The following is a 288,358-nucleotide window of genomic DNA, read 5'->3' on the forward strand; positions in this document are numbered from 1 at the left end:
TGCACAGTGAAGTGACAATAAGTAAAACACATTTTTGAGTGGAGTCAGTCTTTGAGATCAGAAGAGATTGTGGTTATGGTTAATAAAAAAAGAGCGACATGAACTGCAGGTCTGTGATGGGACACAAACTCCAGTCTCCACCTTGACCTTTACACCCTCACTTTTTCTCTCACCACATAAAGGGCACATTACTTGCTGTACTGGCACTGAAAACTGGCACTGAGCACAAATCGTGAGGTGCAAAATTGTTCAGTATGGATTCCTTGGCAAACTGGTCAGAAATGTAGAGCTTAGGATTTGTACTTATCCAATAGCCATAGGACTCTATTTAATGAATGTATGGAGGAATCTAGAGAAAAAATATTTAAAGAACCAGATTCCTAGTAAATTTTCAGCATAGATCTCATTGGTGTGGCAATACCAAAAACGTATATATGGCACCATTAATCACACCAAGGTTTCCATGGAAAGATATTCCAGAAAGCGAGAATTTTGAAAAACATTGGCAATGGATGTAAAATGTTAATGTGTTTCAGTGTTTTGCAGAATAGTCCAACACTGACAATCCTATATGACAACAGGGTTGCATATAAAGTTAATATCTAAAAAGTGCCTACAACCACAGAGAGGTCTAGGACAAATTTCTATGGTTTAGCCAGTGTCAGATTCAAACTATCACAAGACCATATACCATATACCAATAGCCATATACTTAACATGAAATGGTAAGTAGCCTGTATACTGATCCTCTCAGACAGCCTGATTTTGGATCTGTTTGTGTCTCCAGGTGTTTCCAGGTGGTCCGTATAAACTTTATGGCTGGTAATCCAAGCTAAAGACATAAAGACCTCTTGTGGCAGTGAACTCATTTAGACGATAACCCCAAGAACCGTTGTTGCAATATTAAGTAGCTATATTGGTTAGGGTTACAGTTACAGTTGGGGCTAATGGTCAAGTTATTATTTATTCATCCCTGTGGGGAAATTTGTCCTCTTACATTTAACCCCTCCTAACTATTTAAGAGCAATATGCAGCCACAGTGCAGCACCATGGGACTAACTCTGAGGAAAGTGCTTTGGTCAAGGGCAACTCAAGTAATATTTATATGACCTACTGTAACAAGGAAACCAAAACATCCACAAAAAGAGAGAGAACATGCAAACTCATCATGGAACATACAGAAGGATGACATTTGAAAGCAAGGCCATGTAGGACATTTAAAAATAGATTTTGTTTAGTTCACTCAAGTACAGCTGAATCAAATTTCAGTGAATACCCAGATTTGAGTGTGCTTTGGTTAGAGTTTGTATCAAGTGCACTTTGGTTTTGTAAATTTAGAGTTTTCCACGGTTGTGCAAGTGAGATGTTATCACCAGACTCTGTAAGCAAACTTTCCACTTCTGTTCTCTTGATAAGAAACAAAACATCTCACAACACAGTCTATATTGGTGCAGATGAAGAGAAGCTTTCCAGTGACTCATTTGCACATATTGCTATGAATAGAATACCCTGTCTGTGAACCTGCAGCAGCACTGATCTGTTTCTGGATGTAACACAAGCCTCACAATGCAAAAATATATTAATTAAAGGGCATGAAGATCCATCTCGTGGTCAATACTACTGTGTAGACTAATCACTTAGTCCAGCAGAACAAGCTCTTTAGAAATGCCAAGCCTCTATTAAACAGAGTTCTTATCTTTCCTCTGCAGATCTGAGAAATCCCAGATCACTGTATCTGGTTCTGTCCAAACAGTGACCTCCCGTGAGGCCTTGTGAGGTACTTTTTTGTACATTTTGTATACAATGTTTAATTTCCCATTTTTCCCCCCATTTTTGCTATGGCTCTCCTCACACTCACATTTCAATCAGGTTCTAAAAGCATATTCCCCTGTTTAGTCCCTTAATTCCTTAATGGTGGTTCACAAAGTAAACATAACATACCACACAGAGGGAGTGCTTAAAGGTAGCCCAGCAGCACTAACATAAGAAAAACCTGTCACAAGCCCAACATGGTCAATATATCACTCAATGCACTGTGTTTCTGGTCCAGCCCTGATAGGATGCAAGCCAGGAAATCTGGGCTGGGACGAAGGGGGCTGAACATTGGATCTGTTATTTATCACTATAACCGTAAAACATGGAGGCAGACCAAGGAGGAAGAGGGAGGAGGGCGGGTAAGAGTAGTCATGTTAGGAAGAAGCCTGTATCTCCATAGGAGTGATTGATGGGGATGAGGAATCAGTCCTGTCATGGTGCTATTACACCAGTCCGACACGATGTGTTTGAAGGACAGAGCTAGAGAGTACAGACTGGGCAGATGAAGTGATTCATGCTGAGCACAGCAAAACAAATGATTTTACGGTCTTGACCTTGTAATGGTGACAAGATATCATCTCTTGTTAATTTTAAATGATTCTCTGCCTGGGAGACTTTTTTTTTAAGTAATGCATATTTGTTCATTAAAATTCAAAAATGGTCATGGCCATGTGTCACTGCTGGGAGGGTTTAACTCCTTTTATTAACTAGTGATGCTACTGAGCCTGTCTTGGTTGAACGCACAATGATATTTGTGCACACACATGTGAGCGTGTGGGCAACACATTTTACATCCTGCCACTGGCTTTATACTTTTCTCAACAATCAGTAACTCGTGGTGGCATCACAAATAAGCGTAGCAATGCATCGAGAAAGCAGTAAAGAAGGGGACCGCTAGATGAAAAGTCAAGGAATCACCAAAGATGATTCATCCTGTGGGGAAAATGAATGTAGCATCCTTAATACCACTTTGCAATAGTGAGTAACTGTAGTGTCCAGTCTGCCCTCAGGCCAATGTGAGAGGATGAAGTAGAGCTGGCCAGAGGGCATATTCTGACTATATGACTTGTAAAATCAACATTAGTTGACTCTTGGTAAGTAAACAGGCTATGTAGCGATAGCAAAAAAATACATATAGCACCTTTAAACTTAATGTAGCCTGCAGCTTAATATACAGCATGAAGAAGGAAAAAAATCTTCCAAAGGGAAAACAGATTCATCTGCATCTCTTCACAGTCTTCTCTCATCACAGAAAGTGTTTAATCTCAAACAGCACTAATGTTTACAATGTTTTGGCTTAGAGAAGGACAACAGCAAATGTAGCTTTCATGAAATGTAATATAAAAGCTTTCATAATGTGATCAAGTCAAATTGAATCACAATTTGTATAAGAGTTGGCAACAGTGAGTTGTATTAATATAATCTCATAGTTCCATTACTTGCCAGTAGTCTCCTGCTTTTCCAATTCTTTATAAACTCACTGTCGATCTCATCAGCAGTAACCAAAGGGACAACTGACCCTGCTGACTTGAAGAGCCTACTCAGCAGTTCTGCATGGATAACATAGTCGCAGCTGACCCCAAGATGAGTTCAGTTCCCCAAAGTGATTTGGGGAATTGGTGGTGGATTTATGATATCCTGCCTTGCCTTCAAATCTGCTCAATACCTGGCATTTCTTTCTCTCTCTCCTTCTCTCTTCTCTCTCTCATCTTCTTTTTTCCTCCATGTGTCTCATAGTCCCCTATCAATTCCCTCTCCTACAGCTTTTCTTCTTCACTATTGTGAGTGTCAAATCTCAATCCAGTCAAACTTATCTTTGTCAATGAAAAAATGACAAATGATAAATGAATGAAAATTGATCTTAATAAATATCCACACCCATGGTTCAATTAGCTTTGAAAGTGTTGTGATATTTCACAGCAGATCAACATCTGTCACTGGTGACACAGGACAGAAACATTAATTTGATCAAGCTCTGAATTTATTATAGAAGAAATCTGTTGCATTCTTCAAAGAAAACATGAATAGTTAAAAAAAAAGCTTTCTAAATTAGCATTACTTAAAATATTAAAACACTGAATAATATATCTCAGATAGCACCAGTTACCACAGTCTTTTTAGAACACATATAACACTGATGTTAAAGTGTTGGCATTTGACTGAAAGACAGGGCATTTGAAGGATGATGAAAACAGAAACCTAAAAAGTATTTCTGACATTAAAAGCACTTTTTCTATGTTACTTATGGTACAACTACCCCAAGTCTTATAGAAAAGTGTTTAATTGTGTTATTTTCTTGTTTTAGTTGGCAAAAGCAGATGAAATTTTAGTTTTTGTCAGTGAAATTAGCCTCTCTTTGGTTACCATGGTTACAAGCATTGTTCTCTATTGCAAGGTTAGCAGAAAAGGCACTTTTATATGCATTTGTAGCAGAGTGTAATACAGTAATTCATCCATAGTGCCTATGTCACTGTCAAAGTGTATAATATCAATTCAGTAACACTACTTTAGTGAACATCTAGTTGAAGGTTTAGATAGCTGACAGCCTACATTCATCTTGCATTAATTCCCATAGATGCAAAAGATGAAGCCTGCAGAGAGTCAGGTTAAGGCTGCATCTACAGCTGCTGCTGCTACCTGACAGTTTTCATGCTCTGCCCCAGTTGTTTTGTTCTTCCATCTTACCCAGTTTTCAGTGCGATTGGAGATAAAATTAGTCTAAAAGTCTGTTACTTTTTCCTTCCAAGAAACAGTGTAACTGTCAAAGACATAATTACTGAAAGTAGTTACTGAAATGTAAGATTCCTTTCTTGTGTCACAGGTCATGCAACTTAGGACTTTAAAGTAATTGTAAGTAATTAGTTTTTTACTTGATCTGTGTTGTTACTTTAATGTTACTTTGTGTTTTCTCTTATTTTCATTTGGAAAAAATAGATGTCAGTTATTTTGCATCATATATTCTCCTTCACAAAATGAACTCTGTTAAAGACTATTACTATCATAATCTAATCCATAGGGTGCATTTTGTCATGCCATGCTAAACCTTCTGCAACATCAAGAAAACTGATCTTTGTTTCTTCTGTACTGAGAAAAATCTTCAGTAATTTGCATGAGTAATGCACTTGACAGCTCCTTAAATAAGACACACAACAGCGTTTTATTGAACATCTGTACATATCAGGCAGCAAATTAGTGTAAATCATCTTTGATTTATTGTAAGTGATCCTGGTTAAATGAGGAATAACCAAAAAAACAAACAAAAAAATATGAAAGCAAGATATGCAATTCTTGTTTTTAAAATAATGTCTCGTTTTATATGTTATCACACTCGCCTGTAAATCCAAGTGAGAAATTCCCTGAATTGTGATTCCAGCCAAGCATGGAATAGGCCAACATGTTGCGAATATTAATTATTTTAAGACAGCAGTCTGCCATTGAATGACAGTTACTGCTCTGCCGTATGGCTCGATAGATTTCAGCATTAATATGCAACACTCTTTTAACTTTCATTATTAACCTCTGGGCACGAGCAGTGTGTGGATGACACATAACAAAGAAAAGAAACCCCATCACCCATGTTGAGCTTGAGTGAGAAAATTCAATAGTGAGCTTAGGAAATGAAAAGAGCAGTTTGATAAGAGAAATGACTGGGAATGATCATTTTTTTCTATCCCTTATTGTGAGCCGTCTCTATGAAAGGCCACGAGTGTCTGTCACGAATGATTCTGTTTTCATAGAGTGGTCTAATCCAGGCTCTCCATGCTGTCAGGTCCACTGCCTCTCATTGTGTCCCTTGCCTGGATCTGATTATCTACAGCATTACAAGTGGCCAGAACCACATCACCTCATTGTTAAGAGCATAATACATTTTGGCCAGATCTGAGCTTTTCAGAACTATGACTATGAACTACTTTGAATGAGTTCGCCACAAAGTCCATGGAGGACTGTAATGACATTCATAACCTTTCCTGCGTCCCCCACAGCAGCCACTGATGGTGTATTTCCCTTTGGATTGCCAGCATTAAAGGGGCTCAGAAACTGTTGGTGTGTATACTCTGAGCTATATAAGTTCACCCTGACATTCTTCTGGTCTTCTGACGGCTTTGATTGTAATTAAGTTGCTAATGATTGTAAATATTAAAATAGCTAGCATTGCATGTCTTAATTTTCTGTTAAAGTCAAATTTGAATTCTCCTATAATGACAGAGACTATTGTTAAAATTATTTGTTTTGTTACATCTTTTTCCACACAGTCTCCATGACAGCATTTTCTATAGCAGCAACTGACTGGCACTTGGGGGCCTGAAGGGATGCATTATTAATGTCTGTACTGACTAATTCTTGATATTTTCAAAGTTTCCTCACTGGAATATTGGAGATGAACACTGGTTTTTAATTACTTGTACTTCTTTTTAACTGATCCACAGTTCAGCATTACTCTTGCTGGGCCTGATTCCGGCAGTATAAGTCACTGACTATCACTGTTAGCGGAAGATTGAAATCAAAATGATTCTGAAGCTGTTATTTAGAGGTAAAACAGTTAAATAATGTTGCTTTAAATGAAATGAGCGGCTATGTATAATGACGCTCTTGATAGATGTGAAACGTGAGCAGTGAAAAGAGGAAAAAAATATTATATTCCTGTCAATCAATGCTCAGAAAAATCCAAAACACTATTTATTTGTCACATCTTATTTCTCACCCACCACAGTTTGCAGTTGGTCTCGTCGCCATAACAACCTCGTTACTCAGACTGATCAGTGCAGAGCGCACAATGGGCTAAGCATCAATGGCAGCCAAAACATCACTCTGCAATCAGCCCAATCGCTGTACAAGCCACTTATCAGGCTGCATGCACTGACGGGGCCTGAAGCGCAATCAGATCCACCTCATGAATGAACAAATCCAGACACTGACTGCCACTTTTAATTTGATTGGGCAAACAGTGAATTAATGGGGGCTCGCTGGGAGTTAGACCAGTTTGGAATGGGGGGGGGGGGGGGGGGTGAGAAAACCTCATGTTAATTGTATTATGAATGATGCCTTTGCCCCTTAAAGGTAGGCATTAGAGCACTTAATCATTAAATATTGCTCTGTGGATACCCAGCCATGTCAGCCAAGTCATGCTGCGTTAGAGCAAAATTTGCTCCCTACTGCACTTCATAGGCGAGCATGCATTTTTCACTGTATCAGACCTACTTAAAAGAAACTATCCCCATTTTATTTACCCTCAGGTCATTTGTCATTCATGCTACCGCTAATTCCTGGAATCTCTGTTCTGCATGCTTATAAGTTATTTAAATTTTAAGTATTCATTCTTGCACTGAATTCATAATTGAGTGGTATTACAGGTTATTGTGCTTTGAAAATGCATAAGACTCATCACAGCAGACTTAAATTACACTTTTAACGAAGTCCCATGAAGCTTCTATTGTTTATAGTATGGCATCTAAAAAAGACGAAAGCAAGTTGAGATGCAGCATCTTTTCAAGGGAAAAGAAAAAAAAAGTGATTTCAAATGGCCTTTTCATCAAAGGACGAAAACACTCTCTTGTCCTCTCAGCTTTCACAGCACAGAGCTCGGATTTTGTCGAGAGCAGCAGCACCTTTGAATTCAATGAAATGATGTTGCATAAACTATTTTTCTCCTCAGAGTGGAGAACTCATCTTTTCTCTTTACACAATAAACTTGAGAGAAGACAAGTGTGTTTGTTGAATAGATTTAATCTTTAAATGATCAATTGTTCCTATCAATTAACAGCCATCACAGAAGTTGCACTTTACACTTCACCAGACAGAGTGTGATATGGACATGGCTGTCAAGTTATTTGTGAATTTAACATTTCAATGTTAAATGTGTCTGTATTTCTGGAGGTTTTTTTTCCATCTCTGTTCATTTAAAAGGCACACATATTACTTCATGTCACCTCAGTGTATCTCGATAATTGCTGAAACTTCCTGTTATGACTGCAGCCGTCGCTGGCTGAGTTGAATCTTAATTAAAATTTCTTCAGTCTTCCCTCTTTTGAGAGAAGCACCATGTTTAGCTGCATATTCATCATGCAGTGTATTGTGTGGTTGATTGATCATATCAAAGTAACTTCCTGTGCGCTCCCCTCTGCAACTTCCTGATTGCTATTACAGCTTGGAGAGTCATACAAATGCTGTAACTAAGATGAGCTGTTGCCTTGCAGCTGCCTCTTCAGCAAAAAGTAACCTTGAGCAAAAATGAAAAATGTTATTTCATACTGATTGTGAAGCTGCTCCAGGGGAGTATTTTAAAATAACAATATACTTGTCTTGTGTAGAAATCAGAGCTTTGATGAGAGCATCATGACTTCCGGTTTAAAGACCACAGTTTTTCTGTTCATTCAAATGAAATACCAAGATATGAACACATCACCACCAATAGCAAGTGACAAACTGAAATTGTCCCCTAAACAGCAGTAGCCAACCCTCCATCCACAGACATTTTATCTTCTATTGTCAATTTTTTTTCTTGCTTCTGTTTCTCGTGATCGCAGCTCAGTCATCAAGGTAAAAACAGTGTTTTGTGTGTAGTTTTTTTTTTTTTTTCATCATGAAACATGATTGCAGCATGCTTAAGATAGAAAAGGGTCAAATGGTTAACTATTTTTTAAAGCTCCTACCATTTTTAAATGACACATAAAGTGAACAAATGGTGAATACAGTTGTGGAGCTGAGCTGACTACACCTGCACCTAGGGGTATTAACAAAGTGATTTGTCAGCTCTTAGCTGCTGTGTTGGAGGCTCGTGTCCAAGGTAACAACAATATAAAAGTTTAACTCAGGGTCAAAAATGACCTCAAACAAATGGTCATTTTGGTAACTAACACAATAACTTTGTCTTTCAGTTGTTATTCTTCTTTCATCAAACACTATCCAGCCAGTTGGCACTACCTGGTATTACAGTGTCCTAAAGCAGAACCTGCATGACTTCAACCTATGCTGCTTTTATCATGACTTGTTAAATCAAACCATGAATTGAGTTTGTGTCATCTTCTGCCTGTTTCATGCAAAATTCTGTATTTATACTTATAGAAAACCACATGCCAGCTGATATATATCAAGGTATCCTGCAATATTAATGCAGTGACTCTATTTTTGGGTGAAAAAAGGTGAATGAATCAGCGGGCCCTCACCTGGCAGTACTCCAAAATGCTGGGATTAATTGCTGCAGTGTGGGTGATTCAGCACCTGCAGGTAACTCATCTTCAGTTTTAGCACGCACCTGCATTATGCAAGTATTTGGTTTCAGGCCCAAAATAACATGTTAGCCTGGTTTCATGTGCACTACATTCATGAGAAATTGACCAGAATTGGCTCCTTTCTTTTTGTTGTATTAGCTATTTAATGAATAGGATATAGCATTAAGCAGTAGTGTAGCAAAGAAAAGAGCTGGCGATCACAAGATTACTAGTTTAGATCCTTTGTGCTGATGTATGACCATAAAGCAGTAAAAACTGTTGCTCTCAATCAGCCTTTGATTTCTTTTTTAGTGGAACATGGCAAAAATCTCAATCTGAGCCACATGCTGACTGACGTTTAAATATTTCATGGACAGATGCACATACTGCAAACAACAATTTGCCCACTGAAAAGGCAGGCATACTCCAGGCTCTAATAGAGAATAAAGCCACCTCCAAAAGCCCATTAAGACACATTCTGACAGATCTATTAAGGATTGAAATGACTAAAACCAGACACACACGTGTATACTTTAAAAGAGAGATGTATCTTATTTTCTTCTACTGAAAGGATGCCTTTAAAAGTCATGAAAATCATCCAAGTGGGATATCTACACTTGCCCAAATGTCATGACTCCCCTGCTTAATGCACTTTCGGTGGTTCTAGCAAGCAGGCAGTGCAGCCAAATCTCTGGAGTAAGTACCAATCACGGAGATCGTTTTCACCAAAATTGCACTGCACTTTTTGAACGTTACTAACGCGCCCACTTCCGTGCCCTTCCTTCCACACAGTCAAGCTCACAGGGGTGATGCCAAAAACACCCAACAGGAACTGGTAAGATAATAACCTGTGTGCAGTGGAAGAAAATGCCACTTTAGCAGCACAAAAGTTCCAACATCCTCCATGCAATGTCATAAAAATAGAGCCTCCTCGGTCCCTCCATGAGGTGTTTTGAGACATGATAAATAAAAGTTAGAGCTGGAGATGATAAGTTGGAGGAAGAAAATAGGAAAGAAGACGCCTTCCTCACCTACACGCAGAATAATTGACAGCTTAGAGCAAATGTGCCTCAAATGCTTAGATGCCCAAGCAGCAAAATATTACATTATAAGCAAATAGCAAAATAATACCAAGGTATTGGTGTAATCACATACTTGCCTAAAATGCTGATTATTTTGAAAAGAAAATGTTTTGTCTACAAGAGCATGTTGAAATGTGGAAATAACATTTCCACAAGAGCTGAGATTTATTCATGTGCAGTATATACAGGGCATGTTGTGTTTTAGAAATGCCCCTCTGTAGAACATGCATCACAGGCTAGAAAGCAGAAACAGAGGTTCCCTCTCCCTCACCCTCCAAATTCAGCCCTAGCTTTGTCGCCGCTGTTTCAATCCTGTGTAATACTTGCAGTGGGTCACTCACTGCAGGCCCACTCAATCACTCCTTCACTCGCTGTGTTCTCCTTGACAAATGGATGTGTTCCTGCCAAGCTTTTCTTAAACAAATGAATGTGTTTGCTACAGTATACCACCGGGCCAGACCTGCTTTTTTTTTGCTGAACCAGGAAAACCACCTTGCTGTTTGTCACTTCAGAGGTCTATATCACACTCCTCTGGCGATAGGTATTTTTCAGGAAGACAGATTGATACATCAGTTGCCTATTCTCTGCTCAGTGCACTACAAATAACCTGCTCGTATCTATACATAGCCTGTACTTGTTTCAGAAGATAAACCACACCTAAGCACTGTTCCCCCTTCACTTCCTTAAATGTGTTATCTGGTTATTATGTTTCCCTAATATTACATAGGTAGAAAAACACCTTGCAACACTAGCATTTTTTTTGTAGGAATTCTACTAATGTCTGTTAGATGATAAATTTGCCATGTCTCTCAGGTCTATATGGTAATTATGAAGCTAAGACCAGTAGATAGTTTGTTTGACTATTTTCTTTGCTCATCCAAGAATAGTCTTTAATATAAATCCCTGCTAAAACCAGAAAATGATTTAGTTCATGAGCTCTAGAAGTGCTGATTTTTTGTTAGGCTAGCTCTTTTCAGTCTGTGTGCTGAACTAGAAAGCTGCTGTACGGTACATAGTCAATATTTTCATATGACTTTTGTATAACCATTTTAAATTGATATTATTTTTATATACTCTGAGTAAAGATGAATATAGAATTACATTGTTATATTAGTGAAGATAAGAGAAAAATTGTGAAAGTAAAGTTGAATACTAAAATTCCTAGTAAGATTGGACATCAGTCTAATCAGTCACTACATAAGTTGCTGGCTAGCAACAGCTAACGTTTGTATCATTTTTGACACACTGAGACCAGTGTAGACCAGTTCTACTCAGGAGTCTGATGTTTGTATGGTCTCTTACTATAGCAGCTAAGTAAAAGAATTACATAGTTTATTATCTATGAATGAACTGTGAAGGTGCAGTGGTCCATTTGCGAAGATGAGAAGGACACCATTTCCTAATTATCTCCAACTGATTGAGAAAATCTGCGTTTGCCCACACCATATGTTTCATGTATGTTTTTCCACTGCACCTGGATTATCAAAGATTTCTTCTCGAAAGCAATGAGAAATGTTATAGTTTTTTTTTTTTTTTTTTTTTTAAATTAGAATGCATCATTGCTTTTCCATGTATCAAATAGACCTTGAAATTGTATTTCTGGTGGGTGATGCTATTTATAATACGAAGCCTTTGATTGTGTTTAGGTGGGAAAAGGGACTGGCTTAATGTAGTAAAAACAGTCTCCATCATTGTGTCCTCTCAACCTGTTCCTGAAAGGGCTATCTGTGGCACTACAAAGGTGTCACTGGTTTATTCTCACAGACAGGTGGATATTTGTATCAGTGAAATTTGTGAAGAGGTGCAGTTTCTCTCTGCTCGGGTCCCAAGGCAAATACATTACAACATACATTATGAGGAATTCACACAGATCCAGTGAAAGATTTACAGAATTAACACTTTTTAAAGAGAAAATTAACAGTGAATCAGTGTGATTGAAGCATGTGATTTACATTAAACCAAACCCTCGCTTTGACATATTTGATCTTTGCAACACCACCATCATGACTCATAGGAAGACATTCATGGTCTAAAGAGGATGAACCCCTGAGTTGTTCTGTTTCCTGACTTGTGAATTTATGTTGTCAATAGCAAACTGTATTGACACTGACCTTAGAGGGGAAGGAGGTTTGCACAGAGTCATGAGACAGGAGTTGGTACGAATACATATTTGATAAGAATGATAATGTCTTCTGTGCACAATATTTACATGAACCTGTTTTCCTGCATCTTGAACATGTACATAAAATTGTATGTCTGTGGCATATTGATGGACAGAGGATGGGACTGTCTTATGACTATATTTTTTCTAATAACTGCTTCCACATTTTCCTTTTTTTTCTGGCAGTCAACACCCAGTGTCTGCATATGGCTGCCATCCTGACACCACTCTACAGAAAGACAAATAAAAATGGCATCAAAAGTGTCGCTGTGAAAATGCCCTGATGTACCAGTAATTACAGAAGTGGCAATCTTGTTGCCCCATTTGGAAAAGAAACTCTGATATTTACAGAACATGCTGATTCTCAATTTGTTGCCAGTTTTACCAATGTTGTCAGTTATCTTATCAAGTCAAAATCTTATTATCCAATCATGTGATATTATGTTTTCAGAGCAGTGCAGTGCCAGCAACTACAGATGACAAATAAGCATATTAAAATGAAGCAAAGCACTAGAGACATAACAGGATATCCACAGCAAAATTATGACGTTGGTTACATTATGACAAACATTACTGTCAAACTAATTTTTATTTCCTCGATTTTAAAGCTCTGTGTCCACTCCAGATGTCACATCCTAATGTAAACCTCTCAGAGTCAACAGCAGGTGATAGAGGGGGCAGGTGATAAATTGTGTGTCAAAGGACCCCAGTATTACTAGAACTAGGTGAGTGTTTTGTTGATGTCTGGCAGCTTCATGTAAAGTAGCCATCGTTTAATAAATGACTCTCTCTCTCTCTCTCTCTCTCACTCTCTTTTTTTTTTTTTTTTTTTTTTTTTTTTTTAAACTGGCAGTAATCTGTCTGGCTCTTGGCGTCTTCCTCTCCATCCGATAATGAGGTGCCTCCAACCTCGCCCAGGGGCTTTTTGTAGCTTCTCAGCCAAATTTGCACTTCTGAACAACTTTTAATTATACTCTGTGGTATGAAAATACACTGGTGGTGGTCTAACAACATTGGCATGGTGTGTGCCAGTTAAAAATAATAGTCATGTGCTTTGGTCCACATTTCTTCATTTATGTATTTAGAGTAAAAAATTCATGTTTTCTTTTTCTAAACAGGTGGATCCATGAGGTTTTAGCAGTAATCTTACTCTGGCTGGTTATTAGCTAAACATTAGTGAAGTCAATGATAAATAGCATATCAATAGATAAAGAATGACTGATGATAGTCATTAAAGGTTCATGACAAGGAGATTTCTCCTATTGATTTTAGAGAGGTCACTGACATTAATTATGCCAAAGAAAATCTGATGATTAAATCGTAACGCCAAGCATGATAAAATTTGAATAATAAGTATGTCAGTGAGATTAAATGCAGTGCAGCAACTGGTGGAGAACACCCAGTGTCAGGACTCGGAGTATATAGAAATTAATGACATGGATAACCTTTAATGTTCATGAAGATATTGCACTGCGAAATAGGTTTCATATGCCCTTAATTATGTTCCCCTTCAGCCTACACCTGAAAATGATTGTCTCCGAGCCACCATGAACAACTCAGCTGCTTCTCTGTCACATGTGTTTGCTGTTGGGAGCACACTGCCCATATGGGGTGTTTTAAATGTTTGAGCGTGAACACTGCCTTCATAAACCCATGGATCATAAAACTTAAGATTCCCCTAAAAATGCGGCTGTGATTTAATTAAGTCGAAAAAACCACAGCCCACTTCAGTACAAAGAACACTGCTGCTGACTCCAGCTATTCCAGACATTTTCACCGCAGTTGCACTACATTGCCATTTGTTGTTAAAATCTGTAATTGTTTTTAACATTCAAGGAGGCTGAGTGGGCGTTGGTGAGCAGCAGTAGCAGGAACAAGGCACAAGGCCCTCGGAGTTGCTTGAGTTACAACAGGAGGTATTTCACCTTATATGCATTTTTCTTGGCAAGAAAATACTAGCAGGAATTAGCATACCATTACGACTGTGGATTGCATTACATATGCAGTCAATTGTGTTGGTTTATTTGAGGCTGGTGATAAAACTGTGTCATCTGAAAGAACTCAGAGGTCTGGGTGTTATTATGCTCTGAATATTGAAAACAAAAGGCAATATAGCTATTTAAATTTGATCATTTGTCAATGAGGGGGTGCTTATGGGAGCTTCACGAGCGATGCAACCCAACAGAGGCAAGGTAATTATGGGTTTTCAAAAAGATAGATCGTAAGTATAATATCTTTTTTATTCCATTGTAATACATGACTTTGCTATTAAATCCTCAACTATGTCTGATAGAGACAGACCTACACAGACATGTTTTATTCTTCTTATTCATTCCTTTAATTTCTTTGTTTTATCTTTGTGAATTAAACCTTTATTTAAAGCCATAGTGTGCCCCTCCTATACCTGAATGGCTGGGAGGGGTCAGTCTGCCTTGAGGTGCTACTAACCCATCCAAGACACTTTCAATATCCAAAAGAATTAATGGAGCATTTTAATGTCTGAAGTTAATGGTCTGATGTTGTTTCAGAGGCCTTTTCAGCCTTCTAAGAATAAAAGTTTTAGGGACAAATACAGTGTAGCTGGAATTTTACAGAATTAAAATGATCAAGGGTAAAATTATTGGATTATTTATATGTAAGTTTTAGACACTGGTATTTTCAGTCTGAACATGCTGCTGCTTGTTTTTATCTTCAGAAGCCCACGAAGGTCGAATTCTAACTTTTGAATTCAGTCAGTGGTACACTAGCAGACTGTGTATAACATGGACACACACACCATCCTCTTATCAGACTCAGTATGCAGAACTATAGCCAACAGTGGGAAGCATCCTCCCTCCTCAAAGATCAAACAGGATGCTTCCGTTCCTCTATTCTTGCTTTCTGTCAGAAGGGCAGAGCCTGCCTCGACGCCTCTTTATCTTCCCCCTCAGCCACCCAAACACGGCGATGGGCTGTGTCTGTTGACTTGTTATAGATAACAGAATCATGTAAACAGGAAATGGCCAGTGGGCTAGCCATACAAGTGTTTAAGAAAAACTTCATGGTTCGATCATATTTTTTTTTTGTCCAAATTACGTTGCATCTTCAGATACAGGATATTTCCCTCTGTGCTTTTAATTGCAATATTAATTTTATTTTTTTGTACACACCAACACACCAACTGCAGGTTTAATTTGGACTTCACTAGGACTCTTATTAATGACTGTGTTAACATGCACTTACAGTCAGCTTTCTCCAGCAAGCGGATTTCTTAAATGTTTTGTAAACCTGGAACCTGGTTTCTGTGATGGGGATTAGAGAAACCTGATTTCCCTTGGTAGATTTCTCCCCGAAGAAGGCTAATTTCTTTGCTATGTATACAGGTAACTAGGTTTCTAATCAGCTTTTTATCAGTGCGCATGTGCATAACAAAAGAATGCAGACAGGGAGGGTAGCAGAGTGGAGTGGCTGGATGAAAGGAGAGATAGTTACACAGAGCGATCCTAGCATTTAAAGTAAGTATACCTTACGTCCGAATAAAATTGAAACTAACACAAAGCAGCTTGTAGAAGTCTACGTGAGTCACTTTCCACGGCTGAACATTAGAGTATTTGTTCAATTCAGACACTTCACGCTGTGAAAAGGAGCTCTGTTCTGTCTGCCTCACTCACGAAAAAAGTCAGGAAGCATGACTCTACAGTTAAAATCAGCCAGGCTTACACAATAAGTGGTGAGAGTAGAAGAGAAGTATGGTTACTGATCTGCTGCATGTATGCACAGATTTACAATAACCAAGTAATTACAATGCTTGTAAAAACATTTTCTGATTACCTATGTAACCTGATTTTTCTGAGCAACATGGTTATTTAAGTTCATGTAAACACACTCCATTCACACTTAGTCACTTAATTCATCTTTAGTGGTCTCAGGTTGGCTATTTGATCTCAAAAAACCTGACCATAAATGCTTCCAAGAGGCATCTCAGACAGACTGAAATCCAAGACACATACTGGTCAGATGTTGAAAAGTACAAATGCATCCATCTCTCTAAGAGACATACATAATCTTTACTCATACATAATCTTTACTCCTCCCAAGTGTAACTATGTACATTAAGTAAGCTGTCTTTGCAAATAGCCTCTACAGGATCTGCTCCATCATTCCCCTGTGATAACTAGAGCTGAAATTACACAGAAATTAGACAGTGTTTGCCTGGTTTCAAACAACAGGAAGAAAGTGGCTCCACTGATTTCAACACACATGATTATACTGAAGGCAAACAGAGCTGTTGTTGTATTTTTCTGATTAACTAGGAGCAAAATGTAAATAAGCTCTTTTCTATTCCTAGAGAAAATCTCCTCTGCAGCCTTTAGTTTTCAGATAGACAAGCTTCTTTGTCTTTTGGTCACTGGGCAATGCTGTAGCATGTCATTATAGAAAAGGTGGCCAGAGCATTGTCTGCCATTCATTGTTGCATGAGACGAGAGACAGCAGTGACACAGTAATGGCACTGCTACAGGAAAAAGCCTGAGAGCACATTGTGTTTTGGATGGGGATTGTGATTGTTGCTGGTATAATGCAAGCAGAAGAATGATGGTGGATGAGCACATTAACCTTCATTAGTGGGTTGACCAGGACTGGTCAATTTAAATGGAGTAATTACTGGTGACACGGTGATGATTAATGGTAATGAATGATACTAATGTGTGGCATCTGTCAAATACATTTGAAGATCTGAGCAACCTTTCTCTCTTCGGCTCTTTGCTGACATCTGAACCCCTGCAACATAGCAAATATGTTTTAAGAGAAATGTTATGTCAAATGAATTATAAATAATTTTAATATAATGACAGAATCTTATCTGACAAGTCACAAAATGTTCATACAGAACACATCTTAAGTAAGTAGTAATATGTGAGTGTTCAGTCGACAACTTGTTTCACTGCCCCTAGCTGGCCAAAAAAAATTTTGAAAAATAAGAATTTATCGCAGGATAATATTAACTGAAACCAAAACCTTTCCCTAAGTGTAAACCTAAACATATGCAGGTGAACTTATTTCACTGTGCCTACAACCCTTCATTCACAATGACCACATCCCCACTACCACAATATACAATACATAAAGGTAACATACTGTATATGCTTGTATATGCAGCATTTAAGTTCAGCCTGGTATCACCAAATGGCAAATGAGTAACACACAAATCTCGTAGCTGAATATCTGTTAAAGTATATTCAAAAAAACTCATTAATAGTATAGTCTCTTCCTAGAAGACAGGGTTAGAATTTGATGACATAAAGTTATATTTTTTCTTTTGCAATCCTGCTGTCCCTGGAGAATTCTCAAATTTATTTTCAGCTCAGAACAAGGAATGATGTAAATTTGAAATTCGGCACTCACTGCAGAGAGAATGGCATTAATGCCACATCATATTCAGATATGCAAGCAAAATGCTTGTGAGTGTATTTTCCCTGTGATGCAATAGCGATGAAACATCGGCAGTCGTGGCCGTGGTGGGTGGTTGACAGTTATGTCCATATTGACGTATGGTGCCATTAAGAACAAAAGCTCCACTCTGCCAGAGGAGACATGACAACAGTATCGCCACAGATCTGATGGGACTGCACATCTTTCCAGTGTCATCTCTGACCTCTATATCTCTTAGCTCAAGATAGATGCATTTTCATGCCTGGCTTGAGGCTCTAATAGTCCATTGATTCATTCGCAATATGGCCCAGAGTCAGCCAGGTCTCTGATTATTTATTTTCCTCTCGAAAACACTCTCCCCTCTCTCTCTCATCTGTCTTATTAAAATGTAATGGCAAACAAAACCCCAGTCTCTCTCTATCTGATGTTGCAGAGAAAAACAATTTTAAGGGATTCGCGATGGTTATAACCCATGGCTCCAAGAGGAGAAAACACTCAGAGGTCTTAGATGAGATAGACCTTCAAATCAATCACTACCGCCAGAGGATCCCTCACACTGATGCTGGTGCTGATTGACAGACCTCAAATCTTCTCAGTGACTATCAAACAGAGCCAACCTTGACCACCTGCTTTGGCTGTCTAGACTTTATGCCCTGCTGAGGTGAAGTTGGTGTGAAATTTCAGGTTTCTTGCTTTGTCTGCAATGAAAAAGAGAAGTTGAGGGTTATTATAGCATACAGGATATAATTTACCAGCCATTAATTTGTGGTGTGGACAAACTTCTGTGGAATATGTGACCATTTAAACCAGCTTTTTAAAACCCTGTCAGAGGAAACATATACCAGCGACCTCTGAATCTGTCATATGGAATCATTTTCTGCCAAGGTCATTTTGGCTTTTTCTGAGGAATGTTACTTATATACTTGACTGGCATGTGATCTTAAATTCTTACACACAGATGGTTTTTCCAGCAGCTGGTGGTGCAGTATGGCCTCTTTACATTCTAGGGGGGTAGATAGCTGACCACATTGTTTAGGGAACGCCCTGGCGGTCCTGAAATGACAGATGAGGGAAACCTCTGTCCCTAATGCCCATCTATCGCTATGGGAGCTCTCTGGAGGGTGGAATAGTTAACTTGATTGAAACCTTTAATTTTGCAGACAGAAAAAGTTAGAATGGATGTGGCAGCATTAACTTGAAAGTCTGCCTTATATAGAGACTCAGGAGAGATGTAGTGAGGAAAAGGATCTGATCATTTTAGCTTTAGAGACACTAGCTGCTGTAGAGGAAAAGAAAAGTAAATATCTAGAATAATTAAAGCAGGAACAATTGAAAATTCGATTGTTTTTTCCTCCTTTAAAATACATTGTTAACCCTTACATGGGTGCTTTGCCAAACATTTCTATGTGCCTTTTATAGATCTGTTAATTATTTAACACAGAATGAGCTTCAGAATAACATTGCCTCTAAAGCAAAAGTGTCAACATCACAGTGACAGTAGAGGAAGTCAGGGTATCACCAATGTCAGCAACATTCATCATATGAGATGAAGTGCCAATGTTCAGATATTTCACTGAATAACTGAAAATTTTGACCTGCTGGTGACTCTAATTTCATAGCAATCCATTCAATAGTCAGTGTCAACTTTCATGGTGGCACTAGAGACAAACTACAGGTCCAACAAATACCCTATAATACCCTAGCAACCATGAGGAATAATGGGAACTTGAGGGCTTAATGAAATAACATAAATGAATTTGACACAGTATAATATAGTCCTGGGCCCCTAAATTTGAAGTCATGCAAGTGTTTTATTGCTGTAAGCCCTGCCCTCTGCATTACAACCAAAGAGAACTGCTGAGAATATCCATTCGAGCCAACAAAAGTATGTTGCAACTGTACTGTGTTATTTACATTTCTAGCATAATTAAGGATGGTTTGAAGATCATGTTATTTAACCTTTATAATACAAAAAAGAAATACTGTCAGACTATTCTCCATAGTACAGTGTTGCTATGTTGACACTGCTTTTTGAATAACCGGTTCCCCTAATTTATTACAGCCAGCAGTTTTGTTTACCAAATGCCGGATTCATGGGAGGGAGAGTTTCATGCCAAGCATGACATCTACATGTAACTGCTGCCTGCACACCACCAAATAATAAACAAAAATAGATCACAATTTCTACAAAGAAATATCTAATGTTTTGAAATGCAGATGGTTGCTACTGGCAACATAGCAATACTGCAGAAAAGCCTTTTGAGGATGGTTTACTTCTCTTCCAAGAGCTGGATTATTTAATCTGTAATTGTTAGGCAAGTCAGAGGAAAGGAATCTTTTTGCATTAAATTATTTTTTGTATTCAATTAAACATTGGAATATTTGGATAAACTGCACAAAAGCCCACAGCAAAAGAGTACATACACTGTAGTGATATATCCCATATCAAAGTTCAGTCATGGCTCAAACCATAGTTGTGTTTTTTCAGAGCTTAACACACCATGTAACACTTCACCGCCCACATCTAACCTCCTATCTGTTTGGCATAATCTGCAGATAATCACAGCTTCCTAATAACCCACTCAGATGAACCTGACATAATGTTTTATTGGATGATGCACTGCAGTGTCCACACGAAGGACAGGGGCAAAGTAATAAATGCATTCCAATAGGCAATGTGTCTAGGGTTTTGTTATGTGTTTTTTTGTTGTCTGCGACCCCTGTGAGAGGAAAGGTTAATTGCCGTCCCTGTGAAACAGTCAGAGATAGTTAAGTCGACCAAACACGCCCACAGCAAGCATCTTCCGTGAGGCTAGGTCTGAATTAAAAGAGAGAAAACAACAACAACAAAGCTGTGGCTGAGACAGCCTTTATGTTGTGAATTTGTGGCTGCTCTCCTTTTTAAAGCTTCTCTCTTCCTTATTATTTCCAAATACATGCACATGCACAAACATACAACATGTGAGTTCACAACAGACATTGCCATTTTATACAGAATGCTGTCTGAGGTGAGGTTTCCAGTACTAAATTGATAACTGATAACTGTGGGGAAGACATTATGATAACACTTTTCTATTACTACTGTGTTGCTCTATTTTGTCCTTCTTTATGGATGTAAACAGAGTTGTAGAGTTGATTAAATGTTTATATACTGCTTATAAATGCTAAATAGGTAGGTTAAATATAAATGTGACTGACCTGGATATACTTAAATAACTGTTTTTATTTCTGTGTCATGCCAAATATCTGTCCCATTCTACATGAGATTACATGTCTATTTTAGGTAACATGCATCTTCTGGTGATACCTAAAAACACAATTATATTAAACAGTACATTGACTCCTGCAACTTGACAAACAAATGACAAAATACGGTGTCTGTCCATGACCACTTGAATGAAACAGAAGTATTTTCTGATTTGACGCACATATCAGCAGCACAACTGTTGCAATAAATCAAATTTATGATGTTCCAACGCTATACCTAAGGTTTGTTAAGGTTTATGCAAAAAAGCAACTTGGTTAGGTTTGAGGAAAGATCATGGTTTGGATTAAACAGACTAAATAACTCGCTGATGTCTGTGGACCCTTGTCATCATGGTTATGATCATTAGAACATGGGTGAGGTTAGGGAACAATTGCTTGCCCTCTATAACAACATCACCTGTCTTCTGCTTCATGTTAAGCCCACTAGAGGACTTTGTTACTGTTAATTTACATGTTAAAAACATGTAAATTTGGGGATGTGACTGAAATGTCTAATGGTACCATTCTCACTGAGAGGACAGTAAAGCAATGACCTGCAAGCAAAAACAAAATAGTACCATGATGTCCAAGTTAGTAAAGTATGGGTTTAAGTTAAGGCCAGAGAATGTATATATACTATTCTTATGATACCACAGTCTCCAGTTAAAGGTCCTACAGAATATCCCAGGAACAATAAACTTGCACCCAATTTAAGGTTATGTTTGGTTAGCTTATATTTAATGCATGCAGGGTTATGTGAGGTTATGTGTGGTCAACATAACAACAAAATATATAGCAGCAAAAACTGAAAGAAAAAAGTCAAGAAATGTAGAATTACCTACTGTTTAAAGCTGAAAGCAAAATCTGGTTTTTGTTATCAGTCTGGTTGCCAGCGGCTAGAATTACTGCTCTCCCTCTGAGGCTTGCTGCCTGAGGCAAATTAGGTCTCCAGGACAGTGTTATGGAACACAATAGACACAATACATCCATCACTGTAGGCACCAACTCCATATCCAAATTGCAACAGGGCAGCCACAGTAAGAGGCACCTGTTGCTAGGGCCACTATCCTGCCTTGCAAAGAGCTGACATGTAGCCTCAGTCTTTTATAATGGAAGTAAAGGTAACACAGCAGGAGGAACCACCTTCACCTGGAGGCTTACTGAGACACCCAGTTTCTAGCAGATGCTAGCCTGCCCATGGCAATTTTCTGTCCCAGTCAATCCTCTGAACTCTCAGGTGGCCAACAACTGGGGTAAAAATTTCCCCAGGCTTTTCTGAGTATGTGTTTTGCAAATTTAGAAGAGGAGTTAGAAAACTGAGGATCATTTATTGTGTACAGTCAAAAAGGGGGCAGTAAATTTTAAGGACAATATAGTCACCCATTTATCAAAAGTACCACACCTGACTGCTCTGCCAGACCTTCCATTAGTGCTAGCCCGAAGCTCAGTCCTGTCAAGGATTTTGTTGGATATTAAGCCTTAAAATTATTTAGGTTTTGGAACCCTGCTGAGGGTTATAATTACTATGGCATCATCTCCTTAGGAGGTAAATGGGAAGTAACTGAAGGTTAAATGCATTTCCACATGGCTGTTCTTCAACTAAAAAGCAGAGATCATGACTAAAAATAACCCAAATATGTAGAGTATTAAAGATTTAGTTATGCAGTATTCTCAAATCCTAATCAGCAATCCTACCGCATGTAACAAAAGGTACTCGGGTCCTTTCAAATGGAAATTGCAGTGCCATTCTCCTGGGATCATTTCCCTCTCTGCAGCTCCTGTTTTACATTATCAACAAGCTAATTCCTGTTGGATGGATTTGGACAGCCCCTTCCACTGAAAGGACACTCACTTGATGACATCATGGTAAAACCATAATTTAAAGCACCAAGCTCAGCATATCCCTTATATAAACATTCTGGATAGAACAAAACCGATCAAACTGTTATCAGCTGCAACAAAAGCTATGTTGTCTCCAGTGTTTGCCTTCATTATAATGTTCCATATCAAGGAACTTACTGCCACCAATATCAAATTCATCCCCTGAAAAATGAGAGCTGTTGCTTCAGTGGTGGATTATAAAATTGGGTGACTAAGCCTTTCAGCAGTGAATTCTAATGACATACACTGTGTATTCATTAAACAATGTAGGAACGTCAAACTCTAAATATTCTCCATTCACTTAAATGATCAAGATGATCAGCTACAGTCATTCAGGCACCCAGTGCAGTGATAGAGGTCCACATGGTAGGAACTGGTTCTTAAGTAACAGTCAAGCCTGAATCTGTCTATAAATCTGTATGTTCAATTGTGCAAGAAATGATTAAGTTGTGATTCCTAAATTCCAGTCATTGTACAGCCTAAAGTGCACCATAAAATTGCAAACTTGCACCAGAGGAGATCTTACGGGTCACATGCAAACAGTTACAAGTTTGGCCATTCAGAATATAAACAGTTTTGATTTCTGGCATGGTCAGAGAATGCATTATACCAACTAGTTCTTTTCTAGCATGAGCCATCCCTGAAAGCAGTGGTGTACAAAAAAAGTTCAGGTAAACCTGAGGACATTTTTGACTCCAAAATTGTTCTAAGTGATCAAAACAAAATGAGTACATGTGAGAAATTTCCTCTGTGCACCTTTTCAGAAAAAATGCCACTTTCTTAGCCAATAACCCTGACATGCTATTGTTAAAATCGGGCCCCTTGCTCAGCAAATACACTTTGATGGAGGATAATGTGTTTCAGTCAGTGCACTTTGACACCAGCGTACAAAGAAATGATACTTTCCTTTCCCTCACTTTGGTTTCATATAACAGTAGAGATGTACAGGCAAGAGCAGGAAATGGACAAGGTTAAACCAGTAGTACTCTGCCCACATTTCAGTCATTATGGAGAATTTTACAATATACAGTATGTACAATAATTTCTGTAGGTCATGGATGGGTCACAATTGAATTTCATACAGTGGCTGATTTGTAATAACTTTGGTGACCCCTTAACATTTCCTCTAATGCCACCATCAGGTCAAAAAGTTCATTGTCCTATGTGTTTATTAACAAGTACCTTCAAAACCAATAACATTCTCATTACCCTCTGCTTTACATTGTGTTTGGTGCTGACTAACAAATGTTAGCATGCTCAGCCTAGCTTATTTAGCTCAGCCTAATGGAGTCACTCACAGGACTGCTGATTCTTGTTTGTACATATTAAAACTGTTTTGTAGACTCCAAAATTCAGTTAACTATCTTCACAAAATATTTAAGGACTTCCAAACACAAACACTCAGTATGTTTGTGCTGCTTAACTCTTAAAATAAAAAAGTCTTAAATGTTTTAGTTGTGCCTCACTTCTCTCTCCTTGACATAAATACCAACTTATATGAGCTTTTGGCATCAACAAGTATTCACATTTACCCTATATCCTGCCATTGACCCTAAGAATTGTGAATACAGAACAAACACACAGTAGGAAACCAAACAAAGTGATAGCTAAAGACCGTATGTGGCATTGCCTCACTATAACTTTGAATTATAGCTTCTCTTTACTGTTCTGTCAGCTCCTGTTTGACAACTTTCCTGTGAAGTGGCGCTTTGTAAAAAATCTCCTCGGTTTACAGCACATACCAGTTCAGACCTAATTGCAAGGGCCCAAAGAAAACCACAACACATTTCTGAGTCATTTTATGTGTGAGCTAGTATTTCCAAATAGGATGAAAAGAATGTGTCTGGTACATTGGTTTACTAATGAATCTTTAATGGGCATTATATTTGCTGCAAATAACTGTACTGGGTGGTTTCCACACATTCAGACTGAACAAAAGAAAGGCTGTTACCAACACATCACCAGGTCCCTCACATCTAATGCACAGCAATTCATCACCCTGAGTAATATGATATGTCCTCATTTGCATATTTGATGCTAATGTAGTGTTTGCTTACGGTAATGAGCACTTGTAATTGTATTTTAATTCATTATACAAGGAATGGGCAATGGTGGGAAAGATTTTTGCAGTATTCATGTCAATGAAGGCATCAATCTTAATGTCAGTGTATTCCTTGTGCTGAGAGGTGTCTCTTGTTTCCAGCAAGGCCCCAAACTAATCTGATTTCAGCAAATGCAATACCTCTTTAAATAGCTGTTTAGGGTTGTCTGTGACTCAGTTCAATCAAATAAAATTGTTCAGCTCTCACTTTAAGTATCTCCCACTTTGTGTTGCAATTCATGCATCATTTCTATGTACAACGAATCCTCCTGTGCGGCTCTATAGATATAGTCACACAGCTTTCAGCGACTGTGAGATGAATATCTCTCACCCATCCCTTCCCCGTTTCAGCAACATCAATGATAGACAATCAGAAGAGCCACATTGTGCCATGTAAATGAAATCATTGTCTGCAGCTTCTTTAGTCACTAAAGAAATAGTCTTTATACCCCCTGAGACAATCTAGACTGAGATAAGCAAAATTAGTTGGCAGGGATGGTAAGAGTACATGGTGCAGTGTCATACTAGAAATTGAAAAAGTGGATTCTCATTTGGTTTCAATTATGTAAGATTATAATTGCAAACACCATAGAATTAAATAGTTTGAGTCTAGCCACTATCTTCATTCATTTTACCTTTATTTTTTCAGACTAGAGTGATGAAAGTTGCCAAAGGAAAGGTTTTTGGAAATACACTCACTCATTCTCTTGCCAAGACTTAGATAGAAAGTTCAATACAACTGTTAAAATTGTTGGTCCAATATGATACTACAGCCAACCAGCAGTATAGCTTAGCTTAGCATGAACTGCGAAAACAGCCATGTCCAAATGGTTACAAAATCTTTCACGAGTCTCAAGTGACAAGAAAAACGTTACATCAGCAGCGGGTCAACAAGCCAAAAAAGAAAGTGATACACCGGAGCCAGACAAGAATAACCCTTAGTCTAACAATAACGCAATGGAAAGAAGCGAAGCAACAGCTGAGTTTCTGAACAGATTTGGATATTGCATTGGCTTTGCATGTACAGCAACATAACTTAAAACACTAGCTTCTACTACGCACTGGTTACTGTGCATAATGTAACAGGAAAGAGAGTCCAAAGCATGAACAGCACAAAGGGAGACATGAACAAAGCAACTGGTAACTGACTGGAGACTGAAAAAATATTGTGAGAAAATGGGGGAAAGGAGGAGCAGTTGGGTGGGGAAGATCCAGTGACTGGGAGAAGGGAAACAGGTAAGCAGGTGGATCTGGGAAGAGAAAGAAAGTCCAGGGATATGTGGCATGCAGGTGGAGTATGCCAGGAGTCATGACAAAAATGTACCACAACCTCCATGTGCGACATCAAAGTCACCTCCCAATGCTTTTTATTATCTTTTTCTTATCCTTTTCATTTTAGTTCCATTATATGTATGTATCAGAAACAAATCTTTTTTCTGACTTGAAAAGATAGCCATAAACAGTATATTCCAGTATAAGGTGAATTTTATCAAAGCACAGATGACACACAGTGCGTCAAGGCTGAAAACCAGTACTATACACCTTAAGAACACCTCTAAAAACCCTGTTTCGATGCTGGAATCAGCTTATTTGGAAAACCTCGCCACCTCTCATAGTTCAGATGATATCTCTTACAGGCTCACACAAAAAAAGAGGCAATGCTTTTACCCCACACCCCCCACCCCTTTTTTCCCAGAGAACACAATAGTCTGAACTCCCATCCAATTCTCTTAACAAGAGCGAGCTGGGGCTCAGAGTGCAATATCAAACTGGTAGCACTCCCAGCTCATGTTGCCATGGCGATAATGGTAGAATCCATAGTCTCTTTGCCATGTCAGTAATTCGGTTATTTTAGCGTGAGAGATAAACCTCGTTGGTGATACAGCCGAGCTGCAGAGACCACAATGAAACGGGGAATTAGATTCTAATGATAAATGTGTTCACTCACTTCATGCAGCATGATTGAAAGATACAGAGAGAAAACGGAAGTGTAAATGGAATGGAATTTGAAACTCCATAAATTACCTTTGCATCTTCTCATTATCTATGTTCCTTCTCCAGTGATTACAAGGCCAAAACTCACACCTCTTTACCTCAAACATTCACAGTTATTATTGCTTGAAATCCACTGAAAGAGTATTAAAAATTGTGGACAAAATCATTCATCCTGTCAGAAATTCTTGTGTTTTATTACATACATGTTTTTCTTGAGCACAGACAATGAAAATAAAAATCATAGCAAATGATAACACTAACAGGATTAAACGCACCATATGTTTATGATCTGGGGACTCCATTTTTTTTAATCAAACCTACAGCCTGTAACATGTCATTACTGAGTATGCATATGCACACAAATAATCTAATTTAAGCCCAATTATAGCAAATTAGCTACGTGTATCTAATTACCTGAACACCACTTGATAAACAAATATATGCAGTATATACTGCATTTTTTTTTTAAAGTGCACATATTGTAGATGTCACATGCATTATTACATATTATATCAATTTGCTGTCATTCTCATTTCTCTTCCTGTAAAGATATTTTTGATGATTCATATTGAAGTCGTAGGTGGTTACATGAATTTATCCCATCAAATGTGATTTAGGGTGACCGGCTAACCCGCTCATCATGTAAAATTGCACTTAACTGTTAGCTTGTGTGGGTAGCTAACAGAGCAATATCATGGTAGGAGGTGTGTGCTTGGATTTCAGCTGGTAAAAGCTTGTGTACCTTTACAAAGAATGTGGTTGAGGTCTGATTTATTCATTAAAGCCTCATCCTCCTCTTGCAGATCTAACAATGCTACTGAGGGACATATGTGGAGGTGAGCAGTTCTATAGAGAACTGAAGTCATGATGTCGCATGTGGGCTGTTGGGTTCTTACTATTGTCCATATTCTGAGATAAATTATCAGCATCCATGACAGCATTTGCTATAAAATGGAGTTGTCAAGCCGTGATGTTTAGTTTGGAAATTCAAATGGGTGTTCACTAGAAAACATTGAATGAATATAAGTAAATGCTGAATAATAAATACTGAATAAACAACATTAGGTTGTTAATCAAAAAACAACCATCCTTATCTAGACCACTTTTGAGCTGGAAACAGGTAAAGACAGTAACTTCTGTTTTACTGTAACCTGAATGTGTACTATTGTACTACAAGAGCCCAGTGATGTTATCTGTTAAACTGCATGTTCTCCCGGGCACTATGGCATATGGGATGAGGAGCCCCGGTGGAGCACCATATGCTCAAAAAACAAGGACTGCTCATAAATGTTGGATCTGTGAATGCAGAAGTTCAATTTAAAATAAAGTCAGCAGCAGGGAAGCTCCATAAGTATCTGCAGATACATGTTCTGTGGGAGAAGTGTATGAGCATTGTGTGATTGGCCTGAACATGGACAAAAAAGGTTAACATATTGCTCTACTTACTTAGCCTCAAGTCAGGAGGATGATGCATTCATATTCTTAGCGAAGCAAAAACAAAATATACTATATGTACAATATAACAGAAATATATGAAATGTGAATGCACTCAAGACAAGTCTTATAGGGATCAGTCATTAAAATGCACATTTAAACATACCATACAGCTTATTCAAGAAAAAAAAGGCAGTACAGTACCATTCCAAAAGACAGTCAAAAAGATAGGAAAAATGCACCGCCAATAAGGTTCTTCACATTTCATATTTGTAATGAATAAAAACACCCTTTCTGAGCCAAAAACTTTTGGCTCAGTTTTTGCCAATGATGAAGCCCATTAATCTCTTCTTATCTTTCCAAAACTGGACGATTCAAATATACACTGACTGCAAATCTTATGGTCAACATTAGTTTTCAGACACTTATCTGTTAAATCTGATTTTAGCTGCACATACAAAGTGAATTGTAATAAATCTAGAAATGACAAAAATGGAGTTAGATGCCTTAACCAAGGAAAGGTACAACAAAGTCTGAAAAGTAATTCCACTAAAGCGTGAGAGTCCTTGAAAAAGCTTGTTATGATGATACTCCATAACTGAAATTGTGGATGAAAGCTATGAATGAATGATTTCGTTATGACCTCAGTCTTTTGAGACTACACTCTCACAAAGGCCAATGAAGAGAGGCTGTGAAGATCAAGCACACTTGATACTGCCCCCCTGCTGCATACTGTACCAGCCCTCTGAAGGAAGCAGTGACGGCAGTCTCCTGCTCCCTGGCTGCACTTAAATCATCCGGCCTGATAAAGACAGCACTGGATGGAGCCTCATTGGAATTTTAAAACTGCAAGCTCCACAACCATAAACAAGGACTATGCTACTTTTAGAGGTGGCAGTGGAGACATAGCATGAGCTATTACTCTAGGGTCCACCGCTAACTGGCCGGCAGTCCTGTTTCTCCTCAATTATGTTCAACCCTGCACCCCATGCTCCCAGCAGGGAAACAGCAAAGAGGATTTCACTCCATGAGGCTTTACAATACTGCACTTGCATACATTACCGCAGCATTCTTACATCAAAAGTTGGGCACTAGGATGAGAATACAGATGCTTCACACGAAACCGTTGCACTTTTGATACAAGGTGTAACATTGTGATATGAAAGAGAAGCCAACAAAGATACCGCAAACATGACAATCTCCGTACGCAGCTGCCAACCTGACTGTGTGGGATTAATGAGAAATAAATAAATAAAGTGGGTCTTTCACTCGCAACCTCACCCCAAGGGACGTTATCAGTGTGACAGGCCTGGCTTCATGTCGCTCTGAAATGTCAGACACGCAGACACCAGTGCTGTGGCCCATTCTTAATGATTCAAGACACCAATCAGGCTTGCTCAGTACCTGCCAACTTCATATTCTTTCTAAGAAAACACACAATGGGCAGATAGCTGCTAGCAGAGGATAAAAGGAGAGGGAGTCGTTTCAGGGCTGGCATGAAATATCTAGGAAATTGCCACCATCTCACACATACTCTCATACGCGATGCAGATGCAAAGACTAGCACTGTCACGTCTGTGGTAAAAGTCTGCCTCTTCTCTGACATGATACACTTTTACAGCCTAGTCTGTGTGGTTTGAATGTATAAACAGGCAGTATGATGTAGGACTGCTAATTTGGGCAGTGTGTGGCACGTCTGGGACAACGCGCCATCGCAGGAACGGTAATGAGAGCTGTCATAGAATGACTGAAACTAGGAAGTGAAGCATAGGTTTCCAAGCACTTTAATCATTCCATTTTGTCAAGATTGAGGTGCATCCTGCCTCTCTTCCTGCTGCCAGCTCTTTGGCTCGTCTCTAATTCAAGCCGATTGAAGAAAGTGCTGTTGGATGCTATTTCAGACGCACTAAGTAGTGAGACCGCAGCAAGCCTCTCTGGTTGGGAAACAGCTGGACGAAATTATGTCAGAGTGTCGTCAATGAGGAGAAATGACCAAACTGGAGCCTTAAATCTTAAAGAGCTCAGATGACATGTTCTTCAGTCATACTCGCATTATAATGTATGTTCCCTGAGGATGTGTAGAATGGTGAGAGGGCTGGAAATGTGCCTGTGTCAAACAGAGTGGCAGTGTGACCTAGTGATTAAAGGCACAAGTTCCCAAAAAAGTCACCGAACATCAAGATTCACGACTGGTACTTGCTATGACATCCAATTTGATTGACAGGTCTTTAAATACAGGGAGTAACACTGGTAACTTATGTTAATGATAAATGGGTACTCCAGCAACATAATGTTTCCTTCACACACAAATGATTTATTATTTAAAAGCAACTGTGTACATTAATTTATGTCTTATATTTATGAGGTATTTACAGAGTGACTACTGCTCTACCCTACTCTATGAGATAAAAAAAAATATATGGAATAGGGCTTTAAAATAAAACTTATAAGACTCCTTTTTCAGCAGCAAAGACCTTATTAGATTCAGGGTTCCTGTTCTGTAGCTGACCCCTTGCCGCCACACTTCCTGTGGGAGGAAAAGGTGTGGTTTTCTCTGGAACAAGGAGCTGATCTGACAAGATATATTCAGCTCAACTGACTCAGCTGTTTTTAATGTTTTTAGTACACTGCCACTTTACCTATCAGGACATTTATCCTCACTGATGTCACAATGCTACATGTGTCAGATTGACAGACAGATATTCACTGTTATTAACTGAGACAATGCCACATCTCATTTCAAACAAACAACTGAGGAGAAATAATATATATATATATATATATATATAGCAAAATAGCGAGCAATATCTGCAGCTTTGAACATATGATATAAATAAGCAGCCTATTTCTGGTGGCTTTCTTCCTCACATCATCCTTTCAGGTGCCCTCAAAACAGGAATTACTTGTGAAAGTCAAAGGTACACTTTGACAGAAGTACAAGGTGCAATGTTCAACGTGCAAGACGGCAAATGTCAGACGTTTGTTTATGAGAAAAGTAGAGGAACATCAGTGCTCTTTTGCTGCAGTATTTTTGTGCTGGTACTGAGGGAGCACCATAGTGCTGTTGGGATCAAATGAAGCCCTTTTTAACATGCACTGTAACACACCTGAAATGCAAAAGACTGAGAGCCCTTGACATCTTGCTTTTTTTTTTTTTTTTTTTTTTTTTTGCTCCTCAAGTGTATTTTCTACATGAGGAGTCATTTCAAGATTTTATCCCTGAACTTAACACAAAATTTATATTGTATTGGTTATTTCAAAAGTCACAACAGTGCTGCCATTTGTCTTTGAAAATGACCTTTTCAGCTGTAGTGCATTTTATGTGGTCAGTGAAGCTGCAATCCTGAGAAAGTATCACATTTAAATTGTCACTGTCATAGTTAGGCTCTTTAATTGGCCCTAAAGGTAATTAGTGGTCATGTCAGCTGTAAACTTTGGAACATGATGTAAGGTTTAATACTGACAAGCTTGTTTGCATACTATCAATTAGGGGCTGAGAATACAAATGCCATGATTTCTCTCTGTTACTGTGGTCCTCTCATTAATCACTGATGATCCCAGATCAAGAGACAAGACAGACTTTTGTTCAAATTACCAGTGAGACTTCAGCACTGGGACAGTGAGATATATACATGGCTGTGTTCAGAAAGGAGAAAAACCTGTCTCTTATACATAACCTCATGTACCTGCACACTGTCAAATGCACCTTCTGTAACATTTTCCTCAAGGAAAATATGGAAATGCATGCATTTACACAAAAACCACAACCAGAGATCTCGCATTTCATCTGCCTTAGGTAGGTGTATCAAATTCTGCCTCAGCGCTATAGCTCTATCAGCAGATGAACACATGGGAAAAAGAGTGATTTTGACTCTGCCTCTCACCATATATGCAAGCCTGGAAACAGCTGACATTTCAAGTGCTGTGTTCAGTGTGAATGTGACACACTGCAATAAACATGGAAGGTAAATACTTGCCAAGCGCCAAAAGAAATATCTGTAAAAAGCTGTTGTTTTTCTTTTCCAGCACACTTTAAACTTGCTTGGCATTATTTTCATTGCTGCCTGGATGCTGTTGTCATCATGTCCTCAGGCACTGAATCCACAATCCAGCCTCTAATATACAACACAGTTGACCAGCTGGCCGCAAGATTGTTAAACTCACTTTTTTGGCCAAACAAGACTGTGCTTCACTCTAATCCGCCTGGCCCTTGTGTGTGCTCCTTGGCCTGAAAACTGGGTATGTTATCATTTCTCTTCAGACCGCTGACTAGCTCTGCCAGTCCAATTGGAGAAGGATCCCAGGGCCCTAGAGTGCTCCAAGTAATGCTGCTAATGAGTGCGAGGAGGCTCAGTAGCAGGGATCAATGTTCTGAGCTGTGAGTCAGAGAACCAGCTGCCCCGGCCTGACCGACTGCTGCCCTGCATGCACCACAGCCTTGCTGACACCAGCACTGCTGAGACTTTCTAGGTGACAAGGGGCCTATGGGTGTAGATGTTTCTATAATCACCTGTTATCCCTCTCACACCAGCACCTGAGCCACTGTGTACCACTATACGTGCTACAGTGGATTTCATATGTTTCGCTCAAGCAACACTGGTGTCATTAGCGTAGCCAGTCTTGCACAGGTTTGCTACAGATGGATTTAGGCAACATGTTCATTCCCATATATATTATGTAATTCTGTCTAAAATGATTCATCTATTCTAGTAGTCTATGTGTAACCAAGAGAAAAGTAAGATACAAATGCAAGCAAATGCTGCATATGCTGTATCCTTGGATAGGCATGTAGGGAAACATCCCAGCATGCAGTTCTCATTTCATGTGTCTTCCTGCATTGTTATTGGTGTTGTTTAAATGCAGATAGACAGCAAGTGATGTTTTGTTCAAATTAGTTGGCATGCTCCCCAGTGATAGCATAGCGATTCAGGCCGAAGAATAAATCAGTCATCAAACTGAGAGTTAGTGGCAAAAACCCTTTCTCTTCCTTTAGTTGTCAGTTAGGACACTAAGGGCTGGTCTACGCTCTGTCAGAACCAGTTTGTAAGATGTGCTGTCTGAGCACATTGGACTTCAAAAGTGTTTATACCTGATCTAAATGGCCATTGCAGAGAGGGGGAGTGTGATATTGTTTAAAAATGGGGACAACAGCGCACAGTCTCTCCAGACAGACATTCACGGTGTTGTTCTCGGTTATCACATGAAATAGCTGTGTAACAAATGAAAAGAGAGCTAGAGAGAGAAGTTCAATCCTTGGCTCCTCTTTCAAATTTCAGAAAGGTTCAGAGCCTCCTTATCCAACATCGGAAAGGTATGGGGGAGAGGGGTTTCCAAAGCTATCCACACATCCAAAAAGCAGAGTACAAAGCCATCTTAATCCTCAAATTGCCCTTGATTTAGAGACCAGAGCTTGCCAAGCATGGTGAATTCACAATACAACACTGCACTCCTATATGTAGTCACATTTAAAAAGGAACAGTATAAACTGGTAAAAATGGTTTATCTTGACATTAAAAAAAAACGTAATTTCAGTTAAATCAATAAAGTCAGGGTTATTTCTCTTGAAAATATTCACTTGACTAGAGTCTAGAGTTTTTTGTTGTTTTTTTTTTCCAGAGAAGAAGAGCTTACAAACCTGGAAGCTGGTGTTTGAACCCTAGTCTCTTGGTGATCTCTCACCAGTGGTCATCTACGACCAGGACGTAGTACAGGTGGACTCTTTCCGGTAGCTAGGCATCCAAACGGATAAAAAACTAATATGGCTGTTTCATGTGGAGGATGTCTGCACAGCAGAGGCTGCACTTCCTCCTTTGGTGTAAGCTGGGAAGCAGCTTCTATTCTATCATGCAGTAGCAGAGAGCTTACTGTGCTCCCATCAGGCAGACAGTACAGGGTTCCCCAAAGCAGGCACCACTGTGTCAAACACTCCTTGGTCCCCCTGTTTATTAAAGCCCATCATTACCGAGACTGAAATATGTGTATGCTGCAGCTGTCCTTTCCGTTTTCACTGTTTTATATTGTGATGTGTGTAAACTTTTGTGCAACTGATGGATGAATATATTTGTAGTTTTTGGTTGTGATTTTATACTGTGATGTTTGATTGGGTTATTTTGAGTTCATATCTCGTTATAAAGCTGCAATAAACATATTCTTAGCAACATTAACATTAGCTGACAATCCAGCATTTTTGCCTTTGTGAGTATTGGTCTCCTGGTTGTTTGCAAGCAGTGTCTTCAAAAATCCATGATACATTAAACATGAAAACTTCATCAGTTCATTTCTACTGACAGAGAACCCAAAGCCTTCATGTGAAGGAAAACCATGTGGAAACAATAACCTTGGAATAAATACAGTTGATACTGTTTTCCTCATAGTTGCATCACTTGCTGTCCTGAGTATTTTGCACAAAACAAACAAGTGACTTTGAACACAAACAATTTGTCACACAACAATGTAAAAACAGCCACATGCATCAGGGCCAATTTCAGAATGGATTAAGGATCTTTAAGTGCCTCTCAAAAACAGATTGTGATTTCACCGTGTAACGCTGCTGAGTCATCGAGCAGTTCAAGCGGCTTGTACAAGTGGGTGGATGTACGCCACATGAGTGGACTCTCACATGGAAATGAGACAGAGAACAAGAGAGTGAAGCTGGAAACAGCGTGGAGTGATAATTGGGCTGTCAGGTCACCTTGTTCAAAACATTTGTTTAATTGTATAATACGTTATGCTTTAACATTTCATGACTGCACTGGTCAGATGTGTTGCTCATCACAGCACAGAGATCATTAGGCAAATTACCCGAGTGGATAACAGATCTGGATACACTATTCTAATCAGCTTGAAAGTGTCAAAATAGTTTTCCAGCCACATACATACTATGAAAAATATTAGTTTATAGATTAGTCATGTTCATGTCAGAAATATGCATAAGCTAGCTGTTATAGCTTGAACTGATGAACAACTGATTAATACACATCACATCTAACCTGTATTTTGATGATTGATTAAATTAAATTAACACACAAGGTTTAATGCACAATACAATTTAATTATGTAACATAATGTATTATGAAATAGATTAACAAAACAATGAATACAGATGATCAAAAACTGGAATGATTGTTTAACGTTGATGCTTTCCTTCCAATTAGCTAACTCAAAGCTCAGAAAACAGGGCACAGTGGATTTAATTTTTCTTGTAAATTCATATTACATATGTTATTGAGAATTTATGAATTTTGCTGTGGACATAACAGTCGCACATTTTGTGATTTATTAGAAAATCTTTGCACTGCATTGTGGTTCTGGCCTATTTGTTCTGTCGTGTAAGCTCATGTGTGATAGGCATATTTATATGCATGACACAAAAACGTCACCATCATCACTATCATAATCTGTGTCAGTTATTGTGCCTCAGAACAATTTTTCCCATAAATTTGCAAAATAATTGCGATGTTATTTCAGAGTAATTAAGGTTGAAAGGGAACTGGCACGTAGCTACAAAAACCAAAGCAGTTAATGGCAAATCCCTTCTGCAATATCAGGATCTGAAGCCAATTGTAAATGTCATAACTATTTGTTTTTGTTTCTTTAATCAGCTGTCCTAGGTTTACATCCAGCAGAATTTTAAAGGGATACAAACTGTAAATTGGGTTCAGACATCAGTTCACATGAAACAATATGTATCTAAAAATTGTCCCTCAGTGTGGTAAACAGCCAAGTTAGTTGACATTTCCCATCCATTGATTCCCATCATTGGTTCAACCTTTTGGAGGGCTTTGGTCTGACCTACACAGGCTCCATGGGGAGGCACAATGCCACTGAGACTCGCACAAACCTATCGATCAGCTCGTGCCTAAAAATAAAGTCGGGGCCCGACAATGACAGAGAGGAAAGCAAAAAGCCTGTGTCTGCTAATCAATGGTGACCTAGAATTTTATGTCCTGAATCAATACATCATGCCTTTCTCCCATGATCTAATGATCTCTAGGAGTGTGTCTGTCTCTGACACTCTTGAGAAGAGTGGAGACAAAATGTCAGCTGGAAAATTAGTACAATCTTTGATTGTACATTTGCTCTATCTAGAGGTAAATTGCTTGTGTTTTGTGGTTGAACCTGAATATAATATTATATGTCATGTAAGAGCCTTAGCGATGTGTTAGCTTCCTCTCTGAACTTTATAAGAAATCTGCAAACAGATGTGACCTTTCTGGACAAAGCAAAAAAATAATCGGCACTGAGTCAGATTAACAGTTTGGAGGTGTTAATTGCCTACTGGTCATTCTCTGTTTATCTGCTCTTCAGTAAATCCCCCTTTACATTCCCTCTCATTTTCCATTTTTTCCAATTTCCCCCCAGCTTCCTCTCTGTGGTTCTCCTCCTCTATCTCCTCTCTCCCTGAACCTCGCAGCAGGAGCCCTGCTTGCTCAAGGCTATGCGCTATCTCCCCATATTTCTCTCCAGTGAATATTTTATCTTGCCTTTCAAGTATCAGTTTCATACCGAAGGAGTGCCTGTGTCCCGCAGTGGTTTTACCCACGCTCTTCATTGTGAAACATCTCTGTTTCAGACGAGGTGACAATCTGTTTGCACATGTCAGGGGGGCTTTTGATCAGAGAATGCAGATCCGGATTATGAATTTTTATCAACAGGCGCTCATGAAAAAGGCATGAAGCCAAACTGTGGTCATTTGGCATAGAGCCATGGATGACAGGCTTAAATCTAAATGCTGTTCATATTTACCATGGCCTTTGCAGCCTTACAGATAGATTATATGGGAAAACTCATTATTTCTTCCTCTGTGTCTGTCTTTCTCCTATTTCCCTCTTTTCCTGTTTGTCTCTGCGTCATTGCCCAGAGTGACAGTGATCTAAGCAGTCAGACATTTCAAGGCCCAAACTTCTCGACTTAAGGACTCACATTTAGGATCAGCAGATCCCACTTGTTTGCATTTGGCCAATTTATATCCTCTGGCTGCGTTTTCTGAATGCATGATGGTAATAGTCCAATTCATTTTTTCACGGACAGAAAAGAGGGGTGAAATGGAAAACGAGAGATGGAGGAATATGCTAACGTCAGTGATTATGGAATAATGGGTAAAGGGAAAAGGAAGGGGACAAAATCTCAAGAGCAATCTATAGCGTATTCATAGAGTTATATTTAAATCAATATATGTGTTTATTCATAAATGTTTTATTCATCTGGCACATTCTCTATGGAAGAGAGAATAAGCAATAACTTGCATTTGCAATGCTTCAGCCCATGCATTAATTCAGTTCGACACTATCCTGTGCATGTGTGTGTGTGTGTACCTGAGTGCATGTTCACGTCCATCCCACCATGAATACATGCTGAGACTGACGTTTGTCAGTACTGTATGAGGGTAAACGTCACATAGTTCCAGTTTCTGATCCATCATAAGAGCTCACTGGGATCACACAGGGCTTCTCAGAACTTTCAGGATATATTAGCATTAACCATTGAGCTTTAAGTTACACCTCACTGGTATGACCTCTAAAGTATAAGACACAGAAAGCAAAAGAGACAAGAACAAAGAAAGAGAGTGAAAATGGAGACGGCAGCAGTGATGGTGACAGTAACCGAAGCAGCGACATAAATAAGATTTGGGGAAAAAAAAGACTCAAGCCATAAATCATTTAGTTTCACACCACTCGAAGAACTGATAAATCACCCATCCAGCGTTCTGTAGAGCGGCTAGCCAAGACACCAGATCTGGGTTGGGATTCAACAGAGACCAAATCTGGGTTAGCAAGTGATTTAAAAATGCTGAAACCACTGGAAATGGGCCTTTGATAGAATCACATGTTCAGCAAATGGGATACACACACTGTCTTGCCATAAACTGAGGAGTCTCAGCAATATTTGTGCTAAAATTTGTAATCTAGGTTAATTTACTCAGAACAGCAGTATGATGCTTTGTGAGTGAGGACTTACATTCTCATCAACTGTTTTGTTATCAGCTGTTGGAGTTTCCAGGACCCAAACAGAACATTAGGGTTAAAATAATATGACAATACATTTGAAGTACATACATATTGTTGTCAATAAAGTATCATTAAAGTTGAGGTACTCATTGTGTACAACAGCCCCTTTTAGAGGATTGCATTAATATACATAGGCCTTTTTACACTGGATCAAAAAACCCACTAACATCTGCCATTTGTCTTCAGTGGGAAAGGGTACAATCTATATGCATCCCCAGATGAAATGACTCTGCAGTAGTCACAGGTATTTATTGGATCAAGCTCTGACATCATGAGACCTGGATGGACAAACTAATTTTTCGCTCCTTCTCCAGCACGGGGACTCATCAGGGCTCCACTATCAATAACAGCTGCCATGGAGGCAACAATAACCAGTCACCTCCCCCAGCCACAAATTCTATCCATCTCCACACTTGAACACCATTCAATCAGTGTTGAGATTGAAGAGACTGAAGTAAAAGTTTGAAAAAAAAAATAACAGCCATAACATAGTCACTGGCCTTCATGCTGCATTCTGCTGCTTACTAACCCTCTTTTCTGACACATTCATGACATCAAATGTGACACACCAGAAAGGCAGACAAAAAAAAGTCAGTTTTTTAGCATGTTTGCAGATTTTAAAAAAAGCTCATTTAACTTCCTTTGCATACCATTGAATGGTATCATCTACTACAATGCTATATTTTGTAAACTGATTGTTTTATTATTATTAAAAAATGTAAGCTGTAACGTTCAGCCACTGCATAAAAAATAGGAGCAACTGTCTGTTGATAACTTGTAGCGCCACTTTCAAAATAAATGTATATTTTCTGACTTGAAAACTTTAATTTAGTTTAATAAGGAGTAAGATTCACTTTGTCAGCGTATTTCCTGAAAAAAGCTCCTAATCATTCCTAAATAAATAAATAAATATATATATATACACACACACACACACACACACACTGTACAGTAGTCATCCTGCCATGTGCCATCCCTTTTAGTTATGTCCTGTGAATGGCGGTCTTCAGTCACATCCTGTCATACAGTACGTGATAACTGCTGAGGCTGTAAAAACCATCAGCAGTGGCTCCACACGAACACACAAAGATTGCAGCTGATATCTGCTAAAACCTGCTGCTTGACTTGACACAAATCCAATCTCTGGGTAGTTCTGTAACTGTGAGCTTACACTGAAGTCATCAAGCCACCCGGCGGGACGGCCAGCCCACGCCTGATGTTCCCTGGACACAGTGTGGAACCGGACTGACCGGCAATGACAGATGGGTGCTGAGATACCGGAGACCTGTGTGGCAATCACTTTCTCCCACAGACATTGTGTGGTGACAGCAATGAGCCACCAATAAAGGAGGGGGGAAGTGAGGAAGAAGGGGGAGTGGACATGTGAAAAGAATGATGGGTAGGCAATACACTGCTAGGCAACAGGCTTATGATTCACCCAGGGGTATCAGTCACGTCAGACAGGCAGAGTCAAGAGCCGTATCATAACATGAGAACACCAAAGCGGGGCCAGTTGCAAAGTTTGACCCCATTTAACCATCTTTTGATACCAATCAAGTCTGACCTGATGTTTCCAGCTGTATCACTGTGAAACTACTGTCAGAGTTTGTGCTGCTCAAAAAGGTCATCAAATATTTTACTCAAATCTCTTATCCACCGGTGCTCAAGCTCCTGGGCACCCTCGGGGAAATTTAAAGGTGAGGTGACCATATCGTAAGAATAGTGACATTGTCAAATGAAGATATATAGAGGGATGGATACACATACAGAGTTTTTTGACTATGAGCTAAACCTGTTGCCATTCCTAAACCACCCAATAGTCGAATGGTTAGGGTGCGTACCACATGGGCCTCAGTGCCCCGAGCAGCTGGTCCCCAGCTCGACTCCCGATCCGGCTGGACCTTTGCTGTGTGTCATTTCCAACAAGTGGGATAAATAACCTTATGGTGCAGAACAAAAATCGTCTGTCTAACATTGTCAAAGTAGCCAGCAAGATAATTGGTACACAGCAGCCTTCCTTGGCAGTTATCTGCGACAGACAAGTCTTGCGGAAAGCACAGTTGATCTTGGCCAGCCTGAATCATCCACTCCTGGAAGAATTTGCTCTTCTCCCTTCTAGGCGGAGATACAGGTTCCTGAGTTAAAAGCAACAGGTTCAAATTTTCCTTTGTTCCTAGTGCAATTAATGCGCTTAATCAGCACTTGAATTAACTGCGCTGCTGTTTTTTTGTTTGTTTGTTTGTTTTGTTGGTTTTTTTTTAGCAGTATTATTTATTTATTTATTTATTTATGACAGCTTGCACAGATCTTTTATCCTTGGTTGTTTTTACTGTTGTGTTGTACTGTTATGTTCTATATCAATTTTCCCCTTGAGGGACAATAAAGATCTGAACTGGAACTGGAAATAAAGTCTATCTTATATTTAATTTTCTTGGTGTCATCCAACAGTTTCCCATGTGGTTTGACTGTTCACTCATATCAAAACAAAGCATGTCATTTTGCATCACCTTGTGAACTGTGTCAGGGATGCACGTGTAACAAGGGCACAGTCATTTTCAAACTGAAGTTGCTGCAAATGAGTAGCACATCCTTAAAAAATAAATAAATAAATAGACCTTTTGAGTATGAGGCAATGAACTATGAATATGTGCATTTGATGTGGTAAGTTTATGGTATGTGTGATATATTTATATGTATCTATACCTCGACAGGAATGACCACTGCTGGACTACTGTATTAAAAAAAAAAAAAAAGAATGTTTACCATACACTCTCTCCATACCACTCAAAACCATGCGTGCATTTTATAACGCAATTGTCTATTCACACAATGAACAGCATAAACTGTAGGGTTTTTCACACTGCACTTTTCACAGCTCCCTTAGCCTCAGGCTAAGGAAGCTGATAGCCCCAGGCTAAGAAAGGTTTCACACTGGCACAATCCTGGCACATTCCAAAATGGGCTAACCCCAACTTCAGCCTACGGCTTGCTAGCCTTGCTCTGGAGCAGGGTTAGCCCCTGAAAATCAACTAAACACAGGGCTAAAAGGCACCATCTTGAAACAGGACTAGGGAAAACAATATCACATTCATAGCTTACTTAAAACAACAATACAAGAAAAGACTTCAGTATTTCCTGTCTCCATTGTTCTCTTTTTTAATGTCTCAGCTCTTACATAAAGCCCTGCTAATGCCGACATTTTAACATGGCTGTTTGCTGTCGAAGAGTAGTCTACTAGCATTATTCTAGAATGTAAACATTACCTCCAACAGACATTTAAACACAGGGATACCGATAGATGGGTTTCTGCAATTTGCCATTTTAGTTTGTAGTTTGAATTTAATTTCAACAGTCCTGTCACAAAACAAAAACACTGATAAAGGGGATTATGCAAAACCCCTGAAAAATTTCAGACAGATTTACAATCAAATCTTTCTCTGCAGCTGCCTACAAGACACTATAGTGCAAAATAAATATAGACCATGTCAGGCCATGTATGAACGTAAAATTAAATATGTACGTTATTCATTACAGACTGAGCACAGACATCCCTTCGGTGCTTCTGGGGTTTAATAAAAGTGTCCACTAGCTCTGAAGAAATATGCTTTAAGATGAATGAGGAAAAAATTAGGACATGCAGTGCATCCCAACTCTGCTATTGCAGCTTTTCACATCCCAGAGTGTCAGCATATTCAGAGCCCTAACTCTATCAGTGTGTTTTATTGCTACAAAAGCTAGAGCAGATCTGTGATAGCTCATCATTACACCCCCTGAATGATTTCACAGCTCATAGATTCATTTGGTCCAGTGAATAATGCCACAGTATGTGCAGCAGTGCCAATAAAATTCCTGCTGAGGCACACAATCCGACATTAGTGAAGCAGACAAAGTGAATACAGAAGTCACGCTATAGCAATGAGACAAAAACTGAGAGGGAGGGAGAGTGTAGTATGCTGCTATGATCATAGGAAGTGTCATGGCATGACATGTTGTCAATGAGACATTATGCACATAACAAGCTATCACAGAAGCCTTGTGATCATGTACTGTTGAGGATTGCAGTGAGAGAGCAGGGCGAATGGCGGTGGTGGCGGTTAGAGAGCGCTTGTTAGCCAAGACAACAACACCTCATTATCACTTATCACTGGCGGAGACCACAGCCCAGACACTCCAGTATTTGACACTGGGGAAGCAGTCATCATCATGTTTGTCTCTCACAGGCATACTGATGTCTGAATTTCTGAATTCAGAGCAGCAGACGTGTTGGAGAGGGAGATCTCTCGACTTTGTGTTGTAAACTGGGCAGTTTACCAGGGCTTCTGCGTCAAGTCTTTCCATCATCAACATTTCCTGTTTTTGACAGGACACCATCTAAAACCAGACAAAAGCTTTCGTAGCTGTATCTCTGACAGCTGAGTTATGAATAGCAGTTTCTCGGCTCACGGAGCTGTTGCAAAGACAATTTAAAAATTTCTACATCACTGTATTTCTTGAAGGAGGCAGCACACTTACTAAGCTTCAATTCAAAATATATTCAAGCCAACAATTTTCATGAAAAGAGCCATGTTCCAGACAGTAAAATGAATGTTTTATACTAACAATGAATTACACAAGTCTTTGTATGAGAAAAGGGTCACTCATGATGATAAACCCAAGTCTGTACTTCCTCTCTGCTCTTAGCATTTTAGCATCTTTCAGCTCAAGGTTTTCTGGCTCACAACTTTACCATTCACCACCATCATAACATTACCTCTGGCCCTCACAGGCAGCTGTTCAGCAAAAGGGGCTCTAAAAACATTCCACATTACCAGCTCAGCACAAAACAGCAGACAAAGTTAGCAACTATCATAGCAAAGCATTCAGCAGTTCAAGAACTACATATTTTCCTCTGGGGTTACTGGAAAGCAAAACAGAGCTAAAAGGAGAGTGAATATTGAACATGCATTCACAAAGTGGCCAGAATTATGACTCCAAATAAATGCTAATGTGGCTCTGTATCTATGGAATGTGTAAATAGGGAATGTCAGCTTAAAAAGTGATAATATGTCAGTGTTGCATCCAGAGTCGTTACCATAAAATCTGTTATTCCAGGCTTTAATAAATTGTGCTGCTATTATTTTGCAGAAGTAGCAAATCTTGAAGTCCCACTTTGTGCTGCAGGTGTACTGGATTAAAGCTGCACTCTTTTGCTCTTCACACTTCAGCCTTTTTTGGGTAAATAAAATTATTCTTTGGAGGGAATCATTCCTATCATTGTTTACACATCAACTTGTTGTTATACTGTGTATTCTTAATTTCATTCACTTTAATTAATTCTATGCCTACAGTTCAGTCTGCTTCAGTTGCTCCTTTATTTGCAGCTTTTCGAGCTATAACCATTGGCCTCCAGCAATCACACCGCATTCTTTAAAAATAGTCTAGTTTAATGTGGTTTAATGTAAACTTTATTAACGTTGACTAATGCTTCACAATTCAGCAAATGCAAAACATGCCATGATTAAGGGAAAATGTCTTTGGTTGGTGTGTGCACTCAACTTTGCTTTGAATGCATCCATCTTAATTTGAATGCCTAGCACAGAAGGTGATATAGACAAACCTGCAAGCAAACTGTATTTTGTACTGTAATGTATTTCAACAGCTTGCTACACATTCATAAGGAAGAAAAATGATTTTTCAACTCATCCTAAATTCATTTGTAAAAACATATTAACTCTAGCATAGACAAATGAATGAAAAAGGTGATTCTGTATGACACTGCTAAAGCTGGTGTTTGTTCAAAGACACAGTACTTCAGTCATCCTGTTGAAGGTTTTCACTACAATAAGTCACCTTTGCCTGAAGTGCCTGCTGTCATGAGGTTAGAATAAACGCTGGGTTTATTTAAATGTGTTCCTCTACTTTAAAATGGGATCAGAAAGTGTCAGTCAGTGTAACCGTTTAATCTTTGATCCTCTTGAGATTCTGACTGAAATTTTAATAACTGTTTATTCACATGCAAAAAGATGGTGTCTCTCCTGCATGCTAATAGGCAAAGAATAACAACTTTTCAGATTCATTCTGATATCAGACAGTGTTGACAGAAGAAAAGAGGGGGGAATAAATTATAAAGGAAAAGAGCAGGTTTGTGTGTGCATGCACATGTACCTGTCTACTCACGTGCATCATGAGTGGGTTTGGGCCAATTTAACTACTATTTTTGATACACATTACTGAAGTCAAAGACGACAAAGTTGTTTCAACATCGGCACCAGGAAAGTGTGTGCATGCTTGAGTGTGTGTCTGCCATGGGGGATATTATGTTTTAAAAAACTGGGGGTTTCCACAGCAGTATAAAGTGGGCAAGTCATCCATCATAAATTGGAAAGAAATCTCTGTTGCTCAAAGTAGTTGTACCCATGTGAATAAGAAAGTTAAGATGCTCTGATACCTGCACCAACCATGAAAATGGACAATTTTGTTTGTGCCACATTAATTTTAGGAAGTCATAAATTGTATTTATTGGTTATAGGTTTGGTATCTGACATAAAAATTCACTCTGCACCCCTCCATTTTCCATCCACACTGGTCAACCTCACTAAACAGTCAACTCATAAAACATAGCAATTTTTTTTCAGCATGTTAAAGAGGTGCATGGGTAAGATCAATATTTAAAGAGTTTGGAGGCTGAAGTCTTTTTTAGCTTTTAAACCAAAAAGTGAAGAGCAAAACTGTAAGGAATGAATTCATCTGATCTAACCTGAGCTGTGAATATTAGCATGCCCTGCTAACTAGCTCACAGTAGAAACCTAGCTTTATTTCTAGGCAAGGGTCATGTCATATGTTAACTACATTATTTAATAGGGTTACAGGTTACATTATAAAAACACGAGTTCAAGACTGGTATGCTCACCAGCCAGTGTGTAACAATAGCATCTCTGCCCTGCTATAATTTGGTTAAGTATCTGTATACTGTAGGTTAACTAGACATTTTTTTGCAAACAAATTATGAAATTGAGAGCACAAATTATTAAATTGTGCTCACAAGTCTTTTTACTCCTTGATACCTCTGACACTTTATCATTAGCAGACACTAGCTAACTACAGCTGATGAAATGTGCTAGTGATATTCTTCATTTTAGTCAACAAAATCCAAAGTCATTTGGTAGTGATGAGAAGCTGCTTTTGTTTACTTCTGTGTGAAATGAAAGACCCACTGTTTTAGAAATGACTACAAATTTCAAGTGGTAAATCTGCCACTGCTGTCATGGTAACTATGCACTCCGTTTCTGTCCTAAAGTGAAATGTTTGACAGACATGGCAACAGTAACTTAGAGCAGTGGGGCTCAGCCAACAGTTGATTATTTGCAAAGTTCTGAGCCTAAACTGTGTGAAACTTCTCCCTTCTTTCTAAAAAGAAGTGCTTTGGATATGAAATCTTTACTCGCAGGTCAGCTAGTTGCTATTAACTCAGAATGTTTTTTCAAAGGGCATTAATAATCATGTTGTCATATTAATATGATGCATTGCACTGAATCTCACCTGCTGATTTCCATCAGCAGTAGCTGTATGGTTTAAAGCTCTAATAAAGTACAATGCAGATACAATGTAGAAAAAACACAACAGAAGAAATAGCCATTGTGTCCTCTGGTTCCATTTGATGGAGAGGGGTGAGAATATCAGAACAAAAATATGTCATTTACAAAGAAAGATAAATGGATAAAGCCAAGGAGCAAGGAAAAGAGCATTCATCATTGAAGATTGTCCTCTTAATTGTATTATGCTTTATTCCACATAAACACAGAGATGTGCTGCTGAGCAGTGCCAGGCACTGCATTTTGTTTTATGTCTTTCTCTGTGGGATGAATAAAATATCAGTAGATTGCAGACTCGAAGAACACGCAAGTTGTTACAGATGTAAAAGTGATGCTTCATAAAATACCATGCACTTTTATCTCCAAGTGAGTTATTGTATCTACCATTTGAAAAAAAAATGTGACTGACTCTGACAATATGATTGCTGATATTAAAGTAAATGTGGTTACTATGGGGTTATGAGACAATGTACATTCATTTAAAATAAGAAATTATTCTTTAAATCTCATTTTGAAATGCTTTAGTTATCAAGATAATTCCCAGGGAGATAAGATTTTAGAAAGAAGCCCATGATAAGAATGTAGATTGAAAACTGCCTCTCTGATGTCTGCCGATATCACATGTGCACTTTTTATATGGGAAGAACAGTTTGGCATCTGTTTCTCTTTCTGTCTCATGCTGCTGTCAGGACAAGCTGATTGATACAAACTGGTGCAACAGAGGACTCGGTAGCAGGCAACACAGCCTGCCTGCTCCCCGTTCTTTGCTCCTGACAAATGTAGCCTCTAAGTGGCTGTGGCAGGCTGTGATCCTGCAGGACCCTTCATGTTACGTATGAGCGTTAAATTTTTTTCATTAACTCCAGGTGCGTCATCCCATCTCCCCCCCCCCCTCTGTCATCCTGGGCCAGAGCTAAGCGGCGTGGCCGACACTGAGCAGCATTTTCACTTTCCGCTCCGTTTAAACCAAGTTCAGATAGGCGGAAACGCATGACAGACAATCTCTGCCCTATATGCAGCTACACCACATGGGCACACACATCATACAGAGAGAGACACATAGAACTGGAGCCACAGAGGACAACACAGTTCTAGAAAAAAAAACAGGGCTGAGGGCCAGTTCCAAATCTGCCTCTGGCTGTCCTTGACGAACCTCCAGGCTAGAGCCTCCTGGGTGGTCTAAGCAGCATGGAGCTCTGAGAAGATTTATCTGGATGGTTGACAACTTCTGCACCACTCATCCAGGCTGCTCATGTCCCCATAGAGAGCACATGTCACTGCCTTAAAAGCAATGCTGGTTGACAATGACATTGTGGGGTTGTTTTTATCTGGTATTCACTTTATTTTGGAGCAGCAAGTTTTGAGGAGGTACAGTTTGAGATTTTACTTTTGTTAGCAAAGTTGGAGATTTTCCTATTGATGTTTAGCAGGCCACTGCTAAACATATGACAACACAACTCAACTCACAATTAATTAGTGGCAATCACAACACTACAGTCAACACAGCTACACTTGTATGAACACAAACAGGACACATTTGAATGACAAGAAAATAAATAACATTATAATAATTATATATAAAAATATATGTAAATGTTGACACTGACTTGTCTTGACATGTACAATATCATAAAAGTGAATAATAAGTCAGACTTATACAAAATATGAGATTTTTGAAGTTCAGAACAAAAAGCTCTTTTTCTATCATCTGGGATATTCCTGCATTAAGAATCTCACTCGGATCTGCACCATCTTTATGGAAAAATAAAACTGTTCATAAAGTGGTTCATTAGCATCCATGCATCTGCAGCCAATGAATCACCCCTCGATGACATTGCTATAGGTTAAGAGGTAATGCAGCAGGATGAAAAGCCAGCTAGTTACCACTGACCAATGCATAATTCACATTAAAAAGATGCAGAAGATCTGTTAGGCCTGACACTAAACACAAGAAAGGACAGCCACTGTAAATGGAACACATCACAGACCAAGTTGTTTTCTGTTAACTGGTAACTTTTATCTGAACCTGTGCAGTGGCGGCACACAGCAGATGTTGAAAAGAGGAAAATGGCATTTAGTTGTCTCTGTGAATGTCTTAGTGCTGTCTGTTTTCATTGAAATAAAAAAAAAACCTAATTTCACGGTGAAAGCATGTCACAAACAAGAAGTATTCAGTGGCATTCTGAATGTGAAAGGAATCATTTACAGAAAATAGTTGATTCTATTAATCCAGGTACTAACTCATTCACTACATACAGCTTTTCACGTTAGATGTGTGTATACATGACATAAAGCCACTGCAGCCTGTGACCATTATATTCAAAAATCTGCACAATACAAGACACCTTTCAGCCTACTACAATTATAATAATTTGGTGCAACAACCAGAAAAAAATCCTGTATATTATTACAACTCAGAAGGTTTCTATCACAAGGATTAACAGAAAGCCCAGAGGAGTCTGTTACACTTGTTGTGGTCTTTACAAACAGTAATGGTCCTCAAGTCTGATTACTACTTGTTTTTAAATGTATTCCTCAGCCATTCACTATCAACAAGAATGCATTTTAAGAGATTAATTTGCACCTCTGGGTCATTTTAAACCAAATAACTGCTCACAATTATGTTTTCCTAATTATGATTATTTTGTGATTACATTACAGAGCTCCCTTGTCGTAGCAAACACAACATGGTCTTCAGGCTATTGAAGGAGAGAGGTGACAGTGTCACTGAAAGCAATTAAAAAGCTATCAGAGGGAGCTGAAAAGAAAACATTTCCTATTAGATTGCAAAGTTAACCACTGGCCTGGGCCAAATGTGGCCACAGCAGCACTAAGATGTTATTACTCTCTGCAGGCACTGTGTTATTCCTCTGTGGTGTTGGATGCTAAAGTGGGCTCAGTAATGACCACTAACAGTACTATGCACTGCTGTTCCAAAGAAGAGCACATCAGGAGCAGTCGTCTTTGCTCGACTTGTCATAGTTCACACAAACTCTCAAAGGTATCTGGTAAATTTTAATTCTATCTCTCCACAATTAAGGCCTCTCAGAATAAAATCTATGTTGTACCTGTCACAATAACATTCTCCTGGTTTTTCTCAAGTTAAAGTAAAAGTTAGTTTCTTTGTTACTTAGCGTAAGGCTTTGTATCAGCACACTACACAACAGATGGATAAGTTAACACAAATGATGCCCATCATCTGATTCTCTTACTAATCACACTAATTTTGCATTAAATAATACATTGCCATAAGTGCAGCCACTACATTCATTCTTTCAGCCTTTAGCTGGCCAATTACACTTTACACACATCAAGTGAGTTGTTTGACATTTTAGAAAATACACTTATTTGCTTTTTAGCCAAGACTTAGTGGAGAAGATCAACAAAGCTCTCATATCTGTCCATTAAATGTGAAATTAAGAGTCAGTTAGTCGAGCTTAACATTAAGACAGGAAACAGAGGGATAGCGCTAGCCTACTTCTTTCTGAAGGCAGTAAAATCCACCACCCAGCACCTCTAAAGTTCACTAAATGATACATTAGGTTTTGTTTGTTTAATCCAGACAAAAACTGAAGTGTGCAGACAGTAAGCTTGGTTTACTTCAGAAAATCACTGTACCCATGAAAGAGGTACACATAACCACAACATTTAGACACCAAATCTAATTTGTATTTCCTAAAAATGTCAAACTGTTCCTTCAACTTTCTTTTGGAGGGTTGCCATGTGTATGCAAGATAATTTAAGAATATTTATCATATGTTCTGATTTTCAGTATATGTCTGTGTTTTTGTTTTGATTCGTTTTTCTTTCTTCTTGTTTGTGAATATTTGGAAAAGTGTGTTGCGTGTATGTTGAGCACAGAGTCAAATCAGATCAAATCCTGTTCTAACAAACTAAGAAGAACTAACACTGACACATGCAACACTGCAGTTGCTGTAAAAGATAAAAGGATAATATCAGACATCAAACAAGCAATAAATGATTTAACACACCAGCACGGGTCCAAACCCTAATTAAAACTTAAATATAAGTCAAATACACAGCTCCAGGTATCTTAACTGGACCACTCAATGAATATAAGATCACTATAAGAAAAGAAACTGATCCAGTCTCATACCCTGCTGTAGTTTATTTCATCTAAGTTAAGCAAAACATTTAAGGCTTTGTTTGCTGCTCAGCACTGGAAACTGGAAGCCTCTACAACAATCCAGGCTTGAAATCTTGCAGTTTGTGTTCCTATGCTTTGGAAACCATGAGGTATTTAGAAATACAGATGTATAATTTGTTGTATGTATACATTTATCAGTATATGATGTAGACTATAAAAACAGACAGCCCTCTCCTCTGAGCTTGTGACCCCACCCATTAAAGATGTTTTAGACAGCCCCCTGAAAGGATTATTGTGCAAAAGCTCTTAACTTAAATAAATCCCACTTTCTTCACAGAATGTAGCACTTAGCTCATGCCCCAGTAGTACTTCTTCCTGAGATATCCAGTTTTAGGAGTTAAAGGGATTCAGAAACTGTTCCCACAAGCCCTCCCAAAGTTTTTTTGCCTGAGCAGGAAAAAGTGCTCACATCAGTGGTGCATACATATATACATGTGCATACGAGTATTTAAGTGTGGTGACTGTACAATCACTAAAACCCAGCTGGCTACAGTCACTATAAGGGGGCTTGGAAGTAAGCTCTGGACCCAGCAGGCCAGTCACGTAACATCCCTGAACATCTGTGTGGAGGGACTAAGGATCAGATTAAACACAAGCTATGAAGGCTGTGACACACAGACACACACACACAGACACACATACTGCAAACACTCATCCATGTGTTGATGAACCTGTTGTGCTGCTTCACTGTGAAAGCTGGTTTTTTTGCTCTTTGGATAATCAGGTTGAAGGATGAAAATCGCCTGTGGCAACAGCAGGAGTGACGGCATCAGCAGCTGCGTTCGGGCACATGTCACCTCCTCCAGAAGCAGTTACGTCTCAGGTACTGTAAGTCACCCGGACCACCCTGAGGGGACAGGTCCCTTCAGTAAATTATCACGATCCGGGCAACATCATTAGGCAGCTGCTCTGTGGCAGCGGCTCTCTGGCAGAGTGATAAGCAGAAACACTCCAGTGGGAAATGCTTACAGTGCACTTAGAGGTGACAGGCATAATACGGGCCGTGCACTTGTTATTCTCAACAGAGCTGAGCATCATTTGAGCACTTCAGCTATAAATAAAGATTTGTCACAAACCAAGATATGGATTGTGGCTGAGAAGTGAGCTGCAATCCTCCAGAGTTTTATGATTTCTAATTGACCATTTGCTAAACCCCTCCCCTGAACACCAGTTGTCCAGTCAGTGCTGCTCTTTACATTTGGATTCAGCCTTGTGTGGAGGCTGGTCCTGTATGCTAATATATTTCAACAATGTAGAAGGGATCTCCTGCGCTTCAGCCCCTCCACAGATGGAGGTCAGCACTCTCAGAATAGGACAGCATACTGAAAACAGTTCAACGTCCCACTTGTCTGCTCCACCCTTTGCATTCTACAGATGTGGTTACTGTACCCACTGCACCAACACTACCTATGTTCATGGGACAGTGATTGTTACCTATCATTTACTGTTAATAGGAGCATTGTGCAGACTGCCCCAACATATTGTTTCACACTGTAGCACATCACTTCCTGAATGAGTGCTGTTGAGATTGGCTCACTGATTTATTACCTCCTACCGCTACTAACCAATGAGAGTCTGTTCTCCACATAGGAGGCTACTCAACTCTTTCAAATCTTTGCCATTACTGTTCTGAGGAGGACACAGCATGAGAAGAAACATTAGCACCTTATCAATAGATTACCAAAATGAATTGTGTGCACCACCATATTTTAGTTTTAAGACCAACATGAGCAGTCCTGACCTAATCTTAATTGGATTTGGGGAGGTTTATGCTCCAGCAGCCCCTGACAAAATTATTATATTATTATGTTATTGTGTTACACAACACATTGGTTAGTCTTCATCCTAACAGCTTTTCTCACTAATAACATAAAAATATTGATAAAACGAATCTCTAGCTAATCTAAATTCTGTCTTGCTTGTCCAGGTATATAAGCTAAGCAGCCAGCCAGAGTATATTAAAATAAAGGGTCTGATCTTACATTTTTACTTATCACACTTAAAATACAAGGACAAACATCAGTGTGACTGGCCCCTGTTGTTTTGTTGCACCCAATCTCCCTCAAACAGAAGACACATACATGCATGCATGCATGACGGCACATGGCACATGACAATCACTTGCATTCCTAGAATTAATCATTCACCATCAATGGCGCAGCGGCCAAATATCTCTACAGGCACAGATAAAAGCAGGTGCGCATTTTCCAGCATAAGAGACTATCCATTGCTTTAAATCCCTCACCCCACTTCATAACAAAAAGAAACCTGTACTCACCCATTAGAAGTTCATTCAACAGGCCTGACGCTCAGCAAAGTCACAAGTCCAAATCCCTGGCTGGGCTGGTCTGGGTTGTCTCTCTGGTCCCCCGCTGCTCCTTCAGTAAGCTTATGTCAACTTCAGCTTGGAGAATGAGCGCTCTGTGGTTCAAACAGTGACAGGTATGGTGAGGTCTAACAGCAGTGCCGTGCAAATTTTCACTGAATATTGCATCCATAGAGCAGTGGCCAACTTCTGGGGCCTGTGGTAGGGAGGTCTCCTTGTGGTGGACCAGAGGGGTCGGGGCTACTCGTTTTGAGCTAGTGTTAGCCTCTGGCTGCACGCCAACATCGCAAACGTTAAGAATGATAAAAATCCAATTAAGTGGGTTTAGCAGTTCATTCACCCACTGCTCTCTTTCCCCTCCTCCGTCACTTTTTTTTTTTATTGTTTTGGCTTGTTAAACATTATTTTATTTTAGCCTGTGCTGCCACATTTTCCTCAATTGACCGAGGAGCTTTTAATTTTGAACAGCTGAGAAAAACGTGACGTCACAACGAGGACGCAAGTTATCACGAGGTCATGGGACATTTCCTTGCAGGCTTTCTTCCTGGTAACTTTTGGGAAGAACGCAACCAAATAAAATAAGTCTTAGTGATGGGTAGAAATAATATGATTAAAATAATCAAGTTTTAACGTTCAGTTTAGATACGCAATGTGTACCATGTACTTTAGTATTTTTTATTTGTTTTTGTGCCTCTAATGTGTAGTAACTGCATCTCCCTTTCCACAGGCAGCTACTACTCTCTGCAAGAGTATGAATGTGTTGTTTGTTTGTGTGTGTGTGTGTGCTTTTGATGATTTTTGATGCAGGAGAAGTTGTAACGGGCAATGGGCAGTAGACATCTTCACACAAAGCCATTTTCACACAGCCCTGAAGAAAAGTTTTCCAAAATGTCAGGCCGTTTCAGAGGAATGCAACAGCAACAAGCACCATCTATCGATTGACAAGTTGACAAGCGGCTATTAAACCCAGCTGAACCACTGACGTGAAGACACAGGACCAAAAATAGTCAGACAGGGCTACGAGAAATGATCTAACTACTCACAATGGAAACAAATACAAAAAAAAAAACACAACAAAAGAGCTGTTTACTGATGGGATGTGAAATTTCAGAAGGCCAAATTTGTGCAATTAGGCAATGAGTTTTTTAGTTGTTCTTGTAAGTGGCAGAAAACAGATTGATTTCAGCAGCTGCAGCCATCTATCAGCTATGATGTAATAAAAACTGCTGTGTTTCTGACAGGGCCTGCAAAGACTCACAGAGAACAAGTGCAGGTTGGTTTCCATGGTGAGCAGAGCTAATCAGCCATTTCTCATCTTGAGTGACATCAACTGAGCTTAGAACACCCTTGAAATACAAGCTCCCAGCATTAACTGAAATAACCATCTCTTTACCTTGACCCCACGCGTGACCTCAACCATTAAACACCTCCCATGTGAGTCAGAAATGAGATGATTACTATCTCGTCCTAATTTGCCATTTCACCATAAGACAGACATCAGAATGAGCGGCGAAGTGTAATTGCCCTTGTCTAGCGCACAAGATTGTTGGTTCTCTGAAAGAAGAGAGACAGCAGGCCTCCTTCATTTGCCACACGATGAAACTCATTCTCAGAATATATAGCGAGGTAATTGAGCGATGAATTACTTTTTGCATCAGCACCACTCAATGACACTGATTCTGATGTAGTAATATATTATCTCCCCCTTTGTGGTGATTTATCCCTAAAATGACATCCAAGGGAAAATGAACATTGTCCCTCTTTGTCAAACCAGAAAACAAACAATCACAGTTCCCAATAGCAACATTTCTTGAGGGTCAGGCTTCAGAACATATGCAGTGGCATTGTGCTTTTTCATTATGTGCGGTCACATTTCTGAGTTTGACCAGTGAGCGCTATCATTCCCTAAAGAGAAGAAATAAATGAGTTTCACATCAAGTAATGTGATCAGCCGCGGTTAAACCTAGATCCCCCAAAATTTGATTCATATCTGCCATAATTGAGTAGACACCTCCACCTAAAATCATACTGGTGGGGGAAGAAAAAACATAATTATACGTGTGATAATTGGAGATAGATGTCGAAATGGAAGATGGGCAGATAATTTAAAAGAGAAAAAAGACCACATGTACAAAAGGCATAGAAAAAAAAGATACTAGCCAACAAGAAAAAAAGAGGACAATCTTTATTTCAATCTTCCAAACCTGTAACAAAGTGTGATACTCTCAATTGACACCCAAAGAGGAAGCTTGGTAGAGAATGATAGGCAACTACAAAGACCAAAGAAGGCAAGACGAGGGCATGGTTTTCCTTTAGTGCAGTTTCACAGTAATAATGCAGATAACCTCTGTATATTAAAAACAACAGGTGTGTTTAGGTTGAGGTGCCTAAGTCAATCAAGTTACAAGATTTACTGAGCTGCAAAAGCACAATGACATGAGCAATAATGAAAAACAAAACCTGAAGCTTATTACTCAGCTACACTTTAAAAATGTTATAGAACAGGGGTAAGGATGAGGGCTGAGGGGATAAACAGCTCAAAACATTCATTACCATTTGAAAATATCTCAATTCAAGGACCGCTTACTACTTACTAGTTGAGGTCAGGTTGAAAGCTCAGGAAAAAAAGCTAAGAAGTGGACCTTGAGTTAAGATTACTCTGTTAAACTACTGTTCCCAAGGTCAAGAATGCATGCTGAATGCTTTTGCACTCATTCACCACCGATATATTTGAAGGTTCCCTCATTTCAAACTTATACGTGCTTTGGAGCTCTGTACATTAAACATAATGAGTGATGTAAAATGGTTCAAAAGCAAATAAAAAAACTAACGTGCATACAAAGGAATAGTTCAAAATTCATGGAAGAAAGAGAGTCACATTAGAAGATGAATACCACTCCCATGTCTGTACTGTAAATATGAAACTAGAGCCAGCAGCTGATTAGCATAGCTTAGCATTAACACTGGAAGCAGGGGAAAGAGCTAGCCTGGCACTTTTAAAAGCACCCCTAACACTCACCAATCAATATGTTATATCTTGTTTGTACAATCTGTGCATAAAGTAAAGAGGAAAAATATCACATTGTGGTTTTACAGGGCTTCAGTCCAAAACTACTACTTTGTTTTTCTTTGAGGTGCATTGTGACTCTGTGGAGTCTTGTCAACACTGTTGAACGAACAACTGTTGAACGAATCAAACAAAAGAGAGTTAACGTGTTAATTAGAGCTTTAAAACAGGTTTGGAGGCAGATTTTATTGCTTCTGGACAGAGCCAGAGTAGCTTTTTTCCTTTGGTTTCCAGTCTTTATACTACGCTAAGCTAACTGGCTGCTGGCACTAGTTTCAGACATGAGAGTGGAATGAACTCTTATCTTTATTTCCATATTTCCCCAAAAACTATTGCTTTAAATTAAATAATCAGCTCTTTACTTTGAACAATGGGGTCCAGTATGATTTCATCAGCCATATGTGGAAACACACAGGTTGTTTAACACAAGAATTTTTTATAGCGTTTGTGTTTTGACTGAAAAAAGGCAATGTCTGGTATTTCCACACACCAATCAAGAGGAAAATCTAACAGCTGTTGGGAGTTTTTGAGTGATGTGCTACCTTTATTTTTTTCCTTCTTTAGTCACAAATATTTGATTTTATCCAGTAGATAATAAAGATAATGAAACATGTTTTCATGTGGCACTGAAGCACCACTGGACCCCAAATCCAACAAGGTGTAGTTTTCATAAAAACGTATCAGACTCAGTGTTGCAAATATTAGGAGCAGTTTTTTCCATGAAAAAGGCGACCAGGTGAATTCAGGAGAAAGCAGTGATGCTTACTTGATTTCAGCTAATACATACAATTTAATCGCAAGGCTATGAAAATAGCATAGGGAGGGATTTCAAAACCGACTGATAATAGTGGATTGTAACCAAAAAAATTCAGTAGTAGGAAGACAGTCCTAATATTTTATATGCTTAGTGTATGTCTCAGTGCATCAGGATGTAAACTTCAACCTGCTTACTGAATTCAATATAGAAACCAGTGATGGAGGACAGATTGAAATATGGAAACAGACAGAGCCAGTCTATCTGAGGAATATGAGTTGTTAAGAGCCACAGAAGCTACCGATGCATGTTATGGGAGTTTGCTATACAGGTACAACCCATCTATACGAAGCAGATTCGTCATGTTGGGTTGAAATGGGTTTTAAAAATGTTTATTTGCCACATTCTGGATATCAGACAAGACTGATACCAGTTACCTTTCCAGCTTTTTTCACCAGCTGTCTACAGTAATGGACAGTAACAGGTGGCTGGCACGAGAAATAAGTTGAAATGCACGACTGTCTCGGCACTTTGCACCCCTAGAAAAAGAACAAGAAGAAATATTTTCAGGCAATAACAGACAATAAAAAAGCACAATTCATTTATGGCAAATTTTCCTTCTTGGGCACTTCCTATGCTTTCTACAGACATCACTATACATGATAAGCCTACACTTTGGGTCAGGGAGGGTAAAGGTATACAAAATGTTGCAGTCTATTTATGTTCTTCTCAGTTTGAAGGCAAGATTTATCTGTTTCTACTACTGTAGGATGTTATAGTAAATTAGAATAAAAAAAAACCATAGAAGAGATTGGGATATGACAATAAAAAGAAGATATAATAAGGGCATTAAAGTGGTTTCGAAACGACCAAACAATGTCAGAGAAAGGGTCACACATCACATGGAATAGACCACTGGTTGTTTGAATCATAATAAATAAGTGGTATGTTTGGTTCACAGCCATCCCTTCTTCTCTTAACTTTACAGAGGTCAGTGACTGGAAGTGACGGAGCATTCACTGTCAAGGCCCCTTGACTTTGGGACGCCTCGCCACAAGAATTCAGGCTCGCCACTTCAGTGTCAACCCTCAAGTCCCATCTCAAAACACACTTGTATTGTACAGACAGTCACAATTATCTGTCTGCCTTTAGCTTCTGCTGTTTCTTTGTTGATTTTACTTACTTTTAACTACATTACTTTTACTACATTTATTGTGCCTTAATGGTTTTATCCAATGTCTATTTTAATGTTTCTATGTTTTATTTATGATGACCTTTCTGTATTCCATCGCTCTGTGAAGTACTTTGTAACTATTGTTTTGAAAAGTGCAATACAAATAAAGTTATTATGTGTTTACACTCCATCATTTAAAAAGGCTGTTAGTTTTAAACATGATTTGATGGCTTCACTGAGCAGCTGACCTTACACACCGACACACAGAACTGAAAGATAGGAGAACAGTCTGTGTTAGAGGGACTCTGATGGGAAGTGAGATGAAAAACAAAGAAGCAGAACAGTAATACATTGATATGTCTTTGAGTTTCATTTCACTGCATTTGACTAGGCCTATCATCCTCTATGCGGCAGGAGCCCCTGTGTTAATCTGTTTTCTTCTCCTCAGGATCCTTCTCTCCAACATCCTCTTCCTCGTTCTCCCCTTCTTCGGGGCCCTCCAGCTCAGCGGCACGTTGCCTCTCCTCCTCCTCTTCCTCCTCCTCGTCAGTCAGGCCTTCCCTCTTGAGCGCGTCCATGTCATCCGCACCATCATCCGACTCAGCCGTGCAGATGCCATAGCACATCAGGCTAATTACGCCCAGCGGTAGGCCGAACAGGAAGCAGCCCAGCAGCGGTGAGCTGCGAAACACCGACTGGTGTTAGAGAAGAGACAACAAAAGATGAAAGGGAGACAAAAAAGGGGACGAGTAGTGTGTGTGTGGGGGGGTTAAGAACAATATATGAGCTTTCTTTCACAATTCAAGTTCATCGTCACTCTACCCACTATAAGAACACGATCTCTACTTTTCTCACTTTGATGTAAATAAACACATACTGTTAAAAGCATTTTCATGTGCTCTATTAAAATCTGTGATCTTGTTAATGGAGGGCTAACTGATCTGCTCAAGGAGGTGGAATTAAGTCAAGCGTAGAGTTCAACTCAACCAGCCTTTGAACTAAGAATCCACAATGCGCCGGAGGATCTAAAATGGAGGAAACTACCGTCATATATTTGCTGTATTGCACCATTCATTTTTACTTTAACCTACTCTGTTGATACAATTTACAACTATGATGTCAGGCTGGATCAATGAAGAAAAACAAGAAGTAATTCAGCCTGATTATATGTCCACCACAAATGACCATTAACAGGAGTACTGGTTAGTGTCTGGGGCTCCTGGCAAAGTATAATGAAATTGCCATGTGCTTTGTAAATGATGAGTTCTTACAGGAAACAGGATGCATACACTGCATTCACAGTGACTGTGAGGAAATAGGGGTCAATAGTGGCCCACAGCTCTAATGAGTCAATCCAGCCCTGACCTTATTTTTTAAGTTCACACATTAAACAACAAAACTCACATAACACACATAATGTATCTCCATTTCTTATAATGGAGCTGTTCTGGAGTGTGCATTTTATTATTTATTAAAACTGTTACATCTCTCTCAACAGTCAGCATTTGCAATAGTAAAGAGCCTCCCATTAGCTATTAGGTGGAGTGGATTCAAAATCCTGTTTAGAGGGCAGATCAAAAAAATATTCATGGGGAAAAAAAATCGCAGACAGGCTTTTATGTTTTTAGCGGAGACACTACATTTTTATTCATTCATTTATTCATTCATTTGCATTACGCCATTAAGCTCAGCGAGTGTGTGTGTTTAGAAGGCAGGTCACAAATCATCTGCAGAAACATGGGCAGGCTGTAATATTTTAGAATTAATTAAGTTTCTGTCGTGTAATTTCAGGAAGTCAGTATTATGTTACTGTTTGTGTTCCCTCTTGTACGGTGCTGTCTTGTTTGTTTTGCTTTTGTTTTACACTGATGACCATTTCGGAGAGTTTTTTCCCCTTTTATCTGCAATCCTTTGGGTTTTTTGTACTTTTAGATTGTAGAGTTTGAACTCAAATAAATAAAGCGGGTTCCACCTTTACACACTCGTCTGTCTCAGTATATTTTCTGCAGGCACACACTTTCTATATTCTTTTGTATCCTCCAGTTCCCATGACCACATATTCACGATAACTCGACTGCACACTGTACCTATATTAGTGGAAAGGTTGTAATCACACACATGCTGTAAATGTTTTTTGAAAATGAATCACTACTACCACACTATATTTAAATTGTAATACTTATTCACTATGTTTATATTGAAAATTTAAAGGATAACCCCGGTATTTGGATTACATTGCAGCAGCTGTTTGTGGTTGCCAGGTACATTGTTGTTGCTCAATACTGCACCATTTCCTAAGATTTTTGTCCCCATCAATCATTTACACCCAAAACCATGGGAAAATAAGCCCCCCTGTTCAGAAATACCACAGTTATCCTTTAACTTGCTTTGAAGCCCCTGAGGGTCTGCACATAGTAAATGGACATGTCAGTATATGAAATACAGTGCACAAAACCAACAAGTTGTTCTGGAGTTGACCTGCTCCCTGGTCATGATTAAAGCACCTCTCATTCACATCCATGTCCTGAACACGCATATAAAATTTTATGACATGTTCACTCAACTTCTGCAAAACCCTCCTGTGGGCACAACAATAGCCAAGTCACTGAAGGACAAACTTTGCAAGTTCTTTTTTAAAATGATCTCGGTGACAAATGACTCATCTGGCCTTAATATAGCACGATACATCCGAGACAATGTACCTAGAAGGGAGTATTCGGTCACAACTTCTGTCAGCCACTGAGACGAAGAGAAATATTCACGTTCCCTCCAGTCATTGCCACTGGAAGAGGGATGATAATTGCCGGTGCTCTGTGGTGCTAGATGAGGTAGCGATGGGTATGCTATGCTAACACAGCTGGCTATGAGTCATTGAGCCTAATGCGGCTGCTTCCTCATGCTCCTGTCAAGGCATGCACTTAGACAGGCTCTCCAGGGGCAAGGTGATGGCTGCTGCCTATCTGCTTTGTATCATATCATGTCACTGTGAGCAAGACTAGCCATGGTGATGTGAGCATCATTTGCTAAATTTAGGAGTGCAAGAAGAGAACAGCATCTCCTTTCTCTTACAGGTGTAAGACAAGCCCTTCATACACGGATTCTTACTTTTGTGCTGTTGCAGAATAAAAATCCTGCACACTATGCAACAGCTAAACTAATTATTATTCTTTTGTATTAGAACATTTAGCTATTTCTGCCAGGTGCTATTCTTCCACTGATTTCATTTAAAAACCCCACTGTTAAACCTGACCTGACAGCAAAAGAATGAAAACCTCAATAAAAATATTTCTAAATGTCTTGGGCTTCGAGGTTAGTTCCAAACATCACTATAGCTTCTATGTCAGCTTACTTCTCAATAAAATCTACAATTTTCCTCCAGGAGTTCTCTACATCCCCTTAAGGACACTGGTAAGGGCAGGGTTACAGTCCAACTGTGCCAACCGAGGAGCATTACAGCACAGCTGTATTTACATTCCTATCACACCCTTGGTAAAATAAACACCAGTTCTCCCAAAAGAACCAACTACTTAGAGTAGAAGTGGAAGGAAAAGCAAGTTCAGCCTCCTGACCCTCCCCTCCTCCCTCATCTCTCCACCTTCTCCTACTCTGTTGCTTGTTTCTCTGTCCCAGTACTGTGTTTACTGCCTGCATTGCAAATTCTCACTTGTACACCCAGTGTAGTCCTCTGAATGCTGTTTTTGTTCCCAGAGGGAACGTGCAGGGCATTTGTTCAACACTCTTATAGAACTTGGAGCAGGTTGCATATATACAGTATTTACCCTAAATGGCAAATGCAGTCAAGGTGAGGCATGGTGTGAAGCATATTAGCAAGTATAAGGTGCTCGGTAGCATTGTAATCATGAACGGTTTAATTACAAAGGTAAAGGGAGACTTAAATTTCATAAGAGCAAGAGCAGAGGTATCTTAGCCTCAGCAGTAGTTCACCCTAGTAAATAAATAAAACTTAAACTTAGGAAATATTCTGTGAGTGGACTACATGTAGCAGCATAGAACCAACCCTCAGCAACTTACCATAATGGTGGATCTGGCATCAAAGGCCACACGTTTGATCCTCTGAATGATGCCATCACCTCCATATGCCTGCAGGGAGACAGATCGTTTAATTGAGACAGGAGCTTTATATTCACTACTTATGTAGTACATATGCAGAGTTTCTGACATTCTTCAGTTTGGCATCTACAATTTGATGCAATTACTTGGGGACAGTGCCATAAACAACAAAATAATTGTCAATATGTCACCTCTCCAGTAATATGCTCAGTACATTCCAGACTATTAAAATACTGTTTCATTGACTGCTTCCCTGCACAAAATTATCTGACATGCTTGAATCTGGTTTGTTCACTGTCCAGCAGTTCTGCTCTGTCTGAGCTCATTGACTGGCAAAAGCACCTGGGCAGTCAATGACTGATCTGTTCTGATGTTAATTCACCAGGATGGCCAATTAGTGAGCTCTGACTAAGCGGGACTTCTGTGAAGGAACCAAATGTGGGCATGAGATGATTTCTGTGGAAGCAGCTGTTGCACAGAGGAAAGCTGTGTGAGGACTGCTTAAGTAGTTTGAGAAGTTTTCACAAACATTCTTATAGAACGTTGCTGGAGTTCTTTCTTAATTGCAAAGGATAGAGGATTTAAAAACTGAAGTCAGCCTATGCACCACAAGAGCATAGAGTGGGGATATATTAAAAAAAAAAAAAACTATTCCCTAAAAACCGGCTAGAGAGATGCCACAGCCTGTCAACTCTGTCCTCCTCTGGCTGCTTCATGCTTCATGCGTGGCTAAACACGTCATCTGTGTACCTTAGTGTTCATGCTTCTTATGAAAAACACTCAGAATTCAGTAACTTTGGTTACATGTGGGGAAAAATTCAGCTCTCCACATTTCCCAAGAAAAAAGATGAAAAGAACACCCTGGAAATCTAACAGTAACTATAATTACTTTTTAATTTAATCCATGTATCACACATTATTCTGCACATTTCTACAAGAAGCACAAACCAGCCTTGAGACACCTCTTGGCAGACACTACCAGCATGACGTGAAGAGGCTGAAAGAGTCCAGGCTTTAGCTGGGACTGGACTGCAGAAACACAGAGGTTTCTGTTGCTGTTTATTTGGTGGGAGGTGGTTTGTTTTGCCAAGCAAAAAATAGCCTAGACCTTTCCTGGAAAAAAGGACAGGACATCTGACTGTTTGGCTTATGGTTTCATATCTGGTGACTTTAGTGTAGTGCAGATGTAGAATGTAGCGATGACATCTCTTTTCCAGATTAGTGTACACAATACAATACTGTTTTATAATCTCAGTGTTTGATTCTTGTAGATAATCTGTTCAGAGGGCACAGCAATATGAAATCTAAACATGTAAAGGGAGATTGCAAAAACACCTCATCTGGGGAAAATACTTTCCACAGAGGACTTAGAATGCAAAGCAACATGCTTGATTAATGAAGACTACTGGTATGATTACAATGGTACAACACCAGGGGATGGGGGGTGGGCTAGAATGAGCTGAATATCTAAAAAGCAGCAGAGGGAGAGGAAGGAGGGAAGGAAGAAGGAAGGAAGAAGATTTGGACCTGTGCAGAACCGTTCAAAACACTGCTGATGAATTGAACCAGCTGCTCCATGGTCTCAATCGGCTCACTGGGCAGGAAGTACTGCTCGTTGGATGTGTTGAGGATGATAACAGAGGGCACTGTCACCTCGCTGAGGAGAGAAAAAAAACAAGAAACACAGCTTTTAATCTTCTTAACCTCAGCACCTTAGACTGCCATTATCAAAGTGCATCATCCAGGTGGGAACAAATTGTGGTTTCTTAAAGAACAAATTGCAACATGGAGAATACAACAGTGAGATAAACAAACCTTCTGTGCTCAGAGCAATTTAACTTTTCCCGTCGGCGTTCTTTCAAAGAGAACTTTTTTTTCTTTTTCTTTTTTCTTTCTTTCTTTCTTTTTTTTTTTTTTTTTAAAGGAAAAAGGTGATGCAGCCTGGCCTATCTTTTATGCAAACAGTGTGCAACTCAGGGGCTTTATGGGTCTGTGCTGGTCACAGTTAAAGAGACCTTTACAAATTACAGCTGACAAGTGAATCGCAGGGAGTACAGAGGAAAGCAACTCTGCATCCATGCTGAGACGCATATACAAAGAAGCCCAGTGGTCCACTGATCTTGCCTCATTTGAGCAGAAAATACAGAAACAGAGGCATAAACACTGTTCACTCTCCAGCCCACTTACTCCAACAAATCAGCTGAGGAATTACAAAACTCAGTGAGATAACAAACAAGGTCGTATAAACAAGAAATCCTTCTTTGACATGTCTCGCACAACACCAAAGGCTGGCTTAGATAAGGTATCCTAGCACTGCGTGATACACACACAGGCACACAAATAGTCCATCAACTCAACCCAGCGACAAATTGCTCACGCACACACGTATCCATCACTGTCCCAATCCACCACCCAGCTGAGATCAGGAGTGCAAACACACAACACCTCACTACTCTGTCCAGCTGAGATTTGCAATTACACACACACACACACATTATGAACGTGTATTTCCAGCTGACATCCAGCCTACTCCAACAGATGGCACCCATTTAAAATAAATATGGATTAGCCTATTCACCTCTGTGAGTGGGGACTGCTGGGGGTTTGCAGCCCATAATGAAGGGTATATACTGTACTCTATAGAAATACAACTGGCAGAAAGCACACATTTTATTCCCCTTTTCCATGCTGAAAACAGCTGCAACATAATTACAGCTAATATTGTTTATTTTAAAGCCATATAGGACTTTTATCCCAGTCTAGGTTAGCATTAGCATATTCCCATTTCATGGAAACACTCAGACATGGTGGTATCAATTTCCTCAGCTAACTCTTCACAACAAAACAAAATGTTGGAAATCTTTAAAAATAAATAAATAAAAGAACTTAAAATCCAAAAATCTGGGTGAAATTTTTTTTGGTACCTCCACCAAGGACGTTATATTTTCACTCATGTCTGTTTGTTTGCTGATTATACAAAATGAACTGAGCAGATTTTGATTAAATTTGGTGGAATGAAGGGGTATCAGCCAGGGAAGAACCCATTAAATTCCTTAACATTTTTATCCATTTCTCAACAGAAACATTTATGGATCTTTATGTTTTTCTAACTTATAAGAGCGAGACAGACGTGTTGGATTGCTTGGCCTTGGCAGAGGCATACCGTTCTAGTTCTTGTTGCTTTTTACTTATTAGTGGAACTGACTCTAGCTCATTATCAGCAGTTCATTAGTTCTTTCTCCCCAAGTTTTGTTTTCACTTTCTATTACCAGAAGCATTTTTTGAACTTTAATTACTGCGAGAGGACTTAATTAAAAACCTAACTGTAAACTGTGATAAATGATTATCACAGTGTGTCCAGGAAAACTACATTTTTAATATACGGGGACATAAAATCTGGACAATCAGCTGAGATTTTTTTTTTTAAATCCTAGTATTTTTTGATAAAAATATAAAAAAATTGAACAACAGAATCTTGGAACTGGCCTTCACTGTATAGAATTTATTTGAGGTTCCACAAAAGCCATCTTTAGTGCACAAATCAAATGACCGCTACTTTGCATGGTAATAATGACCTTTCTAGTCATTCACTTACTATGATTCCAAGTCTTCCCCTCACACACACACTTTTCAGTCACCTCACATCCCTTTTAGTTTTTCACAGCCCACAACGCATTCCATATGAGGGGTTAGAGATAATCCTACGTTTAAACAGAGGCAGAAACAGCCTTGGTGCTCATGTCACATGTGTGTCTATGTGCGTATTCATGAGTGTGTCTGTGTGCCTCTGGTGAAAGCAGGGGCAGCCTTACGCCAGACAGACCGCTGCCAGAACACAGTAATCGCTGTGATGACAGAAAGAGGGATAAAAAGCCATCAGATTTATTTCCATGGCCCTCCTAAGGGAGAGGATTAGTGGACATTGACAGGCCAGGATTTCATTCCTCAAAGGAGGGCAATTAATCCTGTGCTACAGCGGCCAAATTCAGTCCTGTAAACCGAAGCGATATACATATTGTATGTACTCATGCAAAATTAGGAAGGCTAATCACCTCTTTTATCCTTAAATATAAACATTGTCAGTCTAATTTCAGCCGCGCACTGAGAGTGTGTCAGTTGAATGTAGTCATATTTCCGATACGACTTCTACTGTACTCACTGACACACTTTTAATTACACAGGACTTAGGAGACCATGTCTGCTATAATCTCCCTCATACAAACAATAACATGCTCAAATTAAAACACACACAGCATTATACAAAGACTCACATAATTAGATACTGTACGTTGGTAGACACAAAACAGACACGCAGACTGCTATGGCCTTGCAGGCCTGTAACACTAGCAGGGTTCTGTCTAATTAAAAGTGTGGGGATGTCAGTAGCAGGGCCTCTCCCAAGCATGACACCCCAACAGTCAGCCTCAGTCTGGGCGCAGGGCTACTGCAGCACGGTCTTGCGGCATCATTAGCACTGCCCTTTGGCAAGCTGTTAAACACACAACCGCTATAGATTTAATCCACGCACAGCCTTATCTGTAAATTCCTCATTTATTCCTCACTAGCCCACCCTCACCCAAGCAGATTTACAAGAGCTTGTGCATCTTTGTGTGTTTTTGTGATGGTTGGGAGTTAGAATTGCCAAGAGCACTGAAAAAGAAATGACAGTCAGCCTGTGTAATTGACTTCTCTACAAGAGAGCATTTTTAATGGCAGAGGCTGGCATTAGATGTCAGAGCAGTCCTGGGTTAGTAGTTGACAGAAGGTAACATGGTGGAGAGGGGGGAAGATGACATGAGAAGAGAGAGGGAGGTTGGACATGAGACACTCACCCCATAATGAGGCTGTTAATGTAGTCGTTCCCATCCATGTGGCCAAACTGGAAGTCTCTGGAGAAACAACACAAATCAGTGGCATGAGAGGGCAAAACAGTGCATCAAATACAACACACAACACAATAAAAAGAGGATCTTTCCTGTCTCCATAGGCTGCATAACCTAGAACAAACTGGGACACAAACTGTCATACACAATAAGACACAAATATGAAACTACATTGAATGGAATTGCGTGCTCTCGTTGTGGAAACCTGGGGTCACTTTTGTCACTGCAGGGAGGAGGGAAATATCCCCAAAGCTCCATCCCTACACTGTCTCCTCTTTCTCCTCATCTTCTCCACCACAGAAAAGGCTCAGGTGATTTATCTAAACGATAAGGCAGGAGGAGGAATTCAATTTGTATCTCATTGTACTGCACTATGCCTGAGCAGAGTGTATTGTGGGTAGACTAGGGGAAGGGGGTTGCACAAGTCTGGGGAAGCCAGTGACTTCCACTGAATGACTGATTATAGGGGCCTCTACATATATATTATATTCGTATTGAATCATGGCTACATCTAGCAACGTTTATCCCCTGGGTGCTAAACAATACAGCCTGTGCTTATATCAATGACATGATTATGAAGAGTCTGAACTATATAATAAATCCAGTGGATGCAATATAAAATCAGCCTGAGTTGGTGATAATGTTGCTGACAATAGTGGGCCAGGCTGGGAATAAAGCTAATCAAAAAGTCAGCTTGTAACTTCTGCTCTGAAGACTGCAGCACTGTGAGTTATGGATGAGACATAGATGGAAAATGATTTGCATGTCTTGGCCCACTCGATAACTAAAATATTTACATGTCTGTTTCCCATGTCTGTCCATCCTCCCGCTCCCAGTGACACCTCTTGGCTGGTCAGCTGAGCAGACAGGCCAAAAAGGTTGAGTAACTAGACTGAGAAACTTGTATATGTGAGAGGAGGCATGGAGCAAACTGAGGGCAAGAATGTGAAACAGATTTTTCTGGCAAACACTGTCAGACTTTGCAGTAGAAGGAGATTTTACCTATGTACTTAAACGCTCCCTCTGGGAATGATTAAGAGCCCTATTTATCCATTAAAATTATGAAACATTTCTAAATGTAGGTAGATATTTTTTGACCTCATTGGTCAAGAGTGTTTTGTTGAAGCCACGTTCCAACAGAATTAATATTCCAGGGAAGGTGGGCGTTAAAATATTTTGTTCCTCGGAAGCTAAACATTCTGAAGCATTATAAACACTGCCATTACAGGATGCAGACAACTTATGATAGAAAAGAATATTCCACAGAAAAATAATTTAAGCCTTATTAAGCAAGATTTCAGCTCTCAGGAATACTATAAAATAAAAGGTGTTTTTTGAAGGGAGGGATTATATAATGGACAAACAATGGGCATGACAAAAGCAATGCTGAAACTGTAAGTCATACTGGGCTAGGGGCTAAAATATTACTCTTGTACTGTATGCACTCTAGACAGGATTTAAATCACCAATCAGCACATGAAATATTAAAGTCACCAAAATGAAGCCACAATATGTTGAAATTTTAAGTGAATATAGCATGGCACATATTTTATATTATAAGAATGAGACCATGCTAATGAAAAGTGGTGTAGTTTATACCATTTGTTTATGCTTTTAATTGTGGTGTCAGAAATGTGGATGGCCAAGCAATTTAAAAATGCCCCTCTTTCGGTTTTCCTCCTTATTTTCTAGTCTCAGCTAACAATGGGGTCAAAGACTTGACTTTGAGGGTCATAGTACAAATTCTGCAAGTCACTGTGCTTTAGTGTGTGGACTTTGTGTGAAGGAAGAGAAGTTTTCCTACATTATGGCAAAAAATCATGTGTGAAGTGTGAAATTTGTTAGTGTGAGAGGAAGCTGAAGAGAAAGTTTAAGAAGAGTTGAACAGCTTCTCCCCACTCTGAGGTTGACCACTCCAGCTGTGAACATTCCATCCCATAGACACATGGAAGACTCTGGAAAGGTCAAAAAAGTTCATGAAGTTTGAGCTGCGACTGTATAAAAAGCGTGAAGGGCATAAAAGAGCTGAATTGATGTGTCAAAGTCCCATTTTTCATGAATGTCATAAAGTTTGAATGAGTAGGAAGAGGTTGAAGATGAGTGGGTCTCCTTCACTCCCATTATAACTAAGGTTCAAACGAAGCTGAAAGGGTTTTTAAAGCTGACGACAACCAAAAATGTGGGAACATCTCTGATCATTTTGATATCTGAATGGAGTTTCTACCATTGCTTCTAGTATAAAGCAGACAGGATTGAAAGATGTGTGAAAACTTATGAAAAACTGAAATTCTGAACATATCCGTCATGTCTGTCAGTCTGTCTGTATTTCGATTTTCCCAACAACTGCTCATCCGGTTGACTTCAAACTGTATTTGTGTATTGCTGGGAACCTATGAAAGTGTAGTGTCGACTGTGGAGTTTTTTGGATGAGCGGTGGTCAGGCAGAGATGCAGACAGAAATGTTGATTCTTTTAGCTAATTTAGTACTTGGACAAACTGAGTGCACAACAGAACAGTGCAGTAAACGGTGGAATCATTCTGTCTGCTAAGTTAAAGCATGTTGAGGAAAAAAAATGTTCATGATAAACATGATTGAAGTGTGAGGGCCAAACTCACACAGGAGAAGAAGCGTTGCTGAGGGAAATCAAATGGCTGAAAAATGTCCTGCAGAGCGAGCGAGCTCTCTGAGCCAAAGAAGAACTGAGGGTGAAGGCAGATATGGCTGCTCTGCAAGAGGGAAACTCCAAACACAAAACAGCTTGCGTCTGGTGGGAGACAAGGTGGTCAAGTAGGAGGAGGTGGGTGAGGAGAAGAAGAAGGAGGTGGGGGAAGTGAGGACAGAGCCAGCAGTGATAAAGAAGAGGAGGAGGCCTTCACGGTGGTTCATTAACTCCTTCGCTTGTTGCTTGTGCCACATCGAATCAGAAGAAGAGTCAGACACACATTGTGGAAGGAGGAGAATTTAAATTGAATTATTGATTGTTTTTGTCTTTGGTCTTTTTGGCTATAAGCAGCAAAATAACTCATTTACTGTAAAAGGTGAAAACACACTCAGTTGGCAATTGATTAGGAACACCTAGCTAAAACTAATGCAGAACAGTCCTGCAGTGAATCCTCCTTCATGAAGGTTATAATGTTCAGTGTGTTTCACCTTTTACACTTGTTAGTGTTGGTGGTGATTTTTCAGTAGAGTATGGATGAGCACAGTCTATAAATGAATAATCTAATTTATAAATAAATACATTAATCAATTAAAAAGGAATTCATCATTTGATATTTTAATGATCAAAAACAACATAAAACAGTCGATTAGTACATCATTTAAAAATACATTAATGAATTCATAAATAATAATTACATAATGAATGGAATTTTAATAGTTGTTAATTCAATCAATGAATCTATTATTTCAAGTTGTGAATCCAGTTATTTATTTCCTTTTTAAAATTGTATTATCAATTAAAATTTAATTCCATTAATCATTAGCAAATTCATTAATGTATTTTTAAAACATGTAGATACTGACTATTTTATGCTGTTTCTATAAAAACCCCACAGGCTTTATCCGTGATAAAGATTAGTGTCTAGTCTTATCACACCAAACTTGTGTGCATCAGCTGGTGCATAAAAGCCAAGACAACAATGACTAGTGCAGAACTTCAGCTCAATTCACACCCACAGACTGACAAAATCAGACTCTCCCACAATATGTGCTCATGTAGGCATGTGCCTTACCCTCGCCCCTCTGCCACCCACACAGACTGGTTCCCTCTCAGCTCTGAGATTTGCATTCACTGTTCTGTCAAAATGTTACAAATGGTGGGTGAGCTCAACGCCAAGACATTTATTACCGCATCAAACAGCGTCAGCTCATTCAAATGTCAGTCACCCACTTATGATCTGTTGACTGCGCTGCCTCCGCCCACCATCGGGGGCGACAGTCGAGCCTGCGACTTGTAATTATGACTACCGTTTAGGTGTGTCAGAGCACTGCAGGCAGCTCTGATCTCAGTGGGGATCTCAAACTCAAAAGTCTTCAAAAAACACAGCACAGAGTAGTGTGGCAGATTGTAGTCTAATTGATGATAGAGATCTGTGTAATTCAATCATTTCTAATGGGAATGTCTGAAGTGGAAGAAACACTTTGATCATGGTGGTATGAGATACAGAAATCTATCTGATGAGGCATCATTGTCAATGATAGGGCACAGTAAGGAACTTAAGCACAACATTGTGATGAAAATATGATACATGTTTGTATTAATCCTTGCGAGGGAAATCCTCTTGTCGTCTATCGCCCTGCTGAGGATGATCAGAGATAAGGGTCAGCTACAGAACAGCGACCTTAGAACAGATTTGAATTCAACCCACGTCAACAGAGTACATGTTTTCTTTAACCTGGGTTCTCCAGCTGAAGATTGACCTACCTACTGTACTCACTAAATCATCCTGCTGCACACATACAGCACTTTATTCAGGACCACCATGTTAAACATTTGGGTGTCTGTGCACTTGCATCATCTCTTTGTCCACTATCTTCCTTAACTGGTAATAAAAATAATAATAACACCATGAAGAAATTCTACATTTTAAATGCATTTCCTCTTTGTATTTGGTGCCTTGTCAAATCAGTTCCTCTCCAGTAAAAGAACAGGTCGAACAAGGCAGTACAGAACATAAACATCTCCTCTCCAGTTGTTATTGCACAACTGAAGCTGAAAAAAACAGAAAATTATGCATTAATACAAGCTGCGCTGAGTTTTTGACTGACAGCAGAAAAGAACACCTATATTTGGAAGCTGACATTTTGCATAATTACCTTTCTACTGAACCTCAACAAAAACAGACGTGCCCTGACAAAGGTATAAACCTGCTCATGAACAGACAGACAGCATTCCCCGGTGAGTGCACCATCCTAGAATAAATGTATAAATTGGATATTCATCTTTGACCTCATCACGCATCCATGCCTTACCTGTTAAAATGTTCTCTGTACTCCTTCGCCACCCTCTGAATCAAGCCCTTTAATCTAAAAGCAAATGAGAAAAGAGTGAAATGCCACATGAGTCGGACTCTAACCTTTTTTTAGCCGGTGCCTGCAATCTGTGGGAAGATCCAAACAATGACAGCAAGTCTTATCTTTATTTGAAAGCCGTGCACTTAAGCACAATTATTGTGGCAAGTGTGGGAGTGTATGGGAGTAATTTATATAGAGCCAAGCTTTTTCATTTCAGTGTTCTTTGTACCTGCCACTCTCCTCTGTGGGGTCCTTCTCGTCAATGACTGCAATCGCCACCAATTTGCCTGAGGTGGTGGACAAGGATTACAAATCACAATCACACGCATAAAAAGAAGGTGAGAAGACAATGGCAGGCAGATAAGAGGCTCTGGAGGAGACGCATCACCTCTCAGCAGGTGGAAAAGAAAGGAAGAGGCACCAAGAGCACTTTATTCGTTCATCAATCAAACATTAAGCTAGCTTAGGCTTTCTACTTGGTTGAACAGGAAACAAGTGGTCACTCTCTGGTAGAAGAGCTATTTCAGTGCCATACAAAATCCAAACCCACGACATGACAAATAGGTCTACTTAAAAAAACTTACACAACTTAAAAGGTCTGTTATTCAGACTTGTATGGTTTGAGGCTAGAAACCCCTGTTGCTTGGATGAGAGTACCAGTCTGCCCCCTGGTGGTTACTCATGGTAGTTATATAGCAAGGTTAAGGTTATGTGAAGTCAGTGGACAGCTTGGCATTGGGAAATGGGAAAATGTTTTATATTCAAATGAAGGGTTCTGGTGGTAAGAGTGCAGGAGGAAGAGGCAGTTCATCCATGAGAGCAATTTGAAAATGCTAATGCTATTGTATATGGGAATATTTACAGTCTCTATATGTATAATATTCATATCAACACATGATTCCCAGAGTAACTTGGTTCCATGCTTACATGGTTTATTTATGGTTTACTTTGTGAGGTGTTTTTTCTACAGTGCCTCTTTGTGGGAATACAACATGTGGAAATGTGCATAATCAACTCTGTACAGTCTTGTAGTGTCTAACTAGGTGCACAGATTCCATTGTTGATGTAGCTGAATTCACCACAGTCCTAATCAAGATAGCCAGATTAATTATTGTCATAAAGAATAGAGCCATGCTGCTCTATTTCTGTGGAACATTAAGTATAATTTTACCTCTTGTTGTTACAATTTTAGACTTAAAGGTGCCACCCTCTAATAAGTCACTCTTTATAGGGGGTTTATGAGTTGCAATTAATGGCTTAAATTACTTGAATTGGTCATTTAGTCATTCTTTATAGATCAATTAGAAACCAGTCCTGTAAAACAACATTTGGGTTGTCAGGGTGTTAAAATTCCTTTTGCCAGTTTGCAGATTTGTTATTAATTCAACATTTTCTTTTCAAGAGTCTAGACTAGTCTAGATGGACTTCCTGGAGCGCAACACTCCAAAATCTCATTAAGAGATCTTCACCGGTTTCTCAGTCTGCTAACCCCTCTGGCATTAAGTCTCCCACTGTGAATCTAGGTGTTATTTCTGACCCACAGGTGAAACTGGAACACTGAAATAACCACTGTGCTGTTGTTAGCTTCATCCTCCAAACTGAGAGGACAATTCAAGCTCATTTTAAGCCCTAGCTTAGGGTCAGAAAGAAGATCTTTCTTCATGGTTTTACTACTCAAAATATTTCTCAATCAGAGTGCTTGTGAGTTTTTTGCCCTTAAGCTTTTACCAGAAGAACTTGAGCTTTCAGCCTTAAAGAAAAAGCTATTAGCTCTTGTGAAATGATGGAATCAAATTTACAAGACATATATCTTACAACCTGAATGCGTCGTATTTCCTGAAATCTGCTCAATCACGTACATAAAGTGGACGAGACAATTTTCTAATCCACCGGTTTGGGGACACGTGGTTTATCCAGCTGACTTTGTTTACTGAGTATTTGTGCATCTAAATCCAGTGATGTTACGCAGTGAGTGTGACGTTAATGGGTCAAAATTTGAGAGAATCATTTTCATTAGTTTGTGGTGTGGCTGTGACATTCTTTCACTGCACATCTGAGCAATACTTTAGGCTCAGTTGTTGTTAAAGCAATGCAGTGTCGCCTCTCTTTTCAAGGGGCTGTTTGTATTGTGGCTGTCAGACATGCTATCCATTTTCTGCCCCTGTAGAACAGCATGTACACCACAAAGAAAACAAAATTGCTCTGCTTTGATTTGGTCAAATAGATTTTTTCTTTCAATTCGCTACAAATCATATGCTCCATCTCCACTGGTATTTAGACATGGGCACCAAGTTTTGTGTGAGTGTGACTCACATTGTGTGTGATGGGGCTTTTAAAGCATTAAAATGTCGCTCAACACCCTAGTGTATGAAATCTGATACTTGACTGAAGTGTTTTTAGAGACAAGGCTTCAGAGACTATTTTCACAAATTCACTCTGATTGAAACTTTACAAAGTTATTTCAACAGACTGAAGTCACAGACTACTTTAATCAGTCAGACTCAATTAAGCTGCTTTAGTGACTATTCTGTATGCAGAACTACCCATATTAAGCATAAACGGGTTAAAAACTTAAGCAGCAATAAATGTGAGCAACATCCAACCGTTGAGCGTCACTGATCTCAATAAACTGCACATAAAGAGGTAAAATACTGTATCTAACATTAGAAAGCCCAGCTTTCTCTGCACAGAGCATCAATTTACTGCCGTTTAAGAGACAGTTTGTATTTCAGTCTTGAGCTTAAATTTCCTGTTAGGAAAAGTGTATGTAGAGTAACATGGTGTATCTGGAGGGAAGGGACATTCTTTTCTATTACAGCCCTGATACACAATTAAACATTGTATTTTTTACAGGGCACTCTCAGCTCTAAAATGTTTTTTATTATTTTATTTTTTAATTATAAAGTTATCAAGTAGTAGGATGGGGATGGGAAGCTAAATATTGGAGGCTTTATTATGAAACTACTCGTTCTGCAATTTCTGTTGATTATGATTAAAGATCACGAAAAATAAAACTCTACACTAAAAGTCACAGAGCTTGTTCTCACAATTAACAAAACAATTCCATTTAAAATGTTTCAAAAGAAAACTGAAAGAGGTGAAATGATTAGTTGATTTATCAATTAGTCAATCAGTAGAAAATGAATCTGCAATAATTTTGATAATTGTCATTTCTCAAGCAAAAAAGGGAAACATTGCATAATTACATTTTCTAAAAATGCAAGTATCTGCCACATTTCTTTGACTTATTTGATAGCAAACTTAACATCTTTAGGTTTCAGACTGAAACAAGAAGTCATACACTTTTGGAGTCTAATAATTAAAAAAACAAACTAAAACGAACATATTATGGATGACTAATATTATGCATACGCCACCTGTTTCTCCGAGCTCATAGAGCGTGAAGCCATCGATCTGCAGGTACCCTTGGAACCGCTCCTTGTTCACCCACGATGACAAACTACCATCTTCATACTCTGCAACACAGAGACAAAGAATCTTTCAGGAGCAGAAACACAAAACAGCCAATCGACATTCAGTACACAACCTGTTTATATTAAAAGCAAAGCGGAGCAGTGTATTGATGCCTGAACTGTGACAAGATCACAGTGTTTACCACCTGTAGACTCTTCGGAGAGTAAAGATTGGGACACATGCTGAGCATTCACAGACAGAGGTCAGCTAAACAATGATCAGAAATGAATGTGACAGAGGGCTGCCTCTGGGTTAAGTAGTCAGGGATGCTATTTTGGGCCTGAGACGACACAATAGACTGTGAGCCAGAGCGAGCAGACTGGGAATCAATCCAGATGTTAACAATCAAAGGTAATAGTTTGGTTGTCAAGACATCAATGAAAGAACATTTTGTTCAGGCCGGATTGTCCACAACAATCATGCTGCAAAAGATTAATTTTCCATTTATCAAATAGCTGGTTGACAAGAACATTAAAAAAGAACTGTAATTTCCATTCACAATAGATGCTGTTTTTTTCTGGGATTCTGGCTCACCTGACCTCATTTTCACAGCCATTATGCTTCTCTGTCTTCAAAAAAAAATCACATTTGGTTTGTAAATTACTCTCCACATATACGTACATTCATTTTCAGGACACAGTTTTGGCAGCTTTTTACACATTTGGAACGAAATGCATAATTCAACAGATGCATCAAGAGGGGGGAAAAAAATCACAAAGAAGTGCAACAAATAAATAAAAAATAAAGTGAAGCAAAATAAAGGATTGTTTCCTGAATGGGAACCACATGTTGTTGCTACCCCTAACATCTGGAGGCAACATGCAAACGGGAACCAGAGTCTGTCCCTGGAGCGTATAAATAGGGTGCAGCGAGGCTGCTTAACAACACAGCTTTCTCCGGCTGAGAGAGGTTACAGGATGCTCGTAATTGATGTCAAACGTAGCTGGGACCTCATTATGACATGTTAATAAGTTATCATGACCTTTCTGCTACTATTACAGTAATTACGGGAACGCTGATGACTTTTACATGGTTCTTAGGCTGCGGGGCTCCAGAGGAGCTGGGAGCATAATACAGAACATGACAACCTAAAACCTGGAACGTGCAACCCCAAGGTCGTAGCTTAAAGTAGCATTAGAATTAAAATGACCTTAAGGCAATGCAACCTATTTCTCAGTGCTGCTGCTGCTGCTGTGCAAAGACAGAGCAGTGTTGTTCTTAAGACTGCTGAGTCAGTCAATCTGGAAGACATTCCAGAGAGTTCTTTCCACAGATGTTCTGGCTTTGTAGACAGCATGCAGCTGCCCGACACGCTGCTCCCAGAAGCGAGAGAGAGCTGAAGGCCCCATACTGGGAGCATACAGCCTGATGAACCTGTACACGGACTGAACCTCCTTCACCTTGAAACAAATTAGAGCTGCTTTATTCCTGGGCGCCAGCCTTGCAATCTCCATACTGCCCTACAGGAGCCTGTCAGCCCAGAGTTCACACAGCGGGAGATGAGAGAGAGAGATGAGGGGCAGGAGGGAGAATAAAAACAGACAGTGGGTGGAGTGTGGATGATCCAGTGTCAGAGCTTTTGAGGGGAGGGAGGAGGCAGCTCTGACACGTTTCAAGGATGAAGGTTAATGGCACAGAAGACCTCCAAGACAATGCAAATAGAGTAGAAACAAAACCAGAGGGAGAAACATAGACAAGAAGGGGAGGTTATCAAAGATAACTCAAACAAGGTAGGACAGAGAAGGAGGCAGAGGATGAAAAGATCGATGCATTTAAGAGAAACAGCAAGCTCAGAGAAATGACAGGAGAACACAGCTCACTTTCTTACTATATCGAAGAAAGAAAACCTTTAAGATTAACTATAAAAATGCTTTGGCCAGTTGCCAGGAAGTAAAAAACACAGCAGATATCTACAGTATAGTGGAGGATATATGAAGGAAGGGAACCATGTGAGGTTCCTTGGGAAATATACAGAATCTGCTACTTGATGTGGACAAAAGCAGGCTGATGAAAAATAAAAATCTAATGGGATAAACAAATTATTGGCTCTTGGACAAAAGACATTTGTACTTTGTTTTACAACGGTTGGAGTGGTGAGACATTTGTTTAGCCAAACTAGGAGCACAGCCCGAGGGAAGACAATGTCAGTTGGTCAGCTGACCTTTGGTCCAGACTGGACAAAAAAGCATTTTCCTATTCACAACCATTGATGAAGAAGTGGCTGCAAAGTGGTTTAAAATTCAGAAAGTTCAAAATTGATCCGTTTGGTCCAATCACATTTGGAAAGTCAAAATGAGCTGTATGACTAAGTCATAGATAAGCTGGTTTTCTCTGACTCACATGCTCTCGGCTGGAAAAGGACTTGCATCCTCTCTGGGCCCAAAAACCCAGAGGGGTGAGGAAGCCCACAGAAACATGGCAGAAGCTTTTTGGAGTATGAGCCCACTAGGCAACTTTCATAAGAATGAATGGGATGCCAACTTTGAATGTCGTATCTGGTTCTCCTTAACACATCCATGCGGTATTATAATACAGACAAAGAGAAATATGGTCAACACTTCAGACCAGTTATTATGCGTATCATTCACAATGACCTTGTCATCTTTGCCGATTCAAATAAGCCAGTGAAGTGAATACTGTCCATGTGTGCCATCACAAAATGTCATCTTTGTGTTATCACCTTTTTAAGTGTGATCTCATCCTGTCATCACATTCATGGACTGTTAATCAGGCTGTCATTTAAGTGCTCCCAATTCACATACGCAAAATAGTTCTGCCTCACAGAGCTGAATTATATACACTGCCTTTCCATAAGAGGAGTGGCTAGGCCAAACCATAAACCACCGAAACAGAAAGCCTTATGTGGAGCTCTGTGTAATAACAAGTATGTATTAACACTCAGAGACATGTTTTTAAAAAACCATGTTGGTGTATGAAGCATACTGTGTATACTAACATACATCCTAATTATATTCCTCTGATTTCTTACAGCACTAACATGTGGCCCAGTAGCTTTCACTGCACACATACAGTGATCAAAAAGATCTTGGCTCTTGAAGCACAAAAACAGTGCAAACCTGTGTAGCAGTGTAAGACTGAGGATTTGAGAATTAAATATGTATGAGCCTCTGTGCTGTACTATATTTTAACAGCTCTCTTCAAAAGGGATGCCGGTGTTTGTGATGTGCCCTAAACCAATCAAAGCTCAACAACAATATGTCAAATATCATTTTACACAAAGTGAGAGGCTGTATTTGGACACTATGGTTTTGCTAGATGGTATACATTATGTAAAAAACACAATAACACAGACCTGCACATTAAGAGCAATGAATGTGCACTGAATTTCTAATAAGTATTTTGAATCTGCATCTTGAAAAAATACAAACAAAAATAAATTCCAGGGGGGAGATGATGGAAGCTGTTTGTATATTCTGAGAACTGTCAGCCTCTGTAGTTGGTAGATAAAAACAATACAGCTCATGAAAAAAAAAATAATATGCGTGTTACATATCACACTTGAATAAACGTCATAGTGTGTCATAAAACTGTGTAACCGGGTGCCTATGCAAATGTCTTGGAAGTTTAGGCAAATAACATTGGATAAAAAGTTTCTGACAGAACATCATGCAAAGTGAGCATAATAGAAAACCACATAAGGTGCCTAAGCCCTATTTATTCCCTAATCTGGCATCCAGTCGGTGGATTTTCAGTGAGACCAGTCTTCTGAGAAACATGGCACAGCACAGCTGGTCAGAAACCAGATGCTGAAGACCACAGGTGGTGAAAAAGGAAGACCAGGCACACTATTCTCTTTGATGCAGAGAGAGGAAATTTCTTATGCTGTCATTGTAGGTAAGTGCTTAATGAGCTACAGTCTGATTGTTCTGCCTACAGTACCTCATAATAAGTGTTTTGCTTCTTCAATTTATAGATGCTTGAAAGGAAAAGGAGAAATCCACCATGTGAGGAAGGACACAACCGTGTCATTTTGCTGTGCTGCTCCCCCTCTCAGTCCTTGACAAGCTTAATACACCGTCACCATGGCAATGCTAGACATTCACCACATCCTCCGAATCAGGGTCCTGGAGGACTCTGCAGAGTGTGGAGTTTTTGTCATTAACGTTTTCTGTGGTGAGCCTCTCCTGCTGCAGTTCTGGTGCAGGAAACCCGCCTTCCGTAATGGTCAGGTGGAGCAGACGGATGTGAACTCACAGGCCGTGGCCAAGATGGATTTTGTTCTCCAGGCGCTGCACCGTGCACCAAACCTTCCTAACAGCCACTACTGGGGGCCGTTTGTATTGACATTGTGCCTCGATGCCCTTCACTTCCGCTTCCGCCTCCCGGCTCAGGCTGAAAGCGGCAGCAAAATACAAGACATCCTGGAGGAATGTGGTGAACTCACGTTGTGGCGGTGAGGAGCTTCAAATTAGGCAACAGAGAAAAAGCGGCTCCTCTAAAGCTCACATGTCAAATGTGATTTTTCTGCTGATACTTGACGGCCGCATCAGGGATTCAATTCTTGGCTTTTTCTGACTGTATATACAGCACCAGCCCTGCATTGGTTTCTTTGGCCTAAGCTGTGGTCTATCACACCCACGCAGGGCCAGTCCATCCACCCTGGCTTGCTATGTGTGTCCGCCCAAAGACAAACCACCACAACATCACTGGCCTCACCGCACACACAATAGTGGGCTGAGCCCTGGGTGCTTTATGATGGGCCAGGCAGACCATAACTCAGTGTGGTGAGGAAGATGAAAGAAAAGCAGCGGGGATGGGAAAACTAGAGAAACACAGCTCCAGTTACAGGGATTATATGAGAGAGGAGGAGGAGGGGGGAAGAGACGGAGGGAGCAGTAGACGGGATGGCAACCTACTGGCCCCTAAAACTGATTTTTATGCCAGATTAATGAAGAAAACCTCAAAACAACAGCAGATGAACACAACACTCACCATCATAGGTGAAGTAGCCTCCGTCCTTAAAGACCACAACTGCAGGAAGTTCTGGCAAAGTCAGTGACTGTTAAAAACACAAAAAATTCAGAAGATTCAAAACCAAGCTCCATAAATCATCTTTACTCTCTGAACGTATATATGCACCTGGAAAACACAACACTGTTGGCACTACAGCAAACTGTGAGTTTTCTACACCTCACTGCAAAGACATGCAAGCCTGGGATCTGTATAAGCAGTTAAAGGAAGGTAACTATGCTAAAAGAATGTAATTATATTCACAGTATCAGCAACATATGGTGACAAAAAATAATATACTCCCCACAAATGATTTCAATATCTTTGTAAAATTCATAATGTAATATTTTCAAAGACCAAAAAAAGGATGCATATTCAAAGTATTACCTCTGGCAAGACTTCCTCTGAACCAGAGAAGAAGTAAGTGTAGACAATGAGCTCTGAGGCTACATCATTGTACTTCTCCTGCAACGGCAAACAGGTCTCTCAGCATGTACACAATAGCTTTCAATAAATCAGTGTTTAACAGTTGTAAAGGCTGAGTCACTACAAGGTATTACACACAACCAATTCTTTGTTGAAAAGGTGTTAGAACAGCAGCAGAGCAGCGCTTCTATCATTCAATCAATACACACACTTTTAGCATTGAGGGTGCTCTGAACAGGCTGGGTGCTTAGAATAAAAGAGCAGTCTTGTTTCATGTCTGGGTGGCATAAACGGTGCTTACTCTGAGGGGAGACTCCCCACCGACATACACAAAGAGTACGTCGTGTCGTTTCATCATGTGCTCGAACATCTGCTTGCTGGGAAGTGCTCGGACAGCCGGTCTGGAGGAGGAAATCTCGCAGAGATTAATTCATGTTAATGTGTATTCAAATTAAAACTTGAGACAACACAGAAATTACACGCTAATGTGATAACAAATGTATGAAGTCCATCCAGTTCTGTTCTTGGTTTGTGTGCTGGTGGCACCACCCAGTGGGGATTTAATAACTTGCAGCGCTGGACTCAAATCAGAGCCAAGCTTTTGATCAACCCCTCTGTCACGGATCTGGATAGATTTCCCTCAAGGAGGGAGGAGGAAATCTGTCAGGCTCAGCTGATACAGTGGCTGAACTGGAACATCAGAGATGGAAAGCCATTGAGCTATGAAACAAATATGGCCCGCTAATAAGCCTGCTTGGATGTTTCACATAGCCCCTGTTCTGGCGAAAAAAGGGACATTTCACTAATTTATCTATTCTTTTTGAAGTGGTGATTGAAGGCTGTGACTTACCCTGACACTCTGTTTGCAAACTCCACAATATCATCTTTTGTCCTTGGTCCCTTGTAATTATAGGCAAGATCACCCTTTAACCTGAGAGGGAGAGACAGAAACAAAACAGGAGTGAAAGGCTGATAATTTCATTGTAAAACCATTCACTGGTCCCTGCCATTAATTCCCTGCAGAGCAATGACAGAGACTGAAGCTCTTTTGATGCTCAAAGAAATCAGTTTAATAAAGCAAAAATAGCTAATATTAGCTGTTTCCGCCTTCTCAAAGGTGAATATTTCCTGATTTGCTCCTTTTTATACAACCAGGGGCAACCTTCTAAGTCAGTCCTTTCTAATAGTGGGTAGGACTTCCAGGACATTGTCTTCACAGACTGCACTGCATTTTTTGTTTTTCTAACATTCAGAAGGTAAAAGTTACTTAGATAACACTTCTTCCCCTTTCTGAACTTTAGTGGAAATAATAACTCTTGACCATGTTTGGATGCCTTCCTGCACTGAGTTGCTGCCACATTGGCTGAACAGATGCTTCCATTAACAAGTAGGTGTACTCAATAAAGTGGGCACTGAGTGTTGATCATTGAAAACTGAACACCTTGGGGTTTTGGACTTTTGGTCTCAAGAGTTAGAAGCATTTTCCACATTGTTTTTAATTTCATAGACTAAAGAATTAATGAATAGTCAAGAAAAGCATTGACCGATAGATCAATAATGAAAATAATCAATAGCTGAAGCCCTGCTTTAGCCTATTTAAGAAGCACTTGTCTTTGTTGACATCTGAGCAACAACAACCTGTCTCTTACAAGATGTTCTGATAAAACAGCAAATCTATCAGGAAAAGCTCATTCACTGCAAAGGTCAACTTAATCTAAATCATCGCAATGAAAAAAAAAACAAATGACTTTCTCTAATTAAGTTCTAGCCAAGGAAACAGCTCAAGTCGAGCTCCTACTACAAGCAGAACATATTAAGGATTGCTAAGGTTGCATCAGCCCACAGGGCTTAATGAACTCAGGGGGAAACAGAACTCTGAAATCAAGTCTCCTCCTGTCACCCAGGGAGGTATCTCATGTTCTTCGATGGATGTTTCATCACTTGCTTGGTTTAATGTTATGAACCCTGCTGTGATCCTGTGGCAGTTTCCCAAATGAGCCTGATGAAACCAAATGGGGAGCCCATTATGGCAGCGTGAAGATAAACGATTTTGTTTCAAACATATGGAGGAGACTCTGTATGTGTAAGATGATCATTTCTCTCAAGTCAACATGAGGTTTGCTGTTGAACAGCTGGCATCCACCTAAATTCATTAATCGTATACAAAACAATGTCACTCTCATTTCAAGGAACAATTTGTAATAAGTTACATGAAGAATATCAGTTGAAATAGTTCACAGCTGGAAAAAGAAATCACACAGACTACATTTGATGATCCATAGATCACAAGATAAACTGAAGTGATACCTGAGAGAAGACAAATATAAGCAACAGGCAAACTTAAATTGCTAAAGCCAAACCTGAACAAAGTTTATCACCCAAGAGATGTACCATTACCAACACCCAGAAGTGACAAACCAAATAAAATTGAAGTTCATAAGGTGTGAACACAGTTTGCCACTTAGTAATGCCTTAAGGAAACAGCAACAACACCTTCATCTCTCCTGAATAAGTCATTTAAGTGCATCTCAACAGGCCAAACCTCAAGGGGAAAAAACACAACAATGGGAAGAAGGATTCTGATAATAACACAATACAAACTTAAGTAAAGACACTTGAGGGAATGAAGGGGGTGGGGGCAAAGTAATCGCTACAGTACACAATATATTATAACACCTAAATCACAAATTACAGCCTCAATAGTGACTACAAAGTTTCATCAAACCCTCTCTGGGATAATTAACAAGTACAGAACATTAGAAGCTGCACAGAGATAAGGCTATCTGCAGAAATATTATATTGGACTAATTATCACACTGTGACCAGACCCTGTAGGTCTGTACAAAATTCAATGAGCCTTTTAATCTCATATGGATTTTCTTTAGGCCTGTTCAAAGTTGAGCTGACTGGTTGAGAAAATTACAACAACTTGTAAAAAGTTACAACAAATCTAAGAATCAAACAAACTGCCCTCAAACTTCAAAATTATGTTTATGGGTTTGAAACTTTCTGCTCAAAGCAAAGCAGGTTGAGAGAAATCACTTACAGTTTTATCGTGGGGTAACCACGAACACCAAACTCTGATGCCATTCCTGCAACAGGGGAAAGAAATACAGAAAAAAAACTGACAAACATGTTCTCTTCAACACGTTTTAAATATCTTGATGTTGCTTCTTAGAGGGTTCAAATACAAATGCACCTGAAACAGTCGTGATTAAAGGAACAGTCAGGGATTTTGGAAATGTTTCTTGACCCTAGTCTCCTCTGAAAATATGAGGCTATAGCCAGTAACTAGTTAGTTCAGCATAAAGACTGGAAACAAGGGGAGACACTTAGCTTAGCTTACTACCTTTGGACAGAACCAGGCTAGTTGCCAGGCTAAATTAAGATAGCTGTTTAACAGACAGATAATTAGAGTGATGTCAATCTAACTGTCATGAATTGAGTAGATTTGTTTCCAAAAATGTTGAACTATTCCTTTTAAAGCCCAGTGGAATATAATAAGGTTGTTGACTGTCATTCTGTGTATTAAATGATACTTGATTTAGACCTGCCTGAACAATGTAGAATACAATAATTATGTTAAGATATTGTGATAATTTCATAATAGATATAACTAAATAATCAGAAAATTCCATCTTTTAAATAGTTGGTGGTGGAAAAACCTGAAGCCCTTTACATACATGAAATCATCATGTTGTTGTGCAGCACAGTCACTTATGTTGAACACAGGTCTCCAGCACATGAAATAATCAACTGGGGACAGACAGACTCCAGGGAAGACATTAAAGTGTTCTATCATTCACTCACCAGAGTAAGCAGTGGCATCCATCTTTCCCACACGGACCGGCGACCCAGAGCTTTTCAGCTCCATTCCCACCTCATGCCATACCGGCTCTAGTTTTTTACAGTAACCGCACCACGGTGCATAGAACTGAAAATGACCAGGAGAGGGCAAACTTTAGATCATGTGCAGCATATTGTCAGCATTTCAGTCATACAAAAGATAATGTAATACATGATAAAACAACCAATGGCTTTAACTCCACATTTGTTTTTTGTTTTTGTTTTTGTTTTTTTTTGCTTGCAGCTGCTAAAATTCCATTGATAAGAGCACAGGGATTCAGTTTAATGTGTGTAATGTGCTGGAAAAACAAATCAACAAGCTAAAAGAGACTGAAAACCACTGTAAGCTGCTGAGTTAGCTGATAATTCTCTGTAGGTTCATCACTGGAAATGGCCCCTCATACTTCACAGGATTCATTACTATTATATAAGAAAATATTTTTTCCTTTATTTATCCAGACTCTAACAGTCCTGTGTTTGTCAAATAGTATGTGTCAGAATTCATTCCTGCGACCCAAACTAGCAGCGAAAGCAACTTTTGGGTGTTGGAGCTAGATTTGCTTATATAGACCCAGACTCCACTCTGATATAAACCCCTCCGAGCCCCCTGGCTTTGTCCGGTATGCATGACTTCTCATTTACTAATCACAAACACAGAGGACAGTCTGCACACCCCACTCCTACATCCCCACCCTCGACCGCTGCCATTTCCGCAGGGGATGATCGGGACAGCGGTGCGCTGGACACCAAGTAAAGCACAGCTGAATGGCCCCAGACGGGTTTAGTGTGTTTGTGTGTGTGCATGCACACTGTCAGACTTACATCAACCAGCCAGACATCGTTCACTCTGGTGTCTTTAAATCTGTCAAAAGAAACAAATAAAATGAAAGGAGAGTTTTGATAGTTAACTTGACAAAGTTAATCATATCTCTTTAAAATTCTTAAATCTACTCCATCTCCCCTGTCAAAAAAGTTCAAAAGTAAATATTTTTCTATTTCAAAAGCTGTGAGAAATATTCCACTTCAGCAGATGAATATAAACAGCCTTCTAGTGTTAAAAGCAAACATAGACACAAAAAACAAAATTATTATTCGATAATCAAAATAGCTGCAGCTCATTAGCAGTTAGTCATTAGTAAAAAAAAAAAAAAATGTTGAAAAAACCCCACAAAAAGACATAATTAGAAGTTCCCACAAACACAAATACACATGAGACATAACGCTCAGAGACTTCCCACCACAGGCATCCAATTAAAGGGTACTGTGCAACTGGAAACCTGAGATGAAATCCACAGTACCCCCTCCTTTTCTAGTGGCACATTTCCTCAAGTACAGTGTAGAAGTATAATTTTGATTTACCTTAATTTACCTTTTATGCTACTTTGTACTTCTCCTCAACTACATTTCAGTGGTACATTCTGTACTTCTTACTGCACTACATTCATCTGAAAACTAAAAAGTAAAGTTACCAATGACCCAACTATGTTGCACTGTCAGAGATTAAACTACCCTTGAAGTAGTTTGAAGTAGTCAAATATGCTCCACCTCTACCAGCTCTGCATGAAAATGATCCTTACTTGTTAAAGCATCATTATTAATATTTTAATAATATGATATACTCCAAGTTCGCAGTTTATTAGGAACACCTAGCTGAACTTGTAATCTACAACAACAGTTGTGTAATAAATCCTCCCCTTATGAAGATTTAAATGTTCAGTTTGTATTTAAATTGAGGTGATTATTCAACTGAATTAGCAGCTTGAAGTATGTGATTTTTTGTGTTGTTTAGCATTATAGAGAATGGTTTTTCTCTTATTTAGCAACAGCTCACTGATATATAATGGAAATGGACATAAACAGAAACACCTACCAGTATAATAACATAACACTGAGTACGTTTGCTTTGGATTATTTTCACAGATGTATATTGCTACTTTCACTTGCCTCTGTCTTTGTAACCCTGTGGAAATTTGAATATGCGATAGCCCCTTAAAAAAAACAGTCACACTGTATCATAAACAACATGCACGAGTCAGGGAAAATGCCACACCAACATTATGATGTTTTGCCGCCTAACAGGAAGGAAGCAGGCACTGAACTCAACTCTGATTTGCATCCACAGAAAGTATATTTGCACACTCGGAAGTTGCATTACATGATCATGTTATACTGTGTCAGCGGCAGGAAGCTCAGATACTGAAGCAGATGATTCAGGAGCGCATCACTTACGTGTCATCTAGATCCTCAACAAATGCAAGCACCGCTGAACTTAGGAAAGCCGCTATAACTGTGAATGAAAAGAGACACGGAATCAGACAGAGTGCATGCTGATACTAACGTGAACAAGAGCTTTACAATCTCCAAACCCTCCAGCCTGAAACCTCATGACTGAAGCATCACCAGCTAAAGCTGTCGCTCCGGCTAACTGTGCGTCTGTCTGCTCCACACTTTCAACAACAGCAGCTTTAAGGGTCATTTTAATAGATGCTGTGTTAACGTGTGTAGCCCAGGGTTAAACCTACATGGTATAAAAAGTAAACGTACCTCCACAAATCAGAGAAGCTTTCACTTCTGCCATTGCTCCGAGTGGAAACAGCAAGCAGGAAATACAGCGGCTAAATCGGATCCTACTGCGCATGCGCGGGGTTACGCAGCCTCTTCTACGTTTCAAGCACAAATAGCTGTATATTTTTATGATTTTATTTTGAAGAAATAAGCCGAAGTAATCGAGTCTTTCATGAGAAAATTTTATTAAACCGACAGCATAGCTTAATAATAAATGTAATTCATGTATATTGGACATAATCCAGGTGGCTACAATTTGTAAAATTGCTTCTGCATTTCTTTTGTATTCTTGTTTATTGATATAGAGTGGATTGTTTTTCAGACAAGGAGCCAGAAGTCTCTTTGTAACTCGCACTCACACATTTACTCATTAAATGTCTGATTTCTTTATCGGCAAAATTCCACATACCCTGCAGCAAATATGAAAAACAGAAACTTAACTGTCTACATGCAACCTTATGTGATGTAATGAGTTTGATCTGCAATGTATTTTTATTTTACTTTCTTTATTTTTATCTATTGTACTTCCTTACTGCTGTGTTATTATTTGTATACTGCCTCATGTAACAAGTATTTTTCTTGATTGTTAAGATTATTATTTCCAGTATTTCCCATTTATATTTTCCAATATTTCCCCTCACTTAATCATGTTTACGTATCGCACAGCAAGCTGTATTTTAACTGTGCTGACTTAAGATGATGACTACCAATACTCACCACAAGGTGGCCCTCCAAGATAATTTAAATGGGCAACAGGCCAACCCATTCACTGAATGCTGACCAGTAGTGGAAGTATTTAAAGAAGTCATACTACTACTAGTAGTATTGTTCTTATATGATGCATACTCTGAAATTACTGCATGTTTCATATTATTACACCAAATCAGTGTGTAGTAGTTGAGTACATGTAGTTAAGTAAATCATCTGAAATATTTCCCTCTAAAATTAAGAGATTAAGAGAAGATTATTTCCACCATGCTTTCCACAGAAAACACCATACACATTTCTTTTATTGAAAACATATTTATTTGTTTTGAGAAGCTTTGAGAATAATAATTTGTATCTAATACTGTCTGAATAGCTTTAAAGTTATCAAACGTGACCACATAAACTTCATTTTCAACGTTCATAATTAAGATCATATTTAGTCAGTCTTTATGACACATTTATACATCTCACATCACACATGAGAACATAAACATACAAAGCGTCACAAGGCAGAGAATGGTTAGCTTCACAGAGCGTGGCTGGAGTTTAGAAAATAAATAAAACCTTAAGTGAAGCATTATTTTCGTCTTATCTGTCATGTTCTCCTCCTCTGAATCCGCACCGCCCAGCTGACACTGATGGGTGTAGTGATATGTTCATTGAATTCACTGAAACTGGAGTAGCATTTTGTTACTCATTCCTGTCACTGCACTAAATCAGCTGAGTACCATTTTAGTCATAACTTCATGGAAACTGTGGAGGAATATTTAAAATGCACTGATTGCACAAGCTTACAAAGGTCCTTAAGGTAGACGGAGGGGTGTTAATATACTTTGGTCTCTAAATGTGAGGTCATTGGAAACATCAAGAGAAAATTTGACCTTGGCATGAAAAATCTAATTACAAATTCCAGTTAGTTGTTATTGAATAATCTTGATCAATGCCTTGATGTATGCTGCTTTGTACAACAGAAACCTTTATGTCCAAGAAACATCCATCAATTCAAAATAAAGACCACAAAAAAAGAGCATGAAATAGTTTCACACCCTGAGAAAGAGCTGTACTTTCTCACGGGGTGAATAGTGATCATGACTGTGTTACTAAATAGACTCATGGGGAGGACCATCCTGTTGAAGTCTTGTGTGCCAAGTTTGTGAGGGTTGAATGCCTTTGTATTTAGGAGGGCAGAAAACTGGACACAAGCTGTTAGCCTACATTGTAAGGCCACAGTGACCTCTGCATAGACAAAACTGTCAAAACAAGGAATACAGACTGACTTCTATACAATTAACCCTACACAAACATGTATTTTGTAATGCTCCACTGAGCTCCACAGTTTCAGTTCCAGAAGTGAAAGCACCCTCCTCATTGTGGGAGGACCCATAAAACATACAAAAGGCATGAATTTTAATCAAGTGCCTATTTCACACAACTTTTCCTATAGAAAGTACAGCAAGGTTGTTTGTCTTCTTTAGAAAAAGAGAGGACTTGTTCCCCCCATCGCAGGCCGAGCTGCAGACTCCCACGTTCTCTGCAGTCAGCTGTCTGACTGAACCCACTCACGTCATCTTACACAGTGGGTCAAACATGACCTCGGTTGACCCATAAAACAAAGCTTTCTTTGCCCTATTTTATCACTCATCAGATGGAAACAACAGCAGTGAGATGATTCAGTTATCCACATAATGGCAACACTCATTCTCTACACTGATAATAATTATTTGTTTATAAACATAAAATAAGCAACATTACAAGCTACACTGCTAACACATAATGAATTCTAATTTATTATTCAGACAAAACTTCATTAAAATTTCTCACCAACATCAGAAAAGGCAGCATTAAGTTCTCACTTTGGAAAGAGTGTGTTGTAACACAATGATAATGGCACTTAATATTTCTTTTTTGTTCTTTAAATTGACAGCAGTCCAAGAACCAAGTGAAACAGGAGCACCCACCTATAGCTATGAAAAATGTATCCATAGCTCAAGCTCTCTTTTTGCTCAATTTAACAGCAGCTTAAAGTCACAACACTTTGTTTTATCTTAAATTTAGATGGCTAATTTCCTAAATTCACTTAGCTTAGAGGTAGCTAAATTATATGCCTGGTTTCACCTGGATCTTTGAGTACTATCATGCCAAAGAACCTATTGCATATCACAGCAACAAAACAGGAGTTTTAAGCAGGTACACGAACAAACAAACAAAAAACTTCCAAAATGCTGGTGGAAATTGCACCATAAACAAAGATCATACACAAAACTTCATGCCAGTTTCCTGCATTACCACAGCAAACAAACACCAGAGTAGTTAACACTGTGGATAACACTTGAGGGAGCAGGTTAAAGGAGAAGATGCAGGTGCATCGCAAATCTCCAAGCAAAACTTGACTGATGCCATTATGGAGGTCCACTGGAGAACAGGCAGTGCACAGTAAGATAAAAGAAAGAGCACTGGTAAATTCAGCAAAGATATGGGTATCATTGAATGGTCCAATAAGGTTAATTAGTTTCCAAATTTCAGTCAATGTTGAGTCCTCACTGCTTATCAGCACTGAGACATTAAATTTCAATACTTTTAAAGGACTCCACTCTGCTGCTGTGGGTTGTGCCACATCGCTGAAAGCCTTCTGAAGACTTATCCGTCTTATTTTCATTTGTTTAAATATACTCAAGTAAGGCTATGGATGAGGCACACTGGTGACGTCACATAAAATGGCAAAACACAAAGTGGTGCTGCTGTTGCATTCTCTCAATATTTTGGTGCACATTGTTGGTCTGCCTGACTCCAGGAATGAGGATGAGGATGCTACACTAAGCAGCAGCATTAACTTGGAGCAGCTATGCGCAGCACCACTGCATAGCTCAGATCCATATAAGAGCATCAAATACCCATTGGCAATCGTCTGTGGTGTAAATATCTCACTCCAGGATGTCAGTTTCAAAAGGGACCAGATGGTAGTAGGAAAGGTTGGTGACATACGCTTCTGTTTCCTCATCACACACGTCTGCTTCCATTGGCAAAAACTCTGTTCCATCCTCATACCTGGCAAGAAAGTTACAGATATGTTACTTCAAGGACAGAACAGACCCATGTAGTCTCACCTAGGAATCAAAAGTGTTATGCCTTTCATCTGAAGCCCTGTGTTAATTGTGTACATCATCCCATTTTTTGTCAGTATAAGGTCAGACTACTGCAGTGGTAAAAATTTGAGCTATTTAAGAGTGATGTAAAGTCTTGTTTTGTGTCAAGTACCCAGAGGAATGTGTTCCTCTGTTGTTTCCTACACACACCCAGGGAAGGAAGAGGTGCACAGACACACTTCCTGTGGTGCATAAAGAGGGGTGGAGGGTCCTAGGGTTGGTTAGCATTTAAGGACTTCTTCACTCCTCAAAGCACTTACTGTACATTGAAGAGCAAACATGGAAATCCTTCTATGTGGAAACCAAGAAAGGAATTTGCGCTATGCTGCTAACAGCTTTGTGCAAATGGGGTATAACACAGGTTCTAATCAGGGTCTTGGAGTCAGAGTAACGTCCACTATACTGCCATAATGACGGAAACTGGAAAGAGACAGAAATACTGGGGAGTGGTCTTAATACTTACGTATGTTCCACTGAGTCAGTGGATGAAGGTCTCTCCTTTTCTTCAGGGATACTGTGATCAAATACGATGGTTTCTGTATTGGCCAGACAGAATCCATTAGACCGCATGATTTCTGAAAGGTACAAAGTGCAAGATTACATCACCTGTTAAATCATCATGACATAAGGGGTGTTATAATGACATCCACAGTTGTGTTACAACAGAGTACCACACACAAACCTGATATCTTGATTGGACTCTGAAAACATGGCTGGATTCTGTGCACTTTGTCATTCCTCAGCACCTGGTCCAGCGGCGACCGCTCAAAGAATGTCAGCATCACCTCTGACCTGGAATACTGCAGAGCCAGAGTTTTTAGTAGGTTACAGTGGTCTACATGGCCGCAACTTTCCCACAATCCATCTTTTAGTCCCCAGAGAGAATGAGGTGTCATGACAATTGTCTAATGCACAGGGAATATAATAGGGCATTGATATAAGATATAATTTGAAGGCTAACACTTGAATGACCTACCTTGCATGGCATGTTGATAGCATTCTTCAATAGTCTCTCCACCTCGTTCAGTTTCTCCTCAATGTCATTTGCCTCTTTGATTTTTACAAGCCCTGAAACACACGCATAAATATAGTATGGATATTTTTTCTTATATACTGAGTTACTAGTTTATCAGGTACAAGTGTCTAATTGAACACAACTGCTCTGCAGTCAATCTTATCTTTGTACAGCTTGTAATTGTCAGGTTTTGTTGTTGTAGTGTGTAATTTCTAGCCATGCTAGCAGCATAACTCAAAGGATGGGTTCCATGGAATTATTGGATGGATTGCCATGATATTTCATGCAAATATTCTGGTCTCTGCATGACAATTTTTAATAACTCTGGTGATTACTCAGTTGTTCATTTGGTATCATCATCAGGCCAAAAATAATCTAATTTGGCCAATACTTCATTTCATGGCAAAACACCTGCAAAACTAATCACAATCCCATCAACTTTACTTTGTGTTTAGTGCTCATTAGCAAATGTTAGCATGCCAATGTTAGAACGAGAGACCAAAATGCAAACAAAGTTTCCCACAATTAAAATGTTAAGTATAACTATTTCTGCGCCTGGATGATAAAAAAGGGCAGCTGCTCTGACCATTACCGCCATCAGACTATTATCTATCCATAGGTCAGAACACACAAAGCCAGACAGGGTTGAATTTATCCAAAGTCTTGAAAAAGGTTGCTACGAATGTCAGAGAAAAGGCAGTAGTCTGTTTAATACAGTAACCTTTTTATTAACAATGCCCCTGATATTTACTTCAAGTAGAGGGAGGGAAAAATGGACTACTTATCATTGTCTACAGAACAAGAACACAGAGCACAGTATAAAGTGATGCTGTCAAATTGCCAGTGTAAGTGCTGGTATTTGTATACCAGCAATAATAGCAGAGGAAAGTAATAACAGTGGACAGAGAAGCTACAGAACAATGTCTATGATAACATGTTAATCCTGTATAAAACTAGGAATGTAATTTAAGGACTCGTGGGAGTTTAAAATCAGCACTTTTAGCTATATAAGGTTGCCACCCATGTGAGTAAGCAGTCAGCAAAGCATCATTTACTGCCATGCTGACAAAGGGATGTGGTGAAGAGAATAATGGTGAGGACTGTAGCCAGACTGATGAGCCTCCTGATGTAAGTGCTACAGATGAAACGTAGTCACACAGCGGTTACTGTTACATGGAAGCACTGAGTAAGAAAGCCTAAAGCTACGCGATGCACAGTCACAAGCTCATCCATTTATAATGCCCCACAGTGATGACATCATACCCAGGGGGGTGTGAGGAGCGATTGGGCAGTTATATCATCACTAGGAACCCAGTGAGACTCCCACATAGTCTGAACCTCATACAGCCTCTGGATCATCTTCATGAAATCATTAATCCTCATGATCATTTTGGTGATACGGTGCTAAATATGGAGCCTTGAGAAGCTGTAAGTCTGTGTCAGTAAACATCTTAAATAGGAAAAAGCCTGGATGATAACTTCACCACAGAAAAACTACACTCAGTTTTGTTAAATGTTACTCCTGTAAACAGATTAGTGAAGTTTATTTACTCTTCCTGCCATGTAGGTTGCTAATGTTACAGCATATCCATGGTGGGAATAGCAAGAGTGTTTTATCATATGTAATCAGAGGGTGTGTTTGGAGCTGGTAACAATCATAGCAAGTCCTCTCATCTGTTCTCATCATCTCATCTCTCATCTCAGCTGTTTTCTCCACCATAGTGTACTGACAGTTTGATAATGGAGTCGAGAGCCAAATATGCAACAGGCTCTGTCCTTTTATCTCTAGACATATTGAAAGTTCAGGAATTATCATTTCTTTGTGTGGGGACAATTTTATTTGGATTCAAAATGATCCAGACAATCATTTTGCATGTGTAAATACCACTGTAGCAAAAAATAAAATAAAATCAGAAATGAGGTCTAATGTTTCACACAGACTTCTTCACCTTTTATCGAAATAAAATTATTAAGTTTGCATTAAAGATTTCTTTGTCTATATGCAACAATAAAGATAATAATTTTAATATGCAGACTGTATAAGCCTTAACATGAACAACAAAATATTCTGGCCTGTTTCATATGCAAAAGAGAAGTATGTGTAGTTATTTTTGCAACAGCTCGGTGCTGATTGTGCAAGATTTAATCAAGTTAACCACAGTGGATATGGTATGTGTAGTTTGACAACGCACATATCTCCAGTTAGAGGCTACAGATTCAACACATACTTGCTGCCATCACACGGTTGCAAAGTTAATCAGCTGACAGACTCTCATATATGCAAGCTTATGCGGATGACAGATGCTGAAAACTATAGCAACTTAAATAAAAGAGATCTGGGTGATTTTAGAGAGCATTACATGACTCATTTGTTTTAGAAATAGCACAGAACATGTGTGTGCGAGTTGCTGACTTGGTCCGAGCAGACAGGCAGCACAAAATACAATCAATCCAGACACCCAAAATTGCAGTGCTCCACTGGATTGCCTGTGACAGTTGTCCTACACACCTCCCCTCCCACTGTGGCACATAGTGAAACACCAAAATAGCAAACAGACACAGGCAATAAAAAAAAAACACTGTGCCTTAGGATGTTACCCCTGAGGCCGTAAACACCATGAAAAAAAAACACCATCTACAACGTAACTACAACGTATTCACCTGTGCGTATCTAATCTCTGATTTTCTATGCTTGTTATAATTACAGGGTGGTTCTCTGGAAAATGTCCTCATAACAGTAAAAACAACTATGTTTTTCCTACCCCAAGTACTATTTCCTCCAACTTCCCATGAAAGAGTCTATTTCCTACAAGGGTTTCCTTGCCACAGTGGTCCTTATGTTATAAATACTTGATCAACATGTTCTGTCTTCTCTCTGAGATTATTCATTCAGTTCATTTACCCTCCAGCAAAACTATTTTATCCTGGAAGTACCTTTGGCTGTTGCTGGAACATTGGCTTAATTGTTGGTAGTTATCTACTTAATGCAATAAAGTGGTTAAATCTAAGAATGACAGTAATTACATATACACCACTTGTAATGTATGCACCTGCCTTATAGTTTTTTAGCTTTTTTGTAATTACATACTAAAGTTACCCATCTCTTAGTTCTCTGACAGCATGCCATGCTGACAAGCCACTCCATTTACTGTATTAGTTGAAATAACACAGTAAAAGTAGGTTTACAGCAGGAACTACACAGTGTCCAAGTCATCCTCAAACACATTATCAAAACAGTCATCAGATGTTGTAAGCACCAGCTATTTCACAGCTATCTTCTGTGTGGATCTGATAAGCGCATGTCAGCAGCATAACACTTTATCATTTAACCACTAACTCGCCTGAGTTTCGTCACCGTGTTATTTCTGTGCGCCTCAGTCAACAAGCAGAGAACATCAAACATCAGTATTCTGTGTGTATAAGTGCCAATACTGTTTGTGTGTCCAAAGTCACTGCCTACCTAATGCACTATATTTACTTAATGGCATTTTTTGGTCACACAAACAGCACAGAGTCAAAGCTCTTTAACTAAACCTCACTGTGGCTGGCCTTACCTCAAGTTTAAAGGGACAGTTTGACATTTTGAGAAACACAAATATTCATTCTCTTGCTGAGAGTTAGAGAAGAATGATATCACTCTCATTTCTTAGCTTAGCTCATCATAGAATTTATACTTTTTGGCTTAGTCACACCACTAAATCTCTCTCATTAACATGTTCATTAAATCCATACAAGTTTTGGCAAATTACTTGAAAAATTAAATAAATTACTCAGTACCTATTACTCATTGAAACTGTAATTACATTACTTTATTAAAGCTTCAATATGCAAGTTCTTGAAATTAAGCTTGCACAAGCCATTTGCCCAATTTGAAAGCAAACCACTCTGCTCCTCCCTCCTCTAATAAGCTGATACTAGCTTGAAGCCTCAGTGCGAGAGGAGTAGTAGACCAGAGGAACATTCACTTATTGATTGACAACCGTGAGCTTCCACCCATGACCTTTCTGATTGGTTAGAAGGGCGAGGCTCACTCAAACACTAGAGGGGAATATTTCTGCACCTCTGCCAGTCTGGGTCTCAAAAGCCTTTGGCAGCACCCACAGTCAGACTGACCATCGGGTATACCCAGACAAATCCCGGCAGACTGCAGCATCAGCGAGCCTGTGGACTGTCAAAAAATCCCCTCACCCCCAGGACTGACCAACATGCTGATTCATAACCATTCATTAGCAAACTATTGAGAATTTTTATGAAGGGAGCAGAGAATATGTGTAAGTGGGAGTGATGGTCAGACACAGCCTGTATCTACATTCCTCGATTATATTTGGTTCACATGGAATGTGAGCAATCACTTCCTGTCTGCGCTCACTCTGGGGTCACATGTAAGGTAAATGTGATGAGGCCTTTGCAGACCAGAGGGACTAAATATGGGAAGTCCGCTTCTCTCCCAGTCACCCTGTCTCTCTCTCATCATGACATAAGTCTGAAAGTCTGCATGCCCTCCCTGTTGCCTGGGTGCAGCAAAGAAACAGGAAAACATGAGCAGAGCCAGAAACTGGAGCATAGTGGACTGAGAAAGGCCAGAGCTACGTTTTTGTGTCACGGTCTTTCAAAGTGAGTGGCAATTAGAAGGGATGCAAATGAAATATTGAACAGAGGTAGGAATTTGGGAAAGGCCATTAAGAGAATGTTATTAACCCTGTGGTTTGCTATCCATCAATAAAACTGTCAAACCAGCTGGAGTCATTCCTAAAGTAACACCGACGTCTGCTTCAGCACTGATATCACAGTCCCATTTATCATTTAGCTGTAATGAGGATATGACAGGCAACAGACGGTTAAAAAAAAGAAGTGAAAAGTGAGTCATGAGATCAGAGATGTCTCTTCCCAAAATGCACTGCACACTGTGCTGGCAGAGGCAAAGCAGCGAGCTGTCAACAAATCTGTCAGCTATTTCAGTGCCTGGACAGGAAGCAAAGCTTTCCAATTGCCACTAAAGGGATGTTTCCAAAACATTCATATAGACCCAGTGGGTAGAGACAAAAGGGCAGTGCCAAGGAGACTGTATGGGGGAGATCATACAGACAGAACAAGCTGGGAGCACTGCCAAACCCACTGGCAATGCCAGGGCACCACAGTGTCAGAACCAAACCATGAGGGCCATAGTTTCATCCTGCATCCTTTCATCCTATCGCCAAACAGAACTCTGCTGTAGAATTAAACAATATGGCACTGGTAGAAGATGTCACAACATTGATGGTTGATGATGATGTACTATTTTCTCAAAATAAAATAATCAGGCATCTTGTTCTGATTTTTGAAAGTACTTTAAGACAAACTATATTTAACATGTAATAGCTTTAAAATTCTTTCCTTTCAGCTTTGGGAAAATGCATTTGTCAGAATATTTGATGGGTTTTTAAATGTTTTTTGTGACATTAGAAGTAGGAGAACTTTTATTTAAATTCAAAAACCACCAAATTAAGAGATTCATTTTTTTGTTGGATAGCAATGACATGTAGATATGTCTGAGTAAAACAAAGTGCAGAAGGATGTGCTGATGATAATTGTGCAGCAGTGATAAATGCCTGAGCCTGGGGTAGCACAAACAGCTGTCACCTCACGGCTGGGAATACATCATATCAGAGCCTTGGTCTTTTTTGTGCAAAGTGTGCACAGTTTCCCTGTGCTTGTGTGTCCAAAGCACCTGCATTAGTTATTATGAATGTTTCTGCCATTGCCTTTGATCAATATAGCTTCATAAGTGGGGGTTGGTTCCTGAGAACCAGATAATAGCTGCCCAAACAGCCCAGTAACATTCACTGCTCCCAAAGAGTTATGATGCATCAGATGCAGAGAGCAAATTCCCACATGGAAATCCATGTTGGTAGTTTTGGTATTTTCCCACAGGAAACCAAATTTCAGGCACCAAAGAGGTGACCTAAATAGCAGTCCTAACAGCTCCCACAGTCTTTTAGGTCCTAAATATTGACAAGGGTTAGAAACATGCTGTCAGCATGTTGGTTTTGTGGTCTACAGGCTATGTGATAGCTCTGCTAATGTGACATCCTAAAGTGGACTTTGTCAATTATTAAGCTGTCCAAACAAAAGCATGTAAATCCAGGCTCTGAGGCAATTTTGTTCAGATTAGCCCTAAAGCCATATTGATTATGGTAACTATGTTTTACTGTCTTTCATTTAGCTTCCTCAAACACCATGAATCGTCATCTTAATACTTAGACTACTAGTTATGATGTGATGCCCAATTGTACTATCTGCATAAGGCCAAAGCTTATGTTTCTGGAGAGAAATTCCCTCACTTAAACATTTAGAAATGTTTTATAGCTTTACCTCACACAGCTGACACTGCAACAGTGTCTGATTGTAATCCACAAAAATGTGAAGAAAAAAACAGCAGCTGTTGTGCTATCTGAGGCTAAATGTAAACAGGAATATGATTTTGCAGGGGTCTTCCTGTTTAAACCAAAGCAATGTTTTCCTCCACCAGGGAACTCTATCAGAAAGAAGCAAAATCTACACTTGACAGTGAGTCCAAAAAGCAATCAGTAATGAAACAGTAGCTGTACCAAGGTGCATTTATGTCGCAGCAAGGTAGGAAAGAATTTTACTGATGAGCCAAAATTACTCTGATAGACAAAAACTTAATCACTGATCATTTTGATAGTAAAAAGTGCCAGATAAATTTGAGGATTTGCTGTGTAATAGTTGATCAATGAAAACAATCATTAGCTGCAGCCCTGGAGTAAACAGTTGTGCAGATGAGGAGAAAGTTTGGGGTGGGTGGCAGCCACCGCTTGTGCATACGGCCCCATAATTTGTGGCTGAGCCCCTGATCGTAATCTAAATATAATTTGTGATACTCTATTGCTGTAAAGGCCACATTCTGTTATTTCCCTTCATACCAACCTTCTATCAGTGGAGACTTGGATAGGTCTCTTCTGTCCTCAGGGAAGGATTCTACAAGTCTTTTAAAAAGCCGACCCAGATCGGAATAACTCCGGTGCAAGTATAAAATGTTCCTGTCGGACCACTCAGTCCTGATCTCGAAAAACTCCTCTTCCTCTCCCCGCTGGCTGATGATGAGTCTCCGGATCCCGTTGACCCAGCAGTCCCGGACGAACATGTTGACCAGCGATGTCCCTTCAAACACAGCCGATGCCATATCCTCAGACGTCAGTCCACGGGCATGCTGGGGCGGGTCGGAGGACAGCTCGGATCTGAGGACTGGGGAAGTAAAGGGCGCAGGAATGTGAAAATAAAAAGGAAAGACAACTTCGGTAACTTTTCGGTGAGTCCACTCTCAGCGGTCTGACGGCAGTGTGTGGGAGCAGGAGGAGGATGATCATTGCGTTTGCTCAGCCCATCACAGGCGTAATCTCAACGTGGCATGATTTAGAAAAAAAATAGACTATACTTTAGAGTCAGAGATAACGCCCCTGCAAATTGATTTGGCTGTATGACAGTTTACTATCGCGTCCTCGATTTTTTAAAAAGATCTATAAAATTGTTACATCTCTCAAAGTAAAGCGCTGCTCCCTTGTCTAGCCTGTTTCCTAAATCCAAAGCGTTTCACTTCACACTGTCTGAATATGCAGTTCCTTTTCTTTCAACACAGTTTCCTCCCCTCTCCTCTCCTCTCCTCTCCTCGCCGTCCTCCCTCCTTCCTTCCCCCTCCTTGTCAACAGGGTATTATTATGCAAAGGCTGCAAAGGGCTGCAAAAACAAAACTGTCCATCTCCTCCAGGAAAAAAGTTCCTCCACTCTTTTTTTTTTCTTTTATTTCTTCAGCCAGCTATTAGTGACCCTGCATTTTGATGCCACGTCTTCCTAAAATCTGAAGGCTATACACTTAATCTTCAAATGAGATGTTTGGAAATAACCGCAGGAACAAATTCTTAGAAGAGGCTGCTGAAATGCAATCTCAAGTCCAACAACTGAAATCAAGAAGCATTAACATTTGCCTATGCAGGATTTTCAGTTTCTGGCCTCATATAACTCTAGCCTCCACAAAAAGTACTACTATTTTAGCCAAATTTTAGCCATGGCAAGAAAAAGATGCACTGCAGCCTGTTATTTGTCTCTTGTCAGGGTGACCAAAAAAGGAGCAGATTTGTTCCGCATTGCTCCATTGAGCAGGACACTAATGTTTCACTGAGTGAAGAGGCAGAGACCAGTAAAAGAGCTTTACAGGAAACCATGGCCAAGTGAAGTAATGACGATTCAGCTGTAATTAACTACTGCACTGTAGGGAAAAGGACTGTCTGCATATTCTGGTAAAAGCAATTCATAACAATATGATACAGGAAATATCATGTTAATTGCAAGTAAAAGTAAACTGTAAAACACTTCTTACTGCACACACACACAGATGCACATGTGCAGTGGTAGTGTGACAGCAGAAAATCTTGGCTGAAAACTTAAAATGGTACAGCTGAGATCAGAGAAAGCAATGTAGCTCTGATGGGAACATTACATTTTATGAGACAGAGCAGATGGTAGGTGCAAAAGTCTGCCTTCATGCTGCCTTTTGACCTTGCAATTGCACCTTAGTGAGTGTTTCAGTCTAACTATGGCAAAAGTAAGTGCTCTGAATAAGGAAATGCCACCCTTCAGGAAAATATAAAGTTTCAATTTGCCACATTTAAATGTCCAAAAGAGATCTCCTTCACATTTGACAGGTTTATATTCAGCTGTTTCATGGTTCCTTGTTGCCTACATAGCTGATGTCTACGTAGAGAAAATGCTGCTACGGCACAGAAAAAGAAATGTTCTGATAATGTGGATTTAGTGATGGATTCACTGCTTATCTGGAAGTTCCACATTATCAACCACATATAACATTTCACTACGCGCTTCACGTCATGTTACTTCCATGTAATTTTCAGTTCTACTGTTTGATTCTCAAGTTGTCTGAAAAGTGTATGCCACTTACTGAGAGTATTTTTTTTTTTTAATTTTCCCCATTCTGGGAATATCCACAACCTGGAAAATGAAAACCAGTAAGAGTAGAAAGCATGTTTGAGTACTTCTTTATGGTATTATACTCATATTCAAAATGGAGATGAGATGAAAATAATGGAAGAACTAAGTCTTGCTTTATGAGAGTATTTTCTGAAGCAACATGCTAATACAAAACATAAGCTTCAAACAGGCTTTTAGTGTGATTTTGCAGTACTTCAGTTTTGTGGTACTTGGCTCCCCAGTGTACTTCATGACAGTTGAGTATATTGAATTTGGAAAATGTCCTAGGAAACGTTACAAATGCTATGGAGCAGTGCATGAACGCAAAATTGCAGGATAGCTCATCTCAGTGGTTCTTTAGAGCAAGAACTGAGCCCCCGCAGATATCACTGTTCACACAGTACTAACTATTTACCTGTATCAGTATAATAGAAGAAATTACACAGTGGGAAGAAAATTACGGTGATGCACTGTAATAATAAGTTGCCAAATTTAATGGTCTGTCTTTACTCACACAAAACCAAACCATTAATAGACAGATACTTTAGTGTGGTACACATTTGGGATTAGGTTATGCTGTAATGCCTGAGTTCAACTGAGTTTTTACTAATGACTGATTCCAGAGAAATCAGTTGGATTCCACTTTAACTGGCTGGTTAAGCAACCCCTTGGTTGTCTTGCTCTGTGTTGTCTTGAATCGTGTGGATGAATGATGGACTTGAGACTTGCCTTTATTTCTGTTTATCATAACAAATGTAGGCACTGGTCAGTTGGCCCACCACAGTCATCATGAACACAGCACACTACAGAAAGAACATGTTCTAGCCAGGTAATTTAGTGAGTGTGGCATTCCCTGTCATATGACCGATTTAGTGCTTGAAAAGGGCATTACACCTACTTATAACACGTCTCAATACAATTTCAATAATAACAGAGCATATACTGACACAATATTTGAGCTTAGCAGCAGAACTCAGTCACATCTCTTACTGGCAACATTTCACCATTACCAGAGGTGTTTATCTACTAGGAGTCATGGCAAGTGGACTTACATACCCTACTATACAAACTCTATTATATTTGAATCTGAAAGTGTTCATGTTGCAAAGTAAAAAAAGTAAGCAAAGTAAAAGGCAGTGATTCAAGAAAATGCTGACATCAGAATGCTACATTATCATGCTGATGTCCAGTATGTAATGTTACCATGGTCACCGTCTTAGTTTAGCTTTGTGACAATACAGTCATTGTTGAGATATTTAGCTCAAAATGTCAACCCCATCATCAGTCAGATGATAACCACAGTCAAAAGGATCAACCTCTGGGGAGCATGGATGTTTGTATTCATAGCAATCCATCTAATAGCTGTATCAGTCTGGACCAAAGTGGTGGACCAACTGTTCCACAGGCAGCCCATCCAAAACTTAAAAGTTTTAGAAAAATGATGAAGTTTGGCCTATTGTAAAACAACCGCTTTCTTAAGGCTAGTTTCTGATACTGTGGTCCAGGCATTTTTAAGTTTGTAGATGCTGTGTGCTGCACATTTCATTTTAAGCATGAATGATTAGAGAATGATTTTATTACATGGAGAAACTGCTGCGGTGTTATCAGAAAACCCCTTCTCCCCTTGTATAATAATAGGATCTGTCTGTTTTGAGCAGGGCTTCAATCTGTGGTTTGGCCACATTTACAGAGTCAGCACATTCTGCCTCAGTACCTCATTCCAGTGTAATTCCTCTGAAAGAGTAAACTTTAAATGGAAAAATAGACTTTTGCCCACTCATCCTCAAAGCCCCTTCTCATGCAGAATTCTAAACACATTTGTCTCTTGTTACAACAGAGGCAATGCCAAAACTCTGTTGGGGAAAAGTAAGAAAGCAAGAGGAAAAGTTAAGAGTTGGTTTGTGAAATAAAAGACTCATGTCACCAGATAAAGTGTTTGTTTGTTTGTGTTGTTCAAATGTCCTCAGAGGATGGAAAGATTTGAAAAAAATCTCCATACTCCACACTTTTAATGGACTAATTTAGGATTAGCAACTGAGTTTAGGCCTAAAATAAGAATTTGGATTTGGCTTAAGGATTAATTCAGGATTAGCTCAGGATCAAGAATTGCCTACAACTAAGTTTATGAGGGTAGGAGCTATGGCATAAGGGTGAGGGTTTTTAACTTACAACATCTGAGACCTCACAACATTTAAGAGAAGAGAGAACAGAAACTTCCTCCTTTGCTCACGTCATAATTACTACAGCTGCTATAGATCACCTCACAATGAAATGGAACTATAGGTTGTAATAAGGTGCTTGCACTGACAACCTATGGGCTAGTTTTTACCAGAGAGCAGTCTCGCAAGTCAGACTGGTACACAATTGAGCATATTTAAGCATTGGTAGTAGTTTACCTTGTGTATCTTGTAACCTGGGAGGTGGACCTACAGCACAGCTTTAAAGGCTAACATTTAGGACCTTGATTATCACCCAAGTAAACTTTTACGCCCAAATTTAATCATGCAGCTGAGACAAGGAAATTAGGCCTTCTACAGCTCCTGTTTTTTCTACTTTGTCACTCCGTCACTACCAGTCCCTGAACTGCCACACCCTAGATCTACACTGATGGTGTTAACACAGATGTCTCTGAACAAGCTCCAAATGATGACCCAGCCTTCCCTGAATTAGAAGAAATAATTTCTTCATTTAAATCACCTGTGATGACTACAGTGAAAACATCTCCAGTTTCAAAGTCACTCTGCTTCAGTTGCTCACAAGCCAGGACAATGTAAACCTCCTTCCTCATCCCTTCCCTTGAAGCACACATAAATTTCACCCTCCGACAAGGCCATATGCTTAGGGCATACTTCCAAACCTGTTTCTTTACCCTTGTAAATCGTATGCCAGCCCCTATTCTTTCAGAAAACCAAACATCAGAGGCTCACTGTTCAGAAAGGAGCAGAAAACAAAGAAAAACATAAAGATGAACACATCTGTCAGAAAACAAAGAACATCTGCGTTGATGGAAGCAGGCGTTCCCTTTTTATTGAGAGGCATTGTGCGTTGTGGCACAGCTTCACTCAGAGGAAATGATTCTGAGCCATAATTCTGTCCTTGTCCTCACCAGAAGACAAAACCCAATGAAGAGCACAGGGTCTGGGGTGATGGTGGGTTAGCGAACTGCCAGAGTGTTTTTAACGGGCTCTATAATGGACTGTGGTTGTCTTCACTGAGCATCTGTTGGACCTCATGTTTTATGGCCCTATCCTTATTGTGTCTCCAGTGAAGCTTGGAGAGTGGAGGCTCTAAGACCTAACGTCTGTTTGCTTTATTTTCTCACTATGGTGATCCAAGTTCCAGCTACAAAAGTCATAACTCAGATCTATGGGATTGGGGCACCAAGAAGTTTAGAAAACCCAACATAGAAAGTTTGAGACTATGTATATGTATCTTCTTGTTCCAGCACTCTTTGAAATCTGCCAGCATCGCTAAAGCTCACTAATTAACATGCTATATCTTGTTTGTTGGATGTGTACAAAAACCAAAGTGAAAAACCAAACATTTCTCATTTTATATCAGTTATGTCTTTAACTACTTCTTGGTCACGAGCAATGACTTCCTGAAGTTGCCTGCCAAACTCACAACAAGACCTTACACTCATACACTCATACACTCATACGTCTCTTGGCCATGGCTTCATATATACGGGATAGACATGTCAGTCATGTATTTGATGTATAGCCTTTTGTTGACTATGTTAATGCTGTAAAAACATTAAGCAAGAAGGTTAAGGAAAAAAAACAAATGCACACATCTGACACGCATAGGAACCCAAGCACCATCTTTACAAACAGGTCACGCAATATCATAAATCATCAACTGTATGACACACAGTCAGACAGTCTCTTCTCTAGACTGCACAGCAGCACACAACATTCACAACACACGGTGTACCTCCATGATTTACTGGGCACACTGGGACAGAGGTCTCAACTAATGGAATATCTAATGTCTCCATGACCGACACTTTAATCTGTGGTGAGACCTCCAGCTTGCAACTTTACCATATAAATCTACACAGAGATACACAGTACAACAGAAGGCCCAGACTGTGAGTTACACAGACCTTCTGTATACTGTATATTTATATCAGAGGGGCTCCTGCAAAAGTTTTAGATATTTTTTAATATATAAATTGTTCTGAAACAGAATTCAAGTCTTTTTATTTTTTAGTTTTGCCTACACCAAGCAAGGCGTCAACAAATCACACAATAATAATAGTAACACCTGCAGGACTGTCATCTGCCAGTACCAGTTGTCCCATCTGCCAGGATGTCAGTATTAATGCTGTTATATCTATACGTCTCCATTACTTTCATGCTGTTGTGAATAAGCAACCACAGGTGCCTCACAATAACAAGATTTACTGCTTCATATAAAACTGTCAAGTGTGGATAATAACCATCCCTTGAATGCTTTTGCATTCTTGAATGTCAAGTGATGAGCTGTGTTAGAAGCTGTTGCTTTCTTTTTGCAACTTTTTCACCAGGCAAATTGTTATAATATTATATGAAGCAACACACTGAATCAGATGTGGTGTTTGACATATTTTACCCTTTCCAGTCAACAATCACATTTCCCTCCTTTCTAAGAGTGATTAACATCTCTGATAATGGACTTGTACTTTGCCTGTGTACATTTTCACAGTTCTGAGTATCATTTGAATAAGGCCAAGAATGCAATCACACTTACATGCCAGAAACATAACTTGACCATCTTATTATGACTGCAGAACAAATAAAAACTGAACATACTTTCCATAGCTAGATATTAGTCAATAAAGTTCTTATCTATCTATATATATATGTGACATTGTTTCACCAAGCTGTGGGCTCATCAAGTACATTGTTTGTAAAACAGACTGAAAACTAATAGCACAGGTAAAATAAAATCTAAGTTAATTAGTGCAATTTCATTGCAGTTTAATGGATGTTGCAACTATCCCTGAAATGCAAATTATCATACCTAGACTTATTTTAATGATGTGGGTAACAAGCTGAAATTGTGTGTAAGTAGTCTCAGAGTAACTGAGCAAAATACAAATAAAAACACCCTGCCCAACTCTGGTACTTACCACTACCTCCTGTTGTGTTCTTGTATTGAAGCCTCTGATACGTTAGTCTGAAAACGTTGAATTACACAAGCGTACACCCTGGTGGACAAAAGGCAAACTTCAGTGGACGAACCAGGACTGCAGTGTGCCGCCAGCACAACAGAGGGCATATCAGTGTTTTGATATTGTTGCACTTCTCTGGTCAAAATAATCGAAAAAGAAAAGGCCCCTCAGCTGAGGAAAATGGCCGACGTTGAGATGGACATCACGTCCAGAAGAATGAATAATGGCAACGAACACGTGTAAGTGGTTTAATTTACGATAAGATGTTCGTAGTAGGAAGATATAATCTCTTACCTGATCTGAAATCAACGGGGAACTATTTTGTTGATTTGAAGCATGGAGGCAAAACTGAGCAGCAGGTTCACGTTGTTGCCGGGGCTAGCAAAATTACATGCCAACGACTCGCTAATGTTCTTAGCCAACCAGCTAATGTTCTGTTCGCTCACATAACGTTAAGTTTCGCTAAACACACTGCACAGATATACCTCAACCGCCCTGGGGTGGGGTTTCTTCTATAACATACACGCCTGACCACATACAGTCTATCAGTTGTGTTTGGTAGCAGGCAAAGACCCTGAAACTTAAGTTAGCATGGCTAGAAGCTATCTGGGGGATGTAGCCTGTTAGCTCTAAGTTTGCTAAGAGCGGTTAGCATATCCGAGCTAGTGACTGAAAACCGTCTTGGCGGTCGAGCTCAGGGAAAGTATACACGGTAACAAATCGAGGGTCTTTGCCACACTGATAATAATATTTCTACCTGTAAAAGTTCTGCCCGGTATTCCTTACGGTACTGACTATGCCTCTGCAATTTCTAGCTAAATTGAGCACATTACGTAACCCTGGTTTACCTAAGGTTACCTGCTCGTGCTTGTATTGGCTTCAACTTTATTCTAAACGTGCTAAAACGAGTGAAGTGCACGCGATTGATAAATTTCACAACATTAGCACGATCTCAGCCAATGAATTTGATGCTGAATAAGGACAGTCGTTTCCGTGGCGCTTTCCCAACAATATTAATAATAAACCTCAAATCCCCAGACACATGCTTTATTTTTTGTTGAAGTTGTCCTATTGCTGAACATTGTGAGGTGCAGTTTTTTATGATAGCAAAGAAGACTGGCGCCGTGGTTGTTAATGGTTACTGGTGTTGGAGAAGACACAACACCTGCTCTGTATCCTCAGTGTGTATTAGGGCTACAGTACATCAGTGTAAGTTAGGGCTTCACCTCCTACTTTTTTGGCTGCAATGATGTTACCTTGTATTCTCTGAAAATGTAATGGACATTTCCTCTTGTGTTTGTTATTTTATAACCAAAGTGAGAAAATAATAGATTTTTGCAGCCCCTAATCCTAATACAGATGTTTCAAGTAGGGCTGTCTGCTGATACCAGTACTGTCTATTTTATAAATGTAAACTCCGTTTGCAATTTGTTGGCGTAATTATTACATAACCATACTGACTGGATGGAATTGATAGCAAAAATATATATTGTGTTTATTGTGGATCTGTGATTTCATGGTTTTCTACAAATTTGTTTCATGTAAATCATTTTCTGTCAGTTGACAAATTTTGAACTAACTTACTTGAACTAACTTGTTTTAGCACATGTGTGCTATTGTCCGGTCAACACTGAAAACTGTGTTCTTTGCTAAACAGGAAGCAGGATCTGGAGAGCCATGAAAGAAGTGGAAATGAGGACAGTGGAGACATGTCTGAGGAAGAAGAGGAGGAAGAGGTAGGGGTGGACAACAGCAGGCCTAAATATCTTCAGTGGTATGATGTCATGATTTTGAACTAAACCCTCTACATCAAATTTATTTTACATCAACTTTATTTGAAGTAGTCTAAATTATGTTGCTGTTGCTCCATTGGACATATTTCACAAAGATGTATTCAAGAGCAGCTTAACTACACATCTAGTTTCATTTGAAGGGTCCTCACTGCCTCACTGATTTGATTTTCCCTGAATGACATTAACATTTTCCTGCTGGAGTATGCAGATGGATTTATGATGAGTGTCATTTTATTATTATATAAATGGTCTTCATAACAACCTTAATTTATAAAACTGAAGATAAAAGATGGCTCTGCTCACAACATCTAGAATTTTTAATATTGAGATGATCTGACATCTGAATCAACTGTCAAGCTGATATGTTGTCTCATCACAGGAGGAGGCAGAAACTAATGGTGAGAAGACCGAGGAAGGGTCCAAACATCACAGCAGCAGCGGCAAACACAAGAGGAAAAAACACAAGCACCGTAGTAAGCACAAAAAACACAAACATGCCTTTGATGAGGAAAAGGACCGCAAACGCAGACATCGTCATAAACACAGGAAACACAAACGCAAAGAGGGCTCCTCTCCCTCTGGTGCTGGCCTCTTTGGTGCCTCCGGCAATAGAAAAGTTGAGTCCTCTCCCTCCTCTGGAAATCCAAGTCTGGATGACAGGGCGTTGCTGGAGGATTTGGAGAAACAGAGGGCCATGATCAAAGCTGAGCTGGACAGCCAGCTGATGGAGGGCAAGGTTCAGTCCTGGCATGGGTTTGATCCTTCAGGGTTATAACTCTGGATCAGAAGAGGACGGAGATGCCAGGGTAAGAAATGGAGAACAGCGTCAAAGAGGCAGCTCAGGTAAACCCATATCTCCCAGAGGGGGAAAAAGTGGGAAATCAAGACGGGACTCAACAGAGGGCAGTAAGTCCAGCTCCAAGCGCCGTAGTCGGAGTAAGTCTGCAGAAAAGGCTGCTAAGGAGTCTAAGCAGGACAAGGTGACCAAAAGCACCAAGGACACAGGTGCTAAGGACAGAGGCCGTGGCAGGAGCAGGTCAAAAGACAGAAAGCGTTCAGACAGCACTGATAGGTCCAAGGAGAGGAGGAAGTCCAACTCTCCCTCCACCTGGAGAGGAGAGCAGAAAAGCAGCCGCACTGAAAAACGCTCCTCTCCACAGCGGGACGACAGACCAAACCAGGAGAGAGCAACCCGACGGTCCAGATCACCCGTGCGAGAGCGGCCGAGTCGGTCAGATGGCGACCGGGACAAGCGGCCGGCCAAGTCTCCATCCAAGGATGCCTCGTCAGGGAAAGAGAACCGCTCCCCTCACAGGCGTCCTCACAGCCCCGTGAGGAAACGCAGCGCTTCACCTCGCCACAGAGATGCCCGCCACCCCTCAGCCAGCGCCGCAGACAGGGCGTCGAAACAGAGCCACTCTCCATCAAGAACAAGGTCCTCCCCCAGGAGAGGCCGCAGTCGCTCACCAGAGGTCAGGAGGAGGGATGCTGACAGGCAGGACTCACCACTGAGGTTTGTGAACAGAGCTGTTTTGACTTATATAACTTCTCGCAGTAATATAAGTTGACTGGGATAGATGAGTCAGAGCGAATATGCCACACAGATGAATAATAGTCTGACTGATTCTGAAGGGTGTGCCGAGATTGAATGTTTGACAGTTCATTATAAAAGTAGGACTTTGAGCAGTTTTGGGAAATGCCAAATCTCATCAGAGTGAATATTGACATCTATAAAGTAAGATAGAAAATTAAAAAAAAGAAATATGCAGTATTTGAAAGCTGCCACTTACAATCTGTCATAGTTCATCTGCATTGTAGCAGTTCTGTTGAAGTGACTGTGCAGAACGTCCAGTTCAGCCCGTCTGATTTTCGTACAGGAAGCGTCCGCGGGCAGATGTGGGGCCAGGCAGAGACAGATCACGAGAGAACAGTCCCAGATCTTCATCCCGCCGCAGGATGAGTCGCTCACCTCTGAGACGGAGGTCCCCGTCACCACGACGACGCTCCCGCTCTTCCCCTCGCAGACGGAGCAGGTCTCCATTGAGACACAGGTGACAACACTTTTCACTCAAATGTCATTCATCTCTACTCGCAACAGAGGATTTTTACACCAGTGTAGGTTATGTAATCAGAGGCAAACTTAGACTCTCTTTACTCTGGCATCTGTCATGTTTTTGATGCTGGGACAATAGTCTTAACTTCAGCTCAGTGTTATTGTTCTCTCTGGAACATTTCATGCATTCACTTTATCCCAGTAGTTTTGTGACTCTTTCGGGTTGAAACTTTTATGAGGTAATAAACTATCCCTCTGTGACAGGTCTGGGGAGAGAGACCGGTACGGTAGGCTCAGACAGTACAGGCGCTCAATGTCCCGTGATCGGGAGAGGAGGAGAAGGCGCAGCAGAGATGAAGACAAGTTCAAGGGTAGCCTTTCAGAGGGCATGAAGGTCGACCAGGAGTCCTCAGAGGAAGAAGTGTGAGTAAAACAAGACATTTGCAATTTGATTTCTCTGCAGATCATACATACAAGCTTTACATGGCAAAGTAATAATATTAGAATAATTGCTTTGCTTGCAGAAAACAAATAAAAGAATCTTCTTACGGTCCTGCTGCTACCCAGCTCACTAAAAGTGGATTATGCTTGTTCGTGGCAGCTGCTTTTGATGTCAAATTGCTTTGATAGTTTAATGTATCAGCACATCCTGTAGTGATGCACTGATTACATTAACAGGAAACTGTGGTCTTGCCATATTTTTGAAAGCCTTGTTTGTGTGTTCAGGTTGGAAGACTTCGATGGTGAAGAGATAGATGAAGAAGCTCTTATCGAACAGCGCCGTCAGCAGCGTTTGGCCATCGTCCAGGTCTGTGCACGCCTACGCTGGAACGAATCTACTGTATTTTCTAAGTTTGACATGCATTCTTACAATCTAACTGTTCCTGCCATTGTACAGAAATACAAGGTTGTGAACGAGGACACAAACATGGTGTCAGAGCCCAGCAGCCCCCAGAGCAGCACACGCAGCCGTTCACCCTCACCAGACGACATCCTGGAGCGAGTGGCTGCAGATGTCAAGGAGTATGAACGCGAGAACCTCAACACCTTCGAGGCCAACATCAAAGCAAAGCACAACCTCATCGCCCAGGAGAAAGACGGTAATGTCCTGGTCAGGGTCATCATGTCTGTTGGCATACAAGGCCAACTGAATGAACCGCACCATTGCGTGTGATAAGACAGAGGAAATTCATTTGAAAGGTGATTTCATCGGAGTTAAAACTGGCTTAGTTTAAACCTAGGAATAGGTCAAGCACAAAGGAGGCTCCATTTATGCTGCCTTTGGTCAAATGGGGTTAGCTTGACCCAGGTAACTACAGAATATTGTGCCCTATCCCTCCAGCTTCACCTATCACTTCAGCCTTTGAAATGTGGCTGTAGAAGATATACGTGGGTCACTGCATCTGCTCCCCTTCATCACTGAGGAAGACATCCTACTGTGAGGATGAAGGAGATGAGAAACTGAACAGCTAAAAGCTCTATCAGGATTCACTTTGGATAGTTCCTTCTCAGCTTTTCATTTTTACTGAAAGAAAAATGGCTCTTAAGATGCAGTTTTCCCCAGTTCTATCATGATGAGTTCAGCACATGAGGAGGAAGGAATTTAAAAAGGTGAAGTCTGATTGGTAGCATTTTTCGCCCGCCTTTAAATTCATTGAACCATAAATGTGCATTAATATTGGTACTTCCCTGCAGTTCAGAAGAGTTTGTGGCCTATTTCACATAGAATTTATGATTATGATATGGGCTGGTCAAAATATACCAGTGTATAGGAAACAAAAAATGAAGTGGCATGATTTGTGTGGGGAAAATGCAGAGTTGTGTGATGCAGGGATTTTAATTTTGTTTCTTTTTGTCATGTGTTCATTCAGTTGCTGGCTTGTAACCCAAAGCCTGGGTGTCTGCCACCTGCAGCATGTTTTGATCTCTGCAGAGTATGTGAATCAAACACGTTCCAGATATTCTGTTTTACAACATAGTGGACAACTAGAAACCCATCACGTGCTGTTTTATTGTTGTTGTTTGTTTCAGGAGCCAACCCAAAGAAGCCTTCTGCCCCTGACATGTTTACAGAGTCAGACGACATGTTTGCTGCTGACTTTGACGTGAGTGTTGAAATATGAAATTCTGTAGGACATTTGAGCATTGCTTTCATAATAGTGTTCCAGGCTTGGTCTTACGTTTCAGGCTGATTTGATTTTTCTGCTGGTTCTGCAGAGTGCCAGGATGAGAGCAGCAGGTGTTGGAAAGGACTTCAAAGAGAACCCCAACCTCAGGGATAACTGGACTGATGCTGAGGGTTACTACCGTAAGTGCTGCCTCTCTAATTCTTTGATCACACTGACCTGTGTCAGTACGAGGGGGAAACACCCATGAATGCTTGTGTAATATCATGGCAACATACCATTACAACTTTTTGATTATTTAGGGGTGAACATTGGGGAGACACTGGACAAGCGCTATGATGTGTATGGCTACACTGGTCAGGGCGTGTTCAGCAATGTGATCAGGGCCAGGGACACTGCGAGGGCCGGCCAGGAGGTGGCAGTCAAGATCATCCGAAACAACGAGCTCATGTGAGTGAACAGTGAATGACAAATTTTCATAGCCGAACAAGTATAGATTTGTAGACATTACTTTAAACAACAGAACATACAGATGACAGATTGGATTTGCATTAATGATCAACATACATTAATTTTTGATGAACAGGCAGAAGACGGGTTTGAAAGAGCTGGAATTCCTCAAGAAGCTGAATGACGCTGATCCTGATGACAAGTTTCACTGCCTTCGCCTTTTCAGGCACTTCTACCACAAGCAGCATCTTTGTCTGGTATTTGAGCCTCTCAGGTACCGAAAACAGTAACACTACTTCTTCTGCATCCACTGTTGCTTGTCGCATTTATGCGATGGTCACACTTGCTGACAACTTGTTGCATTCTGTAATCTGCAGCATGAATTTACGAGAGGTGCTCAAGAAGTACGGTAAAGATGTCGGGCTCCATATCAAGGCTGTGCGCTCCTACAGCCAACAGCTGTTCTTGGCCCTCAAGCTGCTCAAACGATGCAACATCCTCCACGCTGACATCAAGCCAGATAATATCCTGGTATGATTTTAAAAAGTCATTCTTAAAATCAAGATAGATAGAGTGATGAAAGTGGTACTCTGATTTATACTGACTTGTTTGTGTCCATCCTTTCAAGGTAAATGAGTCAAAGACCATTCTGAAGTTGTGCGATTTTGGTTCTGCATCCCATGTTGCTGACAACGACATCACACCATACCTGGTCAGCAGATTTTACAGAGCTCCAGAAATCAGTAAGTTTCTGTATTTGTTTAAATCTCTTCAATAAAAACTTGCATTAAAAGCTGGACCTTGCTCACATTGGCCTGTCTCAGTCATAGGAAAACCATATGACTATGGGATTGACATGTGGTCTGTGGGCTGCACTTTATACGAGCTTTACACTGGCAAAATCCTGTTTCCTGGTTCTTCCAACAATCACATGATCAAACTCGCTATGGACCTCAAGGGCAAGATGCCCAACAAGGTAGAGTTGCATCATATAATTTCAGTTCCTTCAGTTATTGTTTCTCTTCCTAGATGAGGTGAGACATGTTGCTGTTCCAAGCAGCATTCAAGAAGTTCTGGCTGATGTGAAATGATGCAATAATGGGGTTTTCTTTCCTCAGATGATCCGTAAAGGCTTGTTCAAAGACCAGCACTTCGATCAGAATTTGAACTTCCTGTACATTGAAGTAGACAAAGTAACAGAAAGGGTAAGATGCTCTGACTTAACTCTCACATACTTGTACACTGATGTAAGTTGTCAACATGATACACAATTTTAATACAAGCCAGAAATTTGAGTTATAATCACTGCATCAAATTTGACTCATTTCTTTGTTTCTCTGCACCATCAGGAGAAGGTGACGGTGATGAGCACCATCAACCCCACCAAAGACCTGCTGGCCGACATGATAGGAGGCCAGCGACTGCCCGAGGACCAGAGGAAGAAGGTAATGCAGCTGAAGGACCTGCTGGATGGCACCCTGATGCTGGACCCAGCCAAACGCATCAGCATCAACCAGGCTCTGCAGCACCCCTTTATCCAGGAGAAGATTTAACACACCCCGATCTAACGCCACACACTCCCAGAGCAGACGGAGAACCAACCACTAAACCAGCTCTGACAGGAACTCTGCAGCGAGGCAGCCAACCCACAGACTCCTATTCAGAATGTCATGGATTTTTGTTCTTCCTCAACATTATTTTCTTTATTGATACATAATTGTGTTTTATTGTAAATAGATCATTGAAATGGTAGCCATTCTTCAACATTGATTTTTGCAATTTATCATTGTAAACTTCTCCCTCTTACCTGGCAATGCAGTTGCAGACTTTTTCCTTCTTTTGTTTTTTTTATTTAACTGGCATTGGAGTGACAGATGTTTAAAAGAAAAGTATAATTCCTGTAAATACTGTATGTCTATTGCATTTACAATCTGGAGCAGCAGACAGTTGAGTTTTGTCGTAGTTGAAAACGTCTAAATACATCATTCTTTTTTAACCACATTGCTCATTGTGGGGCGATGCATGCTTTTGAATGTGCACCCTTTGTGCTCTAGATTTCTGTGGTGCAGGCCTGTGTAAATGCTCTGTATGTGCATCAGTGTCCCACATGTGACAGCCCCCCCCCCAAGTTTCCAGGCCTTGAGGTCTACGCTGAAGGAATAGATGCATATTATGTACTCCTTGAAGATTTTTTTTTTATTATTATTATTTTCAAAGCAGATAGTCTTTGTTTTCTGTTGCTGAACATTTCCATGTTTTTTACCTTCCTCTCCCTCCAGCACTCTGGCTCGGTCCTGGCTCTTAAGGCTCTCACGTTCAAGTGCCTCCTGTATGAGCCTAGTGTGTTAAAACACCAAACAATGCTGGCCTGTTGAAGCCACACCTATGACCCTCCTCTCCCACCGTTGTAAATAGTCCATAGTTACTGTCATTTCATGTATGATTAATTTGTTTTTGTTTTATTTTTCCATTAAGTGGTAAAAAAAAAAACAACCTTGTGATTTCAATAAAGAATAGTTGTGGAAACGCTGCTGAAAGAGCACCTTCAATATAAGACAGTTTTTTTAGTAATAAAATGTTTCCTATTGTATACCAAACCCCCTTTCTTCATTTTATCCCCAGTATGTTGGCATCATAGAGGTGTAACTGTACATCACTAACTCAATTCATTTAAAATTGTTAAATGTGTTGACTAAGCAGAGAAACATGGAACATACGTATAGATCTCATAACTGGATGTTGACTGTCCAAGTGCAGTCAAGGGAGTGTTAGAAAGGTGGTACATTTTTCTGGGGGAAAATTGTTTTGGACTGAGATGGCTGCAGCCTCAGAGCATCAAAAGCAAAAACGCTCTATCTCGTATCCAGTTGGAACAATTTATGGGCTCTCATGCTCCACTCTCTGCAGCGGAAAAGTCTAACTGTACCCTTCATTTCCGTCGCATGATTGCACTTGTGTTGAGCTTCTGAAAAGCATAATGGGAGACTCGCTTAGAATAGATTCCCATTTTGCTCCATCCGGAAACTTGGGGGAATGATGCAAGACATCTCTGTGCTTGCATGGAGCGCACTAAAAGGACTTCTGATAGGAGCTGATGGGCTGTCGGGCTTAGGGCGTCTGTAAATACTCGTGGGTTATAGTGGAATATCTACTGGTAAAAGAGTTCAGTGTGAATGGGTGAGGATACTAACACCTACTGGCTTTAATCTCCACACAGAGAGACGAGGGCTTTACTGCTTTTAATCTGAATATGTAACCAAACAAGTGATTTAGAACCATGCTTTCAAATTCATGAGCATGAAATTCACAGTGCACAGCTCCAACCTTGCAACATCAATGTAATTTCATGCAATGATCAGAAGAGGGCATCAGAGGCACTAGTTATTCTCCATGAATGAAGTCACTGGCGGTGTCTCATGTTAGAACTTTAACACTAATGCTGTTTATTTCTAATGAGTGTATGTTAGTATATATATATATATATATATATATATGTGTGTGTGTGTGTGTGTGTGTGTGTGTGTGTGTGTGTACTAATATAAACTAGTAAATAAAAGTAGAATAGTATATTATTGTATTATCTAAACTATATTATCATAATACATATTTATTTCCTTTTTTTTAATCAAACTGCCATAATGGATATGCTTTGATTAAGTATTCTGTTTAAATAATATTACTATAAGGTGTAGAAAAGTAGTTAATCATCTTCTTCTTCATCATCTCTTCATCTGTCTCCATTAAAAAAACTGTAATTAAATCAATAGATGTCATGTATTATCAAACCTGCATATAAGGAGGAAAGGAGACTTAAAATATAATTTCCATTTTTATTAAAACCATACAAACATTTGTAGTCAGTTATAAAAGAGCAAAGTGGCTCTTCTGGCGGAGGGGCAGCGCTGGGCACTTGAAGCTCCGCTCTGAGCCAGATCTGTCTGGCCTCTACCCAGGGCCTGGGAATCCCTGCTTTCAAAGTCAGTTCTTTATTGGCCCCAGGATACTCCCCATTTCCTCTGCTAAACCTACAGAAAGAGTATTGTATTTACATATTATATATAAAAGCACAATAAATGTGAAAACTTAAAAAAAACAAAAATCAAAGAAAAGTAGAATGCATTTCGCAAATCTTAACTTTTCTAATATTCAGACTTTGCTTATATAAATGTTCTAGCATTTTATCTTTTTTTTCCAGGTCTCACGAGACACTTAACGTGTTTAATTTTTATTTTTTCATAATTCACAATGGAAGATTGGCAGTGATCTTTCTCTTTACCGACAGGCAGATACGTATAAGGCACATACCTCAATGTAATTTCCTTCTTTCAAAGGAAATGATTTCTACTTCTTTGAAAAAAAAAAAAAAACATCAATGCACAGCTACAAAAATGACAAAGTAGTACCAAAGAATAATAAGACAATTTGTACCTCATTGCTTTGATGCTGAATACAAGGTAAACTACTCAATATTCTGTGCGCAGTCACGTAAGACTGCAAGGCAATACTAACACTGTTGACAAAGTCACTGCAATACTCGATGGCAGTACACATTCTGAATTTAAGAGCTTTGGAGAAAACAATACAGATGATTTCCTATAAAAACAAAACACATCACTTTACAGCACTTAATCATCATAAGAGGAAAATTCATGTGCTGTGGACCACTGATGGCCATTAAGACAGATTAAAACCATAAAGTACTCATATCGATTTATGTAAGCATACATAAAGCACCAAATGGGACCTTTGATCATTGAGGAGAAAATGTCTGTTTTCACATCAGCTCCGAACAACCGTGCAATCCAACATCAAAAATCAGATATCACAAACAGAATATAAAAACACTGTTATATACACTTGTGAGTACCTTACCAGACTAACTAAATCAAGCCATTTAGATATCAAGTAGACGACTGACTATCTACGGTGCCTTGAAGACTTGGATGTGTTGCCCATTTTTTGGACTTGATACCATCTTGACAAAAACACCACTTGGTAAAAGTTGGTAGAAGCACTGAAACGTTTACAGATTCACAAAAGTAACATACGAACAAAATGACAACAAATGTAAATATACCACTTATTAAAACCTATGATATATAAAGTTATCATCAGGGCCTGTTAAATTAATGACCCATGTCTCACCTGCTGAAACAAGAATGGATTTAGCGATTTTGTACCTGTGGGATCAGAACGGTAGATACTTGGCACATGGGCTAGTCTATGTACTTATATAGACAGTGTTCAATGTTTAACCTTAAATGCATGCATTTTTACCAACAGTGTGTACAGCAAAAACAGTGACAATACACAGAATACTGTTTCAAAGAAGTGAGCTTTTGCTCACCATCACATAGTAATACAAAGAGAAGGGCTTCCAAAAATAGCCTTCATTCCAGAAAAGGAATATAACTATTTAACTATACATAATTTTGACACATCCCATTTCTGTGTAGGATGACATTTTTACAAAATAAAAGGGTTTGGCAACTGCCTGTTTCAGAACACTTTAAGTACATGATAAAGTTCTTGTAATTGCCACTTTTGTCTTAATCTTCACATACACCAGAGTTTTTCTCTTCCTTTTTTCCATTTTTCCTAAGGGAGGAGAAAGCAGAGAGAGGGAGAGCAGCTACTGCATGATAGCCAGGAACTTGCTTTCCTCAGCAAGACTGGTGAGGAGAGAGCTCATGTCTCCAATGGCCATGTTGTTTAGGCCGGGGGCCACGCTGTGGAAGTTTGCGGATGCTCGGGGGGTGGTCAGGCGTGATGAGGTCCTGGACAGACCCTGGAAGATAGAGGGACTCAACACCCCTGACACCAAGCTACCCTGATCATAGCCATCCTCCAGCATGGTGCCAAAGTCCAGACTTACCCCTTCATCTAACACACCAGGCACATTCCCATCCACTGTGCTAGTCACCTGATCTGCACCAGGGGAGAGAAGAGCAACCGAGTTCTCGTTGCCGCTGCCACCACCTTGTCCCACTGACTCAGCCATGGAGTCGAGCAAGCACTGGTCCTCCAGGACGGGGAATGATGGGGCCTTGCGATCTGCTGGCTCATAAGAGAGGCAGTCACCAAAGCCCTGCTCTAAGTATCCATGATCTGAGGCCTCCAGTTTCAGCCCAGATACCTGATGTGCCAGGGAGCAGTGGTCCCCACTCCTCTGCGGGTGTTGCTGCTGGGTGAGGCTAGCCTGGATTTCACCGGCGCTCTCGGCATTGAGGTACTGCTGAGTCCTGACCAAGTTCCTGTAGCTATTGATCGGTGGGCGAGGGGTGTGGATCTGCCGATTGTGATGAAGAGCGGTTCCCTGGGAGAGGCTGGGGAGGTTGTCCATCGACCCCCTGCTGAGGTTCAGGTTGTTCCCAACCTGACAAGAGGTGCTGCTGTTGTGGTTCTGCTGGAAGTGGCTCTGTTTTTGAGGTCCATTGGAGGCCTGCTGTTTGAAGCCCTGGGGAAGAGGCTCATCGATGATCTGGGAGAAGTTAGGCCTGCCAAAGGTGTTTGTAGAGTTGTGACTGGTACCTCTCATCTCCATGCAGGAGTTAGATGATGTCTCTGGCTTCACCCCAGGGTTGACACAGCAAGCACTCTGAGACTGATTAGCTTGGGAGCAACTGTTCTGGAAATCGAGGGACACTTGCTGCTGAACTACCATGTTTCCAAACCTGCCAAAAGGTGCAGATATGGGTCCATGTTCTGTGCCCGACCACCTTCCACACTGTATCTGGTGGATTTGTTCCCTCTGAGGAGACCTGTCAGCACTCCCAGAGCTCACTTCATTCCACTGGATGGGAAGCTTACTGGGGCTCTTCCTCTCTGCTATCTGCTGCTGGAGACTGTATGATCCAGGGAAGGCCATATTCAACCCCGAAGTCTGCATCTGCTCCATCTCGTCCATAGAGGGATGGGAGGTGTCCCTTTGGCTAGAAGCTATTTGGTCCTCAATATGCATGTAGGAGCCACCATCCACTTGAACCTGGGAGTGGAGATACTGCACCAGGTCATCTGGTAGCATATCCTCATCCCCAAGCAACAAGCCAGCCTCCCCATCATCCTCCATGGCCAGGGCCTCTAAGGCTGCATGTTCTACAATGCTAGGAGTGTACGGCGAGTGCTGCAGACCTCTCTGCAGGTTGCCTTCTGAGCGCGTGTAGTTCTGTAGGCTAAAGTTGCGAGTTTCAGGTGTAGAGTGATGAGACAGAGGTGGAAGAGGGTGGAGGTTGTTAAGGCTGTTGAAGCGTTGCACCGGGGGCAGACTGCAAATATCAGGAGCATGCGTCCGGACTGGGTCACTGGCCCTCCGGTTCCCATTCAGTGGTCCCTCACCAGGATAGAGGACCCTCCTCCTGTAACCTGCATGTCCCATATACCCATTGGTGTACCCATTGGTGCCATCACTGCAGCGATGTGGCCTGACTAGAGGTGGCAAACAGTGGTTGCTACCACCCTCGTCCATCATGGCCATGCGAGTCTTCAAGCTCATGCGTTCCATGTTGGGTAGAGGCGTGGGAGGTGGGCCGCCCGTTGCTGCTGCATACTTGGCTTTAAGGTGGTAGTGCTGTGCTGGGGTTAAATTGAGCATCCCCCGTGAGCCCCCTCCTCCTCCTATGCCTACTCCTCCTACACCTCCACAGCCCCCACCTGAGAATATCCCTCCACCTCCTCCTCCTCCTGCCCCACCTCCATACTGGCTAGCCTCGCTGGACCGGCGGGAGGCATCAGTAGAAATGGGGTCGTAAGAGTCGGTGGAGCTGAGGTTATGGAGGCGGCGGTGGTGGGCCACTGCCATCGTGCCCTCGCTCTGGGAAGCCTGGCTGGAGCGTCGGCTGGAGAAGCAGGGGGAGATGCCTGAGGAGCGTCGGCTGCTGCTCAGATAGGCTGAGCTGGTGGCGCTACCACTACTGTCACGCCGGTCTCTGAGCAAATTGAGCACTGTTAGCTCTGTGCTGCCCAGCTCAGCAGGAGCAGGTGGCTGAGGAGCAGACACCCCCCACTGCCTGCCCAGACAGGATCCTGAGGAGAGAAACACAGACAGAGAAATGGGGATGAAGAAAGTTTGAATGTTGAGAGAGAGAACACGGAAATTATGTGGTGAAAGGGAGATTACAGGAGGATGAAAGAGGAAAGTTAAGTTTAAGTGAGGAGAGATCCCTGAAAACAGATGTTACCAAAGAGAACTGGCAGCACTTGGCCATGAAACATTGTTACATGCTATTCTCTCTGATATGATACACAGCTTGATATGGGTTTGATACCATTTTCCAGCAGAAAATAAATTTTCAGCATTTGTTTTGCCTGAATGCTTCAGCCAAAATGGGCAAGATGGAATTCAGGATAATTCATTTCTCAAAATGTGATTTGTAAACACATCAGTAGTGATGTGTGCAGGTGCTTTTTAACTGTAAAATGCCCACATGAGCTGTCTGTGTCAAATAAAGCTACTATATGCTGCTTGTGAGGGTTGTAAGACATTTTAAAGCATTTAGAAGTAGTAGGTTCCCATACCCACTTGGACCCCAAATTCCAGGATTTTCAAACAGAATGAAACTGGAAAAATGTTTTAAAACTTAATCTTACCCTTCCCCAGGATGTTGGGTAATGTGGGGCCTTTGGGGGGCGGTGTAGGGGACAGGGGCCCCAGCCTGGGAAGCGCTCCATTCACCTGCTTCAGCCGCTCCATCTTGATGTGCTCCATCCAGCGCAGGGGGCGGCCGACACTTCGCCTCGCCTGCAGGGTCAGCATGGCCGCGGTTGCCGTGGACACCGTGGAGTCCATAATGGGGGCTGGCTCACCCTCACACTCCTCCTCTGCCTCCTCTTCATTTTCCTCTTTCTCCTCATCCTCCTCCAGCCCCTCCCCTGGCGAGCGTCCCGCGCTCACAGCAAGCTGGACTCCACTGCTGGGATAGGTGCTGACGGGGGACTGGTCACTGCTGCATGTAGACTGACCGCTAGGGCTTGGCTGAGACGTCTGATGGACACAGAGAAGAGAGACAAGACAGGGAGAAGATTGGGAGAAGAGAGGAGAGAAAGAAAAAAAGCACAAAAAGCAGATAGTTATCATTCTTCTCCTTAAACACAAGGGAAGTCATGCATTCCCTATAATGTTACTGATAATTACCCATATAAATTAACTGATCATTATGACGGGTCTTCATATAATCATCTTGCATAATCACTGCAGTCTGTGCTGGTTGGCCAACCCCAAAAAAAAGAGGTGTCTGGTAGTTGTTTTGTACATTATTGAGGCATGAGTAATGCCCCCTTCTGTGATCCCGTCGGGATTCTAAAAAAAATGCTTCAAAAGAGAAAATCATGTTTTGGGTTGTTTTCAGAGGAAAGGCAAATAGGATAAAGGCCTCTTGTGAGACTGGCTGGTGCCTAATTAGGTTGTTTACTGAATTATAGGAACTATGTTGCTCTGAGGAATAATGGAATCACTTATTTTGGCATCAAGTGTCAACAGTGTTTAGAGGGTATTCACCCTGTTTCCTATTCAGTGTATTTGGCTGCACAGCGGAGCCCTGGACAGTATCAAGCATACTTTCAGTAGCTCACAGTTCTGTCCAAAGCCACAGCCGCTGTGCACAGAAATGCATCGCCTTTGGTGTATGATAAAATGAAATCTTTTTATGAATGTGAAGGATGAAACCTACTATGACAACAAATCTGGTGTGCTCTGGGTGAAAAGTGTCATGCAGGCGCTGTAGGATGAGAGAAGTCAAACAGACAAGAAAATGATGGTGGAGAAAGGAAAAAGAGAGACTAGACTTCACAAATACAATGTGAGGGGACACCCATCTCACCTGATTACCCACTGTCCTTAGAAAGAAAGGGAGAGACATGCCGAAGCATTGAACAGAAGAAGACATTTACTCATTAGAAAACTTTAGTGTTAATAGTGCATGAACCCAATTCAATGTTAAATCACACACAACTGTAATACTCAACATTCAAATGATTATGTTTAAGTAAAGGAACTGGTAGTAAAAGTATTAAAGAGGGAAGTTGTGAACAAAATAGATATAAAACCTGAAATCTGAAAGTCTTACCATGGGCTTCTCTGTCTTGATGGACTTGACCTGCAGACATTCATCTTGTTTTGAGGTAGCATGATTGTACTCCCTTTGGTCTGTATACCCGCTCAGGGGCAGTTGCCCCGGCGACCGGCCCTGGCCGTTGCCCCCAGGCTCCCGAGGCTGGGGCGGAGGGCGTGGGTAGTCTCCACGCTGTTTCTTGGTGACGTGTGCCTCCGGGCCATGCACCGTCTTCACGTGCTTGCGTAAGGAGCTGGGGTCTGTGTACCGTTTGGTGCAGCCTGGGATTTTACACACATATGGTTTCTGAAAAATGAAAAGGAGAAAGATGAGATCTGAGAAGCACGTTCACCTTATCTAAGCAGTGAAGTCAAAGGAGTGTAACCATCTAAAATTGTTTGCCAGTACCTCATTTGAATGTGTGCGATTCTGATGTTTTGCCCGATCTGAGGCGTTGGAAAAGGCCTTGTTGCAGCCTTCGTGCTCACACACATATGGTTTCTCTCCAGTGTGGGAACGTAAGTGAGTCTTAAGGTTTTCCAGACGGGAGTAGGCCTTGGTGCAGCCCTCAAACTGCAGATAGAGAGAGGCCGTTTGCAGGTTACATGTAAAAGAGCTTTTCAGCTGCAAATAAATGAAGCCAACTGAGCAGATAGGAGTGTCCTTACTGTGCACTTGTGTGGTTTTTCGCCAGTATGCCTGCGCATGTGGACCACCAGCATGTACTGTGCCTTGAAGGGCTTCTGCTCTCGAGAGCATTCCTCCCACCGACACACGAACTCCTTCTTTTCCCCATGGATGTGGTCATTGTTGATGTGCTGGAAAAGAGGATAAGAGAACTTAAACCAGAGAAATTCCTGCTTTATTTTATTAGGAGCTGTCACTGTGTCTACATGAGAACGAAGTAAGGACCAAGCGTTTTCTCATTTTGCCTTTAACTGATTTGTTGATCAACATGAGGGAATCTTTACTCTGCATGAAAGGAAATATAACAATCCCTTTCCTGTTTTCCATTTCTTTGCATGTGGTTCTTTTAATTTCTTCCATTTCATTTCTCTTAACTCTTTCCCTCCTTTCATTCCTCTCTCTTTTTCTCTTTCACTCTGCTGAAACCTGCACAAAGACAGGCAAAGGAGGCAGACTTTTGAGTCTCAGTGTCCGATCTGAACAGGATTTTCAAATAAAACCCTGTCACTTCGCATCACATTGGGCGCTCGCCCCCTCCATGACAAGTGCTGACAGTTGTGCTGCCGTGGCAACTTCCAATCTGAGGCTTAGGAAGAAGGGGAGGTGAGGAGATAGGGCGAGAAATCAAAAGTTCAGTCAAGGCATCCGAAATGCAAGGGCTTTACAACTCCAGCCAAGCATTATATCTGCAAGCACCACCTTTTCTCTTGCTCCAGCCCCTTTCTCTCTTCCTTTTTCTCCATCTTTCTTCTTCTTTTCTCACTAACTGTCTTATAAAATGGGCTAAGTGGTGGATGTTACAGAGGGAATGAAGGAGGTGCAGAGAGAAAAAACATACACGCAGACATAGACCCCTCTGGGGATGAAGTCAACATCTGGCTCTCTTTCATAGACAACACTGTGTGGTGGCCTCTGAAGTGCCTTTCCGAGAGCAATTTGAAGCCAGGGAGACAGACACAATATCCTGACCAAAAGAAACCGGTATTATTACATTCCTGAGCAGCAGAGAAGAGTCTTTTTACCTTGGGGGTGAATGAAGAGAGCTGGATGGCAACAGGAGAGAAGGAAGGGAGATAAATAGAGACTTGACTTTGAATGCTCCTAAATGTCTGGGGAAAACACACTTTCTTTGAGCACTTATTCACAAGATTGTTGAGCTATAAAACATGCAGGACCAAAGCAAATAAAGCATCCAGGGTCAGTTCCCCTCTAGGCGTGACACAGCTCTGACAATGGCATCTTTGTACCTTCCTGGTGCCCTGCCCACTGGCCAGATCGTGACCCCCACATAGAACTATGACCATGACATTCCCCAGAAACCACCCTGCTTTTAATCTTTCTTCAATACATTTTGACCCACGAGTCTTTTGTAACTACAAAAGCACTGCACTCACTTCCCAGTAATACTAAAGGAGTATCAACAAATGAGTCAGCGCAGTAAGAGCAGGGTACGACAGCAAAAGCAAAGAGTAAAACTGACACTAATATATCCGCAAAGGACCTCCATTATTCTCAGTTGACATTTTTTTAATTTTAAAGTGACAAAACAAGACTAATTCCAGGGGAAATGATTGGGGACTGGATGACCACAGACGTAAGTGAAGTTTCTCTAAGATTGATCTCCTCCCCAGCTCGGTCAGAGCCTCAGAAAACCTGACTCGTCTTCTCTTTTTCTTCCTCTCTGTGAGGGAATCCCTGTGGCAAGCGATCGGTCTGTTGTGAGCAGCGTTCAATATCCCCTGGCTGAGAGCGATGGGAGAGGCGCGGTGGTGCTGGATCACGGCCGGTGGATGGCACGACGCGAGCGAACGCACGCACTCACACACTGAGATGGATACGTACTCGCGCCCTGTTTGTACAAATGAAGGAGGTCGTTGACGGGTGTGATGCATGAGCCTCCGAGCTGACAAGAGAGGGGGACAGACAGCACGGGGGAGAGGGGCCGCCGAGAAACCCTAATGGCATGATCTAATGGCAATTCTTATTGAATCAATAATCTCCATGCTGAGCAGACAGGCCCCGTTGGCCGGCTAAATCGACAAACAGGTGCTGATAGCGGCAGCGCGGCAGGTTATTCATCTTCCCCCTGCCAGCTTATCGGCCAACAACTGTAAAAACGCCACCAAGATGGATTTAGGAGGGAGTCGCACGACAGGGAGCGCCGGCGACACGGACACAGGGGACACTGGGACCGTCTGTGACGTATGAGAAGTGTACACACACAAACACACGCACACACACACTCACACGCACACACAGGTGCAGACACTGTTTTCTCGGTCTAGACCTATGCTGCTTGGGTGCACGGCAAAAATACCCATAAACATAAATAGCACTAAAAAACACAAACACTCTTATTCCTGGGTGTTTTTATGTTTACTAAAAAAAATAAATAAAAGCCCCTGATTTCAAATTATTTTCTGTCCCTCTCTGCCAAAGCTCAAACACACGCATCTCTACATGCATTACTGTAATACACAGAATCCTATCTTTTTTTGTTTGTTTTTGCTACTTCCCAGCATTTGCCCACTTCAGTATCCATCTCCATGTCTCCTTATCAAACTCTCTCTGGGACATAGCCCTCATGCATTAGAATGCAAGCGTGCATGAAAAGAGGGCCTGTTTACAAGGCAATTTCACTAAGCTGTGGGACCCGCAACACCGTTTAGCTTTATCAAACACCGCCTAATAAATCATATGCTCTTTTGTGATGTCAGTTGCTGAAGTGCTTTGTGTAAAGAGAGAGGAAAAAACAACATGAAAAAGGAAAAGAAGGGAGGAAGGGAGGGAGGGAGGTTGTACAAGGGGGAAAGATTGAGTGAGTGAGGGAAGGAGGGAGGATGAGAGTAAGTGAGTGAGCGAGTAGGGGGCAGGGAGCTAGAATTGGCATGTGTAATTCAGCACAGTCTTTTCATCTTAAAGTAAGATACTCTAGGACAGATAAGGGAGCCTAATCCTTCTCCTGATCAAAAAAAATCTGCATTTTACCAATTAAAGGCCTGCGCCAGCAGCCAGAGAGGGGGGCTGCCTTCAGACTGCACCCACGTTTATCTCTCTGCAACACTGGGGAGGTGCACAGCAGCCGCCTCAACAAGGCTGCACTCAGGGAGAGCCAGCTCCCCATCTAAGAACAAGGACATCACAACGCCACCTATTTAGATGACCTGGAACAGAATGGTAGACTGTGGTGGGTGGAGGAGGCCTGATGAGCCGTGAGAACACACACATGCAGACCACCAACCCTATCACACACTCCCCACATATAGTCTTCAACATGTTCCAAAAATCAGTAGCTGTTGATGTGTATAAGGACATGAGATCAAAGATTTCTCAACAGCCGGGGAGTATCCTTAACATAAACCTAAAATGTATAATTACAGAAAAGTCCATTTTTATTTTTAAAGTTGACAAATAATAAACCATGCTCCTTCATCTCGCAAACCTGTGTGATGAAAAATCAATCAGTTTTAATATTGATTCAAATTTGATCACCTTTCATAATATCAGGCTTCATTATTTTTTGTCTCCCTTTATCCACTAACTCTACAGCCACTTTTGACTGAAAAAATGTTTTGCCGTATAAAAAACAATATGACTTGCATTCAGTTTTTCATCATACAACAGCAGTGAAAATGCACAGCTCCCTTGCAGGTTTCTCCATGATGAAGTATCAGTGATAGATCAATGAGAAAATAATAAAAGATTGTTGAGCAAGGCCATATTAGGGAATTATGGGAGTGTGGGGCTGGCATCTCTGGTGACAACCCCAGAGTGAAAAAAGCCCACTTCAACAGAGAGACATTAAAGAAGCCACCAGGCCTTATCTTTAAAAGTACTCCCTCCAAGGGGAAAGAGGGGAGGGAGAGAAAATGAAAGAGAAAATGAGAGAGGGAGAGGGTTTATGCCCAAAAATGGGGAAGCAAAAGAATGTGGAGCTGAGTGGAGAGGGAGATGGAGAGGTATAGAGTTGAAATGTAATAAATGAAATAAATACGGCAAACTAAAATTGACACCCGCCTCGCTTTTGCTGACTGGGTAGGCCCGATAAGTGAGCTAAATTGCATAGATCTGATGTTTATCTTATCGGCAGCACCGAGAGCGCTTAAACGGCGGATGATAAAGGGACGCCGTGGTATGTCATGGTGAGAGCATGTTTGAGAGTGTAAAAATATGCATCAAGAGCGCTGCAGGAGTGCTTTTGAACAAGGTGGAAAGCGATGAAGGTGGTGTGAAGGCTTAATTCTAAAATTAGGCCAACCACAAAGGAAAAGGGATATTTGAATCAGTGCAGCTGTTACTTTTAATACTTAAGAAAGCCTTTTTTAAATGACATAGACTGTCAACACAACAGACAAACTGCTTTACTATTGCTGAATATGAATTCATGTTTAAACTTAGAGTTAAAGCTGGTGGTAAAAATGGTTACAGCCAAGGAGAAACTGGCTTTTTTTCCTCATCATGTTTTTTTCCCCAAAGCCATTTCAGAAGACAAGCACAGGGGGAAGGGACGCTCCATTGTTTGGTTATATGAAAATCCTCCCTACCCCACCCTCCACCCCCAAAACCCCTCCCAGTGTGAGAGGAGAGCCACTGTGGTCCAAATACTGTACTTATCCTATTACTGAGGGGGGTGGGGGTGCAGAGAGATAAGAGCATTTTCTCGTCCGCTCTGCTGAATTAGAGGGCAGAGATTCTGTAGGCGAAGACTTTTATTGGCATCTCTCTGCATATCTGCATGTGCATAGAAAATGAGAAATAAAATGCAATATCAGAAAGTCAAATGCTGGGAAAAAGAAAAAAAACAATTCCAAGATGAAAAAATGGAAAACTAATAAGGATTTTGTTAGTGTGTCTACACGGCGATCTGATAATAAGTGAAGCTTGGCAAGGTTAGGCTTGGTAGTATATGTGGAGGAATGAGAGGACATTGCTTTGTTCAGATGGCCACCTGGTGTGACTACAGTAGGGGGAGGATGTGTGCAAGCTTCTCCTCTATTAAGAAGCCCCCCCCCCACCACCACCTTGACTCATTCCGCCCCCTGAAACAGGGGCAAGAAGTTGTCAAGATCCTCAACCTTTGAGCCGAGCCCTTCAAACACGGGAGGCAGCCCATTCCGCGCTGAGGATATCAATTATAGATAGGGGTTACCACCGCGGCTGAGGATTGCAATGTCAAGACGGCAAATAGACAGCTGTGGAGAGCTGAGGATCTTTCTATCAGATGCGTGGTGATGTGTGTTTCACGTGTGTGTGTGTGTGTGTGCACTACAGCATCCCTTGTTCACAGCATCATATTGGTGTATTTTCATCCATTTCTCCAACTTCAGCCCGCTCTCTCAGTCGGCTGACGGGTGAGTGGTTCACAGGCCACGGGAGAGCAGCAGAGCTAATAGTGCCAGTGTAAGTAGCCACAGTGTGGCTGACATGACCATAATGTCATTAATATTTAGCTTAACAGCGAACCCTGGGGCACAATATGATGAGAGGCATCCATCTCCCAGGCTGTGTGAGAGTTCTGATAACAGACAGGAGGAGGGCCGGGTCCAGTGTAGTCCCACAAAGCTCACATCCTGACTCTGGGAGGCTTAACCCACCAAATCAGTTAGCACCGTTCAGCTGTGAGATGTGCTCTCCAGCTTCTGAGCCCATTACCACCGTCCCTGGATCCAATCAGGAATCCAGCACCAGTATCAGCCAACGCCTGCAGCTCTAACTCCACTGTAGGCTGCTGCTGTTGCTGCTGCTGCACAGACACACAGGCAGGGGTTGTGGCCTGACAGGAGGCATTGTCCAGAATAGTACAGCTGCTGTTGATGTAGCTACTGTGAAAGCTCTAACAGCACAGAAAACCAAAACACATTGTAGTTTTGGTGTGTGTTGTGTGTTGAGCTGCACTGGGAGAGCTTTTTTATGTAAGACTTCCGTTCTTACAGTTGTAAATACCCTGTTCAAAATGATCATGTGTGTGTGACTCACTTGTACTAGCTGCTCCTGTGTGTCAAACTCGCGGCAACAGTTCTCCCAGTGGCAGTTTGTCTCATAAACCACCTCTGGCTCCTGTTTGCTCTCGTCCTTGTCTCCCTCCTCCTTCACCAGGGTCATGCCGTCAGGATGGTCCTGAAAAAAAGAAAGAAAAAAAAAAAAACACTTCAGCATGTATATATACACCATGCAAAGTAATGTAGTGAAAATAATGTACATGAACTGAGCTGAACCCGTGCTGAAAAAGTTAAGGGAACTGCCTTCCTCTCCCCAACATCAGTCCATCCAAATCTGTCATAAAAGTAATTTTTCACCGCCCTGCTGGTTTACATGAAAGGCACAGACCAAAATGATTTGGTCACAGGTCTCAGCCACAGTGCCCCTGTGAATCTGGCCTTGTTTGGCTCTCTGGGAGAAAAGTGCAGAGAGCGGAAATGTAGCGCTGAAAGCCCTGCTCTGTATTTGGGGGTTGTTATACGACAGGACCGGGGTGAGTATTTGAGGAATCTAACCCCCTTTTCCTGCTGTAGGTTGCTCTATTAGCCCAGACATATTTCACTGTCACAGTTAGGTGGATGAGTGGAGCAGAGAGTTGGTGTGGGCTAATGTGAGGAGAGCCTGCAGCTTTCAGCACACACCTCAGGCTGCATCTGCAGCTGAATATTGACTCTAATAGGGTTTTTCCTGCAGATGCAAACACTTTACTGTTATCACATTTCTCTTTCATTTTCCCAGCCATTTAAAATTTAAAAAAGCAAAGACAATTTCCTTCTAGTGTCCCCAAGATCAATGGATTGTTTTGCTTTGGAAACTGAAACTGATAAGAGTAAGGTGTAAAGCTAACACCAACAAAGAGCCAAATGCAGGTATATAAATACAGACTGTGGCTGGTAAGCTTGTCTATTGTTGCAGCCATTTTGGCAGGTAACCAGCTATGATATAGGCTTCTTATTCTAGTTCAAAAAATCTAAAAATAAAAACAGAATGGTGAATTCTGGGATTACAAACCAGTTTGCATTATGATACTTTTTGTCAGATATCTATGGAGTCAGTAACTGAAAATACATTTTTAAATTGTTAATAAATGTAGAAAGTCCTCACCTGTACACTCACTGCACCCGGGCTCGGCAACTCTTCCTCTGGTTTCATTTTGGAGCGTTTGTGGTGCATTGGGTCTCCTGTGCTGCTCACAGCAGATTCACTCGTCGGTTTGGTCTGTGGAAACATTTGAAATATTTGACAACTTATAACTTAGATTTCATCATTTTTGAACCTCCAGTTGCATGGTGTTGACTCTGTAGACAATTAAATTTCCTGTTTTATCCTTTATAGTATTATTAAAAATGCAGGAGGCTTATAAGTCAATCGATCAGTTCCTTAATCAACTGGGGAAACAACTGTGCTTAAACTATAATGATTCTGTATCCTCAGTCCCAAGCAAGAGCTTTAACTATACCATGAAAAACTATGCAATTCAGTGTACCACATTAGCTGCCCTAATCATTGCAATTAAAACAAACTCATGAACCAATTCACTGAACCATTCTTGGAGCCAGTGGATGACCTGATGTTGGCCCTGGTTCAAATTTGCCCCTGGGGGAGTTCTTGTTACAAACCAAGCTCACTGTATAATAAAAGAATTAGCATGTAGATTTTAAAGTTACAGAAAGGGAAACAAGTTTTTTGGTTTTCTGTTATTCCTGATTTCCTCTTCTCCTTTTCCTACAGGACACTTGGAGGTGTAGTGATACTGTCAGTCTCTACAACATGTAACACATTTGCCCCACTATCTTTGCCAAAAGACACGAGATTCAGCTGTGGCCCCAAAGCAATATTCAGTTTATTCAGAAGGAGGAAAAGGCAATTTTGGTGTGCCTAATTTGAATGAGGCCTCATTCACGATAACACAACATTCGAGAAATGGGAAACAGCAGGGAAGACTGGTAATAAACACTGAATATTTACTTCAAATGTAGGCCCGCACATACAGTAAGGGTTGAGGAAAGAGAGAAAAAGCCCCTTTGGATCCATCCATCCATGTCAATATTCCCTCTCTATATCCTTGTTCTCTCTCTAGTGATTAATGGAGTCAGCAGTGGGATTCTATGCTAACAAGCCCCTTGTTGTTTGCTGCAGGCACGTTCTGGGGTGTGCTCGGCAGTCTAAAAACAAGAGACAACACAAGTAGGAGGAAACTCCCAGGAGATGAGCACGTGGAGGGGGGGTCCTGCCTGTACCATGTTAGCTCGCTGCATTTCACCGAGATGTGGCTGGCATGCGACGCCGCTATCTATTACCTGTGATGATGAATCGCACAGGCGCCTGCCGACTGCTCTCACCTGTGAGGAGTCGTTTGAGACGGCTGAGCGCTCGCTGGTGCTGAGCCCAGAGGGGGGGATGCCAGGTACGGGCCTCTGGGTGGCAAAGGCCGGCGTTGGGTGGATGAGGGGCGGGCTGTGGCCAAAGGCAGAACCCATGATGCCCGGTTGGCGGCCAATCAGCTGCTGGTGCACATGCAAAGCCACTGGGGTTGGAGGGTAGGCAAAGCTTAACGCTGGGCTGGAGAGAGCAGAAAGACGGAAGTGCAAACCGGTTATATTGGATAAATTAATCATAAAAGTAAAGTACAACTTCACTGAAATATCAGTTGCAAAGACAGAGAGGCAAAAAAGGGGAGAGAAGACAGTGAATAAATGGATTGTTCTGGATAGCTCCTTATCCCTGAGGACAATCTGACAGGAGATGGTGTGGTAATGCTGGAACCACGGGGCTGCCGGCAAATCCCTGCCAATGAATGTTCAGCTTGTTAACACACAGTGAATTATCATGTGGTCTGTGTAAGGCAGTATGTCATTCTTCCACTGGGCAAATGATACACATGATAAACAATCTGGAGTGTGTCGTATAGCCCTGTAAATAAAGCAGAATGATGCCCCTGTTCCTGCAACAGAGTTGTTTCCTCAGTTTATTTACCCTCATCCTGAGCTAACTTTGTTTATCTTAAAAATCCCAGAAGCCACCGAACCTCCTCTGGGGTCTGTATAACCACAGGTGAACCACCAGATAAACACAGATCTGTGTGGCTCGACAGCAGCAGCCTCCATTCATCCTGAGCTCTAATGCTTCGCTCTCACTGCGACCCATATGTCTGCTGATCTTATTACGAGCCGAGTGGAAATCAATGGGCCGAGACACATTTGGGGGCCCATCCGCTTGTCATATCACTCATCAGTCTGTTGGCTCTGGCTATTTGGGTCCTGTCACCGGGACAGTGGCTGAGCAAGCAGCGTGATTGATCAGGTTCTTCTTACAGATCGCTGATCAATGGCTGTGGGTGGGGCAATGGATCTTTCCTTTTCCCCTCTCTCCTCTTTTCTTTTGCTTCCCTTTGCTTGCCTCCAGTTCTAAGGTGTGATGTATGTGATGTTTCCATGAGTTGTACCGGATGACTGACACAAGCCGCCGGGGAGGTAGGCTGACTTGCTGGCTGGGAGATCGTCACCCACATGGGGGTTTGACATGGACGATACACACACATACACTTATTCACTCCAACGTAAATTTTCTTTACCCTTTTCTCTCACACACTTTCTACAGAATGCAATGGAACTACGGTATTATACTATTATTATTATGAGGAGGAGGAGTCACTCTGAGTGCTTTATGAAAAATACCAGTCAATTATATTAGAAAATCATTTATAACAGCAGTCTCCCTAGGGAGATCCTGCTGTTGGATGTATTATTGGCACATGTGAGTCCCTAAATGACCACCTTGATGAAACCACAGTCAATCAAAGCTCCTGAAAGACATCCTGACAGGATAATAGTTATTTTCTATTAGGTTAAAAGGGGTAATCCAGTGATTTCATATTGCACTCTATAAAACTGGGATGCCCAGAACAGGCAGATTTCAACTTAACTTTGGGTGTAAAATCAGTGGAGTGCCTCTTTAGAGGTGCTATATGTATGTGTTTACTATTATATAGCTACATAGCAAACATTAGCTTTAACAGCTGTTTATCTGGTTAGCTTGCTACTTAAGTAGAAGAAAAGTGATAGATCGATAGACAGAAACAAAACAAGGGTTAACACTGGCCTTGCTTTCCACCACCACCAAGTAAAGAAATGAAGTTTGATGCTGAACTTCTTCTAGACTGGTAAGTAAACAGCTGTTAATGCTAACACTGGTAATGTAGCGATAGCAAAAACTTACATATGGCACCTTTAAAGTACTACACTATAGAATTTACGTAAAAGTAAAGGGGTAAAATGTTTTGAATGCATTTGAAACATTTTATACCCATAGAAGCAAAGGCAGTACCTTGTAATATACTGAATAAAACTGACTTGTTACTGTAGCAAAAGCTTGTCTAAATGGACAAGGGAGATCACACAGTATAAATTATTTCTAGACAAGATCATTTTCAAAGCAGTGTACTACCTGATGGTTCCAGCAGAGAGGTGACCATAGGAGCCGCTGGTGGAGGAGCTGGAGCGTGAGTTATTGAGCATGGTGACGAGAGAGTTGGGCGAGTTGCGAATCATGGTCTGCAGGTCAAAGCTGTGCTCAGAGAGGGGCGAGATGGGCAGGGGGCGCTTCCTGCTGGGCCGTGATGGCAGCCTCGGGCTCGGGAAACGAGAGCCTGCAGGATGAAGAAAAGGGAGCAGATTTTTAGAGTAAGGTACTAGAAAAAAATGACTGCCAAGTAGCTGCTATGGAAATGAAAGGTTGGAATTTCCTGTATAACTGTAAATGAACCTTTATCTGCTCCCTCATTCTATGTTTTTTGGAGATCAGCTAAACTCCTACAAATCAGTTACAGATCAAAATGAGCATTTGCCGGTTTATGTGATTTTCTGTTTGACTTCATCCAAACTCTAACCTAATCTAACCCTAGCAGATGACATTTTTGTCAATCATCAGACAAAAGGCTCATCTGAATGAGTGTTCGGCTGTCACTTGATGCACTGCTTGCATTTCAACCATGAGAAAACATGCCTTTTATTTTGGAGAAATGCTCTGACTGTGTATGGTAATATTTAATCAAGTCCAATTTGAGTCGTTATTCAAATGCAATCAGTGTTGACTGGAAATACTAAAAGGGGGTTTGAAAAGGTAAAAGGCGGAAACGGCACAACCATTCTCTCTGCACATACAATGAGCCATGGGTAGAGATTAAAACATGACTTTTGTTGTCTTTTCACATGGAGATGTCACAAACAAGACAGGGAAAAACAGAGGGAGATGGAAGGAGGGGAAAAAAGCGCTGAGGGGATGTCGCGCTTTGTGCATGAACTGACACAATGACTTTGTGACTCAAGACTTGGAAATAAAACATTTTGAGTTATTTTATAAAAGACAGACAAAACCAGCTTACGCAGCCCCAATAACCCCCCTCCATATTTACGTCCCCCACAATCCATCCATCTCCCAAACGTAAATGCTCCATCTCTCGTTTGACACATCCAACGATTACAGAACGCTCCATTCACATGGTAATCAGAGTGTGTGGATGTGAATGTGTGTGTGTGTGTGGAGGCTTCTGCGGTGGCAGCAGTGGTGTTCTGGCATACGTAGGCCCGAGTTTCAGCTACCGCATGAAGCTGTATGGAGAGCAGCACCTCCTTTACATTGTCATTGTATGGAAAATCTTTTTTATGTCTTGGGGAAGGGGGTTGCTGGGGAGGTGGGTATACATATGCACGTACAAATCCCTGAGCACACACAATTGCTAAATACAATGTAGTTGGTCATGTGACATGTCTGATTCTTCTTCAGTCAGCTCAAATCATATATTTAATATATTTATCATCCTCGTTTAGACAAATCCAACTTTCTACATTCAAGATTTGACACCCCTGATGTTTAAAACGAGAGACAGCCTCCACTTGTGGGGAATTAGGAGAAGGGGGGTAGTATTGCTGAGGAGCAGGGCCAGCGTCCCACCACTGCAAAGCCTCATGGGAGTGGTGTTTATTAATGCACAGCCCAAATGATAAATCGGCCAACCGGGAGAGACAGAGAGAGGAGCGTCCTGGATCGTAGCAGGACTGTCCCTCTAATTTCCTCTTGATTTATGGACGCAATGGCTGGTTACGCACTGCGTCATTAATTCTCATGGCCAGGGAGGGCTCAGACAGGCCAGACTGACGGCGTTGGCAATAAAAGCTAGGTCCAAAACTGGGGTTGAAACCCTCGCCAACACAATTGGGGGGCCACCCGAGAGGGATGCTATCACAGGGGAGGGCTGTGGTGTAATGTAAGACTGCCCAGAACTTCCTCTTTTTCTTTTTTTTTTTTTTTGTGTGTGTAACGTAAGACTTAATTCAAGAAATGTACAGACACTAAAATAAACTATTATTCTAGATATTGAAAAATGGCTATAATCCTACACCAAGTGCAATTATAAATATGTTTTTAATATAAAACTACAGATATAATTAAAGATACAAAGTATATTTTATAACACTTTAAGTCCCTTATTTAGCATTTATAAGCAGTATGTTATGTAAGTATATAACAGTTTCTAAAGCACTATAATGCACTTTTATGCAGTTATAAGCACATTTTATTAATGTACAGTATTTGTCAAGACATTTTATATTATTATCTATATTTTACTATGTTATCGTTCATTCTCTGTGTAAACAACATCTGCCATTTATGGGTGTAGCTTACAACAACATTATTATGTGTTACTAACCTTTAATTAAATATTTATGCTGCTTATAAATGCTAAATAGAAGGACTTAAAGTAAAACACTACCATATAATTAATAGCTACAATTATTCAGGTTATAAAAAACAGTTCCAGTGTTTGAAATGCTTATACATTACTAATAGTAAACCTGCTAATAAGGAAAACAGCTTAATATCAGTAGAAAAAAAACAAGGAGATTAAAATTATCTAATAAAGACTACAAGTAAAGACTTTCGTGTAGTGATCTATGAGAGCTATGGCACTAATTAGGCAGTAAGAACGTAGACAATAGCCCATTAAAGCACAAATAGGCAGGACAGGCCCATTGTTTCATTAGCACAGCTCTCTCTGAAGGTAATTACACTGATGTGAAATAGACTAAAATAGCCGCAGTAACGTGGTAGCCCAGATTATCAAGTGAAAGCCTCTTGATAGACTCTGCTCTCTGTATGTTTTTTTCTGAAATCCAACAAAGCTTTAAAGTGTTAATTTTTCAGGCGTTGGAACACACATTGTTGAAACATGATGAGTTATTACCAGCAATGATCACAGGCGATTTTTAAGTGAGGAGCATCGCATCTCCACTTAAATTTGGCCCTAATTGTTTTGTTTCAGTCTATTAATCTTAAAAAGTGACACAGAAGAAAGGATTTCTCCAGTGATGAATGGTGGGACATTCCAATTCCCACTTAATAGCAATTAATTTTCTGATACCCGCACAAGTTTGGCTAGTTTTAATTAGTTTGTTCTGAGGAATAGGAGGAACTTCACCCCGGATTTCCATGAAAGCGGCGTCTGCCTGACTAAATACATTCTCATCAAAGGGAGCGGGGTGAGGCTGTCCGACCTTTCTAAGATTCAGTGTGCGTTTAATTTCCTATTTACACTTTAAAATAACTCATTAGCATAAGTCCTCTGCACACAGTCCTGAGCCCAACACATTAAGACAATAGCTCATTTAAATCATGTCAAAGTAAAGTTGCAGGTCCCTCCTCACCGTGGTTGAGCTATAGCTTTGATCTATATATAGTACGAGATAGGTGTGTTGTGAAAGTGCATTTTAAGGGTTGAATTCCCACTGGGGCCACCCATGCTATAATGTGGAGGGAGGCACTCATAATACTTTAAAGTGCAGTCCCAATAGGCATAGATGTGATAGGTGTATTTTCACCTGCAGCGCTTAAACTGTTATCAAATATAATTTCAATAACAACTAATTCTAACTACACTTTTCAGTGTGTAGTTAGGACCTGATACATGCTGAAATATAGTCATTTAAATGCTGCTGAAGCAACAATTAATTCAACACATGCATATCATAATTGTCCACTAAAAACCATGTATCTCCAAATTTTGAAATTTAAATTCTTAATAAAACTGAGTGATTAAACTTTCCTTTTTTGGTTTAGGAATTTCTCCTACTTCATATAAATGTATTGGATTATTTGAAAAATAAGCTCATTTTTATAAGCTCATGAAAACCTGACATTTGCATCTTTATGCTGAGTGCTAAAAACTCCCACAGCCATACAATCCCTCACAGGATAATGACTTTGGACCTGATGTCAAACTATATGATACACTTTGGAGAACAACACGGTAGTTCTGACTCAGGCTGGAGTGTGTGTGTGTGTGTATGTGTCCGTGGGCTCAGTTGTGTGCAGGATCAGTGCAGACTTACTATCCATTGCCTGGAGGTATTCCATGTGCAGGGCACTGGCACTGCTGGTGCCGGCCGTGGATGCCACAGAAGGAAGCAGGTCGGTCGTGTACGGGCTGCGGTGGCCCGCCAGCAGAGCCATCTGGTGGTAGTACTCAGCTGTGGTCAAACCTGTGTGAGGGGCTGGAGAGGGGGAACATTCAGGTCAGTGAAGAGGAAACAAGAGAAGTGAAGTGACAGAAGGAGACAAAAGGTGTGCACGGCAAGTGTTTTTAAAAAATGGCAGATAGAGAGGAGGTATTTGAAAAAAAGGGAAGAGGAGAGGGTCGAGAAAATGCAAAGGAAGGAGAAAACTTATTAGGTGGTGAGAGTAACCTGACAGGGAAAACACCTGCACTGCATTATAAACATGCATTCATTTACATTAGATGATAATCAGCTCAGCAGAACAGTAATGAGCACATTAGCAACACCATCAAGTTAAGCAAAACAGCTGCACAGGGAGCATCACCTGAAGTGGAGAGCCTCACTGGGGATTACCGGATGCTTGCTCAGAGATTACAGTGAGTGTGCATTAGTGTTTGATTGATGCATTCATGCCGAGCACAGCATAACTGATCGTCTTACAATACAATTCTTAAACAGCCTTTTCTCTTCTTCTTCTTACAGTTCCTTGATCACATGGAGAGGGTGTACATGAGTGTGTATATATGTGTGTGTGGTAAGAGTATGTGGGCTGACACATCTTTTGCCAGAGATGGTGCTTGTGCGTTGTACACATCAGGGCTGCAGTGCGCAGATATGCAACCTGCTCCTCGACTCTGCTCCTTTAAACTCTATAGGAAAACAAAAGGCCTAAATCGGCCCAGATATATCTGCATACGCAAAGATGCGGCAAACCATTCTGCCTCCACTTCATTTCTCTCTCTCTCTGTTTCAAAATGCCTCTCGTTTCCAAGTCATTCCCTTAGTTATAGAGTGCTGTAAGTCCTTGAACCATAGCCTAAAAATAAACATCTGGCGGTGGGCTTCCTTATGCAAATATTCTAAGAAAGAGAGAGGGAGAAGACTAACACTGGTTTTGGATGCAAATATGGAATCGGTTCAGACCCACAGAGTGCAGCAGTTTCTTTTTTCCCCCTTATTGAAGAAATAAAGAGAAAATAAATAAAGAAACACTGTATGAGGAGATTTCCTCTTAAGGCTGGCCTGTATGCCTGCAATATGCATCCATGATTGGCTGAATGAATATAAGAAAAAAATACTAAATTAATTCGATCTGGGTATTATGTCTTCACTGGAAGGAGGGAGTTTCTTAATTGTCTCCTCTGTTCCGCCTTAGCTTTGCTTTTGCATTCAGCTATAATGTGGCCCATTCAGTATCCACGCACAGAGAAAGGGCTTTGTGGAATTTCTAAATCAGAAACGCTGGCATCCAAGTGCAATCCTGGGGGCAAAAAAAGGGGGGAAGAATTGAGGGGGGGAAGACTGTCAGTGTGGCACTCGACATGGAGAAGGCAGAGATGTGCCTCAGGACTTGGTGAGCCACCAGGTGCTCCTCTTCAGCACAACAATAGGATGAGGGGCAAGCCTACCTCTGAACCCCATCTTACATAGAAAAGAGAGAAATAGTGTGAGGGAGGAGCATGAAAAAAAAAAGATGTGAAAGCAAATGTGTGGCAGCAAGAGGGTGGCACTAAATCCCACCCACTTTAAATCTCCATTAGATTCTGTTAATTAATTCATCATTATTCAAATGTACTTTTTAGTAGAAAAAAAATCTTTGCATATTGAAGAAGGAGGCTCCCTGTAAGCATGGTGATATACTAACAACACAAAAGCTGATGGGTTAATTAATCACCGGATTGATTAAAGGAGTAATTAGGTGCCTCATTCACAATTCACAGCATTATGAACTGAAAGGGGATCATGTGGTAGGTTGAAGAAACTATTTTGATTTAAAGCAAGCTGAGACTGGTGCACATTATGTTGTGGTAATGGAAAATTGGAGGGTAGAGAGTTTCAGCTCGAGTATATACTTCCTGTTCGCAAAGAGAGGGGTTGAGTGAGGCTGTGAGCACTGACTCTCCGTATTCACTTAGACACAGCTTTTAACAGACCTGGATGAGATGAAATCGAGTACATACTGGTACAGAGGAAATGCCCCCCCCACACCTGCTATCTGCCGTTTCAGAAATACACTTCAAGAGGAGGTGGGGAGCTAAAGTGGGTCTTTGCTGCTTGAGTGCCAAAAGGTTGATGAGTGAGGACCATGAGGGCCATAATGGGTCATCAGAACCTTTCAAAAACTTTAGAGTGAACATAGATGTTTGATAAATAGGCTCTTTGATCAACCTACTTTTTATGGAATGATAATTTACAGTAGTTTTATCTATGTTCTGCTGTTTAATCACGTTCCTGTAACACATAAAATACTAAAGACTAGTTGATTAATGTGTAGATTATGTGGGTGATTAACTGATTAATCATTAGTTTATAAAATGTCAGAAAATAGTAGAAAAATTACAATTTCCAAGAGCTCATTGTGATAATATCAGATTCCTTGTTTTGTCCAACCTACAGCCCAAAGCCCAGAGGTTCACTTTACAAAACTAAAAAAAAAAAAAACAGTATTTTTTTTTACCCGTTTCTAGTATTGATATTTTGTATCTCTATTTTTTTTATATAATTTAACTGGTTCTGGTGTCCATTGTAATTGATTTCCCAGTCCAAATCCATCTTGAGATCTCAAGAAACAAATGCTCCCTGTAGGACACCATAACAACCAACTCCAACCCCCCTCCTCCCACCACCCAACCCTGAACTTGAATCCGACCCTCCCTCTGTGTGTGCGATGTAACTGTACGTGACCCTGCCGCTCACTGATGCATCCTCCAGAGGTCTCTGACATGACTCACAGATCAAAAGGATTAGCCTCCCTCAAACCTGCACCCCCACCCACACCGATCGTGGCGCGTTCATAATACTCCCATGCACCCGCTCCCTCACTCAGATAACATCTCGCCAACCCCTGGGTCTTAATAGAGATGGATCTGGTTGCCTCTCACCTGACCTCCTCTGATCTCAAACAGGCATTAAACTGATACAGGGAATCGAGATTCCTCCTAATAGCGATCGAACCTCACTAATCAATTCAAACAATTATTTTTAAGGGTCTGAGGCTTTATTGCTCATCTCTGCTCTGCCGAGCTTGTGTGCAGATGTGCGTGTGTGTGCTGAGTGTGCATCTGTGTGTGTACATGCATCATGCTTCATGCGATGGTGTACGTTTCACTTTATTCACCATCTGCAGGGCTGAGACCCCGGGTGGCTGACAGAACGGAGATGGAGGGGCTGCTGTGGAGTGAGCGGATGTAGTCCATGTATGGGTTAATGTAGGGGTGCGGAGGGTGAAAGGGCGACTCCGCCCCCACAGAGGGGTTCCGCTGGGGCGAGATCCGGATGAGGGAGATGTCGGAGAAAGCTGGACTGCCTGCCAGCGCAGGAGGTCTGCAGAGACACAGAGAAAGAAAAATACAGAAAAACCTGAGTGTGTATTTTAAATGTGTAAATAAAACTTAAAGCAATCATTTGAATTCCCTGAAGAACGAGCATGTGACGGCTGTAAACTGATGCTAATTGGACTGATTTTTGTTTTACAACCACATGAAAAATTCAGTTTCAGCATTTTCAGTTTCAAGTATAACAGAAGTTTGGTTAAAGTTGAGCCCTGTGTGAACATTTTCAACCATACAGCCCCATTATAAATAATGGCCCAAACAGTAGAATATCAATATATATATATATATATATATATATATACAAGTTAAACCATGACATAAATCTTTTGAATGAGCTTAACTTTTTATGGTTTGCCTACAGTAATCAGACTAATTAATTCACCACATGTGAAATCTTTTGATTCGACTCAGCTCATGTCACCAATTCTGTGTAAAGAAAACATAAATAATTCAGTTACTTTACAGATTTAACAAGGGCATCATGCTCATTTCATTAGGCCGGACAGGCTCTGAACATCATGCATTTACTGTACTGTGGGTGGACTGGCAGTGGCAGGGCCAGACAAATGGACTGTGACACTATCTCTCTCCCTCCATCTGCAAGGCAGAGAGGAGAGTGCTGCATTCCAACTGCTCCCTACGCAGACATTTCCTCAGATCAAAGGCAGCTTTCACCACTGCGTCTTAATCAGAGGGAAACGTTAGACCGAGCTCACCGCTGGCCAGCGCCAGACAAGCAACGCTACACCGCTTTACTCAGATGGCTTCAAACTTGGCTTTGAGCTGAGACCGTGTACAGAATTGCACATGACGGATGCAATGTTGTACAAAATCCATTAGCAAGTCTCACACAAGATGCACAATCTCTGTCTTTAGATAGAAAATAGACATCAGGCTATTCTCTTTATCAAAAACCTTCACTATGAATTGTCTCTATTGTATGAGATGAGAAATAAAGTTGAGAACAATCAGGAAAACTTCTTAGGAGCCAAGTTGGAGATGAACTAATTTGTCTCCCTTCTTATAATTGGCTAGGAGGGCTAGGAAACTTCATAATGATGGCCTTCACCACAAAGGCCTTCCCCTGAGGATGTGGAGAAATCCACATATCAGCCAGACATTAACAGGCTAAGAGATTAGACTGAATTAGCCCCTCCACTTCTCTGTGGCTCCCCAGTGGACCAGTCTACTGTGACAAAAGACCCCAGGAGAAGGAGAGGATGAGCGGAGGAAGGAGGGAGGGGAGAGAGAAAATGTGGCAGTGAGGGTTTAAGACGGAGGTGAGATGAGGAGAGGGAGGAGAGATGGGAAAAGGGTGAGAGAAGACAGGAGGAAAGGGAAGAAAGAGACCTGGCCTGGAGTTTGTCTCGCGGTGACCTTGGGCAAGGCAAGGGGAGCGGAACAGCCCAATTACAACCTCCACCCCGTCCCCTGATCCCCTACCGGCCCATTCGTCCCTCCATTTCACAGCCCCCCTAATGAAAGAGCTCAGGCCAGGGCCAATAATGAGCACAGAGGAGCAGAAACAACACACACACACACACACACACACACACACACACACACACACACACACTTTGAGACTGTAACTCACAGACATATGTGTACACAGGCATTCACACATACAAACTTTGTTTTCAGGAGCCTTTCTTTAATTAGCCCAAAGGGGCTATGGGACGATTTTAAAAGCTTTCACTGTGTTCAAGTGTGTGACAACATGTCTCAGCGATGCTGAAGCAGGTGTATGTGAAAAAGAGAAAAAAAGAGCACTCTCAGGAGGGGAAGTCCTGGGAGGAATCTGAAAGCTTTGCTGTTGAAGTGTGCAAAGGTGACAGATTTAGGGATCGTACCTGACATTGCAACACAATGACGGTTACATTTTTTCTTTCACGTCCATTTGATTAGTGTGATTCTGCACGTCTGCTGTCACAAAACTCATGAGAAACAATGCACTTCCTCCACACCTAGCAGGCCACACTGAGGGCAACTGTGCACGTCAGAACAGGTGTGTGTGTGTGTGTGAGAACGTATATTTATGATAAGCAAGTCATGTGCCCACATTGCCACCATTACACGGCTCATTTGCACACATCACAACACAGCTGCGGAGTGACGCTCACTTTGATGTCACATAGCTGACATAACTGCGTGTGCTGACCATGCACGTATGCACCCGTGCACACATGTGACCGAGGGTAACGCAAAAAACCTGCTTTGTCGTGACAGAGGACAAGAAGGGTGAAATGAGAACAGAAACAGAAACACTTCAACCATGTCCTGCACCTGACATGTTCATATACAACTGAGAAAATGTAACCATGGAATTCATTAAAAATCAGGACATTTCCAGATGGATGGGGGGCCATTTTAATGTGGGACAAATATTTCTATGTCCCTGAAATGGCTGCATATCACATTTCAGACATTTTCCATGTAGAAATAAGAACCCTAGAGGAAAGGTAGTGAAATTTCCTGACTTTTTTGGTTCCTCATCTGGCCCTCCACATGCCTGTTTGAGGAGAGCCAGACACCCACTCTGGCTGCCATGGCACTGATTAACCCTGTCATGCCTTGGCTGCGTCTCCCTTCTCTGACCCTGGTTAAATGCCTCTGCTTTGCCTTGTTTTTCCAATTAACTTAGCAAGTATGAACAAAGCCCTACTGGCAGGCTGGGGGTATTGAAGAAGGAGGTGGTCAGAAAACAAAAGAAAAGACAGTGCACATGTTGATTGGTAGGAAGATGGTGGCATGGGGAAGAGGGAGATCTGAGATTTGTTGAGAGGTGAAAAGGGAAAGAAAAGTTTGGAGAGGAGAGAAGGAGGGGAGAGAGGTGTTAGAGCAGAGCATGAACAGTAGTTGGGAAGAAGGGAGTGAGTGAAGATATGGACTATGAATTAGGAGGGAAGGGCGGACAGAAGAAGAGTTAGGGTGGAGGGGGAGTTAGAGAGGGAGGAGAGAAAAAGAGGTCTCGGGGGGTGCAGAGCCAGGTGTGAGGGGATTTGAGGAGGACAACGGAGAGATGGATGGTTTAGAGGACAGTGTTGTGTCTCTGTACATGTGAGAAAAAAAAGCAAGAGAGTGTTCGATCCTCTGCATTCAGCCACTCTCTGCAGGGCCGAGATCGTCTTAGCATCTGCCAGCGTGCATTAATCAACATGACGAAAGGAAGTAATCTGACAATGTGTAGTGTGTACGTGTGTGTAAAGGAATGTTCACCCTGCGTGTGTGTGTACTGTTTGAGGAAGTGTGTGCCAGAAAAGTAGCGTCTTAGTTACACCTGATTTGAGATTTACATCAAAGCTGTACCGCAGGGTTTGCAGGCTTCTTCTTACAGGAGAGAAAACCTTTCCCTCACTCCTCTACTTTCCCTTTGTAGGTCTATAATTCCTGTTAACCGTCCAAGAAGGCATCCTGCAAACAGGGCACAAGGAAAGCCTGAACTCCTGACATATGGAAACCATTTCCTTTCACGTGGCCTCGCTTAAACCAGCCAGCACCTCTTTAAGGCATCGCATGTTTACACGGGGCGGTCTGTGGATTTTAAAACCGTCGTCTTATTTCACCGGATGAATATACACTTGCCAAGTGTAAATATGCCCCCACAAGATTTTGAGGTTTCACGGAGGGGTGTGTGTTCATGTAAACAGGCCTTGAATCTTTGTTTGGAACAAGGTTATATCAACACTAATAATTTTTTTGGTGAGCACTGCAGGAGAAACACACAGTTGCGGTGAACGTTGATGACTTCACTTAGGACAGAAGGTATCATTGTGGTGCAGCAGTTAGACCTGGTGGTATTGACACAGCGGTCTGCTAAAACAGGAACTGCGCTTTGCAAAATACTTTTGGCTCAGAGCACGTAAATGGTCGTAGCATTAAATAAAATGAAAATTTCTTGATGTGCTCTTCACAGAAGGGTACAGGAAATTGCTGAGTCTAAATTCAATAATCCAATCATATTTTCATCTGTAGCTGCTGGATTGGTCAAAAAGAAAAAGAAAAAAAAACATGAAAGCTGAGAGTCACAATACCTAACAACTCCAACAGAAATTAGATTAAACCCCATCCTTTCATTTGGACAGTGCTGTCTGCAGCATTTAATCTCAATAAAACGTGACCAAATTAATATCAAGACTTTTGAGTGACTGGTACTATCAAACTGGCAGTCAGACCAAAAGCAGCCAGGCTTGAAAAAAATAGAAGGGGCTGTATTGGTCATTAGTGGTGGTGTGTTCTTGTAAGTACCAGTAAGACAATGAAATATGATCCAGGAGGCCTGGTTTGGCTAACAGTCCTAAGTAACAGAGCTTATCAGGCACCAAAAGACTGCACAGTGCTTTATCATGTTGCGTGGAAGGATTTCACTGGTGTGGAAAGTTATCATGATGTTATCATTTTACCGGCCATCACGACAGTTATGTAGTAAATAGTAAAAATGCCAGGCTAATGTTACAAAGTGATCTACCGGGATTATGTGCTTGTATGTATTTGACTGGCTAATGCAGCAACTTTAGTCTTATATTATGGTAAAACTTGAGCAAGGTTAAACCTTTTTGCAAGCCAGCTTTGCTTTTTTTGCCCAAGGCCTCTGCTTTGGTAACCCCACTGTCTCAATGGCATGGTGCTAAAGTAAATCTTGTTGCAGCCTAAGACATCACAAATGTCCCTGTGGTTTGAGTCTCTACTGTGAATGGGAACCCACTGCATGGATCTTTGAAAATGGTGCTCTCATATATAGGAAACTGAGTGAGAAGAGGTAGTACAAAATATTAGGTGCACAGGTCAAACCCAGGTAGATCCAACTCTACTGACATATTACGCCTGTGGCCACAAGGGGCTGAGTGAGGTGGGAACTGAGGTTTTGGAGGGAACTGGGATCAGTCAGGTGTCAGGTACTCTCTTGACCGAGGCTGACAGCATCACACGCCCACCCCACCCCCCAACCTCACCTCACCTCACCTCAATCTCACCACCTCATAGAAACCTGCGCTCACCCCCCGCCCCAACCCACCCAGCCACAGCACAAGGCTGCCACCGCTCTGAAAGCCTAAACCAGAAAGGAGGAAGAGAGGGGCTCCTGACAGCGGAAACAGAAGCACTTTAAAGCTCCAAACCCTTTCACTGAGATCAAAGGGCCACAGGAACAGAGCCAGCTGAGACCCAAGGAGAAAGGAAAGGGAGCTGAGACAAGGGGAGAGAGAGAAAGACAGACAGAGACTGAGAGACAGACACAAACAGAGGAAGGTAGATATATTCTGGGTTCCTAACGATTCAATGGGAAAGTCTTCATTAAGTTCTGCCACTGAAGCACATTCCAATGACTTCCAATGATTTTTCGTATTAGTAATGACAATTACACAGTGGCTTGAATTCAACCATACATCAAATCAGTGGCTTCTGGATAGCAAATACTTAATTACATTTAGGCAGTTGCATTTAAAAATGCATCTTTTTCAACACTAAGTCAACAATTCCTACCCACAAAATGGAGAGTTCAAAAAGGCGATACATCTGATATAGTGTGATTCACATGGTAAATAAAGATTTTCAAAAATGCTGACATGTGATTGTCATGTTATAAATCTTTCAGTAACATGACTGACATACGTCTGTTTGCCAGCAATGTTAAAAAGCCAACTTCCTTTCAACTTAAAATCTCTCTTTGATTGTGTATTTTATTTTTCTAAAGAGCTGATCACACAAGACATATTTATCTGTTGCAATCATCACACAGGTTAGTAATTTGCTAATGTGGTCTCAATGTTAACACTAACCACAAGTTTGCAGGTTGCATTAACGAGCAAGTGAGGCTATGGTGGCTGCTTGTGTCATAATCCCTTAATGGGGTTACATGTTTTTGCTAAGGTTATGTAGCCAAAGTTATCTTTAATAGCTGTTTACTTAACAGGCTAGAGGAAACGTTGCAAATTCAGCATAAAAATTAACTCCTTTTCAACCCAACTAGTGAATTTCAGTGATAAGCGAAAGGTCAAGGACTAGTCCTTTAGCCTTTTCTGTGAGCATCGACAGTTATAGTTTGTAATGTGAATTTCCTCCTCTTTGCTTTAAGCTTTTCTTCTGGCTAGGCAGAGCAGACCATGGGGCCTGGCAGGGCACGGTGATGTTGCCAGGCGTTCAGGGTAACTATGTCCCCCCAGTGCTGCGAGGTCTCTGTGTGACCCCCTGACATCAAAAGGCTGGGTGGGTTCAGGGGGTGGGGAAGGCTTTCTATTCATGGTCCCATCAAGCAGGATTCCCTCTCTATGGGATACCTCTGGAGGCGTGCCAGACATTCCCATACACCGCACAGTCAGTTCACACACACACACTTGCTGTCCAGTTGAATGCACTCTCCTTCAGTCACTCCATCTCCTCCCCTTGTGTGTTGCAGTCACACTCATATTGTCTACACATAAACAGCAGAGTGAGCACACATGCGCACTTGTCCTGCCAGAAAGATGTACAGTACATCCCTGTGAGCACGTATCACTTCCACACTACTGGAGTGATAACATATGTTTATCAGTAGGAGTCAGTGAGTGTGACAGGCTCAAGTCATAACAAACGGGTCCAGGTGTCAGAGGCTCTGGTTATAACTGCTGCCTGTGTGAACTCCAGAGGAGTAACAAACCTGCTCAAGGTGTGCCACACATGACAAAAATGCTTCTTGTTTTAAATCAAGGCTCCTCCTCATCGTTGCTTTATCAATAAAAGGCAGAATCACATCTTTGCACGGTTTGTGCTGGTTCTAAATTATGACCAAACACAATCATTGGTTTGAAAAGTTTATGTTTGGCTTTGCCACGCAGCAGGGGGGAAAGGAGGGGGGTGGGGGGTGTTGTCACAGGCTGTTTCCAAAACCATTTATCCACACTGCAATTAAATGTAATTTCAGCCACTGAGATAAGAATGTCTACCAAAACGAATCAACAGAGTATATAGCAAGAAAATGAAAACATGAAAGTGAAATTACACAAAATGAGCCTGCCTTTTTTTTCCTGTAATTTCAAGGGGGCTGGAATCAGGGAACGAACATGAGAAGAAAAAAAAAAAAGAAAAAAAAAGATTTTCTTGTTCTTTTTTTTTGGTCGTCTCCCATGCTTGATTTTGCCCTTTTACAAATAGAGCAATCACTTTGCATGGAACATTCAACCTTCATCTCTACTCGCTGCAAATTACACACTTACTTGCTGCTTTTTTCAAAGCAAGTACAGGTGGAATTAGCGCTGCTCTCAGTTAGTGTTTTGAGTTCTGGCATGCCCCAGGCTATAGAGAAGATAGGAGGGGACTCCTGGGTGTTGAAGTGTTAAACTTCTGAAAACAAGGAGGAAGCAAATCTATCTTTCCTTTTCCTCTCAAGCAGAGTCTCGATGGCCTTGATGCTTTTACAGAAAAACTCAACTGACGCCTGCAGCTAAACAGGGTTCAGGTTCCACACCCCATCGCCTCCACTACCCTGACAAGTCAGGTAATGAGCGTGTGTGTCTTGTGTGCGTACAGGCCCATCTCAGGTGAGGGGCGGCAAGGAGAATGAGTGTGGCCCAGGGCTACGAGGAGCGGGTGCGGTTTGGTGAGACGGCTCTGCATGATCCCCCTCCTCAATTCACCGCGTCACACTGGGCTGCTGAAATGAGCAGCCGCACGGATGGGCCTGAGCAAATCACAAACAATACACAGCGCTACAAGACAGCAGAGACACACTGCTGGAGATGGTTAATCCTTCAGACAGAGATCTGAGGTAGAACAACAGAAAAAAAGGAGGGAGGTTGGGAGGAAGAAGAGGGAGGGGAGGGAAAGCTGAGACACGGAGGGAGGAGAACAGGAGCATCAGGTACAAGACATAAATATATGTTTCCTTCTCTACACTGAAAATCTCCTTTTCAGAATGAAATCCATCACGCTTTCCTAATACATACTTCTTGCAGAGAGAAGGAAAGGAAAGCTGGACAGAAGAAAGGCAAGCGCTGGTGGGAAAGTGAACAGACACAGCCTACTTTATTCTGGCCATTTCATCCATCTTGTTGGACTAATAAAATGTCAAGTGGAGTTCCTTGATATTTAATCATGAAGGGGCTGAGTGCGTGGTGGTGCCAAGCTCGAGCTTGATGAAGCTTTGGGAGGCTTAAACACAGTCCTTGTGGAAATTTTGGATATACCCAAAGGAGGATGTTTCACAAACCTGCTACATAAGTGAAACAAAACTGATATGAATGGGAGGGAATTCCTAATAAGCCCACTTTGGAAAGCATTTATGTTCTTTCTTTGGCTCTAAGAACAAGACAAGAAGTTTCCCAGGTTTATTAAATCCTTGTAAACAAACTGTCATTCTGAATTACTAATAAATCACTCCCACAGACATGTCAAATAAATGATCGGCATGCAACAACTGCATTCTTACAAGTGCAGTCACCCTGCAGCTGTGTGCATGACTGTGCATATTTGTGCAGCTCCCACTGGACACTTGCTGGGGGGAGAGAAAAAAAACTTCACAAGTGAAAAAGTATCATGGGAGACAGAAATAGAGAAGGGTTTCTTTTTGGCTCATTCCAAACTCCTAAGAACATTATTAGATGAAACCACTCTCTATCAGATGTAATGGACGCCACATCTGATAAGGGAGATAATAAAAGGGCTGAGAGAAAAGAATCGCTTTATGTGATATGAATTAATTTTCATTGGTAGGAGAGTGTAAAAGGAGTGAAATTTCCCGTGATTCGGAAGATAAACAAATAGAAAGAGGGAGGAGAAGAGGTGTAGAAGCTGTAAGAGAGCTAATGAGCTCATTTCCTCCCACATTAAAACTGTCAATGGTCTTTAGCAGAACCTCAGCCCAACTAAAGGAATTTTATAACCAACATGTGGTAATATTTTACATTGTTGCATTTAAGGTTTCTCCAAAATCATTTATTGAAGGGCTGACTGGGAGAGATGGAAGCAGAGGAGAGACGGAGAGAAGGAGGAAAGGAAAAGGGAGGAACAGAGGGACGATGGAAAATGAGGAGAGTTGGAGAGGATTTATGACCCTGTTGCCCTGGTCTCGTTACTTGCTGTAACTGGCCCCCAGAGTGGGATCGCGAGGGTCTGGAGCCCAGAGCCCAGAGTACAGAGTAATGGAAATTCCACATTTCTGCACTGCTACAGCATGACGTCTGTAGGGCACTGGCTGAGAAAAAAAAGCTGTAAACTGACTCTGAATTACTTAAACTAAAATTGATTACTGTGCATAAGGAGAGAAATATTTCCTATTTAAAAAAAAAAAAAAGTATTTCCTCTAACTGCAGAAAAGTAAGTGCTACTATTTGTGAGGAGAAGCAGACGTCAGGATAGTGGCTGCCGGAGGTTGCGGAGACGATGTGAGGCGGCGTGCTGCCAGCACCAGGTAATATCTTGACAGTCACTGCTGTTCTGTAATAGCTCCCCACCAATGAGAGGAGGGTCTTTTACAAAGCCAATTAAGAGGAGGCTCATAAAAGTGACAGTCCACCACACCCAGCAAATAAGTTACCAGTGAAACCACTAAAAACTATAACCTTTTACTTATAAAATATCAAACATCATCTGGCTCTATCCCCTTATGTCTGCATATTTACTACTGAGCTTTGTCATATATCTTTGTAAACTGACTATTTTGGAGTTTTAACAAACATGAATATGTCTGCAGTTTTCACTGCACACTACTGACATTTTAAAGAAAAATAATTTATCAAGAAAATTCATTTCAATTGTGATGCATATTATAATAATTTTAATGTTTGAATAAAATTTTGCAAAAAATTAATTGTTAAATGTCTAGAGTGAAAAAAGCAGCCTGAACCTAATAAAAACAGTAAAATGAATGTGTGTTTCAGTTCACTCTGTTTGTTTTATATTGAAGAGGAAAAAATAAAAGAAGAGTGGCAAAGGAAAACTAAAAAAAAATGGCAGTGGAATAAATAAAATGACTGATGAGAAAATGTTTCAAATGTTGTGTATGTGTGTGTGTGTTGTAGTGTGGATGCACACGCACACACACACACGGCGCAGAGCTGTTGGCACCTGCCTGTTATCTCTTCCCCTCAGACCTGTTTTTTCCATTGTGCTCCATGGGAGAGCTACAAATTGAGATCTCAAACATGAAGAGGGGGCAAATGACTTGTGTGTAGAAAATCAAATCCACTAATGTGTTACATGTGCAAATTCATAGGCCCTGTATTAGAGATTAATGTATTCCCCTTTTATCGAAAATGTACCTTTTTCAAAGATATTTTTAATGGACCCTAAAATTAAATTCACCCAAGGACTAACACAGAAGATATTACAATGAAAAGGAAATATTTGTTGAAGGAATAATCAGACGGGATTTGATTTGCATGAATAAAAGTGTTATGTAAGGAATCATTTGTAGATTGGAAATACTATGAAGATTACTATATGGCTTTAAGACATACTAAATCAGTCATAAACCATTTAGCAAGGAGCAAAAAAAAAAAAAAAAAAAGGAAAAAAAAACATGAAAAATGCATGTGATATTTAATAACTAGGGAGAAATACAAATATACACACAGCAGCTGCAGCAGCCTCAGCGTAGGTAATCCTAGCCTGGTAAGTAGAGTTTTGGAACATGTCTTTACAGATCTCCACGGGTAATGACTCAACCCTAAAACCTTTACAGGCCTTGTCAAATATCTACTGTGCCAAAGTCGTTTCTTTTTCTTTTTTTTTCTCGCTCTCTCTTCTTCCCCCCAACCTGCTGGATCCATCATTCTCAAAATACACAGGTGCCTTCAAAATATCACGGTCCTGTGCTCAGGCTGAATAGAAAAAAAGACTACGCTGCCCATATAGGGTTCTGAAAACTGGTGTATTACAAAAAAATAGATATACTGTAACTTCAATCTGCCCACATTTCTGCTTAGGCATTTATCTCCTTTCTCTCTAAATCCTGAAATTGCCTCAGAAAAAAAGGGGGGTTAGAGATACTTTCCCCTCCTCGCACATTTTCACAGAGTGGTGCACAACTTTCTTTCTTTCCTTTTTTTTTCCTTCAGTGAAAATTGAAGAGGCTTTATGTCAAATACGGCTAAAGCCAGCCTCTCCATATCAAACAACGCAGCGCGAAAATTACTGTGGCGATGATAAGGCTGCCAGATAGAGTGGGAGAGGAGAGCGAGGGGGGAAAAAAACTGAAAGGAAGTGACTCTACTCAATTATACTGCAAAATTGGTATGACTGAATATTTTTCATTCAGGTGACTGATAGTATCAGTGAAACTGCAATGCAGATAAATAAAGGAGCCTTCTGTCAAGAATAAACACCATTAATCATGAAGCCAGCTACTGCGTGACCGCCTGTCCCCCCGACTTACTCCATAGAGAAAGTATTAAAGAGGGGGGAGGGGGGGAGAGAGAGAGGGAAACCAGTGACTACGCCAGAGAGGGGTGACCTACGAAGTCACACAGAATGGGTTTTGGACAGTTCAAGAGGAAGATGAAAAAGTGGCCTTCATCTCTCTACCCAGGCTTCTCAGTGACAGCAGCCCTATCTGGACAGAGATTATCAGATGTGATTATGAAATAATCATTAATTCCTAATGTTATTTATGGCTTCACTTCACATTGTGTTTTAGTCTAGACAATATTCAAATGTGAATATTAATAGGCCATTATTTTTACTCATTTTTATGACAGGGAACCTGAAAAAATGCTGCTTGTAAATAACAGTTATGTTACAAAAATGTATCATTACAAAGTAATGCCAGTAAAATGCAGATAAAAACAGTAAAAATAGTCTTGAGGTTTGGCCTGAAACCAAAATATCAGCTATTAAATAAGGCCTTATCACAGCAAAGTCAAATCACACCATAAATAACAAACTCTTTTTCTGTATCTTCTTTAAAAGCTATACTACATGCTTTTGCCTTTCTATTGTTTTGCAGCATGAGTGTGTCTGTACTTGAGTGTGTGTGTGTTGAGTGTGTTGCAATGCTCGGCCTCGTCCCATCTGGAAGGAGTAGTTGAGATAAGACCGTGGTCTTTATGCTAAGCAACATGCCGCTCCTCTATGCCCAGACTGGGCTCTCTGACAACAGTTTATGTAAATAACAAAACAATAGTCAACACATCTTTAAAAAAATCTGTTTTCTGAGGACAGCGAGAGCAAAATGTGAGAGAGGGTGTGTAGATACAGTGTAAACTGGCAAGAATCTCAACTAAATTTGGAATCGGAGGGCAACAAGGTGATTCACTCAGTTTTGGTTGCTCTTTAGATTAAATCAAACTTCTGAGGCTACATCTCACACAGCCTTTACATCAATTAACTCCTTCCTGGCTCATCATTTCAGAGCTGAGGTTGTGTGGCGATGACAGAGACGTGCTGCAGCTCTCTCTCCCCCCACAACCACCCCCCGGGTACCTCCAGAATACCTTCCAGTCGGGCCCAGGCCCGCAGCTGAACAAACACACTCCTGAATGAAATAACCACACAGGCTGGGAACACGGAAACACACCCTACAGCCCCCACCTGCACTCTACCTCCACAGTGACAGAAAATACAATCCGTGACTTTATTCATGTGTAACAAGTTTTCTATTAAACATAACCTTTTTGGCATCTCTGAGCCTCAGATTGTTGCACTTAATAAAAAAAATCCATTAAAAGATAATCAAAGCAAGGATAATCCATGAATATATGTGTATATCTGTGTATATTTCAAAATGGAAAAAAACATTGTTTTGCTGACATATACAAAGCAGAGAAGGGATAATAGATTTATGTTTTAATTCTCTTAAATGGCACTTTTTGCATTTGCTCATATCCTGAGGTGTTTTAGTAAAATATCTATTCTCAGAAACATCTTGTATCTTACATAATTGAGAAAATCCACCATTAATAAACATTTACATAGAAAGAAAGCAAAACCTCAAAGCTCTGGCTGTTGTATTTGTTTTACAACTTTATAAACTCTTCTATTGACTCTGGCATTTTGACTAATTCTTTCCTAAATCCACATACGGCAAGTGTGCAAAAGGCTGTGAGTCAATTGCTTATCCCATAAGAATGTTTTGTTGTTTTTGTGGCCCCATTCACAGCACGAGGGCCCAGGACTCCAGAGTAAACTCTGATGCTGATAATTGACTTGTGACGAATACCTCTGTTTGTTCTGAGCGGTCTCCGGGTGACCGAGAGCCGGCACTGAGCCACATGAGAGGGCTGTTTTGTTTTTCTGTGTACTACGGTCAGGCAATAAAGCTGGAATGAAAGAAGCTGTCTCTTCTCTTGGCCCTGGCCTTCACCCCCCTTCTTCCAAAACTCCCATTAAGCCAGTCCTGCACAATGGTGGTGGCGGAGGGGACCAGAGCTCCCATGGAGAGCCTGCTCTTCACCGATCAATGTGTTTATTTAAGCAGGAAGCATCTTCTCTGGAGCAGGAAGGGCTTTTCTCTGTTTGGTGACGCTGGAGGTCAGCTGTTTCCAGACCAGAAACATGCAGAGGAAAAACACCAGCTTTAGGGCAGAAAATCTCTTTGACTGGTCCTGGATCAGTACAGGACATTAAGGCTTTCCTCAAGTTGAACGGTTTGTCGTTAGCTGGCTTTGGTTTCAGCTCAAATTGGGCTGCTGAAACTCTTGAAAAGCGCAGTTCTTTCATGTAAATATACGAGTTCCTCAGTAAAGCAAGCACCCACAAGAAGGGACCTGCACCCCCCTCCTGACCCTGAGGCTTTAATATTGAATGGCACATTGGTACCTTCCCCACAAGAATTCATAAACTAAACGATTAGCCTCTGTCTGTAATTGCGCTCTCCCTTGCCTAATAGGGGAGGTGAGGTAAAGAGGGAAAAAAAACAAAGGACAGTTAATTTGTGATTTCCTCTGCTCATTTGAAGGCAAATTAAGTGTCAAACAGCTAATACAGAGCATATTTCATTTTATGAGCTTTTAATTTAATTCCACCGCCTCATATCGCTGAAGCCTGTTAGCAGTGCAGCTAACGCCCCACTCCTCATCTGAAAACTGGGGCCATAAATAAACATGTTTCAATTAGGCCCTTCACAGTAATAGGATATGATTCTGTTCATTTGCCACGTACGGATGGTGGATGTGTCATTGTGGCAGAGAGGAAACAAGCTGCCGGGGCGTTTGTGGTGTTTTTCTCCGGCCATGGATGCCCAGTGGTGACTGGCTTGTGTGCGTGGCGGGGGGAAGCTGGCTGGATTGATGGAACTGCCGCAGGGCCAACCCAACTGTAATTACAGGCCGTAATGAGAGGCTGCATGGGGAAGTACTGCAATAATAGTCCCTGTGTACTTAGGCATATCTTTGAGAGGGCTAATAACGATTAATTCTGTTCACCGAGGAAAACTTGTCTTAAAACAATTCAATATTTCTCCATAAGCCGGCTCCTGTCCTCCACTTCCCTGAAGCGACAGCTACACGTTGACTGCCTCTATTTCCTTGGGCTGGCTACGAGCAACGTTACCGAGCAGACTGCATCATTTTTAAATCTTTCACAGAGATTTTTTTTTGGCTGTGGCTCTATACTTGTGAAGTTTGGCTGCAGCTAAAACTTGCACAAAGCCAAACCTGGAAGTGCAATTAACTCCAATTTGCCATCAGGTGGTTGGACCCAGCTGTAATACCACAACTGATGAGTGCTTCTACTCACTGAGGAATTCAGTGCTGCTTTTTTAATCAAGCAGGCAATATTGCTGCTTCCCAGTGCAAAGACTCAAAAGTAGTTGAGATTTCTGCATGAAACCCACATAATTCATAGATAACTTGCATAATGGTGAATTCACAGACTTGATTTAAATAAGCCTAGCTGCTAAACACCTGTCTTATAATAATGACAAATAGTTTCCCTCAGCGTAACGTGTCATATTAAACAGCTCTATGCTTAATGGCTTGGATAAATAGGCCATAAGTAGCATGGCAGAGCACGGCCATGTCTCCAATGACAGCAAACCAAGCGTACAGATAACTCCTGTCCGGACAGAGTGACTGAAGACACTGGTGCTGCATAACTTCTCCCCCTTAATTCAATTCCCTGGCTCCGTGTTGCCCCCTCCACCACCACACCCCTCGTCATTTCTCTCTCCTCCCCCCTCCCTAACCTGTGCTCTAGATCGTACCAAAGCGCTGCTGACGGATAACAAGCCAGGCTGTTTGTTCGAGCCTGTGTTGCTGCCGCGTGTTCGCCCCATTATCTCCTGCATAAGCTAAATGCTAAATTATATTTGCCATTTTGTTTGCAGTGACATGGGGCATCAATCACCTCCCTTTTTTATTTTCTCGCCTCTCTGGGCCCCCCCCCAACCCACCACCCCGTGTTTTTTTTTTCCTCTGCTGCAGCCCCTGAGCAGCAGACGAGGGGTTGAGAGGTGGGGTGGGCCGGAGATGGGGGAGGCAGGAGGGGTGGGGGGACATAAAAAATTCATTACGCTTAGTGGCACATCAGCAAGGGAGAGATATGACTCCTGAGGAAAGGAAGGGGGGGGTTGATAATGATGAAGAATATCAAACATAATGCGGCCCAAGTAGCTGCCCCATCCAATTTGTCCTCGTCGCGTGGTGATCGCTTCCTTCGTGTCTGCGGGTAAGAAACAAGCACCGCAAGGACGATGAAGCATCTCCTCATGGTACTTGCTGTTTAGACGCAAAGAATACAAATGATGTCAAGAGTAAAAAGAGACAGAAAGAATGAAAGAGGGTGACTAAAAGTAAGGGGGGAAAAAAGAGTCATTTGTGCGTGAGTGTGTGTTAGTGAGTGAGCTAAGGGAATGCAGGGATGCTTTGAAGTTCTCTGCTGACCCAGCCAGTCAGAAGCCCTCCTGGGAAAATACGAGACTACTGTAATAAGAGTTCCCCCGCTTATAAATACTTACCACTCTCTTACGAGGCATGACACCACATTTTTACCATACTTTATATTTGATAGCCTATGCGTGCATGTGATCAGGATGAGGCGGGATGGTTACTTGTATACAGTTCATGTGTCAGGTGCCCATCTGTGTCTGTCAGAGATGGGTAGATGTCAGCAGAGGCATTGCTTCCTTCTCCTGACAGGGCTTGATCACTGCTCTTATGAGAATCGCACGCTCCCAGGCTCCCCTTGCCCTGCTCTCATTTCCATGTCTCTGACACATGTTCATTTGCGTGTCTCTGACATGCGGATCATGTTGCGCACGTACAGGGCCGCGGCCTTTGATCCTGGAAGGCACTGAGAGGCGCCCAGCACCCATGAGGAGAGGATGCTCCACGCCCACAAGCGGAAGGAAGTTTGGGGGCTTGATTTGTATCGCCGTTAATAAGTGGGGAGCTCGCTGCTGATGTTCTCGCAGGTGTGTGTGATCTGCAGTATTTCAGTTACTAGTGTGTATTTGAGTGTGTGTGACCAGTTTGAGGAGACTTACACGTGAAGAGGGGGCACAGGGGAGGGCTCGTAGATGTAACGTCCCTGGGCATGTCTGTCGTCAATTGGCACAGGAGGGTGGAAGGTAGGGAAGAACTGCGGTGCAGCTGTATAGAATGACAGGAAGAGAAAGACAAAAAACATATGAGACATGTTTTTTTCTTAACACTTTGTAAGACCACTGGTTCCTCCAAAAAAACATCGCCATGTGAATTCATTCCCTCCTCAGCTAATCTAAATAGCAGCTATAATGAAAGGCAGTGGTTGATGGCTATCTTTCAACAGACCCACCCAAATGAGACTTCATTAAATGCACTGAACTAAAAGCTGCGCTGCTCCAAAATGTTCACTGAGGAAGTCTTTGTAAACGTCTCAAGGCTGACAGAACTCAAAATAAACAGTGATAAATAACCGTAAGAAAGGCAGCCAAATGGCACATATCTCACTGTACCAAGCATAATATGGTTTTGTACAAAGGATAATGTTTAAGTACAACCAATGAAACGTACAAAACCAGAACAAAAACATCCTTTTCCGTTTCAGTGTTTTGTCACAACTGCCAGGGAGAATCGAGAGGCTTCTTTTTTTTCCCCCCTCCAGATAAAACATTAAAACATTTGCATAATACGAGCTTCCAAGCCTTTCTCTATTTTTACCCCTGAAATTGAAACTGTTGTGCTGCCACTAGGCTGGATTCACATATGTATGCACTCATCTTCTAACCTTAACTGTGCTCCACACCATAATCTTAAAAACTAAAGCTGGAATTTTGTTTTGCAACTATGCATCCATTGTTGGACAAGTCGTAACAAGCAAACCGTGAGTGGGAATTTTGCTCAAAGGCTTGCCTACCTGAGGGTCGAGTTGTGAAACTGAAATGGTGTAACTCTTACAGAAAAACAGGAACAACAACTATCACAAACAAGGAAACTTTTTGGGGTCCACACATAAACGAATAAATCACACCTTCGCACACATACAGTATTAACACACATCGCTTTATTGCCTGTTACTGAGCCCATTGCCAAGTTGCGTATCACCACCCTGAGGCAAAGCATGTGTCAGCATCTGTATACCTTCACATGGCGAGTCTCTGAGGCTGCTAGCTATGTGTTTTTGCTTGTAAACATTTCATAGTGTGTGCCAAAAGGGCAGATGGCCAAACGGTGGGGTGCCCGACAGCTCTACATGTGTTTAGTCCATGCCCAACACAGCTGCATCGCCAGGCAACACAGCAGGTGTTGATTCCCCAGCACCACTCAGGTCTGTTTACCTCATCAGTCATTCTTTCATTGGGATGATCATTGCCAGCCTGAGCTAACACAGCTACAATTAAATCAGTTTGGTGTTGTTTGTAATCTGCGGCAATAGAATATAAATCTCACAGACGTAGTCCAGGGATTTAGTATTATAGTTCTATGAAGTTGAGCCACTTGCAAGAGACAAAAAAAAGTATCACAGGCCTTCCATTAAAAATGTGTAGTCTTTCAAACTGAGATGTAACTTGAGTATTTTTTGGAAACTTAAGAGAGCTCTCTCCAAAGCCACAGAGAAAATTATACAGCTGTTTTCACAGGCTGTAGTACTCCGTATGTGTGATAAATTGACTTTGACATGTTAAATTGGTGAAATGCCCTTTAAAGCCTAAAATACTGGTGCTCTATGACGCACTTTAGGACACTCTTACACCTGGAGCAAATTAGCAAACATCCTTGTGACAGTGCTGTACGTGCGTTTTTTGCTATCGCTACATAGCCAACGTTTGCACTAACAGCTGTTTACTTACCAAGAGTTAGAGTCGTTGTTGAGGTTACAAGACAAAAGTTTAGAGCAGAGCTGCTACTTCATCTCCTCATGTTGGACTGAGGCCAGACTAGACGCTACGCAAGTTACACACTATCGCAACGAGACGGTAGGTGGCTAGCTTAGCCGGTTAGCATGCTAAATTCAGTAGAAGAAAATTAGCGACATAAAAGCAAAACAGGTTAATATTGGTGTTGCTTTCCACAGCTGAAGGGCTGCTGAAGGAATGAAGTCTGATGCTGAACTCGCTACGTTTCCTCTAAAGTAAGTGAGTAAACAGCTGTTAAGGCTAACGCTGGCTGCGTAGCAATAACAAACAAACGTAGACATGACACTGTGATGTCCCGGATAAGAGCAAATCTTTTAGGGGAAACTGCGGTAGAAAAAGTCTAATGGATTTGGCTCTTCAGATGAGGAATCAAGTAAAATAATGCACAAACAACATTTTAATTCCAGGTCATAATTCAAAATTCACTTCATCAGCTGTGCAGCAGCCCTATTAACATTGTATCTTACATTAGGAAAAAAAATAGAGGTCTCTAATTTGTAATTACTTTTTGCTGATCATTTATGTTTCCAAATACACTCTGAAATATCACTCAGAGCAATATCAGATCAAATTATGGTTTGCTTAATGTGCTTGCTGAGTGAAAAGAAAACTTCAAGAAACTTCCAGTAACCACACTAAGGGTTTTCATCCTGTTTTCACAATAGCAGAGATAAGTAGTAAAAGCCTCCTCCATACAGCTCTGGCAAGTATCTGACCACTCTGTCTCTGTCTGTTTGATAGTTTCCTCCTGATGACTCAGTTTTGGCTTGGCTCACCTCAGCTGATTCCAGAGCTGCTGAGGGAAGGAGGGATGAGGGGATGCTGGGATGGAGAGATTGGCTGGTGTTAGACAAGGGCAGAATCTGCCTTGTTTACTCTCCACAGCTCCACTCCTGGGCTGTCGGCCCTCGGCTGTCAGAGCCGGAAATGAACCTTCAGGTTTTCCCGGGGTCTATATACCGTGTTGTAGCTTGATGGGAGTAAAGGCTTCATGTTCTCACTGATCCCTGCCCACATTGCAGGAACTTTACACTAACCTCTGTCCTGTTGGGCAATGGGGGATGACTGGAGAAGATTAAAAACTGTGAAATAATTTTAAAGACTCCACCCCTTCACCCCCGCATCAACACACCTTCATTCCCACATCTGCCTCTCCTCATTGAATTACCCAGATCCCCCTATGTTTATGTCTCTGGAGCTCCTCACTCAGCACAGCCCTGTGCCTAGACTGGACCCTTATTTTCTTACTCCTTCATCACTCTTTCCCTCCCTCCTCTTGCTGCGGCCCATGACTTTGCCGCATGGCAAACTGTTCCGCAGAGGTTTATTTAAATTTAACTCAGAAGTTTACTTTACCATGGCCCTATCTAAATAGAGCCTGCCACCTCTTTTACGCCAGCACAGCTCTCCATTAGCAAGCCAAACAGCCCTGTGTCACTGGAGGGAATGTATACAGTCGCAGAGAACAGAGGGTGAAAGGGAGAGGGGGAGAGAATCCATCCTGCAATCCATCTCCAGTGTTTCCTGTAGGGACTCCTTACTGTTTACTCCGGGACTAAATTGCCCCTGCTCTTGTGGATATTCAGGGGTATTCTCGTCTTCTAATACAGAATACAGCTGGAAGGCACATAGGAAGCCAATGCTGCAGCCACACACCACAGCAGCCCCAGCATTCCTTCGGAAAGTGTAATCACGATGGTTTGCCTTGGTTGCATATGGTAAACCACCACTGGCAAAGTGAGGATTAAGTCATCCAACCAAATGAGGAAAGTCAGGAATTCTGGAATACTGGATATCAGGGTTTTCAAACTTTTGTGAGATGCATCTTTTGAAATATATGCAGTGTAATTTCATAGCGTTTTTACCAATTCATCAGCTCTTCAGAACTCTTCTTAAACATTTTAATGAGTCCAGTGCAACTTTTCAGAGCAGCATTATTAATTTTAGGTTTAAATTTTTCCTTTTTCATTCTTTCAGGAGAGGGTTGGGAGTCATTAAGACATGATTACAAATGGGTCTTAATGAAAGGGCAATTAGAGGTAAACTTTGACCAGGCTCATTAATTCTAATTCAGTACAAACACACCATGCTTAGGTCCAAAAGCCAGCTTCTCCTTCATTAGAGAGAGGATGGTAATTGCCTTGTCCTTTATTGGACACTTGAATAATTTCAAAAGAAGGGGGAGGACATGGGGAGGATAAAGCCTAAAGCATATCATTTGCAATATCCTTATTGGTTAATCTCCTTTCATAATGGAAGTTTTACCACAAATGATCTTCACTGTGCTTTGGAACATATGTGATGTGATACTTTAGGAGAATTTGAGCTGTCACTCACAATTTTGATTTGGGTTTTGATAATACACAAACATTTTCTCTTCTTTCTCTTTTGTTGTCAACTCAGCATTGTGAGTTTATTGTCTTGACGGCTAAACCTGGGCTCCTCCTCTGGGCTCCGGTGAGGGTTCACTGACTCTGCTCTAACAGAGTGTCACCCACAGCCGAGGACGAAACACTCTTCCATAAACACTGCGCTTCTCATCGACGCGCCACTGCGAGAGCACAAAGAGCCAGTGACAGATTGTCATAAGCGACTAAGGCGGAGTGAGAAAAGGGGCTGCTGGGGCCTGCTCCAGAGGTTTGTGAATTGCTAATGTGGAACATATGAAGCCTGTGCTGGGGCTGTGACTGCCAGATTTCATTATGCCACCTCTCTCCCCGCTCATGATCTCACTGCTCAGGCACGCTCGTCTGCAGCGAGGCCCGCAGTTACACCACAATTCTGCAACACTTTGCAAACTGTATGAAAGATGCACCAGACTTTGTCTACTTGCATGTTTGCAAGTGCATATATGTGCATCTCTCCTCTCAGGGAGTTAGTACAAGTGCATGTACATGAGTTTGCTGTGCAAAAAGAGGATAGTGCAGTTCAGGGTGCATTTTATTAGTGGTGTTTTTTTACTTACTTCTGAAGGTGGCACCTTGAGATGTTGACACACTTAGAGCAGTGGTTCCCAATATTTTTACATTATGACCCCTTAAGATGAAGTGAGGTTCTTGTACTTCAGACCCAAAGAGTGTTTTTCCCCTCTCAGATTGTTTCATTTAAGTAACTTTATAGACCTGTAGAAGCATCAGGTATTCAGCAAAAAAAGTAAAGATTAAATAAAAGTCATAAATTACTTTTAATCCTGCTTTCCTTGAGAAATGTGACACTGGGCCTCCCATCATTGGCAGAGGATGGAGACGAAAAGCCCTATACAGTAGAAGTAGCGTCGAAGCTGGCTCGATTGTGAAGGCGAATTCCCCCTCTGATCAATCCCTTCACTCCCAGTCTCTCAACATGTTTGCTTACACTGAGACCTCAAGCTGTTTGGACATGTAAATAACACTTTGGGAGACTAAGCTCAATGGGAGTTGCTGTTGACTTTTGGAGTGCTTTGCTTAATTATGGGTCCCAGATTGTTTCAGGTCTAATGGCCTAATTACCGCTGTATAAATTAGTCTAATGTTCTTGCTGTGCAAAGCTTCCTCTACTGTATGTGATGTTTGGGCACTAGAACAGAGAAAGATAAAAACAGGCCTTTATTAAGAAAGAAGCAATAGTAAAAAAAAAAAAAAAGAGAGAGAGAGAAGAAAACAAGCAGAGAGGTTAAATAACAGAAGAATGTTAAGTGCTGGCTTGCCAATCTCTCTGCCATTCATCATATACGCAAGGCTGGCAGATCACACTCTGCCCTTCCTCTGTAAATCAATAGATTTTTTTCTCCTCCGCTGTGTTCTGCACTGTTTTTGCCTTTGCTGTCTCTCTTGCTCAACTGCTCTCACACCCTTAAAACACAAAAAGTCTCTCTGTGGGTAAAAGTAATTAACATGGTGAAGAAGAAAAACAGAGCAGAGAGGAGAAGAGAAGAGAAAGTGAGTGGTAAAAAGAGAAACACCAGCTATGCACGATAACAGGCTCTCTGTTCGAGTATACATTCCATCGCTACTAGCTGTCAGAAGTAATTTGTTTGTCTAGACTGAACAAGTCGGTCAATGCCCATCCTTTCTCTTCATGGTTCTACAAGTCTATGCATATTTGCACTGGAGCTTAATGTTCGAGCAGGTTATCTCTTTGCACCAATATTTACAAAGTTAAGTACAGGATAATTTTTCAAGGCTTCACTCTGCTCATATATCATGCATGTGACATGCAGCAATGCCCGGCCAAATTTTATCTAAGAGTTAAAATTTTTACAAACAAGAAGTCCAAGTGTACGTATCCATTTGCAGGACATTTATCTGAAATAATATTTGGAAAGAAAGCCATTTTTAGTAACCAGAAGTCAAGAATCGGGAGTGATGAAGACATCTGTGCTTCAAGTAGCTTGTAGTTGCCTCTTCTACCCCCTTCCTTCTCCATAAGTCACACAAATATCTTGATGGAGCTCCAGCATTTGCAAGACATTTACAAAGCCAAGTCAATCTTAACAAATTACACACCAGCGCAAGGACCCATGCCTTGCTAGAGAGTAGAGTTAAACACGCACACAGCTCTTCCAGGGGCCCCAAGCACCATCCAACCCCTAGCCGTTCCCGGTTTTTACATTTTTTTTTCCACTCCTTTCTTCCCCACCTCCCTTTCCTCCCTGTATCCCAGTGTGGATCAGCGAGTGAGGGTTATTTCACGAGGCCTCTGCGGAGCGCCAATCTATCTCCTACGTTTGGTGAATTTCTCCAGATTGGGATAAGCTGGGGAGCAGAACAAAGCGTTACGCGTTGGCCCTTTCCCCTCGCTTCAGCACCCTCTCTACCCTACCCCACCCTCCCGCCCCCTTCTCCCCCCACCCAGCTGAGGAGAGATTTACACAGCAGTTTAGTAACTGAAACACTGCACTACACCTCTCTCCCCTTCCGTCTCTCACATCTGTCTATCTCCTCGTCTCCAAACAGTGATACCTCTCAGAGAGAAGGGAGTTGATTTAAACCTCAGGTTAACTCACTGGGACTTTGCTACATTTATTTTGCTTTAACGCCCCCTGTGTGATTTATTCTAGTCAAATACAACGCTGCTTTAGGGTTTGATCTTTTGTGAGATCTTTATTTAGGAATTGGGGTCACAGAAGAAATGAAAAGATGCACTGGTTCCACAATCTGTTTGAAAAAACTCCTTTAAATGCCTCATCATAGAAAATGTATGCTGAACTATATATGTATATATGAGCCAAGGTCTTATCAGTGACAGTGTTCACGATTACCACAGCTCTATCAGACCGCTCTGTGACAGACTGACCCCCTATAGCCCTGTGTCACGGCTCCTCTCTGGGCCTCTATAAAACTGCATATGGCTTTATGATAGTGACTGTGAGGCTAATACACCTGCATCACAATAACACAATGACTGGATTCTGTTTGGGGCACCTGGCCAGCTTCTCAATTTTGAACCATGCTGAGAAGCCACTAACCGAAACCAAGTATTTTTATGTAATTTTGTTTACAAAAATATATTTCTATATTTTCATCACAGTGAGTATTTTGTCACCTTCCTTTTTTTGTAAAAATTATGTATTATTGCATGGTAATGCTGTTACCAAAGAAGGGGCCAGTTTAAGAATTCCCCTCACTGGTGCATTCAAGGGCACATCCAAGATTTGAAGGTGAACCACCAAAAAGAAACTCATTAGTTAACTACATTGATAACTACATTAAGGCAAAACCTAGAAAAGTGAGGACATCGCAAAAAATGCTAGCTTATTCCAGTTTTAAAACCAACTCTGGAAACTGGAAGTTTTCTTTACAATCAGGTTGAGTTCATAACTGGCAACAAAATTTTCTGGATGATCTATCTCAAGCAAGTTGTGTGCCTCTGCAATATGGTGTTAAAATTTGTGGCAACCAGTGGCTGCATAGAAAGTGGGAAATCAATCTAGAAATATATTGTATCCTTTGGAAAATGGTTGTGCATGCATGATATTAAGTTTATAAGCTTAAACAAACCACCATTGTAGTCCTTTAATATATTTTACAATCAAATGGTATTTCCTATGTGTTGTAAATCTATTCCCCTATTTTCCACCAAACCTACACAGACATTAAACAAAGTCTGTGCAGGCCTCTGGAGGTACATGGCCATTATTTGGGCTAATGGAGGAAACTGTGTGTCACAGAGCAAAGACAAAGCCCAGTGTCACAGCAATCAGACAAATGGCTGCTGGGCTCTGCAGGGCCAGACAGGGGTCGACGCTTCTGGACCAATTAGGTCTTAAGAGTGCAGCAACATCTGGAATTTTCTGATTCTCTGTCTTTTTCCACTCTCTGTGCTCTTTGCATTGCTTTCACCTTACCCTCTCTTTCACCCTCTCCCTCACTCTTGCATCGCCCTCCTAATTCTTTCAATTAATCCTGCTCTCTGCCTATCTCTTTTTCTTTGCCTCTCTCATTATTCAAAGCGCATCCTGCTGATCTCTCCTCTTTCCCTCCTCACAGCATCCCAAAAACAAGGACAAAGTTGTAATCCATTTACTGCACCCCTGTCAACAGATTCTACCCAAATAATCCTAAAAGACTTACAACCAGGCCTAGGTACTATCATGGGAAGGGGAGGAAAGAAGGGGCAGAATGCACAGGGGAAGGCAAGTGAGGGCCATAGAGAAAGAGGGAAGAGAGAAGAGAGCATACAAGGGGAGTAAAGGAGTGAGGCAACAGACGGAGGGAACTTGTGTCACAGTGATTTGAGTCTTTGTCACGCAGGTGGCGCCCAGGGGTTCCCTCAGCCTGGGCAGAGAGACAAACTGGGGCCCATGTAAACCTTAAAGAGGATTAACCCTGCCGGAGCGCTTTAATGAGACCTGAAAGTGCCGGGCACCGGAGAGCCCCACTGATTGAGCCGCGCTTGAGTCGGCTCCCAACGGTCCACCAGCCCAGTGGCCCAGCAGCACTGCTGCAGCCCCATGGCCTACAGCTGCCCGCTCACACAGAGCCACATCAAAGCAGCCTGTCTGGGAGAACCCCGAGACGGGGAGAAGGGGAGGGAGGTGGTGGGCATAAGGGAGGAGGAGAGTGTGAGTGAAGGAGAGGTGGGAGGAGGAGGGAGAGGAGGGTGCCTGGATGGAGGAATCCCTTATCTCCTCCTGAGAGGATGCTGCTCTGTGGTGCGAGATTGTCTGGAGCTGCCACCTGTCCCAGGCATCTTTGAAGGCAACAGTAAAGCCTGTGATGGGCCTGACCTCCTTGAGCTCCCATTCTTTTATGTCTCTCTTCATTTTCTGCTTTGTTACATCCCCCCTCCTCCTTCTTCACCACTCTCTCTGGCTCTTCTCTCTTTTTCTTACCCCTCCGTCTCACTTACACCCTCAGACTCAGCCCTGACTCCCTTCTTCTTTCTCTGGCGATATCTTACATTTCACCAGGCTGCTGCAAACATTTTAATTAGACTGTGTTCATCAGCCTCCTCCTCGTGTAGAACAATATATACTTGCGACCCTCCAGAGACAAGAGCGAGATAGGGGTTGTTGGCTGAAGGAATACGAGCGGTTATCTTTGCCACTATGTGAGAGGAATGCAAATATAAAAAAGGAGCGATGAGATTTGGATACACAGGAAACAAACGTAGAAAGGCATGAAATAACTCTGATTCTCCCGCAGCACACAGAGGTGATTATCCTACTGAAGACTACAGGGGTAACTTAAGGAGGGGAGCAAAGCTTAATATATTGTGGCTTTAACCAGCTAGCTGAGGAGAAGCCCCCATGGGTGTTTAGACTTCTTGTTTTTATAGTATTGTGCTTGATGTTATTGTCTCCAGTGGTGTTTGCTTCAGCTGATTCTCCTTTTGGATGGACAAAACACAGCAAATCTTCACGACAACAGCAAAGTGCTATTGTTCCTACTTGCATCTGTGACTTGACTGATTAACCAATCTCATTTGAAAAGAAGTAAAACACACTGACAGATGTTGCTACAATGATACCAAGAAATGCTGAGTATTTCTTCTTTGAACATCTTAAGTTCTCTGGAAATTCTTCTTAATTCTTCTGAGCCCCTTCACATCTAATCTTGTCATTGTTAATATTGTTCGGAAATATTCAGTTCACACGCATCAGCTTTGTGGTAAGAGCACCACACGACCTTAAGATGGTATGAAAGTGCATTCTTAAAGCACTTCAAACTCTGCTTAACCCCCTTAAATCATCCAGCGCTACAAAGGGGCACATGCATGTGAGAATATGGCCTATCTTACAGCATGAGATGCCTCTAATAAGCTGTATAAAAGGGGATCATCTGATTATCCCTGGTGCGCTGGACCAAGGGGCCACAGCAGAGCACAGGCCCATGTTGTTCTTTCTTGATGAAAGGAGGTGGATGGAAGGGATCCCTCTCCATTGCCTGCAGTGTGCCCCAGGCTTCTCTGTGCCGGCACACCGCTGGGGGACTACACCGTGCCACCGCGCTCAAAAAGCCAATATTGAAACAATCACAAAGACAAACACTTACCCTTGAAACAGGCACGTGTCTTCTCACCCCGGGCTTTCCGCTGCACTCCCCAGTTCTTTGTAGGGGGAGGATGTTTGAACCTGTATCCCAGCCAACACGTTTAAACCAACAAGAGGCCAGAAAGTTTGTTCTTTCAGTGCAATTTCAAAAGAGCACTCTGTAACTTTTATCTTCCTAAACATACAAACACTTTATAATCACGCTTTCTTGCTCTCTTTGCCTACTCTTTTAAGACCTCTGGAAAGGTCCATATGAACTGAATGACCAAGCACTGTAATTAACTGTAGAGAGTCCAGGGCCATTGTTGTGCAGATCACGTTCAGTTTGGTGACAGCTAGCTCATTCAGTTCAGTGGTCAGCTGCATTTTGATATTGAGGCAGACAGACTGACGCCGTGGCAGCGGCTGGCGTGCTACGGCCCAGTAGACTTGAGATCAGCTCGCCACAGCAGTTTAGAAGTTAACCCCTTTGACTGGACACCCACAGCCCCCACCCCACCATAAAACCCCGGGACTGGTTTTGCACCATGGCTCAGCATTCCCTGCTAGCTTTCCCAGAACACAGGGCCAGTATGATCCAGGTAGCAGTCACCTTTGGCCAGGCTCAGAGAGCAGGGTTACTGTGATACATGTGAAAGAATCCTTCAGCTGAGAGATCCATACCTCTACTGCCTCTAGCTTAGCAAGCTTGGTTTCTGAGATCAGTCAAGGACAGCAAGGCTTTGGTGTGGGGATTACGCCATGGCAGCCAGAACTGGGCTTGATTTTTTTAAGGAGCTAACCCAAATACAATTAAAGTGATAGACAGCCATCACAGCCTGGAGACACACTTAATGTGTCTGGTTTACTCCTATCAGTGACCTACTGTTTCACAGATAGGGTACAGCCAGGAAACTTATGTCACTTCAGTGCCAAAATACTTGAGTATTGTCTCTCTATTGTCTAAGCTTGGCAAATGTAATTTCCTCTAGTTGCCTCCCTTTCACTAAACATTCTCGGGTGTTTCAGTGCAGTTTTAACATTTGCAAGAAAGCCATTGAAAAGGATGTGCTTTAAGTCCCTCCATGGATGTGTTTAGTCTGGCAAAGAAGGGCAAGAGACACTTTAAAGAGACACTTTAAAGAAGAGGATCCCCTCTGAGGAAGCAGAGATGCGTCGCCAGCAAGTGGGCTCGCTGTTGCTGCAAGACCACTGACCGGCTAATCGGCACACAATGTAAACAGATGTCGGCGTTGCGCATCCCATTCACACTTGTACACAATTAAGATCTTAAAAAAAGACTTCTCCCTCATTAATCCTCATCTCAATCCTTTCTTCTTATCCCACAGCAAAGCCCCATGTATTAGTATCATGGTAAGAAGGATATGGACTCTTATCCAGTGTTTGCCCAAGAAAAGCGGCTAAGATTCAGGCATCACCACGATTAGCTAATGGTAACAATGGGGGCAATGTTTCCTTAGTGCCTCCTCTTTTCTGCGCTGAAGTGGGTGTAAAAACCAGAGTAAACACAGTCTTAGGCCCTGGACGTAAGAGGAGTGGGAGATCACAAGTCTGGGTGAATAGCAGAGATTTACTCAGAGCACAGACCCCTGAAGATAAACCCCCCTTTGCTCTCCTCTCGTTGTTCATCTCCCACGCCTCCCAGTGCTTCGCCACCATGTTAACGACCCAGTGGCCAGGTGTGGGGAGGCTGCAGGTGTCATCGCATTTAGGCACATTAAGCACTGACACACAGCAGCGCTAAGAGTAATCGGATTTACCTGGCTGTCTGCTGCGTGGCGTGGCGCACTGTGCAAGCACAGCACAAAGGCTTAGGGCCCCCTCTCCATCACAAACACACACACATGCACACACCTGGGATGAATTTAGGAGGTGACAAAGCCCTCATAGAGAGGGACTGCCACTGGTGGAGTAAGAGCTGTGTGTGTGTATAAAATATGTGCGCTCACATGTGTATGGAACCAGAAACCAGAACAGGAGCCAGTGGCTTTTTACACCTTGTGGCGCAAGAGTGGCGACAGACGCTACAGGCTTCTGGTTCAAAGCAGCTGAGGGAAGGGAGGGGAAGCAGAGGTTTTTAGGGGGGCCCTTTCGTCCCGCTGACCCTCAAGACCGCTGGAGCTCCTGGGGATTGAGCTCTAGTACTGGGTTCAATCAGACAGAATGGGACCGCCGCCTTCAGGGACACCACATGTCTTCAACACCTGGGGCCAGGAGGAGGTGTTTAACGCAATGCTCTCATCTCAGATCATAAGTCTTCCTGAGCAGAGTCAGGATCACAGAATTGAAAGAGAAGATCAATGGAGAACAATAGAGGCCATTCAGAGTATATGTTTTTTAAGTTAAAATTAGAGCTTATTTTTTTCTTTATTGGTTTGTTTCTCTTTATTGCACTGGCAACCAATCGGGTCTTGGGTTTTTTATGTAATTCTTACATATCTACTGATGCTAGGGCTACCACTAATTATTTACTGTTTACTATTTTTCCAAATGATCAATTATTTTGTCATTTGTCTTTAAATAGCTTGTTTTGTCTGGCCAATAGTTGAAAGCCATAAGATATACAATTCACAATTATACCAGAAAGAGGAAAGCAGCAAATCCTTGTATTCAAGAGGTTGCACATGGCAAATGTTTGGCATTTTTACATGATAAATTGAGGACTAATCAGTTATTAACTTGCTGTTGGTCAACTAATTGTTTCAGCACTGGCACTAAAACTAGTGCAGTTTAGATGGAGAATAAAATCCATGTGCATTATGCCTACAGCTTCCCAGCAAGCACCACTGCGCTCTAGTCTCCTCCGCTTCATATGATTGCAGCCTTCCAGCCTCTTGAGCCCCTGATGCACAAAGAAAGCCTCTTGAAGCTCTACGGCCCTTTTGACTTCTCCTGCTGCTTTTGAACTCTCTATTTCAGACTGTGACTTTTCCACATGACCCCAAGCCTCGCGGTGACCCCCCCTCACATCCTCCCACACCCAACTCCCCTCCCCACTGCTACCCCAAGGCTTCAGTGGTCTGGAACCACCAGAGCTCCTTCACACATACCCACACACATACATAAAATGAGAAGTGGCAGTGTTGCTGAGTTAGGTCAGGATGTAATGGGCAGTAATGTTCTGCCCTCGAGGGTCCTGTCCACAGCACCATTGCCTGGTTTTAAGTAACCTTTCCCTTAAAGAGGCACCTTGGTGACTCCCAGGCACCCAAGCACGGGGGAGTAGTAGTTAATGAAGTGGCTGAATAAATAGAGTTACAGTATAAGGTTGGGGTCCACTGGACTTTTCATTACTGCCACTGGATTAAAATCACTCTGTCCCACTCTGTCTGCCCCAATTCAGAGCCAATTTAACCAAACTAAACAAGCTATCAGATCAAATTCTTGTCTGCAGGCTTAGTCCTGGCTACAGTGGCCGCTGAATTAACCTCCTAATCAGCCTCTTACTCCCCAATCATCTATCTCCTGTTCTCTCTTTCCACATACACAACGCTTCACTTTCATCTAACTACTACTGTCTAGCTCACCTTTTTTTCCAAATTATCTTCAGTATTGCACTCAAGCCACAGCTCTCCCTTCACCTCAATCTCTCAAGCTTCATCTCCATTAGTCTCTCTCGCTCTCTCATCGCCTTTCTCTCACAGTCTCTGAGTCCCAGAGAGGGGAGAGAGAGAGAGAGAGAGAGAGAGAGGCAGAGTAGGGAGTGGTGAGGTTTGACTCGCCGCTGCTTTCGGGGCTTTGAAGTGTGTGTTGATGAGAGAAAACGGAGTACTGTGTTCAGACAGGCCCCTAATGAGGGAATTAAGAAGCTACGCTGGTCGTTCCCCATACTAACTTCCCAGGCACAAAACAAGACAAGTGTGTGTGCATGTGTTCACAAATGTGTGTGTGTAGAGGCAAGAGCAAGAGCGAGTGAGGCTAATCTGTCAGACTTAATCAAGCATCTGGCAGTCCTGCCTCTCACCTACAGTAAAGAGACAAACTTGGCCTCAGTCTTTGGGGTGCTACAATCTTGTCCTTGAGCTGTGCAGTTTCCTAACTTTAGAAAATCTACAAGTTTTTCACTTAAAAAATAATTCTTTTCTAGCTAGCGGACTTACGATAGTGTGAGTCTAGGTAGCCATTGCGGGGGTCCATAGCGAAGAGGGTGCCTCGGTATGGCAGGGCGTGGTCAGCCAGGTGGGGTAGGGAACCGTGCAGCTCCTTTTTGAGCAGGGAGGGGCGTTCCTCTGTGGAGGTGGAGGGCTCCTCGCTTATGCTCCTGTCGGGTGCGCCAGGTGTTGGGGCCTGGGAGCTGATAGCATTGCGCCTCTCACGGTGGTAAGGCGTACCTGAACTCTCATCCTCTGTTAGGGTAGATATAGATGGAAAAAGAGGAGGAGAATATGATGTTAAAACTTTGGAAGAGCTGCAGATTTATTATGAGCAGATACTAGGAAAAAAGTTGAGAGCAAGTGTGAGAATCTCTCCCTCCCACATATACACACACACACACACACACACACAGCTGAGCACACACGTTCTGAACACCCATATACATGGTGAGGAAGTCTGTTCACGTAGAGGGAGCGGGTAAAGGGAGGAGCAGGGGATCAGCTTTCTACACCTGGAACCTACTGGGCATCATAGGTGTAAATCTGCCAGGGTTTTCCTGCCACAGCGCCAAATGTGTGAGTTCAGAGGTAGACAGCGTATCAGCAAACGGACACCGTGGATGAAAAAATCCCAACCTCTTCATTTCACACAGTGTTCGAGGCAGCATTTCCCAAAAGTCTGTTCTTAAATTCAGCTCTGTCTGTTCTTTTTATAAAGAAATGGATTCCCATGGAGGAGGCAATGGAGGCTTTCAGCCTGCATTCCAAACTGCCCATTAACCAGCGTCATGGGTTGTATCAACCCCACCCTCCTTCACTCTCTTGTTTGCTTCCGCCTCTCCCCCTTCTCTCTGTTCTCAAGCTAAATCTTTCTCTCTCCGTCTGAGGGCAAAATTAGGAGGAGTGGGGTCTCTGGAGAAAGCTTCCTGGCATGCTGGGTAAAGGGGATAAATGTGGAGTTGAGTTCAAGGGCTGAGCTCTACCAGAAAGACGTGACCCTTGACCTTTGGCCTGACCTCTGAACTGACATGTATCAGTGTCAGTTAGCCTCCTGACCTGGAATTTGTCCTTTCTGTAGTACAATACTATACAGACTAATTCAGAAACTGGGAATCACATTTTTTTATGATTTTATTTTATTTTCAAATTTCAGCAAAACAGATTGAAAGTGAGTAAATTTTAGGTAAACAAAGTTGAATGCTAACTTCATTTGAAGAAAAATTATAGAAGGCATAACAAGTGTTAACATTGGTGTTGCTTTCCACAGCTGGAGACAGCTCTTGGCGAATGGAGTTTTATGCTGAACTTGCAACGTTTCTTCTAGACTGGTAAGTAAACAGCTATTTACTTATATACTTATATATAGCACTATTAAGAACTTCCTTAAATTAAGATTGAACATGTGTCAGCACACACTGATGAGGGCTAGATGTCTGACATGTTATAAGGTCTAAATGTTTTGTATTTTGTGCTCTTTAGTTTGATCATTTGCTGAGTGAGACCTCTTACTTTTTGCCCCAAGCAAATTCTTCAAAGTCAACTCTTTCATTCAGTCTGATCCACAAAGTCTGCTCTCATCATTGATTAATTCATTAGCTGCTGCTCTGAATGGTCTCCATGTTCAGCCCAGGTTATATGCAATTGTGATTTCAGCACTGAGTGTACTGTTGTTCACCAGTACACTCCAATGCTCTTTCTTTCATTAATGTCACTCACTGAGAACCTGGCAAAATGTTACCATGCTGGTTCCAGAGGTACTGTAATAGCAGCCTAGCAGTACAGGGCTCCCCCACCATGCACTGCAACCCAATAGCTTCCAACTGCCAATTAAGAGTAGAGGAGAGGGCCAGATTAAAGAGCCCTACCTTAAGAACTGAAGAGGGCCGGGCATAATGCTGTACCACTTCACAGAAGAGGAGCGATCAGAAAGGGGGAGGTTAAGAGAGAGAAACAGAAAGAGAGAATGAGATTGAGAGAGTGCAGGAGGAGCAACCCATGGGTCTCGCTTTTATTCCCCTCACTCTCCCACATCCATTACCTGCATTCGGGCCAGCCATGCCCCAGCGCAGTACTGGCAGCAGATTCAAGGATTCTTAACGCGGAACTGAAAGGCAGAGAGGCAAGCTGCTCTCATCCGCAGGAAATGACAGTGTCAGTTATGATATAAGTATTTAATCCTATACTGCACAGCCAGTGATCTTATTAAGGGAATAATGGCACTTATGCGGTTAAAGCTGGATTAATAGGTCTGCTCTTGCAAAGCGCAATATTAACATAAAGGGATTTTGGAATTGGGTTCATTTCTTGACATGGTTTGAAGGAAGTCGAGACTGTAAACTATGCTGGGAGCAAGCACTGCTAAGGGCAGAGCATGTAGCTGTGTGTAGTGCAGGCTTTCCACTGTTTACTCTCAAGCACTTTTCACATCCAGAAAATCTAGCATTACATCTGGGAAAGTAAAAACTGTACATATTTATGAGCTCTTTTTCTTACTTTCATACTGATATTTGATGTTTTATAAATAGATTCATCACTAGGGCTTTAGATAGTATAGCAGTTAGGAGACCACTGGGCACTAAAACTGGCTTAAAACATCTTCCTGCCAAACTTTCACAAAACTACTGAGGAGATTCAACTGCTTAGTTAAAAAAATATTCTACGCATTCCTATTTTTCACTATTTAATTTGTCCTCACTCTCTTCCCGCATGTTTCTTGCTCGTTCTTTCTTTTTTCTCCTTCTCCAGTGTCCCCCCACTGCTATTCAGATATGTCTCACCCCTCCAAGGGAGGTCAAGCGACTAACAGTTCAATCACAGCTGTGTCACAGTCCCACCATCCCCCTCCAGTCACCATGGCAAGCCCACAGGGGGGTTCATCATTCTACCATATACCACCTTAAGGGCTTCATTACTTCAGTTCATCGCACCTTAAATGGTTAAACAAACACTCAGCAGCACAAGGGTCAATTGACTCCTAGGACTGGTGGAAGAGAAGAAGTCTCAAGTAAGGTTTCTCTTCTGTGCTACTTGTACCTGCCTGATGGAAACTTTTTGTATCCTTATAACATGTCAAGTATCTGTCAGAAAATGTGCTAATGAAGACAGAGCAGACACAGGTAAACACATGCAACTTTGAAAAGTTCAACCCTGCAACACTTCTCTAACTCTGACCATCAGCCCAGCAGACCCTTTCCCTTTTTCCCTCCCTCATTTTTCATTCCTCTTTTATTTCCTCTTTTCCCATGGTTGCCGCATCCAGTCCTCTACCAGTTTGCAGGTCTATTCAGCCCAACACAAAAGCAGCAGGCCGGTCCTCTGTGGACCAGAGGAAAGCAAGCCTCTCAAAAAAACAGAAAAAAGAACCATCCCGCTCTCTCTCTATGGTGATTGAATTTCTTAACATCTTTTCAAAAAGCGCTTAAATGCCTGGAGGCGAGAGGAAGAAACAAGCTAATGGTGGATGGGGAGCACTGAACAAATTTCAGAGCCCTTTCCTGCTCGCGTTTGAGGTTGAAAGCGAGCTCCTGCCTTTCAAGTTTCAAAGTCCTCCTTCCTCCTGCAGTGTCACTGAAGGATTTGAAAAGAAGGTAATTGTGCTCACTGCCATCCTGATCAGAGCACACGCCCCAGCTCTAGTATTTCAGGAGCTTTCTCTGCCACTATAATGGTACCTGGTGCTCCATTCCTGCATTCTTCCTCCCTTACTACTCTTTCTCCTCTCTCTCTCTCTCTCTCTCTCTCTTTCTCTCTCTCTCTCTCTCTATAACCCTCTACAAATTCGCTCTCTCTTGCTCCCCCTCACTTGCTTTCTATCTGTCTTTCACCCCCAGCAAGCCACTCATTAAATCCTAAAACCCAGGTTTCTCCCTTTTTTCCCCTTGTCTGGGGTCTCTATTGTAAAACTCTGGTTCGAATACCTTCAGAGAAAACCCTATGCATGGCCTTTAATATGGCGGTATAAAAGAGAGCGTGGATGCAATGACAAAATGAAAATTTAAAAGAGATAATGAGATATGGAGTGGGGCCAGTTCCTCCAAGAGTTGCATTCTGGGACAAGGGGGGCTAAAGTTAAGGGTGCCCAGCCAATTCAAATGAATGAAAAGTGAAACAAAACCCTTGGCTTGTTGTTTTTGAAGGTATTTTCTGGAGACTGAGGTTAAGAACAAGGATTGCTTTTCCTCCACATGCCAATCTGTCCTTGACACTCAAGCATCTTACTTGCCCTCCAGCCTGAACTCATTCAGACGGCGAGTCTCTAAAGCTGGGACATGTATGTTTCACGGGTGCACAAAGGGCCATTGCACATTGTAACTCTCCCCCCCATTACCGCCTTTCCTAAAAGCCTAAACATCAGAGGAGGTGTTGTTGTACCTCTGAGCCAAAGCCAGACATGTGCTGTGTTCCACCTTCGAACTTCTCAAAGCACTGTTGTCAGTGGCACAAACAGATTTTGGCTGGAGCACACGGAAAGTGAACGAGGAGGAGGAGAGGAGTGGAGGATATACAGTGAAATCACAAAACACTTCTTCAAAGCTCCTCTCCTCCTGTGCAATAATCTCTTGCTCCCTTTTTTTCTTTCTCTTGCAAATCAACTCCCGGGAAAGACTCGAGACTCCCCAATTAACAATGAGAGGGGGAAGAAAAATTCCAGCAGCTGGCTAGAGTTTAATAAGAGCACCTCTCCAAGCGGCTTAGGCTTATGTACCTGATTCACCGGCCCTGGCATTGGCACTATAGACAGAGGGAATCATTCACGATTAGCGCAGACTGAAAGACAAGGGAGAGAGACACCGCTCAAACTCCACCAAACCCAACACAACAAGAGCGCAGGGGATTACTGCAATTGTGTGAGGTATTTTTTTCTGATCAACTTCTTGGCTGACGGGCTCAGCGCCACAAGGAGCTTGGTGCCTTCCCCACAACAGAGTTCTGTCCTGCATTATGTGAAGGTTACAGAGTCCTAATGGAGCTTCCTGCATCTGCCTAAAAAGGGGTGAAACTCCATAACAAACAAATCTAGTAAATGTCAGAAGGCAGAATCAGGTCATTACCCTGATATCTGTGGGCAGGATAGTTAGCAATCCCCTGTCAAAATCTCTGTCAGAGCTCTGGAGAGTTTCAACAAACATGAAGTTCACTCCCTCTAACTTCGCACTCATGTTTGATTCTGTCTCTGCAGAGTGAATCCGTTTTGGTAGATTATTTAACCATAAGCATGTGACTGATGTTTGGATGAATTGCAGAGAGAGGCATGGGCAGGTCAGGATGTTCCCTCTCCTGGTTAGCAGTCTATTGTCAGCCAATGATTTCCCACGCAGCGCCCGCAAATGCCCTCTTCAATATTCATCTAGGCAAATTCGACAACTCCCACATCTCAATTTGGCTCTCGGCAGCCCAGGCCCCCAACCCCCAGCTCCACGGCCCCGCAGTCCTAGCCTGTTCTCTCTGCCGCCGGGGGTCTGCTGGGACGCACCCCAGAGCTCAGCATCTCACAGTTCCAGCCTCCAGGCCCCGGGGCTGGGGAGGGGCAAATCAAAGCCTGCGTGGCTCCTTCCTTCTATCCCTGCGCTCACCTCAAATCAGCCTCACAGCAGGGTTGTGTCGTGCCAAGCCTCCGCCTGCCCCTAGCTAGCCCCTTATTCACCCAATAGGGGCACAGGCCCACCATAGAGCAGCCCGAAACCCCACTACCATTTCATCAGGGCCACATTGTGAGGGAGCAATGAGCATTGCAGTGAGAGAGCTGAAAGCCTTGACTCTAAAATGAACACTGATGCGTTTTTGACCATGGATAGTTACAGCCTTTAAGGTTTCTCACTCAAAGGGCACCTTGGCCTGCATTCTTTAAGGAATCAAACACTAAGAGATGCATTTGATCAGGACTTCAAAGCAAAAAATGCCATTTAGTGCTTCTGATTGGCTCATAGATTGCATTAGTACTGCTTCAGCCATGATCAGCCATAACCTGTTAGTTATTTATACTGTCCTCTGTAACAATACAAAATGATTGTGTGCTAGGGCAGAATTATGTCCATTTGGGATAGTGGGTCTTTTAGGGTGAATCTGGGCACACTGCCCACCAGACCGGAGTGGGCCAGCTTTCCACTGGGCCTCAGCATTGGAATCCCACTTCTGACACCAGAGTGATCCGGACCAAGTCTGTGGCACTCAGATTAGGAACAACTCGCCAAGAGAAACGGATATTCCAGCCAAAGCAAAGAAACACAGAGCCAACAGTTAGGATAAAATAGAAAAAAATAATACAGTGATTTCAAGCACATCAAATATGATCCAAAACGCCACTGTGGATGTTTCCCACCTTACAGTGTAGGATGATATCATAAACCTCTTTCATTTAACTTTTAATAGTTCAAACTTTATGTCCACGTTGCATTTGTTCCCTGAGGATGCTTATGTAAACATGCTATGATGTTGTGTGATTTTGTTTGCATAAAAATGCACATTCACACATTCCGTTACATGTGTTCAGTGCATTTGTGTGCAGAGAGGCCCCCATTAAGATAGTTAGCCGGCACTTACTAGGAGCTGGATAATTAGACACTTCAAAGGCACCTGCCCGCCATCCCAGAGGGGGCAGGAATCGCTGCCCCCCGCCCCGTTTAAAAGCATGTTAACTCCTATCTGAGGCTAGCAGGCTAATTTAACTTTTGACATTTGATATCTAAGGAATGAGAGGGATCAGCCATTTAGCTGGAACAGGATTACCCCCCAACAGCCCTCCTCCTCCTCTTCCTCTCCCTCCCCTTCAACCCCAAAACCCCCTCTCCCAGTCAGGCCGGATTCATTAATTTTCCTGCTGCTAAGCACTTTATCAATGACTGGTGAACGTCTAAGTCCAGAGTGGACTCTCTCTCTCTCTCTCTCTCTCTCTCTCTCTCTCTCTCTCTCTCTCTCTCTTCTGTGGTGATTAGGCCTGTGGACGTTCGGATCTGTCTGTCTAATTCACTGCCTGCTCTGTTACCACAGATCTGTTCTCACACCTGCTATGCAGCTCAGTAAACAGAAGTGAAACTGTCTCAAGAACCAGGCTAATTCTGAAAACTTTGAAAATTTCAAAATCTTTTTGTAAAGGTCACCGTCCACACTAAAATGCCTATACAGCAGGAAAATTAATAAAACTCTTCATGCCATTTTAGGCAACAAAAAACTGTATCTCAGCCCACAGTCTGATCAGGTATTGAGTCTCAGGTGGTTCAGAGTCAGTTTTGTCCCCTCCTGCCACCCTCAAACTTACAATTCAGTTATCATTTACATTATTTTCTGTTTCTGCCCTAATACATGATCACAAATTTGTCTGACATAATAAACATGAATACTGACTTGTACTGAGTCTACAAACTTTACACAGTCCTTGACCAGGCTTATTTAACTTTTTTCCCTGTCCACACTGAAACACATGCCATTTTTGGTCCTATCTGCTCTATACGCCATTTCATGGTGTGGCCAAACAGTTGGCACAGAATTGTAGGTTACATTTGCCAGTAATGATTTTATTCATTGTAAATCTCTATTTATTTCCAGCGCAGAAGCCAAATATATTCAAATATAGTCTGGAACCTTTGACATATCACAGGTATAGAGGTGCTGGGAATTAATTTGCATCCATAACTCTACATTAGTCTCAGTCTAATGCTCAGTCTTCTGCTGAATGTCTACATTACAGGTTGAATCAGGGGCTACACGTAAGTGTGACGGATCTGGGTTAAATGAACAGCACGCCCGGGCCTTTGATGCTGCAGCTGGTAATGCTTACTGTTTCTAACCCGTCACATTTGGACATAAGGCCTTTTTACCAGAGAGCATGACAATCAGAATTCCAAACTACAAGCCAAATGCCATAAAAATAACACAACTCAACTGACTCCCTCACCCTGCTCCCATAGTGAGGGGCTGTTCTGCACATGCATAAAGTCACCTGGTGGTTAAAAAAATATAATTGAATCAACTTTTTACCCTTAAAGCTTGACACATTAATTATTTAGAATAACATTAGTTAATTTTCCACTTTTTCCCATCAAAACCTACAAGGTCCCAAATCACCTCACAAAGAATCCTTTATAAACCTATCAATCATCATTTGCCTTCCAACATCCTATCATTATTATAGCTGACGGCTGGACAACGTTTGCTACAAAATATCAGACCTGACCCTCACTGGCCTTTTACAGTGTCTGCAGCAGGCAGGGAAAGCTCTGCAGATTAGAGGATCTGCCGTGTTGGCCAAACAGACTTAACCACTGTCTGCTGCTGGAAAGGGGCTGAAAGCTGGGAGTGGGTAGGGGAATGGAAAAGGCACAAGACTTTCTAATTACTTTCTAATGCAAAGGAGAGCAACAGGGTGAAGGTCACAGGTCTGGATGATATGTGAGACTAGTGGCTGGAGCAATCGCATTGTAATGTATGTCACAGGTTAGATCAGCCAGCATGCGTCATCTTGAGGTGTCCAGGACTCACTTCGTAACTAATTTGAGTTGACTGGCAGTAGGGGGGGACTTCTAAGGCCTGGATATGCATGAAAGAAAAGTCGATGGTACAAGACTGTGCACATAAACGATGAGCACTGGGGCGTGAAACATCTGATCGCTGAGCTTAAAATTCTGTTTCTTGCACCACTAATGGGGGCAGAGGGACTGAAGCTAGAGGTTACATTTTGTAGAACCCTGTTAATACATTCAACAGGTCAAATTAGTTCACCTCCTGATTCTGGGTGAATTCTCAATCAAATTAGAAATTATGGAGCCACGTTTTGTCACTCATTTCAACAATAGAGATATCTGAGACCTATGGGTCAACCATGTCACCTGGAAGTTGTGGATAGATTTAGGGCCATTCACCATTCCATACTGACAAAAAAGGCCTTCTTAGAAACAAAGTTTTAATATTTATAATCAATCCAACAACCATTTATCCAAGAGAATCAAAAATTTCTATGTTGAGGAGCATTAGTAATAGTGTTAAAAGAAAGTCAAGTGCAGATATTTGGTTATAAAAAGAGTGAAAGCTGCTCATTTAATGTTTCATACATGGGACACATTCCTCTATCTGACCTTGTATAAAGGAGCTTTTTTCCCCTTGATCTTTTCACCTCTCAGTTTCCCTCATCATATCTTCTGCTTCAACACACTCTGTCCTTACGTCCTCCCATACTCCCCTCCTGTTGCTGTCCGCTCTCAGTAATGAGCTTCCCTCATGTATGACCTCTCCTGTCATTCCCGACAGTGGAGTCCTCCTCTCCAACTCCCACTTTTGCCTCCTTCTCTAATCTCTGCATTACTTTGCCATTAATCCTACATTCCTCACAAGGATGGCCGCTGAAGCCCAACTGACATGCTGCCTTTATAATCTGGTGCTCATATTGGAATGAATCAGTGGGATGGAGGCAGAGCAGTGTTTGAAATTACCATAGAAAAAGACTTGCTGCTCTAGGCTACTTTAGGATTCACCTGTAGCATGTAGTGTCCGTCTCCCTCTCCATCTTTCATTCCCACTCTTTTACCTCTCTACATCCCACCTCCTGCATTTCATTCTCACTCTCTCCCTGCTAATCTCATGCAACTCACTTCTGGTTTCCTGCTGTCATCCCTCACTCTCCCTGGTCTTCTCCCAGTTCTCATGTCTTTCCCAAATCTCCTCAAGCCCCCTGCATCTTCCCCTCATCCCTTTCCTCACACACTCACTCTCTCTCTCCATCAGATGCCTCCCTCCATCCATCCTTTCTCCCTCCCTCCAGAGCCGCAGAGGGACTGTTGGACTCATGCAGCCCCATGCTGAGCTGCTCCAGAGCCAAGCCAGAACAAAGAGCCCATTGAGCCGAGCGGAGACATAATGTGGGCCGCCTCTGACAGCACCGACGATGAAGTCATGAGGTCGCCAAATAGTTAATAATGACGGCCCCATCCTCCAGCTGCACCGAGTGTGTGTGTACAGTCGTCAAGGAAAGCGAGAGAAAATGAGAGGTTATGTGTCTGCATGCATGCATAACTGAGTGTCTACAGTATGCAACGCGTGTGTGCATATCTTAAAGCATGCGGATGGATAAAAAGCTTTTAAGGGTGTAATGAGATACTCCATGACACTCAAAAATGCGCTCAATCACTTTGTAAATACCACAGAGGAAAAACAAAACCTTCAGAGAATTGCACTTTTAGTTTTGGCTTCGCTCCAGCTGCATTGAAGAACACCCACCCCACCCCACTCCCCCCTTTCCTTATTGGAGTCTGTCTGGCGCAAAGTCTGACATGAGACACATCTCCCCGGGACTGGAGCTGTCGCTGCAAGGCCCACACTCCGAACATCATTAGACTCACAGCTCCAGGTGAGATCAGGCAGGGTAGGAAAGGCACAGAGAGGTGCTTGTGTATTTGTGTCTCTGTGCAAAAGCATGCATGTGGGAGATTCAGTCCAGGCATTAATCTCAGTGCCACAGAATGGCCATGGTCTATTAAAATGCCTTTACAGGACCACTTGCTTGTCAAGAGGCCTCTGGGCTGAGTTGTGCTCAGGATGAGGGGAGAAGGAGGCGGGGGAGAGAATGGTGAAAGACAGCTATGCAATTGATTAACATTAGAAGGACTTGCTCAAGTTCAAATTGCACGGCCCCTCTGCTGTAAGCTACAGACATTTGTTTCCCCGCAAGAAGAATGTTTCTTTCAAACCCTGTCTCTGCTACACATCTGAGTTCAATTCTCCGCATGCCCTCTCTCTGAAAATCAATTCCTCCTCCTCTTCTCTGCACTTTTCCTCCAGCTCTGCGAACAGACCAGGGTGAGGGGATTACACTGTCCCTCCCCAGATCCAAGCAAGACAACAAATGGTTTTTATCAACTGACACCCCCCTGCTATCCAGGAGGAAGAGGCAGAAAAACTGGCCAAGCTGCTCCGGCACGGATGTGTTTCTGGGCTCTGTCTGCCAATCGTGGCTACTCTTTTCACACTTAAAGCCCAAGCTATTTACAAGAGCCCTGGGAGAATGCGTGCGCAGCACCAGAGGGTGGGAAGAACGGAGGGGAGAGAGCTGCTGCTTCTCAACCTCTGCTTCTAATCAATCACCAGAAATCACTGCCGTGGTTTATGGCCTTTGATCCTAGCTCCTCTTTCACACTGCAAGGGAGAGAGTTGGCCGGGGAAAGGGCAGGGGGAGCAGGGAGAGGGGTGAGAGTCGAGGCCCAGGAGGTGTGGAGGTCAGGGGAGAGAGATTAGGGGGTATAAGGCCTTTTGCTCTCTCAAACCTGAAAGCATGTCTTGATTTAATCCAGTGAGCTCTGGGCACAGATCTGAACATGGCCTGGAACATATAGGCCAAATATGACAAAAATTAAAGCCCAAAACAGAAAATCTGATACAAATCCAATATTGCTTGACGTTTTGCTTTACTGAACAGCAACCTGTTTTTATGTAATTTTGGTCTATCAAACTGAGTTTATATGTTGTATATAAAAGCCAAAAATAATTTTAAACTATTTTTATTTATACCTCAATTTATTTATTCTATTTTTACCTCAGTAATATCTTTAATAATGGCATATTAATTGTCACTTAAAATAACTGTTTGTCATTTTGAGCACTTTCTTTCGGCATGTAGCTTTTTCCTAAAATGTTTTCTTGATTCACCTTTGGGATTTTTTCCATGTTGCGTACATTTAACATGTACCTGCAAAGTACTAATGCATTATTTGTATGCCTTTTTAGCAGGCAGAAAATCAAAATCCACAAATTATTCACAGGTTATAATATATATAATTTTTTATGTCATTGCACTTTTATGTCAAATATGCAGAAAATGCCTTAACATGCATAAAACAAAGAGTAAATCATCTTGAAAACCTTGCTTCCTTGATTACAATATCTGTGAGAGTTCACTAGAAGGGCCTGTCCTCCTCCATGCACAGTGATTTTTTCATATAAACTCCAACCCTGGTGGCAAGGCCACTAGATGCTACTTCACCTTTTAAGTCCCATTCAACGAGAACCCGACTGTGGTAAGGAGGCGTGAGTGAGTGAACAAAACAGAGAGGACGCGGAGAAGAACACACCACAATAAATCCTCCTGGCAGGGTCAGGACACTCCTGCTTTGTTCCTGCTGGCAGGAGGGAGGCCACTGATGCCTACCGACAAATGGACAGAGTGGTAGAATAATCAGCTACTGTTTCTCCACTTTATGGGTTTATGAGTTTATGGGGCCCTTGGTCGCCCCAGCGCCTCTCTATCTCTGAGAGGAGTGAGATCCGGCGTGGTCGCAGTGCTGCTGGGATGCAGCAAGGCCAGACTGGTCCTCTCACACAGGGCAGTCTGATTCATCTTTGTGAGGCTGGTCATTGGTTCAGAGACTTGTCTCTGACCCAGGTGACCTCTGACCCCCAGGCCTTTCTGGCTCTCAGCATGTCAGTGAAAATGACCTCAGGTTCCTATAAGGAGCCTTTGTGATGGTCAGCATGAACTATCACAACATATTAGACTTAATAATCTTTGACTGAGTTGTGGAACTAAACTAAACTTGTATTAGTGTTTATTTTGAATTTTGAGTCAGAGTGAAATTCCAGTTTCATATAACTTATTTTCATAGTTCATAGACCATCACTTATGTCAATAATAAAATAATTGCTGAGATCTGGGAACAATTATACATGTTTTTAACAAACTCCAAGGTTGCCAGACTTGACAATGGCGAATGGTAAAGTTATTATCAAACATCCAACACTGGTTCAGATTTGATGTACCATACTTACCGTAGTTGTGCATCCAGTTTTCTGTGCCATAAAGGATTATTATTGACATTTCAGACGCACTGACTGTGGGTTTTGTACCTTCAAATTAAGTTTAAATAACCTGGCTAAACTTTCCCAGATTTCAACAATTGCTGTGGCAAGTATGATGTTACCATAACAGCTGGTTACAAAATAATGGCCAAAACTTCAAAAATAAGATTTGAGTTATAGTAAACAGGAGGAAGTTTTCATTCAGGTCTAGAGCTGTAACACTTGCCACAACAAGTAGGATGAGCAGTGACCAAAAAACAAAGATGCAATTCCACTACAGTTAAGTTCTGGCAGCATCTCCACAGCATGCAAAAGTCCAGAGGAGGTGGCTTATATACATCCTCCAGCAGTGAAGGAGCTGTGGAGCTCCAGCAGGCAGATCTGAGCAGGCGGAAGTGTGCCAGACAACAGAAACCAGGCTGGGCTGGGCTGGGCTGGACTGGGCAGAGCAGCTGAGGTTCCCCTCCGCCCTGATTAGCAGCGAGGCTAAGCTAATCCTGCGCCTCAGGCCCCTGCGAGGTGGCTCTGCCAAACGCCTGTCCCCCTGCTGCTGCAGGAAATTGCCTTCAGTGCACAGGCCCATGAAATGGCTATGGCTCACCAGTGAAAGCAAAGCATATCCACTGTGTGTGCACATGGATCCAGTGTGACTTAACAAATCCTAATCTGCAGGTAGATTTTATGTTTTATACCTCATCTAAGGTATAAAACAGCCATGTTGAGGATAAATTATTTTTTTCAGTGCAATTCCGCTTATTGAATAAGTTGTTATGTATTTGTATGTATTATTTATGTACCATACAGAGGACTTTTGACACTAAAAGCCAGTTTTCCTGTGTGGGGTTGTGTGTCAGGCTCTATAACGCCTCCTCCATTGTGCTGTTTGACCCGTGGGCCAGCTAGAGCTCCCATGAGGTCCCTTATCCCTCCATCAGTCCTCTCTCATTAGCCACCACAGGCAGAGCCCAGAGCAAGGTAACAGAGGGGCCCCCTGCTTCCTCCTCTGGTCCCCATGAAATACATACAGCACAAATACAGATGGCAGAGATCACCTTTTAGTAGTTATGATCCATGAACAAGTAGGGCATTTCTTAAAATGACCACCAGCTTGCTTTGTGTAATAGAAAATTTAAGAAAATGAGCGGATATATTTCTTGTGATTCTCAACATTTTCAAATCTCCATCAGATCTCCTGACGCTGAATCATTTGTCAGCATTTACTGTTGGGCAGTGGTTGGGTGTTCGCATTAATTTTATATATTTGTTAATCCTTTTATTTCTCAAAGTGGTTCATCTTTTAGGGGGGTAAAACGAGGATTAAAAAGTGAAAAGCAGAGGTGGAAACACGAGGAGGGAGGAGGAGGAGGAGGAGACTGGGCAGGACACAGTGGAGAAACAGTTGATTATGAGTCCCATCAAGTGATCAATGATTTCATTAATAAGACGGATCACGCGGCTGTCATAGCTGTGACACAGGCTGAGGGATGATCCGCTCCCAACACTCCATTTCCCCCAAGCCTCCCTCTCTCTCTCTCTCCTTCCCTCCCTTCCTCCCTTCCTCCCTTCTCCCTCCCTGCCTTTCCAATATTGCCTCCCTCCGCCAATGACAAGGGAACGCCAAGGAAACAAGGGATGGAGCTGGGTGTTGAGGGGGGTGGGGGTTAGTCATGACGGAGGGAGGGAGGGAGGGTATGAAGGGGGAGAGAGGAGGGAGGAAGAAAAGTGAAAATCCATTTTGAAACCCATTTTCAATTAGGGGTCCACAAGCTGTTATCACAGGTGTCCCAGAATGGGGGCCCGTAAGTGAAAATGTCTCCTATCCGTTTCTGAAATGAAACCTTATCTGGGAGGCACAAAGATGGCGGGGACAGCGTATCTGTAAATTACTTTCCATCCCCGCTGTTAACGGGAACTTTATTTCTGTCAGATGACATTCCCCTCTATTTACTGTTGATCATTTAAATGGCTGCCTAAAAAGAAGGTGGCCCCTCACTCTTCTTCTATCTCACCCCTCTCTCTCCATATCATTCTTCTCTCTCTTCCCGTCAGGAGATTTTTTTTCCCAAAGCAGTCAAGTGTTCCTTTTTCTTCTTTAAACACTTTAGCCACGCTCTCCATTTGCTTAGGGATTTTTCTGGTAACCTACACGAAAGCCTAACATTTGTTGCCCTTTAAGGCTTAACTTGTTTGCCTCAGAGACCCTTGCTCTTGCCCTTTTAAGCATGACCATTAAAAGGTCCCATCTCACCCACTTCATAGACTGCTTTACAGGGGCTCTGTTATGTTAAAACAGCATTCCCTGACAATTTTTCTGAACTGTGTCCAGTTCTTCTCCACCCTATTTTTGAGGCCTCATCCTATTACTTACATGAACTCCCTCTCTTTGCTCAAATCAGTAGCACCCATATCATAAAAGTCCAGCCAACCAGAAACTTTTCCCCCTTCTTTTTCCCAAATAATCAACCCTTTTGTCCCCACCCTGTTTCTTCTTCTTTTTTTTTTTTATTAGCAAATTATCCCATGACGACAGGATTTATTCAGCCAAGGAGCATGGACATCTTTTTTTTTTTTTTTTTTAGCTCGGGACCCAACAAAAGAATCAGAAGACTTTGTGGTCCACCTGCCTGCCGAATGATGAGGGTGGGAGGGGAGAGCACCCTCCCCCGAACCCCTCCTAAAGAGCACCAATCACAGCATTGTTGTGGCACAGTCGGCCCTTTTGAGCTGTCAGTGCAAGAGGAGGGGGCACAGAGATGAATGGCACACAGGATGAAGCCACCATTTAGCCAACCATGTGGGAACGCTCTACCAGGACTCAATAATTACTCTGAGACTGCTCAACTTGGACAAAACTTACAGACTGAGGACAAGAGGGGAAGACAGAGCAGTGGCACAGGACAGCACTAACTTGAGAATTATCCCTGTGGTGCACGTGCAAGTAGAGATTTTAAGAGTTAAATCAGTTTCCAGACAAAAGTTGTTTGCTAACCAGCTGCAAGATCTGATGAGATCAATACCCATTTGCAAGCTGGTCCCAATCACAGAAAAGACACAGTACTTCTCTGTGTTTAGCTTGGCAAGACCAAACTAAACATCCGCCATGTCCGCTCCACCTGCCCCTCCTACTTAGTTTCCACTTTTCACAACTTATTGTAGCACACTTGCCGGGTGCACCACGGGGTTTCCGCTGCGCCGAGATCAGGGGCCGCTACTCTGCCTGACGGGGGGAAATATTTCGCCGGGCCTTCCTAAGAAGAACCAGTCATTGGGGTTCCACAGCTGCTCACAATTACCTTTTGTTTGGATGGAGGTAGCGGGGCAAGGGCTACGGGGGTTAAAGTTGAGGAGAGTGTAGGGTTACACCTGATAAGAGGTTATGAGTTTTGGGGGCGACTTGGGAATGTGCTGTAATTATAACCACACAAAGAATGTGTAAGCTATCTTATGATTCCAAGAGAGAGATTGGGATCTAAAAGGGACCTTTCTCCATAGATAACTATCATCCCTCCCCCTCGTCAAGTGAATTATGAGACTACTGTATTTTTGGTGCAACATTGCTTAAAGCTGTAGCATATCTTCTGACGTGGCTAAGTCAGTGTAGGAGAAGCAAGGTTTTCAAGACAATCCTGGTGCTGTTCAGAGCTGTAATTACCAGCACATTATGAAAAAAAATTCACAATCAAAGAGCCAAATTGCATCCATGCTTTTTCCACAACAAACTTTTTTTCCTTGCTGTACCTTTAATTAATAAAACAGTGCTGGCCATCTGGGAATGAGTAAGAGTGAGAGTGTTCCCAAGATGTTTCAGGATGCATTACCTTACCCACTTCCTGTGATAACTCCCATATGGGGACCAAGTAACAGCGGCTTATTTACCCTTTCCTGGAGTGTTTGTCTCTCTGTTCACACTTGGGCATGATCATATTTGACAACAGCAAAGTCTAGGGAGGGGGTGACAGAAAACTCTCTATCAGGCCACCAGCTCCAGCTACTAGAGCCAATCCGTCTGTACCCAAAATCTTTCAAATCCTCTCACTGCTAATGAGCACAGCTGCAGCTTAGGCCTTAGTGATCTCAACTCTAGTTTTGTTATGACTTAAGCTTGATGCTCCAAGGCTTCCAGTAAAAAAAGCCTTCTAATATTCCTCATTCCAGCAATTGAATTGAGAATGAAAGGCTGAATGACGACAGACCTAATGAACTGTAAGCTCCACACCACTTTTAATAGCATGTGTTGAAGACATTGCTATGTAAACATGCCAAAGCTCTGCTACCAGTGAGCGTTGTATGTGACTCACTGTGAACCATGAGAATAGGGAAAAGTAAACAGTCATCAGTGTGGATCTGTGCGTGTCTAAATCATGTTTTTGGGAGTTGGTCAGTTTCATCATAAAGTAATGAGAGCATAGGTACAAAAAAACATTCCTTGGTCCCCAGTAGATCAGTGGCCCAGATGCTCAAATATGTTAAGAGACAGAAGGTGACGTATTGTAGCCACAGCACCATTTCAAGCTCACAGAGGTCTGGAAAATATCAAGAAATGCTTGACAAAGAGATGTTGCAAGCCTTTGTGACAAAAATGAGGATAAAAATGGATAAAACATGTGATTCAGTGGCAAAAATTTGTTGATCTTGAGATGATGGAGTAACCACACATTAGCACATATATTGGCGATATCCAATCTCAAAAAAAAAAAGATGAGTCAATGCTGGATTTTATCTTGAAGGTGTTATATGTAAGTTTTTGCTATCTTTACATAGCTAACATTAGCATTACAGCTGATTACTTAACAAGAGCTTCAGTCATTGTTGCGTTTATAAGATGTGAGGTTAGAATACATCCTCTCTAATCTCTCTAATTCTTCATCTTCTTATGTTGGATTTAGGCAGACTGATCACTACAGTTACTCACGATCACAAAATGGTATTACGAGACAGGATGGGCCAAGGTTAGCTTGTTAGCATGCTAACTTAAGTAGCAGAAAATAAGTGATAGAAACAGATGCAAAACACAAGTTAACATTGGTGTTGCTTTCCACAGCTGGAGACACTGAGTAAAGGAATGAAGATGGATGTTGAATTTACAACGTTTCCCCTAGACTGGTAAGTAAACAGCTTTTAATGCTAACGCTGGCTATGTATCAATAACAAAAACTTTAAGAAATGTGTATACATATATTTTGAAAATGTATTACTGTGTATGGGCTGCAAACACTAATCTACTTACAACTGTATCAGGTGAAAAAACACTTGAATAACAGCTGTGCAGTCATTTTTACATATGTCCTGTCATCATTATTCATTCATGGTTTTGGATTCCATGTTCCCATTATCCCATTAAGTGGTAAGCTGACTAATGGACCAATCTCCCACCCATACCCCCAAAACTGGGTGTGTTCTAAAAGACAAAAATTATATTTACATTAACTACGGGTGGCTGAGTGTGCAGTTAGACGTGACGTACCGTTTGAGGTGGTGCTGGAGGCCACCGCCTTCTCACTGATGTCATTGCGCGCTGATGAGCCCTTGGTCGCCACAATGGTCTCCACTCTCTTCTTCTTCTCAGCTGCTGAACTGGCCTGGGACTGGTTTTCCATGGCAATCGCTCATTCCTCAGCACCTCATGGAGACGGGATAACTAGTGGAGACGAGGAGTAACAACAAGAAGTTAGTAAGATATCATAAGTTAAATCAGACAGTTATATAAATTTTTCTCTTTAAAAGCATCTCTCCACTTGTACAACCAAAATAAATCATCATCAATTTGTTTATTCCTTGCTTGATCTACCACACGTTAAACATTTTATCAATAGACCGCCTCAAGAAAAGACTTCAACACTGGGAACCTTGTGAGGAAAACTTCAGATCCAATCCCCCCTTTTCATGATGCCCAGAGCAGACCACGGGTCAATCCACCAGCTCACCCTGATTTATTTTAACTCAAACCTGCTGGGCTCTGATCTGCTTGTCAAGAGTCTGATATCCTTCTCCACTAACTGTAGTTAAATATCCAAAACCAAATATGGTTTACCTTATTTTCAACTATGTCACACTAAACTTCTGACTTCTTGTTAAATATATATATATATATGTAAAACTACTCTATAAACATAGTAAGGCAGGACATCCTGACTAGGTTTTATATCTCAGAATAGAAGTAAAGGCAGCTTGTGGATATACTGATAATCCTGCTCTAGCAGCCTTTCCAGAGAGAAAGGAGAAACCTTAAGGGGATACCACAGAGAGAGAAACATTCACAGTCCTGAAAAAACAAGGGTTGTTTGAAGGCCCTTTTGGGAATATCATGGTGCCGGGCAATTTTTCTTTCAAAGAATAAAGGTGGTTCAAGTTAATACTGTCTGTGGGTTTAGAAGGGGTTCAGCCAACAGTCTAGCAGACATGCTGCTCAGTTCAGCACCTCAGAGGCCGTCTACAAACTCAACTCTATCTAGGTCATGGAGGTCTCTGATTATGGAGACAACATGGTGATACACCACAACTACTCATTTACACAAAGTACAGGGCAGCTTCATTTGGTCCAATACAAAGCCTTTACTTAGACTCCATAATTCATGGATGATTACTGAAAATATTTAGTCTGACTAACATTTTCTTTCCAATAAAGACCAGCTAATTCCCTACCTGTACTATTTAATCGTCCTCCCATCCTATAAACATGCATGGATACAAAAGCCAGCAGTAAAGTCAGCTATAATGCAAACAGAGGCTTGCTGCTGCAACTACAAGAGAAGGATGTTGGGGTGGGGTGGGGGGGGGTCTGATTTCTACCAACTCCCCAAGGAGGGAAGGCGAGGGGGAAGTGGTGAGGGGTAAACTTCAGACAAACACTGTGCGCTTTGTTTGTTTTTTTCCCAACCCCCTGAAAAAACTAGTCTGTCATCCATTCTGACCCGACAACATCTGTAAGCAATTGCTGGCTTACAAAAAAAAGAGAAGGAAAAAAAAACACAATGCAATTACTCCCCTACCAATCAAAACAGAATTAAACAAGAGCTTGTCCTCTAATCACTCCCACATGCATACATGTGTAGCCGTCATCCACAACCAAAGACATTTTTGTCCTACTTGCACAGATATCATCTCAAATCACTGCTGCGATGCATTTGATAGAGGGGAGTGCTTTCATTTCTGGGGGTCTTTGCAGTATGAGCAAGTTGATTGTTAGAATATGTGCAGAGCATGTACAGTGTGTCTGCATGTGCATATTTGTCAGTTTCTCCACTGACATCTGATCATAGGTGTCATTCTTTTACTTTTATTTCAAGGAACAGACAGGATCAGAGAAAACTTTGAAACCATCATCACATCATTCATAATGACTGAACTTGAGCAGAGGCAGTGTAGCTGGGAAAGAGCCAAGAGAGAAGCTATTTTACAGCTGTTACTGAGTAGCTCCTAACATGCTTTGTGTGTGGAGTGTGCAAACATGTATGCGTGCATCTTCTTGTTGCCCCCAGGTGAGTCAGATCACAGTAAAAAAAAAAAGCAGTGAAAGTGCAGTGAATATGAGGGTCAGGACTGAGATTTGTAGGGGAGGTGAGGAGAAAGCGGGGCATTCCACTGGTCGGGCAAATATTCACAAGTCCAAGCCACTGAAGCGTGTCTGACCAGCCTTTTGTGTTCCACAAGGCAGGCCACAGTTCCAAAGCAGCAATTAAAAGCAGGACCTTTTCACCCATAATCCCTCTGACCTGGACGCCCACACCCAATCCTGCAGATGTTCCTGTCTTTGCTTTCGCCTTTCGTGTTGCTCGTTTTCGCTCTGTCCCACTCTTCAAAACATGCTCAGAAATTCACCAAACCAAGGACACTTCCATCTGTGTTTACATCAAGATATTATCATGTGGAAAGAATGCCAATTCCTGATATGAAAAAAGTTTTTCTCTGTTTGTCATTTTACATAATATGTTAATATAAGGACAGAAGATGAACTCTAATCTACTTACAAGCCAGATGCAGAAATCAGATTTTTATATACATTTATATTAGACAGCACAGAAATATCTGTGTATACATCTGTATGGAGACCTCTGTACAGACCCTGCATCAATGGTGTGTCACAGAGGCCTGGCACAAAAGAAGGAATTACAGCGAGGCACTGGTTGCTGTTGTTACCCAAAATAAATGTTAATTTCATATTAATGTCTTTCCCATGCAATGTCTATCCTACACCCAATTAGAGAAGAGAGAAAGAGGGTGTATCTTTATTTGTGCTCAACTGTAATCCTTCCACACAGAAAGGGAGGCGATTAAACAGGTTTAAAATACCACAATTCAGACTGTTCCCCCAGAAAAAAGAAAAAAAAACATTCTTATTTTATAAGCACATTAAGCAAATCAATTTAACATAAATTATACGCCTTGGTGACAAAGGCACTGAGTTGAAAGTCATCTGCAAATTGTACACATCAAAGTGTAACACTAAAATAAACTTTTGCCTTTGATATAAGAAATTCACTTTTTTCCCTTCATGCAAGCTTAAATAACTGCTAACAGTATCAAAAATCACTGCCCTTTGTTATTTACAGGCTATGTCTTTACAAGCTTACTTTAATGATAAACTGCTTAAGGTGTACCTTCAGTTCCACTGCATTCTCACTGGGAACACATTTGCAAATGCATGGCAGACTCTCACCGAAACCGGGGGACATTTCTATATAAACTCTTGAAGTGTCTTCTTAGATTTGGCAACCCCCCTTCACAGACGGGGTACTGTATTTGTGTTCATTTCATTAGGGCGACTGTTCAGTGTCGAGGGCCCCCTGAGGGGGGGGGACTGGCAATGCCGCGGCATTCATCATCATTACATCAGCGACCACCGAGATCTGCTATCTTAGGCTTATCAACACTGCACAAATGCACCGCAGCGCAGCGAGTTAGAGGGGAGGGGAGAGATGGGAGATGGAGACGATTGAGGGAGATTGTGAGCAAAAGTGGGATAAGAGGGGGAGAAAATGAATGGGGAAAGGGAGGAGCGTGAGACTGTGTGTGTGTGTTTTCACGTATGCGTGCATGCATGTGTGTGCACCTCACTGTGCCCCTGCATGCCTGCACATGTTTTCCTGTGTGTACAATGTGTGTTTTTGCACATTTCGCAGCTATGCCAACAACATTAAGGGCTCCTGCACAGCTGGAATAACTAAAACACTGAGGGGCAATGAGGGAGGAGGAGTCTAAGCCCTTCAGCAAGATTAGCTGAATCTAGCAATAAAACAGAATGCGCTGGCTCAGGCTGCATGTGTTTGCATTGGATAAGGTCAGTGAGGGGATGAGGCCCCTTAAGGAGACAGTGGAAGTGCTTGCTGGTGGTTAGAGGACCTGTCATTGGTTCAAAATCCCCACTGAGGAGGTGTTCCTGAACTCAATGGCTTTCTGGGGAAACCACATACTTAGGTTTCCATGCTGTGTTCAACACTGCACTTATGGATTGCCCTTGGCCCTGGAAGGCAAAGGGGAAGGGGAGGGGTGGGATTGGGGGATTTTGGTGGCTGTGGCTTCCATTCACCAGTGAAACTTAACATTGTGCCCAGATGGCACTAAGTCTGGCCTACAGCTGATGGGGACCAGCCCCTCAAGTAAGGGCCATTTAGCAGGAATTAGTCACACCCCGCCACACACACACACACACATTCACATATCAAATCCCAGATATGCACATGCAAACTGGGTTAGTACTAGGCCTTCTCACCCTATTGTGTACTGTGACATGGTTAAGCTATTCAGATTGTTAGTCATTTACATGTTTCCATATTATCCTACCAATGTGTGAGTCCCACCTTTTACAGCTACACTGTAAAACTTTAAGTTGATTCATTAATTAAGATTATTCATTGTTTTGAAGCAGTAAATAATCTTGTGAATTCTGCATGAAAAGATGTAAAGCACATTTCATGCTTTTTCTGCCTTAATATTTTACAAAGAACCTACCTGTCTTTAATTTATCTTTACTTAAGAGGTACAACATCATAATAATATTCCATTGCCAGACAAGCTGGGCTGCTATCACAAATGCACTGCACAAAATGTAAAGCCTGTGCAAATGAGGAGTGTTTATATTTTTTTGTCAAGGACAAACAGTGCAAAAACACAGCCCATCAGTAGCTTTCAGCGGAGCTAATAAGATTATCCTCGCGTACGTCTTGGTCCCTCAGACCTCTCCACTTAAGATGCTTTGGAGGGCTGGTGAGGGACCCTGTGTATTGCACAGCAGAATGAGCTGAGTGTATCTTACATTCCTGGGTAACAAACCCACACGATGTAATCGTATTGCTTACATGAAGCGTCTTTTGCGCTCGCTACCCAGTAGATAAGGGCCAAATAAAGCATGCACCACAATGGAAATCCTGCGCCTTTTCCCCACAGTCACCCGCTTATTAGATTGTTTATTTATATATTTTGACTTTGCATTTGTTGTGAGCCACTTGTGTCAGGGCAAGTGGGGCTGTGAAGGCTGAGACAATGGATAATGCAGGCAGCTTTATTGCTGTGGCGGCCCAGTTGTGCGGTGTTGGTTTCCCTTGTTTTCTACTTGATTCATTTTCTCCCCATGCTAGAAGGTAGAGCTTTTGTTTGATCGGACACTCTTCTTGATTCGTGAGAAGGGGGAAAAGGCTTGATCAGCCATTTACTAGATGCCAAGGCAAACAATGCAACCTATTACTTCAGCAAAATACTATGAGGATCCTGAGATAGAAGATGAACATTTTTCTATATGCAGAAGTTTTTTGCCCTGAATTTGCCAAGATTAAGTTTAGCATTTATTTTCCCTACTTTATTGTAGATTTTGTTTGTGCAGCATCCACACATGAAATCCAGTTAGCAGCCACCACACACTCTATAGCTAAAGTTTCTATTCAAGTGGCCCCTGCACATGGAACATGATGTAGAGCACAGGAGAGTAGGGTCTGTATCCTGTCAGTGGGCCTGTCATCTCCAGTAAAAACAGTCTTGTTTGTGGAGGCATTCTTCATACAAGGCTTTACAAGGCACGTTGCACAACACCACAACCGGGGCGCGACGACACCATCCTTCGCCGCACTTTCACAACGAAAAGAGTGTTACACCACATGCTGTGTTGTTTGAGAGCGCAGTTCCTGTGTAATGCCTGTGTGTGTGAGCATGGCACAGAGAGAAAGAGGGACTGATTCGACTGTGTTTAAGAGCATGTGAGCCTTGCTGCGCAACGATGTGCACGGGTGTAGATGCAGCAGGTGCTCTGTACACCTTTCAGTATGCAAGTGCGATCACTGTGTGCAGAACATAAATAAGACAGGGGACCCCGGGGAGGAGATGAGTGGAAGAAGAGAAATTCCTGTACTGATGAAAGCCTCACACACACATGTCTCTCTGCCTCCTCCTCACCCACTGCACTCAGGGAAGGATCAAGCAGATAGATGGTCCTGTGTGAGTGTAGTGGCAGCAGGTATGGCTTCGACAGAAGGTCTTCACACTTAGCCCAGGGGACTGTACAATACGCTCCTCTTATCCTCAGTGCCTTAGACAGGAGTGTATAACAAAGAGCAGTGTTATTTGAAGGAAACTGAACTACTGAGAGCAATCCAGAGGCTGAACAGCTACAGGTTATGGAGTCATTGTGAAACCGTCCTGCCAACTTGAAGTTCCCCCTTTCTTCAGTTCGGTTTTCCAGTTTACTGATTTTGTGTATACTCCCACTCCTACTCTCTTTCTTCCCCTCCTCCTTTCTATCTCTCTTTCCTTCCCTTCCTTCCTCTGTGTCATTGGGATAAGTGTTGGAACTGAGTGAGTCAGTGGTGCTATGTGATTAATGACGGGCCCTGGCGTCTCTGGGGCTGAACGCTAACAACAGCCAGGGGGCAGCGCGATAATGCACAATAATAAAGCCAGCAGACAATCAGCCAGGCAAAGCAAGGCCTATTAGCTAGCCCCATCAGGACGGCTAAGTGAGAAATTAGCCCTTCCCAAGCCCCGCCACAATTCATCAAGCGCTGCCCCTGAATCCCCCCTCAAGAAGTCATAATGTTTACTTAAAGACTGGCCTCGATGCCCCAGTGGCGAGCTTTATTGGCTCTTATTAATTCCCGTCCTGGCCCTCGCGGCCATGCCATTTAAACCGAATTAAAGGGGTGAAAATTGGATGAGATGAAGTTGTCTTGGTGTTTGGCTCTCGCATGATAAAGCCGGACCTAAACAGAGGGAGACTTGGGGGGAGTGGGAAGGAAAAAACATAAGAGGGGTGGGCAAATAAATCGGGATGTAAAGGAATGCTGAATGAAGCTGTCCTGAAATGCGCTGCAGTCAGTCAAAGGAATGCAGGGAGAGAGGGAGCAAAAGAAGAGAAAAATGAAGAAATGGCATCGCTTTAATGCTAGACTTCCTGTGTGGATGGGAACGTTTCCAAAAGGGTAACACTGGGTCACACATTCCTCAGATGCAGAAACGGATGATTCTTCTTGTATCTTTGCATTTGTCTTATCTCTCATCAGTCGGGCTGAAAAATACCTTTAAATAAAGTCACTCTATCAGCACTCCAACCTTAATTCAACATGTCAGTGATAGACAGGAGAAGAAAGGGGTGAGAGTACACTCACACAGTACAGTACGTGCACTTAATGAGGTGGCTGCACTGGTCTTAAACCAACAGAAAAATGAATCACAGTTATAAAAAACTATGACAAAATGGGTCTATTTTCATCAGCTTCAAATCACCCATTACTCAGAGCTGTGTATATTATCTACTGCTGAAGTGCTTACTTGATTAACCAATCAGTCAGTAATCAAGCAAAAATGCCAAACATTTGATGGTACCCGCTTCTAAAAAGTGGGACCTGCTTTTCTGTTTTTATATAATTGTAAACTGAATATCTTTGGGGTTTGGACGCCACCATTGGCTCTGGAAACGCTCGTTTTACCATTTTCTGGAATTTTATTGATTAACTGATAATGTAAATAATAAGTATATTGTGTCTTTTTTTATTACAGTTGTTGTTTGAAAAGTTTTTTTCTAAGTTGTATGAGTGCTTCTTTCATTAGAAAACAAATGGGTTTGCCGGCCCTTGTAAGTGGAGCGTACTAAAGTCTCCATGTGACCCGTGGGTCTGTGTGTGAATTGGCGGCAGGTGAGAATGTGTTCTATAGAGCAATATGGAGTATACCACAGTGGAGTAGAGAGATCAAAGACAGCTGAAGCTCAGAGGGAGTCCCAGAGACTTCTAGCTCCCTGACGGCTCTCCCAACGGCAGCGTCGGGAGACAACTCTCTCCCTTCACTTTCATATCAGACACAGAGCCCCCCCATCCCTCTGCGCCAGCTCATAGGCTACACACACACACACACATACACACACAAGTCTCAGAGGATTTGGCAGTGCTGCCGAACCTGTATCTCACCTACAGCAACACTCCTACACACAAAGACACACACACATGCTGTTGCTCATCAGAAACCAATGCATCAAAAACACACAGCTGAATATTTTGGATTTTGAAAAGCTGAGTTGGGAAGAAACTCTCAGCCCCGTGAAAGACTCACGCAACTGAAATACCAAGGCAATATCACACCACACAACACTGGAATGAGATGCCGTAAACCTCGCGGCACTTCCGAGCATTCCAACAAAAAAAAACTTCCCATAAACTCAGAAGGCGCACAGTCACAAAATGGCCCCCTGAAAATCCCCGGCATAAAGAGTGAGGAACAAGACTGTCATTAGAGAAGCAGCCCCCTCAGGCCCGCCGACTTCATCGTGAGGGAGCCAAACATCTGGGTGTATTTACTCGTTTCAGCTGTTTTCAACCCCGCCTCAAATAAATCTGGGAGCTGTAATGCCATTGCTTAGGACAGCTCCTAAACAAACATGCTCAACGCTTGCCGGCTCACTCACTCACCTCTGCCGCGTGTTCGAGCATCCCGACCCGAGCTGGGACGGCTAACGCAGGCAAATAAATTTGTGAGGAGGAGGAGGAGGAGGAGGAGGCCTTAATTGGAGCATTTGACGGGTGCCTGGGGTTAATTGGGAAGCATGGAGAGCAGCTGGCTCCACGGTGGAAGGAGAGACAGGGATAATAAGTTCACCCTTTGCAGGAGAGACAGTTAGTGATGAATCAGATCAGAGGAACAGTGTACTGTAATCATCCTCACATCTCCCCTCCTCCACCCTGCTCTCTCCTGACAAGCAGAGACAACCTGGCTCTCAGCTACGCAATCTGGCACCTATCACACAGGACTTGTAGTCACAGGGAGGAGATCACCCAGCGATGGTTCACACACACACACACTCCCTAACCTGGCAATCATTCAGCTAATCACTCAAACACACAATAATTCTTACCTCTAGGACACGGAACCTAGTTTATCAGTTTGCTGGTCGATGTATGTAAATCTCTCCAACAATGTGTGTACTAATGGCTTATTACCCTGCGTTAGCTGGTTTGCATTGATCTCTATGCCAGAGGGAGATGGGGAAACTAGAGCAGTTCGCTGCTCATATGTACCGAGCAGGACTATAATCACATCCCAGCTTGTTTCAATAAAAGCAACATTAACATAAACCATCTCAAACACACTAAAACCTTCACCCCCGCTCGGTCCGTGCAAGAAAAAGGGGGAAAAAACTTTCCTGGATTACACGGTAATCAGGACCATATGGGATGGGTCTGTATAACTTTGTGTGTCTCTCTGGTGTGTATAGATTGTATTGGCCTCCACATATTATGACTTTCTAAATGAGAAAACTGTTTTTCCAAAAGAGAGAAAATCTTTAGCCAGTACATAAATACAAAGAGAGAAAACGTGTCTCTCTCTGGAAACTAGTAGCTGTAAAGGGTTTAGCTCTAACACCAAACTCAGTTCCTTGTGCTGGGAGGGTGGCTGAGGGAGCATTTGGGGGCTGAAGGAAGCCCAGGTAGAGTCATAGGCAGTAATGGGAGGAGACAGGGACTTAGAGCGCCACACAAAAGCCAGGCTTTATAAATAATTCCAAAAGCTAACAGGATCCCTTGTATGTGTGAATCTGTGAAATACATTCACACATGAATGCACACACACCCGCAGACACACACACCCTGCCACCAGGGGGAATAGGTTATTCACACTGCTCCACTGGGGCTGTTGTGAGTCTGACCTGCCTGGATTGGTAAATTTGGGTGAATGTCTTTCTTGCATAGATGATGCAAAAAAATAAAGCAAGCCTTAAGAAAAGGAAAAAAAAGAAAGGTCCATTTCAGCAAGACACGCACATACATTTACACACTCACTCACTCACTCATAATGCAGGGCAGCAAAGCACACCGGAGACCTGTCTTGTAAATCTCTTTGTGAAAGCAGCTTTGGGGGGTAGACAGGGGCTTACATACTGAGCCCTGAGGTAGAGCTACAGACTCCACTCCCTCCAACCCCCTCATGGTCTTACTCCCTCTCCCACACACATACTCTGCGCTCTCATCTTCTCTCTTCCTCACTTTCCATCTACCCCACATTTCCTCCTGCTTGGTTGCCCTTCCCTCACCTTTTCCGTTACTCCCTCCCCTCCCTTCCATTCTTCCCTCTCCCCTTCTGTCCTAGCCCATGCTCCAGAGCACTGGTCCTTAGCCCTGCAGGCTCCCGTGGCGTTGCGGTGACTAATGTCCTGCCTTTGCTGAGACAATGAGTTTGAGGCTGAGCCGGGAAAGTGTTGAGGAGGGAAAAGACTCCAGCACCTTTGACAAATGGAACCCTTCGCACTCCCGTGCCCGCTAAGGGAGGCTTTACAATGTCGCGCTCCACGCTCCACGTCCTCCAAGGGACGGCTGCAACCCGCAAAGCCGCATCTGGGGGAACATAATGAATTCTTTGGGAAGTCTAACCTGGCTTTCTTCATGAATAAGATATATTTCCAAAGCATGTCGACCCCTCTTAATAAAAAGACCAGTCTGGCAGGAATAGCCAAAGCCGTTTTAGGGCCCCATGTACACGTTAATATTTCTATTTCTCTATAAATTTTCTCAGGCCCACTTTTTTCCAGGCCTGTCACTGCAAGGCCGGGCCTACATTTCCCTCCAAGGTGGAGGAGCCATGATGACAAACTGTCATTAAAACGGCTGGAGTCCCTCTCTTTCAAGGAACTCAAACTCTTGGATGCTCCCTCCTCTTCCCCACGCACCCTACCCCCCATGCAACCCTGAACTGAAAGGAACTGGGCTTTGTCTGTGGAGCAAAGGAGAGAAGAACCCCCCTCCAACCCTACCTCCTTTCCCCAAACCCTGTTCCTCACTCCCTGCGGAGTATTGTTAAAACACAGCCCCCTCTCTTTCCGCGGCCCGGGCTCTTAAAACAGCGTGCTTTGCATGAGAAAAAACGATTAGTCTTCAAATGCTGCGCTGTCAAAGGAGGGCTCTTTCAGGTTGGGGCAGCAATTTGCTCAGATAGTAGAGTTCCCCTTTTGTTTTTTTAAGATGAGGCATTATTAGAGCCAGGGTCTGTTAGCATTCATTGCTGAGAAGAACACACTAGAGGGGTTTATACGGGATGCCCGCCGCCCTCCTCTTCCAACTTGCCCCAAGTCCACAGCAGAAGGAAATGAAGGCACAGAGTGGGGGAAGAGGTACTCATCTAAACATGTTTGGAGAGCAGAGAGAATGTCTGGGTCTGTGCTTCTTTCAGGTATTAACCTTGGGATTTACATTTGACATTCAAACAATAGCGCCGTCCTTGACCACCACTCCAGGATGCAACAAGACTCAGGGATAAGTCCAACTGAAAGACAACTACAAGCAGCATGGGATTGTAAACACATAGGACTCACATTGAGAGCATTACTGCATGACAATACACAACTTAATTACTGGGGTAAAGACAGGTTGATTTTAAAAAAAGCACAGTTACCAATATAGTTTTTTTCTTTCTCAGTTCAGATCATTTTAGAGGAGGAAAAAACGTGTGTAGACACTGGTGTCTTAGGGTAGACAGAGCCTGACTCATGGCTTCACACATCAAGAAGCAGGGGTAAGTGACAGATCATTGTTCACAGCAAGCAGCTGGTTCATCTGTCCCCCAATCACCACCCCGGACGAGAAAGCACAGACCCCCTCACGGATGCCACTACCGGCTCCCATCAAAGCTGACACAATGCCACATCTGCAATAACAGCCCCGGCCTCGGGAAACTTGTGTCTTTAGGCACTTCAACTTTACACACACACGTACACACAACGCAGCCCGGCAAGCAAATGTCCAACCCCCCCCCACCAAAAAAAGCACTTCACCTCTTGCTGCTATACTTCAGACGGCAGACTTAAAGACATTTTTACGGCAGCTACGGCAAACAGAGGAGGGGATGAGCGGCGCCCTCATGCAGGCGCGACCTGTCCTGTTTCTCCTCAAGTGTGTGAGAAAGGAAAACGCAGCCGCTAGCTGGCACACTCTGCATTCTCACACTCCAAACCTGCATATAAAATTTACCATGACCTACAACGGGGCTTATGTTAAGCTGTCAAACGTAACTTCATCAATCGTAAATTCAAATCACTTGATTCAAATTTATTTGACTGTTTTTACCCCATTTTTTCCCCTTTTTTTCTTTCCTTTTTTTATTTTTATTGCCGTCTTCGGTGCCTCACTCTGGGAGAGGAGTTGACCAGACTAATTGTCAGGTCCACTTGGAGTTTCCAACAGGCCAAAGCCATGGAAAACAAACCAGCCCTCTCTCAGCCCCTGCTAAGGCAACTTGAGCTCCCACTTTTTTTCCTTCCATTTCTTATTTCTTCAGACAAATGAAAAAAAGAGAGGTTGCTCCCATGAGAGGAGGAAAAAGAAAAAGAGAAAAGAGACGAAATAAAAACTAAACATATAAGTTTGTGTATGAGTTAAAGGAGAAAAAGAAGTGTGAATAAGAAGCAGAATGCATGTACATGTATGCATTTTGAGTGACTGTCCTGTCCTGTTTGCAAAAGCCCTGAGTGTATTAAGATTCCTGAATGTGAGTAATATACATATCTAAAATTACAGTACGATATCTTGAGTCTCACCCCCTCTCCACCCCTCCCCCCACCCCCAATCGTACGCCTTATCCAAAGACATCACCCGGCTTGAAAGGTGCCTTTAGCAGGCTCCTTGAAGCGGGGAGTGGGGGTCCCACTCTGGGACAATGATGGTTGAGGTGGAGGGGAGCTGGGGGAGCAGGAACACATAGCATATTAAATCTGCTGGCGGAGCTGGGTCGTCCGCACGGAGAGCCAGAGAGCCAGATCTGAGGCATGCCCTGAAGGGATGGCTGGGCCTGGGGATTAGGAGGCCAAGGAGAAGCCCTTGCACACCCGAAGACCCCCTCTTGTCTCCGCTCGCACGCAAATGCATCCAGACGTTTTTGACGCTCCTCAGGTTTGCCATCTCAGCCCAACTTTTCACTGCACTCCTCCGTGCCACGCAAACCACACCAGCTCACACACACACACACACACACACACACACGCTCTCATGCACAGCCTTTTTTTTCCCTCAATCACTACCTCTGTCTGACTTGTCCTCTTTCTTTCCCCACTGTGTCTGTTTCATTTGATGTCAACATATCAAAGTACCAAATCATCAAAGTACGATTTCTTTTGGGGGCCATCTATTCAACTACACCAGTTATATGCAAGGGAAGCAACTGCTAATCATATTATGCAGGGAATTACACCAAACTTTCACTGGTCAGGTGGTTACTGTGTTCTACTATACACAATTAAAACTTGTAAGGATAGTTGCAGCTCTGAGTCCTTTACCCTCCCAGGAAACAAGAAATTAAAGAAAAACAGGGAAAAACACCCAACCTACAAAACAAGAAAACTAACACTAAAAACACACAACAATCCTCATTATCTGGAGGAAAATCAACTTCCCTCACATTACCCTCATTTTAACAAAACATTTGCCACCTCTTTGAGGGCTTCAGGTCGCGGCATTAGCACAACAACACAGCTCATTAGGACCTCTTGCATACAAACCTGATAACAGGTATTCTTCCTGCGGGGTGTAAAAGGCCTGAGGACAGAAGCTGCCTTTAGCTGTTAATGCGAGGCCTTTAAAAAAAAAAAAAAAAAAAAAAAAAAAGAGGAGAGGGCCATACCTCAAAAGCTAATAGCATGTCATCTCCCTGCATTAACATGACAGGTCCCTTATTCTGCCAGGTCACGGGTGTCCCGGGCCAAGTGTCGCTATGCATAATTCTACTTAAAGGAGTGCTTAAAGTTGAGATAAAAACAGTACGCTGCTACTGCTGCTATCTGACGGACTGACTCCTGGAGAGGGAGACGTTATCCGCCTGTATTTCTCGCATATAGTATGGAGCTGTAGAGGCAGAGAGTGGCGGTGATGCATCTTTGCTGGCTACAGTAAGCGGATGGCTCTGAGTAGTGCATCTCATTCCTGCAGATTAGCATCTTAAACACTGCTGCATTCATCACTGCTGCTGCATCATAATGAGGAAAAGTCTTTTTTTCTTGGTAAAGGTGCACCTGTTTGACATTAGTATCACCCATAATACTAGCAACAATAATTGTAATTGTGCACATATAAGATTGCTATATAAATATTTTATAATATGCAGATTATATTATTTATTTTACAAAACATATCTGGAAAGTGTAGTGACATCTAGACTGCTGTGTAAAAAACAGATATTAAAGTCATTAATTATATGTAATATTGTTCTGTAGAATATTAAACTCGAGTCACTGAAAATTTGAAGACTGGTAGAAAATATCATCTCTTATATTCTGCCTGCACATTAAAAATAAAATGCTGTCATAATTTTGGCCCACAGTAATAATGATATAGAGGTAATTGAGTAGTATTTTTAATTATTTTAAAAATCCTTAATTAACAAGTCACAGGCCACAAAATGTGAAAACATACAGGAGAAAAAAGTACAGTCCTGTCTATACAAATAAAATTATAATTACAAATGACTCTCATGCTGTTATTTTAAAATATAAGATATTAGGCCTAAAATGTGAGTGGTTAAAGGCCTGATGTGTCATGTGTTGTTATATTTTATGCCAACATTTAGACAGTGATTCATTTTCCACATGTGAGGCCTGTGAAATGTTATTTTGTTATTATAAATAAAATAGAGGAAATATTAAATGGCAATTTATGTGACAGTCCCTTTTTTATTTTATTAGGCAAATGTAGAAAAAAGCCTCTGCTCAAAGCCAAATCCACAGCCAAGATGAATGATGGAACTGCCTCATAAAAATAACTAAAAGGAGATTTTTTATCTGTGTGAACTTGCGCTGTTAAACATCTTATTTGGTGTGTTTCAGCCACTGCTCCGTCTCAAGGCGGCCAGACCTCCGTTAATAATTTGCCAAGTGTCAAAAAAAGGAGGATTTGAGCTGCACCGCATGGTTGAGCACCTCGGACCCCTCGTCGTCCGCGTGAAACCCGAGAGCAGGCGAGCAGATAAAATGTGGAACAGCTGGCGAGGACAGGAGGGAAAGTTTCAAACAAATATCTGCACATGTGGAGGCTCAAAGGGAGGGGGGCTCTCAAACAGTTTTCATGTCCCCCACACCCCCAAAATGAACACACAGACTTCTGTTAGAGATTTTTTTTCACTCTGCCTGAGCCCATGTGAGAGTTTGTTTTTTCAGTGTTGATTTTTGTTTTTAAATGAATGACTGCCCTTGAGAGGCACAAACCTATGACTGCATTAGTCATCCTCATCTACTGTTTTAATTATGCTAATTCATCTGAATTCTACTAAACTAAATTATAGTGGATTTATACTATTTCTTATTTTGCTTGGGGGCCACATTAAACTCCACACACGGACCCCTGCCGGGCTGCAGACCCCACTGTAATGGGCTTAAATTTCTCTGAGCACATTGCACATGCCTTCAAACACGCTGTGATCTACTGATGTAACCTGAAATATTTTTCTTTATGTGAACCAGATAATTAAAAAAAACTTGACAATCACATTGTAAACAAGAATGATTTCCTGCTCTTGAATGATTTGCTTCACAGAATACTGACACTTGTTTGTGCAGGAAAAAAGAAAGTAAACTAGAAAAATAACTAATTATTCCACCTCAGTGGCATCAAGTAATTTTCACTTGTTGAAAAATAACAATTCAGTGATAAATATGAATCTAAATGTAAGAATGGACATTTTGGCACATTTCATGTGTGTATCCAAAAATAAGGCCTCAACTGACTTTTAAGCTTTGACATTACAAAACCAGTCTTGTAAGAAATGTTTAAACAACATGATGGGCTGTAAAATTAATTTAGTTTGCATGTTAAAGGTCAAGTTAAGGGTCAGCCACAGGCTTGGTCGTGTTAAAAAAAAATAGTGTCCCTGTGTCTTCTCATATCTCATCAACGTTTTCAGTAAGTCCAACAGAATCAATAGACGCTGAAATATGATCACACATGCACATAAATATGCATGCCCCCCCCCCCATCCACCCACAACCACACGCGCGTTTCTTTAGGCAAATGTCCAGTAAAGTTTCACGTCTACAGAAGTTCAAAAGTTGCAGCTCAAAACTCCCCACACGTGTTTTTGTCTTTAAACACAGCAGAGATCCAACAACAAAGTTTCCCCCGTTAACGCTGAACTTGCTCGCAGCTTCAAACTAGTTTTTAAACAGCACATCTGTCTGTCGGATACTTGTGAAGCGTGCCATCCGGGGTTTCTAACAACCCACACTTATTTCACAGTGAATAAATCACACCCAGGCCAAGTGGAACACGGATCTGTGCTGCGTTTTCGGCTCGGTTTTGGGATCCCTGGTCGAAGCTTTTCATCGTTGTATTAAAAAAAAAAAGCTTCTGTTTCATACTGAATGTTCCCGCAGTTAATCCACTTCATGACCACATCTTAACTTGTATGAAATGTGAAACCTCTGCTGACTGGGTCTCCAAACTTTACAAGCAAGACAAATAAGCGCAACAATGTTTAAAGTCTATTCCGCCTGTGTGGATTTGAGTACTTACTTCTTTCAGGGTGTTTTCCCTCTGTACTTCTTGACTTTTTTTTAATCTTCTCAGAAAAAAATGATTTCTCTTCTTTCTTCTTCTGCTCTTCCCTAAGTTGCAGATGTGCCTCTAGAGTTGCCTGGGACTTTTTTTTACGCTGCAACTCCAACTCCAAAACGACGCTGCCAGAGTTTTTCCTCTTGCCTGTCTTTCTCCTCCTTCTCACAGTTTGCTGTGTTCAACCACCACCGCCGGACTAACACCATCAGCCTGCCGATAATATCTGCCGATAGCAGACCGCAGATGTGCGTAAAAACAACATAAGCGTCACGGAGAAGCGCGTGGAGAGTTGTTATTACATTTAGAGCGCTTTTTCGAGGGAGAAGAGAGAGGGCGAAGTGTGGGTCTCCAGCTGCTCCTTCCCTCGCTTGACTCCTCCCTTCGGATTGCTCCCTCCTTTACTCACTGCCTCCCTCCTTTTTTCATTTTGTGTACCCCCTTTCTTTCTTTCTTTTTCTTCCTTCCTTTCTTTCTTTCTTTCTTTCTTGAAGTTAGTATTTTGGAAACTTTGGCCTTTACTGGACAGAATATTATAACAACTGGAGCACAAACCAATATTAAACCACCCCTTTCTTGCTCATAGGCCTTCTTAACACATAAACAAAGTACAGTACAAACTGACCTTGATTAAACAAGGTTCATTTCATTTTTAGATAAATCCCTGTATAAATTTATATTTTTACTTAAAAGACAGTTGATTTTCTTTTATATTTGTGATTCATTTCCTATTTGCTTGCTACTTCTAACTTGGTTCTGAGTGTTTGAATGACTCTGGGTGGGCAATTGACCTCATCATGGACTCTACTATGACTCTGCTTTATAAAAGAGATGATGTTTCACAGATTCAGTGTAACATTATTTGGAGCTGCCAGCCACTCTTCACAGAATATTTTTAAAAATAAGTTGTTTTTTGTACATTTATGTAAATCCTATTCATTAAAGTTAAGGGGCATATGTGTACTTCACTGCTCAGCTATATAATGAATTTGCTTGACACAGTAATACTAGTTGGAATACATGTTGATATATTTTGTTATTGTGATAGGATATTTTATGAGTAATTAAGTTTAACACTAAAGTGTGAGTGTTTTTTTAACTGCTTCTCTCCAGGTCATGCATTCAGGCCTCTTTCTTAATTATCCACCTAAAAAAAACATTAACATTATTGGAAGCGATTTGACTCACATACTGGAAGCTGTCGATTTATGAGGGCTGAAACAGTCTCCTGAGCTCAGCCTTCAGAGTGATATCTAATGCAGCGTTAAAGCAGGGGAGAGCCTTCCTGTAGGGTTAGGTATAATCAATATACATAATCAATATACAGGGAAATTATGTGGTAAGAGAGGTCTTTAGGGTGCTGTTTCAATCAATGAAGAGGTGGGAGTTTGGAGGGAAAAATCACCAGTTAATCGTTTAACCAGGATTTGAATGTGTGCGTGTGGCCCGAGAGGTCAAGTCCGTCAAGCCACAGTTAGTGAATTTATCCTGAACGCAACTCACATCCAATCAGCCGCAGTGGCAAATAAAGAAATGCTCTGTTTTTTGATGTTTTATAATCTCTTTCCTGATCCTTATTCTGCCAGTTAAGTCCACACTGACTAATTACTGCCTAAATCAATCAGAGACTATGATCTTCTGTCACAACTGTCAACATCCTTGTCATCAATAAACCCCCAAATGTTTCTCTTTGATTCTGTCAGAATATGAAGATAGATTTTAGATGTCAAAAGTTGACTCAACTGCAAAGCGTGACGAGTTTGTGAACAACTATTTTAAATATTAAAAGTGGAGGACATAGTTTGGAGTCAACTCGGATGTTGTCTCTAGTCATCAGATAAAATCAGATACAGATTTCTGTCCATAAATGTCACAATTCAATTCATATCAAGTGTTGATATTTAGTGATTTTAAATGGAAATGCAGACATGATGAATAAGGTTAAATAACAAATACAGAAATGCTACAAATGCACAATGACAGAATAGAGGCTGTGATATAAATCAGTGTCAATACAATGAAAACGCTTGTGTCTGTGACGACAGGAAGTCGGGGCCGGGAGAGGAGACGGTCAAAGATGCTCTGTAAGACACGACTAATTCTCCTGTCAGTTTGTCAAGGCGGTGCTCATCTGGCCTGGACTACACAGAGATAAAGTCCTTGTTATGAATCTCTCAAAGAGAATCTGAGGAACGTGGAAAGAGGTGGGGGTGGGGACGACAGAGGGTGGGTAGGTGGGAGTGAGATGGAGGGGTAGTGGAGAACAAGAGGGTAAAGGAGGAGGGAGGAGGTGAGGCGGGTGGAGGGGGGTGCACATGGGCATCAGTAGGGTTAGCGGCTCCCGAAAGTATTTCATCAAAGAGGGCCAGGATCCTAGGGATTGAGATTCTGCCTGGAGGCAAGTAACCAATGGTCTCCCAAGAACATATTCCAAAGTAGGACTCGCAGAGCCAAAGCACACATCAAAAGCACCTCTGTAGCCAAAGCGATTCTGGAGGAGAAAGAAAGGGGTTCGGGTCCCTTCTTGGCCCCCTCTAAGCCCCAGATCTCACCCCAATTAAGAAGGAACTACTGTTTGTTCCAGACCCTGAGATCTACAGACAGGGAGGTGCACTCACTAAGGTAGACACTCACAGACGTGCTCACAAACACACAGGATAACCAATCACACCCATTTACACACTCCTGTATATAGTATATGAGAGAAAATGCTGTGCATTGGAGATCAACATCTGTGCCTTGTGCTTGTTTTTCAAATAATGACCAACTGACAGAGCATGTTTCCAGTTACAGCCGTGATCTCACTGAAATAATATGTAGTGGCTCAGTGTGTCCACGTATGTTACAACAGTCAATCAATACTTGGCAGAATGTTGTGTAGGCATTTGGATTTTTGCCTTCAATTCTTCGCTGCTGGACAGATGTCACTGTGAAATGGATACGGCAGAATAAGCATATTATATCCACACAGATGTGACTGCTGGAAATGCACTGGCTGCATGAACAGAGGAATGACAGGAGGATCCTACAATTTTCACAGCAGAAAAACAGTATTTTAAGATAAAGGAATGTTCAAAGTGTCTTCAGTTAGTATTGAGGAAGTAGCAACATAATAATACTCTATTACAGGTAGAAGTACAGAAGTATTAGCAGCCAAAATGCACTTAAAGTATCAAAAGTAATGGTGCATATTATGCAGAGTGCCACTGTGAGTGTTATGTTTATCAAATTTGCACACATTATTGAATTACTGTTGTGTGTAAACAGCATTTTAGTGCTATCAAAATGTTAATATATTGTTTCTTAGTAATTTAGTAATTTGTGCATTTTTAAAGTAAAATCTTGATATGTAAGTAACTACTAACTATGGCCGTCAAACAGCTGTAGTGGAGTGTTACAATTGTAAAAGGAAAAATATTTGCTACTGAAATAATGTGGAGAAGTAACAAGTAACATGTAATGTAAATACTCAAGTACAGATAGCACTTGAGCAAATACACTTAGTTACTTTGCACACAATATTAAAGAAGTCATAGATTCCATTTCATTCAGCACAGTAGATTTAGCAGAAATCTCACAGAAACATATCTCTCATTTGGAGCATATAAAACCAAAGGTTACATACCTGGCAGTGGTGGAAAGTAACTAAGTACATAGTAAAAACACTGCACTGTACAGAAGTGCAGATTTGAGTATTCCCATTTCATGTTCCACAGTCACATTGTGATAAATCCCAAATTTCACGGGGCAAAGCTGGCTATAACAAATGCTATAATAATTGACTTCAACACTGGCCGTGGATATTCTTGTTTAGTAGTCACTGTCCTGTGAAAACCACGAATCTCCAAAACATCAGATTGTCATGGGTCAACAGAAATAATTGTTTTTCAGCTTTGGGATACTGTGTTTTTCTAATAATCCAATGAGTTTTAAATGTTTTCTTTAGCTGGAGAAGTAGTTTCAACTCCATAAAAGAACATTAATCACCAAATTTGGAGATACACTGTTTTCATAGTTGAGGAAAAATAGGCTGCCATATTACTAAAAAAGTAAGACTGGGGAACTCTGGATTGTTGTCTCCCTTGCTTCCTGTCTGTATCTGACTAACAGTGTTTGTTCGCTCTTAATCTTACTACTATAAGTAACAAGTGATCTGACCAACAAACAACTACAGCCACCTGACACTGGGCTTGTTTGCCAGGGACCTGTGATTTGAGACCAAACAAACACACCACAAAGGAGAGCTTCAGTGACCTCTACTCCACCGTCAGGGGTGTGTTAGAGTGTTATCCATCCTTAAGCTGTGTACATGGAGTTCAGAAAGTCCTCTTCTCCTGCTTTCACTCTCTCTTTACATTGGTTTTCCCTCCTCTCTTTCCCTTTTCTCACATGTACTGTACCTGTACACACTTGTACATACAGAACACTAAACACAGCACCCCTCCTCTCCTCCCAACATCCCTCCTCCCCCCTGCCGGAGGTATCGAGTGGCTTGAGTGGGCCATTAGTGTGAATGACTGATAAGACTCTCAGCCCCCAATAATCAGGAAAAAGGATATTTGCAGTTATTTTGAATCCGTCAGAAATAATAAACGCAAAACTATATCCACTTGGGCTATTTAAGCAATTTCCCTGTGATAACATCCCGTGGGGATTTCATGTGGATTCCAAATGACGACATAATAAAACCAAGACGCCTGCACCCCCTTATCAGACTGGATTAAAGGGGAATAATGAAACAGAGAGGGTTTGGAGCCTTGTGTGGTATGAATATGATTATCTAATGGACTCCAATGGAAAGGCATGTTAATTCCACTTTAACGCGAGACCTTTCCCAGACTATCTCCTGCCCCTGGCTCCTCCTAAGACCATCCTTCCTCCCCCCCTCGACCCGTTTCTCTGCCTCTTTCTCCTCTTCCTTTAAGTTTAAATAATCAGCCTGCTTTTTCCGCAGAAGTCATTATGCCCGCCGCCTATCTCTATGTATGAACGTGAGCATGGGAGAATGATAAATCCCCCCCTCGTTTTTCACACTCTTTTCCGGTCTGATTGGAGTGTGTTGGCCTGTTAACTTTCAGACAAAAGCACTTTAGGCAATTATCAATATTCAGATTTTTTTCTTGCACAGAGATCATTGTTGCTTGAAGAATGTGGGTCACTTTCATACAAACTCAAATCAAACTTTCTGAGCACCCAGTTGAAATCATATTATATGGTCTGATACTGGACTTAACAAGGCCTCAGTATTTGAGTACTGAAATGTGTGAAGCACTTGCTTTCAGGTTAAATATATGCAGCAAATTTTCCAGTATTATTAAGTGTTTATTTATTTCAAGAATTAGATTTTTAAAGGTGCTATATATAAGTTTTTGCTATCACTGTGTAGGAAGTGTTAGCATTAACAGCCATGTACTTACCAGTTTAGAGGAAACATTACAAACTCAGCATCAAACTTAATTTCTTTACTCACCCTGAGCACTTTCCAGCTGTGGGAAGCAATGCCAATGTTCCCTCTTGTTTTGCCTCTATGCCTATCCCTTCCCCTTATTTTCTTCTACTGAAGTTAGCATGCTAATCAACTAGCCTCCTACCTTCTCATAATACCACTTTGCAATAGTGAGTCATAGTGCCGTCTAGTCTGTCCTCTGTAGTCTGTAGTGCTGCCCATTGGGCGTATTCTAACCTCTTGTCTTGAAAATGCAATGAAGGGTCAAGCTCTTGGTAACAGCTGTTAATAGCTAGTATTGGCTATGTAGCAATAGCAAAAACTTAAACACAGCATAGTTAAACTGAAAGTTGTCTGTCCACTAAAATTTCAGATAAATGTATTTTTTTATTGAATTGATGCAGATGAATTTTCTGGCTAGCATTCTTCACTAACAGATCTATGTGTTAAGTACACAATATGTACATTTGTAGCTGTTGCACCTTTGTTTCAAGGGCAAGCAATTACCCATCCAGCACCAAATAAAGATTTAAGTCATGTACAGGCTTCACTGTCAAGACTCTATAGAGATGTTGTCAGAAACACACCAGTTATGTGTGCATTTTGCTATTGATGTTGACTGATTAAACGTATGTCTTCTTTTGATCAACAAGAAAAAGTCCCAGACCAATTCAGGCCCAGGGTGGGGGGTCATCATTAGACCCATTAGGACCAATAAGACTCTTTGAGCCACGTAGTCAAGTCCATTCTCATCCAGCGAGGCACGGAGCAGTATTGTGGATCAGCGCACACATCCTGAGAGCAGACTGAGCTCCCACAGGACACAGTTAAAAAAAAGCATCAATATTTCATCAAACTACTCTCTCTTTCTGGTCCAGATCAAAGCCTCGACTCCCACAGTCCTACAGGTAGAGAGGACTCTTTTGTTTTTGCTCCTCAGGTAGAGCAGCAGTCAGACTCTGTTCGCTTTTGGAAACCTTGCAACGCTCAGCCCATCCATCTCGTGGCTTACTGCCTCGCTTTTGGAAGAGGAGGTAAAAGGAAGAGCAGAGACTGTAAGGGTGAAAACATGTTCCAGAGATGTCCAGAGATTGAACTTCTTGGCCCTGTAGTGCTGTATTATTTCCTGTTTTTTTCCCCCCATGTTGGCCTATAGTGAGACTAATGGTGAAAGCAAATGGAGGGCGTTGTAATTTGTCTTTGAAAAACTTCTTACTTCATTACTTACTGCCACCTGCATCATCATATTTACCACTGTTTTAAAACCAACAAGGACATTAGAGAGGCAGATAAAAGATGTCTGATAAAAATGGTGGACCTGTGCTAGTCGGAGCTGCTACAAGCAACAGACTAAAACTAACAGCTGGTGGGAGAATGTAATGAATAAAGATGACTTAAAGTTTGACTGTATTTTTCCCATTAGCAGGCCAAGTTAGGACTAAAAGAGCAATTTAGGGCAATTGTTAGCAACAGAGGAAGAAGGAGCAGGATTCAGGTTTTGGATTTCTGGGCCACACCGTGACTTTTTCGGCTCTCATCTCTCTTATCTACTGACTTTCTATTTGCCTATCCTGTTCATTAGGAATCAGATATGATCACTCACATTCCATCCAGCAAAGAACTACCTTGCTTACCACCAAATTCATTTTTGCATCTTTCAACTATTCCTCAGTAGGCCTACTTTCATGGATGATCATTGTTTATGGTTTTTTAAGTGATCACCCTGAAGAATGAAGGTAAATCTGTATTTTCTGAAGTAACTTATATTCAACTGTAGATTTATGGGAAAGTTCCTCCAAAGAACAATGTAAGTTGTTATCAGTGCACAGCAGCTTAGCTGAACATGAAATTCAGCATATATGAAAAATAATGTTTCCAATTTACTTGGATATAAATGGTGAAAATATAACTGTAAATCAACAACTGCTCATAAACTCAACACAATTCTAACAACTTAAACAGAATTACTTTTATTGCCCCTGTAGATAATACCAAATTCCATCTTTCTTCACTGGAACTTCCTGGGAAATTCTCAAAAAATTACAGGGCCCATAAAATAAAGCATCACGCTATTAAGCAGTGATATATTGCGACTGTAGCTGAGTAGGAATTCATCACTGTCAAGATTAAAGATATAGGAGATTTCATATGTAAAAGGAATGAAACAGAGTTTTGGAAATTAGAAAGACATATGATCCCACGTCTTTTGATTGTGTCCTTACAAAGACAAAATGGCTTCTCTTTTAATCCACTTTGACATGCTCAGTATGTTTGTGCACAGCTTTGTATTTGTCATTATACGTGTGTAAATGCCCACCCCACACCCCCCAAGACACACACACACATGAAATGTGGTTTTCCGTTGTCCCTGAACACACCTCTCCTCCTCTCATCATCAGCGTCAATCTGTGGCTGTCACTCGGAGCCGGACAGTGACTAACGACACTCCCAGTCAGTCAAACACTTATCACCACACAGGTAACACACAGGCCTGGAAATGACTGACATGAAATGGAAACGTCTCTCATTCTGTGGGCCTGGGAGCTGAAGTGAAATATTAGCTGTGGGAGAGATGGCAGATGATAAGATGCTCCCTGTTTGGGCTGGAATTGTGGAGGTCCAAGTTCTATTACATTTCTTTTTACGCTGCGGAGCAGTATGAAGATCCTGTTTGCTTGGATAAAGGATAGCTTTCCTTTTCTAAACCCTGTCTTATATATATTATTTTACTGTTTTCTTTACAGTTTCTTCTGGCCAGACTCTAACTTTAATGATGAGCTATTTGTGACTTGTTACCATAGAAAAAGGTGTTTAAAGCCAGTGGGTCATTGTTGATATATAAGCCATCGTCCCTGAGGCTTTCTGTGGTCCACAGAACCAGACCATAGGCCAGCTGAAACCAGACTACAGCCCGTTCAGTGTCAATGGGTCACATATGCTTACTCTGTCCCTCCTATTACTCATAGGCTCCACCATATCCTCCCTCTATCCCTCTTTTTCTTTCTCTCACACATCTCCTTCATGCACACACGCACACACAATTCCCCCCTGTGCAGAAAGATGGATGGGGTGTTCCCAAACCACAGGTGCTGCTCTACTTGTGAGTCTTTCGCATTCTTCACAACACAGTTCAGACCTGCTCGGTTTTTTACTTTTTACTATTTTCCCCAGTGGTGATTACTTTGGTACTTGGGAGCTGTGGGATAATGAGGAACATGGAATTAAGGTAATGCAGTGTACGATCAATCTGCCTGTCTATTAGCAGCTCTATGGCAATGAGATTCTTTTGCAGAAACAAGACAACCTTCATGAGCTTGAAACCCCCAGACATGGCCTCCCATTCATACTGCCACTAGATGGGGTTAGCTTCATTTCCAACTTGTGCGTTTGCTCACTGAAACTCAAACCCTCACTCTGCTGAGCAAGCTACACCACCTTGTGGCTGAAATTACCAGTGGCGTGCAGTAAAGTCACTGTATGTTCAGCTAATTTGGAAAGATAGAAATTATTGTGTTTATCCAGAAAATGAAATACACAAATATGATAGCAAATAGGTGTTATTGTAATGGGGGTGGAATGTGCAAAAAGTACATTTACTGAGGAACTTGTATTTTTCTTTCATTTTCCTTTCCCATTTATACTAACTTCTACTCCACTAGAATTAGGGAAATTCCTTAGAGAAAAAAACAATGACTACTTTGGGCTTCTTGTCATGTTTATGAGTTGTTGTGGTTCCATTTAAATAACAATTTGAGCCCCAAAGAGGCCAAATTATCCAATATTTCACAAAAAAGCAAAGGTTGGAGAAGTCCATTTACCCCATTAGTCACTGGTGACACTCAGATTTACCTTGTGGGTCCTTTGTAGGGGCCCATTCCCTACGCTGGGAACCACTGGACTAAATTGCCCAACTGTATCTTAAATTGCTCCATCTACTCAGTTGTAACAAGTTACCATCATAAGTTGGGATCAAGAGTGCTTGAAAACTAGGAAGCAAAAAGCAACCAAAAACCTAAAAAGTGATGGATACATGGTGAAAACACACCCAAATGATAGAAGTATAAATGGGATCTTTACCAACTACTGAAGAAACACTTACAATTCATAGATTCAAATGTGGGAGCCAGTGATTCAACACAAACTGTAAAATACCATTAAACCATTGACAGGGTACAAAAAGGACACTCAAATCCATTTGACAGAGCTGCTGATCTGATACAGTAGTTCTGGAAACATCAGTGAAGCTTTTAATGTTGAATTTCTTTCTGTGATTTTGTCCACCTCCTGTGTAATGCAGGTGGCCTCTAAAGTAAAGTAGTTAAACTCTCACTGTGTTATTATCAAGGGCCAAACAAAATTCTCAGAGGTTTTATTCACACGAAAAGTTCACATCCAATACAGACCACATCTGATTATTTATTATAAAGCAAGAACATGAATTGCATTTTGCAATAGGATTTTTGCAGTTCCTCCTTTTTTATCAGTGTGAGAAACAGTTTTCTGTGCAGGTGACCTGAAGGATCTACCATTTGTAAGTCAGTTTTATATTTATGTTTGAAATTAAGACTCAGGAATCAAACTTTGTACATGAAACTGTGTACACAAACGCATTCAGAGTACACCAAAGCTGTTCTGAGTGGTAATATTGTCTAATATTATCTCCAGTTAAGGTGAATTCAAGACATCTGCCAGAGTCCCTGGGAACATCCTCAGCTCTGCAGTTAAACAGGAACATCTTGTTATCGACTCGACTGATGGCTTCCTGTCGTGAGATGTAGAAACGTGTACAGAAGGAGGAAAATAAAAGGATGCATCTGTGGTCTCACCTGAATTCAGCAGGTATTCTGCACATGTAAACCTCAAGCACTACAATAACAGCCCAGGTTTGTTTGTTACAGTCGATTTATGAGACACTGTCTAAGTAGCACTTTGTGATGCTTCTCTCTTCTTCATCTTCCATCTGTCTCTGTCTTTCTGTGTGACAGTAGGCGTACAGTAACATTTGACAGAGATGGCATTCAAGATGTTTTAATTCAATTTCCAACTCTAAACCAACTTTCCAGCCAAACAGTCAGATCTAATTAACACACGGTCATGCTGTTAGATTTGATCTGTTGATGTGAAAATGTAAAGTGACGGTGTTTGTCTTGCTTCCTGAAGATAACGCAAACAGAAGAAGCCATGCTGACCTCAAATCTCAACTTTGAATCTATGTCTGCGTCCCCTGATTTCAGATTCATATCAGGTTGATACTAACAGTTTCTGTTTGGTGGGTGTCATCAGACTGTGGGAAATATTTAGTGCCAGGCTCTTCACCCACAGCTCGCTCATCAGAGAGGAATGGAAAGTTAGATTTTTTGTGACACAGGCCAGACAAGTAAAAGCAACTCCCCCTCTATTGGATTTTGCATTGAATTTCATGCAGATTCTGCAGCTTTTATTACAAAACATCCAAGCATTCAGTGAGTTGCTTTTTTGAAGTTGGTGAGCTGGAGTCCTGTGCTTCGAGGTAAAGTTGTGACTGTACGTGGGAAGTTTTTGAGGAAGTGGCACATGTCTGTCTTTCTGTCTGCCACCTGTCTGAGCAGCAGCCGTTGTGAGGCCAATGTGGGAAACTTCTTTCATGCCAGTTTGAACGGGGACCCGTGAGCATCCATTGTGAAACTGCCAAGTCATAGCCAAATACAGTTGGTTCTGCAGCATAGAATGGTGTAGACTGTCAACAGGAGGACATCTAGTCAGATCGAGAACATTGTGGATTGGACGAGTCACATTTACAAGTGTGTTTCCCACCACATTAGGTACGTTAGACCAGTGAAAGCACTCAAATATTTTCTCACATATAATACACATACACATAAACTGCTGAGCTCATCATTGACCCTGCAATCATTTATAGTATGCACTTGAAACTACTGTTGCAACTCCTTCCTGTTTTTTTCGTGCTGTGTGGACAGAATAGCAATGAAGAAAAGTAAAGCATGATTTAGATTTTACCATTTTTTAATTGTTGTTTTGTATCTGAAAATCAAAAATACAGTTGTTACAGCAGCACATGACAAACACACGATGGAATGAATGCATTAAAAAAAACAAACACTTTAAAAACAGTATTTACACTAATATACAGTCTATACAGTGATTCTAGAAAAAAATGTGTTTGTGACTGTCAGAAGATGAATATAGAATGAAATATAAAATGAATTAACTAGGAACTAGGAAGTAATGCATGGGGAACAAAGTAAAAAACAATATCATGTTACTAGGCTCAGTTGACAGGTTCTTGAGGAAAATGTGCATTTATATGGAAAGGGCAGGGGTAGTATCAGTGTCTGACATAACAGAAGGACGCTTGGGAGTTGTGCTTACTTTATTGAACCCTCCTTTGCCCAGACTGCCAGCACACATCCTCATAATCCTCAGGAGGTCTTGTCTGAACCGGACTCCGATAAAGACGTACAGGAACGGGTTCAGGCAGGCGTGAGTGAATGCCAGGCTCTTGGCTACCTGTCCAGCTACATCAAAGCGCATTAACATTTTACAGTCTGTGATAGTAGTATTAGCTGCCTGTGAGGCCTCCACTATCAGCAGGCTATTGTAAGGCAGCTGAGAGAGGACAAACACACACACCACAGTGAAGATGACACGCAAGGCCTTGTGCTTTTCAAAGCTCTTGGCCTGCAGAAGTGTGCGAATGATGACAGAGTAACAAAAGAACATAATTAGTAGAGGAAGGCAGAAGCCCATGCAGATCTGCAGGGACAGCACCAGGATCTTAGTCCGGTTGTTTGTGTTGTTCCAGTAGACCAAAGCACAGAAGGACCGCCCTTCTCGGTCTGACTTCACCTGAGCAAAGATAAACTCAGGCAGGGCCAGGACGGTGGAGACAAACCAGACACCCAGGCAGGCGAGTTTGCTGTAAAAGAGTCTCTTTTTCTTCAGGTTCTGGGCCTTGATGACTTGTACAATAGCAATGTAGCGGTCCACGCTGATGCAGGTGAGCAGGAGCATGCTGCTGAAGAAGTTGATCTTGTAGACGGCAGACACCATTTTGCAGAGGGAGACCCCAAAGTCCCAGCCCTTGGTGGCTTCGACGGCCCAGAAGGGCAGCATGCACAGGAAGAGGAGGTCAGCCACAGCCAGGTTCAGCAGGTACACATCAGTCATTGTTTTCAGGCGGTTGCGTACAGTGGTGTAGATCCAAACCACCAACAGGTTACCCACAGCACCGAGGATGAAGATGATCCAGAACAGAGGTGGTTCATACTGCCCACGGAAGTTCCTGACCCATCCTCTGTTACACATGCCTGTGCTTTCAGTCGGCCCTGGGTCATAGTCAAAGGTAGAATAGTCCTGCATTTAAAAATAGAAAAACAGATTATTTAATGCGGTATTGAAAACAGTTACGCGCAACAATTATGTGCCTTTTTTTTCTCAGTTTTCATTTCCTGTCAGATGTGTGTTTTTTTCTGTCCTTGTTAAACCACTTGCTAACTGCTCTCAGGTTTCATAACATAACACACTTCTTCATGCTTGAGGACACAGCTAAATGAAATCAAACACTGTCTGTGACGTACACACTAACCAGAAAGTGCAAAAAAAAAGTTGCAGGTGTTGTGTCTGTGCAGGAGAAACCACACTACTGCACAACTTCCTGCTGCTATCCAAGCCTGAGGGGGGTAAACGATCCCGAGGGGGCTCCAGGAAGGGGGCCCACAGCAGAATTCAGTACCCCAGATGCATCGAGTTTAGATGTAGGGCAGAGATAAACAGCGGGGTGATGCTGGGGCTTGTGTTTTCACAAAGAGTGGAAAATTTGATGCTGATACGGCTGTGACTCTGACATTTGAATGTCTGCCTCAGATAACTCTACTGCACGTAGATCATGAAGTGCATTGTTTTACGCATCACTCATTAGGAACATTAAACCACGAAAAAAGGACATAAAATATATTCAATAGTATCCTACGTTTTCCTCTACTCTTTAAAATTATATACTCTCAGTCAGGTCTTAGAACACCAGCATTTTTCCAGTCGCTATTGAAACTGAAGTCCTGTAGATAACCTTGAATGGTACAAAGATCGAGTACAAGGTAAAAAATAAATAAATAAAAAATTAGGTCACCAAAAACTGAAAAATCATGTAATAGCAAACAGGCCTTTCTCAGTTCTCCTGCATCAGTGGAAGAAAATCAAGATTTGAAAGTTGCAAAGATACAAACTTACTTCTGCTAATTGCTTACAAACACACAGAGACACAAATAGAACAAAGTGTCTTACCACACTCTCTGACACATTGTTAGGACAGCACTATACTACAGGAAGAAGTACTGTACCATATGTTACTATCAGAATGGTGAGAAAACGGCAAGTAACAAGTATTCATCCTACAGCAAGAGAATGGCCCAAAACATCAGAGGAAAAGAACTAGACAATGGCTTCACATGATGGAAAACCAGCACAGTCTCCAGACTTAAACCCAGTTGAAGTGGTTTGGGATGAACTGGGCAGAGGGTGAAAGCAAAGCAACCTACAAGTGAGTCAAGTGTGTACAGCTGCTGGATGACTCAAAATGTTTGATTAAATTTAGAATTTAAAATCTCCTGATTGCTTTTTTTCTGTAAAACTTTCCGCTCTGTGTAAATTTCAGTATCAACTGGAAAAATGAAGGTATTCTGGAACTTTTGAGCAGTAATGTACTTATGCTGTAAACCCAGGACTTTTTCCCTCTCTGTGATGGTAAATAATAATAATGCTCCACTCAATTTCCCAGTTTCTTAACTTGTGTCAGATAATTATCTCAAAATAATACTTACAGTTTCAACATGTTTAGATGATGTGGTCATTAAAGTTGTAAACGGCTCATCCATGTTTTCTACAAAGAACCAGAGGATATCGATATAAGACAACACATCAAAACTGAGTAACCTGATAAAAATGTAACAAGAATTAATTATTAATAGATAAACAATTGGTTAAAAAAAGTGTATAGTGAATAAAGTGTAGTGGCTAAATAGAAAATGTACTGTTAATCACTTACCACCTGAAGATAGTAATGTCTCGGTTACAGTGCTGTTTCTATGTCAAGGCAGCTGAGTTAACTCGAACAACCAGTCTCATCTTCTCTTACTTATGGTCTCCCTTTAACCACAGGATCACGTGCTGATCTTGACACAACCCTTTCTGCATATCCAATTTACAGCTAAGTGAGCATCAAAACTGTTTAGTACAAGCTTTGAACAGAGACTACAGTGCAGTAATTTCACAAGGAAGCTGTGACTTTTAGATTGTACCCAGTGAACCATCAGGTTTGGAACAAAACAATACACCCACATTCACAGCAGATTAAGTTTCAAGTCAAAGCCCATTTTTGACACATCTTGTGTACACAGGTGGAGCACTTAACACCACAGATGAGTGATGCATGAAACTGAAAACCATGAAGTGTGATTGAAGCTGGAGGAGGTATTGGTGTAGAGAAGTTGTGAGACAAACTGTTTTCAAAGCACTAAATCACTGTCGAAAGCTCAGGCTGTGTGGCCAACAATCGCTGTCCTCTTAATGAATAAATATGTGTGTCAGCAGTGTGAGGAAAGAGAAATGACGTCTATATACAACTAAACTACAAGTTACATACATTTTACCATTTCTACCTTTTACATAAATTAACAACGGTGTCCTCATTACTTTAATATATATAAAATATACTTTAACTATATAAAGATAGTTTCTAGGACACAGGGTTGAGTGTGATGTTAAACTTGTCCAAGTTAATTTCAAGGGGATACGTTGAAAAATGTGTTTCTTTTCTTGTTCAGCGTTAGATGTCTGAGCCAGGAGATAGGTTAGCTTAGCATAAAGCCTGGAGGCAGACAACTCCACAAAAATCCTGCATCTTTGGTTTTTGCACAGATTAAACAAACAAGATGCAACAAGTTTCAGATCAATCAGCTTTTGAGTGCTGGATGGTTGATTTTTTTGTTCCTTTTGACAGAGTCAGTGTGGCATTTCCCATGTTTCTAGTACTTCTACTAATTTTATATTAGACTGAAATACCTTGTTGATGAGAGAAGTCAGAGGATGGACTGGTTTGAATCAGATAACCACTTTTTACAATTGTGGTGAGCAGAGAAGCATCTCAGAATGCACACGTCCAACCTGGAGGAAGATAGGCTACAACAGTAGAACACCATGTCAGGCTCCACGTCTATCAGCCAAGAACAAAAAACTGAGGCTGCAGTGGGCACAGGCTCGTAAAACTGAAGACTGGAACCTGGTCTGATGAATCTCAATTTTTGCTGAGACACTAGTAGAAGCATCAAACTTTAGATACTGCACTATAAACACTCTTGTTTTGAGTGCAAGGGGAGGTCCTAACCAGTATTAGTATGGTGTTCCTGATGCAGAACTGGGTGAAGACAGGGAAGTGCAGAGTTCACCAGTATTGCCATAGGGAAATTAATAGATAAAAAAGTCACTTGCTCACAACTAACCACATTGGCAAACATGACAAGTCCCTGTCATACCAACTTCACCTAAAGCCCAAACAAAACCAACAAGCTCATCTTATGGCATTGATAATGTAATACATGGGATCTGAGTTTTCAAAGTCATTGCGCAGGTTTGAAATTCTTTTAGTTAATGGAGGTGTTTAAATCAACTTTCTGGTTGTGCTTGTGTCTTGTGGGACTGTTTTGGTTCATGTTCAGTCTCTCTGTAGATCAGTCAGTTGCTATTGTCTCACAGTTTAATTTCTCTGCCTGATATGACATTTTCGGTCTTAGCTTGCCATGAACGCTCGACACAGGAGGATGAGTATGTGGGCCATCAGATCTTGAGATTTCTGCCAATTTGCCAGTTGCGTTTTTCGGTTTTGATCATAGCGTGGCACAAGGTAACTGCTCTGTCATGATCAGATGAGTATTTTCCCTCTGAAACAGTTTGTTGAAGAAAGTGGTAGACTGAGAGGTTTCACTCACTAACTGCCAAGATGCAGCTAACTGTCTGATATTGGTCTGATCTTTGGGCATATGAAACAGTGGAAGCAGAAAAGGCAGAGAGGTGTACTGTAGTAAGTCAAACTGAAACTTGACAAAAATAGAAGAGATGACACATCAGGTCCCAAGTTGTGGACAATGATACCTTTTGATCTTTGCAAAGAGAAAGTGTTTTTTTAGGCAGCTGCTTTTTTTCATTGAATTTTCCCTTATTCTGACATTTCATATTGTGTCATGTCCAAAGGCTGATGCATTGCTATGACGCCTATTGTTATTTTTGCGGCATACAAAGGAAAAAAATGGACTGCACTTAGGTTCATTCAGTGACTCTGTGTGCATATTCCTGTTCAGTCTACTGGGAGTTGAAGTCAGTGCCAGTATAAACTGCATAGAAACAAAGAAACAGTCTGGGCAGTGTGTCCGCACATTGCATAACAACATCAGGTAGAGAACTCCTGTGCAAGACAAAATATTTAAACTTAAATGTTTTTTAACTCAACATGAAAAATAAGAAAACCACAAAACCCCACTGATGATGGCCTGGTTCTACTTGTGCTTACAGAGCAAATAGCAGAGTCACTGTGCTAAGCCACTTTAGTTTAGTCACATATGAGTAATATAGAAGCCTTCATTACAGTAGTCACAGTTGTTTCTCTTACCTTGTCAGTGAAGATAGTTCTTTGTTGTCTGTATGTTAACTTCAATTTGGGAGGTATCTCAAGTTTGAAATACATGATTATTTCATTTGGAGCTCCCTGTGGCCCTAACAATATTCATTCATTTGACGACTTTACAGCTCTCTAATCGCTGGGGTGAGAACCTTAGGGCCTAAAAAGAGGCTCAGAGGTGAGTTTGAGAGGCCATGAATTAATCACCAGGATGAGATGATGCAGGCAGTTTGACTTTACTGTTACAAAGTACGCACATGATGACAAAAGAGTGATTAGTCCGGCATATTGTATATCGTCACCCTCTTAAAATAATTGCCTAAGTCATTTTTTCAGATTTTTCAGGAAACACAAAAAACTGAACCACTTGTTGAATATATGATATTTACTAACAATTTTAATCAAAACAGTTATAACAACAGATGCCTATTGACATACAAACCAGAAGGTCAGTCAAACGTGGAACATGAGAGAATTAAATAACTTAGGCAAATTAAAACTAAAAAAGTCACACTCTTGACATAGGCAAGGGGTAGAATGGCACGATCTGTTTAACTGAGGATGTAGGCAATTTTACCAGAGGTGGCCAGCATCATGAGGAGATGATTTAGGGAAAAAAAAAAAAAAAAATTTTTTTTGTAAAAAAAAACAAAATGACTTAGGCAATTAATTTTAAGAGGGTGACGATATTACATCTGCAACTAGACATGCTGATAGGGCACAGAAGGCAGCTTGAGTGTTACTTTCCATACCAGGTATGTTGAAGATTTGATAAGAAAATGACACCAAGACTAAAAGATTTCTCTGATATCAGCTAGTCTTGATATGTGCCACATTTCTTATAGATGTGAAGCTTTTAAGATTCGATTATAAAGTGATACTCTGCAGTTCCTGGTAGATGGAATGTACTAACTCATATGACCTTTTACAACCTTGATCATTTCCTTCTGACTGGCCCACATAGACGTGGCAACTGATCAGAAGATAAAGCTGAGGAAACAAAGGCTGAATAATTGAGTTGGATGCAGAGACAAGAGATCTGTTAGGGAAAAAAGATTGCCATTAAGGTGTACAGACATTCAGGTTTCCCAGTTGATTACTCCTCTGGTGATCCTTCAACTTTTCCTCTAGAGCCACCAGCAGATTAACATTTGGAGTTTTGAATGAAATATCTCAACAACTACTGGATAGATTTTCATGAGATTTATATGCAACTGTTTGTATGAACTGGGATAACTTTGATATTCTCTGCCTTTCCATCTAGCACATTCCAGTACTTTGGTATATGACCAAATATCAAACAATGACATTCCAATCAGCCTTGGCTGTATTTTGTGTTCTAATCAGCAATCAATAATTATGGCGCAAAACTAAAATGATGAACATGGTTAACATTAAACCTGCTGAACATGACTACATTTAAATTTCAATAATAATGGTAAATAAATATTTTTTTAAAATAGCACAGATAGGTAAGTTATACAGCTAAATGTGTCTTAAGACATTAGCCACCATAAGCTACCACACAACTAGATAGAGTTTTATTACTGATGACTTCAATTTGTAAGGGGAGGAAGATATTTTTTCTTCCCCCAAAATTTACGTAGTCCCAGTTTGGTATTGTCTATCTCTGGTTTCTTTTTACTGCTGTGTGAAACAGCTTTATAAAGAAAGGGATATATTTAAACACAAGATGGCGATAGCATTTGAGCCATGTAATTTGCATTTGTAATATAGGACTGAAATAAAGCTATGTGTTGTTCCCCTAAAAGTCACACCATCGTTTTTTCAAACATCACACTGTATTCTGGACATCACCTCCAGACATCACTTCCAGAACGCAAAAATTTGCTTGATGATTCTGAAGAAAAGCTGAACAACAGAAGCTTTTGTCTTTGCTATTGAAACTGAGAAAACCCCTTTGATGAATTGTTTAAAGGAACAGGAAGCTGCTGTGAATGGGTTTGCCACTCTGACATGTATTAGCTTTTTGCCCCATGTGGGAAAGTACTGTGACAATCGCAGTGTGAGAGATTGAGCTTAGAACTGAGAGACAAGTTACCACTTCCTGTGTACCTTGCTGTGATTTATTTCATGCACTGATAGACTGCAACATTTGCATCCTATCTGAAATTACCATCAGTTTTCCCAGGGTGGTTACTCTTCAGCTGGTACTAATAGGAAACAGATGCACGTACACAACTGCAAGTTCACACACAGCACCATCAAATGACCACAGTAATCTATTTTTTCTAAACTTTATTTTGGTATAGAAATAAACAAGTGAGTGAGAAATGCCATTTCACCATCACCACTATCAGCATGTATCTCTTCTCTTTTAAAAGCAGAACAGAAAGGTTTTGAAGGTTATCGTTGTTAATTTCACCCCACCCCCTTTTTCTGCACTTATAAGAAGAAATGTTCACCATGCATACAGCTCCTGCACATGACATAAAACCAAGTTTATGTCAGGACAGACTGTGGCTTGCCAGTTTCACTGAAAACAATGGGGGTTGGGGTGGGGGTGGGGTGACCATTTGTTTCTTACTCTGCCACTATCTCAAATCACTTTGGTTAACACAGACAAGGCAAAAACATTGAGGTCTTTTTAAAGCAGCTTGGGGAGCGGATGAAGTGATAAAAAGTGCTGAACTAAAAACCAAAACAACTTTTTTACAGAACACTGTTGTGCAAGTGATGTACTTGTCAGTCCTTTGTAGAGCTTAACAAATAAGCTGAGAGATACATCTCACTGCTTTTGATTGAATCAGTTCAGGAAATTAGTTTACAGGTTTCCTGTCATCATATAAGAAGTGTTGCAGCAGCTACTTCATAGCAATCACAAAAACAATGACACAGGTAACAAACAATATAATTAAAGGTTGGTCAGTCTCCCTGATTCAGCATTACATTATGCAGAACAATGCTTTAAATACTGCCATGAAATATACCCTACCTTTAGTTTGTTAAAAATTTCTCTCTGTGTTGCTGAACTTCATTGTTCATAGTCTACTCCACACTGCCCATGTCCACAAAAGGGATGGGAGGATTTATAGATGTACTTTCTGCAGAATAACTCAGTGGTTAAATGCTGCAGATGTCATTGAACCACATTTCATCATAATCGGCTTCTAAACCTACATAATCTTATGCACTTTTTGTGAATGGTATAAGTAAAATGCAGCCACTTGTGTATATCCCGTGAATTATTACAGCATAGCGCCCTCTTGTTGAATCAGTCAGTTCCAGAACCAGTAACATTTCTTCAGTCTGTAATTTATTGTGATTCATTCACTTTTATTCAATTTGTCCAACTTTTTATTGTTTTAAAAGTGTCTGAGCAGCCTGGAGTCTATTCCAGGATGCAGTGGGCCAGAGGAGGGAGGCACCCTGTGCAGGTTCTGTGTCATATTTACTGTCTGATATTTTTTATAAGGCATGGGGGCATCCAGTAAAACTATAAAATTATGCTATGTTTACAAGCTATTTTTCAACTTGTGTAATATTCCTTGAAGTTTATGATTAAATATAGCCAAAACTTAAAGTAAAACCACCTACAATGACCACACATGTATTTGGTAACAGCTTTTATTACCCCATACTTTGCACGATACAAACAAATGCACATCTAGTGTAATATAGGGTAGATGTATCATACTCTACAAGAGCATTACTTCATGAACATCATGTATATATTTATGTTTTTTCTCTTACACTCCATCACCCACAGCAAATACGAAAAGTACACAGTTAGTTTCCAGACAAAAATACTCTATGCCCTTTGTTTGGGGAAGTAAGGAAATCGATCTAGGTCACTATCCATGTCATTCAATATGCAAGAGCAGAAAAAATAAATGCAAGGAATTTTGGTATATTTTCAATGATGAGACTTTCACAGAATGTCAGATCATTGGAAATATTTTTTTGTGAAACCCTTTTAAATGTTTAGTGAAAAGAATTAAAGCGAGAGGTCCCCCGAGGGTCAGGAAGCAGTAATAATGAAGCTGTTCACTAATAATAAACAAACTAGCTTGGGGTCTGCTGGAAACTCAGTAATAGATTGGATTTTGACTACAAAAAGGGCTACTAAAATTATAACTGATCAGCCAACTATCAATGACCAAAAACCCGGTCCTAATAAGTGAAACATTACCCATACCCATCTGATAGATAAGACTGCAAAGCTTTAGACAGTTTGTATCTGGTCAGTTCAGAAAATGGACAAGGCCTCTTCAAACAGGGACGTGATAATAATTGCATAGAGCACTGAGGGAAGTCTGCTAGCTACTGTGAGTGAGCTCCAAATTGAGACGTAGAAAAAAAGCACAGCTGGAAAAGGCTATTTTTTTGTTACTATTTCATTTGTGTATTCAGTTTTGTCAACTTCCCCGCTCCCGCTCTTTAGTGAAGCCAATAACTACTGAAGATGCCAGATAAAGCACGAATAAACAATTCCTCATGGAAGTGCTTTCTGCTTCTCTTGTCTTGCAGCACTGGAACTGATGGTTTCTCATCCAAACCACAGTCGTAAATGTTGGTCCTGTCCCACCCTGTGGACAGTTTATCCAGCTGTCTTGGACAGAACTCATTCACTGGGCTCATATCTGAAACAAAAAAGCAGTACAAATCTGATATTAGACAGAAATATTAATAAGAAAGCCAGTTTTAATAATAAACAGAATAAGTCATTATTCAATTTAAAGTACCATGCCAGAATTTGGAATTGACAATATTTGCACTGTTTTATCTTTATTAATGAATGCCCACCTCTGCAATCGCTTTCTAATTTCTTTGATCTGCTCATTTTTCTTGGTCAGGATCTCCTTCATGTTGCGGTAGGCTGCAGTTTGCTGGAAACTTCTTCTCCAACTCCTGCACACCGTACACATACAATATGTAAATACTGGCAAAGAAGCTCAATGCTCCCATAATTGAAAACTGGCCTATATATATAGTATAACAGATACCTATTAACAAATTAATATGCCAATAGCAAATTTGATCATTTGGTGTTGGAGTTCTCACCGGCTCAGCACTAAAACATGCTTAGATTTATTAAGAGTTTTAGAGGTGCTATATTCAGCATTAATAGCCGTTTGTTTAGAAGAAACATTGCGAGTTCAGCATCAAACTTCATTCAACTTCAACAAGAGCTGTCTCTTCAGTGGTGGAAAGCAACAGCAATGTTAACTCTTGTTTTGCTTTGTATTTCTATCACACCTTGAACCAACTGAACCTTAACCCCTAACCCAATTCAAACCTTAAGAGAAGCACAAAAAAACCCACAAATACTCAAACCACTAATAGGTTATAACTGAAACTGTTAAGAAAATAGATTTTCAGAGCATTCAGTTGTGTCAGTTGTGGGTTAAGACCACAGTGATGTACCTTCTCTGCCAAGGCCAGCTGCTCCTGTACTCGAAGCAGCTCGTGTTTGGCAGAGATCAGGTTCTCCTGCAGATCCTTCTGAGAGGCAGCATTGGCACAGAGAGACCTCTCATAGTCCTCCTTCAGAGCTGCCACTGTGTTTTCTAGACTGTTGATCTCCTGGGATTGAGCCGCAAACTTAAAGGAGAAAGAAACAACACATAAGTTCAGATGGAATGAATGGCAATCATTGCTATGACATGTTTAAACTACAGAGTGGACACCTTCTATTCCTACTCACAGTGACACACCAAAGTCACATGTTGACCAGCTAGATACATACCATTTTAGATCCAAGTTAGCAGGCAGAAGCACAGTGACAGCAAGTGTTCGGATGTAATATGATAATGACTAAAGAGTTAAAGGAGTAGTAAAATGGAAAGCAAGATCAAAATGTCACAAATGAAGATGATGTTGTGAGTCCAACGTGGAACAGTACCTGCTGTTCACCTTGCACCTTCTGAAGGTCTTTCAGAGCTCTCTCTGCCTTGGTTCTCTCATCTAGTGCACTCATGGCCTAAAAAAATAATTAGAGCAAGTTAATAATGTAAATAATTGGACTGAAATATGTGGTTTGCTTAACAAATATGCAACAGTGATTCATACCTGGGATTCTAAAGTCCGCAGCCTGGCTTTCAGTTTATTGTTTTCCTCCTGTAGTCTCGCGATCTCCTGAAGAAATATTTAACATAGATCTGCATGAGCGTATGAACCTGATTATGATGGTCCAACTGCAATCCATCTGTACATGTAATCCATGCAGCATGTTTCCTTACCTTATTGAGAAGCTCAGACACTCCACCCTCATTCAGAGGTGCCAACTTGGGTTTGCTTGTTTCCTGGTTTATCTGGTGATAAAGCAAAGACTTTACAACTAATATAATAGTTCTTCTTTCTTACATGTTGGATATGTTTATCTTTTCCTGTATACGAGATGTGATGGTAAAAATAAAACACCATTTTCTTAGAAATGCAATGATGAGAGAGAGAGGTGTGAATAGCCAAACCCATGAAAGAGTGAAGTATTGCTTTACAAAGTTGATTTGTTTTTCTTTTATAAAACCACATGTCAACCTCAGTGATGTGTAACTCCTGAACCACATGGCTACGTGTCAGTGGCAGGGGCCTGAAATATAAAACTACTTAAAATGCACAGGAGTGCTGCACTGCTCTCAGGTTACTGAATTCCATGTGGGTACTTTGAACAAATGATTAATGACGACTACATTGATGGTGATGTTTTAAAGTCTACATTTGACAGAACTACACATTATACTCACCTTATCAGCGGTTTTAAAGTCAGTCTTCTCAAATTCAGCCACTTGTTCTAACAGCTCCCTATATGGGTGGAGAGGAGCAAAGAAATGGATGATAGAATAATGAAGAAAAGAACAGAGAAAGGAAGAAAAAAAAGGTTGAAATATTATCTAGAATTTTGTTAGATTGATTTAAACATTTGTCTAAAAAAATACGACGTAAGTAAAGTTGTTAATAAGATTCTGTAAACTACCCTTAATAAAGTGCGGCTGATCTGATAATCTGTCCTGCCACCGCAATATTGTTGTTTATGATTTTTGACACAACAATAATCTACTATTTGGCGGTTGTGAATGTTTTGCGAGGAAAATAAACACCCTTGATCTTGATGGCAGTTTAACACTTAAGCTTTATGACATGTGCCTGTGGTAGACAGATGTCTTCTCTGAGAAGCTTAAATGTGGTTTTTAAAAAGCTGCTGAACACACGTAGACTGTGACACAGGGCGTATTCCTTGCTTTAGACGCCATATCAGTCACGTAGGGCTGAGCCCTGCAAAAACAGAAAAAAAGCTTCAGGGCTTGTTCATCCACCCATCACGTTCATATTACAAAAGAACTTTTTAAACACACACACACACACACACACACAGTATTCTAATGAGATGAAAGGTCCCTGGGGGTCAAAAGTTAAATGAAGTTCACCTGATATCATAGAGGACAGAGAGTACATTCAAACCTGTGCACATGTACTGTGGAGGTTTACAATGATCCAGCTGGAAAGCAGCCAGCTGCATAAGTCTGTAACTTTTTTAACCTTTTACTGAAATTATCGGATAATTTGGCATGAGGGGCTACAGTCTCACGATCAACAGTTGTCATTAAGAACAGTTTCCTTCCAAAAATAGAAAAAATAACTTTTAAAACTATCTGTAGTAAGGTCTGAAAATTACCCTGAAAAACAGGGACATTGATATTGGGGTGACACACTGGCATTACATTTTTTTAATTCAAGGGTTTTTTTTAAGCTTTTAAATTCATTAACATTCAGCTCTTACCTATATTGTATTGGACTTCAAGCAGAGTTCACATTGGTTGTTTTTTTTACAACTTAGCTCTGCGTGGTTCAATACCATTAGGCACTACTAAGAAAATATGGTATTTCATAATTTGGGTGATCTGACCTTAATACGAAGTAAGAAGAAGGCAGAAGTTGCGCTTTTCAGACTAACTGAACATCAGAGAGGAAACCACTGTGTTACATTCACAGTGTACATGAGTGTGTGGCTTGGCAATGACCTTTTAGCCTGGCACATAACATGCAACACATCTATACCTGAACAGTGCTGAGGAGGAAGTTGTTTATGGTACAAAGAAGAGGAGCTTTTCTCATGAACATGCAGGTGTGTTGCGTGTTTTGAGGCCTCCAATGGTTTTTACATTGGTGTGACACTCAGAGTGACCCTGACCTATCATATTACTTTAAACCACTTTAATTTGAAAATGTTTTTACAGCAAATTTAATAATTATTGTTTTCACTGGATCAGAAAATATAAAGTAAATATAAATAAAATTTTAATTGCAAATACAATTCTCTTTTTGTGCATATAAGATCCATATCTTGTGCACAAAAGTTATGACCTTAAATATTATCTATCATGTCTTTGGGGGTGCTGATTATTCCATAATATATTTTTGTAAGATCATTTTGCACTCCTGTGGAAACAAACTTGACTAAGTCACCTCCTACCAAATGCTCGCTAGGTGGTTTCAGGTCATTAACTGAACAATTAGCCAGAAACCTCTTTTTGCTTCCTTCCGCGCTGCTCACCTGTTCTCTAGTTCTGAGATATCACTCTGCAGACGAAGGTAGAACTTCTCAGCCTGGGAGAAGAGCTGCCTGAGCAGCAGCACATTGGTGTGGGCTGTGTTGATGAGCTCCATCTCCACCTCCCCACGCACCACTGCCTGGAGCCCGTCCAGCATCTCCCTTACCTCGTCCACTGTGAAGGTTTCCTCCACTAGCCTTAAGACAGAAACATGCATGCACACACACATACACATTATAGATCCATCTGAACGGAAAAGTACTTTATTTGTGTCCTATATTCTGCTTATACAGAATATGAGTGTGAGGTTAAGTGAATTAAAGTTGAATTTACATAGAAACAATAACACTAAAATCTTATGTATGACCAGTCACCTGCTATCTTTGAGTTCCTCAAAGCATGAGTCAATAGTCTTGAGCCTCAGGACTCTCTTTGAACGTGCAAATCGCATGTAATTGATGACTTCATTCTGATGATGTTCATTAAACCCAAATTCAGCCTACATGGAGACAAAAGACAAGAATGTAGTAACAAAGATTAGCATCGCAGATGAAAGATGTATATACAGACAGGGATAGATTGTAATAGCAACCGCAACTGGCTGATCAGCTAACTTGAAGAGGATTTTCTCCTGCTAATATGTGACAGGGCCTGTCCACATGAGCTTGCACACATATCGTGAGATACTTGCTCTCTGTCTTTTTCTAACTTTACATGTCTGTGAATCCAGGTCGTGCATCATGATTAGAAAGCAGCATTGACGCCAAGTATTCAGCATGCTAACTTCTGAAAGCAAACAGGTGGCCTGGTTGTCTATAAACAGCAAATGATAGCAGCTACTCACCATGGTGGCTGTGCAGCTAACGTTAACGCAACTAAGTCAGCTAGCTTGTGGACTGTGCTGATCCAAAGGAAAAATGGGTGTTTCAGCCTTTAATTTAGGCCACGCAGCGAACAGATCACAAGCTAAAGATAAAATGCTGGAGTCGAAGGTTCAAGTAAACTCAAGTAAGCTTAAAGTCCAACTCGATGAAAAGGCTGACGTTAAACGGAGGTTATAACATGGCTATAAGATTATCCGGCAGATTGGCTAGCCTAGCTACACTGCTAGTGTTTGCCTTGAGAATGCCTTGGTAACGGAGAATAGCGTCATTACCTTGGTTACTAGAGGTGCGTTCAACGGCGCTACGTACAACATGAAATAAAATGTTATATGGTTGACTTGTTACTTGTTATCATTTATTATTATCCAGCTCTCTCAGTTCTGTTAATCAAGGCATAAGATTTTTCTGTTTGCCAGTGTTTTCTTTAATTACTTTTGGGACTATCCATGTCTTATACTGCCATGCAACTGTCTTTTTCTTCATGCATGTTATGTTTTAGGTAAAGTACTTTGAATGTCCTTGTTGTTGACAGGTGCTATACAAAAACAATGGCTTGTTAATCACCTTGCTTCTCTGCACTTAGGTTTCTGTACTTTTTCTTATCGACTCCAATCTCACCTGTTTCCTGTTTATTCATGTCAGGCTTATAAAAGTTCATCAACACATTTTCCCATGAACATGTTTTGTTATATACATAAATCCACAGTTCATGTGCTTTGTCATTCTGAAGGGTCATTCTTAAAAGGTACATTTTTCTTTTTAGCCAAAGCATGATAACAACCAGATCTGACTATTTTGTCACTCCTAATTCTTGAGAAATTCAATATTATGTAGTCGTACAATGGTATTTATCTTTAAGTTAGGTTACAGATCTTAGAGTTAAATAATTGAACTGAGCATTAGATGGCAGTATTGAGCCAGAAGTGTGAAATGAGTACAGGCCTTGAGGAGATCACCGTTTGATACAGACTTGTGGCCCTCATCAGCATCTTGCACTGAATGAGTCTTCACTCCTGTGTGTGCCTTTGTTCCCTGTGGAACTTACATGTACATCATATGCATTTATATGTTTTAGCAACTGGCTCTGCTGTTGGGCTGTTCCCAACAAAGCCAAACTCACAGCTACAGAGAAGCCTATCGTTCTCCAGTAGCCTATATATTACACTTTTTTGATTGACAATGAAATCTCGTTGAGTTGTGAACTGGTTGAATTTCTTGAACCACTTCTCTTTAAGGGTTAGGTTAAGTGGAAGTGGTTATGAGATCAGTGCAGCTGCACTGGGCCCTGTAACTGATTGTCAGTTCATTTTATCTTGCCACTGTTGTATCAAAAGAACTCAAGCATCTCTAGCACTGCCATTATTACTGTTCTTGTAATACATGTTTTAACTGAGTAACAAATAGGACTCAACATGGCGGCTTCTCCATCAGTTAAACTCATCTGACTCCACGTGAGCTAAATAAAAACTTCATAGAGATAATGTTGCACAGTCTCCTCAACCTCTGTCACTGAAGCCTAAAGGGCATCACCACCCATTTTGTGAAGGAGGATCCTAAAAGAAAAGAAGGAAACTCCCCCCCCCCTCATGTCTCTCTAGCTGTAATTAAATTAGACTAACGGGCAGCGCATGGTTGGTCACCTAATCAGATGCCTCATAACGTGACCACTCTGTGCTGTCCCGCTCAAGTTCAGTGTGCAGCATCAGTCAGCCACAGAGGCCAAGATGTTTCCCCTTTACCTTCAGTCGCGGTGAGTCACTTGCAACTTGAAACTGGGACAACAGACCACTAGTTTAAAACCATATTCAGAAGAGGTTTTTGTGAGAGTTCTATATGCTGGTGCTATTGTACTCTTCATTATTCACATGTGTTTTTGCTCTTTAGATCCAAAAGTTAGTGGATGGTTATGTTCAGAAACTGGTCTGTGAACTACTTTGGTGGACTGTCAAATTTAAATTATATAAAAAATTATAATATAAAAAGGTCATTGTTTAGCAAAGGAATGCAATGAAAATGGAATATGAGCACAAAAATGTAACACATGATTAACAATTAAACAATAAAAGCAGTAGAAACAATAAAACTATTGTTATGAATGATCCAAGCAAATTGAGCTGACAGATTCATTTAATGTAAACTGTTGTTGTTAGAAGAATTGGAAAGAGAACAAATCATTCACATGTACTGCTACTGTTACTTGTGGGATACAGAGTAAAAAATAACTAAAAGTCTCAGTTGCTATTTAAATCAGTCTTTACAAACAAACTGTATATATTTGGCACATACTTTTGTCAGTTATTAACTGCATCCAGGGATCGTGTTCAGTGAATGACTTTGATTGCTTTTTTGTCACTTAACAGTTTTGAAACTTTGATGGCACACATTTGCTTGTTTGTGTGAGAGAGTATGTATATGCTCAATGTTTTTATGTCCTGGCTGGTCTCAGTCTTCATGTAGGCCTAATGGTGTTTAACATGATGAGTACTGTTGCCTGCCTGAACTTGAGGTATTGTTGAATTGATGAAACATTGTCTCTAGAGGGCACAATAGTCCTATTTTACCCAGGTGTAAAAATGAACAGACTGAGTATTCTGTCAAACTCTTATTAGATATCAAGAAGGAAAATATGGTTCCAGTGTTCAACAGTGAATAAATAGAGTAACCCAGTCTGTAGTTCATTAGGTTTAGTTCACCAAGACAATTATAGCAATATGACCATCAAAATTAGATTAAAGTAAAAGTGCTCATGAATGATATACTATTATCTTATGTCATTATATATTTTTACTCATGTATTGATGTAAAGACATGATTTACTGTTGTAATGTAGCTGATTGAAAGAAATTAAAATTGTTAAAATAATGAAAAGGAATATCATCTTCACCATTGGAACCTTGATTGTTTGATTATTTTGCATGACTTAAATGATAATCAAAAAGTCGCCTTTTAATTTTCTGTCAATCGACTTAGTTTTAACTCTGCATACGATTTATATGCAAAAAAAAATGTTCTAACGTAAAGCATTTGTGTATTTATACTTCTGTCAAGTCCTTACGTTTTCGCTTGTTCATTCATTACTTTCAAATTTGCCCAAATGAAAACCTATGATTCTGCAGTAGACAGCCTAAACTGTTCCGAGATCAGTTTCGACTATATCCGTCAATTCAGACGCAGAAGAAACTGTTGAGAAACGGATCTCGAGTCAGGTCTCTACATAATTCCGCGTCCGGACAAACCAATCAGCTGACAGCCGCATGACAGGCAGGCCTCACGCATGCGCAGTAGCACATCTTTGGTACCAGGAATATGGCAGCGTCCTGAGCGCTGTTGGGGGGGAATACGGCGTAACTGAACACCTTCAGCATCAGAGTGGAAAAACTGAGAAGCACCGGCCGCACTCAGAGGAGGGTGGGGGGCTGAGGGACGGCTACGACTAATACCCGTTCACAATTTTACAGGTAAATGCGCCCGTTAGCACCTGCCACTCTCTTCATGCCATCTTCTCCATGTTTGCTTGATTGAACCCCGCTGCTAATGCGACTAGCTTAGCTTCTCCACAAAACCTGAGTGATGTGCTAGTTAGCCGCTAGCTTTTAGCTAACCCAACATTAGCCTGCCACAGCCCCTTTTGCTGCATCTAGTAAACAAACACTGATAACAAAAGTGTCTGCGGCTCTCTGTTGTTCTAATAAGGTGGAGCAGTAGTGTCGACATCGTTGAAACGGTGCTGTCGTGCTTGTTTTTAGCCAGATAGTTAACCGCGTAGGCCTGCTGCAATGAAGCAGAGTTTGGCTAGCTGCTTGAGAACCAGGTAACGTTAATGCTGCTTGTCATGGATTTAGTTGACAGATCGGGAGCCAGCGCACATCCTCAAATGGATTTAAGAATCGCCGTTTGCCATTTTGACGCTTTTCGTGTAACTGCTATGTTTATATGTGTTATACGTAAGTTAATTGTATTTTGAAAGCAAGTCGTTCATGCATGTCGAATACAACCGCACGAGATGAAGTGTGAAGTTTCAGGGACGAAAGTTCCTGTCTTGGTGGAAAGATTGCTTCACAAAATTGGCAAATAACGAGTAGGCATTGCAACATGTCTTCAGTGCAGAAAAAAGCTTCGAAGAAAGCCACATTGCAGAAACCAGTATGATATTTTCGTTGTGTTTTTGGCTTTTATCAAATTCAGATTTGATTGTGAGGGTCTAGATGCTCCTTGATGCTTTGCTTGGGCCCATTGTATTTTACTTTCAAAGCACTGCCAGGTCAGATATGGTGATAGTTTTATGTTTAATACAATTTTAATCTGAAGATGTCATAAAAATGGATTTTGGCGTATAATGATGTAATGGCACATGATAGGTTGACCCTTGTACCCACAGCTTTCCTATTCTGTACAGTTTTAAAAAGGAACAGGTGATCCAACTTTTTATCCAACAGCGGTGAGAAACATGGTACAAATTAGACTTAAGCCAGACAAATAAAGCAAAAGAAATGTTTGCACATTATTAAGAGTTCTTTTGTGACACATATTACCTGGGGCTGTAGATGAGTTAAGTAGTGCCTAATATTCAGTCAGTGACAGTCTGTTTTCAGCTGTTCAGATGGGTCCCATTTAGAGGTTTGATACAATCCTATTAGCAGGGTTACCTGATTGAATGCAAGAGCCAGTATACACCATATCACTGTACCAATGGCTACAGCGATTCTCATAACAGCAACTAGTTATGTGATCAATTATCAAACCTTTATTTGTTAAAGTTTAAAAGTTGTGAGGCCTGTCTGGAACAAGTTAGAATGTAAATGTTGTGTGCTTTGCTTTGGGCTGCTTTCCACTTGAATTTACTTCACTGTCTTCTTGTTTACTTTTTTCTTTTCTTTTTTTCTCCCCTTTTTTGCTAAGCTTTGTCCAGGATAGCCCATGAATAATTTTCTATTGATCTGCATACAGGCAGGAAGAGCTGGGAGGGGTAATCACATGACCCAGTCCTGGAAGCTGCCTTGATCTTTTTTTACACTCACCACAGTAATATAATAAAAACTGCACTGCTGTCTCTTGCAGCAGCAAAGAGCATGCTGTGCACTGTTTGCTGCTAACACCTCCTTTTGTGCCTTCAATCAGCCCCCCGCTTTGGATTAAAGTCATTATGCAGCTCCATGAATGCATGTTTGGAAAAAAAAAATCTTTATACAAATCTTGGCTCTGGACTGTTCCTTGCACCTTTGTTTCCCCAGCACAGACTTCAATTATTGAGATGCTGAATCTGGCTCATTTTTAAAGGTTTTCATGTAGTGTGTTGTGGCACTTGAAACTGGCTTGTATTTGTGCCCTGCTCTTTTTGAACACCAGACACTTGTCCCCTTGGTGAATGGTGGATTCCATCATGTGAACCTATTTTTTCTGCTCCCGGCTTCATTTGCACGCTGAAATGGAGAGGAAGGAAAACTGGAGTCAGATTTTTCCAGGATCCTGGCAGAATGCTGACACAGGTTCCCCTTGTCACAGTGTAGCCTCCAGCAAATTACTGCACTAAGGATAGGAGAGGCAGCTATTCCCTCTTTTTTCTCTGTTGTGGTCTGGTGACTGGTTTGCTTTTGTAGCCCTCATTTCTAATTTCTTTGAAACAATCTGTCACAAAGTATAACAATTAACCATCCAAAAATAGTTTGTGTTTTCTCCTAAATGGAAGGAAACTCCTTGGACTTAGTGACAAGAAAATGGATCCTAGTTAATCTGCTGCCCAGTTTTGAGAGTGCTCAACTGACCTAAAGTTAAATTACAATGATTTTTCATCCAAATTAGTCACCAGGCAAGACACTAAGACAAACCTTAGCCCCTATTTATCTAAAGGGGATCAATAGGTCACACAGTTTGCACCAGACTTTATTGACATATACTCAGCTGGCTCACTTTTGTGCCTATGATAACAACATAGAATCAAAGACCTTTACTTCCTCTCTGTTTTTGCTGAACATGCTGTATCCCAGTTGTTCTGTAAGTGTGCTCCTTTTCAAACCGAAGCTGCAAAAAATGCAACCCTGAAGGAGAGAGTGGGGATATTAAAGAAGAGAGGGTCATAATAAATTGGAAGTCACGTGCTGCCAGCTGCACTGATGCTACGGCTCATAGGCTGAGGTAATAACAGTGAAGAATCAGTCAGTCTAGGAGTAATGGACCACTCTCAGTCGTTGGGTAATCACCATTCGTTCTGTAGCTGAGGGAGTGTCTGGTGGCAGCCTCTCCCTCTCAGCTGCAGAATGTTGAATGACTGTGTTAAGTGTGTGGCAGTATGGTGAAATGTGTGTTATATAAACTTGAGGTAGTAATGACTTGTAAAGGTATGGGTACAGGTTATATGGTGAGTTGACTTGATGCCTGAGATCATTCTTCTGTCCTGCTGTGTAGGAAGAAAAACTTTCCCTCAAGTAATGCTCAGATAAAGATCTTCCATCGTTTTATTTTACTAATGCTTATCTGTGTTGAATATATAGAAGGGCTTACTTTTTCATAATAATGTCTCTTCTGTGTTGTTAGGTCCTGTGAAAAGATGAATGTCGTCAAAGACAACAAAGACCTGGCCTGTTTCTACACCACCAAACACTCCTGGAGGGGAAAGTAAGACCCACAACTTTTTTCTTTTTTTTTTAATTTAGCCTCACTGATAGATTTCAGGGCTAGTAGCATTGTGTACTTCCTGTCTTCTTTGTATCAGTTTACAAGGCAACATTAACCTTAACTTGTCTCTTCATCACCTTTTAAAAGAGGTTTGGGGAAAATCTTGAATTCCTGACTCAGTACTTCCATTGTGTTGACTTCCTTATCTCAAACAAGGATGGAAGGTCTGCTTTGCACTGATCAGCAGCTGTGTGACCAGTGTAGTTTGTAGAGCTGCACTGTCTCCTAAAATGTAACCCAAAGAAACAGATATTGACAGTGAACACCACACAGAACTAGTCTTAAGCACAATGACGTGTGAAAAGCTCCTTCACCCAAGGGCACAGATATTATTACCTCTCCTTTGTCTAATATTTCCATAAAAGGTTCAGTAGGTGGCAGGCTACCTTTTACATGAGTGGTAGTCAGGTGATTAGACTGTTGCTATACACTCTGTATTACTTATATCTTAAATATGGATAAGACAACATCCTTACATTAGTACAATACAGTACTGATAAAATATCAATACACTGATTAGTTGTGACAAGATACACACATTCAGCAGCATTTCAGCCAAAGTTGATATGATGTCTTTCATGTATATTATCTTCCTCAGAAAGATTACAACATTGACATTTTTTGCATAGTGAGTAATGACAGACGAGTTTAAGATTTATCTGATTTTCCTCCCTCAACTGAAATATTTTCTGAATGTGCCCAGAACTTGACAGTTGCATTTCTGCAACTGTCAAGTAGAGCTGTTCCCAAATTGTCCTTATTTTTATGTGATGCGAGATGTTAGCATAAAAATAGATGTAAACTGGTACAGTATATTACAGTAGAATGAGGCCAACATACTGCAACAGTGATGTAAATGTATGTCTGAAGTCAATATAGTCCTAAAACTAGATGGGACTTTATGTTTCTAGTTGGTGGCCCTCACAGTTAATATAATGGATTAGCTCCAGTTTGAGCGGTGAGGCAGTGGGATCACATTACCAATACCTGCTTTCTAAATGTCTTTGTCCCATTAAGCCCTGCCATTGACTTAGGTAACTTAAGCAGGGCTGCTGAGCATTAGCCATCATCAGAGCTTCATCCTGCTAATGCTTCCTGAGGTGTCCAGCAGGGACGAGTGTTGATGTGTGTGTGATGGACAGGAGAGACTGATGCCTCATTCAGAAAGGAGCAGTAAACCCTCATCTGTGGTTTATCTGATTTAGTCAGCATATGTCAGCTGACCTGGTTCTGTGACCCTCCTCCTGACAGGGGTTGAAGAAGGGTTGGACACTGTTGGGCTTTGGTAGACAGGCGTCCCTGTCAGTTATTGAAGCTTAATTTATTGAAGTTAACATTCAAAGGTAATTTAACTGATTCTCTGGGGATAGAGAGAGAGAGGGAGACAGAGGCAGAAAGACAATAAAGCATAGGACAACATGAGCAAGTGTGCACAGAAAAATGAAAATGAAACTGTATTTGGTGCATGTGTAATGTAATTCTCTGGTTTATCACTGAAGTTGAGGACATAAGTATACAAATGCTGACATGCTGAAATTTTTGACAGCAGTCTCATATGAGTGGGTCAAATGCAAGTCAGTGGATCTGCGTCATTTACACGTCTGCTATATGAAAAGGGTTCAAGTACTGCAGAGCTTCAGTAGACAGAATAAAACAGAAAGAGAAGGTGTTCTGTGAGGAGATCCTCTTTCAGCTTGTTTCACACCAACCTCAGATATTGTGGGATCCTTTTGTCTTCAGTAGGTAGTAAATTATGAAACCGAATTGTCCAAGTTGACAATTTAATCTTAGAAAAAAAAAAAGAAAAAAAAATTCTGTCACAGTGGAACACTAACATACTAGTTAGCCAGAGCTAAATGTACCAGGTTTTTCCTGATAGTTTAATTAGTGTTTTTCCTGATAGATAAACCTGTCTGAGGAAGCAACAGCATCATTTCAGAGTTAAACAGTTACTGTGCCACAGATGACAGGAGCACAGCTGCTCACTATGAATACAGAACATGTTCCCAAAAGCAAGCTTTAATTAAACTTATCTGTGATTAGCATGCTATTAATTTTATTTTATTTTATTTTTTACCATATATAAAAAGCACTTTTAACATGTGAATTATAGGTGTGAAGCATGGTAGACAATATTCAGCATCACCTCTGTGCAGGATATTTTACTCTTATTTCAAGTGCAGATATTTACAAAAAAGGCCCACTTATATTCATTAAAATGCAAGTAGTAGTAAATTTGACACATTTATTCAAACATTATTTGTGTCCAGTTTTTAATAAATTGGACTAATCTGCAGATTTGTCAGGGGACAGAGAGATTATCAGTCATCTGTTCAGCAGGGAGTTAAAGGGATTTTTTTTCTATAAAGCCAGGACAATGTGGTGTGGCATCTTGGTTTCCCCTATTTTCTGTCTGGTTTCCTTTTTACATGTCTAAAACAAGTGTTTCTGCGTGTCCCAGTTTGAATGGTGACATAATCTAATTTGTGAAAATCGCTTGGTGTTGATCTTTTGCCCAAGAAGTGTTTCTGCAAGAGTTACATTTGCAGTAGACCTAAAATGTCATAGTGTGTGTCCAGCTTTGGTGTTAAAGCTGCATTTTTCCTCTCTCTGTGCTCATGATCATGTTTAATTCAAGTCTTGTGACTCTGGTTTGTAGAGTATATTAGATTTGTCTGTGTATGTCCTCTTAATGAAGGAAATTTCCAGTTTTCTGTGTCCTTTAAGGGTTTTGCTTTTGTTTGGTTTTGTGTTGCCAAGTGCAACATTCCTCTACTCTTTTTCAGAGCATGACGATGCAAATAACAGTCTCCTTTGAATCTTCTTTGAATATCTTTATATGACTGTATGTTGCTCCTTGAACAATAAGGAAGCTCTGAGTTGTGCTGTAGCTATCTTTTGTATTCAGTTGTTCCCTTCTTTGTACAGCGTGAATGTTTCACCATTGTCTGCATCTGTGAAATCCAGTGTTTGTTGAGTCTTGTTTAGAGGATTATGTAGTGTTAGGGCTAGATTTGTATGTAGTCATACAAATCTGTCTTCTTTTGTTTAAAGAGGAAAGGCAGTTGGTTTGCTCAAATACGGGAAGTTGCTTAATATGCTACATTATGAAACCTTGGAAGTGTAAGGAAAAGTGTTAGAGACATGCCTTACAGTATGACTGAATGAAGAATAACCTGTTACTTATCACAGATTGTATGTATGTTTATAAACGGTGCCTGTAAAGTGTGTTTATAGTGTGCTCTTTCCCCCTCATATATTTATTTTATGGAAGAGTAAAAGGACCAATGCTGACTAAATCAGATGTTTTTAACAATTTGGTACAAATTATGTATTCATTACATTACTGCTGACTGCTTTACAATGCATACCAGAGTGATTAGATTTTTGTGAATGTTCTCCTACTACATTCATTTCAGTTCTGCATGTCTGTAAATCAACATGAACATCATGTCTGTTCTTGTCAAACAAACTGAATAATATTAGAGATTAGCTATTAGAAATTGAATTTACTATGATGATGATTTACTTCTCTGCACTGTGATTTTTATATCTTTGTATGAATGCAAATCTTAACCACAGCAGCACAAGTTGTAAAATGATCCACAGTGATGTTATGTGATTTGTAGATAAGTCAAAGCATGCAAGAACATTGGCATGGTTATTTAAATTCCTGGGTTCATCTCATATTGTAAATGATATTCTAATTTACTGTCACTTTAATCATAACTCATCCCTTCTTTGTATATGCAGATATCCCTTTATGTTAGCTTTCATGGCTGTAGACAAAGGTCCAGCTGCTCCTCTGTACTTACCACTGTATTACTTGGTTATCAAGTTGTCTAGAGAGTGCACTGCTTCTCATATTGCAATTGGCACGCTTCAATAAGACAACCAGTCTCTTTTTAGCAGTCTCTCTGGTTATCTCTCAGAGGAATGTCATCCATGATCATCTTTACATTATTATGCATGCTTTTATATGCAAAGACAGAGCCAGAAATGGGTTGCTCACCCAGTCCTCTTCATATACATTCGGCACACTTGTTAGAAATGATCACTGTAGTGACTGTCTTTGCCCTTAAGCATTTGATGTTGTCACGAAGAAAGAGACAGTAAAAATGAAACATCTTGCATTAGCCTCACAAACACACCAGGGAGGGGTGGATATTGTCTGTGTACCAATATAGAATTGGGGAAACAAATCAGCCCACTGTGAATGAATAATTAACTAGGTTTGTGCTGACACCCAAGTTAAGTCAGCCACTTAGCACCAAGGTCAAAACGTATACAGAGACAGCACCCTGAGATCAGGACAGAGTTGTGTTCTCATACTTAGTGACATAACAGTGGAGAGGAAACCTCAGTCTGAAGAGAGGTTGTTAGAACAGAGAATACTCCTGCAGGCTTTCTAACAGGGAAGGTGGCAAAAAATGACATGACATTTGTATAATTATGAGGAAGGAAGGAGACTGACTGATATTCCACTTTGGCCTCGCCTCAGGCTTCTGCATGTCCTGTCTGTTTGTGTTAATCATGCACTCCGTACACAAGCACAAATGCATTATGTGGAAGTAACCTCTGAATTTGACTTTCTTTTACTCTGCTTAGTGATAGGACTAGCTGAGTAAATGCTAACATCACCAAACCTTTTAAATGTTATCCATGCCCAATGAGGATGTACAAGAAAAAAAGGAGCCAAGTCAGCATGTTAAGTGTGCAGTGGAGGTGCTAACAGAACATGTTGTGCAAAGATGAACATAACCCTCCGATGACCTATTGTCAAATTAAAGACCAGGCAGAATGTTATGAACTGTGTAAAAAATGGCAAATGGAACCGTTTCCAAATCACATGGCAGTCAACCACATGTGGACATGCCTGCATACTCATGTACACACACACGTACACACAAATTCAGGGAATGTAACGAGCAGGAAGATTGGCAAAATATAATTTCTCACTTCCTTCCTACTATGTGAGAAAGCCCCAGTCTCATCACAGTTCAGAGGAATAAGTGTTCGTTGTTTCAGTGTCAGAGAGTGAGTCATTACAAATCTGCTAATATACACGTCTACATTGAGTGGCACCAGCAAGAAAGGCTTCACTTTCACTCCAGCTCACTGGGTAGCCATTGCAGCTTTAAAAGTGGCAGTTTGTAATCTTCTCTTATCATCTTTTCATCCTGTTTGTGCATCATCTCAGACATTGGCTCATAAAATGTCTGGAAACTGACATAATGTACACCTCAGTGGGCGACATCATCAGATAAGTGACCTCCAGTGATGTCACCTGTCCTTGACTCATCATCACCCCAGAGAGGGCCAAAGGGGGGTTGCAAATGAACCTACTCGTCTTACGCCATCTGTCAGATGTAACAGAGTTTTATTCATGTGATGAGATATATTTGGCACTGAAAAATCTCAAGATCACAGGTTTAATCGAGTGATGTTCAGAGATTTCAGCGCTAACTGGCTCTGCATTGTTCACATTTAAAAATCTGCCACACCTTCACCCATTTTCCCATATTCATCGCTAATGTTATGCCACTTGCTATGTTGTTGTGGGTGATGGTTCCATGTACAGTTGGTGATGGGTATGCTGTGTTTCTGACTCATCCCTATCTCTGTGTTCCAGGTACAAAAGAGTCTTCTCAGTGGGGACGCATGGCATTACCACTTACAACCCTACCACGCTAGAAGTAACAAATCAGGTCAGTATGTACACAGCCTGTTGAAGAGGAACTCCAGTGCCATTCAGGAACTACTTCTTTGCTTGTGGGATGTCCTGTTCTTTTGCTCAGCCTTTAAATATGCTAAGCTCTCAACACTTCAGTTAATGTGCAACAGCATGTCTACACACTGATTAGAAGATGAAATATGTCTTAATCAATACCCACTAAACATGAAACCTCATTCACTTACCCCCTCAGGAAAATGGCTAAACAGAAAGTGGCAGCATGGTTATTTAAAAAAATAACAACACTGAATGCTGTTAATCTACATTGGTAACACTTTACTTTAAGCTGCCCTATTCAGCCTTATTTGCAGTATATAAGCATTAAATAAATGGTTTATAACACCCTATAATGTATGTGTGTGTGTGTGTGTGTGTGTGTGTGTGTGTATAATGTGTAATTAACTTGTAACTTTACCAATGTATTTATCTCTTGTGTTGTTGTCTGTGTTGGTCAGTGGCCTTATGGAGACATCTGTGGCATCGGTCCAGTAGGAAAAGGTCAGGGAACAGAGTTCAACCTCACATTCCGCAAAGGCAGCGGCAAGAAGTCGGAGACGCTCAAGTTCTCAACAGAGCACCGGACAGAGCTGCTCACAGAAGCACTGGTGAGGAGAAACACTCACAGCTTGTACCACTTCACCACCATCATTCAGAATGACTAAACAGACTACATGCACACATTTCATAGAATCTCAGGGGTGGTGTTTGATGCGTCATGGCTGCATATTTTGCTGTGTTGTTAAAAAGAAATTTGCAGCAAATTCAGTTAATGTACAAAGTACTGTCTGGGAATGCAGTGCTTGCAAATCACAGGCCTGTTAGTGTTCATCACGGATGTGATTCAGCGGTTAGTTAGTTTGTTGTTGTGAAGAAATAAGGTCATTATGCTGAGGTGTTTCAAAACCACCAACAAGGAACGGTATTTCCCCATAGAACCAATTAAATGTAGCTGTAATTTTGCAGTGAAGATGTAATGTTTATAAGAGTTACACCTCAACAATTAGTACCCGTGTAAGATGGCACAATCATGTCATATCTTTCCCTTTTTCTTATTCACAGAGATTCAGAACAGAGTTTTCAGAAGGAAAGATAACTGGCAGGGTAAGTACTAAGATCTACAAAAATGAAAATGACAATAAAAATACAAGTTATCAGTTTGAGTATATGTGGTGGCATGTAATGAAAGATCTCTCAAAACTTGTGCTGTCCGACAGCGTTACAACTGCTACAAGCACCACTGGAGTGACACACGAAAGCCTGTGAGTTTAGAGGTGACACCAGGCGGCATCGACCAGATTGACCCCCACACTAACCGGGTGGTGTGTTCGTATGACTATCGGAATGTAGAGGGCTTCGTTGAGGTTTCTGATTACCAGGGAGGATTCTGCATCCTTTATGGTGGCTTCAGCAGGCTGGTATGCATTTATGAAGTTTGTGTCTATGTGTCTGTGTCTGTGCTTATGGTTCAGTGCGTCTGTTATGTGCTGTCTTTAAGATTTCCTTTCCCTCTCTTGTTCCGTTGCCTCCTTTTCTCAGCATCTGTTTGCCTCAGAGCACCGGGATGAAATCATCCGCAGTGCCATAGAGCATGCTGGGAACTTCATTGGCATCACCCTACGGCTGAGGAAGGAAGCTCTGACCTATGAGGGTTTTGTTACAGACAGGTTGGGGAAGTACTCCTCAGACGAGAGCATCACTTCACTGGCTGAGTTTGTGGTGCAGAAGATCACCCCTCGCCACCCGGTCAGAACCCTCTGCTTCTTCTTGTTCTTGTCAGTGCAGGATGGTCACAGTTTTGTCCAGAGACAAAACAGGAGTCACTTCAGAGATTATTAAGGCTCTTCTTGAAAAATGTGCAGTAATTTGATTTGCTTGTTTGATATGAGACCTGATTTTCTACTGCAAGACAGGTATTGATCTTTTCATCGAGCACTGATACTTCTCTTTTTGCTGCACATCTGACTCAATCATAGTGAGTTTGATGAGTTGGATGTTAATGACATTCATTAGCAACAGAATGCTAACTGCCTACTTCTGCTTTTAATTTCTATATATTATCTCTGTATAGTGTATTGTATCAGTTTTGTTGGTATTATTACTGATCTTTGTGCTTTCTGTTGATTTCTTGTAGGAGCCTGTTAAGCGCATCCTGGCATTGACAGAGACATGTCTAGTGGAGAGAGACCCAGCTTCATACAACATAGTCACCATCAAACCCTTTGGAGAAGTGAGCACTCAGAAACTTAAATGACATCAAGTCATTAAAATTTTAGGCTGCAACATTAATACTCAGAACCTTTTTGTTCTGTCTAGTTGTTCTCCTGTGAAGATAAATGTTAACTGAATTGCCTGTCTTTGTTTCATTATGTATGAACTGCATCACTGAAACTTAACAGCTTGGATGAAAGCTCTTGAGTCTGATATGCGTGAACTCTCCCCTCCGCCTGTCTTTTTCACACTCTTGTCCTCTGTCTCATCCCCCCTCAGGTATTTGCTCTCATCTGTGACGTAGACAACCCTCAGGTGTTTACAGTGGAATTCCATCAGAGGGCAGATCAGGAAGTTCTCCTCCACAGAAAGGTATAGACATAACGCATACACCTTTCTTTATATACGTGGTGACAGTGCAGCCCCTATGGGTTTGTTAAATGTGGTTTTGACCTCACTCATTTGTTTACATGATTTGCTTGTGTACATGCATCTGCGGCATGACCTTAATTCTCTCCTGTTATTGTGCACACCATCAGTGCTCCCCTCCACTGATCATTGTAATGCATTTAGCTAAGTCTGTTTTTATGTGTGTCTGTAGGGACTCCCTGTTAGCCAGCCTACTTGATGGAGTCCGTGCATCAGGCAACAGGGACGTGTGCGTCAAGATGGCCCCCACGCAGCGAGGGCAACGGTGGGGCTTACTGAGCATGCCCGTGGATGAGGAGGTGGAGAGTTTGCATCTCAAATTCCTGGCAGCACCTCCTAGTGAGTCAAAGCCTTTCATCTCATGATAAATTCATAAAGATTTGCTGATTTAATACCATATGTTCATATTGTTTAGACGTAGATCTGACTGTGGATTGACATCAAGTTTTGACATTAATGGTCCCCGGAGGATACATTTTAATGTCTTTGGTGACCCCTTAACTTTTAACCCACCAGCCACCATTAGGTTGAAATTCATTTTGTCCAATATACTGGTTTATGACCAAATACTAGTAAAATTTCCATCAGCCTTAGCTGTACTGTGTGTTTAATCTTAGTAAGCAAATGATAGCATGCTAATATGCTAAACTAACATGGTAGTCAGCATATTAGCACATTAATTATGATCATGCTGGCATGCTAACATTAGCTTGCTAAGATTTTTCAAAAAATAGAATTACCCGGCAACCTCTGAAAAACCTACGTTTATAATCAGTACTTACCCCTGATCTGAATGTATTTCCAGAATTCTCAAAGATTCTTCTAATTATCTATATTTAAAATATGCCATCTATTACAAAGAAATGTATCTGTTCTTTTTGTACTATACCCCCACCATATTAACAAGTTCTTGATGAAAATATAAAATATTGGAAAGGAACTTCAATATATATGTTTTTGTTTTGGTTCACAGTGAACCAACTGTGCAAAGAGATTTGTTATTTCTGGTAACCAGATGAAGTGCTACTTTTGTTGTGCAACAGTGTGAATATTTTTTCATCAAAATGGTCAGATGAATCTTTGAGGATTTTGGAAATTCCTTCCATATGGCAGTAAGTTTTGTTATATGACCAGACTTCTCCTCCTTTTTTTCCCAACATTTTTTTTTCTTTCCTCCAAATTAAGAGCAGAGTCACTATCATGGCTGTAGAATTCCAGGTTATATATTCTTTTATTAAATTGTTCCATCCCTCCTTCCTTTGCTCAGATGGAAACTTTGCAGATGCAGTGTTCAGATTCAATGCCAACATATCCTACAGTGGAGTGCTGCATGCAGTAACCCAAGATGTGAGTGTGTTCACCTCTTGCGTGATTTATGTCTATCCATCTGTCCAGGCAGGATTCACACAGATTTCCCCCATCTTCACCACTCTCTCTCTGTTTCTCTTCAGGGTCTTTTCTCTGAGAACAAAGAAAAGCTCATCAACAACGCCATCCTGGCTCTGTTATCCCAGGAGGCTGAGCTGCCTGCTCTTAATGCTGAGCTAGAGAGCCATTTCCAGGCCATCCGACGCTTGGTGGCCTCCAAGGCTGGCTTCCAGGCTTTCACTCAGCTGCCTAAGTAAGGGTGCAGCAAATACTCTGCTTTACCTTCTTGCTTTATTTCTTCAAAGTCTACTTTTGTTGAGCTGCTGGTAACAGGCATGCTCTGTCATTCCAAGGTCTGGTCAAGGGTCTGGACTCACAGATGCAACGTAAATATGAATCCATACATCTCAGTCTGCCCTTTGTCTGTCTGTATTTCTTATCCTTCTTGTTCTTTTCCAGAGTCCTTTCTTAGCTGTCAGTTCGATCAGCCCTCTCTTCTTTTATCTTTGTTCTGCTTTCATCTCAGGCCTTTTAGACAGGCACTTCAGAGGGGAGGTTATGTCACTTCACTCTATTCAGTCGAGCTGTCTGCCTCGATTTGTCTTGACCTTCCACTCTCGCCATCTCATCCTCTTTACTTTTATGCCTCCATTTCTCTCCCAGTATCTGCTCTGGTCATTCTGTCCTTTACATTTCTGTAAATCACGTATATTCAAGAAACTTGTAATCTTTCCGGGTCACTGAGATGTATGAGAGGAACTGTATTTACTGTTTATACCTTATTCCTGTGAAGCAAATAAGCCAGAATTGGTGTTCCTGAAAGATTCATTGTTGCACTAGCTTGGTGTCTCCTTCTCACAGATCACTATAAATACATGAACTGTTTATTTTTGCTTTAAGGAAACCCTCTTTGATAGGTGCTACCCACAGTAGTTCAGTAAGAAATGTGACAGCTGATGAGCAAAAGAAACAACAAGCCACTTCTCAAACAATGAATTCTTTGTGTATCCAACCCCAGACCTCTTTAAATAAAACAGTGTTTGTATCTTTTATATTCTATAGTATCTCTGTTTTTTATGTTCCTCACCTTTTTCAGTACCTGGACCATGTAGTAGTGTTACTAAATTTGTGAATGGATGTTTGTGTGTTCCAGGTTTAGGGAAAAGTTGGGAGTAAAGACGGTAAAAGCTTTAAAAAGGAATAACAACGGTGTGACACATGCTGCTATAGACATGCTCTGTGCCCTTATGTGTGTAAGTATTACCTAAATATCTGGACATCAATCAAATTAACAGACATCGAAATATATCAGTTGATTGACACCTTTCTTGTTGTACAGCTGAATCCTTTTCTTTCATCTTTCCTTCCAGCCAATGCACGATGACTATGACCTGAGGCAGGAGCAGCTGAACAAGGCCTCTCTGCTGTCATCTAAGAAGTTCCTGGAAAACCTCCTTGAAAAATTTATCACTAATGTGGTACATTTCATTTTTTTATGTTTCACCCTAAGCTCAGGCTAATTAGGAAACTTAGAACTTGACATGTTTTTAAAAAGTTTTTTCCCCCAGTTTTATTTCTCATTCTCATGCTTTTTTCCAGGACCATGGAACAGGAGCTTTGGTCATCAGCTCGTTACTGGACTTCTTGACATTTGCCCTCTGCGCCCCCTACAGTGAAACCACTGAGGGACAGCAGTTTGACATGCTGCTGGAGATGGTTGCATCCAATGGACGCACGTTGTTCAAACTCTTCCAGGTAGCTGACTTGACATTCTGTTGATATAAATTCACTAGATGCTTGTGTACTGAAATGTAACACTCTTATCTTTAGCATCCCTCCATGGCAATAGTGAAGGGAGCTGGGCTGGTGATGAAGGCCATTATTGAGGTAAGCCTTTTCATAGGTGTTCCACAATGTGAATTGGACTGTTGTTAGTGTTCATAATTTATGATGATAGTAAAACTGTTTTGTTTTAGGAGGGAGATAAGGAAATAGCCACTAAGATGCAGGAGCTGGCCTTGAGCGAAGGGGCTCTCCCAAGGCATCTGCACACATCTTTGTTCACCATCAGCACTGACCAGAGGATGCTCACCAACAGGTCCACGTTCAATAAATAAACACACACACACACACACACACACATATACACACACACACACACACACACACACACACACACACACACACACACACACACACACACACAATAATTTAGTGATTTGGATTTGTTGGTTCCAGCTGCCAGTGGATTCTCTCTAATAACAGTTTTACTCATCCTGAGAAACAATAATTGCATGTAACAGCAGGAAAAGCTTAAGTTGTAACAGTAGACAAACAGGAAGGTGTGTTTTCCGACAAATAAGTCAATGGCCCAGGTGCTTACATCAGATGTTTCTTTATCAGGCAACTGAGTCGTCACCTGGTGGGACTGTGGACAGCAGAGAACCCTGTTGCCATGAACCTCCTGAAGAGGATACTGGTAAGCCTCTAAATCAGCTCACCTAACACTTTTAAACAAATATTTGATGCTTGTCCAATACTTGTGGCAGAAGCTATTAGTATAATGATGGCGATACAAAGTACTCCAGGATGTGAGCCAATGCTTTTTCTCTGGCAGCTGACACACCCTGTTTAAGTCTTACTCATGTGCTCCTCTCTCGCTGTGCTCTTTAGCCAACAGGCCTGCTGGCTTACCTGGACAGTCCCGACCCAGTCCCAGAGAAAGATGTGGACAGGATGCACATCCGTGACAACTTGAAAATTGCCACGGTATCCAGACAAACACACCACATTTTTGTGCTTTTTTGCAGAGTGAACAAAATGCCCCATAAGGAATTTGCCTTCTTTTAAATATATCTGTTGCTTTCTGTTTTTTTTTTTTGTTTTTTTTTCCTTACAGGACCAGCTGAACCGAAACAAGGTGCCTGAGTGGCAGCGGTTAGCAGGCAAAGCAGCCAAAGAGGTGGAAAAGTTTGCCAAGGAGAAGGCCGATCTTGTGCTGATGCACTGGAGAGATAAGATGGGCATAGCACAGAAGGAGGTGAGGATTTGTTTTCCTTTACAAGGGGACAAAAGGGCTGATTTACCTCTCAGATAAGCTGCTGCTGCTGCTACTGCTGCTACTGCTCTGGGTCTCTGAACTGTTGCTCCCCCTGCTGATGCTGAACAGTGCTGCAGAATCCAGAAACAAACTCAATAACACACTTTTCAGTTGCTGCTGTTATTTTGCATGGTAAGCGGTGCCAGCTCTGATGCTGCCTGACCTTGTGGAGACAGTGTATGTCAAGATGCAATCACATTTGATTTTTGTGTGCCACGCATATTTACTGTTCAAACAGCATGAGCAGCTTTTCATGTACAGACATTTTCTATTTAGGTATGACAAAGTTTTCCATTACAGGTATATTTTGTCTGTGTGTGAGTCTATTGTTGTGGTGAATGTAACCAAAGTGTTGAAGACTGTGTGGGCGTGTGAGGTTGACTGTGTGTCAGCTGAATTGTGTTGTAAAACGTTAGACCACTGCTGCCTGCTCTCTGGCTTTTCAAGAAAGTCAAATCTACTTTCAAACGAACCTCAACTCAAAACCTTTTTCACACGAATGTCACTGGGCTCCCTTTTCTTTTTCTACACTCTTTGTGTTGAATCACTCAAAATGGCTGAAGCTGATCCACTGTGTATTTTGATTGGCTTGCTTTCACAGAATATCCCCTAATTACATCCATTATTTTATGTTTGTGCCACATGCTCCCTGTATATTTGGTGTTAGCAACAGTTTTGAAAAAATACATAAATCTAGTGGATTGTCAGCTAGTAAATCTTCAGTATTGATAGTCAAGTAACCTGTGATCCTTTGTTACGATTCTTCTCTGTTTGATCAGAAGAACAATAATCTCTCTGTGTTGTCTCTGCCCTACCCTCCCCTTGTCTTGTGTGGTATCTCTGCTGTCAAACAATGCAGCAGGACAGAAATAACCTGGTAAGTAGGACTGACCAATGGGATCCATGCTGTTTTCTTTCCATATTCTTTCTCTTGACCAAAACATTTTTCCATCTTCATGTGACATATTGAGTGTGTTTTTTAATTCAACCAGGCGATGACCTGCTATCATCTGCCAGGAATTTCCACATCTTCAAATAGATGCAGAAAAGAATATTACACAATAGATGATAAAAGTATAGATTTGAACATGTCTCTTCTTGTCCTGCTGTCAATAGAGGACATGTAGACATAGTAGTTGGTGTCAATAAATAATGACCACATTCAGTTTGAGACATGAGTATAATTACCATAAAAAGTAGGGCCTTTGCCAAACAGCCTGTGCTGGCATCTGCAACAGTGTCTTACCATCTAAGATCTATCTTTTGATTATGCAGGAAATTTGCTGTATTGCTTTATGGTAAGCAATGAGAAAAAAGTTAAACTTGCAAAGCAGTAGGTTATACACAACAGTTCTGGGGCCTAATGAGCAACATCCTCAACAAAAAGCAACAGATTTATGGGAATTGTGCTCCTAAATTTTAAAAGCAGAAAGAGCAGAGACATGTCTCGCCCAGCAAGAATCATAAAACGCACCCAATTTCAAGATCCCATCTTGGTTCTTTTGTTTCATTAACTTATTTTCTGTGTTGGTGTAGTGTTGACATTGTTTTGGGGTGTCACATTTTTTTGTCTTGTTCTAATATCTGACTTTGTCTGTTCTCAAAAACATTTTTGTCACATTTTTTGTCACACTCATGCCATTTTATTTCTGGTGTTCTTGTCTGTGTAAAATGTTGGTCATGTTGTCGCCATTTTAACTCCTCTCTCTATGCCATAAGCTGAAAAAGGACAAATATTGAAATATGCTATGAATGATGAGACACTGACATGGATCCTCAAAGTTTTGTGTCTTTGGTTTGTTTTCAGAACCCAAACCAAAAGCCTGTCATCCTGAGGAAAAGACGGCAGAGAATAAAGATTGAAGCCAACTGGGAGCTCTTCTACTACAGGTATAACATGCCCCCCCATGACAGAGCTATGCTGACATCATTGTCTAGTTACTGTCCTAACTTGTTTTTCTGTGTTGTCAAGATTCCAGCTCGACCATGCGCGGTCCAACCTCATCTGGAACTTGAAGACGAGGGAGGAGCTGCGGGACGCTCTGGAGGGGGAGATGCGCGCCTTCAGCGTGGACCGTGAGCTCGGCAATGCCACCGTCATCTCCTGGAACCACCAGGAGTTTGAGGTTTGTGTACTGTAAACATCAGTATGTGTGATTCACACTGAAGTGTTATGCTGGAGTAGTATATCATGATACTTCTGTGAGTCCCTCTAAGAAAGACAGGGTTTTTTTCTAAAACTAATACAAATGCAATACATACATGTTCTTATTTGCAGGTGAAATATGAGTGCCTTTCAGATGAGATAAAGATTGGGGATTATTATCTGCGCCTGCTGCTTGAGGAAGATGAAAATGAAGAATCGAGTGCCATCAAGAGATCGTAAGACTATGATACAACAACAAAACCAGCTGCACTAATATTATCATTATGAATCTGAGATGATTTAGGTTATTTCTCCTTTTTCACTTAGATATGAGTTCTTCAATGAGCTCTACCATCGCTTTCTGCTTACACCCAAAGTCACGATGAAGTGCCTGTGTCTGCAGGCACTCGCCATAGTCTACGGCAAGTGCTTCGAGGAAATCGGCCCCTTCACAGACACAAAATACATTGTGGGCATGCTAGGACCGAGTGAGTACAGTCAAACTGTCACTGCAAGTGTTTACATAGTACAATGATTAATTCTAAAATCTAAACTATGGCTCTGTGGTTACAGTGTACGGACAAACTGGAAAGAGACAGACTCATTCTCTTCCTCAACAAACTCATTCTCAACAAGGTAAGCTAATAAAATCCTTTGGCATTGCATCAGTTAACTCGCGTCTTTCGCTGTATCTTCAGTAATAATGAATTTTTTATTCTGTAGAAAAATGTAAAGGAGGTGATGGACTCAAATGGAGTGCGTATCTTGGTGGACCTGCTGACCTTGGCTCATCTGCACACCAGCAGAGCTACTGTGCCTCTACAGGTAACAACATGCTGCTGTAGATTTGAATTATAATTTATGAAAAGATTGGTTCCATTGAATTGATCAATCCTGCGTGACACGAAATGCCTGAGTATCTTTTAATTAATCTGTCTGGAGTGTCAAACAGAGGTGTTGTTCATTTCCACAGAGCAACGTGCTAGAGGCAGCACCAGACATGAAGAGGGAGAGTGAGAAAGAGTGGTACTTTGGTAACGCAGACAAAGAAAGAAGAGGACCTTTCAGTTTTGAGGAGGTATGTGATCATCTTCAAAGTCCCACACTAAGGAAACTCAACTCAAACAAAGTGCTGCTAACAGTACCTTATCAAAATGTAATAAAACAGAAATAAAATTGTTTGTACTTCATACAAATGAAACACTTTTCCAGTTTGACCAGTTTGACCAATTTGACGTTATCTAGAGGAGACATCTTGAGAAATGAATGTGTTATCCCAGTTATTGCTGTGTTATTTTAATTTAATTTAATTTTTGAGGTTTATTTTTGTGTGTTTTCTTTCTTAATTAATGTTGATTTTTTTTAACTTTATTTCTCAGTAACTATCCCTGCTTAAATTTGTATAATGTTTTTTACTTTTCCTTCTCTAGATGCAGGAGTTTTGGAGCACAGGCGTCCTGACGGCAAAGACACGCTGCTGGGCTCAGGGGATGGACGGTTGGCGCCCCCTGCAGGCCATTCCCCAGCTAAAATGGTGCCTCCTGGCCACGGGGCAGGCAGTGATGAACGAGTCTGACCTGGCCACGCTAATCCTTAACATGCTCATCACCATGTGCTCCTATTACCCTAGCAGGTGGGGACCACACATCATGTCTGTAGTTGTGGTTGTGTGTTTCTGTGCAGAAAATGGTGCCTGTTTTGCAAATTTATGCGTTGTATATTATAATTCTTGTTCTTTGTTGTACTGTAAATTTTATTTTGAGCAGCAAATTATCTGATTATAACATGCCCGTTAATTTACTTTTTACTCAGGGACCAAGACAATGCCATCATCCGTCCTTTACCTAAAATCAAGAGGATGATCAGTGACAATGCTTGTCTCCCACACATTGTCCAGGTAATTGCACAATTTGAATCTGATATTTGTGTCCTTAAAATTGTCTTATCTTCTCTAGTGAATTGCTGAATTGATGTGATGGTCCTCTGTTGTTTTTCTTTGTCATTTTCCAGTTGCTGTTGACCTTTGACCCCATCCTGGTGGAAAAGGTTGCCAATGTTCTGTACCTGGTGATGCAGGACAACCCCAATCTGCAGCGCCTTTACTTAACTGGGGTCTTCTTCTTCATTATGATGTACACAGGCTCCAACGTGCTTCCTGTAGCGAGGTGAAGACACACGACAAACAGCTGACACATAAACATTTTGTACCAACATCCTAACATGCCAAAATCATTTCCAGACTAATGATGATTATTTAACTAGCTTTTAATGGCTATGAACCCACAAGAGATTGATATCACAAAATATACTACTATATATATCTTTGCATTACACAGGAGTAATACTCCTAATTTGTTACAACTGCTAGCCCCGGTCCATGTTTTTATCACTTTATTGTAATTTTGTGTATGCTCTCAGTCAAGCGCCACCAATCCCTCTGATGCAATTCGGGGACTGAAACCTATATAACCTGGGCCAACTGTTCTGTCGAAGTTCAGTTCAGCTTATTGCACCTCTCTGGTGCCGGCTATTAATAAATGTAATCACTGAATGACCTCGCAGAAACTAGTATTACATTATTTATTAGGCAATTATAAATTGTTAGTGGTACAACTACAAAGGACAATGGCCCATCGAACCTAAAGAGGACTCTCGCCTACCCAGCTGGAGCCAATCGTGAACTGGGGATCACACCTCCAAATTAGCATACTACTGGAAAAGGTTACACAGAGGGGATGAATAAAATATAAGATAAACAAATAAAATCTGCCCATCCATTATCTATACTGCTTATCCATTAATGATTAAACAAATAAAATATAAGACAAATTAACAAATTATTCTCTTTCTTTATGAGCTGTCTCTTGATAAATTGTTATGGCACCAGTGAAGGATCAAAGTGTCAGCTATTTTCTTATTTTTGGCATAACCCTGAATGTAATTGTGAACGTGTGTGCTTTTGATAATGACGGCTGAGTTCTTGTGGTTCCAGGTTCCTGAAGTACACTCACTTGAAGCAAGCCTTCAAATCAGAGGAGGTAAAGTTGGTTTATTTGAGATTCTTAAATAGACTGTATCATACAAATCTATACTTCTTTTGACAATGATCTTGGCCTGTTTCCCTCTCCACAGTCTAAGGGTCAGGACATAGTGCAGCGTAGTGTTTTAGGACCGGTGCTGCCTGAGGCAATGGTGTGTTATTTGGAGAACTATGAGGCTGAGCGCTTCTCTGAGATATTCCTTGGGGAATTTGATACACCTGAGGCCATTTGGAGCAGCGAGATGAGGTAGGCAATAGTCTTCATTGTGTTTAAGTAATCTACCTTTAATACAGAGATATTTAGAAGTGTAGCAATGAAAGCCATCGCCTGGTTTAGAGGGATTTTTATAGTTTCTGTTTTAACTCTGTTTCAGGCGCATGATGATTGAGAAGATTGCAGCTCATGTAGCTGACTTCAGCCCCAGGCTGCAGAGCAACACACGGGCCCTCTACCAGTACTGCCCTATCCCCGTGATCAGCTTCCCTCAGCTGGACAACGAGCTCTTCTGCAACATCTACTACCTCAGACATCTGTGTGACACCACCCGCTTCCCCAACTGGCCAATTCGAGATGCTGTATGTCTGTTTCTTCTCCTTATTTATCCAAGTTGTTCTTCTCTTCAATGTCCTGCACTGCATTTCTAAGAAAGGGTTCATTGACATTGTGATACACCACCAATACCCCTACAGGTAAAACTGCTAAAAGACACTCTTGAAGCCTGGAAGAGGGAAGTGGAGAAGAAGCCTCCCTCCATGTCTGTAGATGATGCCTATGAAGTCCTCAACCTCCCCAAAGGACAGGGGCAGTAAGTGGCCTTTGATTTGTTATTATTTCTCCTAAATTCTTAATCTTTTTTTCAGCATTTTACAATATTGAATAAGTTAGTAGAACCATAGAAATGTGTATTTTTCAAGTAATAACGGACTTCATAAAACAAAATTCTGATCAAATTCAGTTAACATAGAATTTAGATTTTTTACCTGTAAAATAGATCTCGTAAGTGCATAATTAAGTGTGATTGTGTTACTGTCATTAAATGCGCCCTTGTATGTGGCAACTTTTCTTCAGGCACGAGGAGAGTAAAATTAGGAAAGCTTACTTCAGACTGGCACAGAAGTACCATCCTGACAAGAACCCAGAGGGCAGGGTGTGTATTACAGTCATTACTGAGCTAGTACGTGTGTTAAGGATTTAAAATATCCTCATATACGGTTTCAACTTGTTTTTTTCTCAGGACATGTTTGAGAAAGTCAACAAAGCCTATGAGTTCCTCTGCACAAAGTCTGCCCGAATCCTGGATGGCCCTGACCCAGAAAACATCATCCTCATCCTTAAAGCTCAGAGCATCCTGTTCAACCGACACAAACAAGGTGTGCAGACAGATTTCATTTCTGCTGCTGTTCTTTCTACCTATTATTCATCTGGATGTGTGTTGGTTGTTAGAGATTTTTAACTAATACTCCAATCACTTCTCTGACTGAACAGAACTGGAACCCTACAAATACGCCGGTTACCCCATGCTTATCAAAACAATCACCATGGAGACAGAGGATGAGCAGCTCTTCTCTAAAACCTCCCCTCTCCTCCCGGCTGCTGCTGAACTGGCCTTCCACACAGTCAACTGCTCTGCTCTTAATGCAGAGGAGCTGCGCCGCGAGAATGGAATCGAGGTATATATACACACACATCAACGACTGAAGTATCAACCAGCCAAAATGAAACATTATAGCTGTCTGATGTGGGAAACTTGTTGTTTTTATTTCATCAGGTGTTGTTGGAGGCTCTTTCACGGTGCGTTGCCGTATTAACTGCATCCAGCAAGCCTGATGACATGGCCGTGCAGGTAAAATAATTACAAAACACTGATTCACCTGTAGTCACTGCTCTCCAATGAGTATTGTACTGCTTGAAATGGTTTCTTAAACACTTTCTTAACATTTTAATGTGCCACAGGTGTGCGGGCACATCTGCAAGTGCTACAGTGTAGCAGCACAGTTTGAGGAATGCAGGGAAAAGATCATTGAACTGCCCAATATCATTAGGGACCTCTGCCATATCTTGTTCTATGGAAAGGTAAAGATTCTTAACAGTCTTCTTTTTTTGGTAAAACATTTTCAAAAGCTACTCTGTATAGTATTTTTCAACACCAATGATTCATATTCTCTCCTTTGCCCCAGGGTCTCCCAAAGACTGCAGCACTGGCAGTACAGTGTGTCAGCTCCTTTGCAATAGATTTCTTCCTACAGACCCATCTGTACCACGCTGGTGTGCTTTGGCACCTGCTCGTCCACCTCTTCAACTACGATTACACTCTGGAGGAGAGCGGTGTGCAGGCCAGCCAGGACACAAACCAGCAGGAGGTTGCAAACAGCTTGGCCAAGCTCAGCCTGGTGGCTCTCAGCCGTCTGGGAGGCTATGTTCAGACGCCACACACCCCAGAGGGTAATAATCCTGTTTCAGAGACCAATGGAATTGAGGGCACACCTCCTGAGAACCCCACCATCCGCAAGAGCTTAGCAGCCATGTTAACACCATACATCTCAAGGAAGCTGGGAACAGGATCTCCTGCTGAGGTCAGTTAAACGTGTGAAAGAGAAGGGGTGTCACAAAGCATTTACTTACATAGACAGCCACAACAGACTGAGTTCTACATCCTTTTATACTGCATTTAGGTCTTGAAGCTCCTGAATAGTAACTCAGAGAACCCGTACCTGATCTGGAACAACGGAACACGAGCCGAGCTGCTGGAGTTCCTGGAGGGTCAACAGGAGGGAAACATCAAGAGGGTAGGAAAGACTTGTATCCTTTTTTCCAAACTTAATTTATTTAATCTCCAAACAAGTAATATGAAACAATTGGTTTAATGAACTTCAGTTTAGATGTCGAATAAATGTGAACAAGAACAGATAAAAAATAAAGGAGAAAAGAGTTATTAAGCATCCTCTCTCTGGTCTCTTCACAGGGAGAAAACGATAAAAGCTTTGGTGCAGAGTTTGTGTTCAGTGATCACAGCAAAGAGCTGATAGTTGGGGAGATATTTGTGCGGGTCTACAATGAGCAGCCATCTTTTCCACTTGAGGTGAGTAAAACAACCATATTTGATCTGTGACTCCATTCTTATGGGATTTTCCCAAGCTATAATGTTGTTTTACCATCTCTGTTTTTAGTATCCCAAAGCATTTGCAGCCAGTCTGCTGGACTATGTAGGATCCCAGGCCCAGTACCTCCACACTCTACTGGCTATGAGTCAGAGTAACAAGGTGGAGTCCCAACAGCACGCTGAGAGGCTCCGCTTTGCTGAGATGGCTTTAGAGGCTCTTCGCAATGTCATCAAGAACAACCCTGGTGAGATATAACATTTCCTCTAGTTCTTGATGCAGTCAAAAGGTCGATGTACGCAACATGTTGCTTTTCTAAACACTGTTTGTATAATTTCAGGTTCAGAGTCCGAGTGCATCGGTCACTTCAAGCTGCTCTTCTCTTTGTTGCGGGTTCATGGAGCTGGCAGAGTGCAGCAGTTGGTGCTGGAGGTACAGCTAAACATCATAATGATCTCATAAATTAACATCTTTGATTCCTAAAGTCCCTACATTTCAATCGTACTGGTTTCTTCTGCAGGTCGTGAATACAGTGACATCGAACCAAGAATGTGTGAGCAACATTGCTGAGTCTCTGGTGTTGTCCAACCTTCTGTTGTTGCTGCACTCGCTCCCCTCCAGTAAGAAGAGACACAAAACACAACTCCCTGTCCTATGATTGGTATTTCTTCTTTTTCTATACTCAATCTAGTCTAGTGTCTTTGGACTAAAACACTTCTTTGCATCCTTTAGGCAGGCAAATGGTGTTGGAAACCCTGTATGCACTGACTTCTAACACAAAGATAGTCAAAGAGGCGATGGCCAAAGGTCAGTGTAATTTTACGATTTATCTGCTCCATATTTAAGTGAAATTTGAATGTTCAGATGATCATGTTATTCTGTTTGCCACCCAGGTGCCCTGATATACTTGCTGGACCTCTTCTGTAACTGCACACACCCCCAGGTTCGCACACAGACTGCAGAGCTCTTCTCCAAAATGACCTCAGACAAGCTGGTTGGGCCAAAGGTCAGTCCGAACAGAGAAAAAGAATAAATTAAAAAACAGACTATTCATACATCAGAGTGCACTGTTGTGTAGCCGTATCTGCCTGATCATTTTCATCATTTACTCTCCACCAGGTGCGTCTGACTCTGATGCGTTTCCTTCCTGGTGTGTTCATGGACGCCATGCGAGACAACGCAGAGGCAGCAGTGCACATATTCGAGGGAACACACGAAAACCCTGAACTCATCTGGAACGACAGCTCAAGGGAGAAAGTGTCCACCACTGTCCGGGAGATGATGCTTGAGTATGATATAAATAATTTAATAATAATAATATTTTGCTGATAGCCACTTGAGTTGGTTTGAAATAGATAAGAATTCTAGTTTTCTCATATAATACAACTAATTACTTTAAATCTTTGTCAGGCACTTTAAACAGCAGAAGGATAATCCTGATGTGAACTGGAAAGTAAGTGCAAAAATGCATTGTTGCATTATAACAGTAGTTTGTTGTGTGCATGATTTAATGTGACAATAAATTCTTGGTTTGTGTGCACAGTTGCCTGAGGACTTCACAGTGGCTTATGGAGCAGGACAGGGTGAACTTGAAGTTGGTGGAGTCTTCTTGCGTATCTTCATTGCTCAGCCAGGCTGGGTTCTGCGCAAGCCTCGCGAGTTCCTGGTGTCTCTCCTGGAGACTCTGACTGAGCTGTTGGAGAAGAACAACCCCAATGTGAGCAGTTTCACTGAGAAATGGAAACAAAGTACCTTATCTTTTACTGTTTACTTACAGCTCTTACTATGGTCTACAGGGTGAGGCCCTGGAGACGGTTACCACGGCAGCAGTATGTCTGTTCAGCACACAGAGCGGGCTGGCTGACCAGGTCCCTCCTCTGGGTCACCTGCCTCGCATCCTGGCGGCGCTTAACCACAAGAACAACGCCATACCCAAGAGCTCCATCCGCCTCATCCACGTGCTATCAGACAATGAGGTGAGGGGTAAAAGTATATAGATAACAGTAAAACTTTATTTTACAGATCACATATTTTCTAGCTAATTTCTCTGACAGTTTCTCACAGTTTCCTAAAAGCTGGTATTAAGCTGTCAGTTACAGGGATATTTAAAAAAATAAAATCCCAGGTTTCATTTTCACCTTCTTACAACATGATACATCAACTAGAGCTGTTTTGTTGTGTGTAGCTGTGTGTACGCTCCATGGCTTCTCTGGAAACTATTGGTCCACTAATGGCTGGGATGAAAGTTCGGGCAGACATGGCTGGATTGGCTTGTGAAGCTCTCAATCGCATGTTCCAGAAGGAGCAGACAGAACTGGTAGCTCAGGTAAAAATGTCACCATTGTTGTATTTTCCTACACCATGTTTGATGGCCTTGCAGCCTAACTAATACTGCATGTTGTCAACAAACTGAACAGGCTCTAAGAGTGGAGCTGGTTCCGTACCTCCTGAGGTTACTGGAAGGAATTGGCCTGGAGACATTAGACAACCCCTCAGCTACCAAGGCCCAGATAGTAAAGGCTCTCAAGTCCATGACTCGCAGTCTGCAGTATGGTGAACAGGTATGAAAGAATTATCAATCAAAACCCTTGAATGATCAGTACTGTTGTTAATTTTGTTACATTGTGTGGGTTAATCATCTCAGTTGAAAATCTGTGCTGATCACTGCTTCACAGGTGAATGAAATTCTTGCGAGGTCCTCAGTGTGGAGTGCATTCAAAGACCAGAAACATGATCTGTTCATCTCAGAGTCTCAGACTGCAGGCTACCTGACAGGTAAATTTCTATGAACTTCACCTACTATTTAACACTACTGACAGTTTCTTAACAAGCAAAGCCTTTGGCATATTTTCTGAGTGCTTCCAAGGTAAGTTTTATGTGTCTTTCTCTGAGCTGTTGTTCAATCTTATCGCTTTGCTTGATTCTAAAAACCACCTTGTGGCTGACTCCTCACTTGTGCTTAAACCCAGCAACCCTTTTTCTCTCCACGTCCTATAACTTCCTGGCTCTGCTCTTCCCTTCCTCGTTGTCCTCCATATTTCCTCCTCAGGGGTATCCACTCCTTCTCTCCTGGCCGCCAGCAGCCCACTGCGAGGTGGGCTCTAGACTCCTGAGTTGGGCCCTCACAGCCCTCCTCTCTCTTGCTCTGATGCAGGTAGACTTGACCTCACTCCTAATGATCATTCCTTGCCTCTTAACCGCCATCTTTGACCCCCTCCACTTAATTTTTCCATTTCCACCTTTCCATCTTTACAGCGCTGGGAACATTGTCATACCACCTTCATCAACCAAATCTCTGTCACACTCCAGTTTCAGGAAATAACAAAAATGCAATTGAAAGTTGAAAATTAGGGCTTGGCCTTGACTTTTAGGCATGAATGTGATTACTGTCCCATGTGATATGATATTTGGGAAAGGCCAAGGAATCTGTAGGGCAATAAAAGAGTATTGTTTTCAATTTCAAAACAAAAGTTGAAGAAATAAAAAATGGTGGCATTATGTCGCCAGCAATGGGCAAAAAAAGAAAACTTTAAAACCACAATTATTGGGCCAAGGTAGGAACATTGCAGTCACTGTAGTGATCATCCCTCCATACATCCAGTAGCTGATGTCCTGTAGTTTAGTACATCACTGTAACTCACCATTAGTGCTCCAGATAACCTCATAAGTCACACCTGCACTGTATCTTATCTGCCTCTCTGTCACCTGTAGGTCCGGGAGTAGCAGGTTACCTTACAGCAGGAACTGGCACCACAGTAATGCCCAGCGTCCCACCCCCCGTGGACAACGACATCGGAGACCAAGGCTGAGGGACACACACACAGTCACGCTCAGGCACCCAGACTGCCCTGCAGCTTCACAGCTGCAGCTCAGAGAGGGACTGTCCAGTTCCCCAGACGAGGGGACGGGGAGAGAGAGGAAGACAGGAAGAGAACGGGCCGTCATCAACTGTCACCAAAATCTCTCCGACACCTCCTCCAGTATCACTCTCCTCTCCCCTTAACAAATGGCACTCAAGTCTTCATAAACACTTTGAAATTGTTTTAACGGATGACCACATTTGTTTTGTTTCTGAGCTACTTTTCTTGTTTCTTCCAACAACACAAAAGAGTTTACTTTTTGTATGGATATATTTTTTACTCTAGATCTTTTTTTTCATGAGAAAGACATTGGAGGACTGAGGCTTATTATAGGAATATTGTCTCTTCTCCATGATCTTATTCCTCTTTGTCATATCCCAGTTGGCTGCATTTACCCCGAAATCCTGAGGGTGGCCTCATTTGTGACTCATCTGTGCAGAGGACCCATCCACCTCCTACATTAATTTGTCATTTACTACTCTATATAATGGATTCTCACTTGGAAAAGAAAAAAATGTTAAAAAATGAAATCAGAAAATGGATGTGTATGATTTCTCTGCCCTGTTTCCTGATAAGAAAATGTCACATGAACCCTCACACTGATGCTGCCCTCTTGTCTGGTTTGGTTGACACAGATCTGCTCTCATAATGTCCAGCCTCTTATTCCTAAACTCTTACTTCATACTTCATTCTGCTTTCTCTTTGAAGACTTCTCTTTATGCCTCACATTTTTAAAGTAATTCTCCTTCTCCCCCAGAATGCAAAAAGCACTAGAATATTTATAAGTGAATAATAACCACCGGAAATGAGCTTCTGCTAAGATGTGACGAATGACGTTGACTCTTGATTATGAATCTATGTGAAAGACTAGTGCAATTTGTGAAATGTTCAATGTAATATTACGTATATAAACTTTCTATATTGAATGTACATTAAAAAAAATAAATCAGTCGCACTTGTACATAAAATTTTAAGAATAAAAGGGAATCCACAGTGTTGTTCTTTTGTATTTACATTTTTGTTGCTGAAGTAACAGATTTTAACAGTTTAAACTGTTTATCGTCCAAACAAGTAGAGACTCAAAATTATTCTGTCTTTGCCAAAGAAGAAAATTAACGCATGTATTTTTGAGTGATGTAAATTAAGTTTTGTTTGGAATATTCATGCTGAGCCAAGTTATCACATCATAATCATCATCATTTACTATGTACCTGCAAGTCTAAAACATGGCTGTCACAGAGTATTTTTTCTATTAAGTTTAAGGTTTTACTGAATTTTAGCATTTTAGCAACTCAGTAAATATACATTTTTACTACTAAAATCGAATAAATCCTTAGAAGTACGTAGAATACTTAGAAGTATTTTAATTTTATTCCTGACAGTACAGACAAGGTCTTCAGACAATAGTGAACTTAATAAATGAACAGCTTTAGGGATATTTTTAGTGTTTGAACATAATTTGGAGTCATGACCCAGTATCTTGGTTATAGTCTTTCAACTCGACATAGAATTTGCTCACAGACTTCACTGAATTGAACCTGCAGGCTACTGAAAATAAAAATTGCGTTTACAAGGGGTTTAACTTCAAGAAAGAAAATAATGGGTTGCATGGATGATCTTGTAAATAATCTTTCATATGAAGTAGACACATTTGAAAGATAGTTTAGAAATGTATACACTAAAAAAAAAACACTGAACGTATGATAAACTTGCAGAGTCAGTTATGCTGTTATACAAATATTTTGTATTTTTCTGTGGCATCTGTTCTCTCATATAAATGCTACCAGTAAGATTTCTGGTTAAAGGGATCACTATCACAATCAATTATTTGCAAAATTATTCTTCAAACAGTAGGTTTTCTAGGCTCTTGATTTCTGTGGGAATATTATTTTTCCTTTATTCATTGACAGCATCATACAGAAAATTCCACAACAGTATACTTATGTTTCTTTAGTTCTGGTGAATTTTCATTATATTACTGGTATATGGAAAGTTTTGTTGTGCTGTGTGCTGCGGAACCTTTTCACTCTGGGGTCCGAGTCCTTACGATCGGATTAGAGGTGAACACCGGAAATTACGCCAAAGGCGCGAATAATATCAACAAAGAGTGCTTTTCAAGTTTGCTAAACTATCATCATTAAATTGTTTAAATAATTAATTAATTTCGTCAGTACAGTGGAGACTAGTAACCGTCCGTTTATGACAATGTGAAACCTAATGTTTTAAAAGCATAATTAACGTTAACGCTAATTTGTATCTGCTTGTTTGAATGTTAGCTAACCGGTTACATGGTTCCTGTCAAAGAGGTTAGCGCAGGTTCTGTCTAAAACTGACAGCAGTGTTAGATGTTGTATTTCGATGAGTTTCTTGTTGAGAAGCTATAGTAACTTTAAGATAGTCTCCCATGCCTAGTTAAGTTTGGTCTGATTAGAGTATAGACTTACATTTACATACATTTATTGTCAGTCCACCAAGAGGAGGTAAGTACCCATCATCCTTTAGCTAATGTTAACGTTAAGGACTGTTTTACTGTTAACTAGTAGTTGGTTAATAGTATTTGTATAACGCTGTCCCAGTGTATAGACAGTTTCTTATTTGCTAGCTGAAATGTAAAATGCAGCTTTACAAAGAGAGAAGATCATTGTTGTCAATCCAGAGGCTACTGCTAAGGTCAGCCAGTGTCACTATAATAAAGGTCTTTACACTGGTATTTCTGCAGGATAACCATGTCCAAAGGAGACAAGGAAGGCTTCATTGTGAAGTTTGTGGAAAGTAAAGGACAAAAAACAGAATATGCTGTCAAGGCTTATGAGGTAACCCCCACAATATGGCTCTGTTGTCGTTTACTTGTTTTGCCATCGCCTTACTGTCTCTTTGTTTGCAGTTGATGATAATATTTGTCATTTGTTTGTATACAGGCCATTTTGGAGCTGCAGTCTGAGAAACACTTGAAGACTGTCGATGAGGATGCAGTTTTACAGATGGACCATAAGGACAAGTCTCTTTTTGTGTTCAGCAGCTTCACCTCTCCAGCCTTTCTGCACTGCAAGAAGGTCTAACTGCTTCATCAAAACCTAGATCCGGAATTTCACAGGAATTACTGAAACGCTATAATGGAAATTAACTCCTCTCTTTCTCACTTTGTTATTTGTCGTGTAGCTTGGCTGCCGAGTCGTGAGTCCACTGGTGGTATTGTACTGCCTGCAGCAGCAGCGTTGTGTCCCCAAAGCAGAGAAGCCCGTCTATAACATGGCCATGGCTGACGTCACTATTTCTTGCACCAGCCTGGAGAAAGCAACACGGGTTAGCTCACTGCAGCTGATAGTAGACTGTAGCTCTTTTGGGGCTGCTGATGAAGTCAACAAAGTGTCTTCTAAAGCATCCCATGTGTCTGAAGGTCTGACTCTTTCTACAGGCAGAGGTGATGGACCTGGTGCAACTCATGGGGGGACGGGTCTATCTTGACCTAAATGTATCCGTCACGCACCTGATAGCAGGAGAGGTTGGCAGCAAGAAATACCTGGTGGCTGCCAGCCTGGGTAAACCCATCCTGCTACCCACATGGGTCAAAGCCTGCTGGGAGAAATCTCAGGACAGGTACACATGGAAAACTATTATTTTTTTATCCATATATTGTGTCCATAGCTGTGAAATTACATTATGGCCATTGAAATATGAAAAATGTATTTTTAAAAATGAGTCTTCTTTCTACCTTCCTTTCAGTCTTTTCAGGTATACAGATCTACCCATTGAAGACTATCTGTGTCCTGTGTTGCGTGGCTGTACTGTGTGTGTGACTGGCCTCTCTAGCACAGAGCGCAAAGAAGTGCAGCGGCTCTGTGAGCAGCATGGAGCCAACTACACTGGTCAGCTCAAAATGAATGAGTGTACACACCTCATCGTTAGTGAACCAACAGGTAAAACACCAGTAGTTTAAGCACAATGGCCATGTTTTTCAGATTAAAAACTTTTGTAAGAGTCAGCTCCTGAGAGAAATCTAGAAATTTTAGTTTGCATAGTTAGTATTTATTAAATTGAAAAATAAGTAAAATAAATAGTTCTGCTGGTAATAATTTTATAAAACCTCTTGACAGATATTAACTTATCACACACAAAAAAATTTAAAATCATTCTAGCTGTGATATCAGTGATATCAGTTTGATTCTGAGTATTTGTATTCGGTTGCAGGTCAGAAGTACGAGTGTGCTCGGAAGTGGAACGTGTATTGTGTGTCTTTGCACTGGCTGTTTGACAGCATAGAGAAGGGCTTTTGTCAGGATGAGAGCAGGTACACTGTGGAGCGCAATGCATCGAAGACCACTCGACCGCACACATCTACCCCTACAGGCACCAGCAAGAAGGAGGGTGAGTCATGGATAGATGGGTTCTTGTTTGTTGTTTACTATATTTGAGAATATTCTGCTAATGTTTCTGATTTGTATTTGATTTATTTTCTTTTATTCTAGAGGGTCCATCTCTGTTGGGCTTGAGCCACATCTCTGTCAATGCTAGCATGACAATAAATGACACAGCCCTCACCAATGGCACCATCAGCCGCCTGGAGGCTCCAGACCCTATAGATAGCCTGGACCTCACCACCTGTCCAGCTGATGATATACTGGATGGCTGCAAGGTGAGTAAAATGTTCCTTTTCACACCCTACTCTCCAATCTTGACGTGGAAATTTCTTGATTGACTGAATGAATGATAAATCTGAGGCTGTATTTAACATGTTAAATGTCCTGCAGCTATATCTGTGTGGCCTCCCAGGGAAGAAACTGGAGAAGCTGCGGCGTCTTGTGAACGCTGCAGGAGGTCTGCGCTTCAACCAGCCCAGCGAGGAGCTCACACATGTGGTCATGGGAGAGCTGGATCCGGACCTCAAGAACTTTGTCTTTAAAGTGACTCATAGGTCTGAACTACAGAATACTACTCTTGATAATATTTATTTCCTCCTCAGTTATGACTTGATATAGATATAAGTATAGCCTACACTGACTGAAGTTCCATTTAGGTGTCTTTGTGGAACATTTGGTTTGCAACATGATAACTAGATATCTGAGATGTTACTGATGTTACATCTGTGTTTTTGCTTCCCCAGGCCCCATGTAGTGACAGTGCAGTGGCTGCTGGACAGTTTCACCAAAGGCAGTTTACTCCCAGAATCAGGCTACTTCCACCCTGACTGTCCGCCCCCAGCTGTGGCCTCTGTTTCTGTGTCGGCCCGTCATACTTCCCCCTCCAGACCCTCACTTGGTCCCCCTGCGGCCAGTCCTAGCACTCCCCGGCAAAAGAGAGCAGAAGAGGATCTGCTTTCACAGTACGTGGATGATGACCCAACAGTAGGTGTGTATCTGTTACTGAGGGGTTTATTGGTTGTTACGTGTAATTATACACCATTAAGTGAAGTTTGTTGGTTATATCTTATTGATCATTTTTCCTCCAGTTGACATGCCACCACCAGCAACAGAGAGCAACAGCAGGAGGTCAGTGAGTACAGTTGCAGAGGCTCTGCCTGAACCCTGGGCACCAAACCAGACCAGAGGACTAGAGCAGGACTCAACCCTGCAGGAGGCCAGCGAGGCAGGGCTTTTTGTCGGGAAATGTTTCCTTCTTGTGGGCTTTGGCACTGAGGCAGAAACCCAGCTCTCTCAGCTGGTGACAGAACACGGAGGCAGGGTGCTGATGGGTCGTACACGGGTTGTGGCTGACTACGCCGTGGTGCCACTGTTGGGCTGTTCAGTGGAGGCCACAGTGGATGAGGTGGTCACTGATACCTGGCTGGTAAGATTGTAATAATGTTTATTTTTATGTTAATTTTTTTTGACCAGTGTAGGCAGAACAATGAGGCACTTTTGATTGAATTGCTCAACTGATAAAAATAATCAGTTCTGTGTGCCCTGGGAGTACTTTGTAATAGCTAACAGTTATGTGTTGCTCTTGTTAATTTTCAGGCCATGTGTGTGGAGAAGGAGTGTGTTCTGCCGCTTTCCTCCAACCCTTTGTTCACCCCTGTTCCTGTGTTGGATGGACGTTTACCTCTCAAGGATTGCGTTCTCTCTGTCAGTCAGTTCACTGGAGCAGAGAGAGAGTCTTTGGTGGAGCTGGCCAAGCACCTTGGAGCCAAGTACAACTATCCACACACAAAAGCGGTTTTACTTTTAATCTACATGGTGTAAACACTGTTCTGTCATAAATGCACTCTCTGTGCTGCAATTTGTTTACCCTCATGTGGCCTGCCCACTAACTCTAAATATACATCTTCTCTCACACCTGCAGTGTTCAGGATTACTTTGTGCGCCTGGCCAACCAGAAGAAAGGGATGCTGGCCAGCACTCATCTGGTATTGCAGAGCCCCGAAGGCACAAAATACCAGGCAGCAAAGAAATGGGGACTTCCTGCTGTCACCATGCGCTGGATACTAGAGTCTGCCAGGACTGGCCAGAGAGCAGAAGAGGAACGATTCCTGGTTGACCTGCCACCTTCACCAGGTAAGAAATTATTTTGGTAGCTCTGTGTAATTTGGAAAAGCACATAATTAGTTTTATTTGCATGGACTGAATGTATAAAATGATAGACAGTGTGTTCTGAGAATTACTATTTTCATCTTCCACAGAGAGGGATGAAGAGAGTTTTGTCGGTGGTTCTCAGAAGCCGACCATGCCTCCTCCAGCTCGGATGTCTCCAGAGATCCCTTTGCTAGGTCTGCAGAGCGGAAAGGCCGTTACCCCGCTGGATTTAGGTCGCTTTCAGAGCAAAGTGTTTCGCTCTGTTTTGGATGAGATGAAGCCCAAAGAAGACATCAGCACCCCCAAACAAAACCAGGAGGGTGGAAGAAGAAACCCCCTTCAAAAGGAGCCCTCCTTGCAGCTGGACACTCCCTCCCGTTTCCTCAGCAGAGACCAGCTCTTCAGGCCCTCTTTTAATGTCAAGGTTGGGACTGACTGAAGGCCACAGAGAACTAGAATTATGACTTTTGCTTGAGTGTAAAGCAATAAATATGAACCAACATTTGATAGATGGACTGTTTCTATACTTAGGATGCACTTGGAGCTTTGGAGACTCCAGGTGGGAGATCCAAGCCAGGAGAGAGGGTGGAGACTCCACTGACTGATGTCATCAACAGGAACCTGAAGGTTGCTCTGGCTAATAGCACCCGCAATCAAGTCTCAGATATGCAAGCAGTCTCAGCTAGCCCCCAGCTTATTAAAACCACTGAGAAGCAGGTAAGCCAAATAGATATAAAAAGTCAAACTAGCACACAGTACAAGAAAGGATTTTTCTGTACTATGCTAATTTTTGGACCAATTTTGTATGAAAGGCTCCAGAAAAAGAAACTGGTCCCCTGACAGGCGTTGTTATTTGTGTGGGAAAGAAGCTGAGCAAAATGCAGAGTGAACTAAATGCTATTGCTGCCTCGCTTGGAGCCGACTTCAGGTATTCAACAGGTTTTTGCAAACTCCCCTTATTTCTTATTTTAGAGAATATAGATGCAAATAGTAGATATATCTCTTCTTTGACTTGTTTTTAGGTGGGCTTGTGATGATACAGTGACACACTACATCTACCAGGGACGTGTGGGGGACAACACCCGGGAATACAGAGGAGTGAAGGAGAGAGGACTGCATGTGGTCTCTCAGTACTGGCTGCAGGCTGTACGTTTCCCACCAGCAGATATAAATAGAACCCAAACCCCCAGGGAGGCATTTACTGACCATCTGTGTCCTAGTATTCATGCTAAAATTATTGGGTGATCAACAGCAGTTCTTTTTGATTTGGTAATTAATCAAGAAGAAATATGTCCAACCATTCTCTATAACCATTTATTCTAAATAAAGGTCTAGAGGGAGCTGAAGTCTATCCCACAATGCTTTGGGCAAAAGCCAAGAAATGTCTCAAACATGACACCACTCTGTAACATGACCAGTTAATATACCCACTAAGGAGCAGTTTAGTCTTAAGTTTACTATATTACTGCTGAATAAATAAACCCCTCATAAATCACAAAGGAAAGGGTCAGGGCCAAGATTCAAGCCCTGTCTTTCTGAGCCACCATGCAAACCTCATCAAATATTAGGATGTATTATATCTTTAAAGGGCTAGTGTGGGATGTAGTGTCATCTAGTGGTGAGGCTGCAAACTGCTGAACTGAAAAACCGTCCCCTCACCCTTTCCTTTCCAAGCATGTGGGGAAAAACTACAGTGGCCTTTAGGTAATTTAAAAACACCAAAGGCCTCCTCTAGAGCCAGTGTTTGTACACTCCAAAATATAATGATTCTGAGTTTCAGGTGATTATACACTAGTGAAAACCAGTAAGTAATAATGAATATTATATTTCATTTCTGACAATAGATTCCTCTAAACTGGTCCTGTAAGCAGGTAGATGAAGTGATATTAAGATACTCTTGTTTTAATTTGGGGTTCAACTTTGTGCCTCCTGTTGCTATTCAGTATTCACTTAGCACAGCTCACTAGGGGTAAATAATTTTCATCCCATCAACAGCTTTGATATGCTAATTTTGGAGACTGGTGGGAGTTTCAGATATTTTCCCCCTCATAGTTGTTTTATTCGATTAATCTTTGTGAAAGCTCTAATAAATTTGTGTGCAGATACATGTTGTGCATGCACTAACAGTCAACTGCTGCTGTTTGTGCAGTGTGCTGAGGAGCAGAGGCATGTCCCAGAGTCACTGTATCCTTTCACCTACAACCCCAAGATGAGCCTAAACCTGAGCCAGGTGCCCAGCTGCTCTCAGAAATCTCCACCTTTAACACGAACACAACTCAAAGACATCACTGAGGCAAAGGACAACAAAGTGGGTCTCAAAATATCTGTGCATGTCTGTGTTTTGTTCAAGATTCAGGGAGATGCTGGTTACTGTTCTGTGCTGCTGTAGAATAGAATTTCTCATGGAAATGAATGCTTATACAAGTTATGTGTTTCCCTTCTACTTATTTGTTTAATTATCTGTCCCTCAGTCTGAGCACAATACCACAGAGGAAGCTACAACCCCACGTCGTATAAGTGATGGAAGTGTGGATCCAGAGGAGATGAATGATACTACAGAAAGGAGTGGTAGGTGTTTTTCTTCAGCTTCATTTAATTCCACAAAGCTTTCACAACTAAATGATTTACATAAACATTGTGACTGATTTGGTTAATTATGTTTTTACAGACATTTCAGAGACTCTGGAGATGAGAGAGAACTTGCATAGACAGCTCCAGGAGATCATGTCAGCCACTAAGCTGACGACAGGGAGGCGTACCTCAGTCAGACTCAGCAGGATGGGGTCTGGAGGTGCCGATTCAGGGCCCCACACACCTGACGGGAGCCGAGTTGGACGTAGCAGTAGCAGACGTACTCTAGAAGCTCTGAGGTAGGGAAGCTTTGTAGTATTGTGTTAGTCACTACAGTAAAGCAAACATTACAGCTTGGCATCCATCTTCAATGCATGTTAAGACTTTACTCCTGCTGTAACAGCCACTTGTTTGTCCTGATTTCAGAGTCTCCAGAGAAGCAGTCATGGACATAAACACAGAGCCATCCCAGAGTGAGCAGATAGTTTGGGATGACCCTACAGCCAGGGAGGAGAGGGCCAGGCTGGCTGACAATTTACAGTGGCCTGGCAGTCCCTCACAGCATTCAGAGCACCTTCGTACCACCAGCTCCCCCCACTGCAGAAAACTGCCCCCCGTTCAGGGACTCCATGACAGACTCTGAGCTGGTGGAGATGGGTAAGAGATCAGGAGCCAGCTGCATCAACACTTAGCCCAGTTATAACTTAATTTTACACAAAGTGAAAGACTTGGACATAACTAAACCACATAAACAAGAATTTGACTTTGACTGTAATCACTCTGTCCTCTCTCAGCCGCTTGTGATGTCATTGACCAGCACATGGGTCAGAAAGTCATGACTCCTCCATCACTGAAAAAGAGGGAAAATGACATCCTCACTCCTAAAGCCCCCAGCATCGCCTTTCCTCTCGCCAACCCCCCAGTAGCACCAGAGCCACAGGTAGGGATTCATATTTATGTTAACAAGTTGATGCATTTATGTAAATTAACATTCAGCAAAGATTTGAGTGTAAATTTGTTTTTTGCCTGTTAAACTGCAATGGATATGATTTGTACACCATGTACCATTTATTTGAGTTGAGCTACTGGTGCTAAATAGTTGTGTTTCTCTCAGGAGGAACAAGAGGAAGAAAAGCAGCCACCCAGATTTCAGCTATCCTCCCTCAGCCCTCAGGAACGCATTGATTACAGTCACCTCATAGAGGAGCTTGGTGAGTCTCCCACCTAATTAGGGCTCTCACGGTGTTGCATCATGCTGCAGTAAAAAAAAAAGCAACAGCTCACAGCCCTGAAGTCAGATGAGCTAATCCCTGATGACTAAAAAGGAGGATCTGCCTCTGGGTTCTGGGAATATTTCCTCCAGCAGAAGCTCAGCATCATCAAATGAGTCAGGTTTTCACTGCTCACGACAAGTTGAATCATAATTGAATCTTACCAAGTATATTCTCCCAAAAATGCATCATTTACAAATACTAAGGGACAGATCAGTTTTTGTGTAGTGCAGTGGGGAATCTGACAGACAACTTCACATTTCTAGAGTAGTTTCTCATCTTGTAGCTGCAACTCCTGTTAAGGTACAGTATGTCCTATGTATAGCTTTGTTTTCAGTTTCTATCTCTATGTATTTGTCTCTATATATTAGGTGGTGTAGTCCTGGACAAGCAGTCTTTTGACCCCAGCTGCTCCCACATCATCGTAGGGACTCCTCTGCGCAACGAGAAGTACCTGGCAGCGATGGCAGCTGGCAAATGGATCCTGCACCGCTCGTATCTGGAGGCCTGCCGATCTGTGGGTCGCTTCATCCAGGTCGGCTAATAGCAGTCTTTCCTTTAGCTACACAACCATGTTTTTTGGTTTTCACTCATCCTCATAAACTATCTAAGATTTTTTGTTCATATGTCTGCATTTTTGTTCCAGGAGGAGGAGTATGAGTGGGGCAGTAGCTCCATCCTGGATGCATTGCCCTCCATCACCTCCCAACAGAGGAGACTGGCATTGGCTGCCATGCGCTGGAGGAGAGCCCTACAGGGACGCTCTGAACACGGGGTAACACTACAGGGCTCATTCTCAGTTCATGTCACGATCTTGTCTTATGCACTTCCTGAGCTTTTGAATAAACTAAGTAAGAAGCATTTCTTTCTGCTAAATGAGCCTCTGTGTTTTTCAGGGTGCCTTCAGTGGATGGACAGTCATGCTGAACATCGACCAGAACAGAGAATCAGGCTTTAGGCGGTTACTGCAGTCTGGTGGAGCGAGGGTTGGTGCTTGTTCTGTTTGTTGTCCTAAATCTAAAATCATGTGTCCTTTATACAGTGCAGCAGTTATCAAATCAGCCAGAGGCAAATTGTTCATCAAAGGAAAGATTTTAGACAGCATGTAAACCAGCAGCTCTGCAGACAATCTGTTCATCACAAAAGTTGTAAACTGAAAAGAGGACCTTTTTTTGTTTCATTTTCAACCAAATGTTGACTTTACTGGGGGTCTTTTGGCAAAATGGTAACGCTCTAGTTCTCACCTGTGACTCTTCCTCAGGTCCTGCCCAGCCCCTCCCCATCCTTATACAAAGAAACCACTCACCTGTTTGCAGACTTCAGTCGGCTGAAGCCTGGAGACTTCAGAGTCGGATGTATCAGAGGCCACCTCCCAAGGAGTCACCTGCTTGAAGCCAGAGTACATCGCAGACTACCTCATGCAGGTTGACAGCTCTTCATACAGATTATCACTGGGTTGGAATAATATTGTTTTTGAAGAACAAAATATTAGGTGTGAATCTTAGATGAAGGGAACAAGGTCAGGTTCAGTACTAGATTAAATGCTTAAAATGGTCTTTTTTGGACTGACAATGCACTTTTTTCTTTCCTCAAGGAGCCAACTCCACCCACTGAGCTCTATAACCTGACAGAGGCTCCCCCCGAAGAAACTCCAGGCACTCCGTCACGTAAACGTAAAGCAGCAGCCGACACCTCCAGGCTGAAAAAGAGCCGTTTGAACTGAAATGTAAATCCTAAATATTGTCGTCACAGTCTTCATCTCTGTGAAGATGATTGTAAATGAGACTTTTTTATTTCATGTATGAAAATAAAATGAATGTAGCACTGGTTTTATCATTCTGTCATTTTTATATAAGAGCACTGCAGCTGCTGCTGCGATGCACAGTGAGACTGTAGCTGTGATGGATGGCTCAATGAAGGTCTGCAGAAAATGTTGAGTCACGTTTTGTAATTGGTTGCGATGACGTGTTCCAACCTGTAGAGAGCAGTAGATCATCACTATGACTCGAGCCTGTACAGTATTACAGATGAGCTCAACTGAATGAAACTCAACTCATTTCCTTATTTCTGAAAAAAAAAAGGATTAGTACTTATTATTGAGATTGTGATTGACAGCCAATGCTTAGGGCTGATTTCCCTCAGTTCTTCAGTCTTAAAAAGTGAATAGAATTATCATGGGTTTTCAAAATAAAATCAGCCTCTGTATTCATTAGAACTATATCATTAGATCATTAGATCTATAAGAGGAGCTCTTGTGTTTTAAGAAGTCATCTAGCAGCTGAGCTGATAAGATTCATTTTAAACTCAAACCTGTGTTAAGCAAACAGGCTCTTCCCCACCCAGTGATTCTGAACCTCCTGTATCAGCTGTTGATCTCCCCATACTGTAAACACCAGATTTTGTTTACCCAGTGCTGGTTAAGGCCCTTAGTGTAGCGATGTGCTGTTTCATACCAGGGTGCCAGCTGAGGCTAGAGGGCCCCTGTTCCCTCCCATATGGACGGATAAGTGGTTTAACCTCAGAATAGATGGACCAGCTGACAGATTCAGGGTTGAGCTGCTGTTTGAGAGGTGTGGGATTATGGGAAGAAGAGCTGTGCTGACAGGGGAAACATGACTCAGGCTCCAGTGGCCTCTAATAAAGTAGGGAGCAGCGTGAGGTTACACAGAGGTCTGCACAAAAAGAACATTTAAGTTTTCCTCCTTACCACCAACGGTGCTATCATTTATTTAGTTACCTTAGGTCTGTTAAAATGAAGAAATGTTTGCTCAGGACAGGTGGTCAGGTGCTGCATGTATGGCAATAAGTTCAGATTGTTACAGATGAATAATTTAAAGGCCTGAAGAGGTCAAACTACACAGCACTTCACAAAAGAGAAAAACAGTTGAAGAAAAAATATTTGATTGTCTTCATCTCCTGTTAACCTTCTGACCCCTTAGATTTATCTTGTGACCTCATGAATAGGCCCCAACCTCAGGCTGAGAACCACTGAGCTTTAGCACAAATGGTCTAATATGTGTCCATTTTGAGCCTGTACAGTATATATATATATATATATATATATATATATATATATATATATATAACATTGAAGATGGATCATGCTCATGCCTATCTTTGTCTAGAGTTTAAACCCTGCAGCTGTAATGTCAGCCCTGTGTTTCTGCAGCAGGAGGCTTCACCTGAGAGACAAACACGAGCCTAGAAAGGCTTTGTAGAGGTGAAAAATCAATCACAGGTCTCATGGCACAGTTGGATTTAGTTTCTGTGTCCACTGTTTGAATTGTTTCCAGTCAACAGGTGTCTCTTAGAGGTGGGCTAATCTCCCACTTTTCTGACTGGCAGGTGGCCAGGAGTTGTGTTTCACTGACGCCTCATTCCTCACCCTCCTCTCCTGTGAGGTAACTTTAAAGGTTTTCCTGGCGGGACAGCGGATTTCAGCGCAGAGAGAGAGCGCGCGACTCTCCGCTCAGGGAGGTAACTCTGCAGCAGTCCTCATTAAAATTCCCTGTCCGTACACTCACCACAGAAAACCTCCTTTAGTGGGTGGCACCGGCATCCTGCGCGCCTCTTAATTGCGCACCACGCATTAACGAGCGATCACGGTTTCGTCACCAGTGGCCGCGGATCACGCTGCCTTGAGGCGGAGAGTTTGCCTCATGTCCTGATATTTACGGCGTCAAGGCTGAGAGAGAGGTTGAGGAAAGGTGAGTCCCAGAGGTCCAGCAAAGGGTGGCGCCCTGCGCATCTCATCCAGCGCCTGGACACACTGTCGCTTCCCAGGGGCCGAAGGGGGACCCACAGTAACAGTCCGCTCCTGCAGTCCGCCGCTGGAGCTTCACTGGCTTCTTGTTGCAGCTCATGATTGTGACATTTCTCGGTGTGGACTGGCAACATGTGCGCCCGGATGGTGTGAAGTGTGACACAGCGGCTTTGGGGTTGCATTTCTCTCGGATACGCCAAGTACCCGACGTTACGGCGCACCTTGTCTAATAGGTAAATACATCAGTTTATTTCTCTACTTTACATCAGACATCTCACCCTCTACTCTGCGCCTCTGGTGTGTTTTATTGGCTGTTCTACGCATTGATCAGGTCCAGGATCCGATTTTGTTGAAATCCTGCTTGAAGGTTTCCAGCTGTGACTGTCACAGACAAAAGCATCAAATCACTGTCAGTGCTGCATTCAACTAACACTGCAACACATGCGAATTCGTACTCTGTCAGCTCAGAGCATCGTGAATGTTTTTCATGATATGAATTTTGATATCAAGACAGGAAAATGGTATCATTAGAAGTTGATCCGCTGCTGGTCAGTTCTCTGGAATCTTCCTTGAAAGTCATAATTTCACTGGGAAGGAATAATTCAGTTTTTAATTTGATGGACTCCTCTGATTGTGTTTTGTGTGTGTTTAAGCATAGTCTCAGTCTCTCTTTACCAACCCCCCAAAAATGAAGTATCATGGGCAATTAAGATAATGTTCTCTGAAGTGTTTAACTAGACTTTGGGTGACACTTTATTCTTGGAGAGATTAATAGTAAAGATTCCTTGCAGTTGCTGGCTGTCGTCCCAGTTTGTTTACAGCAGAGGTAGGCTCCTTTATCTTCAAAAATAACAAGTTTTTGAAGAGAGAGGGATCCATCAGTCTTTCAGCTTGAGGATCTCTGCCCTAAGTACGCTTCAAGTGGTTTATTTCTCAGGCAACATGGCAGCAACAACCCAGACAATAGGAGAAACTCTCTTAAAACGTAAGGCTACCAGCATCACCAAATACCCCACTGAATGAGGAGCTCCAGCTTTGTTTCCAAGCCCAGTAGGATCGTATAGAAGTGCAGTTTAAAGTGTGTGCTAATTGAACCTGCCGGCTACTCCACACCATTGTGAGAGGAATGTTTGGTTGCATGTTCTCCACAGAAACCCCCTGCTCCTTTGTTCTGGGGGGACAATCCTCCAGTGCTGTGTGTGTGTGTGTGCTCGCAGTGGTGGGGGGATGGAGCGGGGTCAGTGGGGGTATTGACATCTGTAGCTGACAGCTTCCTCGGGGCGAGCAGACATGCTGTGATACCATGAATGGGTATTAGGGAACATATAAGCAGAGCACTTAACACTAATGAGGAGGTTTATGCTTTGTGCACGATGCTCAGGGACCAGTCACATATCCAGACAGATGTCATGCAATGCTGATAATTCTGTCATTATTTATCAAATGTAACCTGGTACATAAAGATGATTTGTGCCATAGCTTCTTCCTCAGGTTGCAGTTAATTGACAATGTTTGCTTGTTGATAATCACTTATGTTTCTAAGCAACATTTCACTGGATTGAATTTGTTTAAATGACATAGTTTGAGTCAACCTTAAGTTAGGTCAGTTTATTTCCACAGTATAGTAGCAAATATCACTGAAGCTGAAGGGATTGTCATTAGTTTATTTGGTCTTAAACCAAAATATTTGACAAAATCTTAGTCTTAGCTTGTCAACTCTAAGGATGTATTGATTGGACAAAACACGCAATGTATGGAACATGGCAGCCGTCACTTGGATAAGGAAAACCACCCAAAGACTTCAGAGCACTTTGGGAGGTCAAGACTAAATCAATGAATAAAGAGGACAGGATTTTTCATCACGGGTTATCAGCGACAAATTCTGCTAATTCAGTAAGATGGAGGGCAAAATGTCTGTCAGTCATTTTAACACCTTCCTTCTTGGTGTGATATCTACTGTCAACATAAGGAAGAATTTTCAGAGGACAGCGGCTGAACAATCTCCGCAGCTGCTCTCTTATCGTTAGTGTCAGGAAAAGTCTACACTAACAATGAAAAACACTCGGAAAATATCAGCTTTCCCATCCAGAGCGACAGACCTCCCTTAAACAAACTTATCAGGGATGTTCCAGGAAAAGGGAAAATCTGGTTTCTGACTCTCGGAGCAGAAACACTGAGCTGATGGGAAAGTTTTAGGGAATGTCATTACGACACTGTGAGTGGGTTTCACACTGGTACATAAGCATCCACCATGACTGGTAGAGAATGGTACATGAGGAGGAATGCAGTCCCCATGGGCCCCTCATGCTACACAGTATGTGCTCAGGGTGGACTTTGCACCTTGCTCCAGCTCTGACAAAACAGCAAGTGGCCAAAACAGGATTTCACCTGAGCAAGAGCCAACTTGTGCCTGTGTTCCTTTTCCTGTGTTTTCTAGATGCCACATAGTATTAACGAAGGCCTTCAGCTGCTTTTGAAATTTCATTTCAGCTGAAGGGGGTCTCAAACACAGGAACCACAGGAGGAGGTACCACGCTGAAAGCAGCTCTATTCAACCAAGAAGAAAAATATTTTTTTCCTCCCTCAGCCACTTATGATCCTATCAACTAAAGAGCGTTCCCATAGGACCAGAAGGAGCTTGGGCTAGTCGTGCTAAACCACTTGGCTTAAAAAAAACAAAACAAACAAAAAAAACCCTCTTTCTTTCAAGGTGTTGACATTTGAAAGCCATTATACTGTATACAGTAGTATCAGAGCAGGCTCTGTTTGCCCATGGGGGGATATCAGAGTGAATTATATACCATGTGGTGCCTCAGGTAAACAAAAGACCTGAGTTCCTGGCGGTAGCAGCAACCTCACCTGCCCTGGCTGAGCAGAGGCCACAGGAAAGGCAGATAGAAGAAGAAGGAGAAGGGAGGGTGCTGGTAATGAATAACTAACCATTATGATGATTAAAGGGGGTGATGGGCACGGGGAGATAAGAGTGTGGTGACCGTCCGACCATGAGGTGTTTACAAGGGGAATTCCTCACATTCCTCGGCTGCAGCCATGCCACTCCAATCTGCACCTCCACCCACTGATGGTCACTCTATGTGCCAAGAGGGACCCAAGGGGCAAAAAGGGCCCAAAAGTTCCTTCTCAGTAAAAGGCTGCGGTAAATGTGTTATGTAAGGCGATTTTCGAGTGCTGCTTTAGAGATTTTTTGGTGTATTTGACAGAGTTAATACAGCATGCTGAGGAATACTTGCTGGATCCCTGGAAAGTTAAAATCCACACAAGGGCTTGTTTCAGCTCTGAATGGGGGGAAAAAGAGGCTCTTAGTTAAAGCTGAAGTCTGTAGTTTTCCACACATTCAATTTACAGCAAAATGATGGAGCTTTTACAGTGTGAGTTTCACTTCGCTGTTGTTGGTATCCTGTAAAAATGTCATAGGTGAACCAGGTAACATAATCACAAATTTGAGAACTTAGCTTAAGCGATAAGATTAGATGTGACTGAGCAGGTGCAGTGATACAGATGCAATGACCATTTCTTGACTGCCATGTATTTTGAGTGTTCCCAACCATAGCAAAATGTTGTTTTCAGCCAGGTTAGCATCGTGGCTCTGGGGTGGCGGAGTCGATGATTGTTTGGTCGGTCCACCACTTTTTTCTTGAAATATCTTGACTGCTTTGGATAGATTGCAGTCAAATGCTTTACAAATATTTATGTTTTCCCAGTGGATGAATCCAGCTGCCTGTGGTGATTCCCTGACCTTTTCTCAAGCATTTCTGTAAGGTTCACATTTATGGTTTTGAGTAGACTAAAAACTGTTGGATGGATGGCCATGAAGTTTGGTTCAGACATTCATGTTCCCCTCAGAATGAGTCGTAATATGGTGATCCCTTAATTTTTCATTCACAGCGCCATCATTAGGTCAAAAATGTAATTTGTCCAAAGTTTTTATTTATGGCCTGCAAAGCTTATGGAATTACCATTGGACTCAGCTGCACATAAACACACTCAGATAGACTAACATGGAAAACATTTTCACGGTAAGCATGTTAGCATGCTGATGTTAGCATTTAGCCCAAGGTTGTGACTAAGCACAGCAGAGCTGCTAGCATTGCTAGTCCTTTTTACCCTCCAGACTTGTGTTTCAGCTTTAAATTTAACAAAGGGCTGATTTGTGGTCAAATATTTAACCTGCTTATGTCAAACTACAGGATGATCCCTTAGTACTAAAATATAATTCCCAGTGGCTCACTCAGTGTTTTTAGGGTTACATAGCTCACATAGACGTCTATAATCCTTTGAGGTAAAACAGAGAATACATATAATAGTCACTTGCAGTATTATTTTCTAATCAAATAATAAAATAACTTAAATATGTGGAGATATTCAGTTTTCCCTTATTAATGCTCTGAAGTATGAAGGCTTCAAATACTCTCTGGTGCCTTTTTGTACAAAGAAGTCATAAGGCTGGACTTAACGCTACCAGATTAAAAAAAATTTTTTTTTTGCACACAAGACCTTTAAGCTTGACAGTTACTAATTGCTCAACAGTTATTTTTTTCTCCTTTCTGTTTGAGGACTGCTTGTTGGTCTTGTTAACATCTCAAAGCCCCTTTAATCCAACTGTCCAACTGGGTCCTGGAGAAGGAAGCAATTTGTTTCATTTCTGTGATGTGAGAGTTGTGCAATATCCACGTGTGAAAAGTGAAACACGGGAGAAATACGGTCTCCTCTGTGGTCAGCCTCAGAACACAGAGGGTTTGTGTTTTAGGATCAATCGGCACATTTTTTTTAATGCAGTGCAGATGACTGGGTCTAATAGGATTATGAGAAGGTCTGGTGGGAGGAGAAGTGGTGCCCGGGAGCTGCACATTACCCTTGCAAACCTGGCCCCAGCCAGCCCATGGGGGTCATGTGATGGAGAGGGGACAATGCTAGCAGGTGTCAGCCTGATGATTACGAGGTTTGAGGCTGTGTTCATCTCATCAGAGCCTCTAATGGATGGCAGGTTGTGACCCCTGGTAACAAGGAAACAAATCGCCACCCTCTCACCCAGAAAAGTGCTAGTCTACCAAATCAAAAAGAAGTGAGAGTCTCCAGTCTCTGGTTTCCTTGGCAACTTCTTCAATCTGGATATTTGTTTGCAACAATAAAGGCATAAAGATCCCTTCATCTATAATTTGTGAATACTTGTCAGTTCTACGTTCTGGATACACACAGTTTATTGTATTTATGCTCTTTATTTTTATGTTGTCTTGATGCTGTTGAGCATGCAGTCAGTTAAAATCAAACCTTGTCTGCTGGCCAGACTTGTCTGATAGAGGCTGCAGATTAAAGTGGCACCATATGCTGGGGACTGAAGAGTCCCCTCCCCATGGTAGAGCTTATTATTGGGCTCCTATGTCACTGTCAGCGACTAATTGTTGTGGAGGATTGAGGTGATGGGGAGATACTCCTGTATCTTGTCTTAAATGATCATCTTTACTCTTCTCACTAAACCCAGGCACACACACACCCTGTGCATTTGTAATCACCTAAAAGCCAAAGCCAGCATTTGACTTTATGACTTGCACTACTCATGTTTAAGCTGAATCCCGTAGCTGAGGCAGCCAGCAAAAGAAATCTGGAGTATATAAAACCATTGTGTTCTCTCTGTGCCCTGCCCATGCCGCATATGGCTCATTTCATGGCTGCTGGAGACTCTGATTGATGGGCTGAAGAGCAGCGGGGCCGATGTTCCTCATGTGCAGTGCATGGCAAGGCGAGAGCCAAGTCCTCAGCAGGGTCACATGAGGTAAAAGGAAATATGTGGGAGATGAAAGGAGGAAGAGGATTCGTCAGACTGCGACAGAGTTGTGGTTTGTGCCAAAATGCTCCTCATAACAAAAGCACAGGAAAGGAACTCTTAGACTACATGAAAGCTATTGTGCAAACCAGAGAGCCAGGTGATACAGGACATTTCTGATGTCTTCCTCACCAAAGGTGTCATGGGAGTTGACATTTCATTGTAATAGTTGCATTAACCACCTCTGAGAGAACTCAGCAAATATAGAACTATTGGTGCTTGTCACCATCAATTAAGGAGCAGTTTATATGGTTTTGTTCTCATTCTCCTCCTCTGTCTCGCTCCCCAGTTGAAGAGATTCGTGGCCCCAGGGGGCTGGAAAGCTGTCTAGTAATCTGAGACGGCATTAATACTGAATAAGACGGAGCGAGGCGTCGACCCCACAAATTAATTTCCATACACAGAACAGAAAAAGATAAAAAAAAAAAAAAAAACTGCACGCTGACACAGTGAAAATCCCACTGTGGTATGTGTGTGTTTGTTTGTGTGTGATAGTGTTTGTGGTGCTGGTAGTGGTGGCAGGGCTGGTGGTTTGTGGCAGCTACATCACCATGGAGACAGTGGCATTATTGTGTAGGGAGGACACTGATGCTGGAGTGAGTACAGGATTGGCAACAGAAAGGAGCAACATGGCAACAACAAAATGTGAGCAGGCAGCAGCTGGACAGACATCTGGGCTTTTTGAAGCGTCCTTCAGTGTCTTTCACGTTTACACCGCTACTTGGTTCTGGCCCAGACCCACTAAACCACAGGATCTGTGTTCACACCCAGATTATCTCATATGTGCTGTGAATGGCAGCACTGTGAGCGACAGGGCAGCACGAGCCAAATGAAACTGCTGCTGAAGCTGCTGGAATGTCCCTCCACCCCCCACCCGAAGAGGAGACAGTCCTTTGGGGAGAAGAGATGACTTGACGTTTTGGGTTTGTCAGAAGCTGCAAATAAATTGGACACTGTGGTCGCTGCGCAGGCTGTTTGTGCTGTGAAAACACTGTACCTCGCCAAGGACCGTACAATGTATAATCCCTAACATTTTAGTCCTGGTTGATTTGGTGACGTATGATAATACTATTAGAAATGGTGTATCGACCCCTCAGAGCTACTGAAATGTCTTGAGTCGCTATCTCTCAGAAATTGTAACTGTTCTGTTTACAGTGCAGCTAAACAAACTGTAGGCTTGTTTCCAGCTGTTTTAATAAAGAAGGTTTAACGATGTAATCAAATACAGCATTACCATCCTGTGCATCATGTCCAATACGTGCCTGGTATAATTACCTGTGAATCCCCTGTGCATGGGTGTGTTATTTGAATCAGGGAAGGCAGACGTAGAGAGAGAGGCAATACAGAATGTAAATATATTGTATATGTATATATGTATATTGTAAATAGAATGGCTTCTGCTGAAAAATACCAGCTGTAAACGGTGACCATTTTCAAATGCAGGTTATATATTCCAGAAATCTGTTAATCTTTTATCTATTAATTTCTGTACACTTTTTGTCAGTGTCAAGTATTGTTGTCACCTCACAACAATTAATCAAGGCTGGATTAGAAACCAGGCAAAGTGGGGAAACTGCACCAGGACCTAACTGAGGTCCAGGTTCACTGTGTTGTAATTGGTTTGTGTTCATTTATTTAATTGCAAATTTGTTTGTTAATATTGTTGGCACATTATAAACTGAAATAACAGGGGCCTTAAGGCAACACCTGCATTAATCTAGTTCTACTGCCTTCATTATTTATTGTGTTTACATGGTGCATTTCCCTTAATAAATTTGTGCCTTTTATAATATGCATATAATGTACTCAAAGAACGTTTTTGGTCTAGGCTCCCTAGTAGATTCATCTTGGATGGCAATCATGGAATTTTGATGAAAATGAAGACAGACTTGATGTTCAACATGATGGATTACAAAACCTAAGCAAATTGTTTTCATACAATAAATGGAAACCAAAGTATTGTAGTGTGTCAAAAATGAAAACTGCTCTGGAGCTACAACTTACAAAACCACTGGAATGGTCCTTTAAATTGCGCTGTACACGCAGCTTTGTCGTCTGCGGTATACTAAAGTAATCTCCTGCAGAAATTGTCACCACAGGAACTCTTAAAATAATGTCAGTGAGGTTTGGCCCGGCTCCTCTGCTTTCCCCTGGGCACTCACTCCATTCTTCACTCTTTCACTAATAATAGACCCTGCTGCTCATCCCACTGTATTGTCCCATGCCCAACATCACACAGACGAGAGAGGCAGCAGAGTGATGGACGGAGAGACACCTGCAAATTTTCTCCCAGCCTGCTCTTTCTCCCCGCGGGGCCAACCATTTGACATTTAACTACGATAGCCATAAACAGGCCACTGGAATGCCATTGACATTCATTTTGTCTGGCTCAGTTTTTTTTCACTGGGTGGGTTTTGTCTCCCTGCAGTTCTACTCAGTGATGGTTTAAACCCTGGACTGGATATTCTCTGAATGCAACAGCACTGTGAGGAAACTTGTGTCTCTAGCCAAGAGTAAAAGGTGTTAGCAGCAGCAAATTATATTTGATTTGAGTTATTTGTCATGAAAAAACAAACATTTTCAGTCTCCTGCTTCTCAAACACAGAGAATTTTCAGACTGTTGGTTGCATAAAGACAACACCTTGGGCTTTGGGAAATTGTGAAGGACATTTTCATGCTCAAGCTTCACACACTTCCAATGACAAATTCACATAAAAACCGGACTGAGTGGTGAAACATGACAAATGCAGACAATAATAATAGTTAAATAACCATAGATTATATGACACCTTTCAAAGCAAAGTTACATCAGAAAAGCAAAATTACATCAGTGCTACAGTTAAATAAATCAGATAAATAAAAGTACTGAAAATGAAATCAAATAAGACAAAAGAGTGATTTAAAAGATGTTATTGATTCTGCAAGTAACCTCTTCTCAATCATAATGTTTCCATGAGGGGCTCAGGGATGCTTGTCTGTTTTGAGGAGTTTGAAAATGAATGGAGTGACATGTTATGGCCTTCACTGTAACCGGATCTCATCCTAATTGAACCCATGAGAGATTTCAGTCTGACATGTTAAACAGTGCTGTCCGCTGCCATCTTCAAAACACCTAATGAGGGAATGTCATTTTGCAAAAATGTTGTTTGTTCCTGCAGTGGAGCTGTAGAATTAATGCCAAGACACATTGAAGCTGTTGTGAAGGCTCATGGTGGAAAAACACCTTACTAAGATACTTTTTGTTGGAGACCCAAGATTTATGATACCGCTGTGGACTTCTCTCATTAAATGCAGTAATCACGTTCCTCACATTGTTCATTATTATTATTACCTGTTGCAAGTCAGAACAAAAGGCCGATGTATCATCTGTGTATTATCACTTAATCATAGACTCTGTGAAGCTTACCAAACAAATCACCCACCAGCCCAGCTCTTCTTCTGAGTCCCATCTCCAGCCTAGCATGGCGCTGAACCACTACTTCATCCATAATATTAAACACTGCTGACTCCTTCTCTCTCTCTCTCTCTCATTGTTTGAGTGTGTATGGTGTCAGAGATCTCATCCAGATCATGCTGAGTCTGGCTTGTTCTTCTGCTGTTTACCTATTCATTAATTCACCCATGAGTGATGGCACAGGCAAACCAAAGCTCTTCATCCTCTAGTAATTAAACGTCTTTTGGTGAGACATTTTTCTCCTGGAAAGCTTTTTAAAAACTGATGCACACACACACACACACACACACACACACATTCTCTGAGACGCTGCTGGTGGGCGTCCCAGGCTAGTGTTGGTAATTAGCGTGCTGAGTGGTTGCACTGATTGCTTCATTATTTCCCTGATAGGCATCTGTGAGAGATATTTGATGGATGTTGCATGTTTGACAGTAATCCATGCTAAAGCTATTAATATGTGCATCATGCTCTTCAAACTTTGAGGTTACATCACACCTATAAGAACCTATTTACTTTAGAGGAATT

At 41.5% G+C, this 288,358-nt stretch overlaps 9 protein-coding genes and 1 long non-coding RNA gene across 12 annotated transcripts in view; 5 read left to right on the top strand and 5 right to left on the bottom strand.

Moving 5' to 3' along the window:
• Positions 1–54,574: 54,574 nt before the first annotated feature.
• On the bottom strand, positions 54,575–86,740 carry tmx3b (thioredoxin related transmembrane protein 3b). Its single transcript, XM_018700816.2, has 16 exons — positions 86,632–86,740; positions 86,317–86,374; positions 84,910–84,949; positions 84,052–84,175; positions 83,288–83,333; positions 81,092–81,172; positions 80,543–80,642; positions 80,203–80,280; positions 79,798–79,864; positions 74,748–74,846; positions 71,600–71,657; positions 71,329–71,382; positions 66,303–66,359; positions 62,998–63,127; positions 61,432–61,500; positions 54,575–58,094 (listed from the first exon to the last, which is right to left on the bottom strand). The coding sequence occupies exons 1-16, from the start codon at positions 86,723–86,725 to the stop codon at positions 57,825–57,827; spliced, it is 1,425 nt and encodes a 474-aa protein (XP_018556332.2). The 5' UTR covers positions 86,726–86,740; the 3' UTR covers positions 54,575–57,824.
• A 915-nt stretch (positions 86,741–87,655) lies between these two features.
• On the bottom strand, positions 87,656–99,155 carry pxdc1b (PX domain containing 1b). Its single transcript, XM_018700786.2, has 5 exons — positions 98,446–99,155; positions 91,480–91,571; positions 91,186–91,303; positions 90,967–91,078; positions 87,656–90,405 (listed from the first exon to the last, which is right to left on the bottom strand). The coding sequence occupies exons 1-5, from the start codon at positions 98,699–98,701 to the stop codon at positions 90,282–90,284; spliced, it is 702 nt and encodes a 233-aa protein (XP_018556302.1). The 5' UTR covers positions 98,702–99,155; the 3' UTR covers positions 87,656–90,281.
• Positions 99,156–105,679: 6,524 nt separating this feature from the next.
• Positions 105,680–114,677, top strand: prpf4bb (pre-mRNA processing factor 4Bb). The gene is given in 17 exon segments (XM_018700785.2): positions 105,680–105,897; positions 107,316–107,394; positions 107,831–108,196; positions 108,198–108,964; positions 109,329–109,502; positions 109,769–109,927; positions 110,231–110,312; positions 110,403–110,604; positions 111,536–111,609; positions 111,722–111,812; positions 111,933–112,080; positions 112,217–112,354; positions 112,458–112,611; positions 112,709–112,823; positions 112,905–113,056; positions 113,199–113,285; positions 113,430–114,677. Coding segments are annotated over 17 exon segments (3,051 nt in total). The 5' UTR covers positions 105,680–105,838; the 3' UTR covers positions 113,634–114,677.
• Positions 114,678–115,896: 1,219 nt separating this feature from the next.
• gli3 (GLI family zinc finger 3) lies at positions 115,897–206,686 on the bottom strand. Its single transcript, XM_018700797.2, has 15 exons — positions 206,224–206,686; positions 189,729–189,902; positions 171,494–171,739; positions 157,070–157,175; positions 140,463–140,668; positions 137,180–137,341; positions 133,239–133,440; positions 131,135–131,354; positions 129,897–130,010; positions 128,790–128,930; positions 122,795–122,944; positions 122,535–122,699; positions 122,142–122,432; positions 120,667–121,060; positions 115,897–120,102 (listed from the first exon to the last, which is right to left on the bottom strand). The coding sequence occupies exons 2-15, from the start codon at positions 189,859–189,861 to the stop codon at positions 117,713–117,715; spliced, it is 4,920 nt and encodes a 1,639-aa protein (XP_018556313.1). The 5' UTR covers positions 189,862–189,902; positions 206,224–206,686; the 3' UTR covers positions 115,897–117,712.
• LOC108900016 (uncharacterized) lies at positions 158,769–189,369 on the top strand. Its single transcript, XR_007809418.1, has 3 exons — positions 158,769–159,135; positions 172,755–172,815; positions 189,306–189,369. It is a non-coding gene; the product is annotated as an uncharacterized LOC108900016 (long non-coding RNA).
• Positions 206,687–217,699: 11,013 nt separating the features above from the next.
• ccr9b (chemokine (C-C motif) receptor 9b) lies at positions 217,700–221,088 on the bottom strand. Its single transcript, XM_018700742.2, has 3 exons — positions 220,749–221,088; positions 220,525–220,583; positions 217,700–219,061 (listed from the first exon to the last, which is right to left on the bottom strand). The coding sequence occupies exons 2-3, from the start codon at positions 220,576–220,578 to the stop codon at positions 218,009–218,011; spliced, it is 1,107 nt and encodes a 368-aa protein (XP_018556258.1). The 5' UTR covers positions 220,579–220,583; positions 220,749–221,088; the 3' UTR covers positions 217,700–218,008.
• Positions 221,089–226,943: 5,855 nt separating this feature from the next.
• Positions 226,944–233,037, bottom strand: lztfl1 (leucine zipper transcription factor-like 1). The gene is made up of 10 exons (XM_018700845.2): positions 232,731–233,037; positions 232,261–232,385; positions 231,889–232,083; positions 230,081–230,138; positions 229,577–229,648; positions 229,407–229,472; positions 229,240–229,317; positions 228,762–228,938; positions 228,141–228,245; positions 226,944–227,977 (listed from the first exon to the last, which is right to left on the bottom strand). Exons 1-9 carry the CDS (start codon positions 232,731–232,733, stop codon positions 228,174–228,176), a joined length of 846 nt encoding a protein of 281 aa, XP_018556361.1. The 5' UTR covers positions 232,734–233,037; the 3' UTR covers positions 226,944–227,977; positions 228,141–228,173.
• Positions 233,038–239,301: 6,264 nt separating this feature from the next.
• Positions 239,302–265,424, top strand: LOC108900009 (dnaJ homolog subfamily C member 13). Its single transcript, XM_018700791.2, is given in 56 exon segments — positions 239,302–239,382; positions 245,075–245,150; positions 245,632–245,781; positions 246,236–246,277; positions 246,391–246,591; positions 246,713–246,919; positions 247,308–247,403; positions 247,664–247,717; positions 247,719–247,756; positions 247,986–248,152; positions 249,081–249,160; positions 249,265–249,434; positions 250,335–250,434; positions 250,552–250,659; positions 250,781–250,936; positions 251,012–251,068; positions 251,158–251,279; positions 251,585–251,660; positions 251,855–251,950; positions 252,081–252,221; positions 253,141–253,158; positions 254,089–254,171; positions 254,254–254,407; positions 254,560–254,663; positions 254,755–254,932; positions 255,001–255,063; positions 255,151–255,252; positions 255,401–255,505; positions 255,858–256,060; positions 256,240–256,324; positions 256,438–256,592; positions 257,420–257,465; positions 257,560–257,714; positions 257,842–258,043; positions 258,158–258,273; positions 258,537–258,615; positions 258,703–258,838; positions 258,954–259,138; positions 259,237–259,311; positions 259,422–259,541; positions 259,646–260,041; positions 260,141–260,254; positions 260,431–260,547; positions 260,636–260,813; positions 260,907–260,998; positions 261,087–261,186; positions 261,299–261,373; positions 261,460–261,572; positions 261,686–261,855; positions 261,977–262,019; positions 262,110–262,283; positions 262,363–262,542; positions 262,752–262,892; positions 262,984–263,127; positions 263,242–263,341; positions 264,278–265,424. Coding segments are annotated over 56 exon segments (6,804 nt in total). The 5' UTR covers positions 239,302–239,314; the 3' UTR covers positions 264,376–265,424.
• Positions 265,425–266,472: 1,048 nt separating this feature from the next.
• Positions 266,473–276,606, top strand: topbp1 (DNA topoisomerase II binding protein 1). The gene is given in 30 exon segments (XM_018700832.2): positions 266,473–266,906; positions 267,146–267,239; positions 267,345–267,479; positions 267,586–267,729; positions 267,842–268,023; positions 268,150–268,343; positions 268,615–268,791; positions 268,893–269,059; positions 269,175–269,338; positions 269,528–269,772; positions 269,873–270,210; positions 270,381–270,553; positions 270,706–270,917; positions 271,043–271,359; positions 271,467–271,652; positions 271,748–271,863; positions 271,958–272,081; positions 273,085–273,243; positions 273,407–273,503; positions 273,604–273,805; positions 273,933–274,077; positions 274,079–274,163; positions 274,301–274,446; positions 274,621–274,717; positions 275,149–275,312; positions 275,424–275,552; positions 275,674–275,763; positions 276,039–276,128; positions 276,130–276,201; positions 276,372–276,606. Coding segments are annotated over 29 exon segments (4,566 nt in total). The 5' UTR covers positions 266,473–266,906; positions 267,146–267,152; the 3' UTR covers positions 276,501–276,606.
• Positions 276,607–278,221: 1,615 nt separating this feature from the next.
• Positions 278,222–288,358, top strand: part of tmem108 (transmembrane protein 108) — a 63,872-nt gene continuing 53,735 nt past the window's right edge. For 2 of the 3 annotated variants that reach the window (XM_051066854.1, XM_051066853.1), the window contains exon 1: positions 278,223–278,773. The gene's annotated coding sequence lies outside the window, so the exon portion shown is untranslated. Of the gene's footprint in view, positions 278,774–288,358 lie in introns of all 3 variants that reach the window. The other variant, XM_051066855.1, reaches the window with a different exon arrangement.

The sequence above is a fragment of the Lates calcarifer genome, linkage group LG24 (genome assembly GCF_001640805.2).
Source record: "Lates calcarifer isolate ASB-BC8 linkage group LG24, TLL_Latcal_v3, whole genome shotgun sequence".
NCBI classification, from domain to species: domain Eukaryota; kingdom Metazoa; phylum Chordata; class Actinopteri; family Centropomidae; genus Lates; species Lates calcarifer.

Bases quoted from the DNA above. Each gene is read 5' to 3' on its own strand.
- tmx3b (XM_018700816.2), bottom strand. From the start codon at position 86,725: ATGCGCAGTAGGATCCGATTTAGCCGCTGTATTTCCTGCTTGCTGTTT. The intron at 81,173-83,287 runs GTAAGTGATTTC...TCTCCCTCTCAG, and splicing joins GGTTACCCCACGATAAAACT to GTTAAAGGGTGATCTTGCCT. The intron at 80,643-81,091 runs GTAAGTCACAGC...TTCCTCCTCCAG, and splicing joins TTTGCAAACAGAGTGTCAGG to ACCGGCTGTCCGAGCACTTC.
- pxdc1b (XM_018700786.2), bottom strand. From the start codon at position 98,701: ATGGCATCGGCTGTGTTTGAAGGGACATCGCTGGTCAACATGTTCGTC. The intron at 91,079-91,185 runs GTTTGTGTGTGG...TGTACCTTTCAG, and splicing joins GAGTCCAATCAAGATATCAG to AAATCATGCGGTCTAATGGA. The intron at 90,406-90,966 runs GTAAGTATTAAG...CTTTCTTGCCAG, and splicing joins ACTGACTCAGTGGAACATAC to GTATGAGGATGGAACAGAGT.
- lztfl1 (XM_018700845.2), bottom strand. The intron at 229,473-229,576 runs GTAAGGAAACAT...ATATTTCTTCAG, and splicing joins TGTCTGAGCTTCTCAATAAG to GAGATCGCGAGACTACAGGA. The intron at 228,939-229,239 runs GTACTGTTCCAC...TTCTCCTTTAAG, and splicing joins AGGTGCAAGGTGAACAGCAG to TTTGCGGCTCAATCCCAGGA.
- gli3 (XM_018700797.2), bottom strand. From the start codon at position 189,861: ATGGAAAACCAGTCCCAGGCCAGTTCAGCAGCTGAGAAGAAGAAGAGA. The intron at 171,740-189,728 runs GTACGTCACGTC...CTACCCTAACAG, and splicing joins CTCCAGCACCACCTCAAACG to AGGATGAGAGTTCAGGTACG. The intron at 122,700-122,794 runs GTAAGGACACTC...CTCTATCTGCAG, and splicing joins AAAAACCACACAAGTGCACA to TTTGAGGGCTGCACCAAGGC.
- ccr9b (XM_018700742.2), bottom strand. From the start codon at position 220,578: ATGGATGAGCCGTTTACAACTTTAATGACCACATCATCTAAACATGTT. The intron at 219,062-220,524 runs GTAAGTATTATT...TTTTAAATGCAG, and splicing joins CATCTAAACATGTTGAAACT to GACTATTCTACCTTTGACTA.